General features: G+C 42.8%; 1 protein-coding gene across 1 annotated transcript; it reads left to right on the forward strand.

Moving 5' to 3' along the window:
* The first annotated feature begins 30,160 nt into the window (after positions 1-30,160).
* On the forward strand, positions 30,161-154,863 carry LOC126209925 (serine/arginine repetitive matrix protein 1-like). Its single transcript, XM_049939044.1, has 12 exons — positions 30,161-30,195; positions 34,016-34,121; positions 45,223-45,458; positions 49,248-49,436; positions 59,838-60,031; positions 68,840-68,880; positions 80,087-80,248; positions 90,167-90,247; positions 109,497-109,634; positions 109,710-109,936; positions 144,204-144,482; positions 154,665-154,863. The coding sequence occupies exons 1-12, from the start codon at positions 30,161-30,163 to the stop codon at positions 154,861-154,863; spliced, it is 1,887 nt and encodes a 628-aa protein (XP_049795001.1).
* Positions 154,864-288,358: the final 133,495 nt, after the last annotated feature.

Below are 288,358 nucleotides of genomic sequence, written 5' to 3' on the forward strand. Positions count from 1 at the left end.
ATGAAAGTTTGGTTCAAATGTCTCTGAGCACTATGGGACTCTACATTTGAGGTCATCAGTCCCCTAGAACTTAGAACTACTTAAACGTAACTAACCTAGGGACAACACACACGTCTACGCCCGAGGCAGGATTCGAACCTGTGACTGTAACGGTCACGCGGTCCCAGACTGAAGCACCTAGAACCGCTCTGCCACACCGGCCGGCAATAAATTTTAAGAACGATTATTAAAACACAGTTTAAATGAATGGTTCTCTCTATACGAAAGTAAAAATGCAAAAACATCTTATCTGGTGGCGTTAGAATTGGGTGTGGCGAATAATTATGACGGCTACGCTACCCACACTACGGCCTGTAAGTATCTGGCTGTATGGGCTCAATTCCTCTTCTAGGCGTCCTTGAATTCTACATACAGAATCCCAATAGCTCGCAGCTGTGTCGTGGGACGTTTGCAGTCTTCATCCGAGGCAATTTTGTGCAAATTTGCATGCAAAGCTTCTCCTGCTCCACAAGGGTGTTGCCTCAATCACTGCTGCCTAATGACTGTGTGGCTTACTTCCCACGCTTGCTCTAGATAGCACGCCAATTCACTCTTGCCACCTTTTCCACTCCCCAGAGCCATTTTCGTTTCAAATGAAAGAACACTGCCATTTATATAAGATCTATTTTTTACATTGTTCATAAGCTTGACCATTTCTTACAATTGTCAAATTTGCAGCTACATGAACAATTTGTACACACAAATATTTTTAAATATAAAATGCCATCAGAAAATTATTTAACGTAATAAATAATTTAAATAGTATTTTACATACATTACTCACATACAATGGAAAGAACTTCGAGTATAGTACAATTTACATTACACGTACAGAAAATATAGTACCAATATGCGAAAATTTTGAAGCAAAAAAGTATAAAAATTAAAATGAACCATGAACATATAATGTTGTAAGTGGATATTGGCTGGTAAGTAGTTATCAATGTCAATAAACGTCACCAACAGCCGTATACTTTGAGATATATTATTTTATTCTGAAATCCACAAGTCTCGGCATTTCAGTTTGCCATCTTCAGGCCCCATACGTTTCTGTCCAAATAAATGATACGTCCACGCTGAATTCACTGCCGATGACTTTTTATAAAATTATATTTCGGACATTGCTATTATATTCCTTATCAGCTATATAACTTGAATACGATTGTAATTCACGATATCCAGTGATTTATGGCGCTATACGACAGTTCGTTTATTTGGATAAAAGCGTATGGGTCCTGAAGATGGCAAAATGAAATGCCGAAAGTGGTTGCTTTGAGAATAAAATAAAATATCTTAAGGTATACGGCTGTTAGCGAATATCACATTAAATGTGTCGAAGTTTAAAAACTTCGTCCAAATAAAGAGTATTTGGTTTTTCATTTTTGCCATAAATAATGAAATTATGTTTCCTTAATTTTAACAACTTTTATTAATAGTCTTTCATAAAATATTGATATATAAGAATTTATTTTGAAATGAAAACAGGAATTTCGCGTGCAATACGTAATTAGAAAAAAGAAGACGTGCAATATTCACAAAAAATGATAATGAATTTTACAATTACGAGATGTAGGTATTTCAAATTGAACGAGAAAAAGCAGTGTCTTAGACGTTATTTGAACCGGCAAACCATGAAATGTAATATACTTACAGCCTATTACGCTATAGATACCGCTACGTGTCCGGTGTGTATTTGTGTCTCAGATAAATCTAATATAGTCCCTTTAAAAACTTCAAAGCCGACTTTCTCTGTAATTTTATGAAAATGGTTCAAATGGCTCTAAGCACTATAGGACTTAACATCTGAGGTAATCAGTCCCCTAGACTTAGAACTACCTAAACCTAGCTAACCTAAGGACATCACACACATCCATGCCCGAGGCAGGATTCGAACTTGAGACCGTAGCAGCAGAGCCGTTCCGGACTGGACCGCCTAGAACCGCTCGGTCACAGCGGCCAGCTGTAATTTATGACAAACATTAAGAACAACCGACTTCTCAGCACTTTTTAACAGTGTTCCACACGCGTGCTTCACAGAACGCAACCTCTGCCATTTACGTACAGCGTCTTAAAAGCGTGAAAATCTGAGCACAACAGTGCAGAGGCTGTGATTGTGCCGGCTGTTGTGGCCGAGCGCTTCTAGGCACTTCAGTCTGGAACCGCGCGACCGCTACGGTCGCAGATTCGAATCCTGCCTCGGGCATGGATGTGTGTGATGTCCATAGGTTAGTTAGCTATAAGTAGTTCTAAGTTCTAGGAGACTGATGACCTCAGATGTTGTCCCATAGTGCTCAGAGCCATTTGAACCGTTTTTTTTTTTTTTTGCTGTGATTGTACGCGATCTTTGAAATAAAAACTACGTAGCAATAGCGTTATTGAGACAAACGTTGCTGGATGTTAATAAATTTAAAATATCTTAAAGTTTCATGTAATATAACTTTGTAACTATATCTCATACATAAGTAGGGCCGGCCGAAGTGGCCGAGCGGTTAAAGGCGCTACAGTCTGGAACCGTACGACCGCTACGGTCGCAGGTTCGAATCCTGCCTCGGGCATGGATGTGTGTGATGTCCTTAGGTTAGTTAGGTTTAACTAGTTCTAAGTTCTAGGGGACTTATGACCACAGCAGTTGAGTCCCATAGTGCTCAGAGCCATACATAAGTAGGACCTTCTTCCAAGAGCGTAACAACACCAATGTACGTGTGCTACGGGTTCTGACAAAACATCGTGTTTGTGTTTGCTTACATCAGTTTTATTTTTATGATGAACCGAGTATAGTATCGAAGTTTCCGACAGGTAAATTTGTAACGTGCTCAACAAAGGTGCGTCGGTGGCAATGAGAGTGATGCCGAATAGGGTGGACTCGGAGGGGTCCCTTGCCTATTACTGAAGCAAATGTGAATGTCACACTTCCCTGTGATCACAACACAGGTGGGCCCAGAGTAGGAGGGCTCAGAAAGTCTAAACATCCTTAGCTGTGAAATGATAATTAAATGGACACCCTAGCTGCAAACAGGCGTTGATGTACTTCATTGGGGACATGTTGAAAATGTGTGCCCCGACCGGGACTCGAACCCGGGATCTCCTGCTTACATGGCAGACGCTCTATCCATCTGAGCCACCACGGGCACAGAGGATAGTGCGTCTGCAGGGACTTATGCCTTGCACGCTCCCCGTGAGATCCACATTCCCTACATGTCCACACCACTACATTTGCCCGTCATAGTCATTACTCGTGGCAGATTAATCTACCAAGTCCCGTACGAGTTCGGGCATAGCGTGTGCGTTCGCACAAGAAGGTTAATGGCCGGGAAGCCATATTTTTAACTATATATGACGGTAGTATCTGTTCCCGAAAGCATGTAAGCAGGAGATCCCGGGTTCGAGTCCCGGTCGGGGCACACATTTTCAACATGTCCCCAATGAAGTACATCAACGCCTGTTTGCAGCTAGGGTGTCCATTTAATTATCATTTCATTTCTAGCAAAGCTGCATGGTCATCCACGGTAACTGTTCTTTCGGGAACAGATACTATCGACATATATCCTTAGCTGTTTCGGATCACGTTCAAAATTTCGTCTAATAGCTTTGAACGGTCGCTGGTGGTTCCACCCTGTACACCAGAGAAAAAATTGAGGTCGCACTGTACTCCGAACGGTTCAGGCCACATTCAATGGGGTTGAAACGCCATAATGTCAGAGTGAGGTTGAAACAGCCAGGGGTGGCAGCGGTGTCGAGCATTGTCAAGAATGTCTTCCTGTTGCTCATCGCACTGCCAACTGTCGCTTTCCAACTTGAATTTTGTCGGAATCGACGCCCCAAGGGAAGTGATGTTTTGATTGGTACCCTTCATACCACCTCATGAGACCATTCTATCGAATCTGTGTGTCGGTGTGTGCGAAATGTTCCCCTCCGGAAACCGGGTCATTTCAACGCCCCGTGTCACGGCTCTGACCTCCATCGCAGAGGCGTCAAAAGTAGGGGTAAAATTCGAGTGAAAGGGGTGTGACGACTTTCCCATGTGACGCGTCAACGGTGATATTGGCCAGAGTTGTGGAGAAATTTGGTGCCAATCTGACGTCATTAACACGCGCCACACCTCACATGAACTCCTGAGCTGTGGCCGAGAGAAGCAGGGAATTCAGCGGGCCCTAGTTTGGAAAATCATCGATCTGGGACATCATGGGGAAAACACCCACATTTGATGTGACCGGCAGAGTTTCCAAAACGAGGCAGCTGAGGCAGAACACCGCAAATATAGAGAGAGACTCGGTTTTTGCTACATTATGGCGGGCCAGTGCGCAAATTTGCTGCCGTATTTTTAACGTTTATAGCTGCCTAACTAAAGTATTGTAGCCACTTTTTCATATAGAAAGCTACGAAATTTTTTCCATAGAACTGGGAAGAGCTCACGGAGAGAACTTAAATGCCAGAACACAATAGCGAATTTGATCAAACAGTAGCAAGATACGAACGCCGCATACCCTTGTTCCGCCGCCAGGAGAAGAGGTGAGGCCTCAGAAGACGTTTGCTCTACTGTACAGCAATTGTAAGGTCAGACACGTGCCTCAGGTAAGGACAGTGCGTTTAGCAGCGAGTCCATCAGCCTGTGTTCTGCTGTTGTAGCAATCAGATAGCTTGCCTGTGAAGCTATGCAGACTTTCACAACATACACGACAGTAGAAAAAGTGACATGCTTTCCGTTTATGGCGAATATCGCCACACACTTAGAACTGCAGTGTTGTTGTTCAGACAAACATACCCCACTTTTCAACCTTTCTTTTATGTGGGATGTATACATTAAACAGTATGGGCGACAGACTAGATCCTTGTTTTTTACCGGCTTTAAACCGAGCACTTTCTATTTGATCTTCCGTTGTAATATTATAATAGATATAAGAACCGGGAGGTTACAGACCTAACCATCCTTCCCTATAGCTTAGGCTTATTATTCCCATGATTTCGATCTTGTTCCTTTTTACACTGTTGATCACTTTTTCTTGATTGCCGAATCATACGATCCTGTTCCCATTTTTGTTATGAATCATTAAATTACGGTTATCATCAAGGAAACCAATTATAGGCCCCTAAGCAAGGAAGATTAGAGTTTAACATCCCGTCGAACATCGAGGGCTTTGGACATGGAGTTCAACCTAGGATTATGGAAGGATGAAAAGGAAACTGGTCGCTTCCTTTCAAACGAACCTTACCGACAAAATTGTTCTTCGAATCTCTGCTTCTCCTCTTTTCTCTTTCCTTCTTTTTCTTCTCTCTCTCTCTCTTGTGCGGCTGCTCCCGGCGGAGGTTCAAGTTCTCCCTCGGGCATGGGTGAGTGTGTGTGTCCTTAGGAGAAATTAGGTTTAGTGTGTAAGCTTAGGGACAGATGACCTTAGCAGTTAAGTCCCATAAGATTTCACACACATTTCTCTCTCTCTCTCTCTCTCTCTCTCTCTCTCTCTCTCTCTCTCTCTCTCTCTCTATATATATATATATATATATATATATATATATATATATATATATATATATATATAGGGTGATTCAAAAAGAATACCACAACTTTAAAAATGTGTATTTAATGAAAGAAACATAATATAACCTTCCGTTATACATCATTACAAAGAGTATTTAAAAAGGTTTTTTTTTCACTCAAAAACAAGTTCAGAGATGTTCAATATGGCCCCCTCCAGACACTCCAGCAATATCAACCCGTTACTCCAACTCGTTCCACACTCTCTGTAGCATATCAGGCGTAACAGTTTGGATAGCTGCTGTTATTTCTCGTTTCAAATCATCAATGGTGGCTGGGAGAGGCGGCCGAAACACCATATCCTTAACATACCCCCATAAGAAAAAATCGCAGGGGGTAAGATCAGGGCTTCTTGGAGGCCAGTGGTGAAGTGCTCTGTCACGGGCTGCCTGGCGACCGATCCATCGCCTTGGGTAGTTGACGTTCATGTTTCATAACTAACCTTTTTCGTAGGACTCTCCATACAGTTGATTGTGGAATTTACAGCTCTCTGCTAGCTCTGCGAGTTGATTTTCCTGGGCTGCGAACAAATGCTTGCTGGATGCGTGCTACATTTTCATCACTCGTTCTCGGCCGTCCAGAACTTTTCCCTTTGCACAAACACCCATCCTCTGTAAACTGTTTATACCAACGTTTAATACACCACCTATCAGGAGGTTTAACACCATACTTCGTTCGAAATGCACGCTGAACAACTGTCGTCGATTCACTTCTGCCGTACTCAATAACACAAAAAGCTTTCTGTTGAGCGGTCGCCATCTTAGCATCAACTGACGCTGACGCCTAGTCAACAGCGCCTCAAGCGAACAAATGTACAACTAAATGAAACTTTATAGCACCCTTAATTCGCCGACAGATAGTGCTTAGCTCTGCCTTTTGTCGTTGCAGAGTTTTAAATTCCTAAAGTTGTGGTATTCTTTTTGAATCACCCTGTATATATATATATATATATATATATATATATATATATATATATGTGTGTGTGTGTGTGTGTGTGTGTGTGTGTTAGTAGTTTTTTTCTTCTTTGCATCTTCTTCCCACACACACTTTACTATTACGACCTGATGTTTTCTGCATGGTTATTACTTCGCCACTAAATGGACTACGCCTGTCAGTATAGACTAGCCATTTTGCCTCTATATGTTCCCACTTCAACACTTGACCTGCTGCCTGACGGAAAATAAGCATTAATATATGAAGATGGTATCTGTTCTTTCGGACATGTCCGAAAGAACAGATACCATCTTCATATAGTTAAGGCTAACCACCATTGACTTCTTCTTCTGTGCTGGATGCACACACATTGGCCGAACTCTTACGGGACTCGGTAAGATTGTCGGTCGCGAGTAATGAGTTTAATGGGCAGGAGCAGTACGAATGTAGTGTGTGGACATTATGTTGGGAAGGTGGGTCTCACGGGAACGGTGCACGGGATAAATCCCTGCAGTCGCACTATGCTCTGTGCCCTCGGTGGCTCAGATGGGTAGCCGGCACGGTAGCTCAGCGTGTTCGGTCAGAGGGTTATGCGCCCTCTGTAATAAAAAAACTGAGCTAATCGATCATCAACGAACTTAAACGGATGTCTTACGACGTCCGCCCCGAACAGACACATCGAACAAAAGCGAACAAAAATAAGATTTAAAAAAAAAAAAAAGATGGATAGAGCACCTACCATGTAAACAGAAGATGCCGGGTTCGAGTCCCGGTCGGTGCACACATTTTCTTCTGTCCCCGTTGATGTACACTCCTGGAAATGGAAAAAAGAACACATTGACACCGGTGTGTCAGACCCACCATACCTGCTCCGGACGCTGCGAGAGGGCTGTACAAGCAATCATCACACGCACGGCACAGCGGACACACCAGGACCCGAGGTGTTGGCCGTCGAATGGCGCTAGCTGCGCAGCATTTGTGCACCGCCGCCGTCAGTGTCAGCCAGTTTGCCGTGGCATACGGAGCTCCATCGCAGTCTTTAACACTGGTAGCATGCCGCGACAGCGTGGACGTGAACCGTATGTGCAGTTGACGGACTTTGAGCGAGGGCGTATAGTGGGCATGCGGGAGGCCGGGTGGACGTACCGCCGAATTGCTCAACACGTGGGGCGTGAGGTCTCCACAGTACATCGATGTTGTCGCCAGTGGTCGGCGGAAGGTGCACGTGCCCGTCGACCTGGGACCGGACCGCAGCGACGCACGGATGCACGCCAAGACCGTAGGATCCTACGCAGTGCCGTAGGGGACCGCACCGCCACTTCTCAGCAAATTAGGGACACTGTTGCTCCTGGGGTATCGGCGAGGACCATTCGCAACCGTCTCCATGAAGCTGGGCTACGGTCCCGCACACCGTTAGGCCGTCTTCCGCTCACGCCCCAACATCGTGCAGCCCGCCTCCAGTGGTGTCGCGACAGTCGTGAATGGAGGGACGAATGGAGACGTGTCGTCTTCAGCGATGAGAGTCGCTTCTGCCTTGGTGCCAATGATGGTCGTATGCGTGTTTGGCGCCGTGCAGGTGAGCGCCACAATCAGGACTGCATACGACCGAGGCACACAGGGCCAACACCCGGCATCATGGTGTGGGGAGCGATCTCCTACACTGGCCGTACACCACTGGTGATCGTCGAGGGGACACTGAATAGTGCACGGTACATCCAAACCGTCATTGAACCCATCGTTCTACCATTCCTAGACCGGCAAGGGAACTTGCTGTTCCAACAGGACAATGCACGTCCGCATGCATCCCGTGCCACCCAACGTGCTCTAGAAGGTGTAAGTCAACTACCCTGGCCAGCAAGATCTCCGGATCTGTCCCCCATTGAGCATGTTTGGGACTGGATGAAGCGTCGTCTCACGCGGTCTGCATTCCAGCACGAACGCTGGTCCAACTGAGGCGCCAGGTGGAAATGGCATGGCAAGCCGTTCCACAGGACTACATCCAGCATCTCTACGATCGTCTCCATGGGAGAATAGCAGCCTGCATTGCTGCGAAAGGTGAATATACACTGTACTAGTGCCGACATTGTGCATGTTCTGTTGCCTGTGTCTATGTGCCTGTGGTTCTGTCAGTGTGAACATGTGATGTATCTGACCCCAGGAATGTGTCAATAAAGTTTCCCCTTCCTGGGACAATGAATTCACGGTGTTCTTATTTCAATTTCCAGGAGTGTATATCAACGCCTGTCGATAGCTTAGGCCCTCAGAGTCTTGATTTAATTATCATTTCATGTGCATTAATGGCTTGCTGTTGCTACATGTACTTCGAAGTTCTAACAAACCTAAAAACATACTACCGGAGCCGCCTCTTTTTAGTCAAGTATCTCCGCAGTTAGTACCGCAAGGGCTGAGAGCACCCGCTAGCCAACAGCGTTTGGCAGTCCCAGACGATGACCCATCCAAGCGCTAACCAAGCCGGACAGCGCTTAACTTTGGCGATGTGATGGGAACCGATGTTACCACTACGGGAAGGCCATTGGCATACTACCTTCTGTGTATCCGCTGTAATCTCCGGAACTACTGTAAGGGTTTTGATTCAGTTTTGACTGTGAGATGGAACCATTAATGAAAAACGTTCGTGTAGGTAATTTCTATATATGTAGTGACGAATGACCTCGGGAGAGCCGTCGCCTTGGATGCACATGTCGCATTGTTAGCGGGTTACGGTCGAGCAGTCCGCTCATACATTTAGCACTGCAGAGCGCCGGCAAGCGGCGTTTAATTTGTATGAAAGTGATAATACTTAGTTACCTAGCGTACTTACGTGATTTTTGATCATATTTCTGTGCAGTTCACCGTAAACACAATTTGCGCAACGCCAGACAAGTAGAGCGGCCGTAGTCACTTCGCGCTAGCCGCGCAAAGCCGTATAAACCTGCCAATATCCTCCCGGGGTGTCCACCTAGTGGCGGCCAGCGGAACTGACAGAGCTGCTGGTTCACACTTGAGCCGACAGGTGGCAGAGGTGTAAGCCCCGAGCGCTGTGTCTTAATTCTGCTGGCGAAGTGTCGATAGCAACACACCGCTGCAAAGTTTGCTTCGAGCAACGTGCGTGACTGCAAACATGGAGTAAGGAACTGACCTTACATTTTTCACATATAAAATGATACTCTCATGTAACAGTGACATACACACCACACATGAGTTCTTTATCACACCATAAATTAAAATGAAGAGCTGAAACAGAAATTTGTCTGAAGTTATCCTTCATTGCAAAAGAAGTTAACGATTTCTCGGAGCGAATTCTAAAAATCTCTCATTCTTCGATAAGATATTTGGTAAAGGACAACATTTTGTTGCGACGGAGACCCTCAAAGTGATATTTTTTTCAGGTGATTTAACTTGATCTTGTCTCTAGTCAACCAGTGTAATGCAGAGTGATGGTGTGATTTCGGATCTTTAGCTGAGATGACGACTAAGTATTTAGGCAAAATTTTTCGACTAGTGATCCGGTCTTATTGAGGTCACCCGAACGCTGTGTCAACTTAGTGCACCACGGACAGTCTTCAAAGAGCGAACTAAATCTGTTCTTCTTGAATTCATAAATTGTACTTTTACATGTTGCGACGCTTAAATCAGCTTTTTTGTGCGAAACAAAGGATATCTACCACTAACAGAGATCTAGCAGAGAATGTGATAAATTATGACATCTTTGTTTTTATAATTTGTGCAGCTGTCTTATTAAGTGCTCAAAATGTTGACCTTGAGCACTGACATCTGTATTAGCAAGCCTCACGCGGCACCCGATCACACGTGGCCTACATAGGGTGCTAATAGTATATCTAGAGATTCTGGGATAACTGGTACCTTAATACGTAGTCACTTTAGTGTGTTAGTTGTTTTTCTCTGCAAAGGCGTCGCACAATTTACTACCTAATGTTTCTTGCACAGTCGTAGCTGCACCACGGCGTGGACTGTGACTGTCAGTATAGACTACTGTTTTGCGTCCATACGTCCACACTTGAATGCCTAGCCCGATGCTCAGGGCAAAATAAAAATTAATGGATCACTAGTGTACTTGAAGGTTGTACTTTGCCTGTGTTGGTGGCACGAACTTAGCGAGTCTCCCACGGTTCGTCAAGCAACCAATGTACCCTATAAGTCATGAACTGGGATCGGTACAAGCTCCAGTGGTTTAAGGGTTAACGTAATCGTTATTGTTTGAGAATACAGACCAGATTAGGTAAATTATGCAGTACGACTTGTCCATATTAATATCACTTAATGGTATCAGCCACCACTCATCAAGCCTTCGTTCTGGATTTTACAAAACGTCAGTTTGGACTGGGTAGCTAGGCATTACTACTTCCTCTCCAGTATACCTCTGGTAGATGGATGTTCCCGATAGCTCATAGGTTACAGTGATGTAAGAGCTAGTATTACTGAATGTCAGTCGTCGAGAAAATTAGACACTTAACAGGCAACATGGGAACAGATATCAAATAAACCTGTAGTAAAGCGCACTTTGGTCATCTTTCACAACACACTACAAATCATACAGAACATAACTACATCAATGAGATTAAACATAATCTGTCCACGAAGAGTTAATTCCTTCCACGAAGTTACCCATTATGTACTAGTTAGGGAAAAAACAGTTTATTACTATTACTTGGCATTACTGTTTATGGAATTACTACATACTTCTAAGACACCATTAAGCGACCAAAACTAGCACGACGTAAAGTTCAATACGTCACTCCACATAATGGCTTCCATAACAGCTGTTCTCCTAAGTTTACCGCATGTGATAGTATAACTAATAAATTAGAATAATCTTCATCAATAAAGCTAAAATATTATTATTTATGCACAAAAAATACAGCTTAACCCTCCACAGTGATTCCTTATATCGCTCACAACCAAGTTCAAAAAACCAAATCTTTACCTTACTCGAAATCCATAGTAACAAGCAAGATTTAATCGATATTTTGTCAGTTAGTTACCAATACACCAAAAAAATCAGTTTATGAGTATTTGCTTTCGAGTTCTTTAAAAATTTTACACCGCGAAATGGGTTTAGAAACTTTATTCTTGTGTCTCATTTACAAAGTTACGTATAATCATAGATCAGCGATACTATTCCGGTAGTCAAAATAATGTCAATATCCATATTTCAATGTTTGCAAGCGTACGACGCTACTCGTTATCAAATTAATGTTTATCTAACGTCTTTTTATATTGCAAAACATGTCTTTACAACTAATGTTTATCTAACGTCTTTTAATATTGCAAAACATGTCTCTACAACTAATGTTTATCTAACGTCTTTTTATATTGCAAAACATGTCTCTACAACTAATGTTTATCTAACGGCTTTTTATATTGCAAAACATGTCTCTACAACTAATGTTTATCTAACGTCTTTTATATAGCAAAATATGTCTCTACAACTAATGGTCCTTTATAATACTACCATTCACCAATAATTGTTATCTTTTACTTTATCTCAAAGCCAGGAAATTTAACTATAGCAACTCTCCGGTTTTATTTACTTCTTTTTTCTTTTTCTTTCGTTACTGAGACTTGCCTCTCTATCCAAGTCAGAGCAAGTTCATGAACACTAATTTCTGATCATTTTCTTTAATATCCTTACTTTTCAACCTGTCTACAGCTTCTTTATTTATTTGTACAATTCTTTCGTATTCTCTTTACGTATACTTTCTGTGACAGTAATACTTTCGACGGCGTTTCATTCTTTCACTTACTATGCAACTACCCAATGAACCTCTTTACGGAAATTACGTTTTAAGATATCCGCCTTTCCAACAGTTTATTAATTCTTGAAGGTTACAGTCAGCGTTATGCAGCTAGCAACGAGTGGCTCGTAAACCCCCACCCCCCTCCTGCCCACCCCCCAAAAAAATAAAAACTACACAGAAATCAAACCAAATTCAATTAAAGAAAGGAAATCACTAAGTCGCCACCGCCATTTTATGCCTTAAGCTGGACCACTTCAGACATTGCTTCTAACAAGGGAACCTCCCCATCGCACCCCCCTCAGATTTAGTTATAAGTTGGCCAGTGGACAGGCCTTGAAAAACTGAACACAGATCAATCGAGAAAACTGGAAGAAGTTGTGTGGAACTACGCAAAAATAAGCAGAATATACAAACTGAGTAGTCCATGGGCAAGATCAAAATAAAGGATAGTGTGAGCGCAGGAGCGCCGTGGTCCCGTGGTTAGCGTGAGCAGCTGCGAAATGAGAGGTCCTTGGTTCAAGTCCTCCTTCGAGTGAGAAGTTTAATTTTTTATTATCAGACAGTTATTATCTGTCCGTTTATTTCTTTATTTTCGCGGACTATATTTGCTGGATTCATATTGCCCACGGAATACATCTCACGTATTTAATGCACTCTCGTCCAAAGTAGCGAACAGTCAACTGCCAGCCAGGGAGCCTCGATAGCAGGAATACTCTCTCTTACGTGCGCTGTAGTCGACTGACGTCATGTGTTTCGATGTTTGTTTAGGTGTAGCGTCCCCATACTACAGTGCAGTTACCTCGCATCAGACGGACGGACGGACAGATAATAATTGTCTGAAAATAAAAAAAAAAATAAACTTTTCACACGAGGGAGGACTTGAACCAAGGACCTCTCGTTTCGCAGCTGCTCACGCTAACCACGGGACCACGGCGCTCCTGCAGTGACATTATCCTTGATGTTGCCTATCTTGCACATGGACTACTCAGTTTGAATATTTTGCTAATTTTTTCATAGTTCCACACAACTTCTTCCTGTTTTCTCAATTGATCTCTGCTTAGTTTTTCAAGGCCTATCCACTGTGCCAACTTATAACTAACTCTGAGGGGGGTGCGATGGGGAGGTTCCCTTGTAAATACGATGACTCTTACCTGCAAATTACGAGTTGCATTCTAGTTCTAAGGCCTCCGATTTTTTTTCTAATTAACTACTCACCCGAAATCGATGAAACTGGCGTTACTTCTCGACGTAATTGCCCTGCAGACGTACACATTTTTCTCAACGCAGACGCCATGATTCTATGGCAGCGGCGAAGGTTTCTTTAGGAGTGTGTTTTGACCACTGGAAAATCGCTGAGGCAATAGCAGCACGGCTGGTGAATGTGCGGCCACGGAGAGTGTCTTTCATTGTTGGAAAAAGCCAAAAGTCACTAGGAGCCAGGTCAGGTGAGTAGGGAGCATGAGGAATCACTTCAAAGTTATCACGAAGAAACTGTTGCGTTACGTTAGCTCGATGTGCGGGTGCGTTGTCTTGGTGAAACAGCACACGCGCAGCCCTTCCCGGACGTTTTTGTTGCAGTGCAGGAAGGAATTTGTTCTTCAAAACATTTTTGTAGGATGCACCTGTTACCGTAGTGCCCTTTGGAACGCAATTGGTAAGGATTACGCCCTCGCCGTCCCAGAACATGGACACCATCATATTTTCAGCACTGGCGGTTACCCGAAATTTTTTTGGTGGCGGTGGATCTGTGTGCTTCCATTGAGCTGACTGGCGCTTTGTTTCTGGATTGAAAAATGGCATCCACGTCTCATCCATTGTCACAACCGACGAAACGAAAGTCCCATTCGTGCTGTCGTTGCGCGTCAACATTGCTTGGCAACATGCCATACGGGCAGCGTTGTGGTCGTCCGTCAGCATTCGTGGCACCCACCTGGATGACACTTATCGCATTTTAAGGTCGTCATGCAGGATTGTGTGCACAGAACCCACAGAAATGCCAACTCTGGAGGCGATCTGTTCAACAGTCATTCGGCGATCCCCCAAAACAATTCTCTCCACTTTCTCGATCATGTCGTCAGACCGGCTTGTGCGAGCCCGAGGTTGTTTTGGTTTGTTGTCACACGTTGTTCTGCCTTCATTAAACTGTCACACCCACGAACGCACTTTCGACACATCCATAACTCCATCACCACATGTCTCCTTCAACTGTCGATAAATTTCAATTGGTTTCACACCACGCAAATTCAGAAAACGAATGATTGCACGCTGTTCAAGTAAGGAAAACGTCGCCATTTTAAGTATTTAAAACTGTTCTCATTCTCGCCGCTGGCGGTAAAATTCCATCTGCCGTACGGTGCTGCCATCTCTGGGACGTATTGACAATGAACGCGGCCTCATTTTAAAACAGTGCGCATATTTCTATCTCTTTCCAGTGCAAAGAAAAGAAATCGGAGGCCTTAGAACTTTAATGCACCTCGTAATCCCAATGGTCAGTCACTACCTCTGCTCACCTGTAGTCACAATGACTCTTGTGTAGCAAACCACCTCATTACAAAATGGATCTGTGCTACAATTCCGATAATTACGAACAAAATTAGAAGCCCGATATCAATCATCCCGACTCCATTACACCAGTTATTACAAAATGGATCTGTGTTACAGTTCCGATAATTATGAACAAAATTAGAAGTCCAGTGTCAATCTCTCCGACTCCATTATATCAAATAATGAACTATGTGAGTAACCTGTACCCCAGACAATCTCTCTCTCTCTTTTTTTTTTTTTTTTTTTTTTGTCATCAGTCTACTGACTGGTTTGATACGGCCCGCCACGAATTCCTTTCCTGTGCTAACCTCTTCATCTCAGAGTAGCACTTGCAACCTACGTCCTCAATTATTTGCTTGACGTATTCCAGTCTGTCTTCCTCTACAGTTTTTGCCCTGTACAGCTCCCTCTAGTACCATGGAAGTCATTTCCTCATGTCTTAGCAGATGTCTGATCATCCTGTCCCTTCTCCTTATCAATGTTTTCCACATATTCCTTTCCTCTCCAATTCTGCGTAGAACCTCCTCATTCCTTACCATATCAGTCCACCTAATTTTCAACATTCGTCTATAGCACCACATCTCAAATGCTTCGATTCTCTTTTGATCCGGTTTTCCCACAGTCCATGTTTCACTACCATACAATGCTGTAATCCAGACGTACATCTTCAGAAAATTCATCCTCAAATTAAGGCCGGTATTTGATATTAGTAGACTTCTCTTGGCCAGAAATGCCTTTTTTGCCATAGCGAGTCTGCATTTGATGTCGTCCTTGCTCCGTCCGTCATTGGTTATTTTACTGCCTAGGTAGCAGAATACCTTAACTTCGTTGACTTCGTGACCATCAATCCAGATGTTAAGTTTCTCGCTGTTCTCATTTCTACTACTTCTCATTACCTTCGTCTTTCTCCAATTTACTCTCAAACCATACTGTGTACTCATTAGACTGTTCATTCCGTTCAGCAGATCATTTAATTCTTCTTCACTTTCACTCAGGATAGCAATGTCATCAGCGAATCGTATCATTGATATCCTTTCACCTTGTATTTAAATTCCACTCTTGAACCTTTCATTTATTTCCATCATTGCTTCCTCGATGTACAGATTGAAGAGTAGGGGCGAAAGGCCATAGCCTTGTCTTACACCCTTCTTAATACGAGCACTTCGTTCTTGATCGTCCACTCTTATTATTCCCTCTTGGTCGTTGTACATACATATTGTATGTGACCCGTCTGTCCCTATAGCTTACCCCTACTTTTTTCAGAATCTCGAACAGCTTGCACCATTTTATATTGTCTAACGCTTTTTCCAGGTTGACACATCCTATGAAAGTGTCTTGATTTTTCTTTAGCCTTGCTTCCATTATTAGCCGTAACGTCAGAATTGCCTCTCTCGTCCCTTTACTTGTCCTAAAGCCAAACTGATCGTCACCTAGCGCATTCTCAATTTTCTTTTCCATTCTTCTGTATATTATTCTTGGAAGCAGCTTCGATGCATGAGCTCGTTAAGCTGATTGTGCAATAATTCTCGCACTTGTCAGCTCTTGCCGTCTTCGGAATTGTGTGGATGATGCTTTTCCGAAAGTCAGATGGTATGTCGCCAGACTCATATATTCTACACACCAACGTGAATAGTCGTTTTGTTGCCACTTACCCCAATGATTTTAGAAATTCTGATGGAATGTTATCTATCCCTTCTGCCTTATTTGACCGTAAGTCCTCCAAAGCTCTTTTCAATTCCGATTCTAGTACTGGATCTCCTATCTCTTCGAAATCGACTCCTGTTTCTTCTTGTATCACATCAGACAAATTTTCACCCTCATAAAGGCTTTCAATGTATTCTTTCCACCTATCTGCTCTCTCACCATAATCTCTCACCACATCTCTAATACCAAACGACACCACTATCCTCACGAGTGTGTCAATCATTAATCAGTTGCAATCTCAGATCAATCGGACTCTCCTCAACAACAATGTACCTCTACAATATGCTTCACATGAAGGCGTTCATAATTACTCATTTTCTTAGACAAACACTTTGCTACTTTTACCGACAGAATACCAGTTTCTTCTTCTCTAAGCTTAATGAGATCAGCTACTATCAACCAACTCTTAGACAACATTCGTAACAGTCGACTTTACGGATCGTTAAGTCACTAACAGAGAGTCTGAGAGTCAGTGATCAAACCAAATGAAGATAACCAAATTCCCTCCAAATATGAAAATCCAATATTTCTCCCCGGCAAATCTGCGTTGGGGTAATGTACCTAGGGACTCTATACCCAAACATAGCCTTATTCACGGTACCAGTGGCTTCTATTCGTACCTTAGTTAAAATCTGAATACTATGTTACCCGTATAGTGCCATTTGGACCATTTAGGCTTGGAAATGAACAGCGTTAACCACGCTTTTAAGAATAAGTGCATCTTCATTCGTGGCCGGGTAGCCAACTCGCTGACTGTCTCTCGCCATCTTTGCCGTAAGGCAGTGCGGCGTGTGATCGTCTTCCGTCTAGCCCACAGTCGCGACGTAATCTCTCACGACATTCTACAACGTCATAAATACAACAGAGTTATAACACCTTCACACTAAGAGTTACCAATCCACATAGTAATAAAACTTTATAAACGCTGCTTTGTCACACTAGAATGTATTGGAGGGAAATAACTTCGTAATAGGCCGTACATTAAAAACTGCACGTTACAAGGTACTAACCAACATAAAGACATATTGCTCGCAATAACTATAATTATTAGTATGCGTATGATGTAAATACTAATAATAGTTTTCCATTACACTGTCTTCAGTCATCAATAGAAATATCCTCACTTATACTCGCAATAGCTTGTATAACAGCTTCAAATAATTACTGACCCAATTTAAAAATATTAAATGCTGTCGTAATCTAGTGATTAAGAGGTATAATCTTATGTTAATGGTTTAACACAATAAGTCGAGTATTAAAGTTGAAAACTGTGTATGTACGGGTTGAAGAGCGCACTTCACAACACGCAATTAACGCAAGCTATATTCATCCTTTATTTGGGAAAAAGGAGAACTTATCAACTTCAAAAAAAGCTTACCACGTACTTTCAAACGTTTATGAAACTGCTTTTAGCTGATATGCCCACAAAGTAACGACAGGAAACGGTTTCACAATCACTATATTTTCGCTTAAGACTTCAGCGTTAGGCGTGACGTTCTTATTTATTACTTCTTTACTGCTAATCCTAGTGGTAACACATTTTTCAGACCGAATACACATACACCACTGAAAGTACCTGCAAAACTGTACCACAGTGCAATATATAGTTCAGCCGATATGGCATGGGGAAGAAACTAACATTTCTTAAAGCTGAACGGTTTCATGTACGGGTGTTCTATGGTTTAAAGAATCGGGTGTGGCGGGCCTTTGGTACGCTATATAGGATAAATCCGGTAGGGGCGTCAAATGTGGTGTAGGCTGCGCACCCCTCGTAATTTCTGCGAACACAGGTTGAGTGAGCGCGTAACGAAACTGCAGTTCCTCAATGGACGACAAACTATAACAAAAGTATTTAGGTTTCGGTCGAATACGTATTACATAATTTATGGGAAAATAACTGAGGTAAGTCTATAAATATTCCCTCAAAAACTTTTCAGGCCACGATATTTTCTCAGTCTATGTTAATTAGTCAAATATTTCCTAATGTTTGAGTATCTGTAATAATAGTAAGTTCAATTGGGTGGTTTTTGATTTTAGTACTGCCATCTTGGCTATTAAGAGCATGCATTTATAATCTGTGGCGTGTTCTCTTGCAAACACATGCCGCAATAAAATCCGTTATATACGGGGCACATTTTTTCGATGCGGATACTTCCCGCATAGATCAAAGAATAGATTTATGTAAGTGAAAACGTTTCTGTTTAGAGATGGCTTAAAATGGTCAACGTTTCGGGTTCTGAAGACCAGGATAACGACACGGAAAAATCACAAAAGTGTCCCTAGATACGTGTAAGGAGTGCGGGGAACTACAAATTAAAAAAAAAAGAAACTCGTTATCTTGCCCACCTTGTATGTTTTGGTTACACGAAGATTACACAATTTTTTACCGTTTTGTGTCGATTGAGGCTGAGAAAATAAAAAGAAAACTAAATGATCCAAGTTTGTAAATCTTACGTTTTTTATTTAATATTTCATCGAGATTAATTGATTGTACTAACTAAAGATAAATGGATTATATGCCTTAGTTTTAATGTTTTCAACTGTCAGTAAGTAAACTAGTTATCTAAACCAGTGAGCTACTTAGATATAGCAATAAGATATTTAAAAATCTATTGTTAACATTCCATAATTGTTTCTTCCGCCGACAACATATTTATAACCAAAAATGTATTATAAGTGTATATGTATATAGATTTGACTTAAAAATGTAGTAGTTTGCGACTTTTATAACGCTGCATATCACTCATAGCGTAAGGGGCAGACGCCGCAATATAAAGAGGTTTTCGTGGTCGAATATTATGTTCCAGTGTCATAGACAACTGGTGTGTTTAGTTACATAAAAAAGCTTTTGCCGGTGGGTGTGGCCGACCGGTTCTACGCGCTTCAGTCCGGAACCGCGCTGCTGCTGCGGTCGCAGATTCGAATCCTGCCTCGGGCATGGATGTGAGTAATGTCCTTAGGTTACTTAGGTTTAAGTAGTCCTAAGTCTGGGGGACTGATGATCCTAGATGTTGTCCCATAGACATTTGAACCATTTGAAAAAAGTTTCACTGAAAGTGTGCGTTGGCACTTTACATATGAGATTTTAAAAATGTGCTCAATCTCTCTCAGATTTGCGCTATTATAAAGGGATTCCGGATAGACAGTATCGCAAGTTTCATTTATCTTGAGTTAGAACAGAACAGGTGCGTGTTATGTGGCATTTAATGTCTTCGGGAGTCATCAGTGTTTCCACTGATAGAAGCCAGGTAAGCAATCCGCCAATGTTGTGTACGGCGTGGTTTGCTTCATGTCTAGTGGCACGTGTAGTGGCATATGTCTTAGGAACTGTAGATACGTTTCCCTATTTAGAAACTCGTCTGTAAGAAAGGGACCAATGACACGATTCTTGAAAACCCCACATCTCGTTTCGACTGACCAAGGTCGATGTACCGTATGTCCAGTTCTCTCAGCAAGCGAGGACATTCAAGTCGTAGGATGATGCTTCATCCATAAAAAACTCTTGCATAGAAATGCCACATCAGTTTGCAGTTTTCCTAAACAACGGAAGAATTATAACTATCGTATAAGGCTTGACGTGGTAAAGAATGTGGGCCAGCGATCTTCATTTGTAATGTAAACGTCCTTTGTCTAGACTGCGAGTTTATAAAATGACATTACCGGTCTCATTTCATAGCACAATCATTTTATGAATTCGCAGTCTAGAGAAATAAAGTTTACATTTATTTTGAAAGAAAACACCACGAAACTGCAGCGAAATGTGAAAGTGATGCAATGCTTATGTGGTACTCGCACATCACTTCCTTGGCTTGCGCTAATCGCAAATTCAAACTGCTTGTTTATCTGTTACTTCCACTAAAATGTTGCTTGCATTTCTATCAGGAGCTTTTCTTTTAACATAGAGTATTTTATTCTGCACTCTTCCAGTATCTTAAATATTTTTTTAAAATGTTTGCAAAGACAGACCGTGAAAACTTGGCAAGGTCTGGTTACGTTTCACGACACAACAGCACCGATGAGCTATCAGTTTAGTGACGATCTGCAGAAAAGAGAGCCATTCCCGCCTTTTGCACTGTAAGTGTCAACAGAGTCAAACTCTTGTTGCCTGACCGCTAAAACAGCAGATGACACCGATCGGCTTCATCTTCTTAATTTTTTCATTTATTTCTTTTGGTTTCAGGCAAGTTAGACCTTACAGCCGAGAAAGACTGTACAGAAATGACATAAGACATTGAGTTAAGTAAACATGAGAGAATGAGCTCCGACTTGTGAAACGTGCTCTGTCTCACGTAGTGAGATGTGTAAGAGGCAACACGTTCCAGATCAACAAGGAAATGGTTTATTAATCAAAACAACAGGATACTGACAAAACAAAGACTTCTTCTCGCAAAAATTAACACAAAACTCTCTCTGTCTTCTGTCAGTCATGTTCTTGGAAAACTATGAACTGAATTAAAAGGCCGGGATGTAGAGACTAATGCAACGAAGTTGGCCACTGGAAGAAATTTGAGTATAGTCGGCGGAAACTGCAGGACGATATTTCTCGCTAGCGACGTTCTAGAGGTCCTAAATCCCAATGCGGTGGCTCCTACCGGGCTTTGACTTTGATTAGCCGGTACTGGCACATGACTTGGCCCACAGCGTCGACGGAGAACTGCCGATGAGCTTTTCTTTTCTTCTTTTTTTTTCTTTTCTTTTTAGTTCGAATTACAGCGTCACCGGTGGACCACGGTCTTACTATATTTAGGGATGGTAGAAGTGTTCTATTCTGCAATGGTGTCATTCCAAAGACATCGCTGCAGAGCATGTTGAAGGTGTGGCGGTGGGAGTTGAAGCCCCATACCACCCTTCGACGGTGGAAGTTAAAGCCGATGCGTGGACTGAGTTGCTATAAAGAGCCGGCGCGCGGAGGTATACTTGTGGATCGATTTCCACGCACGTGACTCAGCGGAGGGAAGTAAACACCAGTGGAGGTTCTCTGGTGGCGTTATGACTGCCGCTGTTGGCCGAAGTTCTGAGAGGGAACGCCTTGCAAGTAGTATATATGGGATGCATCTCTGTTCGTAGGATTGCCGATCTTTCAGGCGTACTGCGGGCACTTGACAGAAACTACAAAATAGGGGCAACAGGTACATATTTCGCGGTTTTATTTTCGCAGCTTTTTGAGTTCCTGTTGATTAGATTTATTGTGTTTAAAATTATTTTCTCTTGTACCGTGGTTATTAAAGTATATACATTACCTTGCTGTATATACATTAGATTTAAGAGCGCAAAATAATTTTATGTCGACAAACTGTCCGTTGGTTCCTATGTCAGGCTCTACGTTCGCAGATTTTCCTACAGGACAAACAAGTGAACATTTTTGTGATAATTTAGATATATACTCTTTAATATTAATTCAACTGGAAATGTCGCCAATATGTACAAACTTGTGTTACCTGTAGAATTTTTATATCCTGCTACCTTTGTTATTGTGTGTTATATTTTCGTCTTATATTCTCGTTGTAGTATAGTGTAGATGTGAAAACTTGTTATACAACCGAATTTATCTTCGGTTAAGACTTTGCAGCTTCGTATCAAGGTGCGACTTAAACTAATGTATAGGCTACTCTGAAATGTCAAAACGAACTGTAACGTAACATTTACATTGTTGGGATGGCGGAGCACATTCCGATAGTCAATTAATTAAAAAACCGAGCCGTCATCGGTGCTAATCTTCAACTGTCGATAGCGATGTAGCGAGAATGGTTCCTGAAAAAAGTGCTCTGCGGAAACGCGGCCTGGTCTCCCCTGCTGTTGCCCACGCCTGGCCACTGCTAATGCAAGGAGCCACCGGAGGTGGTCAAACCCGAGCGGACCGAACGTCACTGCACCGAGGACTACCTTCTGATACAACAAGAACTGCGCTACGACACACGGCGATTGTTACATCTCTGGATGCAGTCAGAGTGGAAACACACGGTCCAGTCACATTAATGTCACCATCACCTGTGTCCGACATCAATATGTATTTTCGGTATCACTCAGGTTCCGTGCGGCAATGACAATCGGAGCAACAAATTGCTAGACAATTCACAGAAAGCTACTAAAACCCTACGAAACAGCTTCCAACGGCAACAACCAACGTCATTGTGGAATAACTATTCACAGACGGCAGTTGGCAGTACTAGCAATGGAGGGTATACAAAGTGCGTCATGAGGACGCGGAAAACAGTGCAGTGGTTGTCGTAATATGGAAACAGAGCGATTACTCCGACGTGCAAAAGCTGATGATCACTGGCTTTCTGTTCAAGGGTGGAAGCATTTCCGAAACGGCTGTTTGTGAACTGTGTGGATGCTGCTGTGGTTGAAGTATGCCGTGCATGGTACAATGGTGCTGTCCAAGGCCAGCGCCGAGACAACTGTTGTGCACTTCGGGAGTTGGATGATGGGTGTGAAAGATGACTGCGGAGATGTATACAGGTGAACAGGCGTGCAACTAATGAGCATGTGGCCTCCCAGACTCACAGATGGGCTACCAACAGTGTCTGCTCAACGACCGTTCAGTGAAAGTTGCTGTGTATGAGCCCCCGCAGCTTGTGGCTCATTGCTAACTGCTGTTCATCGGCTATGAAGGCTGGAATTCGCACTCCAGCACCACGACTAGACGTCGTGTCTGAGTAGCGACAAGAGGCCTTTCCAGATGAAGCACATTTTATGCAGTATCGGCGTGTAGCATATGAATGCCAATAGGCTGCAACAAATGCTTGAAGTATCTAGGTCAGAGGATGGAGAATTACAGTCTGGGAAATGTTTTTTCGGCATTTCGTTAGTGATCTATTCATTCCGGCGGGCACATTGGATCAACACAAGTACACGTGTACCGTTTGGGACCATGTCCACTCATACATGCAGTTTGTTGTTCGTCGGCATGACAGCATGTACCAGCAGGACAACGCAATGTTTCGGACCGTTTCCAGTTCACGTGCGTGGTTTGAAGAGCAACAGAACATTGCACCTCCATGGCCGCCAAACTCCCTGGCTTTAAAATCAGCCAGGAATCTCGGAATCTAAGGAATCATCTCGAAGAAGCTGTTCGCGTTGTTCAATCTGAACTGGGGAACCTAGCGCAGCCCTGGAATCGCACTGGAGTAGGCATGGCACCACATTCGTTACCTTAACATCACTGACTTTCTGTCTGCACGTCTCGTACTGGTCCGCGGTACAAAAGATGGTCATTCAGGTTTCTGACAGGTGATCACGTTATGGAAACTGGACACTGTCACGTCAGAGGCTCTCGCCTAATAGATCGGCAACCCTTCGCGCAACTTCGTCATGCGAGCAGCCAGCACTGCCCCTGCGTGCCTCAGAACCGCAAGTGCGACACGTCGCCGTCAAAAGCAGCCACGAAGAGCAGACGGCGCCTGGATAGCGCGCCGCCAACACAGAACGTACTTCTGTCCCCGCGTCACGTGACTAGAAGATAGTTCCTACTTTATCTACACGCATGGATCTGGATAAGCTGGTGACAGGACAGCGCCAGCCTCCTTGCTTCAAGTGACTTGTTGATGAGTACCACTCACCCCATGAATCATGATTACTCTCGAAGTGCACCGTTAGGGACAGCCACCACTGCCAGCACTCATCGTGTCTTTTTCCCAGCCATTCACACCAGCTGATATCCTGAAGCGTTAGCTTCTGCAGCAGCATACTGTGTTCATCATTCATAAGGTTATTCTGAACAGGACGTCACGACACTTTCGGCCGAGTTCTAAGTGCTATGGTATTGAACCAGAATCCGGACAGTCGTCACCATTGGACTCGGACTTACCAACCACAAACTTTGCATCCAGCCAGTGATGGTGGTATCACATATCCATAGCGCCGCACAGGCGCCGCGAAGTTGGTAATGCAATTGAAGTGCCCGTGGACCCAACGGTGCAGGCCAGATGAGGCATGCCTCCTGCCGCTCTGCACTACGTGCACCCTCTGCCGCCGCGTTACTTCAGACTGACCGTACTCGTAACTACACTTGACTTAAAACCAAAAACGGGATGACGTCCAGAATCTTCTTAGAGATTTATTCCACTTTCCCTCCACAGTCAGCAACAGAGTTAACGCACCTATGTTATGCGCTTCCATTTATGCGCTTCCATTTTCGTAAAGAAACTTTGTTATCTATGTGCCAGACGCAACCAACTGTAGCTGAAGAGCGCTGATATCGCAAATGACGATGAGGAGTATGTTATGTTCATCTGCATCTACATCACACTCCTCAAGCCACCTAATGTTGTCTGGCGGAGGGTATTTTTGGTACCACTACCTGGCCCCTCTAACCTTGTTCCACTGGCGAATAGTGCGCTGGAAGAACGAATGTCGGTTAGCCTCTGTATTGGCTCTAATTTCTCGAATTTTCTCAAATGTTCAAATGTGTGTAAATTCCTGAAGGACCAAACTGCTGAGGTCATCGGTCCCTACACTTACACACTACTTAATCGACGTAACTTAAACTAACTTACAAAAAAATGGTTCGAATGGCTCTGAGCACTATGGGACTCAACTGCTGTGGTCATCAGTCCCCTAGAACTTAGAACTACTTAAACCTAACTAACCTAAGGACATCACACACACCCATGCCCGAGGAATGATTCGAACCTGCGACCGTAGCAGTCGCACGGTTCCGGACTGCGCGCCTAGAACCGCGAGACCACCGCGGCCGGCAAACTAACTTACACACACACACCGATGTCAGAGGGAGGATTCGAACCTTAGGCTGGAGGGAGGGGGCAATTCGTGACATGGCGCCTGAGACCACGTGGCCACTCCTTGCGGCTCGAATTTTCTCCTCGTGGTCAATACGCGACGTGTATGTGGGGCGAAGTAATATGTTGTCCGACTCCTCCTGAAAAGTTCTGTCGGGAAATTTCAATAGTAAATCTCTCTGTGATGCACAGCGCCTCTCTTGCGTCTGCCAACGGAGTTTGTTTAGCATCTCCGTAACGCCGTCTCGTCGACTAAACGATCTAGTGACGAAACGCGCCGCTCTTCGTTGGATCTTCACTATCTCCTAGGTGACCGGTATCCCAGATACATTAACAATAAAGAATCGGGCGAACAAGCCCCTTATAAGCCACTTACATTTCCTTAAGAGTCTTCCGATGAATCTGGTACCTACTTTCCCGACCTTGTTTTTCATGTGGCCATTCCACTTAAGGTCGCTTTGGATATTTACACCTAGATATTTTACGGCAGAAGTTGTCTCCACCTGTTTGTCATCCATAGTGTAGCTGTACAGCAGTTGATTTCCTTTCCTTTGTGTACGCAATATGTTACATTTATTTACGTTCAGAATCAACTGCCAGAGCCTGCACCATTCATCAGTTCTCTGGAGGTCGTTCTGCAGATTCTTACTATGTTACGTGAGCTGTAGCGTGCGGCAACAACGACGGATACCACGTCTGGTAGGCTTTGCGGTGTCCCGTGTGAGGACGGATTAAGCCTCTGTATTGGCTCTAATTTCCCAAATTTTCTAGTTCTTTTCATTTCGAGAGGCGTATATGGGAGGAAGCATTAAGTAGTTCGACTCTTCCTAGAAAGTACTCTCTCGAAATTACAATAGTTAACCTCTCTGTGGTGCACAACGCCTCTCTTGCAGTGTCTGCCACTGGAAATTCGTTGAGCATCTCCGTAACACTCTCGCGCCGACTACACGACACCATGACGAAGCACGCCTCTCTTCGTTGGATCTTCATCTCTTCTCTCAGTCGTAGTGCATAAGGATCCCAGATTAATGAACAGAACTTTAGAATCGGCCGAACAAGTGACTTGTAAGCCACTTTTTTATTGGTTGAGTTATATTATCTTGAGAATCTTCCTTTGAATCTTAGTCTCGCATCTGCTTTCACTACTATTTGCAGTATACGGTCATTCCACTTGCGATGGCTCGGGATAAATCCTCCTAGATGTTTAACGATGCTTGCTGTTTCTGGTAGTTTCTCATCAAATACGGGATCCATACGAATGTTTTGAAATTTTTGGAATAGTGAAGTCGATTAAATAAGAGTAGTTGTATGAAGGAATGTAAAGATCTTTAAAAATGAATCGAAGGACGTGAAATATTGTTCTTGAATTTATGACACATTTATAATATAAATTTCTATGCATTAATGCTTGTTACTTCTGCTATTTGAATAGTGTGGTCGATGGATATCATTTTCGAATGGACGGCAAGTTAATCGTTTAGTGCCCATTATATTCTGAACGGATCATAAAATTTCGATAAATATCGCCTTCCAATTCCGTCAGCGTATAATGCTGCAAAAAAAAATGTAGATGATGACATTCCATCAACCAAAAGTGCATGAATACCCTCAGTATCATGAGATTCTGTTTGTCAGACGCAGTGGAAATTATTTCGAATAACTTCGTATAGAGCTCCTACTCACACATTCGCAAGCGTCCAGGTTTATTTGTTTACATGCTGCAAATGACGAGTGGCGGATAAATAGCTCATTTGTTGTCCTGCCAGTACTGGAACGCCAGTGGGTGTCCGGATTGTGTTCCTAAATTACAAGTCCCGAGCTTCCAGCACAGCAGTGAAAGCACAGCGGAACAAATATAGCACTAAACACTGTAGTTGTTATTACAGCTTATCTCACGTGAACAGTCACGCCACACGACAAACAAGGAATGTTTACAGGTATAATGTTTGCATAACCTGTTGCAATCTGTTCGCGTAAATGTGGGAACTGTGTGTGTGTGTTTTCTGTTTTCCCGCAAGTTTCTGCCACAGAGAAGGTCGCACTTAGACCACCTCATATAATTTCAAACCCACTTACAAGACCTGTAAACTTCCCGTCCGGCATTCTGAAGAGAGAGATCAGTTTCCAGTACTGCAGCACATGGTATTTACTGACGTGCATACGCTCTGCGTGGCACTGGGAGTAGAGCAGAGAGTCGTCCTCATGTTATTGCGCCTTTTGACGTTGAGACCCAAAAATATCGTACCCACAGCAACATAGTTGCCTCTACATCCGATGTACACAACGTCATGTGTAGCTCAGTGTACGGTTTGTTCTCGCATTTTACTAAAAAGTATCTGGTTTGTATACACAAGTTAATTGAGCACACAGCACCCGTCGGCCATTGCGTTGTCCGTGATGAGAAGTAATGCCTAAAAATGTGGTACTCTCGCCACACTCTTGACTCTGTGAATTCCTTAAAGAATGGAATATACCATGCGTCTAGCTCCAATTATCATTCCATGCTCAAAGTCTATTAATTCTGTTTTTGCAGCCATAATCACGTCGAAAATCTACTCACACGAATCATCGGAGTACAAGTGATATCTCTGCTAATACACTGCCCTTTTATGCCTTGAGTACGCGGTAATACCGCCATCTGTATTTGTACACATCGCTATCCCATGATTTTTGTCAAACCAATGTATACTTTTATTATTATTTAGTTGTACAAGTTCAGCAAATATCGAAAGTTCCTTGCAACATGGGAAGAAAAGTAGAAATTTGAGAATATGTAAAACCTAAAATTCTACATATTGTTTGTATTTCAGAAATCAGGAAATGCTATTCAAAATGGTCCAAAAATTTGAGTAACACACCGCATTTCTGTAGCAAATACAAAACACAATCTCGATCGGTTGGTTAATATTGTTAACTACCGAAGACGCTGTTAAGAAACAGCCCATTACAATTGGAGCATGTCTTTTCTTGAGCTAAGCTGTTTTAATCTCATATACATGTCTGAGGGTTAGTCACTGAAGTTCAATTGTTTTGTATGTTGATTCAGCCTCGAGTTTCTAGGAAGAAGTCTGAAGAGGAATATGGCGTGGTTTAATCTGCCTGAAGATGTAAATATTATTTTAATCTTACTTGCTGTTGTTTCAATGTTATACATTAGTGGCCATTAAAATTGCTACACCAAGAATAAATGCAGATGATAAACCGGTATTCATTGGACAAATATATTATACTAGAACTGACATGTGACTACATTTTCACGCAATTTGGGTGCATAGATCCTGAGAAATCAGGACCCAGAACAACCACCTCTGGCCGTAATAACGGCCTTGATACGCCTCGGCATTGAGTCAAACAGAGCTTGGATGGCGTGTACAGGTACAGCTGCACATGCAGCTTCGATACCACAGTTTATCAAGAGTAGTGACTGGCATATTGTGACGAGCCACTTTCTCGGTCACCATTGACCAGACGTTTTCAATTGGTGAGACATCTGGAGAATGAGCTGGCCAGGGCAGCAGTCGAACATTTTCTGTCTCCAGAAAGGCCCGTACAGGACTTGCAACATGCGGTCGTGCTTTATCCTGCTGAAATGTAGGGTTTCGCATAGATCGAATGAAGGGTAGAGCCACGGGTCGTAACACATCTGAAGTGTAACGTACACTGTTCAAAGTGCCGTCAATGCGAACAAGAGGTGACCGAGACGTGTAACCAGTGGCACCCCATACCATCACGCCGGGTGATACGCCAGTATGGTGATGACGAATACACGCTTCCAATGTGCGTTCACCGCTATGTCGCCAAACACGGATGCGACCATCATGATGCTGTAAACAGAACCTGGATTCATCAGAAAAAATGACGTTTTGCCATTCGTGCACCCAGGTTCGTCGTTGAGTACACCATCGCAGGCGCTCCTGTCTGTGACGCAGCGTCAAGGGTAACCTCAGCCATGGTCTCCGAGCTGATAGTCCATGCTGCTGCAAACGTAGTCGAACTGTTCGTGCAGATGGTTGTTGGCTTGCAAACGTCCCCATCTGTTAACTCATGGATCGAGACGTGGCTGCACGATCCGTTACAGCCATGCGGATAAGATACCAGTCATCTCGACTGCTAGTGATACGAGGCCGTTGGGATCCAGCACGGTGTTCCGTATTACCCTCCTGAACCTGCCGATTCCATATTCTGCTAACAGTCATTGGATCTCGACCGACGCGAGCAGCAATGTCGCGATACGATAAACCGCAATCGCGATAGGCTACAATCCGACCTTTATCAAAGTCGGAAAAGTTATGGTACGCATGTTCCTCCTTACACGAGGCATCATAACAACGTTTTACCAGGCTACGCCGGTCAACTGCTGTTTGTGTATGAGAAATCGGTTGGAAACTTTCCTCATGTCAGCACGTTGTAGGTGTCGCCACCGGCGCCAACCTTGTGTGAATGCTCTGAAAAGCTAATCATTTGCATATCACAGCATCTTCTTCCTATCGGTTAAATTTCGCGTCTGTACCACGCCATTTTCGTGGTGTAGCAATTTTAATGGCCAATAGTGTATTACTGATATTTGCACTTCATCATCTGCCAGTAGCAGTAGTTAGAATTAAGATGTTTCGTAATTGCTTGAGTTATTCACCTTTGCTACGTGTGCGTGCAAAGTGTTTCTTCAACAGGTACCCTAGTGACATGGCGGAGCTCAACAGTGAGATCTGACGACTATGGCGGCGCGCAGGATGTCAGCCGCCGCTCTGACGGTCTTTCTGTGACGGTTGTGTTGCAGTGTAAGCAGGAGACCCGTCACTGCTTTCTGTTTCAGCCGCAGGGGCCTAGCTTCCACCTCTTCCACAACTACTCCCCCCGCGTACACCCCCCGCGCCCCGCCTGACATCTAGCGGAGAATTCGAGAATGAGCAATGGCGCTCCCATCTCCCCGCCTTCGTCACTACAGGTGTACCAACAGACACACTCGTTCACACCGAGTGGATAGAGATGTTACTTACTTTTTACATTTTTAAAATTTTGTGACAAGCCTAGTCTCACATTTTCACGTATTTTGGAAGTACATAGGCCACTGAACGACTGTTTTGGAGTCGATGATTTTTCACTGACGAAACTGTGAGTACCGTGCAAACGGGTCATTAAATACACAAGTAAGTGTTTTGAGGCCTCTTGTGATCCAAAATTAAATGAATTTCTATTATAAGTGAATTTCGTTACCTAAAACTCTTTACAGTCATGACACTAATGTTCAAAGCACTAGTACTATCGGTACTGAAAGCAAAACTGATAACATAATATCGAATGGTATGGGAAAGCAACTAAAATTTCAATCTAATTGTTAAAAAGAGGTGAGCGAAAGCCTTCTATTTATTCAATTTCTATAAATTTGTAAAATCTCATGCTGAGGGAAACCACGTTTTCTCAAATGTCATACATTTGACATTTCATTTCCACTACCACAAAAAAAGTTTCTTCCTGTTCCAGCAGTGTCTCATAATTTCGTATTCACATCATCCAAATATGTTGCGTCAGTGGCCATTTTGTTTGTGGCAATTTCTTGATCACCAGCAAAGTAGGATATTGCGTATTATAGCTTCTTTATATATACATCAAATTTTATTTAAACTCTTTCATATCGAAAGTCAAACTTTTTCAAAATTATTGGCTGCAAATAATTATTGTAATTTGTCAGTGGTGGAGCACATAAATTATTTCATCAGCCTGCTTTTCAAACCACAGAAATATTTTTATCGAAATTGTTTTTGATTTGATACCTATGGCACAAAATAGCTTTTGGAATGCGCATCTAAGCAACAAATACATTTTTATTGTTTCAATAAACACACTGTTCACTTAAAGGACAGGTGCATGGCATTTTTGGAACGCATTACTCACAGATAGATGATCTATTTTTCTACGTTACGCTATACGCATCGCACCTGCTTGCTAAGATTAGCAACGCATGTCACAGTTGCTAGACACTTGTGCTCTATTTCAAAAATGTTATGTTCCTCTTAGGATTACATCTAGTAGAAACATGTGTGATGAATTGATACCAATTACCTTGACACCAGTACACATTTAGACTTTACATATCCTTACGATACCCTTTTTGTAGCATGAGTGTGTTCTTTCTGAAATGATTTTCTTTATGTTTCGTTCTTATGTATAGAAATGCAGTTTTACTTTTAACATATGGATTTCAGTATTTTAACTACAATTACATAAGTGTCAAAATTTTATAACAAATATAAAAAAGTAAATATGATGGTGTAAAGAATTATGTCATTTGACTGCTCATTAAAGAAAATTTAAATTTTGATCATAAATTAATTGAAAGTTAAATTACTACTATAAAACTATTTTAATACTCACATTTATAAAGATAAATTTATTGGGAATTGTCTAAATAAATCATGCAATTAAGTAATACTTCCGTTACAACTTTTGTATTGTTTGTTCAGTACTGAGTTTTTATGTTGAATCCTAACACCTGCTTTTCCTTTTGTTTTGATATTACTCATACATTCGGTATCTTAAAGGATTTAACATTTTTGAAATAGACGTTGCTTAAAAGTTATAGCGAGGACACCAAATCTTAATTAAAATGAAGTTGCCGCAAATATAAAAGAAATTTTTGATTTTTCACTAGCCCATATTCCACATATTGATTAATGAACTGAAGTTGGTTTCTAAATACATGCCAGTGCTGACTTTCTCTGCTCTATTTCTCTTTCAGCAGCGCATTTGAGGCTGTAGCTTTAGGAGCCATCTGCATCTCCATGAGAGCGCAGAATGTATAACGCTGTTTTCAGATACTAACGCTAAGGCATCGTCAACTAACTGCTACTTGCTAAATTAAAATTTCAAAGTTATTGGCTTCTCGATTTCTTTTCCAATGCACTGATTGGGAATGTCTAAAGCGAACTTTATTCAATAGTACCTAGTATTTTAAATTTACATTACTTCTTTATTTTAATTTTAGTGAAGTGTCAGGTAAGTTTAATCTGCTTATGCACTCCATCTCTTGGTTCTAAGATGATAATTTTCCTTTATTTCTTAAAATAACTGTAAATAATTATTTCATAGTGAAGCTCTACAAAGCCTAATATTGTCCTGTCCTAGCTGAAAATGTGCGGTAGTGTTTTTCTCATTCATCAAAATCATAAATGGCTTACTTGACAGCAATAATTGCTGTTCTCTGAGAAACAAACACATTTGATTACACTAATGTAGTAAACTGCAGTCAAAATGTGCTCTCCACAACTTCTAAAATTCTGATATCAGAGTAACATGTTCTTAAGTTCTATTAATTTCGTGGTAGGGACCGTCTGAAGGTAAATAACCTGTCCATCACACATGCGTTTTTGGGATATATCTGTACATTTTATAGAGATGGATTTTTCCTTGCTTCTCTTGAGAGCTGTAATTCTAATCATGACGGATATATTCGGCAATCTCTTTCTACTTTGAATAACTCCTTAATTTTGAATTGAGTATTAGGAGTAATAGAGTCAAATATTATGCAGTTACTGGCCATTTCACAAACTATACATACATTTTGCAACATGATTGTCTGACACTCCAAACCGTTAGTCACAATCCAAGCACACCGGACATAAATTTGATCACTCTCAAGAGGCATCACGTTAAATTCTGTAACCTTGATTTTGTCCTAGTTTGGTGAGGAAGAAAGTCTTTCTCTGGCATGGCTAATCCAGCTGAAGACACTCGATGAAGTTAAGCTCAGGTGATACAGATTGGCCACTCAAAGGCTGATGGCATGACCGAATACAAATAAACCTAGAAATGTACACGTGCAGCCCTGAGAAGACGGCTTTTTCAATCTCGTGAAACTAGAGTTTCTGCAGTATAGTCATCAAGAAGCTGTAGAAGGATGGGCAACAGTTAGTCAAGAGAAATTTGAAATAAAAAATCTGTGTCGTTCACGGTAACCGGAATTCTCAGCCCACGTCGTGCATAGAAAAATATCTCCAAAATATCACAGAATCATCTCTGGCTTCAACAACTTTCTCGACACCCTGTGGGTCCAACGCCTCATTCTGCCTCGGTGCACTCATTGACTTCTCTCATTTAAAAAGTCCCTTCAGACCACACTTTCAGTCATCTACTGTCCAGTATGTTTTGTTTGGCCCACTGAAGACATGCACCTTTCAGTTCCGGTGTGAGACATGGACTTTTGCAAGGTATTCAACCCCAAATTATTCATTCCATGTACTACATTCAAGTTTTCATTCGCAAACTGGTTGATAAGAACATTCAGTCACTGACTGTAGCAATTTACTACCATGAACGGCTGCTGTCGGTTTCCAGCCTGTAAGTGCTACATAATTCCTTGAAGAGACAACGGACAGTCCGTGTGGATACACCAAGAAGTCTGGTTATTTCACTTACCGCGTAATTTAGGAGAAGTCCAAACATTATTGCTCCTTTCTTCCATTGCGTCACGTCTGCACGTCGACCAACTGACTCTGTGGTTGTTACATAAAACAAACAGTTACACACGTATTACCGCCGTCAGTAGTGGAGAGTTAGATGACCGTCTGGGACTTCTACACCATATGCAGCGCTCGAACACGAACAGTGCGTTCTATTAAGGGGGTGAATAACGTTTTCTCTGGTAAGCGTGTTTTCTTACCGCTTCTCACTCAGTCAGTCCTGTAGCCAAGGCCATCATATAGTTAATCAACAAAGCACCTTCCACCATGAACTGGTCGGGTGACATCGTGGCTTTGGGGTGCCCACAGGACGATGACAGCCATCTGCTTCGTCTGCAACCTGCCCATCCTGAGCCACCAGGTGGGGCTCGTCTGGCAAGGTGGCAATGGCTGGGACGACCTCGTCCGGGAGCAGGTACGTATTTTGTCGAGCTTAGCATACTCCCTTATGCCCAATATGTAACTACTGGCCATCCCTAACATAACCTATCCTAATTCAACGAAATATAATCTAATCTAACCTAACAGAACCTAACATAATCTAATGTAACCTAACTTAAACCACCCTAATCCAACATAATCTAACCTAACCTAACAGATCCAAATCTAACATAAACTATCCCAACCTAACTTAAACTATTTAACATACTGGCTGATCAAAAAGTCAGTACAAATTTGAAAAATTAATAAACCACGGAATAATGTAGACAGAGAGATAAAAATTGACACTCATGCCTGGAATGACATGGGGTTTTATTAGAACCAAAATGCAGGATGGCGCTCCACCCCATATTGCTAGAGGCGCGAAAGATCTCTTGCGCGCGTCGTTTGGTGATGATCGTGTGCTCAGCCACCACTTTCGTCATGCTTGGCCTCCCAGGTCCCCAGACCTCAGTCCGTGCGATTATTGTCTTTGGGGTTACCTGAAGTCGCAAATGTATCGTGATCGACCGACATCTCTAGGGATGCTCAGACAACATCCGACGCCAATTCCTCACCATCGCTCCGGACATGCTTTACAGTGCTGTTCACAACATTGTTCCTCGACTACAGCTATTGCTTAGGAATGATGGTGGACATATTGAGCATTTCCTGTAAAGAACGTCTTCTTTGCTTTGTCTTACTTTGTTATGCTAATTATTGCTATTCTGATCAGATGAAGCGCCATCTGTCGGACATTTTCTGAACATTTGTATTTTTTTGGTTCTAATAAAACCCCATGTTATTCCAAGCATGTGTGTCAATTTGTACCCCTCTATCTACATTATTCCGTGATTTATTCAGTTTTCAAATTTATACTGACTTTTTGATCACCAGGTATTTTGAAGCATACTCAACGTGAATATCGCTTCTAAGAGCAAATGGTTAACTGTGATCAGCAGCTGTTGAGAACTAGATGTTGTATCAACATGGCTAACAATTTAACTTTGGATAGTGATTCCTAAGTGACAGGAAATTTCCAAATTTCAGATTATATTAATGAAAAATATGTATCAGATTTTCAAACACAATTTTCATTAATAGCGTCTGCTGTCAGCAAAAGATATTTGTAATTGAGCTTAAACTCATGTGGAACGACCATTTAACTGGTTGAATTATTTAATTAATAAACATGTTCAATGACTCTCCAATATTTTGGAGTCAGTGCCATGTAGCATATAGTAAATGGTAACATTTTTGCCCTTTAAATGTCCGTTTATTATCTTTGTGAAATTGTTGTACGAAATGCCAAAAGTGTTATCATTTAGAAAAAACATTGAGATTTATATTAAATTGTTTTTGGTATATTGGAATGGTAGAGGTTTGTGACTAACTTAAAAACTTATAAACTAATACCTGTGTTCCGTTTCAATCACTTTCACTGCTAAGTAACTATTTACCTAGAATTGATAAGTTATCTGAATCTTATTTTGCACACGAAATTAATCAAATGTTTATTCCCACCTATTTAAAAATATAAGAACATCATACATATATCGAAGCAAAGTCTTTTACAAATTCACTATTATTAATTTAAGAATAAATTACTTGGTTTTCTGAACAAAATCATGAATAAATAAATTATTAGGGAGGAAAGTGGTGCCTTTTGTGTGTGTGTGTGTGTGTGTGTGTGTGTGTGTGTGTGTGTGTGTGATCCTACATTACTCTGAAGTTTCTGTATCATTCTGGACATAAAGATGAATCGTTTGACATAACATAAATGTATAGAGGATTCTTTGTGAGACATTCCATATGGTTGTGGAGATATCTGTTTGACTCGCGTGAAAATAAATGACACTTGCTCCCTCCCTAATGAGGACATCTGGGAGAGTCTTACCCCAACAGTAGATTTCTGCATTTAGTTAGTCGTATGTCTAATTTCTATAGACGATACGCAACAGGTCTTGAACACAGACTCAAATACCGGCATTCGTCTATGTGCAGATGCTCGTGAAAAAATTAGAGCAGTATTCATAAAAAAATGTACAGGTTTTGAAGCAGGTTATTACATGCGTACAGTGATGAGCCGAAACATAGTGACCGCTGTTCACCGCGAGACCTGCGCCTCCTGCTGGCGTTGCAGCCACATTACACAGTAACAAGAGTGAACAAGGCGGAGAAGAGACGAATGTGGAATCATTCTAGATACCAAAACATACGAAAAGAGGGAAATCCAATGACATTACCGACTTGACTTCATCTTAGGAATCAAGTCGAAGTCACAACTGCTTAACCATCCTATGGCGTAAGCCGAGGAATCTACACCCTACAGGGTAACAGAACTGTCGGAGCCTCTGATCCAGACCCTCCACTCTACTTTGTGCTAAAGGACCACCACCTAGTCTAACAATGATGCTACAAATGGTGAGTCCCACCTTCATCTCGTAAGCAAGGCGGCAGTCCCTACCACTTGAGTAGCTGCCTGAAACCAGAAAGAATCTCTTCTAATTCAAAGTGACACATATCGTTAGTACTGACATAAGCTACCACCTGAAACTGGCTGCATCCTATGCTCTTCATGGCATCTGGAACAACCTTTACACATCTGGCTGGCTCTGAGCACTATGGGACTCAACATCTTAGGTCATAAGTCCCCTAGAACTTAGAACTACTTAAACCTAACTAACCTAAGGACATCACACACACCCATGCCCGAGGCAGGATTCGAACCTGCGACCGTAGCAGTCCCGCGGTTCCGGACTGTAGCGCCAGAACCGCTAGACCACCGCGGCCGGCTACACATCTGGAATGACTCCTCTCAGTGTGCACCCAGACTACACATGGATTCCTGCATCTGGCACAGGGATATTGCCAGAGACAGATAGTGTCAGAAACCTATACGTCAGATGAACTGTGGACGTCCTCCAACCAATTGCCCCCCCACCCCCACCCCTTCCAACACTGTCCCCAGAAAACCTTTCGCTGCCGGCCACACCTTAGCGTAATCTGCCACTCCCCAACAGGTTAGTTGTCAATCACACTGCAGCCAGTATCTGGGGTGGCGGCTGTATTCGACCGACCTGAGGTCACGTGGGAAGTGTTGGACATCCATTGGATCCCAATGTCCGGCTTCCCAGACTGATCCCCATTAGCAGCAGCCTCAAGCCGTGTGACACCACCTGGAGCTGCGACCACAGCATTACCAACCCACAGTTTCAATCCATACTAGGTACGACGGAACTATGTTCTAGACACTGCCTGTTTGAAAGTTAAAATATACGAACGAACTGTGTACTCGCATTATCTGCTGCAGGAACGCAAGGTGCTGAGTCACCGACCGTCTAACCAACACTCAGCTGCTCTAACCAAAATAAACAAACGCCTGTACGATACAAGGGTGGACACTACAAGCGGCGCTACTTCACACTACACTGCTTCTGAAATGCAAGACTGTCTCTAGCAAGCGCTCAAACATGGAAGAAATTTGAAAACTGAACTAGTAACCACACAGATAACAGGAAATTAGCCGCTCGTATCTGAAGCTCGTGAAAATGTAATAAACGCCTTATCTACAAGACACTACATCACTGACGAGATAACCAACACAAGCTCGAAATACGAAAGGATGGGGAAAGAAACAGATTGTAATATTCAAAGGGACCATCCCAGTATTTGCCTGGAGCGATACAGAAAAGTGACGGAAAACCTAATTCCGGCCGACCGGATGGGGATTTCAACTGATGTCCTCGAATGTGCTAACCACTGTGTCAGCTGACTGTGTATAAGGAGGCCCAGATATTACACTGATAGAAACGGCCAATGACGCACTATGAACACCTTGGCAACCAGCTAACAAATCCATCTCCAGTATTTCCATGCATGTGGGATATGTTGAATAAAATTTCATCATTACCTCAGCTTATTCTAAGTATTTTCATTGGAGAGAAAAGTCATTCCTACAGGTGTAGGCTGTTGGCTGTGTTTAACATTAATGTAGCCCTTCAGATCACAACGTAGCATAGCTAAATTACATTATGTGATCAAAAGTATCCGGACACCTGGCTGAAAATGACTTACAAGTTCGTAGCGTCCTCCATCGGTAATGCTGGAACTCAGTATGGTGTTGGCCCACCTTTAGCCTTGATGACAGCTTCCACTCTCGCAGGCATACCTACAAACAGGTGCTGGAAGGTTTCTTGGGGAATGGCAGCCCATTCCTCACGGAGTGCTGCACTGAAGAGAGGTATTGATGTCGATCGGTGAGGCCAAGGTGTTCTATAAATTTCAGGTCACGACTCCGTGCAGGCCAGTTCATTACAGGGGTGTTATTGTCGTGTAACCACTCCGCCACAGGCCGTGCATTATGAAAAGCTGCTCGATCGTGTCGAAAAATGCAGTCGCCATCCCTGAATTGCCCTTTAACAGTGGGAAGCAAAAAGGTGCTTAAAACATCAATGGAGGCCTGTGCTGTAATAGTGAAACGCAAAACAACAAGGGGTGCAAACCCTTTGCATGAAAAACACGACCACACCATAACACCACAGACTCCGAAATTTAATGTTGCAGGCTGTTGACGAAGGTAGTAGCATATGGAATGAGTTCACAGATGTGTGAAGAGTGACTATTGTAAGAGTGTGTTTTTTGAGCCCTTCCTGGGAGAACAGTATTAGATTCCTATGCACCACTGCATTTTTACTGGACATTCGCCATACCCACACCCTGCCATCGGATCGCCATATTGCGTACCGTGATTCGTCACTCCACACGACGTTTTTCCACTGTTCAATCGCCCAGTGTTAATCTCCTTACACCAAGTGAGGCGTTATTTGGCATTTACTGGCGTGATGTGTGGCTTATGAGCAGCTGCTCGACCATGAAATCCAAGTTATCTCATCTCCAGTCTTACGGTCATAGTACTTGCAACTGATCCTGATGCAGTTCCGAGTTCCTGTGTGATGGTCTGGATAGATGTCTGCCTATTACACTTTACGACCTTCTTCAACTGTACGTGTCCCTTCACGGTTCCACTTCACTATCACATCGGAAACAGTGTACCTAGGGATGTTTAGGAGTGTGGAAATCTGGCGTACGATGTGTGACACCCAGTCATCTGACCAAGTTCGAAGTACCTGAAATCTGCGGAGCGCCCCATTCCTCTCACGATGTGTAATGCCTGCTGAGGTCACTGATATGGAGTACCTGGTTGTAGGAGGCAGCACAAGGCACCTAATATGAAAAACGTATGTTTTTGGGATGTCCGGATGCTTTGGATCACACAGTGCACATTCACATGCAGTCTGCCTCCATCTCTCTGTCTGAAAAGGCCAATGGCATGAGGAACATAGGACCGTCATATCGACAGGTCACACAGACGAATGGTGACGAAATGGGATCAGGACTGCAGTGTGACAAGAAGGGTAGGCACAGGCCTTCCAGAAGGACTACATGATGATTGGCTTGCTCGGAGGAATACTCGGATGACAACGTTTAATCCGGACAGAGGTTACAGGCTGGATACCGCGAACTTTTGCACACTCAGTTACGGTCTAGACCAGCCTTGCTTCCTTTATCGCTGACATCACTACACAAGACTAATGAGACTTGTAAAATATGGGGCCAGAGAGAGCTGGCCCGTTGATGGCTATTCTTTGGTTCACACTGATGGGTATCTTTTCTGATTATGGATGCCTGATCGACGTCAGCGTGGTTACAGATGACCTGATGAAAGATCAAAGCCAGCAGCGATTATCGAGACCCATAACTCTCCATCCTCGAACACTGATTTGGTATATCTTTAAGGAAAGCCGAATACTCGCTAGTACAACAAACTTGCAGTCTACATGAATTGACACGAGCTCATCAAACTATTGCTCAACGTATCATTCGGAAGTCGTTTGCTTCTGTGCCATAATGGCTATACCATTGTATTGCTTCCAATAGGGGTCACACTTCATCTACATCTACATCTACATCTACATTCATACTCCGCAAGCCACCCAACGGTGTGTGGCGGAGGGCACTTTACGTGCCACTGTCATTACCTCCCTTTCCTGTTCCAGTCGCGTATGGTTCGCGGGAAGAACGACTGTCTGAAAGCCTCCGTGCGCGCTCTAATCTCTCTAATTTTACATTCGTGATCTCCTCGGGAGGTATAAGTAGGGGGAAGCAATATACTCGATACCTCATCCAGAAACGCACCCTCTCGAAACCTGGCGAGCAAGCTACAACGCGATGCAGAGCGCCTCTCTTGCAGAGTCTGCCACTTGAGTTTATTAAACATCTCCGTAACGCTATCACGGTTACCAAATAACCCTGTGACGAAACGCGCCGCTCTTCTTTGGATCTTCTCTATCTCCTCCGTCAAACCGATCTGGTACGGATCCCACACTGATGAGCAATACTCAAGTATAGGTCGAACGAGTGTTTTGTAAGCCACCTCCTTTGTTGCTGGACTACATTTTCTAAGCACTCTCCCAATGAATCTCAACCTGGTACCCGCCTTACCAACAATCAATCTTATATGATCATTCCACTTCAAATCGTTCCGCACGCATACTCCCAGATATTTTACAGAAGTAACTGCTACCAGTGTTTGTTCCGCTATCATATAATCACACAATAAAGGATCCTTCTTTCTATGTATTCGCAATACATTACATTTGTCTATGTTAAGGGACAGTTGCCACTCCCTGCACCAAGTGCCTATCCGCTGCAGATCTTCCTGCATTTCGCTACAATTTTCTAATGCTGCAACTTCTCTGTATACTACAGCATCATCCGCGAAAAGCCGCATGGAACTTCCGACACTATCTACTAGGTCATTTATATATATTGTGAAAAGCAATGGTCCCATAACACTTCCCTGTGGCACGCCAGAGGTTACCTTAACGTCTGTAGACGTCTCTCCATTGATAACAACATGCTGTGTTCTGTTTGCTAAAAAATCTTCAATCCAGCCACACATCTGGTCTGATATTCCGTAGGCTCTTACTTTGTTTATCAGGCGACAGTGCGGAACTGTATCGAACGCCTTCCGGAAGTCAAGAAAAATAGCATCTACCTGGGAGCCTGTATCTAATATTTTCTGGGTCTCATGAACAAATAACGCGAGTTGGGTCTCACACGATCGCTGTTTCCGGAATCCATGTGGATTCCTACATAGTAGATTCTGGGTTTCCAAAAACGACATGATACTCGAGCAAAAAACATGTTCTAAAATTCTACAACAGATCGACGTCAGAGATATAGGTCTATAGTTTTGCGCATCTGCTCGACGACCCTTCTTGAAGACTGGGACTACCTGTGCTCTTTTCCAATCATTTGGAACCCTCCGTTCCTCTAGAGACTTGCGGTACACGGCTGTTAGAAGGGGGGCAAGTTCTTTCGCGTACTCTGTGTAGAATCGAATTGGTATCCCGTCAGGTCTAGTGGACTTTCCTCTGTTGAGTGATTCCAGTTGCTTTTCTATTCCTTGGACACTTATTTCGATGTCAGCCATTTTTTCGTTTGTGCGAGGATTTAGAGAAGGAACTGCAGTGCGGTCTTCCTCTGTGAAACAGCTTTGGAAAAAGGTGTTTAGTATTTCAGCTTTACGCGTGTCATCCTCTGTTTCAATGCCATCATCATCCCGGAGTGTCTGGATATGCTGTTTCGAGCCACTTACTGATTTAACGTAAGACCAGAACTTCCTAGGATTTTCTGTCAAGTCTGTACATAGAATTTTACTTTCGAATTCACTGAACGCTTCTCGCATAGCCCTCCTTATGCTAACTTTGACATCGCTTAGCTTCTGTTTGTCTGAGAGGTTTTGGCTGCGTTTAAACTTGGAGTGAAGCTCTCTTTGCTTTCGCAGTAGTTTCCTAACTTTGTTGTTGTACCACGGTGGGTTTTTCCCGTCCCTCACAGTTTTACTCGGCACGTACCTGTCTAAAACGCATTTTACGATTGCCTTGAACTTTTTCCATAAACACTCAACATTATCAGTGTCGGAACAGAAATTTTCGTTTTGATCTGTTAGGTGGTCTGAAATCTGCCTTCTGGCAAGGTGTTCATAGTGCGTCATTGGCCGTTTCTATTACTCTTGCTAAACAGATAAACCTTCCTCCCTTTTTTTATATTCCTATTAACTTCCATATTCAGGGATGCTACAACGGCCTTATGATCACTTATTCCCTGTTCTGCACTTACAGAGTCGAGAAGTTCGGGTCTGTTTGTTATCAGTAGGTCCAAGATGTTATCTCCACGAGTCGGTTCTCTGTTTAATTGCTCGAGGTAATTTTCGGATAGTGCACTCAGTATAATGTCACTCGATGCTCTGTCCCTACCACCCGTCCTAAACATCTGAGTGTCCCAGTCTATATCTGGTAAATTGAAATCTCCACCTAAGACTATAACATGCTGAGGAAATTTATGCGAAATGTATTCCAAATTTTCTCTCAGTTGTTCTGCCACTAACGCTGCTGAGTCGGGAGGTCGGTAAAAGGAGCCAATTATTAACCCAGCTCGGTTGTTGAGTGTAACCTCCACCCATAATAATTCACAGGAACTATCCACTTCTACTTCACTACAGGATAAACTACTACTAACAGCGACAAACACTCCACCACCGGTTGCATGCAATCTATCCTTCCTAAACACCGTCTGTACCTCTGTAAAAATTTCGGCAGAATTTATCTCTGGCTTAAGCCAGCTCTCTGTACCTATAACGATTTCAGCTTCGGTGCTTTCTATCAGCGCTTGAAGTTCCGGTACTTTACCAACGCAGCTTCGACAGTTTACAATTAGAATACCATGTATACTTCATACTGGTGTTGGTTAAAGACAACAGTTCCGAACGTTTAACAATTTACCACCTCTTACGTGAAGAATATTTCGACAATGTTCGATACATATAGGACTTACGGGTCATGCTGTGACACTTTCCATTTCTCTCAGTGCACAGCTTCATCAAAACAATTTTTTTGGGAATGATCAGTTTGTCTGACTGCTTTGATGTCGTCCGCCATGAATCTCTCTCCTGTGCTAACCTCTTCATCTAGTAGCAGCACTTACACCCTACATTTTCAATTATTTGTAGTGTGTATTCCAGTCTTGTATTACACTTTTTGACCTCTACAGCTACCGAAAGCAGCAGGGAATTTAGTTACTGCTTGGTGTATCAAAACATGTTCTGTCATCCTTCTTGCTTTCAGTGGTTTTCGTATGTTACTTTCTCGGCGATTTCGCAAAGAACCTACTTATCTCTTAATTTACACGTGCATCTACTTTTCAACGTTCTTCTGCAGCACCATATCTGAAATGCTTCAATTTTTGTCCGTAGTGGTTTTCCCACTTCCCATGATTCACTACTATACACTGCTGTGCGTACATTCTCACTCGTTTTTTTCCCAAATTAAGGCCTATGTTTGAAACTAGTAGACTTCTCTTTGCCAGGAATGTCCTCTTTGCACAAACTAGTCTGCTTTCTTTGTCGTCCTATCTTCGTCCATCAAGATTTATTTTGCCTCCAATACAGCAGAATTCCTTAACTTCGACTACTTCGTGATTACCAATTTTGATGTTAAGTTTCTCTCTATTCTCATTTGTGCTACTTCTCATTTCGTTGGTGTTTTTCCGGTTTACTCTCAGCCTCTGTTCTGTACTCATTAGACTGTTCATTACATTCAACTCATCCGGTAATACTTCTCCACTTTTACTGAAGAGAGCCATGTTATCAGCGTATCATACCATTTATATCCTTTCATTCTTGAACCTTTATTTCATTTACATTATTGCTTTATCAATGTGTAGATATGACAGTAGGGTGAAAAATTACGTCCCTCTCCTATACCCTTTTTATGCGAGCACTTCGTATTTGGTCTTCAACTCCTATTGTTCGTTCTAGGTTCGTGTATACTTGTATATTATCCGTTATTCCCTACAGTTTACCGCCATTTTTCTTAGAAATTTGAACATATTGCACCCTCTTACATTGGAAAACATTTTTTAAAATCGACAAATCGTATGGACGCCCCTTGTGTTTTGGTAAGTCTTACGTGCACACAAAAGGTGTGTACTACTTTGCACTAGGAGTTTGATTCCGTCAATTGATTATCCGACGTGCTGGAGGTCGTGCTATTTTGTTGTTCACTGATGAGACCCCTTTCAACTGTGACGGTAATTTCATGAGCTGAAATAGCAGTATATGGAGTGCTGAGAATTCGTAGACATGCTTGTCTCAGATAACCGGCAACGATTACCTCACAAGTTGTGGACTGGAATAATTGTACAGTCTTAGAAAATTGGAGCTTATTTGCTTCCATCCTGTTTGAATGATGGACCTCAGGTGGTATTTATTCGGGACATTCTGGCATGTTATTGGTGACGGTATCATGGTACCGTATACCATTTGGATGTTAATGCCTCTGAGCATCAGAACGACTCATATGTATGTCGTTGGAATGAAAAAAAGGTGGGGGAGAGAGGAAGGCCGGTTACATATTGCTACTGAAAACCCCTGAGAAATAGCCAGTATACAGATACGAAGTTTGACACATTGAATGGAAATAGAGCTTACATCACTTTCCTTGAATACGAAAAATAAGCTAGAAATCTGACTGGTGTGTACCTCCAGTTAAGGTACAAATAGCTCTTGCTACTGTAGTGTATACGCACAGTAAGTGAAATGTGGGACTTGCTATCCGTGTTACAAATTTTAACCCTTAGGAAACGCAGCGTGACAGTTGGGTAAAATACCGTATTATTCACACGTGATTTAGGAGTTGTAGCGCTGGTTATGCAGAACAAAGATGAAAAAGTAATTCTAAAGAAAGTTATGTCCCAGATTCTTTCCCATGTAAGCCCTGTATAAGGTTGTGTACAATTTCTTATGGCCTCATCAGAGAGTGGGTTTTCAATCATAACTATCCCCTGGAGTGAAGCTCTTATGGTGTCTAGTGCGTAGGGTATGTGTGTTGTCAGGGCCCGTTTTCTTCCCTGTCTCGAGCCAACCACAGCACGTGCTAAGTCTTTAATTGAACTTGTGGGTAGCTGGAGAAGAAACCTTACCTTTTCCCGCAGCGTGTAGTGCGTTGTACGCGTGTTTCTGGTGGCGGCAGGTGGAGGAGTCGACGCTGCGTCAGCGGCTGGGCGCGGGGCGGCGCGACTCGGCGGCGCAGATCACGTCGGTGTCGCCGCCCACCGAGACGCAGGAGACGTCGCCGCCCACGACGGCGGGCCGGCGCCGGCGCTCCTCCCTGGCCCAGCTGACCGACATCCTGCGCGAGTGGGGCGGCGGCAGCTCGCACGGATCCCGCTCGCTGAGAGGCTCCAGCCACAAGGACCCGCTCACCAGGTGGCCGCCCCCTCACCCCCTACTCTGACTCTCCAACCGCTCAACCCGCCACCACCCTCCACATTCCTCTTGTATTACCCCCTGGATGAGAGGGGTGGTTGCAGCTAGCCCAGTCTCACGACTCCATCCACCAAGACCCACTCACCAGGTTCCCACCCAGTTTGCCTGCGCAATCCCTGAATGACCATATTCCTCTTGTGTTACGCTGGGTAAGTGGGGTGGTTACAGTCAGCTTAGCTACGTGGCTGCAGTCATAAGGACCCACTCATTATGTGCTTCCCCCCCCCCCCCCCACGCCGCATTCCGAGTGCACATCTCCTCAACTCATCATCAGTCTTATCATATTCCTCTTGTCTTACTGCCATCCTGAATGACTGGGGTGGTTACAGCTGTTACAGCTGTATGACTATATCCACAACAACCCACCCACCTGGTTCCCACGCAGTCTGCCTGCCCAACACCTCAACTCACCACTAATCACATTCTTCTTGTCTTACACCCATCCTGAAAGACTGGGGTCGTTACAGCTAGTAAAGCTGTATGACTCCATCCACAACAACCCACCCACCAGGTTCCCACCCACTCTGCCTACCCAAACCGTCACCGAGCCTATCACATTCCTCTTGGATAAGTGGGGTGGGTACACCCAGCTCAGCTACATGGCTCCTGTCACAAGGTGCTGTTCACCAGGTGGCCCCCTACTCTGACTGCAAAAAAAATGTTCAAATGTGTGTGAAATCTTATGGGACTTAACTGCTAAGGTCATCAGTCCCTACGCTTACGCACTACTTAACCTAAATTATCCTAAGGATAAACACACACACCCATGCCCGAGGGAGGGCTCGAACTTCCGCCGGGACCAGCTGCACAGTCCATGACTGCAATGCCCTAGACCGCTCAGCTAATCCCACGCGGCCTCTGACTGCAGTACTCCTCAACTCACCACCAGCCCTATCACATTCCTGTTGTCTTACACACATCCTGCATGTCCTTACACTAATTATGTGTGTGTAGGAGGTGGTAGCCCACACAGCGACGGAGTCATCTCTCTATGATATTAACTCAGCTCCCATTTATATCTTCTTCAGGAGTATCCAGTGCAGATTCAGTTGCTCACTCTCTGGACTCCAACCTAACCGTTTGAGTACACAGGCTCCAACTTTTCCACTGTCGGTCTTTGTGCACAGCTGGCGTGCGCAAAATTATTTTTCCACTTATAGTATAATGGTGTAAATGCTTGATCTTAGAAGAGTTTGATCATTTGTGATAATTTGTTTTAGTCTCAGTACAGAGTCAGACATGCATTTGTCCTATGGTTCGAATTATTATATGAAGCGATGTTTCTGAATACATGTAAAAACGTTTTCCTTTGTATAACTTCAGGAATGCTACGGGTTTGTATCGCAGTGTACGTAATTGTGCTTCACTAGCAATGTGACAAAAATTTGATTTGAATTAATTCCATTGACTTTATATTTATGTCTATGTTAATACCGAAATTCAATTAATTCCATAGCATTTCTGTTCGCATCTAGGAAAAAGTCAAAATTCAGTCTCAATGTGTGATGTGTGATCTGCAGAATCAATATGGTCAAGAGTTAGCGTTAGCATATACATTTAATGTATCAGATTTGTTCATTTGCTGCATCTGAACCCAATGTGTTTCTTGAAGATTAATGTAATATCAATTTGTATGTTCCATTTACTAAATTTTACCATCACTTGTGAGGAGCAAGATATTGTCAGTATGTTTTTCTAACTCTTTTCTTCTGTTTGCCATTTACCAAAGCATATTTTACGGCGTCAACCCAGGAAAACCTGTCCCAATACGTCGAACATAAAAAACCTCCTAAAGTTTATTCTTGTCCCCTCAAACACTGTTGACTATTGCTTCCAGGCCATCTATCAATGTCAGTGACACCCATGTTAGTATGAAACCTTCCCCTGATCTGAGAAACAATAGCAGCAGGGCTGCATATCTAAACGAGATTGTCCATTATTACTATTCACTTCACAGGGTGAGGTGTTGTTTTTGCAAAATCCTCAGCTAATCCACCATATTTTCTTGTCGGGTACACTTCCATGGTATTGTCCAGAGTCTGCTCAAATGTTCTGTAGTCACAAGTTCGGCTGTTCAGACAGAACAAGGCCTTGCATCTTATGTGGACACTTCTCATGTGGTTGACTGGGCATGGGAATTTGAAACCTTTGAGTGCTTTTCTCACATTGTATCCTTCTGTCTCCACTTGTTCTTCTGTATCAACGTATTCTTGTACCTCGCCATGTTCTTCTGCCATGGCATATCCTTCTGTATACTTTCTGCTTCACATATTCTTTAGTTCTAGCTGGACTTACATTCACCACCCACACACTCCCGCCCACCCTATACCCGCCACATATCCCTCATGTTTGAAGTACCATTTCGCCTCAATGTACCTTTAGAACAACATATCCTTGTATTTCAGTGTATCGTATTATTTCGGTTGGATTTTCGTTACCAGCTTTTATGTTATCTCGTTGTCTCTGTATAGCTGTACCATGGGAAGCAAGGAAGAGATGTTGGTTTTTTGGCCAGTATCCTCGTTCTATAACACAAACTGCAAGCAATTATTAAGTGGATTCTTTATTCATAAACAAATAGCTACTTAGCTTAAGCTTCCATGTGCTGTGGTGCAAGCTGTCCTACATAGCCTACTTTAGCCTCACTACTGGTGAAGCAGAAGTCGGCTATGTTCACTATAAGGCTGCTACATGCTGCCTGTCTCTGTGTTAGAGGCTAATTCTGCAGCTCCGATTTGGTGAAACGCTGGAACTCACTATGTGCAACGGGCTTGAACTAATTCGAAGTACCTGAACTAACTGGCCCTCCGGTCCATAGCGGCGATTCTAAATACTGGCGGTCAAGAGGGCGTTGGCGGCGTGTTTCCAGGGAGTCTTGTTTTTGGCCTCTATCGATACTCTCGTAACCTCTATGCAGCAAGGTTGTGCTGGTGCCAGAATACGCCAGCAAAATTTCAATGTATCCACATACCTCCAATTACCCTTATGTGTCAATTTGTCCTTGTGCCAGGCCATATCCTTCTGCCATTTCATGTCTTTCCATATTCTTCTGCCTTGACATATTAATCCAGCTCGTCATAGCCTTCCAACTTCATACAGCCCAAGAGATCATGTTATTCTTCCTATTTAACATTTCTTTCCGCCTCGCAATATTCTTCTGGCTTGCAGTATAGTTCCAGTTTGACGTATACTTTGGCTAAAAATATTCCACTAAGACATATCCTTTTGACACAAGGTTTCCATCTTCATCAAGTACTCTTCCATCTCCACATCTGTGCAGCTAAAATGTAAACTTTTTGCTCGCTGTATGGTCCCCAAAGGCGTATCCTGGTGTATCTTTCTGCCTTGATATATCCTTCCAACATGATGTATATGTCAAGCTCTTCTTTACTTCTCCAGTCCGAAATTGCTCAAAGTATCCTTCCAGTATGAAGTAGCTTTGCAGCTTTCAATTTCCTTCCAGCTAATTGCATTCTTTTGACACAGAGTATCTTTCTGGCTTCAAGTGACTTCCTAGCTCGAAATACCCTACACTTCACATATCTTACTGTTTCAACGAATTTTCCTTTGTAGCAGTAAACTTCACTTACTGCATATTGTTCATTAGCGCCTTGTGACTGTGTGGTTCGACTCAAATGCACAACCCATTCAGTTGGGTGTGCAATAGCTTTTACTTGAGATTAAGTTCATACTGTGTACGTAACGTGATGTGACGTGGTGTTGGCACAGTCGGCGGGAGACGCTGGCGGACTTGGCCAAGTCGCTGCCCTGGGGGCGCTCCTCCACGACGACTTCGGCGCCGCCCCCGGAGACGCACACCTCGTCAGGGTTCGGCTTCCGCAAGAGGCGCGAGTCCTCGGCGGACGCCACGCTCACTGGCCGCAAGCGCAGGGATTCCTCCGCCATCTCTGACCTCAGGTGAGACACACAGACTCATTCACCACTAAACCTCTCGTCAGAGTTCTTTTTTTCTAATCCATTAATTAAACTTCACACTTTGCCAAACACTCCTCCATCTGTTAACTATCCTGTTTCTTTCTTCTGATATCCATTTTCTTTCCTATTTTTTGGAGCTTCATGTTTCCAAACGCTTCCCACTTTTAATCGTGTTTTGTCTTCAATTCCTTGCTTATTTTTGCCACTTTCTTATAAGCTTTCATGAAATTCCCTAAGCCAGTTGGGTTTTCCTTTTAATTTTACAGCATACTGTACAACCTTTCTTGACAGTCTGCTATGATATATTTTTCGGATGTGCCTACGGAACATTCAATGTTATAGTCACATTTTCCATTAGATAATTATTGAACATGTAGTCTCCACTGTTTTCTGAGCCTTGTAGCATCTGATATCACATAGTGTAGTTTGCCAGAATTGAATATTGTTCGTTTCACGCCGGATATCAAGAATGCATCTGACTCATCGATGAGGATTAAAGTAAGAATTAACCTAAAAAAATCAGAAAATAACTTGATGATATATTACCATAAATGTCTTCAAATATATTCATCTATATCTTAAATTCTCTCTACACTATATTATAGCTCATCTGATCGGATATATTTAACTGAAGCTGTCAAAATATTTCTTACAACAAAGCTAATTCAGGATTTTTTAAATTCGTTTGAAAAATTTTCTGTATCAAAGTTTGTATTATATAATAGTAGTTGATTCTTCAAACCTGCCTTTTTAAATTTCCAAAATATGTCTTTTCTGTTCAGCTAATTCAGCAACCTGTTTCTATTTGTTTTTGACAGCTCTTGTTATTGCATCAGCGCCACCCACTATATATAGTTGTGCTCCTACTGTAGGAAACAATAAGTAACGTAACTCATCAGTTTTATTTAACCCAGAACCTTCTTTTTTATATTTCTTTTATTCAGTAACCTTTTTCTAAAGAGTAACATGTAAGGTTAAGATCAATGACATATACTTCCTTCAATTATTTTATGTTTATAAGCTGCATTATTGTTTTACCTGTAGGAGAAATATTATGTTTAAACTAAGTGTGCTCCTTAATGTAGTACTATTTCTTACTTTTGCTCCTAGTTTGAAATTTCTTTTTCCTTGCATAATTTCTCTGCCAGCTGTTGCAACTATGTTTTCACCATCTGAAAACTTAATTGTACATTCTTTCTTTTAGATTAAGTCTAAAATTTTGGATACTTCAAACCCATATTCTAAATATTTATGCGCACTTTAAGCAATAAATTCTGTTTTTATTCACCTTGCAATGAGTTAATGCCTTCAGTCCCTTAACTCAACTCTCCCAAAGTTCATACCTGGAAAACAATAAATGTAGCCAAGATGATTAATTTAAAAAGAAAATATTTATTGATCCAGTCACCTATTTCTTTACCATGTTTCTCTGATTTCCACAATGTATGTGGAAATTTAATTGCTCAACTTTAATCAAAAACCGTATTAAATATGAAATACCTTTTAGATTGTTGATGATGAAAGAGCCGAATTCCTTTGTCAATATTTTCGTACATCCCACATTTTCATTCTGACAATTGTTATTGCCAGTCATTTACTCAACATCAGTAACCATCCATCTACTAATATATCAAATTAAATTCAGTTTGTACTTTTGAATACTTCTTTCAGTTTCCTTTTGATACTGATTTTCTTTTTTTTTTCATTTCTTCCCAGGTCATACTAAAATATTTATTCAGTTTAAGGCCTTACAAGACCTGATTATATTACTATTTGCATCATCATGACGATAAATTTAATGTGTATTCAGTGCAGTTCCTTTATGACCTTTCTTTCCTTCTGCATTGTAATTTAAACATTAAATAGTATATGTTCTAAGAGTTTACTGAATAATTTGTAACCAAACAACATTTATCTTCAACAAAAAGCATTCCATTTTTATTTCAGTTGTGCATGAATAATGTAAGGTTTTTATGCATTCCTTTCTTAATGCAATTGTGTAATCTTCAGATGATTCATGCATTCTGATACCTAGGACTTAGACATTTAGTTTCTTTTCTTTTAAGTCAGAAGTTGACATTGGAGTTTCTTCTAGTTATGAACCAAAACGTCCTTCATTAGTACCAACACATGATAAAGTCCAAGAATATATAATGTGTGTAATTGCTGAGAATGATGAAACTATCAGTTGTAATAGAACTAAAGAAACTGCAATATCAAGTCAACCAAAGCGATTTTATACACCATATCAATCTCTGAAATCGAAACCAATTAATTTAAGTCACATGCAATATAGTTGATACAAATGAAGATGGGAAAATTATATTTCTGTTTAAACAGCTTTTCATTTCATTACTGTTTTAATTCAATTAGCTTTACCATATCATTAGCAGAATATAGCATAAATAAGAATGAGATAAACAGGAAAAGCATCAAGTTCTTTATCTGTCAGAATTTCCTGGAGGATCCTTGAAAGACTGTAGAGAAATAATGAGGGAAATTGTTGTAATTGTATCTTTTATGCAGCTGGCTACTTTCTTCAGCTATGGTCAGATGTTAATGATACTGGAGTGTAAATAAAACAGTCTTTGAGCACAAGGGAAATTTTTGCAGATGGTGTGGATGTTTGTGTTCCAATAGTGGGATATGAAAATGAATACGAAATTGAATTAGAGAAATAAATACTTAATAATTCGATGATGGAAATATCGTTTTATAACTGACAAATACAAAAAAGTATTCGAATGGGTGGTAAACAAAAGATTTTCAAAATTAATATTATAAATTATTAATTTCAATACAATTTGATGTAGCTTACTGAACATTTATAATTTCCCAGACAAACTGGAAGCGTAATCAAATTGCTGACTTAACACTATCTGTACATGTTAAACTTCATAATATATAAAATGTAATTTGAATATTGTTGGGAAATTAATGAAGAACATGATGCTGCTGAATTCGAAATAGTTGAAACAAATTATGGAAGGAAACATAACTGTATTCTGATGAGAGAAATAAATGTAATGGTTAAAAAGATAAATGAAAATACCTTAAAATTGGAAAATTTTAGTCTGGTTCTCATGAAGTATATGAGATAGAAAGATATGAAGAATGAGAAGTATATGGTTTGAGCTGAATTTTCTTAAGATGTTAACTAATTTCACATTTATTTATTCCTTGATATTATATTTTGATCTTACCTATTCCCTCCTGCTTTGGACCCTACTTCATATCTGGTACTGGATTATAATAAACTGGCTGATTTTCAATTTTTGTTTGTTTTTGTGGGACCTCTTTCAGGCAAGTATTTTTGAAGATTTAGAAAAGGTATGAAATATTGTTTAATTAACCTTACATTTATGTGTATTTTCAATTTTATATGTTTTTCCACGAGCTCCAAAATTTAAATATTGTTTCAAGTAATTATTATGTAGGCTTAAGGGATCACTTTCAAACGAAACAAAGAGAGATTTTAATGTATTCTTGAAGTCCCATAATACATTTTATGGTAAATAATTGTAATGCCTGAACTATCACAAACAACCAAGCAACACAAGCAATCCACTGTGCATAAAATAAACTGGCAGTAAACTACACTCTGTGGACTTAGGGGTAGAAATGGGAAGCAGGGGATTCTGACCTGCAAACGTAATTGAAAATGACTGATATCAGTGTCTAACAGATAGATTTTTGGTCTCTATGGTCATTACTGACATATGTGATTACACACAATTTCAAGTCTATCACAATAGAGAACAATGTTTGAATTATCTCATTGTCAATTGATGTTAAATCCTAACTTACCTTCCACTGTGTGGCACAACATGGAAATCTTCGTAATTTAATGGCGTTCTCTCTATTTATATATCCATCCATGTTTTTTCTCATCAGATACACTGCTCAGTATTTTGTTTCAAGTCCAAATTCATGTTTGCAACAAAGATACTGCAGTTCATACTTGAGACTATGTTGAGTGTTTATTTACTGAATTAAAATGGATGTATTCGATGTAGATGCAAAACGTTAAGATGTAATGACATGAAGTATCAGTAAAAACCATTCTGAAACACTGAAATTGCAATTTAATGAATACATTGTGACAAATGAAAATTAATGTGAGACCAGGACTTGAGCCACCTTTTTCTCCTCTTCTTCAGCAGTCGCCTTAACCATTAGGCTGTCAAAGCACTTCTCCAGGCCCGATTAAACCGTCTGTATCACTGATATACCTGCCTATGCTTTCAAAAACAACATCTATAGGTACTTCCACATGGTTTGTGGAAGTAGCTCCACTGTGGAAAACCAAAACTTGGGAATAGCAATACAAAGGGAAGTGTTTCGTGGAATGTCTTAGCTTATCATGTCATACAGAGATCACTGATATGGTGGAGGTGACTAGTACTGTAAAGGAGGGTATTAGGTTTTAAATCGTGGCCTTGCTCAAATCTTGATTTAGGACAACATAATCATTATAATAAGTATTGTGTTCTATTTATCTCTGGTGACCACTGGATGACAAAACATGTCATGTAATTGTGATTAAAAGGATTATTAGCTGTCCTAAATTGAATACGAAGAAAGAGAACAAATATGAACAGGAAATACAGGGGGACCAGAGAGAATTTTTAAATGGGCTCATCTGATGACTGCATGGTCTTGTTACACCCATTATGAATCAAATGATATCATTTGAAGATGACGAAAAACACTAGATATTCTTGAGACTATGTCACTAGATTCTTTTCTGTATTATACATCGACATATATGTGTGAAAGTAATTCTTACTCAGCCTCATCTCACTCACTAATAGGTGTAAAAAACCATCATGGCTGCCACTAATCAACCAACATACCCAGAATGTTTTTAGATATGAGACTAAAAGAAATCATTTTCAGCTATTATTGGTGTCGCACCCTTTCCATCCCCTCAATTAGGAGTGCTAGGCATATGTGGCCACCAGTGGCTTTCAAATACTAATACATGTTTGGTAGCCGGTCGGAGTGGCCGTGCGGTTCCAGGCGCTACAGTCTGGAGGTGAGCGACCGCTATAGTCGCAGGTTCTAATCCTGCCTCGGGAATGGATGTGTGGGATGTCCTTAGTTTAGTTAGGTTTAATTAGTTCTAAGTTCTAGACGACTGATGACCTCAGAAGTTAAGTCGCATAGTGCTCATAGCCGTTTTTACATATTTGGTTTTAACTGCCGCGCACACTCAAGGCTTACATGTTCTGTGTCACTCATCTTGACATCTGCACTTCTGTATCATCCACCCACTCGTTACTCGCGCACGCTTTGGCGATTTCCGTAGGAGTTTGGGCAACATGTGCGCATTCGTATAGACGAAGGTCAACGCCTGGGTAGCCTTTAACTATATATATACGAAGACAGGAACTTGTTGTCGAAAGAACAGTTACTGTTGATGACCGTGCAGCTGTTTCCTGGAATAAATTTTGACTAACTGAAAACCCCAGCTGCCGACAGATGTTGAATATACCTCGATGTGGACAGCTGAAAATGTGTGCCGCGTTCGGGAACAATTTACTGTCTTCGTATATATATAGTTAAAGGCTACCCAGCCATTGACCTTCGTCTGTGCGAATGCGCACAGGTTGCCCAAACTCTTACGGGAATGGCCAAAGCGTGCGCGAGTAATGAGTGGGTAGGCAAATGTCTATAAGGTACAATGCATATCTAGTATTGTGGACAGTTGGGCATGTGAGTCTCATGGGAAGCGTGCAAGGGATAAGTCCCTGCAGTCGCGCTATTCATCTGTGTCCTCGGTGGCTCAGATGGATAGAGCGTCTACGATGTAAGCAGGAGATCCCGGATGCGAGTCCCGGTCGGGGCACACATTTACAGCTGTCCACATCGAGGTATATCAACAACACCTGTCGGCAGCTGAGGTTTTCAGTTAGTCATCATTTATTCCCATATGTCGTGGTACCAGGAGACGGTTACTGTAGGTGTAAAAACCCCTAGAACCCCTATCTGTGGGGCACATATAGTAATGGGAAAATAGTGACATGCAAGCCTAGCTCTGTAATGCCTGGTAGAATTCCGACAGAACTTGGTGCACATATGACCGAGTGACAGGAACCATTTACCAATGGGGTAAGACACCCCTAACAACCCTGTCAGGGGGTCAGAGGGGGAGAGTTATGACCTGTAAGCATAACTGTGGAATTCATGGAGCGATATCAATGACGCTAGATACTTTTATTACTGTCTGGAAAATTGATATTATGGGGTAAAATAACTGTAGCACTCTAGCCCAGTCAACGAAGAACAAAAACGTCGAACAGACGAGAAATCGCTGATTTTTGTAGAATGGTAGGGTTGAGTGTCATGAACAATATGTTAAAAATCTCCGCCAGTGGCGTGTCAGCGTAGGGTGAGATGTTTGGCATTTAAAAGTCACTTTTTTACAATTGCAAAGCTTTACAGTGCACTGTCAACGACAGACAGCAGCAAGTTGCCACGTTTACCTGTCCAGTACCTGATCCACCAACACTAGAAAGCCCCCTGACATCATTACATTTACATATTACACGCTTTTCAGCTTTTGATTATCGGAACATATTTTACACACAATCTCACACAACAACTGCAAATAGGTGCTCATTTAATAAAGTGGACATAATTCAACTATGTAAAGATTAACTCAGCCAAGTTATTTGGTCTACTCATGTAGCAGACTTGTTTAAGAAATGTTGGGTAGATTCAGCCTGTCTGCAAAACGAAAAGTGAACTGCGTCGTGGCGAGGAAAGTTGTCTATCCCACAATAGCGCTACAGTTGCCGTACATGATGGCTAAGAATATGTTTCTCCCATAGCAGTGTACGACAGTGTATAGAGATTTACGAAGATTCTGCCCACATGGCTTTCTTGGTGTACTATTATTAATAATTCGTACCTATATTCCGTGTAGCGTTAACTCGCGCGGCTCTTCACTGCATCGCCAGTGACTGATAAGGGGTGCCGCCAGAGGTCGACATAACTTTGTGAAGTATTCTTCAGTTGATTTTTGTGACAAATTGAACAGATAGAGTAGGAAATCACCCACTTGTATTTCAGCTTGTAGACCTACGGAGCTGGGAATTGCACAAGCACAATGCAGCAAGCTACCTATACTCACACATCTGCACTCCATCAGTCACCCTCCACTCACTTACACCCCCAGAAAACAATTTAGCCCTTAACAGTCTCTATTGCGCTTAGACGTGGTACATACAGTACTTATCAGATTTGTTCTTAATCCTTTTAGTAAAAAAACAAAAATTAATTTTCTACGAGTAAAACACTATTTATTAATCATGTGCGTTTTTCCGTCCCCTGCAATGTGGATGCTGTTAGTCCTTTAGAAAAAAATGAATAGAACCTTCTGGAAAGGAAATTTGATTTACAGTACTGTAATTTTGTACTGGGAAACATTTTTGCATGAAGCCAAAGTTTACGAGTTATTCTAGAAAAATATAAAGAAAGTGACCTTCAACCCTCCCCCACCCCCGCCAAATACATACTTACACCATAGTGGAAGGGACTTTATGGTGTTCACAGCAGTATCTCCTACCACTGCACAAAAATTTGTAACTCTTGAATTCCCCCCCCCCCCCCACCGCCCCCAATTTTCTTTTGTTGACTGGGCTACTCCTAGAGATACGCATGTATGAATGAAGTGGAATTTCAAAGTAAGTGAAAAGTATACTAGTGTATTTCCATTGTTTTCTCAGTGATGGGCTGAATGGTGACAGTCCTGATGGCTTTTACCCATAGGGGTGAGGGTGATTCCAGAATGCTGGGAGTGACTGGAACCAAACCCTTTACGTATTGCAGTTATTATATGGTAAAGAAGTACAATGGGACTAGCGCACCACTAGTATTTCTAAGGAAGAAAGGTCAGGGTAGGAGAAGGGGTGATACGTAATATGACGAACCCATAGAGAAACTACCACCAAACTTAGCGCACATATGGTTTCCTGCTTAGGAAAAAGTGTTATATGGGTAAGACACCCTTAGTATCACAATTTATTGGAATGGGGATGATAAAGAAACGATATGTACACTCAGTTCTGGAATACATGGACCAGTTTCAAGAAATGTTGCTACTCATAGTTGAAAACAGATGACAGTTCACTCATAGTGGTTGATAGAGAAGTGGAGATGTCAAGATGAGTGACACAGAACATGTAAGCCTTGAGTGTGCGCAGCAGTTTAAACCAAATATGTAAAAACGGCTATGAGCACTATGCGACTTAACTTCGGAAGTCATCAGTCGTCTAGAACTTAGAACTAATTAAACCTAACTAAACTAAGGACATCCCACACATCCATTCCCGAGGCAGGATTAGAACCTGCGACTATAGCGGTCGCTCAGCTCCAGACTGTAGCGCCTGGAACCGCACGGCCACTCCGGCCGGCTACCAAACATGTATTAGTATTTGAAAACCACTGGTGGCCACATATGCCTAGCACGCCTAATTGAGGGGATGGAAAGGGTGCGACACCAATAATAGCTGAAAATGATTTCTTTTAGTCTCATATCTAAAAACATTCTGGGTATGTTGGTTGATTAGTGGCAGCCATGATGGTTTTTTACACGTATTAGTGATATGAGGCTGAGTAAGAATTACTTTCACACATATATGTCTGTGCATAATACACAAAAGAATCTAGTGACATAGTCTCAAGAATATCTAGTTTTTTCATCATCTTCAAATGATATCATTTGATTCATAATGGGTGTAACAAGACCATGCAGTCATCAGATGAGCCCATTTAAAAATTCTCTCTGGTCCCCCTGTATTTCCTGTTCATATTTGTTCTCTTTCTTCGTATTCAATTTAGGACAGCTAATAATCCTTTTAATCACAATTACATGACATGTTTTGTCATTCAGTGGTCACCAGAGATAAATAGAACACAATACTTACTATAATGATTATGTTGTCCTAAATCAAGATTTGAGCAAGACCATGATTTAAAACCTAATACCCTCCTTTACAGTACTAGTCACCGCCACCATATCAGTGATCTCTGTATGACATGATAAGCTAAAACATTCCACGAAACACTTCCCTTTGTATTGCTATTCCCAAGTTTTGGTTTTCCACAGTGGAGCTACTTCCACAAACCATGTGGAAGTACCTATAGATGTTGTTTTTGAAAGCATAGGCAGGTATATCAGTGATACAGACGGTTTAATCGGGCCTGGAGAAGTGCTTTGACAGCCTAATGGTTAAGGCGACTGCTGAAGAAGGGGAGAAAAAGGTGGCTCAAGTCCTGGTCTCACATTAATTTTCATTTGTCACAATGTATTCATTAAATTGCAATTTCAGTGTTCCAGAATGGTTTTTACTGATACTTCATGTCATTACATCTTAACGTTTTGCATCTACATCGAATACATCCATTTTAATTCAGTAAATAAACACTCAACATAGTCTCAAGTATGAACTGCAGTATCTTTGTTGCAAACAAGAATTTGCACTTGAAACAAAATACTGAGCAGTGTATCTGATGAGAAAAAACATGGATGGATATATAAATAGAGAGAACGCCATTAAATTACGAAGATTTCCATGTTGTACCACACAGTGGAAGGTAAGTTAGGATTTAACATCAATTGACAATGAGATAATTGCAAACATTGTTCTCTATTGTGATAGACTTGAAATTGTATGTAATCACATATGTCAGTAATGACCATAGAGACCAAAAATCTATCTGTTAGACACTGATATCAGTCATTTTCAATTAAGTTTACAGGTCAGAATCCCCTGCTTCCCATTTCTACCCCTAAGTCCACAGAGTGTAGTTTACTCCCAGTTTATTTTATGCACAGTGGATTGCTTGTGTTGCTTGGTTGTTTGTGGTAGTTCAGGCATTACAATTATTTACCATAAAATGTATTATGGGACTTCAAGAGTACATTAACATCTCTCTTGGTTTCGTTTGAAAGTGATCCCTTAAGCCTACATAATTTAAAATTTGGAGCTCATGGAAAAACATAAAATTGAAAATACACATAAATGTAAGGTTAATTAAACAATATTTCATACCTTTTTTAAATCTTCAAAAATACTTGCCTGAAAGAGGTCCCACAAAAACAAACAAAAACTAAAAATCAGCCAGTTGATTATAATCCAGTACCAGATATGAAGTAGGGTCCAAAGCAGGAGGGAATAGGTAAGATCAAAATATAATATCAAGGAATTAATAAATGTGAAATTAGGACATACATCTGTGTTTGTAAGATAATTTGAAAATGAATCGTAACAGAGCTGTTGGATGCCTGAGTAATAACTGACTATCATCACTTGTCAGTGGGATGGTGTGGTAATGTTATCCTGGCCCACTCACGCACTACTCGACTTACTGCAGGTCTGACCTGGCGCGGCTGTGGTCCTCGCGGCGGGACTCGAGCGCGACATCTGGAGCGACCATCATCACTGCCAGGGACCCAGCTCAGCGGCGCGGCTCTGGGGAGTCGGCCAGGAGTGGTGGGCGCCGGGACTCCGCCACTGTGATCGCCTCCTCTGGCTCCAGGAGGGGCTCTGGAGAGTCTGCGCGCTCAGGCAAGTGGCTCTCCGTGTCCAGGAGAGGCTGACTGCATGAACCGTTGTCCGGCTCCTCATTACTCTACTTTCACTTTTGCCCGTTAAAATTTCAACACAGAGCTCTGTCGAAGCTCCTATCCAGGCAAGTGAATCCCTCTCCATATGCAGGCGAGCAGCTCTGCACTCCCTTGGGGCATTTTCAGAGGAGTATTCTGAAGTAAATAGTTCCCTCCTCCAGTGTAAGCTAATTTTTCTGATCGTCATTCTCAATTTAACACATTCCTGTTCTATTTCTCGTATTTTTCTATCAAATGTTTGCATTCCTATCTTTCTACTTGTCTTTCTCTTTCAACACCTTTGTCGTCCTTCCTATTCATATTGTTCTTTTTTTGCTACAGATGTTCCACAGTTTCACTGTATTGTTTATCTCTCATTCATTTATTTTTCATTATTTGTGACTAGTTCCAGAGTCTCAGCGCAACCTCAGTTGTTCCTAATACTAAAAGATTGTCAAGATCTGCCCCATTTTCATTCAAGCAAGAGTTTACTTGTATGCCCACAGCTAATACAGATTCTTTTAATTTAATACAGTATCTGCCACGGGTTCACAAATAATATTATCGTCGGAAAATAATGGAGGCCTTGACACATCCTTTATCCACTCCATCCCTATGTAATTCTATTTCCTCTTTTATCTATTTCCTCCTACTCTTCCTGTATGTTTTCAACTCTTTGTAATTTTCTTCTGCCTTCTGCATCTAATTCTCCTACTTCATGGTCTTCTTTGTAGCTGTCAGTCTTTTGACTGTTCCAATGCTTTCCTCTCTCTTTCCCTGTCTCCATGCGACCACTTCACCTGACACTCTGTCTACTGTCTTTGGAAAATTCTAGTCTTTGTCTGCTCCTGCATTTCTCCCAATTATAACTCCTTCTAGTGCCAAGCAAACAATTCCTGGACACTGTATAAAATGTCCCACAAACATATCTCTTTATCTGGCACGGTTTCTTCTCTAGACTTCCCTCTTCATCTATTCTTGTTACTGCATGTCATTATGTACCTTATCTGTCAACTTATTTTTTAGCATTGTGTGTTACCATCATTTTCTTCAAACTCTTTTACTTCCCCAGTTAATCCTCACATTTCCTCTACTCAATATTCTTCTATTGAGCTTCCCACTGTTCAAGTGATTCTTCCTATGATTTTGTTAATTTTGGCGAGAACATAACTGCCCGCCCACGATTCACACATTTCTGTTTATCAAGTTGAAACTTCAATTGTTGCAACCTAAACACTGAATGATATTCTTACTGAGCGTTTTGACCATTATATTTGCATTAGTTGGAGTTATTTAAATTGAGTCGAAGTGGGCGATTTGCACTTATGACTTTTGTATGTCACCAGTGACACTGTCTTTCACTTGTCACAGGCTGATTTTCGCTTACATTTTAATAAATCTGTGTACACTTTGTAAATCAATCCAGCTATAGTATTTTAATATACTTAGTAGAAAGCTCGGTAAGTCTGGTTTCATTTGTTGTGTATTTCAACTGATATTCGTATTAGTTATAGTAAATTTTAACTGAAAAGATTCATACTGAATTCACTGAATTTATTTTTTATTTGTGTCTACTAGTCCTTTTTTGACAAGTTTAATTGCACTCATTCACCTCCCAATATTTGCTACATCCTATGTTTTCAATAACCTGTTTTAAATATTGTAAAGGTTTGTCTGGTCTAAAAATTTTACAGTAGCATGTCATCTATTCCTACAGACCTTCGTTCAAATTCTGATAACCTATAATTCATTCTTGTATGCTTTCTTCAAGACCTTCATCACCTAGTCTCCTCAACTTTACTACAAATTTTACCTTATCTACTACAGAAGTTTTTGAAACGTCTTCCTAGCACCAAATTTCTATATTTTCAGTTTCTCTGGCCCATATTTTCCCATGTACAACTGTCCTTTAGACGTACAAATTGTGAAGATAGCTTCTCATTTTTAATCAAAAGTTTGTCGTATTAAGCTTTTCTGGTATTGAAATTGCATTAACCTTCTCGAAACTTTATCTGAAGTCTCTGCTATTTTGGACATCTCGTGTAACTCGTGTAATGTTGCTAAAAATACGGTTCATTTATATGCAAGACCAAGTAATGGATGAGTAAGAAAGTAACTGCAATTTACATGATTTTTAATGCCATTCTTTCTAGAATGACATTCCTTCAGTGTGGCTTTTTATATAGGTAGACTTTCAGCTTGTGTCTTCTAGTCCTTTTTTGACAAGTTTAATTGCACTCATTCACCTCCCAATATTTGCTACATGTTTTCAATAACCTGTTTTAAATAGTGTAAAGTTTTAGTCACAGGGAAGATACACACCTCCCAATATTTGCTACATGTTTTCAATAACCTGTTTTAAATATTGTAAAGTTTTAGTGACAGGGAAGATACACACCTCTTATAATGGCAGCAAGTAGCAAATTCTTTCATCCATTATACATGTTACATCCATTATATACATGTGTACACATTATGCCCATTACATAAATGTATACACGTTACACTCATTATTATTTACAGTTTCTGTTATAACAAATATTTCTATGTCTGAAACAAGTAATGGCTAGTATTAATATTTTAGTATATCTTATAAATCACTTTAGAGAAAAATAATTTTTGGAAGTGATTTGAATATGTTGAGTAGGAGTTTCTTTTTATTCTGAAAATGGTAAGCGAAACTGAGTGTTATACATAACTGTATTGTGAGGACAGCAATTTTTCCATCTGGAACATTATTTGTTTAACCTACTTGGTAGAACATGTGAATATGCTATTACCTGACATTTATTTCCTATAGTTTCTGAGCCATTTGGTGGGGGGAGGGGGATGGGTTGAGGTGAGTGAATTAGAGAATATTATCTGTAAAGTAGTACTGCAAGTTCCTTTCCTCTTAATAGAAAGAAAATTGTTTCTATGATGCTGCATTTGATTGAGTTTGGTGTCTCGCAGGAAACAGCAACTTGTTTGCAGTTTCAAGTCAGTTATATCTGATATCATAAACCAGTACATTTTGCACATATTTTCTTTGTTTAAGATCATGTTCTTAGCTCACAGTATTGAGTATACTATCATTTTACCTTTTCTTTTTCAGAGAAAGATACCTTACAGTGATCAGCACCAGCTTATCACTTCTAGTATTGCTCTCAACTATGCAACAACATTCTTCTATTTTTGAACTATTCTTCATTAGCTATTGAAAATAAGATTTATATAAGGGCAGTGACAAACTGATTTCTTAACATTCCCATGCACTATTAATATAACCGCCTTTGCTTTTACAATTACACTATTATTTACGATATAAAATCATCATCTAAAACAATTTTTATTTCTACAACATGGCAATTTACTGTATTAACTCCTCATTTTCATCCAGTCATCTGAGACAAATTATTTTGGTTAATATAATGCAAGCGTCTTTGTCTTTTGCAAAAGACTTGTATAATTCACCAACTACACTAAACATATACCTTTTGTAAATAATTTTAGGTAAGTGACACATATTAGTGCTATTTCTTTACTTGCAGTGGTCTTTCACTCTCTGAAGTTGATTAGTATCTCTATGAAATCGTCAGGTCATTCCCCACTCTCATTATTATTTTTTAGTAAAACCAAAAGCTAGGAGAAGCAAACCCAATAATGTAGGACTGAAATTCCATCTCAGGCTGCTGTTTTTGGGTTCCATAATACTGTTCAGGACCTATCTATTACTCTTCAAGCAGAACTGAAATCCCAAGTACATACTCCAGCAGACCTCCACCTTGCCCTCCAATGAGCGCTTACTTGACACAGCTGAAGCCGCAAACGGCGGTAGTTTGGGGTTAGTAGATTGCACCATACAGGGCGTCTGGCTCGGAGGTGTTGTTCAGGTAACCGATTTCTGACGGTTCGTTGTCTCACTGTGGTGGCAACTGCTGCTCAAATTGCTGCTGCAGATGCAGTACGATGCGCCAGAACCACATGTCAAACACGATGGTTTTCCCTCTCCGACCACTACGGTCGCAGGTTCGAATCCTGCCTCGGGCATGGATGTGTGTGATGTCCTTAGGTTAGTTAGGTTGAAGTAGTTCTATGTTCTAGGGGACAGATGACCTCAGATGTTGATTCCCATAGTGCTCAGAGCCATTTTCCCTCTCGACAGTGCCACGTGGCCGTTCGGAGCTCTGTCTTCTTGCGACAGTAAATTCGAGCGGCCACCGCTACCAGCAGTCATATACAGTGGCTACATTCCTCTCAGGTTTTTCCGCAGTATCGGAGAAGCAACATCTAGCTGCTCGTAGCCCTATTACCCGATCTCGTTCAAACTCAGTGACGCGCTGATAACGGCGTGATTGTAACCTTAAAGGCATTCTCGACTGATCACGTCCATTCTTAAAGCTAACTAACGCTCATGACCGTTACAGCATGTACTTAAAGCAAATCTGATGGGGCGTTACTAACGTCAGCCTTGAGTGACTGACGTGAAATGTGAATGGACATCATCTACAAGATGAAGAAACACGCCTGTCAACTTTCGTTTATGTCACACAATTTCTTCTTCGTGATGCGGTTTTTTTTCTGTCACTATATTTGGGAATGTAAGTATCCACATGACAATTTTGATTTCCGGTAACTCTCTCAAATAACTTTTGGTGAATACTGGGAAAGCTATTTCACCAAAATGATAGACAATCCTTTTTTACTAAAGTTTTGTGATCTGAAGTAATACTGGTCACAAACCACCAGAATGTCAGTGGTTAATTAAAAAGTAACCTTCCTCTTTTCCCCTTTCGTTATCATTTTCGTCTTCAGTGATTCACGCTTTTAGTGTATGTCCATGCAGCTGGTAAGAGGGTAGAGACATTTTGATGTTTTGTCAGGCGGCATCTGCCTCGGGTTCTTTGCTGTATGACTGTTCCAATCGTAATCTCAGTTGGCCATGGACGGATACGAGCGTGAATGGTCACCAGCTCTCCTCCAGAGAAGAGTTTACTAGAAGCGTTTACATTTTTGCACATATCAGTTTCCACAATCTTAAGCTAACTTTCGCGAGATGAAGTATTATGAAAGCCAAGAATCTGGAAAATCTTGGGCAGCTCTAGAGAATTAGAAACTCTGTTGAACACAGAGCCTTAGTCCTTCCCTGATAGCCATCCCACACGGATAGGACTGCGGTTTGTCCACCTGCATAAAACATACAGGACAAGTAGAGACACTCATTCACATGTTGACCATATCTGATGTCAACAATAAATCAGACAAGTAGAAACTGTGAAAGGTGAGTAAGACAGGATGGAAAGCGAGAAACCTCCTACCAGTAAAGAAATAATAGAAGGACTTCGCCAAATGAAGGGGAAACTGACAGAAAGAACATCAGTCCCTCCAGATACACGCTCTCACAGACTTACTCTGCAGACCTGTACTCATAGTTGTAGTGCCAATGAAGTACTGATGGTGTAAAATTCCCCAGAATTTGGATCTACACTCCTGGAAATGGAAAAAAGAACACATTGACACCGGTGTGTCGGACCCACCATACTTGCTCCGGACACTGCGAGAGGGCTGTACAAGCAATGATCACACGCACGGCACAGCGGACACACCAGGAACCGCGGTGTTGGCCGTCGAATGGCGCAAGCTGCGCAGCATTTGTGCACCGCCGCCGTCAGTGTCAGCCAGTTTGCCGTGGCATACGGAGCTCCATCGCAGTCTTTAACACTGGTAGCATGCCGCGACAGCGTGGACGTGAACCGTATGTGCAGTTGACGGACTTTGAGCGAGGGCGTATAGTGGGCATGCGGGAGGCCGGGTGGACGTACCGCCGAATTGCTCAACACGTGGGGCGTGAGGTCTCCACAGTACATCGATGTTGTCGCCAGTGGTCGGCGGAAGGTGCACGTGCCCGTCGACCTGGGACCGGACCGCAGCGACGCACGGATGCACGCCAAGACCGTAGGATCCTACGCAGTGCCGTAGGGGACCGCACCGCCACTTCCCAGCAAATTAGGGACACTGTTGCTCCTGGGGTATCGGCGAGGACCATTCGCAACCGTCTCCATGAAGCTGGGCTACGGTCCCGCACACCGTTAGGCCGTCTTCCGCTCACGCCCCAACATCGTGCAGCCCGCCTCCAGTGGTGTCGCGACAGGCGTGAATGGAGGGACGAATGGAGACGTGTCGTCTTCAGCGATGAGAGTCGCTTCTGCCTTGGTGCCAATGATGGTCGTATGCGTGTTTGGCGCCGTGCAGGTGAGCGCCACAATCAGGACTGCATACGACCGAGGCACACAGGGCCAACACCCGGCATCATGGTGTGGGGAGCGATCTCCTACACTGGCCGTACACCACTGGTGATCGTCGAGGGGACACTGAATACTGCACAGTACATCCAAACCGTCATCGAACCCATCGTTCTACCATTCCTAGACCGGCAAGGGAACTTGCTGTTCCAACAGGACAATGCACGTCCGCATGTATCCCGTGCCACCCAACGTGCTCTAGAAGGTGTACGTCAACTACCCTGGCCAGCAAGATCTCCGGATCTGTGCCCCATTGAGCATGTTTGGGACTGGATGAAGCGTCGCCTCACGCGGTCTGCACGTCCAGCACGAACGCTGGTCCAACTGAGGCGCCAGGTGGAAATGGCATGGCAAGCCGTTCCACAGGACTACATCCAGCATCTCTACGATCGTCTCCATGGGAGAATAGCATCCTGCATTGCAGCGAAAGGTGGATATACACTGTACTAGTGCCGACATTGTGCATGCTCTGTTGCCTGTGTCTATGTGCCTGTGGTTCTGTCAGTGTGATCATGTGATGTATCTGACCCCAGGAATGTGTCAATAAAGTTTCCCCTTCCTGGGACAATGAATTCACGGTCTTCTTAATTCAATTTCCAGGAGTGAATGTCGTCAATGATATGATGTCAAAGCGGCACTAGGTCGTTACCCTTTTTTCTTCTTAAGTCATCAGTTTTCTGACAGGTTTGATGCGACCGAGCAATAATTCCTGTTCTGTGCCAAGCTTTTCATCTCAGAACAGCACTTGCAACGTCCTTCCTCAATTTCTGGATGTATTATTATCCCAGGTTTTCTCGACAGTTTTTGCTCTCTATAGCTCCCTCTTGTACCATGGAAGTCATCTTAACAGATGTCCCATCATCCTGTCCCTTCTCCTTGTCGGTGTTTCCCACGTATTGCTTTCCTTTCCGATTCTGCGCAGAACCTCCTCATTTCGCATCTTATCTGTCCACCTAACTTTCAACATTCGTCTTCAGCACAACATCTCAAATGCCTCGATTCTCGTCTGTTCACGTTTTTGCGCAGCCCTTGACAAAACCACCATACGATGATCTGCTGCACATGTACAGTCTCAGGAATTTCTCCGTCAAATTAAGGCCGTTAATTGATACTGGTAGGTTTATCATGGTCAGTAATGCCATTCTTGTCTGTTCTAGTCTGCTTTTTATGTCCTCCCTCATTGATTACTTTGCTGCCAAGGTAGTAGAATTCCTTAACATAATCTACTTTGTGGTCACCAATACAGATATTAATTTTTCGGTGTTCTGATTTATGCTACTTCTCATTACTTTCATCTTCCCTCGATTTACTCTCAGTCCATATTCGGTACTCATTAGACTGTTCTTTCCATTCACTATAGTCTGTAATTCTTCTTCACTTTCACTTAGGATAGCAACATCATCTGCGAATCTTATCATTGATACCCTTTCACCTTGAATTTTAATCCCACTCTTTTTTTTTTTATTTCCGTCGTTGCTTCTTGGGCGTATAGTTGAATAGTAGGGCCGGAAGACTATATCTCAGTCTTACACCCGTTTTAAATCGAGCACTTCGTTCTTTTTCTTAGAGTCTTATTCCCTGCCCTTGGTTTTTGTACATACTGCATTTAAACCCGTCTTAGCCTGTAGCTTACTACAACATTTGTCGGAATTTCGAACACCTTGTACCATTTCACCTTTCAAACGTGTTTTCCACATCGACAAATCATAGGAACGTGTCTTGATTTTTCTTTTCTCTTCCTTCCATTATCAATCGCAAAGTCGTAAGTATCTCGGTGGAGCCTTTGCCCTTCCTAAACTCAAAATGATTGTCATCTAACATATTCTCAATTTCCCACGACTCCTGTAGTTCTTAAATCAGTTGCTTTTAGAAACAGAACTCCCACAACCTCACTTCGTTCTGTTTTATTTGTGTATATTTAGTTTTTCTGGAGTGCTCGTTTCAGGGCAGCTCCGCCACTCTCAAGTGCTGTGCCTATTTAAATTGTTTTTCCAAGACAAATACTTTTTCCCCCACGGATCTGCAAATACAGTTCTCGTTAGAATTCTCTAACACATGTATATCCTGGTCGACGTTTGATGGGACCTTGGATCTGTTTGCTTTTATTTTGGAATAAAATGAAACACGTACAGCCGTCCATATGATGTCATTTCATGTATGGCTACCAGTTTCGGCGCTTCAGTCCACCATCTTCAGGCTTTAACTGATACCGAGGCCTGAAGGTAGTGCACTGAAGCACCAAAACCGGCAGCCTCACAATAAATGACATCATATGGACGGCTGTGGGTGTTCCATTTCATTGCATAAGTGAATGGCCTAAGCCCCCCAGACCTCCCATCACAAGGATGGACATACAAAAACGTGATAGTATACTTGGGATATGACGTAGCCAAAGTCTGCGCTGCAACTTTTTTCATCCCACGATTTGATGTCTTCTTCTTTAGCCCTCTGTGAAAAAAGTTAAATTATAAACACAATTTTCTTTTCAGGGTCTAATGAACTATTTATTTCCTTCAATAAAGCTTGTAAGGTACGTAAATCAAATTTAAAAACAAGGAATATAATTTAAAAATCCATCTAAAACTAGTTAGGTGTTATGAAACACTTAGAAACCAAATTGGTGCAAATCTTAGGTCATATATTAATTAATTTTACCATTCGGTTAATCACTGTTTTGCAACCAACAAAAAAATCCAAGTAAATGATCTAAATGCCGCATGATAGCGCTACAAGAGAGACTGAGATTGTTAGGTTAATATCCAACACACTTGTCAACATCAATGAAGAGTCCCTAGACTTATGGGTTTTCTACTCCCTCATTTACACAATAATCACACAACCATCAGCCTTTTTATGGCGTCAAAGCAGCCTCTGAGGAGATAACGTCAACAACCACCAGTAGATTGAAGTACTAAGTGGAAACATTCATTTGAATTCCACATTTCATACCCCTCTTTCTATCTGTTCTATAGCCATCTTATTTCCTCTGTGCCAAGAAGTAACTGCGAAAGGTACAACGATTACAAATAATGGTGCACCTCTGATGTTTATGTGAGCTATATGAGGACGATATTCAGGAAAAGCCACAGCCTGTTACTCGTGGGACTTCCCTCACAGATTACTGACTTGGTCTGCAGGCGCTGCTCGACGAGACTCGACGGCGTCGGGCGCGGCTCCATCGCCGCCGAAGATCCATCACCAGCACTCGCACCACCACCACCATCACCACCACCACCGCAGCTCGCACCACCACCACCGGCAGAGGAGGGACTCCAGGACGGCGCTGCCCGTCACCGAGGCGGGCCAGCCGCCCAAGTACTACCGGCAGGTCCGTCTGGTGCCACTCTCTCACTGCATTTCGATCAGTTTCAGCCGCTTCTATACTGTTCTTCATAGATGAGGTATTGATCGAACTCATATCAATATTCCGAGGTTCATATTAGTTTATTGTATTTACAATGATGTGCCCCACCATTTTACAAGAGATAGTACTACAGCATCAGGTAAAGTTAGAAAAAACTAGATGCACAATATTTTTGAGTCCTTATAAAAGATACAGTTTCAATGGTGCACCGCTTCCCCACTAGGGTCTATGAAGTTTTTGCCTCTAGTGATGTTCAGAGATGGCGTTCAAACAACTGTGTGACGGAAATTGTTTTAGAGATGTTACTGAAAATTTTACTGTTTCGACACAATCGGCTTCTGCATACTTTAAACGGCCACAATGGCCATGTTGAGAAGTCGGAAAATCTGGAGACATCTCGTGTGTTCCGATAAAGATGAGGCTTGATGTTGTTCACATGTGTCTGATTGGGCTGTATCTGCCTCCAACATGGTCGGTGGAGGACATTACCGTATCTTCCTCCGTGGGGTACTGTGGAAAACGTAGGAGATGTCCCACTGTAATTTAGGCAGTATTATTATTGCAGAATGACAGGACCCCACGAACCTTGCCGTAGATGTCAGAGAACCTCTCGGAAACGTTTCCCCAGTTGCTAGATTGCGAAGAAGTGGGCCACCATGCTCTCCCGACCCCACTTCTATGGATTCGTTTTTGTGGTTTAGATTGAAGCGTAGGGTGTACAAGACACCAACACTATTCCAGAAGAGTTGGGTGCCCATTTGTTTGAAGCTGCAGTCGTTATTCGTGAAATACATGGTAAATCCAGCATTAAATCCTTCAAGGACCTCTTAGGGGGCCAACTGTGCACATACGACATTTTTGTAACAAAACAAAAGTGTTTCCTTTGATCTTTTCTAATAACCTGTTGCGCCCCGTCCTAATATTAAAACTGAATTATATGCAAAAGTACATTCTAAATGTCCACTGAAGTGATATTCTCTCTTGTATATAAATTTAGACCCTTGACTTTGTATAATACCACGATCTGGCTGCACCAGCAACCTACATGTGAAACTCCTATTCAAACGCCTTCCCAGTTTACCGCTTCTTGTCCCTCGCTGTTCTGCAGTAGTCTTCTCTATTCTGTAACGAATGTTTAAAAGACTGAGGATAATGATTAGTCTCCTTAAAAATGTTACACTAAACCACACAAATGCAGTAATCGCGTCTAAACAGTTGACAAAAATAAAAATAATATTCCACTGTCCCACCAAACTTCTGGAAAGCAACACAGGACAAACAACACAAGTCAATAACATATTGTTCCGTCGACAACCACCACTCTGTTATACAATCAAGAGTGAATAGACACCGAAATCCAACAAAACAAAAGTTTGTCCTCAAACTCTAGTAAAGAATAAATAAATAATCGACAAAGGCGTGATACAAGTCACAATCAACAGAAATCCAATACTAGTGGCATGGAACAGTTCACATTTCAATAGTCAATTTCGACACTACTCCATAGCTGCCCACGTCACAAAATTTTTCAAAGTATAATATGCACTTATTCTCAGAAAATAATTTTAACAAAGTTACACAAACTATCTGTTGTAATGTATTTTGCAACCTTAAGACGTATGAATATTGAATATGATTATGCAATCAACTGTACCCAGAATATGACTCAAGATCACAATTTGGGGAGGGGGAGGGGTGTGTGAGAGGTGAATAGAAAGTTCACTCACCACTCTCTCAAATACAATTTCTCGCAACTACTGTGACTGCAACCACTGAAGTGTTACTCACAGTCACTCCACATATCCCACTGCAATTAAACTACCTGTTGCAACAGACCAAATGATACCATCAGAATTGTTAACATGTAAAAGATAAACTCGGAATCCACTGAAGTTCTCTATGACATAGACAGAACTCAACCAATAGTGAATTTTTGCACGCTAAATACCAGAGAGCTTAAGGCGTTTTATTCACAGTAATATGTCACCCCCAAAATGGAGTAAAGAAAACTTGCATTTAGGATTCCTACATTGATGACCACAGTACACTTCCCAGAATCACTCTTCATAAATTTTTTTAAAAAATACAATTCTGTTATACAAAAAGCTAGTATTAATGCCACCCAGAGAGGAAAAATTCCTCCGTTAGCACCAGCATCTCACAGGAAGAAAAGCCCCCTGACAAAAAATCGTTGTTCTTTCAGGCACCTATCCACACTGACAAAGCCCTCGAATTGCTCCCTGTCCCAAAATATACTCTCTTATCAAACATTCATCAGTACCTCTCAGCCTCATCAAACAAGTTAATGAAAGAGCTGAGCATGAATTACAGAATCTCAAATTAACATTTTGCAACTTTAAGTTCCATTTATAGTAAAACACATAAAGAATTATCACTCTAATTAAATATAAGAAGAAAGGAACAGAAAAGTTTCAGTGTACTCTAATCACTGCAGTAATATAGTCACAAACCTGATTTCCTGAAATTATTCGTACATGTTACCATGAATGCACCCACAAGCAGCACAAGCAAAAATATGATGTATATCAAGAAATGTGTTTATAATGAATGAATAGAGCACCACAGAAAATACGTTAGGATCTACAAGTGTAGAAGACAGAATTAAGATTAATAAATGTAATCTGTGTTCACTGTACTATGTTTCGAAACTATCAAAAGCGTCTTTGATCGGTGCAAATACACTCACAGAATAAAATTCTAGTAACAAAAACAGCAACTAAGATGAACAAGATATTAAATTGTTTCACATGTGTAAGAGAAGTTCCTCAATGTACAACACTTTCATTTAGAAAGGAAAATTAATTTATTCTACCCAAACATTCTGGTCAACATTCTACTATAAAGAAGGTCGTTTTTCTTCCATTAATAATGGAAACATGAAATGATCTCACAACCTGATTAACACTGTATAGTTCCCAAATTTCATCAACGAATGCAACAGAGTGTGAATATTCTGCTGAGTAACACAGACAGTAAATATTCTGGCAGTTAGGCAAATGCCACAAGGGAATACAATATGTTTCGACACACAGTTGGTAAAATCAATTGAAACAAACCACAAGACAATGTAATAAATAATTAATGATTCTGAGAAAACTGAAAGTGTGCACACATACCTAATATGTTTGTAACAATGACCTGAAACTATCAACTAATAGAAAATATAGTTTAATTTAAATACTATACTTCCTCAGTAAATTCGCAATTAAAAAAATCAAATGTAATAGTGCCTTGGACAAGAAAATACGAAACGTTTATATTATCAAAGAAGTAACTAGAAAAATAAAATTTCATAGCATGGCAGGATATTTGACATAAGTAAAAGGATGAATGACAGTATAAAACAAGAAATACCTTCATAATTCGAATTAAATTGAATGATCCCACAAACACATAGAAGAACTACATTTAGAAACCCAGAAGCGTAATGCCATATGTAGGCTTCCCATGGTCTAGGTGTAGTGTCTCTCATTAGCAATGAAAACATCCTTGGTCCTGGGTTCGGATTCCGCCATTGCTTAAATTTTGATTAATAACCAGCACTGGCGGCCGATGACTTCTGGTAACGGCCTTGTCAAGAGGGCGGAGGAACGGACGGAGGTTCAGGACACTCTCTTGCCCTTGGGGTGGGAAACTGACCCTAAAGGCGGAAGAACCAGCAATTATTAACGGGATGAGGACGCAGAAGGCGATAGAAATAACTGCATTACAATCACGCAACGTGTATCCACAGGAGAAGTGGCTGAATAACCAACGAAAGAATAACGTTCTACGAGTCTGGGCGTGGAATGTCAGAAGCTTGAACGTGGTAGGAAAACGAGAAAATTGGGAAAGGGAAATGAAAAGGCTCAATCTAGATATAGTAGTGAAGTGAGATGGAAAGAAGACAAGGATTTCTGGTCAAATGAGTAAAGGTTAATACCAACAGCAGCAGAAAATTATACACTCCTGGAAATGGAAAAAAGAACACATTGACACCGGTGTGTCAGACCCACCATACTTGCTCCGGACACTGCGAGAGGGCTGTACAAGCAATGATCACACGCACGGCACAGCGGACACACCAGGAACCGCGGTGTTGGCCGTCGAATGGCGCTAGCTGCGCAGCATTTGTGCACCGCCGCCGTCAGTGTCAGCCAGTTTGCCGTGGCATACGGAGCTCCATCGCAGTCTTTAACACTGGTAGCATGCCGCGACAGCGTGGACGTGAACCGTATGTGCAGTTGACGGACTTTGAGCGAGGGCGTATAGTGGGCATGCGGGAGGCCGGGTGGACGTACCGCCGAATTGCTCAACACGTGGGGCGTGAGGTCTCCACAGTACATCGATGTTGTCGCCAGTGGTCGGCGGAAGGTGCACGTGCCCGTCGACCTGGGACCGGACCGCAGCGACGCACGGATGCACGCCAAGACCGTAGGATCCTACGCAGTGCCGTAGGGGACCGCACCGCCACTTCCCAGCAAATTAGGGACACTGTTGCTCCTGGGGTATCGGCGAGGACCATTCGCAACCGTCTCCATGAAGCTGGGCTACGGTCCCGCACACCGTTAGGCCGTCTTCCGCTCACGCCCCAACATCGTGCAGCCCGCCTCCAGTGGTGTCGCGACAGGCGTGAATGGAGGGACGAATGGAGACGTGTCGTCTTCAGCGATGAGAGTCGCTTCTGCCTTGGTGCCAATGATGGTCGTATGCGTGTTTGGCGCCGTGCAGGTGAGCGCCACAATCAGGACTGCATACGACCGAGGCACACAGGGCCAACACCCGGCATCATGGTGTGGGGAGCGATCTCCTACACTGGCCGTACACCACTGGTGATCGTCGAGGAGACACTGAATAGTGCACGGTACATCCAAACCTTCATCGAACCCATCGTTCTACCATTCCTAGACCGGCAAGGGAACTTGGCTGTTCCAACAGGACAATGCACGTCCGCATGTATCCCGTGCCACCCAACGTGCTCTAGAAGGTGTAAGTCAACTACCCTGGCCAGCAAGATCTCCGGATCTGTCCCCCATTGAGCATGTTTGGGACTGGATGAAACGTCGTCTCACGCGGTCTGCACGTCCAGCACGAACGCTGGTCCAACTGAGGCGCCAGGTGGAAATGGCATGGCAAGCCGTTCCACAGGACTACATCCAGCGTCTCTACGATCGTCTCCATGGGAGAATAGCAGCCTGCATTGCTGCGAAAGGTGGATATACACTGTACTAGTGCCGACATTGTGCATGCTCTGTTGCCTGTGTCTATGTGCCTGTGGTTCCGTCAGTGTGATAATGTGATGTATCTGACCCCAGGAATGTGTCAATAAAGTTTCCCCTTCCTGGGACAATGAATTCACGGTGTTCTTATTTCAATTTCCAGGAGTGTATAACGGGAGTAGGATTCGTTATGAACAAGAAGGTAGGGTAGAGAGTGTGTTACTGTGAACAGTTCCGTAATAGTTTTGTTCTCATCAAAATCGACAGCAAATCAACACCGACAACGATAGTTCACGTGTACATGCCGACGTCGCAAGCTGACGATGAGGAAATAAAGAATGTATATGAGATATTGAAAGGGTAACACAGTATGTAGAGGGAGATGAAAATCTAATAGTCACGAGGGACTGGAATGAAGTTATAGGAGAAGAAGAAAGGTTATATGAGAATATGGGCTTGCGACAAGGAATGAGAGAGGAGAATGTTCATGAATCACAAGAGGAGGACGTATGCTAGGAAAAGGTCGGGTGATACGGGAAGATTTCAGTTAGATTACAGCATGGTCAGATAGAGGTTCAGAAATCACTCGATAATAAGGCATTAGCAGGAGCAGATTTAGATTACAATACAGTAGTGATTAAGAGTAGGTTGAAGTCTGAAACATTATTCAGGAAGAATTAATACGCAAAGAAGTGGAATACAGAAGTAGTAAGGAATGACGAGATACTCTTCAAGCTCTCTTAGGCTATAGATACAGTAAGAAGGAATAGCTCAGTAGGCAGCGCAGTTGAAGAGGAATTAACGTCTCTGAAATAGGTCATCACAGAAGCTGGAAAGAAAACATTGGTAGAAAGAAGGTATCTGTGAAGAAACCATGGGTAACAGAAGAATTACTTCAGTTGGTCGATGAAAGGAGGAAGTACAAAAATGAGACTGGTAATATACAATATGTACAAGAGCAAAGAGTGAATAATAAGAGTGGACGACCAAGAACGAAGTGCTCGGATTAAAGAGGGCATGAGACAGAGATGTAGTCTGTCGCCCCTACTGTTCAAACTGTACATTGAAGAACCAATGATGGAAATGAAAGAAAGGTTTAGGAGTAGGATTAAAGTTCAAGGTGAAATGTTATCAACGATACGATTCGCTGAAGACATTTCTATCCTGAGGGAAAAGGAAGAAGAATTACATGACCTGTTGAATGGAAAGAACAAGCATGAGTACAGAATATGGATCGAGAGTAAATTGAAGAGAGGCGAAAGTAATGAGAAGTAGCAGAAATGAGAACAGCAAGAAACTTAACATCACGATTGAGGTCACGAAGTAGATGAAGTTAAGGAACTCTGCTACCTAGGCAGTAAAATAATCAATGAGGGACGGAGTAACCAGGACATCAAAAGCAGGCTAGCAATGGAAAAAAAGGCATTTCTGGTCAAGAGAAGTCTACTAATATCAAGCATAGGCCATAATTTGAGGGAGATATTTTTGAGAATGCACGTCTGGTAGTTAAATATGGATTGTGGGAGAACCTGAACAGAAGAGAATCGAAACATTTGAGGTGTGGTGCTACAGACGAATGTTTAAAATTAGATGGACTGATAAGGTAAGCAATGAGAAGGTTCTGCACAGAATCGGAGAGGAAAGAAGTACTTCAGAAACACTGATAATGAGAAGAGACAGGATGATATGTGATTTGTAAAGGCCTCAGGAATGACTTCCATGGTACTAGAGGGAGTTGGTATAAACTGTAGAGCAAGATAGAGATTGGAATACATCCACCAAGTGCTGCTGTGAGATGAAGAGGTTGGCACAGGAGTGGAATTCGTGGAGGGCCGCATCAAACCAGTTTGGAGAATGACCATCCAAAAAAAAAAAAAAAAAAAAAAAAAGCTTCAAATCACAGTACTGAAACGTTATTACATGCAAAATGCAAAAGGATCTCCCGAGTGAATCCTCAAATGAAATACTGTCTTGTTAACAAAGTTTACACCCATGAATTTTTACTATAATGCAGTCTGACTGCACCATTCAAGAAATGCGACCCAAAACAGATCAGAAATACTTCATATAGTGTGTTTATAATGATAATAGTAATTAATTAATTGATTTCCCTGAACTTGCCATATTGCTGTAACCACCTAAATTTACATGGGTTACTTGTGAGCAAACCTTCTTGTAGCTCAGTTATGTGCAAAGAGTGTGCTGCTCCCAGTTTGTTACCGTAACTCACAAATGCAAGACATTAAGTAGTCGCACTCCATTTACAGTGATGGAGTCCAGCTGCAGCAACAACGACAGCAACTGACTTGCCTTCTGTTCTGAAAAACCACACATGGAAAGGCAGAGAGGTTTGCTCACCATATTTACTGAATAAGATAGTGTTGATCATAGAAACAACTCAAGAAAAAGGCTATTGTGGCTGATGGCGAAATTACATTTATGTGGAGTGGTCTGCTTCCGTTTGCAAAGGACGATTCGGGGTAATATCGTCAGAAAAATGTTGTTAGGGAGATTAGGATGACTATGAAAATGTTCCATTAGTAAAGCATATAACTGCTGCAAATATGTAGCTAAGCCATGATGATACACATGACATTAAAGACAAAAGACTACTATATGCATCTCAAAAACGACTGAAGGAACACACTGAATGGGGATGAGACGAATTTCAAAGCCCTGAAGCCATGTTATAGTAATGGAGTCATGAATGGCATAATAAGGAACACAGGGATCTAACAATAGCCAGGCAAGAGGACTTCACGTCACCAAAACAATTTTCAGCAGTTCTCGAAAAAGATTTCAGACTCTTAAACTGGGTAAAGGAAGAGTGTATACGCTAATTAACCGCCTTCAATTTTAAAATTTTCAATCTGAGGGTTTCTGTCTTTTTCCATCCTTTTTATTTTTCCCACTTGGTCTCGTGTAAGTTGTACATTTTCCGATATCGTCTCTGGCATATACTTACGTTGCTGAATACTTGGTACACCACAAGCATTGTCGAGTAATTTCTGCAGTTCGTAGAACCCTATGGAAGAGTCCCAGTTATTCTTCAGTCACATTTCCATTATCAAGCATAACGTCAGAAATGCCTCTGTCCAACAATAAAATTAATTGCATTTGAGTGAGAAGTATACTTACATTGTGATATGTCTTGGAGCTGAATAAATTTCCTCTAATGTAGTTTCAATAAGTAGATTTCGTCTCTGAAGCACAAACTTTTCTTCTATTGTTGGCCACAAATGTGACAAGCTATCATGTAGTTTACGCAGAATCCAGTAGACAATAAATTCAGGAGAATGGTAAAGGACAGCATTCATCTTCCTAATAGTCTCCATCCCTGTGCCAATACTGAAGTGATTTTTTTACTCTTCCACTATTCTCAGTTGCCCTTTGATTTTCCTTTTAGAATTACTCATCGCATCTTGCATTTTCTCCTTACGTCATAGCTTATATTCTACCCTTTTTCCATTTGATCGTCCTTTATTTCTGCTGTTTTCACAATCCATAGTGTAAATCTATCAAACTGTACAAAAATTAGTTATTCTCATTTATACAAGGAGCATGGAATTCATTGTTTCCTACACTAAACAAGGAATATGTACTTTAGGAGATAAAACTCATATTTAATCCTCTATTTCTACTTTTCACATATAAAAACCTTATGCGAATGTTGTGCTTTGTAATGTCCACAAGCGTATTGCTGTTATCCAAAGTACCACTGTTGACTTCTGTTTTTTACTTCTGTGTTAATGAAATCGCATTTTCTTCCTCTCAAAGCTGTACAGTGTTAGCTGAAATACGTATTACACCATAAATCATGATCTTTATTCATTATCAGAGAACATACCATAGGCCTCTACTTCAGATTTCATCGTATGTTTGATGTGTACTTGGAATAGGATCCATAGGACACATATTTAGAAAGGGATTTTAACTCTTCTCGATACTTTATTGTGCACTCATCCATCCTACACATGCAAGAAAATATGTTTTAGGACATTTTATTGTGTCTGAAGGATAATGCTACAGCTCAAACAAATTTTCTATTATTACTCTAGGATAATTCTAAATCCAAAAATCTGGTTAGTCATATCATTTAATGGACTTATTGGTATTTTTACATTGTCTCCTGTTTCCGTCATGTACATGTACATCTTTATCTATTCTCTGCAAAACGTTATGAAGTGTATGACGGGTTACCATACATTGTACCATTCATTAGGGATACTTCCTTTTCTGTATCTGACCAAATGCAGGCATTTTTAATGTCAGATTTTTTCTACCATAGGATGGAGCTTTTTAAAGTTATTTTTAATTTTTTGCCTCAGTGTTTTGATTTCTGATACTGGATGAACGCTTATTCAACTGCATGCTGACAGTTACTTGTAATAGCTTAATAGCATATCAACACTTTTTTCTTTGTGTTACTAGGTATGTTTCGAAAGTCATGTTTGCTACCAGGAATGTCTCACTTAAGGTTTAATTATAGGCTCATTTTAAGTAAAGTGTAATCATAGGGTGAAGCTATATTTAGCATTCTCAAAGCTAACAATATCATATTTGTTTTAACTATTTTTTAGATTGCATTACTCAGACTTGAAACCATAATTTGTCATTTAACTGGTACAGTGTTGTGATACATACCCTACTGTGCTTCTTTAAATCTGTTTTTCACATTGTTACTTTGTTTGGATGTATAGCTGGTGTCTCCAATAGCTTTTGCTCTCTCTGATGCATTGGATAATCCAACTCCATTTCAGTTCAATTATCATTGGAAAGTGATGTGCATCTGCTCTCACTCTAATTGGTTGTTAGATGATTATATTATAAATGCTTTCTGGTCCATAGAGCTGTAGTAAGCAGATCCTCAAGGATGTAGAATACCTCATAAAGCAAGAGTACATTATAGATGTGCATATTTAGAAATAAGAGACAGTCATACCCTTTTCACAGCTCATTAGTGAAATGGTACTCATGAATGTAGAACTAGTAAAAAAATGGTAACTTGTTTTCAGTTCAGTAGTAGTGAGAAACATGTCACTAAGAAAGATATAAGCTTTCATGGCTGGTGCTGAGATCTCTTACAACTTCTGGTCCATTCAGCCATGGGCAATGTATAAAACTTTCTAGTTACATTTCCTCTCCAACTGCAGGAATATCCTATTCTACAGAAGAACAAGTCAGTAGCTTCAATTGAGGATATTTCTCAAACTGTTATTGACCTGTCTGATGAAGAGTTTACTGAAGATGAAATTACTGTTCTAGCCAAAGAAGGCCACTTTCCTGTGACGCCTTTAAAGGTACCTGTTGAAGATGTAATAAATATTGAGGCATGTCTTATTCAGTTTTTTCAAACAGTGCTAGAATTAAGAGTAATCTTAATAAAGATTTAAAGGCACTCACTTTGGCCTATTATTTATTAACAAACATTTACTATATATATATATATATATATATATATATATATATATATATATTGCAAATGTTTGTTCATAAATAATAGACCAAAGTGACTGCTTTTCCTCTCTCCTTGAGTTTTGAGTTCACATCACACATAATTTGTATTACACAATTTTGAACCTCAAAACGTTTGCTTGACTACATGGTAATTTATTTTTACATCACCTGTGTGTGACACCATCCATCCACATAGCAAGTAAGGGTTTGAAGAGACGTTTCAGGACTGTGCAGTATATTCCTCCCAACTGAATTAATTATCTAGTCGTAATTCCAAGAATAGAACATTGTTCATTTCTCCTATATGCTTGTCTTTACATTTTAGACTTATGCTGGGGGAAACCTCGTAGAAGTTCCGAGCTGAATGCAGTGTGTTTTTTAAAGTTTAGTGGCAAATAATTAGTTATAATCCATTCATTAATGTCAATGAAAGTTTTGTTGACTGATCTTTTCAAGATTATACATAAGTTATAAATTTGGCTTTTGGTTATATATTGTAGATGCACATGAAAGGTAAGGGCTTTATGTCTGAACAGAGTGAAATATACATGTAATTCACTGTCATTACAATGATGCTTGATAGCTTAAAACGGAACTCTTCCTTATTGACTCCCTTCGTTTTGCGTCTAAAAGATATAATGGGATTCATTTTCTGGCATTTTCTTTTACACAACAATATTCTAATTTGCTTATGTGGCTTAATGTAATTTACAAAGAGATTGCTTTGATAGATAACAGAGCCTCTAATACATCATGTGATGAATGATTTACAGTCCCACTTTATGTGTAACTAACCGGCTGAATATGTGTAAATAGCCTTCTGAATATCGGAATTCGATAGGTAACCCAGCCATGATTTGTACACTAGTCAGATGTTTAGGAAGCAGACTGTATTTGAAATTTTCTCCAGTTTTGTAAAATACTGGCTACAGTAAAACTGGACAGAAGTATCATGGTTTTCCTTAATTTCATTTCCTACAGACAGAGGCTTGGCTTCAACATATTCCAGACAATTGGGAAACATTCAATTCCTAAATGATTTGTTACACAAACATCTTAAAATGTTACGTAACTTTGAAGAACACTATTCATTTAACTTTAATAACCTTTCAACATAATCACTAGAATATTTCATTCTAAAGATTTTATGGTTGACCAAAGCTTTTCTTTATAATGGCTGGTATGAGATATTCTGTGTCAGGATCTACTGAACCTAACAATCCTATATTTTTAATAACTGTTTAATGCTTGTTAAAAAATTTTCACATCCATTACTAATATACCTCTTATTCTTCAGGCTATCAGGTCCTACTCGTCTCTATTTGAAACATTGTCTTTCTTCATTGCACAACGTATTATCTTTATTTTTGTTATTATATTTTCCTTGTAAGGTGTCCACCTCCTTAGCATAGTGGTATCCTTCCCGCCTACCACATAAGGGTCCCGGGTTCGATACCCAGCTTGGGGCTGGATATTGTGTGTCCTTCTTCATCATCTTCATCATAATTGATCCGCAAGTCACTGAAGTAGCGTCAACTAGAAAGGTCTTGCAATATGGCTGCTGAACTCCCCCGCATAGGGCCTTCTGCCCAACAGCAACATTTTATCATTTCATTTAATTCCATTTCTTGTAAGGTTTTTGCTTTGATGTCTATATTACTAGCATTAATATCTCATAGTACACCTTGTAATGAGCTATAGCCTCAACATAACAGCTGCTTCTCATTGACCAGAACTACTTTCTTTTTGCACTTCAAGATACTTTCATTCTTCGAGTAATTCATTGCTGATTCTGTAATCTTTGGTCTAATCCAAGCTATTTTTGCGTCAAATAGTAGTATGGACATTTATTAATAAAATTTTATTGTATTTTCTGTTCATCTAATGAGCACTACATATATCAGTCTAGTCCACATCTTTGAGCAGTTTCCTAGAATGATTAATTCTTGCCTCAGTGGCTCCTCCTCGAAATATAGATTATGTAGATTATTATCTTGATTAGTAACAACATTTATCTGTTTATCACATTCTGAGAGGCCACTATCTATTGATGACCCTAACATTTCTTGCATTCTCACTTCATTTACAATTACAATTAAGTTCTATTAACAGATCTCATTTTAAACAAAAACACCAATGCATTGATGAGCAATTTAGAGAGTCAGTATGTACGTTTGTTGCATAATGGATACCTCATTATCACACTTGTACACTATGGGACATTATTTTGAGATGCCATAAATGATTTATTTGTCATTAGGGCTACATTGTTGTGTTAATCGTCGTATGTGCAAAGTTTGGAGAGCCACATAGTCATGTCTGTCTCGAGGGGCATGAAAGGGAAGTAGTGGTTGGGAAGGGCCTGAGACAGGGTTGTAGCCTATCCCCGGTATTATTCAATCTGTATATTGAGCAAGCAGTAAAGGAAACAAAAGCAAAATTCGGAGTAGGTATTAAAATCCATGGAGAAGAAATAAAAATCTTGATGTTCACCAGTGACATTGTAATTCTGTCAGAGACAGCAAAGGACTTGGAAGAGCAGTTGAACGGAATGGACAGTGTCTTGAAAGGAGGATATAAGATGAACATAAAGAAAAGCAAAATGAGGATAATGGGATGTAGAAGATATAAGTCGGGTGATGCTGAGGGAATTAGATTAGGAAATTACACACTTAAAGTAGTAAAGGAGTTTTGCTATTTGGGGAGCAAAATAACTGATGAGAGTCCAAGTAGAGAGGATCTAAAATGTCGACTGGCAATGGCAAGGAAAGCTTTTATGAAGATGAAAAATTTGTTAACATCGAGTATAGATATAACTGTCAGGAAGTCGTTTCTGAAAGTATTTCTGTGGAGTGTAACCATGTATAGAAGTGAAACATGGACGTTAAATAGTTTGGACAAGAAGAGAATAGAAGCTTTAGAAATGTGGTGCTACAGAAGAATGCTGATGATTAGATGGGTAGATCACATAACTAATGTGGAGGTATCGAATAGAGGAGAATTGGGGAGAAGAGGAGTTTGTGGTACAACTTGACAAGAAGGAGGGATTGGTTGGTAGGACATGTTCTGATGCATTAAGGGATCACCAATTTCGTATTGGAGGGCGGCGTGGAGGGCATAAATCGTAGAGGGAGATCAAGAGATGAATACACTAAACAGATTCAGAAGGATGTAGGTTGCAATAGGTACTGGGAGATGAAGAAGCTTGCTCAGAATAGAGTAGCATGGAGAGCTGCATCAGGCCAGTCTCAGGACTGAAGACCACAACATCAAGAATAAAGCCGATAGTAAAGATGTATTTTGAAGAATTGTTATTATTCATAAATTCTCAAATCGACCATTTAAAACAGCCAAAATATCTACTATGACAGATTTTTAATTTAGAAAATCGTGTTCCGAATTTTAAGACATAATTTCTAATGCACATGAGTGCAGAAATATGAGTTTATAAACATGCAACAGGCTAATGAAAACCAAACTACGATGTGAAACAATGATATTCAAAAATTACACTACATATGGCAAAATTGTTTGAAAGGAGCTATAATCGAAAACTTAAACATTGTTATGGTAACCCATATTAAATAATGAAATCATTTGTTTATTATATTCAGAGAAACTTTTTACTGACTGTTTCCTCATACACTGTACATCCAAACTATAAACGTCAAACAATGGAAATATTCTGACAAACTGTAAACATCATAATTCAATTACTCTTACCCCTCATTTCTGTCAATTTTTACCTATATTCTATATGGACACATTATGTTCCATTCTTCATTTAGTATTACTCATTGTTTTTTCTGTGTTTTCTGTATACTTCTTTGTATCTTCAACATTTTAGTTTAACTGTGAGTGCAGTAATTTGCATCTATGACATATAGTTTTCCACAATGTCTCATTCATTATGACACTACTTATTTAGTCTTCATAATGAATTTTTGTAGTATTACAAATGGGAGATTTGTTCTTCAGCATCATTTCTATTCACTGTACTAATTTATGTGATTGTATTAATTGAGTTGTCATTAAGTAATTAATATCCTATACACCAGTTGTGGGTTCTTCTGTAGAATAAGATTAATGATTTATACGATATCTAATGATGTGTCACCCATATGGTGGAGTCTGGCTAATGATAAGTTCAGCAATTTCAGAGATAGTTTTGTAACACTATCTGCTTGTGACAGACGAGACCTGTTAATGCTTTGTTAGAATCTTCAAACATGGTATAAAATATTCATCTTCAATATGGAAGTATCCAATTTATTCATTACATTTCTCTACTTTTTCATAAATATTGTACACTAGTTTCTCAGTGACTCTCATTTATCCTATTGAAGCCTACTATTTTCTTCAAAAATCTGAAATAAACATCAGATCTTATGAAACTTCCCACAGATTAAAACTGTGTGCCGGACCGAGACTCGAACTCGGGACCTTTGCCTTTCGCGGGCAAGTGCTCTACCAACTGAGCTACACAAGCACGACTCACGCCCCGTTCTCACAGCTTTACTTCTGCCAGTACCTCGACTCCTACGTTCCCAACTTTACAGAAGCTCTCCTGCGAACCTTGCAGAACTAGCACTCCTGAAAGAAAGGATATTGCGGAGTCACGGCTTAGCCACAGCCTAAGGGATGTTCCCAGAATGAGATTTTCACTCTGCAGCGGAGTGTGCGCTGATATGAAACTTCCTGGCAGATTAAAACTATGTGCCGGACCGAGACTCGAACTCGGTCCGGCACACAGTTATAATCTGCCAGGAAGTTTCATATCAGCGCACACTCCGCTGCAGAGTGAAAATCTCATTCTGGATCTGATCTTAAGTTTCCTATATCAAACTGCTTTATATGTCATCTTCTCGCTAAAAGTAACCTATGGTCCAAGAGTCGATTTACTTGACAGCTACATGTATATTTCATTCTATGGTTATTTAACAGGAATAATAGTAATTCAATCTTCTACATTAATATTATATTTACCACAATATTTCTGTTGTCATTTTTATTCTTGTGTTTTATTAGTTGTTCATTTCATTTTAAAATTCTTTCTCGTACTCCTTTTTGCATTTTGAGATTGTTATGTATCAGATTGTTGACCTGTACTGGTTTCAACCATGAGATCGAAAATTCGGTCAGCTTTAGCATAGAAGATTAAGACACATCCATCATTTAATTACAGTTTGTACATTTTCTTAGAGAATTACTTTGTTTTTTTTTTCCTTATTTTTTCTGAGGTACAAACTAGTGAAAGATTTTAAGTGAATGTTAAAATATCTCTTTTAACCTATTCTACATACATTATGTGATAAATTTTATGACTACTCTGTTCACGCAGGAGTGATATTCTTCTCTCAGAAAATGATTGAGTATTATGTTGTTGGTGACGAACTTGTGCAGGCTGTTTTCAGACCCTCACAGAACTTTAATTCTTCTATCCTTGTAGACATATTATATAACAGGATTCACATTTGATGATGGGGACTAATTTTAAAGGAGCTTCAGTATTCACCCACTGAGCACTAAACAGATAAACGGTTTTCTGGTGGCTGACTCTCTCTTAACAACTGGACATAAAGTATACAATGAACTAATATGCACATTAAGTTGTTATTATGTTTCTGGCTGAAGAGCATAACACGAACGAGAAACTCAGATTTTTAAATGAGACTTGAAAAGTATCATTGAAGCATACTCCCTTTACTCCGTACAGGAACACCTCATAATAGTTTGTAAGTGAATAGCTTTTACCTTTGTGTGTGTTATCATGAATGTAAACCTGTGAATGTGAACTGGCTACCTAAAAGTGCTACTGAGCTCAAAGCCACATCACTTACATGAAGTTGAAAAGATCATGTGTTTGTTAAAACCTTTCTCATTCATAAGCAAATAAAAAAGTAAACCAATAATGTCTCACTCAGTAGACTTGGTCAGTGCGAATTGTTTGAAAAACGTAACTCTATAGAGAAACTGTAATTTCGACCTGTATAAGATGTAACCTCAAACACACGAAAATTTCTGCACTAACATATGACCCTGGTAAAATAAAGAAACTGACAGAACCTACATTGTGCATAGGAAATTAAACAATCACGTATTATGAATCTCACCTAGTAAATGAAGTACTGGCAGAAACAGCAACACAGTAAGTTTGTATAAAAGTTAAAAAGATCGCTGAAACTAATTACTGTTGGTCTGCCTAAGTCGGGTTCATAATGCCAATGAAACACATGGTTCAACCTTTAAGTACTGAAAATTCAGTAAGGAAGGAAATGATCATAGAAAACAATTATAGAACTTATACGAAAATTCTTTAATCTAATAATTTCCCTGTTACTGTAAATTAATTCAGAAGATCAATCAGCAAATAATGATCAAAAATTCGACTGTGACGAGAGTAAAGTGGATCAACACTGCAGGTCTACAAGAATAAAAACAAACATTTCATATCAAATAATACCTTGTTCTTCATTTCAAAACTTTTTTAAGTCCATACGTTATTCAACCATGGTTCTGAATCATCATTCCTCCTCATAATAAATAGGCAACTCACATAGTTCCAAAAATGAGTCCATGCATTACACAACGAATCCCTGCCTGCTGGACACTGCAGCTATCCACTACTGACAGTCAAAGATTCTACGAATCTACACTGTTGGCATCGCAGACACACAAGATACTGTTGCCTAAAAACTTTTTCTCTGACCACAATTTTTCAAATAAACGTTTTCCTTTACAAATATTAACACACCCAATAACATCATAAAAAATAGCCATCTTATAAGCTTACAGGTTATTATTTTAATTTTTCGTTTTCTGGGAATTTAATTGCAATAATCTTATTTTCATTTTTATTTTGATTTAGCAAATTTTGACTTCTATTGTCACTATTCGGTGAATTACTTAATCAGTTGTTCAGTGAGAAAGAAGCACATGGTCTTACTTGGACTGACGAAATATTTACATTTATGTATTAGCTGAGTACCAAGCACTGAAGGGCACATATTCATTTCACTCTTCTGTCCATCTCCTGCTTACCCATCTCCACATCCATCTCCTCCTTCACCATGTCTCTGTTCCTCTCCTCTGCCCCTCTTTCTTTCCACCTCCTGCACCTCACTGTATCTCCTCCTGCTCCCCCCTGTATCCGTTTCCTCATCTCCCCTGTCTTTGCTTATCTCCTCCTACCACTCTCTATCCACTTCCTGCTGCCCCCCTCTCTGGCCATCTCATCCACCCCCATCTGTGACCATCTCCTTTCCCTTCGCTGTCTGTCCATCCCTTCTCCTCCCCTCTCTATCCAGGTTTATCACGCTCAGTTCAAAAGGTGGTTCCTAAGCCCAAAAACATTTCTTTCCAGGTAGTAACTAATATTTGTATCAAACGTTTTTGAAACCATATTGGGGGGGGGGGGAGGGTTTAGGATGGGCTTTTCATCCCTGGCTTTGCCCATGTATGCACATAACATACACTTAACGTGTTTCATACCAATTTGTACACATATTTCACATGTATCTCTAGCGAATTTCGCTCTGTAGTTTCATTTTCACACACCTCAGTGTTTATGACGTCGTATCTCTTGAACTATGTCGTACTGTGATACATTCCTGTAGGTACATCCCATGCATCCCATGGCATATGTGCGTACTGCCTGTGAAAGGTGTTGCGGATAGAACTGTAACAACAGAGTTATAACTTTGAATGTCTTGCATGATGCACCAGTTTCCTGTCGTCATAGCTCCTGAATTATAAGCTGTACAATGATATAATTTTTCTGGTACCTTAAATGGTACACTTGAACACTATTTGTTAAATGTGTCACTATTAAAGTTAGTATCAAAGAAGCAGTAAATTGAAACATCGTGCTTTATAGGAGAGTGTTCCTGCAAGAAAACGATAGTAAGCGATTAAATTATTTCCCTTCCTCGTTTCTTAGGGGTTGCAGCGAGAAACTGTTTCGTAAAGGTTTGAAATCAATGGTGAAACTTGTTGCAGGTCATTAAGTGTTCATATTCTTAGATAATGAACGACTAAAGTACGGGTATTCGCACGTCATGGACTTCACTGCTTTTCCACCACCACCTCCTACCACTTGAGAGATATGTGGTTTGTAGCCCTACAGAGATTCTGTCCAGACAGTGAGAGATGTGTGTATCCCCTTGGTTGAAATTGGTTCACTGACTGAGTAGGAGATGTATGACATACATGTACATTATATACTCAAAACACACACACACACACATACACACACATATACATATATATATATATATATATATATATATATATATATATATATATATATATATATATACACACTGAACCCCCAGAGAAACTGAAATGCAGAGCTATGTAAACACGCAGAATACAGCGCTACGGTCGGCAACGCCTATATGAGACAACAAGTGTCTGGCACAGTTGTTAGATCAGTTACTGCTGCTACAATAACAGGTTATGTGGTGTTGTAGTCGATGGTTAAAAATGGTTAAAATGGTTCTGAACACTATGGGATTTTACATCTGAGGTCGCCAGTCCCCTAGACTTAGAACTACTTAAACCTAAGGACATCACACAGATCCATGCCCGAGGCAGGGTTCAAACCTGCGACCGCAGCAGCGCGGTTCCGGTGTGAATCGCCTAGAACCGCCCGGCCACAGCGGCCGGCAGAAGCGATGGGACACAGCATTCCTGAGGTAGCGATGAAGTGTGGATTTTCCCATATGACCATTTCACGACCGTACCATGAATATCAGGAAACCAGTAAGTCATCAAATCTCGAACATCTCTGCGGTCGGAAAAAGATTCTGCAATAACGGGACCAACGAAGACTGAAGAGAATCGTTCAAGGTGACAGAAGTGCAACCTTTCCACAAATTACTTCACCTTTCAATACTAGGGCATCAACAAGCGTCAGCGCGCAAACCAGTCAACGAAACATCATTGATATGGGCTTTTGGAGCTGAACGCCCACTCGTGTGCGCTTGATGACTGCACGACTCGAAGCTTCACGCCTCGCCTGGGCCCGTCAGCATTGACAGTGGACTGTGGATGACTGGAAACATGTTGTCTGGTCGGACGAGTCTCGGTTTCGAATTGTATCGAGCGGTTGGATGTGTACGGGTATGGAGACAACCTCATGAATCTATGGATCTGCTTGTCAGCCGGGGTCTGTTGAATCTGGTGGAGGCTCTGTAGTGTAGGGTGAGTGCAGTTGGAGTGATATGAGACCCCTGATACGTCTAGATGCGACTCCGATGGATGACACGGACTTAAGCAGCCTGTCTGATCACCTGCATCCACTGATGTCCATTGTGCATTGAGACGGACTTGGGAAATTCCAGCAGGACAAGGTACAGAATTGTTACATACTGGCACCAAACTCGCCAGAAATGAACATTATTGGGTATATGTGGGACGCTTTGCTGTTCTGAAGAAATCTCCACCCCCTCGTACTCTGGCGGATTTATGTATAGATAAAACTCTATGATTATCTTATTTCTAATGACAGGTAGAAGTATACAGTTAGAAATTCTTATTTCCTTATTTCTGTTAATTTTGACTAATTTACTACATTTTTGTTAATTTTATACTAATTTAGTACGTTTTTGTTACTTTTTACTAATTTACTAAATTTTTGGTCTCTCAGTTCTGTGAATTATGCATATAATGAGTGATGACCGCCCTTTGGCTGTTACTGTCCCTCTCGCTCTGACAAAGAATAGATGCCACATCCTATGACAGTCACTAATGTGACTCCGCATGTTGGTCTGCAGGAGCAGCGGCCGTCGACGTCGTCCACGGCGTCGGACTCGGGGCCGTCCATGGCGGTGCCCGCGCCCCCTCCGTCCTCCTCCGCCGCCGGCGCCGCAGGCACCACCTCCACCACCACAGCAGAAGTCACCAGCTCCAGCATTGGCACCAGCACCTGTGGCCAGGGCCTACCGCCGCCCACCATCATCACCAGCTCCACCACGCCGCCCGCCACCTCACCCAGTGCCGGGGTACGTCCTCAGGGCGTTTGGCACGATCTGGTTTAGTACTGACTGCCGTTTTTTTTTCTACATTTGGTGCTACACCAGGAGTCAAGCCCAGTATCTTATAGTTTGAAAGCAATCCTGTTACAGATTCACTTCGTCCTTGTCAAAAGTTCTCATAAGGTCTCGTTCATACCACAGGTAGCATAAAGTATCTCATTAGTTGTGTGAACCCAATGTGAGTGTAAGCGTGTCCTTTGAATTGCCTGCACCCGAGAACTGTCATCTCTTACCTTTAGAATAACACTATTGATTTTCGATGTGGTTCTGTCTTGGATCACATTGTATGTTCACTCTATCTTTCTTTCTCTCCCTCTGCCTCTTTCTCTCCCTCTCCCACTCCCCCTCTCATTCTCAGACCCACATATACATATCATGTAATTATTACAAATTTTTAATTATTTTATGGACCAGAAAGACATGTGAAGCAGATGATATCAATTTGGGGTTAATTTCATCACCCATTAGATTTCTTACATCATTTTGTATGTCGTTCCTTGACGGTTGAATATCTCACTCCTTTCTGTGCCACAATAAACCCAAGTCACTGATATTGTAATTTGTGCTTCTAATATTATATTCATGGATAATACTCTTATTTTGCAACTTTCATTGGTTGTTGGCAACGAACTTCGTGAGTTAATTACTTTTGAATACATTGTGGGAGTGAACAGTGATCAATGTTGTCACAAATATTTACTATCAAAAACAGTCTTGATCATAAATTGTTTATTCTAGTAAACGGTTTCGACCACAACTGTGGTCATCTTCAGATCTACAGGTCATATACAAAGCTTTGATTAGAGAGCTACATACATTAAAGAAAATACATAAAGGTACAAACCTATTAGACGATGAATTACCAATGAGTAAGAACCTCCTTCTGATGGTAAAACCAGTGCACATTTTACCATATATACTGGAGGCTCCACCCACTTCTGACAGAGTAATGTCATTGCTAAAAAATGGACTATTTGTCGAATAACAAAGTAAAATTTCTTAGTTAAAAGAATATTGACAAGAAAGGAAAATAAACACACACAAACCTTAGCTTATTCAACAGATATTTTCAGTTAAGAAACGTTAAAAATATTTAAACATGTAGGATAAATGAACAGCGTTCAGACAGTATATGGGTTGCACACTACATGGTTGTGATCAAGACTGTTTCTGATAGTAAATGTTTGGAACTTCATAAGGCAGTAAATGCTTAACTGCTCAAAGAAGGTGCCCATGGCACACATGTAAAAAATAAACTGCACTTTCAAATGGGATATGTCTGTGCTAGCGATGTAATTACATTCAAAATCTGCAAACTGTGAGCAGCACTATAGTCACGTGTTCTTTAGGCGTCAGTTTATTTGGTGAACACTAAGAAAAGTGTTAATGAACATTTACGTTTGTAACAAGAACTGTGTGTTAGAGATAGGTACATATAGTTTACTGTAGGCTTGGTGGTACCACGTATGACTTTTCGATATGAAAATACAACAGACGTATTCCTTAAACAGCTTATGTGATTTAGTTATTCGCATGTTCCATGGATCATATTTGCGATCTTGAGCTGTGATGTAGAATTAGTCAGTTTTACTATAAAATGCAGTTCCTCAGTGAAAAGTATAGCCACATGCGAAATATTTACATGATTCATTAAGTTACTTTTTTTTTACTATTGTGATATACTCAGCTATGTTAAGTCGGTCTCTCCCTGTCTTTTACAAACCACAGTGACCAACAGGATTTTGCACACAGCACCAACATTAAACACTGTCTTCTGTCAAGTGGAAAGTTATTTGTGAGTGAAGTACCGCAAAGGATCTGTAGTGTCCATGTGTTCATTTCAACAACATATGAGATCGGAGCCGAGAAAGGGTTTTCGAAAACTATGACACGTTAACAATACCAGATGATTCAACATAACCCAATATCATCATCATCATCATCATCATTTAAGACTGATTATGCCTTTCAGCATTCAGTCTGGAGAATAGCCCCCTTATAAAATTCCTCCATGATCCCCTATTCAGTGCTAACATTGGTGCCTCTTCTGATGTTAAACCTATTACTTCAAAATCATTCTTAACCGAATCCAGGCACTTTCTCCTTGGTCTGCCCCGACTCCTCCTACCCTCTACTGCTGAGCCCATGAGTCTCTTGGGTAACCTTGCTTCTCCCATTCGTGTAACATGACCCCACCATCTAAGCCTGTTCGCCCTGACTGCTACATCTATAGAGTTCATTCCCAGTTTTTCTTTGATTTCCTCATTGTGGACACCCTCTTGCCATTGTGCCCATCTATTAGTACCTGCAATCATCCTAGCTACTTTCATATCCGTAACCTCAACCTTGTTGATAAGGTAACCTGAATCCACCCAGCTTTCGCTCCCATACAACAAAGTTGGTCGAAAGATTGAACGGTGCACAGATAACTTAGTCTTGGTACTGACTTCCTTCTTGCAGAAGAAAGTAGATCGTAGCTGAGCGCTCACTGCATTAGCTTTGCTACACCTCGCTTCCAGTTCTTTCACTATGTTGGCATCCTGTGAGAATATGCATCCTAAGTACTTGAAACCGTCCTACTGTTCTAACTTTGTTCCTCCTATTTGGCACTCAATCCGTTTATATTTCTTTCCCACTGACATTACTTTCGTTTTGGAGATGCTAATCTTCATACCAAAGTCCTTACATTTCTGATCTAGCTCTGAAATATTACTTTGAAAACTTTCAATCGAATCTGCCATCACAACTAAGTCATCCGCATATGCGAGACTGCTTATTTTGTGTTCACATATCTTAATCTCACCCAGCCAGTCTATTGTTTTCAACATATGATCCATAAGTAATATGAACAACAGTGGAGACAGGTTGCAGCCTTGTCTTACCCCTGAAACTACTCTGAACCATGAACTCAATTTACCGTCAACTCTAACTGCTGCCTGACTATCCATGTAAAGACCTTTAATTGTTTCCAAAAGTTTGCCTCCTATTCCATAATCTCGTTGAACAGACAATAACTTCCTCCTAGGAACCCGGTCATATGCCTTTTCTAGATCTATAAAGCATAGATACAATTCCCTGTTCCACTCTTAACACTTCTCCATTATTTGCCGTAAGCTAAAGATCTGGTCCTGACAACCTCTAAGAGGCCTAAACCCACACTGATTTTCATCCAATTTGTCCTCAACTAATACTCGCACTTTCCTTTCAACAATACCTAAGAAGATTTTACTCACAACGCTGATTAAAGAGATACCTCTGTAGTTGTTACAATCATTTCTGTTTCCATGTTTAAAGATTGGTGTGATTACCGCTTTTGTCCAGTCTGATGGAACCTGTCCCGACTCCCAGGCCATTTCAATTATCCTGTGTAGCCATTTAAGACCTGACATTCCACTGTATTTGATGAGTTCCGACTTAATTTCATCCACCCCAGCTGCTTTATTGCACTGCAATCTATTGACCATTTTCTAGACTTCCTCAAATGTGACCCTATTTCCATCATCATTCCTAACCCATTCTACCTCGAAATCTGAAACATTACTGATCGTATTTTCACCTACATTGAGCAACTCTTCAAAATATTCCCTCCATCTGCCCAAGGCATCCACAGGATTCACCAGCAGTTTTCCTGACCTGTCCAAAATACTTGTCATTTCCTTCTTACCTCCCTTTCGAAGACTGCTAATTACACTCCAGAATGGTTTTCCAGCAGCTTGACCCATAGTCTCCAGGCTGTTTCCAACGTCTTCCCAAGATTTCTTCTTGGATGCTGCATTTACCTGTTTGGCTTTGTTTCTTTCTTCAACATAACTTTCTCTGTCTACCTGAGTTCTAGTCTGTAGCCATTTTTGATACGCCTTCTTTTTCCTTTTACGGGCTGCCTTGACTGTGTCATTCCACCAAGCTGTTTGCTTCCTCCTACTTTTATGCCCTACTGTTCCAAGACATTCTTTAGCCACTTCTAGTACTGTGTCCCTGTACCTTATCCATTCCTTTTCCAATGACCGTAATTGACTACATTCAACTAACTGGTACCTTTCTGAGATCGCTGTTATGTACTTGTGCCTGATTTCCTTATCCTGAAGTTTCTCCACTCTTATCCTCCTACATATGGACCTGACCTCCTGCACTTTCGGCCTCACAATCCCAATTTCACTACAGATTAAATAATGATCAGTGTCATCAAAGAATCCTCTGAATACACGTGTGTCCCTCACAGCCTTCCTGAATTCCTGATCTGTTATTATATAGTCAATGACAGATCTGGTTCCCCTGCCTTCCCAAATATACCGGTGAATGTTCTTATGTTTAAAAAAGGAGTTTGTGATTACGAAGCCCATACTGGCACAGAAATCCAAGAGTTGTTTCCCATTCCTGTTGGCCTCCATATCCTCTCCAAATTTACCCATAACCTTTTCATACCCTTCCGTTCGATTTCCTATCCTAGCATTAAAATCACCCAGCAGCAGAACACTGTCCTTGTCCTTTACTCTAACAACTACATCACTGAGTGCCTCATAAAAACTATCCATCTTATCTTGATCTGTCCCTTCACAATGTGAATATACTGACACAATCCTAATTTTCTTGCTAGACACTGCCAAATCTATCCACATCAGTCGTTCGTTTACAGACCTTATTGCAACTACGCTGTGTTCCACTTCTTTCCTGATGTGAAGCCCTACACCCCATTGTGCTATTCCTGCTTTGACTTCTGACAGGTAGACCTTGTATTCTCCCACTTCCTCTTCTTTCTCACCCCTTACCCGAATGTCACAAACAGCAAAAACGTCCATCCCCATCTTACTTGCAGCCTCTGCCAACTCTACCTTCTTCCCAGAGTAGACCCCATTGATATTAATAACTCCCCATCTCATTACCAATTGTTTGGCAAGTCGTATCTTAGGAGTCCCTGGTTTGTCAGTTAGAGGTGGGACTCCGTCACCTCCAAAGGTCCGAGGCATTTTTCTCTGATTGTTGCCAGCATCATATTTAAAGTACCAGGGAAGCAGGTTGCTAGCCTTACTTTCCCCGTGTCGCATTGAGTTTTACCCCTAACGGTTGAGGGACTAACCGGTGGATTTGGTAGTCTTCGCCGTATGAGCACAAAGGTGACCACGACTCAGAATATGTCCGAGGTGCCCTGCTTTATTCCAAAGTAACTGGTATCCCGACTGTCGGGACCACTTACTTGGCTACTCATATGTTGCCCGTGGTTCATGAACTAGGACATGACTACAGGAACCAACACCATGAACCACCATAACCCAATAATGAAGAAGAAATTTAATACTCGCTGACGGTAGCCTGAAAGTGCTGAAACATGTTTGGGTTTATACGAAAAAAAAATTTCTGTATCACAGGGTGACTGGATATCCAGTAATCTTGGATAATGTTCCTGTTCTTTAGCAACGTTTCAATCTGTTTCGTTGATAGGGCATAGTGCATTCATCACAATGATGTATCATGATAAAACTCTTTATCCAGATCATGCTGTTCGAATATGGCTCCATCGACGAAATCATACAGTATGAACAAATAAAAGGACGTTACATAACTACACAATTGTAAAGGATATTGTCCTTCAAAATGTTCTGAGGAACAACGTACAACCAACGTCATAGAAAGAGTCGATTGTTCGTTCGAAAATTTGTGATGGTGGATAGTGGATAAATGGAATACTAGAAGGGAGAAAAATATCATAATTTGTAACTATATTAAATGTTGGAGCTAAAACAATACTTTTGGTAAGACATCAGAGTTCAGCTTCTTTTGTTTTTGAAACACTTGAGGTAATGACCAATTTCCTTTCACAATAATGTTCCCTCAGTGTATAAAGCCATATGACAGTTCCCCATTATTTCTGTATCGTTTACAACTTCTTTCACTGTGCTGGCTTGGTGGTAAGATGTTTATTAGTAAGGTTTTGCTTAAGATTTATTTTTTCCATGTAAGTGTAATCACGTCAGCTACTTTTGAGCCGAAAAAGGCTGCGTTGAAAATCTATAAACTAATTTGGTAATGTGAAATAGGAAATGTTTTCCTGATGTTCACCAGAAGACTAGAAGACAAAGTGGCCTTCAGCTTCTTCAGCCATCAGCCTGACGATAGTTTAAGAAGTCAAACTTCACTTCGTGATCAAGTAATTGTGATGTTTTGTAAACATTTCATTTTGTTGCCATGTTATGTCAAGCACCGGTAGAATACAACGTTGACATTATTAGAAATACAGAATTAAGTTCATGCTTAATAATTAAAAATTCTGAAATAATGCAAGACGTATTGTTACAGCAGTAATCTGACGTTTGATAGCATACATTTTTTTTTGAAAGACAGGAAGAACTTACATGTTATTCATATTTTTAAAACAGTCAAACGTACCAGAATCTCTTAATGGAAGCAAAAGCCTCGCCAATTGTCACTCATAATCTATTCAACCAACGGCGTTTCATTGCATACCCCCATTCCAAATTTAATTCAGAGCTTAAATTTGTATAGCTCTATAAAGACTTACAAATATGAACCCACTTACATTTGTGCACAAAAGTTGAGGGTCATACTCTACAACAATGAATATTGTAAGAGCAACATTTTATCAGTGCTCACTATACAGTTGCTTCATACAACTCCCCCCCCCCCTTCTCTTCCCTTTACACCACCATCTCATTGAACGACTTTTTTCTCAAATTCTTCTTCGCGTAATCTTCATGTACGAATTTTCAGGAACAAGGTATTTCATAGTAAAGTTGTATAAGTTTTTATATTTTACACCTCCTTTGGTATACTTGTACCAGCTAAAACTTGCTGCAACCTGAAGACTTCTCGCTCATTACAGGCGAATTCCGAGTATGACCTGCATTTCCCCTCTTGCAATGTAAAAATTTGCTTCTTGTGTCAGAACAATGAGGTATCTGTGCATTGTCACCTTGCTAACATCCTAATGAAGTTATAAATGCGACGTAATTCTGACACAGTAGTTTATTAAACGAGGAACTGAGGACAAATCGAGTCAAAAATTACCAAAAAGCGTATTCTCAGTATAAATATGAATGTGTGGTTTCACTATCTTGTTACAAAGCCACACTACTTCTAATTTCACTAGATACTTACGAATCTAAAAAAATGACTTCATTTCATTACAAGTGTCTGAAGTTACTTTAAATCGTGGTAGACAAAAAATGTCTCGTTGTTTAACATATGGCAATATATTGCCTTCCTTGTGTGCGATCATTGCCAAAATCTCATTTCGTTGTCTCAAACCATTTCTGACAAGGGAACCTCCCCATCGCACCCCCCTCAGATTTAGTTATAAGTTGGCACAGTGGATAGGCCTTGAACAACTGAACACAGATCAATCGAGAAAACAGGAAGAAGTAGTGTGGAACTATGAAAAAAATTAGTAAAGTATACAAACTGAGTAGTCCATGCGAAGATAGGCAACATCAAGGAAACTGGGAGTCAAGGAGCGCCGTGGTCCCGTGGTTAGCGAGAGCAGCTACGGAACGAGAGGTCCTAGGTTCAAGTCTTCCGTCGAGTGAAAACTTTAATTTTTTATTTTCAGTTTATGTGACAAACTCTTATGTTTTCATCACTTTTTTGGGAGTGATTATCACATCCACAAGAAAACCTAAATCAGGCAAGGTAGAAGAATATTTTTACCCATTCGCCAAGTGTACAAGTTAGGTGTGTCGACAACATATTCCTGTCATGTGACGCACATGCCGTCACCAGTGTCGTATAGAATATATCAGACGTGTTTTCCCGTGGAGGAATCGGTTGACCTATGACCTTTCGATCAAATGTTTTCGGTTCCCATTGGAGAGGCATGTCCTTTCGTCTACTAATCGCACGGTTTTGCGGTGCGGTCGCAAAACACAGACACTAAACTTATTACAGTGAACAGAGACGTCAATGAACGAATGGACAGATCATGACTTTGCGAAAATAAGAAATTAAGCTTATAACTGGAGGGCAGATTAGAACCAAGGACCTCTCGTTCCGCAGCTGCTCACGCTAACCACGGGACCACGGCGCTCTTTACCTCACACTATCCTTGATGTTGCCTATCTTGCGCATGTACTACTCAGTTTGTATATTTTGCTTATTTTTTCATAGTTCCACACAACTTCTTCCTGTTTTCTCGATTGATCTGTGTTCAGTTTTTCAAGGCCTATCCACTGTGCCAACTTATAACCAAATCTGAGGGGGGTGCGATGGGGAGGTTCCCTTGTGAGATATGATGGAATTTTTTTCATTCCAGCTTCATTGCCAGTGCGCATGATAGCAGAAACCTAAAGAAAAGTTCAGTACGTTAGCTTTATTTTATATGCAGCAATATGTGGTCTAATACATACCGATCACTATTTTTTATTGCAAACTTCTCGAATTTTACGCAGTGTGTAATTTACATGCAAAATACCACGCTGTGGAGCGGCGGGCAATAATAAAATTGCCGTTACTGCGTTATGTCGTTATAAAAAGACTGTTTAATTGTCTGTGCATCCTTTCCAAGAGTCTGAAAACTAATTTGCAGTCATCCAGAGAGCAATGGAGAAAATACTGGCCATAATTCGCAGTCTGAAAGTTCACGTTGCTCTGAGTGCTCACTGAAAGAAGTTCCTCTTTGTTGTTGCTACTTATTCAGTGGGATCAGGAACTATATGAATAAGAAATTTGAGCTTTAAATGATTGAAATATTTTGTACAAGCTCATCTGCACAAAAATTTAATTCTCAGTACTGTAACTTGTATCTGTAGCGGAAGCAGCACTATGAACAGTTTCGAGACGACCTTTACAGGAAGCTACAAGTAAAATAGTCTATCGCCCTGACTTACAGTCACCAAAATTTAATTGCCCGTCTTAGAAGTGAAAAATAACCTCGCCACTGGCCAGCCGGTTTTGTCAGAATGATGTGCGGCACACAAACAGTTACTTCCGTGAAATCTTAGCGATCCAGGACGGTGTTCGGTCCTCGTAAGTTCAATTCCAACATTTAGTAAGACGCATTCAAGTCTGCCCAGCTCTGACGTCATCCAAGCAACAACCCACTCAGGTGTTTGAGGGATGCTGAGTTTGGCATCTCGATGTGAAGTGTCTCCCACCAGTGCCTCCGTGACTGTGTTTATATAAGGGTACAGCGGACTGCCAAACGCAACACCTGCTGTAAACCGCCCCTATTCACAAGCAGCAGTATCTACATGTCACCTTCCTCGGACATGCATAGTATAATAACACTATCGTTTAACAATTTACATTCTTGAATTTTGCATAAATTCAGTCAAGTTTGCTTTAGTTACTGAAAAGGTTTTATCTTGAAACTTGGTACAGCTTTGTCATTTCATAAATGCAATTGAGTGCTGTAATTATAACTTCCTATTAGAAATACAAATGATACTTAATCTATCACGAATAAGGACCTTTCTGCTCGAAATTTGGTTTTCAGTTAATAACTTGAAAACTAATAGCGGCGCCCTTTGGTGTCACATATTTAATCTTTTTACGTGAAACTGAGGTTACATACGAATTTTCAGCTTTCCGGTTCTAATTTTTAGTGGCTTCAGTTTTTCGTAAAGATGCCGGTTTTAACAAAAATATTGCTCTTGTGAAGTTGACACTTGTAACTGTTAACTGTGACCTACATTCACATACTCTGATCAATTAGTTTTATTATTCAGTGCCACTTATTTTTATCTTGAGACGGTATATTTTTCCTAACATATTCATTTCATCATTCTGAGGCTTTACAATGTCAACATACATTTACTTAAGCATACACTCTTAAATCATGGTGTAGTCCTTTGCATGTTGATCGCAGCCGCGTTCTGATGATGCGCTGGTCGTAGTGAATTGGAGTAAGCCCGGGCACACTCGATCGTCTCTGTATCTCTTACTATGATACACCACTTTTTTAGCCTCAACACTACCTCTGACCATTAGGGAAATGTTAAGACCGTCATCATGAAGCCGATATATAAACCTATAACCAGCATAAAAAACAATTTCTTACGAAAAGATTGTTTAAAATCAGCTGAGAATGACTGCGCGGTAGCAGACGTAAGCGCGCAGTTCTGCCGGAGTAGCGCGCCCGCTATCGGCTAGCCGGAAAATGCCGGACTTTGCGAACGAGGCTCGTCGCAGAAATCCGCCCGTACCTAGTGAGAGGCCGCAAAGCCGGTACCGGGAACTGCGGATAACGGTCGGAAGGTCGTGCGTCCACTAAAGCAGTGGTGGGGACCGTTGGTATTCAAGATCCACCTGAAATATCCATGGCCCATCGCGGATATCTGCTCGTGTATCAACAGTTATTGAATCCATCACAATTAAATCAGGGGCTCAATGAAGATCAGTAAACAGTCTAGTGTTTCCCAAATTCACAATGACCATTTAAGCAGTTGTTACCACATACAAGTGAGGTAGTGAGCTGCCTGGCACATCGAAGCAAGCAGTGATGTGATTCGCATGTTTATACTACCTTCGATGTAGTCGAACTTGGGTATTAATCGTTTCTGTGGGAGAAAGCTCTCCTGAAGTTGCCCTGTATCATTTTCGTTACAACTGTATGTGAATCGAGAGTAACGCTTTGAACCACACTTGCTGCACAGACGCCCGCTGCTAGCATAGCCGTTCCGCAGCCGCCCCCACCAGTGGTGGTGGCAGAGGTGACCATCATCAACCAACCCGTGCAGCAGCAGCAACAGCAACAGCAGCAGCAACAACAGCAGCAGCAGCAGCAGCAACAACAACAACAGCAGACGAGCAGCAGCAGTACCCAGTCTGGACAGGCATCACCAGCCAGCTCCTCCTCACCAGCTCACCCCATGCTCACCTCCAGGAGGGACTCGACCACTCAGGTAGACACCAAACTACCACACAACGTGGGCAGAGGTAGCTCATCTTCCACGTTGTCAACTAGTTGAATTCCGCTGCTTCATCACTCACTTCACACTACATTCAAAATTCCTGAAGCCATAAAGTACACATATAATACACATCTAGCTTAAATTCTGTTTCATATATTGCATACCAAATAAAACACATCTAGAATATATGCATCTCATAAAAGCAGTGAATAGATATAAATTACATACTCTTATAACCCGAGGCCTGGCTGCTATGTACAAAGGGCGTGGTATATGCCCATTAGTAAAACGCCAATTAATAAGATAGACACACAAAAGGTACTAAAAACGTTAAATGCCAATTACGGCCATAACTAGTCTTACATCATTGTATTAGATATGGAACTTTTTTTTCTACCTACCAACTGACCGTAAGCTATTCTCACATATTTAGTAACAGTCCTGAAATAAGGCATGATCCGTGAGACCAAAAAAGTATTCCATCGGGCTACTTGTGATTGTAATTGGCATCTAATGTTTTTATATTTCTAGCAAAAGAACAAAAAAGAAGACACTCCACATTCAGACCACAAGTGGCCCATCGGGACCATCTGACCGCTATATCACCCTCTGCGGAGGATGCGGATAGGATCGGCATGTGGTCAGCATACTGCTCTCCTGGTCGTTACGATGGTTTTCTTTGACAGGAGCCGCTACTGTTCGGTCCAGTAGCTCCTCAATTGGCATGACGAGGCTCAGTGCACCCCGAAAAATGGCAACAGCGCATGGCGGCTCGTATGGTCACCCATCCAAGTGCCGGCCATATCCGACATTGCTTAACTTCGGTCATGTGACAGGAACCGATGTATCCACTACAGCAAGGCTGTATCCATTTTATTAATTGTTGTTTACAAATGGGCGCATACATTTGTATGTAGCACCCAGGCCTCTGTTTATAGCAATATGTTTTAGCCGTTCACTATTTTCATATGAAGCATAAATTCTAGAAATGCATTACATAGTACACAGTATACGAAACACTTCGACCTAAAGACAGATGTGGAATATATTCATATTTTATGTCTTTTTGGTCTTCAAATGCGATCAACTTCACGAACATATGGCAGAATATACTGGAATATTTCGCATTAGGCATTGGTTTCTGTATTTTGACATGTGCTGTACATGTCTGCATTTCATGCTGTATTCTAGAACAAATAGCCTAGAATTAGGTCACTTTGTTAAAATTCTTGTCTTTAGAGATTATATTCTACCTTCTATAGCATTTAATGACTCAGTTCTTTTACTGCCGGTTAGCCACATATATAACGGCAGGTTTTGATAGTCAATTATCAAGCTGATTGCATCTGCCCCTAGACCTCCAGGTACGGTATTACTTCGTCCTAATATTCAACATTACGAATTTATGTTTTTTGATTAGTAATATTGTTATATTTTATGCATTTAAAATAATGTTCCGTCTCCAGTCACAATTCCATGACATTCAGCACTTACTATTTTTATTATTTAACGAACAAGTAATTTTCAGTTTTTATTTACTACAAATATAGTGATATGGTATAATTTCTCCCATTTATATAATGTAAATTTATGGAAATGTTTTCATTACATTAACAACATATGTAGCCGGCCGAAGTGGCCGTGCGGTTCTAGGCGCTGCAGTCTGGAACCGCGAGACCGCTACGGTCGCAGGTTCGAATCCTGCTTCGGGCATGGATGTGTGTGATGTCCATAGGTTAGTTAGGTTTAAGTAGTTCTAAGTTCTAGGGTACTAATGACCTGAGAAGTTGAGTCCCATAGTGCTCAGAGCCATCCGAACCATTTTTTTAACAACATATGTCTTATTAGAGTCACATCTATATTAAATTACTTGGGTGGTAAGACTGTCTGGCAGGCAGAGTTTTCGTGTAGCCAAGAGGCTAAACCTGTGAGTGGTGCTAAAGGACAATCTTTTCCAGACAAATATCTAAAGCTGGATAATATATAAGATCTCCTGGTTAAAGTAAATTTGTCACTAGACACGGATTAGACTAGGCTTATTTTCTTAGAGGTCTCAAACGACCTTCAGCTTAAGTACGGCAGTGCTGGATGGCGCGGCCATGTAGGTAAATTGTATTCCGAAACACTGTCGATGTGCAATGAACCTGCGATCCTTTTGTATCGCGTGCTTGTGAAATCGAAACTGTAATGTTACATTTGCTAGCCCTTCTCACAGACCACTTATGGTCCTGCAGGTTATGCAGATTACACTACTGCCCTATCTCCAGGCATTATTAGACCGCACAGTGAGTTCCTATTTCCACCTCAATTAGCAATTCGTGAGCTGAGCGCCTCTTTCCTACAGATATCATACAAGAACAAGTACTTAGTAAATCTACCATAAATAATAAGACTTGTGTGAAATCTTGTATGCTTCGTGTTCTGCATATTGTAACTATTTGTTACATGACGTCTTGTTGTACACTATGAGCTGCATGTAAAAATGTTTAATCACCACAACTGTGGCGTCTTATTCAAATGATCTGAAAATAAACGTATACATATCAATGTGTACAAGATAAGAAGATTCTGTATACATTGCTGTAGAAAGATAAGGTTACTTACATATCGTGTATGTCTGTATCAAATGACACGTGTAGCCTGTATAAAATCTACATGATGTTAAAACACAGAACCGCGTGGTCATCAAAATTCAAATTATACGGATGTACATAGGCTGTCGTGTCTGTTTTTTTATAACTGGTAAACACTGAACACCCCATGATAAACACTACCAAGAAATGTGCCCATTTAGCGTTTGACAGTATACACGACAACCTGTGCACCACAGAGGTTACGCAGGCAATCGACTTTAATGTGATCACGTAGACATGCTTATAATTAAGTTTCAAAAGTCCACGGGTTCTACACTGCCCAGTCACATTAATGCGACCACCTGTCAAGAGGCTGAATAACAACGTTTTGCAGCGCTGAACGCTGCGAAATGTGCAGTAAGAGGTCGGTGATGTTCTGGAAAGTACCGACAGGGATTTACAGCCATGCCGTGGACGCCTACACCTACACTAGATCCATGCCACGAACAGCCCTATCGAGGAGGTCTCACAGATTCTCGATTGGATTTACAGCCGGGGAGTTTGGTGACCAGGGCAGAGCATCAAACTCTCATCGAGGTGCTCTTCGAACTACTAACTTACACTGACAGCTATGTGGCATGTTGCATTGTCCTGCTGGTAGATGCCATTGTGCCGAGGAAAGACAAACTGCATGTAGGGATAGCCATGGTCCCCAAAATTAGACGGATACTTTTGGTGATCCATTGTGTCTTCCAGAATACCAACGTCACCCGGGGAGTGTCACGAAAAATTTCCGAAGATCATAACGCTTCCTCCTCTGGCCTGGATCCCTCGGCTTGCACACGTTTCACGCCGTACACGCCAACAGCCATGTATGCAATGGAGCATAAAAAGTGATTCATCTGAGAAGACCTCCTGTTCCCTCTCAAACAAATGGTTCAAATGGCTCTGAGCACTATGGGACTCAACTGCTGAGGTTATCAGTCCCCTAGAACTTAGAACTAGTGAAACCTAACTAACCTAAGGACATCACAAACATCCATGCCCGAGGCAGGATTCGAACCTGCGACCGTAGCGGTCTTGCGGTTCCAGACTGCAGCGCCTTTAACAGCACGGCCACTTCGGCCGGCTGTTCCCTCTCAGTGGACGTCCGTCTGCGATATTTCAGCCCTCAGCGTCGATGAACAGCAGGTTGCTGAACAGTCGTTGAGGAGACACTGTTGGTAACCCATTGGTTCATGTGGAGTTTTGACAACTTAATCACTTGTCACTAAACCCAATGGCCCTTCCGGACAGCATTTAATTTGCTCTATTTCGGCAATACTGCACTGTTTTTTTCCGAACCTCGTCCCCACCTCCGCCCATAATACGCGTTATATCATATTCACTACTGTTGCTGTCCCACCTGCCGTCTGTGATTGGTTATTGCACATTGACGCCGAACACAGGCGGTGGTCGCATTGATGTGACTGGCCCGTGTATGTTTTTCTAGATGGACATCAATTTTAACACCATGAAATATCTGCCGTATCGTGCAGAGATCGCTGTGCCACAGCAAAGTGAATCGATACCACGGAGGTTAGTGAGGGCTCGCTGCAATCGGCGTTGACTTAGAGACACGCTCGTGAAGGAACACTCTTCCCCTATTACTTCTGCAGCGCCCTCAACATGAGACATTACCCAGTTCGAGATTCAACCACACCAGTCGACATCGTACTTAGGACCACTGATGGACCTGTTCATTTAAATATGGAATACTGTTCTCCAAGAAAATAGTTTGTTAACCTGTGCATCAAGTGATGCTTCAATAGTCAATGCTAACTGTAACTTATCAACCAATCCTGTGGCAAAGGACTGTGTTAAAGTTAAGCAAATCTTTTATCCGTTTGTGAAATAAAGTGAACCAACGTAGCATATGGTGCATTGAGATGAGCCTTATCTCAGGATAATCAGAGAACTCACAGTTGTGGCCGAATGAAAGTAGTTTCGACTAGTCACAACAATTTCGTACTTGTCACACTCGTCATTTGACAGAGACGTATACAATATGTGAGTAACCTTACCTTTGTACAGAAATGTGTACAGAATGTTCTTACAGAGTGCGTTCCACAAGTAATGCAACCAATTTTTTCTGACGCAACCACAGCGTGTTGTAACCGGCTCGGCAAAGTGGAGGGGGGTGTTAGCTTCAAAACGCTCTGCGAGCTGCCGGAGAGTCAGGACGTGCGTTTCCGTCAAGCCCATTTTGAGTTTATGTAACACGCGGCACAATGGATCATTCTGTAGAGCAACGGTACGCTATCAAATTTTGCGTTAAACTTGGGAACTCCGCCACCGAAACGTTTCCATTACTTCAGCAAGCCTTTGGGATTGATTGGTTGTCCGAATCACAAGTTGTCCGACGGCACAAATCGCTCATGGAGCGCGGAGAGGAAATCACCGACGAACCCCGCAGTGGACGGCCATCAATCGATCAACCGCACGAATCGACAAAAGTGTGAAGCGTGTGAGCGATTATTTGGCTGACGGTTGAGACTTCAATTGATAGCACAAACTGTAAAGATGTCATAAACAACCGTTTTCTGCATTGTGACCGAAGATTTTAACATGAGAAAGGTGCGTGCAAACTCGTCCCAAAAGTGTTGACCCACGAAAACAAGCACGAGAGAGTACTTCGTTGCCGAGAAATGGTGGAAATGTGTGAAAAACTCAGTTATCACTGGTGATGAGTCGTGGATTTTTGCGTACGACCCTGAGACAAAAAGGCAGAGTTCAGATAGGCACACCCCATCGTCGCCCCGTCCCGAGAAGGCACGCATGAGCAAGTCCATGATCAAAACCATGCTCATTGTCTTCTTTGACGTCAGAGGCATTGTCCACCACGAATTCGTACCTACCGGGACTACAGTGAACTCAGTTTAGTGCCCAAAAGACTGAAACGGGTGGTCTCGCGCTGCCGAAGCGACATGAAGGACACGTGGGAAGTTCACCACGACAACACGCCGAGTCACAGCGCCTTCATTTTCAACGGCTTCCAGGCCAGGACCAAGACCCCATTGGTTCCCCAGCCTCCCAACAGTCCTGACCTGGCTCCTGCTGACATTTTTTTTGTTTCCTCGGTGAAAAGGAGTCATGAGAGGAAAACATTGGGACCCGATTCAAAGCATCCAGCCGCATGTTACATCAGCTCTAAAGGACATTCCGGAAAAGGCATTCCAAGATGCTTTCCAGGCATGGAAACGCCTCCTCCAGAAGTGTATCTCTGGAAGAGGGTGCTATTTTGAAAATTTTTGATTACTTGTACGAATATAGTCAATAAATGACTTTTTATGAATTTGGTCGCATTACTTGTGGAATGCACTTTGTACATTACGCTCATTTTATGTTTCCATGGAAATGGCAAGGAAAGCGTTTCTGAAGAAGAGAAATTTGTTAATATTGAGTATAGATTTAAGTGTCAGAAAGTCGTTTCTGTAATTATTTGTATGAAGTGTAGCCATGTATAGAAGTGAAACGTGGACGATAAAGAGTTTGCACAAGAAGAGAATAGAAGCTTTCGAAATATGGTGCTACCGAAGAATGCTGAAGATTACATGGGTAGATCACATAACTAATCAGGAGGTACTGAATAGAATTGGGGAGAAGAGGAGTTTGTGGCACATCTTGACAAGAAGAAGGGACCGGTTGGTAGGACATGTTCTGAGGCATCAGGGGATCAAAAATTTAGCATTGGAGGGCAGCGTGGAGGTTAAAAATCGTAGAGGGAGACCAAGAGATGAATACACTAAGCAGATTCAGGAGGATGTAGGTTGCAGTAAGTACTGGGAGATGAAGAAGCTTGCACATGATCTACATCTACATCTACATGATTACTCTGCAATTCACCTTTAAGTGCTTGGTAGAGGGTTCATCGAACCACAATCATACTATCTCCCTACCATTCCACTCCCGAACAGTGCGCAGGAAAAACGAACACCTAAACCTTTCTGTTCGAGCTCTGATTTCTCTTATTTTATTTTGATAATCATTCCAACCTATGTAGGTTGGGCTCAACAAAATATTTTCGCATTCGGAAGAGAAAGTTGGTGACTGAAATTTCTTAAATAGATCTCGCCGCGACGAAAAACGTCTTTGCTTTAATGACTTCCGTCCCAACTCGCGTATCATATCTGCCACACCCTCTCCCCTATTACGTGATAATACAAAACGAGCTGCCCTTGTCTGCACCCTTTCGATGTCCTCCGTTAATCCCACCTGGTAAGGATCTCACACCGCGCAGAAATATTCTAACAGAGGACGAACGAGTGTAGTGTAAGCTGTGTCTTTAGCGGACTTGTTGCATCTTCTAAGTGTCTTGCCAATGAAACGCAACGTTTGGCTCGCCTTCCCCACAATATTATCTATGTGTTCTTTCCAAATGAAGTTGTTCGTAATTTTAACACCCAGGTACTTAGTTGAATTGACAGCCTTGAGAATTGTACTATTTAACGAGTAATCGAATGCCAACGGATTTCTTTTGGAACTCATGTGGATCACCTCACACTTTTCGTTATTTAGCGTCAACTGCCAACTGCCACCTGCCACATGATACAGGAATCTTTTCTAATTCGCTTTGCAACTGATAGTGGTCTTCGGATGACCTTACTAGGCGGTAAATTACAGCATCATCTGCGGACAACCTAAGAGAACTGCTCAGATTGTCACCCAGGTCATTTATATAGTTCAGGAACAGCAGAGGTCCCAGGACGCTTTCCTGGGGAACACCTGATATCACTTCAGTTTTACTCGATGATTTGCCGTCTATTACTACGAACTGCGACCTTCCTGTCACGAAATCACGAATCCAGTCGCACAACTAAGACGATACCCCATAGGCCTGCAGCTTGATTAGAAGTCACTTGTGAGGAACGGTGTCAAAAGCTTTCCGGAAATGTAGAAATACGGAATCAACTCGAGATCCCCTGTCGATAGCGGCCATTACTTCGTGCGAATAAAGATCTAGCTGTGTTGCACAAGAACAATGTTTTCTGAAACCATGCTGATTACGTATCAATAGATCGCTCCGTCGAGGTGATTCATAATGTTTGAATACAGTATATGCTCCAAAACCCTACTGCAAACCGACGTCAATGATATAGGTCTGTAGTTCGATGGATTACTCCTACTACCTTTCTTAAACACTGGTGCGACCTGCGCAACTTTCCAGTCTGCAGGTACAGATCTATCGGTGAGCGAGCGGTTGTATATGACTGCTAAGTAGGGAGCTATTGTATCAGCGTAATCTGGAAGGAACCTAATCGGTATACAATCTGGACCTGAAGACTTGCCCGTATCAAGCGATTTGCTTCGCAACCCCTATCTACTTCTAAGAAACTCATGCTAGCATGGATAGATGCCCATGATAGAGTAGCACGGAGAGCTGCATCAGAGCAGTCTCATGACTGAAGACCACAACAACATGAACAACAACAACAACATGTTTCCATTTATCGGTTTCTTCTGTCTATGAAGAGTCATTGATGATGGGTTCTAGACACGAGTACTGGTCTGGCAAATATTCTCACATGGAGCTGATAGTGTGCAGCAAGATGCAGGTGAGAGTAGTGCGGTGTTGTAGCGAGCCCCTGTTGCCGGCAGGTGTACTACAAGAGCCGGCGCGACTCGCGGTCGCACGCGTCGCCGGAGCGGCGCTCGTCGGGCAAGGAGTCCTCGGGCAAGTTCCCGCGGCTGCCGCGCCAGTCGACGGCCGTCGACGAGAGCTCGCTGCCGCCGGGGGTGTGGGGCGGCGCCGGCTCGTCGGGCAGCGGCGGCAGCTCCAGCGGTGGCGGCGGCGGGCGGCGCGGCTCGCAGCCCACGCTGTCGCCAGACCTGCAGCCCGCGTCCGACGACGGCGGCGGGGGGCCTCCGGGCCCGGGGGCGGGGCGCAAGGCGCGCCGCGATTCGCTCAGCCCCGACTCCGCCTCCTACAGCCGCGGCCGCCGAGACTCGCGCACACACCTCTCTCCGGACAGGGACCGCGAGGTGAGCGCGCGCCACTCACTGTGCAGTGCCCAGTTCCTCTCCATCTCCTCTGCCTGGTGCGTTCAGCTGTCCACAAATAAAGTTCACGGGAGATTAAAACTGCATGCCACACCAGGACTACTATTTGGGACCTTCACCCTTCATGCCCAACTTCTCAACCGAATGTGTTACATGAGCACAACTCACAGCACTTTCTCACTACTTTGTATTGTATCGTGGGGACCTAGAAACAACGGAGAGGCTCCGTCCCCGCTGCAGCCGCAGTGGTCCACAATCCAACGACGACTATCGCAGTCCACGCCACCCCTCCGCCGCCCCACACCGAACCCAGGGTTATTGTGCGGTTCGGCCTCCGGTGGACTCCCCCCCAGGGAACGTCTCACACCAGACGAGTATAATCCTATGGTTGCGTGGTAATGGTGGTGTACGCGTATGTGGAGTACTTGTTTGCCCAGCAATCACCGACGTAGAGTAACAGAGGCCGAATAAAGGAAACCAGCCCGCATTTTCCAAGGCAGATGGAAAACGGCCTAAAAACCATCCTCAGACTGGCGTGTTCACCGGACCTCGACACAAATCCGCCGGGCAGATTGATGCCGGGGTCCAGGTGCTCCTTCCCGCCCAGAAAGCCATGCGTTGGACCGCACGGCCAACTGGGCAGGCCTCTCACTACTTTACTTCCATTACTGCCTCGTCTTGTCATGATGTCTGTTCCTTCGAAAGAACAGACAACATATAGATCCCACAGTTGTGAAGCATTATACCTAATTTGAAGGGGTATCACTGCTTCACCTGCAGCGGGATCGGCTGTGAGATGTACCAAGATAGTCCGTGCAGTTGCAATAACGCTGTGTCCCCAATGACACAGTGGCTACCACACCTGTCTAGTAAAAAGAAGATCCTGGGTTCGAATCCCGGTCAGACACACATTTTCGCTCATCACCACTGATTTCGCTGAATGTCCCGCTGGATCTGACAGCAGTGATCCACCCCTTCAATTTAATTTAGTATATGACAGCTGCAGGATCTGCATGGCATCTTCTCTCAAAGGAACGGACACCATGCATATTGACAACTCATAAGCCTGTATCCACTTGCTTCAATGCGAATGCACAAATACATCCAACCTCATGTGAGAATCTGTGAGTAGCGAACAGGAGTATAGTGGACAGGCAATGCGGGTGGCGCTCGTTGGAAGTGTGGATCAGCTGTGGGGCATACCGAGATAGTGCAGTTGTGATAACAGTGTGTCCCGGATGGTGCAGTGGCTACAGCACCTGCCTAGTAAGCTGGAGATCCAGCGTTCGAATCCCTGTCCAATACACAATTGCACTCGTCGCCGCTGATTCTCCTTAATGTCCTGCTGCAGCTGGTAGCAGTGGTCCCCTCTTCAATTCACTAACTTTATTTTGGAAGCATTGCCCAGGCCATGGTTAAGCCACATATTCGCAATACCCTTTCTTCCAGTAGTGATACTCTTGCAGTTAGGCAGGGGGACTTCTGGGAATTTTGGAAGATAGGAGATGAGCTACTGCTAGAAGTGCAGCTGGGAGAACATGTTGTAAGACATACGTGGGAAGTATAGCCAGATGAGCACTTTCCTGCGAAAAGTAAAGGTCCCAGATTCAAGTCCCAATGTGGCACACAGTTTTAATCTGCCATTAAGTTCTTCTAAGGCTACACTCCACTGCAGAGCGGAAATGTGATTCTAAAACCAAGTACTAGTTCTCATTCTGTTGATATGCTACACATGTTGTAATGTTTATCTCTTTATAACCGCCAAATAAGTTGATGTAACTTAATAATGCTTCAGTACGCATATCATTGAATCATTTTATTAGTGCTGTTTGGTATTAATCAGAGTTATCTGAGCATGTGGGAAGTTATTACAGACAGTGAGACTCATAAACAATATCTAATTTCATTACTCACCTTCAGTCATGATGGCTCAAACTTTGTTTTCAGATTCTATCATGTTCTCTACTTACAGGGGTTTCACAGCTATTAAACATGTTTATTAAACTACTTACATCCAATGAATCTATTTGTTACCTTACTCCCACACACATTTTCTAAAAAATATTCCAGACAAAATAAACATCAAACAACTAACACAGGACTTATTCTTCGCACAACAAGTGGAGCAAGTGACTTATTTTTTTATAAATCTTGAAGTTATATAACAAAGGCCTCAAACATTTTGAATACTTGAATAATACCTAACAAGGAAAACACATAACTGTCGCTCCTTCACCCTTTATATGAATCCTGTTTTGGCGTGTGAGCTTTCAGGGAGATAACCTTTTCAAATTACTTATAAACTGAAAGGAAAGCAATAGACAATGATTATATGTACATAGTGAAATTACAGTTTAAATTTAACAAAATCAGTGTATTTATTCTTTGCTTTAAGCCATCTTTTGTTACAGAATGTTCTAAAAATAATTTATTTTGCTCACATTATTATTTTTGAGAATATTGCTTCAATGAGATTATTTCCAGTCAATTTACCCACATTATTCCAGCCAGTGAGGTGGCATAAAATAAAGAATAATAAGCTTTAATTTTTAACTTTCGAACAAAACTCTTACGATTTTAAATTATCACGAATTTCTCAGCTTGTATTTAGCAGAAAGCATAAAAAGTACCTATATTAATTAACATAGTCACTAACTGTTTATCCCATTTATTGTCTATTTAGTACAACTGACATAATGCCATAATTATAAGTGAAAATATTGCTCACATTAATTTCTGAGAGTTTAGGAAAATGGTGTTTATGAATTAGCTCAAATGTTGTAACTCATCTGTAAGTATGTATCGCAATTTACTAACTCAAAACAGTATCATAATGAACAATTTCAGATATGTATCGGTCTCTTCTTTCACTGATGAGTTACAAGTTCATACGTAAGCAGCTGTGCTCTTCCTACCTTTTGCTCCAGATTCTGCAATGTCTTTTTCTTCTTGTCCTTCATTGTTTACTGGTAGTCAAGTTGTTCATGTAGCTCTGTTACGCGATTAGGCTGTATTCCGAGGATAAAAATCCCGTACACATAGTATCCGTGCTGCGATACGAATCTTACTGAGGCTGGTGTAGCCCAGAGGTAGAACAGTTTTAGTTCAGAATTATTAAAGACATGGTGAAGGCTCACAATACTTTATACAGAGGCATAATTGTAGTATTTGATATTTTTCTCCTTTACTTCCTTTTATTCTCTGTCTTTTTTTCAAAATGGAGATTACATTGTGGGATACAGGCACATCTAACTCTGGGATACTTGCAGCTTGTACAGGAGTAATTCTGGTGACTCATGTGATTTTCTAGTTCCTTACGCGAGATGTGGGCTTTTCTTAACGGTACTATATATTGTAATTCACAGTCTTGCAGTCTGGAGTTCTAGATAGGCTGCTCTCCCGGTTATGTTGTATTCACCCCGGACACTAATGATTACAGGGATGACATCAGTTTTAACGTTCGACATTGTACTGGCCTCGACGCTCGGATCATTAAATTTCAATTTCTTCACAGACGTTTGTCATTAATTTTCCCATCAAACAGCCCAGATACATCGATTAATGGGCATGATCATCTTTACGATTGACATACAACAACACAGTGTACTCCACACATTCGACATCTCTCGTCTTGGGTGATCTGCATTACGATATTTCTTCGCCGCCAACGCTAGACATTGTGGACCAACTATTATAGCTTCTTACTCTGTTGCCATTCTTCATATTTTAAGCTACAGATGAATCTGATCACTCAATATGCTTTGCAAAGATAGTTTTATCTTATTCTGAGATTCCGCTTTGACGTTACATTGGTACCTTCTTACCCTGGGCAATAATTGTGCTGTTTTCATCTCCAAACATAAATTGTATTATTTGATCCATTGTAAGCTTTCTATTAAAATTTTGTCTGAATTTGAGGAAACTGAATACATTTCTTCCAAAAACTTTCTCCTCATGTAACATGTACTCACAGATATCGTATTCAGTTCCTAAGGAAAACTGACATGGGCAATGTGTTGCGCATGTGAACAGTGTTCTGAAATGCAGAATTTGAAATAAAGAAAATCAATCGAACTAAATGCTACAAGAAACTAATTGTCCACTCACCGAAAACATTGTAACTATAATTCAATATCAAAGCACATTATGGACGACGCGTTGTATGAAGTGCGGTACTAGATGAATCACAGCCACGAAAAATAAATTGCTGCTCTATTCGGAAGAAAATAACTGTTAAAAATTCCAATGCCGTTCAGTCAAAATTAATGTACTTGCTTGCATGACACCTGACAATCCTGACTATGCACTGTTTTCATAAGAATGCGAGGTGAGATCAGTCCTGACAGTATGATGCAGAGTGTGGTTCTTCCAACTACAGTGCAGGGGAACAGTAGCACATCTGTAGACAATATCTTTATTCATCCTTCATTGCCAGATGGGCATTTTGTTAGTAAAAATGGTGAATGACCTTTCAGACCATGATGCACACATTTTAACACTGAAAGGGTTTTGTTTTTAAACAAATGTCAGATATAATTACAAATTATGTAGGAAAGTTAATCCAACAGCAATAGTGAGTTCTCTAAAAATCGTCAAGGAACAAGAGTGGCAGGATGTTTATAGCGCCAATGACATAGATGACAAATATAATGCTTTCCCTAACACATTTCTCATGCTCTTTGAGAGCTGCTCTCCATTATGACGTTCTAAATGGAGTACTAGCAGTAAAAGGCAGCCTGGGTGCCTGACTAGTGGTATATTGATGTCATGTAGTACAAAGAAGGAATTAAATCAAAATGTTAGAAGTACTGTAGTTACAATCAAGCTATAGGTGCCCATTACAAAGAGTACTGTAAGTTGCTTAAAAATATTATTAGGAAGGCAAAGAGCATGTGGTGCGTAACAGAATAGCTAATACAAAAGATAAAATTAAAATCATATGGTCAGTTTTGAAGAAAATGTCTGGTCAGCTGCACAAGGTCGACGATATAAAGTTAGTTGTTACTAAAAATATTTCTGTTACTGATAAATCAGTTATGTGTACAGTATTTAACACTCATTTCCTGAGCATTGCTGGTGAACTAAATAAAAATCTAGTTTCTACAGTGATTTATATAACTCTCTTGGATAGCGCCGTTCAGAGACTGATGTCTTAAATTCTCCACTATGATACTGACAAGAGGGATACTGGGTCAATAGTAAAATCACTGAAAACAAGTCCGCCCACGGTAGCTGAGTGGTCAGCGTGACAGACCGTCAATCCTAACGGCCCGGTTTCGATTCCCGGCTGGGTCGAAGATATACTCCGCTCAGGGACTGGGTGTTGTGTGATCCTAATCATCATCATTTCATCCCCATCGACGCGCAGGTCGCCGAAGTGGCGTCAACTCAAAAGACCTGCACCAGGCGAACGGTCTACCCGACGGGAGGCCCTAGCCACACGACATTTCATTTCACTGAAGACAAAAGACTCTCATGGATATGATGCAGTGCCTAGCACAATATTAAAGTACCGTGCTGCACATGTTAGCCCTCTACTTAGCTATATTTGTAATTTTTCCTTTAGGAACAGTCAGTTTCCTGAATGATTAAAGTACTCACTAGTAAAGCCGCATTATAAAAGGGTAGAAGGGGATAATGTATACAATTTTAGACCTATTTCTATGCCATCAGTGTTTGCTATTGAAAAGGCTCTGTATGTAAGGATAATTGATCATTTTATATCACATAATTTGCTATTAAATGTGCAGTTAGGCTTTAGAAGTCATTTAACAGCTGAAAAAGCTATATTCTCTTTTCTCTGTGAGGTACTGGATAGGTTAAACAAACGGTTCCGAACGCTAGGCATATTTTTTGATTTACCTAAGGCGTTTGATCGTGTTGACCACAAAATATTGCTCCAGAAGTTGGACCATTGTGGAATACGGGAAGTAGCTCAAAATTGGTTCATCACTAACAATAACAAGAGACAGCTAATGGTCATTATTCACGGTGTTGAGAACGGTTGTGATGTGGTATCTGAGTGGGTTACAGTCAAATGGGGGCGTGCCCCAGGGATCAGTGTTGAGGCCACTCCTGTTCCTTGTTTACATAAATAATATGCCCTCTAATATTATTGGTAGCTCTATAATTTTTCTGTTTGCTGATGACACTAGCTTTGTGGTAAAGGATATTGTGTGCAACATTGACTCGGTTTCAAATAGTGCAGTTCATGGCCTAAGTTCATGACTTGTAGAAAATAAACTGACGCTAAATCACAGTAAGACTCAGTTTTTAAATTTCTAACACACAATTCAACAAAACCTGACCTTTTAATTTCACAGAATGAGCATATGATTAGTGAAACTGAACAGTTCACATTTATAAGTGTTCAGATAGATAGTAAACTCTCATGTAAAACCAACATTCAGGATCTAGTTCAGAGATTTAACGCTGCCATTTTAACTATGTGTATGGTATCTGAAGTAAGTGCTTGTTTGCTTATTTGGATTCCCTTATGTTGTATGGTAATATATTTTGGGGTAACTATTTCCATTCTAAAAGTATATTTTTGGCTCAGAAACGGGCAGTTGGGCCAATAAGTGTTTCAAGTTTGCGAAACTCTTGTCGACCCCTGTTCACTAGTTTGGATATTTTGACATTAGCCTCTTCCTGCATCCATTTTCAATAAGCTACTACAAATTTCAAAAATCTTAGCAGTAATCCACGCGCTTTCGAATCTAAACTGAAGAGTTTCCTCATGGGTTACTCCTTCTGTTCTATTAAGGAGTTCCGTGAAGATTTAAGCTGGCTTCTTTTGTGTGCATAAACATTTCATTTTTATCTGTTATTACTTTTATGTTGTAATTTCATGTACTGGCCGGTTCCCTAATCTCGGAGATCTGCTCCTCAATTTGGTGCGGCAGACCTTAACATGTAAATAAAATAAATAAATAAATAAAGCAGCAGCTGCAGCAGCTAAAATTAAATAACCTACTCTAAACATTTTTAATTGACAGAAACAGTTTGCTGCTTCGCGTGGCGTAAGGGACAACGCACATACGATAAAAATCAAAACTTTTGCTATCAATCATGGAGCTGGGTTTTACTTGAAAAAAAAATAGTTTTTGAGAAATAAAATCTTGTTATTGACAAATAGACTGCACAACATAGGAAAACTCTTGATAATCACAAAATTCTCTCATTACAAAAAAACTGCTAATACAGCCTCTAACATTCATCGAAAATCCTATAAACGTGTTGTCATTCGATGATAAATTGTGCCTGACAGTTTCTCGCAGATTCACAAATAACAGAACTATTTCTCTGAAAAACTCAAATGGTTCAAATGGCTCTGAGCACTATGGGACTTAACATCTATGGTCATGAGTCCCCTAGAACTTAGAACTACTTCAACCTAACTAACCTAAGGACAGCACACAACACCCAGCCATCACGAGGCAGAGAAAATCCCTGACCCCGCCGGGAATCGAACCCGGGAACCCGGGCGTGGGAAGCGAGAACGCTACCGCACGACCACGAGATGCGGGCTCTGAAAAACTCAACTTCACGCTATCGCCCTCAAATAAGAATGCCTCAGGACTGCACAACTGACTGACTAATGAATCACCCACAAGTAACAGTAAACGCAGAGTCAAGGATCTTATTCACTAATCATTCAGTGCACTCGATCATATTAGGCCCACTACAGTAGACTTTATTTGCCGTAGCTTAAAAAATTGTGAGAAACTTATAGCATTCGTAGACCATTCAAGTGCTGGGTTACATACAAACTACCGAACTGTTACGTGCTGCCTCTACTTGTATTTAACCCCCCAGCCCCCTCTCACACCCCAACCCCCCGCAAACACCTACGCCTTTCCTATGTATCAGGGATTGTCTGTTGACTTGAGCGAACTTCACCAAAAGTAACAAGCAACATCTTGTCTTATGATCTGCAGATAAAACGTATTGTTTGATCGAGCCTACCTGAGTAGAGCTGTGTTCAATTACACGAACAAAAAGTGATCCTTTATCCATAACTGTGTTCTTGGAGTTCAGTTCAGTTCTTAGCATAAGATTAACCTTCCTAATGTATTCCTGAAGTATTCTTATCCTGCTCTTTCTTTGCAGTTTCGGGATTTTTCTCTACATGTGTCTCCATATTCCATACTGATGAGCCAAATTAAAAAGAAACTTGATGGATGAAAAGCAACTAAACTGTTAATTATTTTGAAAGTAATGGCCATCAACGTAAAAAGATGCGTCCCACATGATACAATAGGGTCAATGTCTTCATGGAAATATGTGGAAATCACATGAAGAGAAATCAGTATTGTGGCTGTGTCCTTATGTTGTAAAAGTTGTTTCACTATACTGCAGCAGTTTCATCGGGAAGCCCGCCGTCCTCCGCCCTCCCCACTTCCTCCCAGTGCGATATTTTTTGAGCTCTGAAGAAAGAGGTTCGTTGGCATCTATTTTCTTTGGACGAAGAGATCAACGCCTGTCTTGGTTCTGTAAGCAGCTGCAAACATTATTCTATGACACCATTGACCTTCTTATCTCACTATGGGACAGTTGTATGAACAATTATGGTGCTTATTTTTGAAATAATAAACAGTTTCTTACTATTTCGTCTGTGTAATTCTTATTTGCTTGCCCCTTACAAATTTCTAACTCTGGTATCTCCAACCTTCACAATCTCTCTCCAGCAACACTGAATCTCGCATACTTGCTAGTTTCGAGCTACATGAAACTGTCGTCACTAAATGTTTTAACCATAGCATTTCAGTTAGGCTCTTGTCACTTATTGCTCTAAGTTTCAGGTCATCATTGTAAAAGGGGTGAATAGTTAATTTTAGGCTGCCATGGAGCTTAAAGTCGAAAGAGTGTCTATTTAGGCATATTCATTTTTCCACAGAGCTTTACTTTTTAAATGCTGCTATAACAATATCAGAAGTGATACAAAGTGGTGGATACATAGTTATTCCTATATTGATACTTACTAGTACCTTCTGAACTATATATATAAATATATGTAGGATATATTGTCGAAATGACTGATGCATTTGTTTCAGTTACTACTACTACTGCATGATCAAGTCCAGTGGACCGCACACATCTGCAAGTTTCCTCCTCCACTGTATTCTGTTCATTGTTGCTATCCCCCACCCGTTCACATCAGTTGACTCTTGGTTTAAATCTTCATGAAGTCCATCCCTCCAACGCTTCTTGGGTCTCCCTGGCGCTCTCTTTCCTGTAGGTGTGAATTCCAGGAGCTTCCGAGGTCTTCTGTGATCCTCCATCCGAGCCACATGGTCGGCCCACTGCATTCGTTTGGCTTTGACAGTTCCTGGTATGTTGGGCTGCTGGTATAGTTCATAAAGCTCTTGGTTGTATCTGATCCACCACTCCCCTATACCTGCATCCACAACTTCCGAAGCACTTTTCTCTCAAAAACAAGGAGCTTATGGAAGTCCTGTTTCCGGATACTCCATGTCTCACAGCCATATAGAACAACAGGCTGGATGAGGGATTTGTAGAGTCGAATCTTGAACTCTCTGGAGAGATGTCTGGACCGAAGCAGTTGTGCTAGGCTGTGGTAAGATCGGTTTCCTGCTTGTATTCTGGCATTGATCTTTGCTTCACATGACGAGTTCTCAGTGAAACATGCCCCTAGGTATTTGAATTCTTGCACTCTATTGTAGGACTGGTCCCCAATCTGCAGTGATTGTAGATGATCAGCAGTCTGAGAATGACCACACATCATAACGAGGTACTCTGTCTTGGCTTGTTTTATGTTTGGTCCAAATTTGCTGGCAACCTCTTTTAGTGCTTTGGCCATTTGTTTCAGTTGCTAGAACAAAAGTTATTTCAATATCTTCTATACCAAAATGTAATGCCTAAACTGCTCCTAGCAGTGCCTACATTGAACTGCATTATAAACAGTGGTTTCAAAACTGCAATATTCTACATAATTTTAATTGAGTGCGTAATGAAAGGAAAACAACAACAAATATAAAATGTTGTTAGTCCTTTATGTAGAAAGTTGAACCAAAACATTCAGTGTACTTCACTCAGTTGGTTTCATCTAAGTTTGTCAGTAATTATGGAGGCTGTTTACTATTTGCTGCTGACTGAAAATTTTGCAAAATTTTGCCAATATCTCAGTCTTATCAGTGTTTACTGACATTATGGTTACCTCGTCTACCCCTAACACCAGTTTTAAGAAACATATTTTTCACAGTGTGGTGCACTATAGTTGAACTTTGCACAAATGTAAATTTTTATAATACTGGAGGCCTCCAAACCTCTGATAAAGCTCTTATGTAAATGATAATTAAGTAAGAAACAGAATTATTTAATTAGATTAGTCACACTGACAAATTCCACCTTTCGATACTTTGATACCAAATGAACTATGCTTATGATTATAATAATGTATTATTAGCATTTTATGGGTGCTACAGTCTCAAGACAGTTGGCACTACAAACACTTTATACAGCTAGGTAAGGCTTAAATCATTTTTAATTCTGTAGAGCACAATGGAATACATAAGCTGTCTCAATACAACTGCGGGTTTTGTCTCTTAGTTTTATGTGAACAAAGAAATTTTACAAGATTTGACAATTTTTCAGATATAGCTATCCCTTTTCTCCATTTACCTAACAGAAATAATAAGATGTTGGTAATGCAAATTTCTTCTCATAAACATTTTGTTTCGTTTTGAATTTTGTGGAACTTACTTTTATTTTCATTCTAGAACTACTGTATCAAGTTTTACACATATGTCAAATTCGGTTGGCTTGATTTAACTATCTAATTCACATGTCTTCAGTTGTCAGTCATACTTCCATACAGATTAAATGATATTTATTTAATTTACTGGAACTTTATATGGTCACATCTCTGGTACCTTTCCGAATGAAAGAAAAAATCTCAGTTAACTCACTATAGAATTAGGATACCAGTTTATAAATTCACAAATATGAATGCAGGAAAAATCCACTTGTAGTTTGTGATATGCCAATAACATCCACTAAACACTATTTGCATTCAGTTGTATTATCAGCAGCAATGAGGTAATTATTACCACAAATTTATTAATTTTACAGTTTTGTCTGCGACTTATTTGGAAGCTAGGAACGTAAATATGTATCACATACTACTTTTATAATTTTTCAAGTCTCCATATAAGATAATAAAATAACATTTGTAATCAACAATTAGTTTTTAAAAACCCTTTATTTTATGCTCTTAATGCTAATGACAAGGTATAACTGCTGTTTATGTCAGTAAGACGCTTTCACATTAGTGCCCACTACTGCAGCTTGATGCATTAACATGCTACATGATAACTACAGCTCTTATCATTGCTGAATTACTTTTGTTAAGTTCCATCATCACTGAGAAATTTATCTACCACATTTACGTTAAAATGACACAAATCCATTTCTGTACAATGCTGTTCCTGAATAATTATCATTTGTATATCATGCAGATCATTTCACATATGTTGATTTCTCTTATATTGAGACAGATAAACTCTGAACATTTGGCTGCAAGCTTTTGATCTAGTCTAGTCTAGTTTAACTGTACTGATTCTGTCAAGTTTGCATATTACATTACTGTATTCTATGAATTTTTTGAAGATTCTTTTCGGTGTGAAATATACAATATTGGTTTTGTGGTTGTCATTTGGGTTGTTGTTCATGATTTAATGGATTTTTTTGCTCAGCACCTTTTGTCAATATAATAAATTTGAAAATTGTACTGCCAACAGACTACGAGGTGTGGCTAGAAAAAAACCGGACTAGTACTGGTGAAACAATAAAACGAATGCAATAAGGCTGAAAGTCGCGTAGCCTGTCACGTGACTCTCGCTCCGCCTACTGCTCGAGTTTCATCTGCCTCCTGCACTCAGTCTGCCCGTGGCGTCTGTTTTAAGTAGTTGACGTTTTGTCTGTGCGTCGGAAAATGTTGAGTGTACAGAAAGAACAGCGTGTTAACATCAAATTTTGTTTCAAACTAGGAAAATCTGCAAGTGAAACGTTTGTAATGTTACAACAAGTGTACGGCGATGATTGTTTATCGCGAACACAAGTGTTTGAGTGGTTTAAACGATTTAAAGATGGCCGCGAAGACACCAGTGATGACACTCGCACTGGCAGACCATTGTCAGCAAAAACTGACATCAAAGGGATTGTGCACATTGATTGGGTACCAGAGGGACAAACAGTGAATCAGCATTACTACATTAGCGTCCTGGCTACCCTACGTGAGCGAGTACGGAGAAAACGGAACGATTTGTGGAGAAAAATGTCATGGATCCTTCACCAAGACAATGCCCCAGCTCACAGTGCGTTGTCAGTGAAGACGTTTTTGGTAAAACACAACATTCCCATCTTAGATCATCCACCCTACTCACCTGATTTGGCCCCCTGTGACATTTTCTTTTCCCTAAAGTCAAGTCAGCTTTGAAAGGAACTAGATTTGAGACTGTTGAAGCAGTAAAAGAAAAAGCGACGGAAGTAATGTATGGACTTACCGAAAATGATCTGCAGCATTGCTATGAACAGTGGAAAATTCGTATGGAGCGGTGTAGAGACCGAGGAGGATAGTACATTGAAGGAGATAACATGAAATTGTAAATAATTGTAAATAAATGTTTTTCCAGCATCAGTACGGTTTTTTTCTAGCCGCACCTCGTAAACATAAGGCCTTACGAAAATGGTCCTAAAATATACATTCAAACTCAGTGCAGCAAACAGAAACATAAAGTTAACAAACACTGTACGTTGTTCTTAAAATGCTAAATGCATAGCTTTTATATCAATTTTCTTCTAGATACTATTAATTTCATATGTTTTTATGTTATTACTCTTGTTGGTTGCTTCTCATTTCTTTCTCTATAAAACATAGTTGTAAACAGATAGATAATTAATTCGCTAACATCATCATCAACTACATAGAAGTAAGTCTGAATTTTAATAATGGTGAGGAATTAGGAGGCTCCACAAGATAAATGTAATGTGATGAATTAGTTTCAGACCAAGAACCATATTATGGGATAGAACAATGACTGAGGCAGACGACTTTGTAGGGGATTCATTGGTTGTAACAGAGCATTCTACACAATTTCTCTTTAAATCTGAGCTATGAACCATCGAGAAATAAGTCATAAAGTCCACCAGTGTTCATCCACTGAAGAATTTGTGTTTTATACTGCAGTTTTCATAATACCCCATGTCGACAGTGATAGCTGAAAGAGAAGTCACGTAAGGAGATTCAATTTCACAAGAACTTATTTATCCACACATAGAGAAAGAATTAATTTCCTTAAAATGGTAAATCGAGAGGTGAATACAAATGATACTACTTGTCAATAATGTAGACAATCCTCAGGAATTAATAGAGCAAGTTTAAAAATAGACATGAAAATCTTATGTGTTGAGATTAAAATACTGTATAGCTAAGACATCAAAATGGAAGAAACAAAAATTGACAAGTAAGCTACAGAACTGGTTAACCACATTTTTATTTTTTTTATAACACCTGTTCAATAACTCAGGTCATGGTCAGAACAACAAACAAATATAAGAGTAAAATGAGCTTGATAGCTTATGGTAAGCCAAGGACTGCTATTTCAGTTTTCAAAACACGAATTTGACACTTGTTGTCACTTACTGCAGTGAACCATTGGATTGTTAATGTGGAAAGCTTGGGATGCTCAGTAAACTGTGGAGAGGTGCACACTGGATTTTACTAATAAAGGCAGGAAACAATTATATTGTGAAACTGAGACTAGTGGAATAAGTAATTGTCATCATGTAACTTTCTTCATCTAGTTATTCTCCTTCTCTTATATCATAATCTATAGTCTTGAATGTGTGTCTTGCTATTGATGGGTTGGACTGACATTCGTTAAATGTCATACACTATCACATCTTTTTCAATTTCTTCATATTAGTTGCTTTTATGATGATCAGGTTTTTAATAGTCAAGAGTCACAATATTTAAACTAGATCGATAAGCTACACTCATTAATGAAGTCTCAAATTTCATTGGTAGCAGATTAGGTAGAAGAAATGTGAATATGGTATATACTGAAATTTCTCCCATACTCACTGTTCTTTCATTACATGCTGTTAATGTAGTGTTTGATACATGCAGACTGACTGTAGTATGTCATCTACCTTGTGACTGACAATTTTTTTGTCTTGTTATGTATGTTATTCTGAAATTTATTTCTTCATATATTATATTTAATGACTAACCTAGAACTGTTCCACAACATAATCGTCTATTTTGGCTGAAAGTGGCCTAGAGATGTAAAGTTGGCTGCTTCTTGTGGAGTGCCTGAAGTATTGTCCTGCACACTTACTTATAGATGTGCATGTGAATAAAATCGTAAATATGTTATGATATTTTCAGTTTCAACAGAAATAAGGGAAAAATAAGAGAATGAAAAATAGTGAATAAGTGAGCAAGCCTGCTTTACTATTACCAGCATGATTAACTCATTATGTGCAATATTTATATTTCTGTTGGGATTAACAGAGGCTCCAGAATGGTCTAAGAATTTAATTTTTCGACTCGAACGTTGTCAAAGTAGCAAGTTCTCCTAGTGAATATGGGCACATGTAGAAGAACAAAAATCAGGGCGACGAAAATATTCCATTGAAATTTGGATATAAATAATACTTCATATTCTAATGTTCTGGAACACAAAAGCTGTAAGTGCAAATAATTCATGAAGTGCCACATTTTTGGAAAAAGCAAAATGCTTATGAAGTAAATGAGAAAGTGGGCTTTCAGATTAACTATACCACTTTAACAAGAAACACTTGTTTGCACACAAAGAATTTCAACTTACTTGTCCCTTTCATATCTTTAATTATGGGTATCACTTTGTAAATATTATTTCCACTCAAAGTGAAGAGAAAACAGTCATGTGTAATTGGGAAATAGCACCATAAGTAATAAAATGTTGTGAATTCCTGCTAGAATAAGAAAGTAGCTGGTTTATGTAACGGTCATATATGTGTCACTCATGAGATGAGATCAAATAAAAATAAAAACTATATGTGACACGAGTGATGCAAGAAAATGTGGAATGTTCACTTTGCTCTCTTCCAACTGTGATGAAAATCACATATAGACTGGCGGGATATGTATCCAGACAAATACATGACTGAAATGGGGAAGTTTATATTGAATTCTAAGTGGTGACGTTCCTACTGGAAAGTTAGTTGGTTATGTTCAAACATGTAGGAGCATAATATACTCATATTGATAAGGACTGTAACATACAGAAAAGCTTAGTGGAGTCCATCATCCTGCTATGCTGAGGCGTTATTCTAATACTGTTGGAGAGCCTATGCAATACTGTCTTAATTTAGAGCAAATACTAGGTAGGCTGAGGTGTGAATTAAAATTTGGATTGAGGAGTGGGGCCATGCTAGAATAGTCCATGCAACTGTGCCCAGCTGGCATTGCAGTTAGCGCATCTGCCAACTGAGCAGCAGCTCAGGCCTCGAATCCTGGCATTGGTACAAATTCTCATTTGTCAATTTAGTCTGCATATATACATCACAGATTTTAACAATTGAAAAGGCCTCTGGAACCACATAGTTTCATTTAATTGATACTGTAATATTGTGTCTTTCAGAGATTTTTTAGTTTTCCTAGTTAGCAAAGTGGCTTTGCTATTACAGCAAAATTGTATTAAAATTCCGCTAACATACATTTTATTGAAACATAGAGTTTTATTTTAGTAGAACATGTTAGGTGATGAGGTGTTCACATACATGCATACTGTGATTATTGTCCTACTTGAGTTCTAAAATCGGTATTGCATCTTCTCAACAGTTCATAAATTCCAATTATATTGAATTAATAGTTGTTCACTATGTCTTAATAGGCAATAAGTTACCAGAATTTTATTATCTGCTATTTAAGTGATTATGTGATTTTATATATAATCTGGGGCGTTGTTTCTTTGAATATAGTTTACTTTCACGTTATTTTTATGTGCTTTACTTTCATTTCAAAGATAATATTGGTAGCATCTCATGTGATTAATTTTATACATCAATGCCCCAACAAGAAAAGGGAAACAATGAAGGATATTGGCACATCTATGAGATTTATGGCAATGCCCCTTTTTGGATTTTAGTTTTTCATATTTTCATATTATTTTTTTCCCATTTCTGTTATACTGCGTTGAAATCTGTCCTTTCATTTCAATAAAATTATTCAGTATGTGTGATTGCATCGTGATGTGATAAAACTATGAACAACCACTACTGCAGGCAGACATTCATTACCTTTTTGAAGTGTGTCTGTAGAAGTAGCAAGAACTTTAATAGTTTCTTATATCATTATGTGGTTCCACACTTAGAATAATTTTATTGAAATACACTCCAGGTGACATATATGTGTGTGTGTAATAGCACAGCAGCATTCACCTTACTCTCCCTGGTGCAATCTGTACACTGTCAGATTATCAATTAGGACTAGATAAGTTTCACTGCAGAAGATGTGGAATGTTATATCTGAGTATCGTAAATAATTTGGAAATTCGTTTATCAAACTAGGACTAGTGCTTTCCCTTCACCAAACATATGCATCTTCTAATACGTGTGAACTGTAAGTGCAGCATATGGTATGTGTTGGGAGTCACTCCGCAGACTACAGAAAACATGAGTACAATATCTCATTTGTAAAAGACGATTTCCTTTGCCTTCAATAATGGTTCATGAGACAAGAAATTCTTTATAAACAAATGATATTACAAGCATATTAGCGATATCAACAATACACAGACACTGTCAGCTTGTGGTATGTGCTTTGGTACAAGTATTATCTTATGGAATACATTCTGAAAATGCTGCCAAAAAATTTTCTGTACATGCAAACGCGACCTAAAATAAATTATAATGTCGAAAAGTTTTCCAACAAAAATACCACCACAGAGAGATTCATTACACAAATAATTCAATATATTACGAAGCTCTACTACTTATTTTAACAAGATTGTAATCCATCACACTTTTTATTTAATCTGTAAATTAACTAAGTGATCCCAGAAATAAGGGAGAAGTTTGGAAAGAGAATTAAAGATTATGGAAGCAAACCAAAACTTCACTTTTGTTGATGATATTGTAATTTTGTCAGAGAGAGGTAAAGACTCAGAAGATCAGTTGAGAGGAGTGGTTATTGCACTGCAGAAAAAATCATTTAATGAACATCAAAAAATGTAGAATAAGATTAATGGAATGTAGTTTAATTAAATCTGGAAATGCTAAGGGAATTACATTAAGGAATGAGAAAGTAAAATTGTTAACACGTTTTGTTATTTGAAGAGCAACACAATTGACAATGACAAGAGAAAATGTTACATAAAACACAAAGTTCCAATGACAAGAAAGCCTTTAGTGAAGAAGATAAATATGTTAACTTTTTAAACAAATTTTGATTTTAAGAGGATTATTCTGGAAGTATTTATCTGGGATGTAGCTTTATAAGGAAGCATAAAATGGATGGTAAACAACACAATCCAGAAGATAATAGAAGTGTTAGAAATACAGTGTTGCAGAAAAATGCTGAAGATTAAATGGATGAATTGTCTGACTAATGGAGATGTACTGAACTGAACTGAGGATAAAGGAATTTTATGACATACCTAGACCGAAACAATTGACTGATTGATAGGTCACATCCTGACACAAATAGTTAATCTGTTAATGCGAGGTAATATGTGTATGTGGGGAAGAGGGGAATTTCCTGAGGGAGAGACTAAGGATAACCTCTTGAACAAGTCATTCTATGGATGTCAGACGTAATAAATATTATGAAACTTGTTTTGTAATCCTTTAATTAAGTGTTGCAAAGTCAGAGTTCAAACATACATTAACTCCTATAACGGAAAGGCTACTTTCGTTCGTTCTGCAGAAAGCGTCCACTCATCTTGTGTTGAATTTCTTCTTCTGCAGTCCGGTCCATATGCCTTCCCTGCTAAGAACTAATGATGTTTGCTACTTGAAACTAATAGCATTTTACGAATCCACCAGACGCAACAAATGTTTCTCAATATCAAGATAACTAAGGGACTAACTAAAGGTAGTTTGGGAGTGAAAACCTCGGTATATTGGCCCTTCTGTGATACAAAGACTGCCAAGTCTGTGCTAATCTTAAGTTCTAGTTTCAATGCCCACATGTAATTATAGTCACTCGTAATAGCCAAGGTGGAACTGAACCGAACCTCATATCCATTAGCTGTGAAACAATGCTGGCTCAAATATTGCACATTTTGACCACTGTTCATATTGTGGTCATGGCTTGTGTAACATACCACACGGATTTTAGTTTCAAAAGTCACAGTTTATATATTAATTCCGGAATTTCATCTGTTCGTTTTTCTCATACATTCGCATACACTTAGCGGCACTCCGCGGTCAAGTTCTCATTATTCTGCAAGATTAGCATGTCTCTTCAGAACTCCTAATATCTGCATCTGAACAGGATGATGGCTGAGCCTCGAAATGAACTCTTTAGTCATCACAAAGCAACTACACAAAATACGCACTAACGCACCGTACTCTGACTGGCTGATACACATAACAGCCAATCTGGCCTTATCATTAAATCGCACAATCTCTTACATTTGGCTTTTAATTGCTTTTATGAACAATTTACTGGAAGAACAAATTTAGAAAATCAAGAAATATCAGAGCATATCCCTCTTTTTTAAATGACAAAATTATCGCAAAACATTTCTGGTTTCCCTAGTTTCTTAAACTGGCTAGTTGTACTGTACAAATTCCTCATACAAGGGAAAGTCCCTATCGCATCCTCCTCAGATTTAGTGGTAAAAAGGCCCAGTGGATATCCCATCAAAAACTGAACACAGATGAAGCATGAAAACAGAAAGAAGGTGTAGTGAATGGTAAAAAAATAAAACAAAAAGAAACAGTGGACGATCCAAGAACAAAAAATGCGATAAAAAAGCAGCCTGAGACAGCATAGGCATCGTGGGTGTGTGGTCATGGTGATGAACTACAAAGCGGGTGACTCGTGTTGAAACCTACCTCTTGCCATGAATTTTTTTTTCACAACATAATGAACAGTCCGTCCAGTCACTGAAATGTTTGTTATCTTTCTCTAATATTGGTAGTTGTCAAATTATACATTGGTTGTGAGTCATGCAGTAAAAATACGTTACCGTCGCAAGTAAATGTGATGAATAGTGGGAGCAGGCCAGATACCACATGCATGTCTCACAGAAATGAACACAACAGATAAACTTATGTGAACTATTTCACAACACAGGAATTCAATATTCCAGACTTCCAAAACGGAATGTAACTTCAAAAACGTTAAAAACTTGTGTTTTGACAGAGCACTGAGAAACTGTGTGATTGTGAAACTGTTGCGTTCATTAGTTGCAGCTTATGTGGCAAACTATTATGTTTTCATCATTTCCTCAGTAGTGATCACGTTCATACGAACACCTCTATTTGGGGAGGAGGCATATCTCACTTATCAGCTGTACAAATTAGGTGGGTCGGTAAGAGATTCCTCTCATATTAACCACGTACTGTGTGTGGCCCAACACTGTCATAATAGGTCCCTAATTTACACCTCGCCATTGCAAACACGTTACACCGTGACACAGACACAAATTTGAATAAAGCGAACAGCGAAAAAAAATTGGCACCAGGAACGTTTGAACACATCTCGCCCACCTGATAGTCCAACACAGTAATCACTTAACCGCGACGCCATTTCTGTTCCTGCCTGTTCCATATTATGCTTCTTGTTCTTGGACCATTCTCTGTTTCTACTTTGCCTTTTTTCACATTTCAGTACACCTCTTCCTGTTTTCATGCTTGATCTGAGTTCAGTTTATATGGGCTGTCCACTGGGCCCTCTTATCACTAAATCTGTGGGGGATGCAGTATGGAGTTTCCCTTGATAGTATGATTCAATCTGTCTGTTTAGACTTCTCACAATAACCTATACTCACTTAATGTAAATAAAATTATTCATTTATTGTCATATCTTCCAATCACACTAATAAGTAAATTAAATTAACAATGATTAATGAAAATCGTAATAGACCAGTTTAGTTTCCAAAAAAATATGTTTTAATTACGTATTGTTTCACAGTCCATAAAATGCTCACTTCTTTTGGCCACAATCGTAGCTAGTTGCAGCTAGCTACTGGACCATAGCGCATTTGTCATGTGTTAACAATGACTGTTGCATCTTTGTGCTCGCTTTTGTCTCTTTTATACATAGATGCCTTCAGAAACACTATGATTATGAAAAAATTGCTAATAAGTTTTTAATAATTATACTGAACCAAAACAATTTTTCTACTTTTAATAGTTTTACAACAGAAAACTTGTTAAACAAGAATACATAATTTTTACTCTAGACTTAGCAGTTCTAAAACTGACTTAGCCCATTGTTTTTCAAAATCTTGTTTTTCTCTATGACTTAACAAAATCATGAGTATAGAGATTGTGGTTATAAACAACAAATTAGCTTCTGTTTTGAGAGTTCAAATTATTTACAGCATTTCAGTAAACCAATTAATTTCTCTTTCTTTTAATTTTAAAATATTTGTTTGTTTATACTTTCTGCAATATCTTTTTCACCTCACCTTGAAATTCTACTCATTTCTCTCAGTAATGTGTCTATGTATAATTACAGTTCCATTTCTACCTTATATACAGCAATTCACTAGTGTCCTCCCTTTTTCTTACATTGCCACAGCACTTATTTTGTGTGGCATCCTTAAGACTTCACCTCTGCTTAAAACACAGACTTAACTGCAGTTACATGGCTATTTATGTGAAACCGTACTTTCATGTTAGACTAATATTTTACAGTGTGTACTGGAAAGATAAATATTATACTATACATGTTTCTTAAAATTATTCTTTTTCTATTTTTTAAATATAATTTAAATTATTTAATTGATTCCCCCCATTGAAAGTAAATTAACAAAGAATTTTTCTTTAATTGGTCCTTTAAAATGGCACAAACATGAAGCTACTTGAAAAATACTTCTTATTACGACATCTGACACAATTTGCATTAGGAGTTACAGTAACCACCAGTATCCATATTGATAACATTTTTACATCTGCCTTGAGGCTGATTTCATCTTTTAGATAAGAGTTGTTGATGACTTATAGCTCAATAACTTGTGTCTTGTGGTACAATTATATCATGACACACATTGCACAGGAAGAAAAGTGTGATAACCCAAAAGCAATCAGTGATAATGTTTTATGGTGTTCAGAAACAGTCCTCTTGTTGTCATGTATTTGAGGAGTTAAAATATTTAATTTATTCTCCTCACTGGAAGTAAATTAACAAAGAATTTTTCTTTGATTGATGCTTTCAAAGGGCACAAACATGAAGCTATTTGAAAAAAACATTACTTCCTGAAATAAGAAACATCAATAACTTTAGTACAAAAGGTAACTACTGAATGCAATTTTTAGATTTACTTAACTCAGTACCTAAGTTTAGCAGAATCTTTGGAAAAGCTTAAAACTACAGTAAATCATGTTTTTAGTAGTTTTACAACATAATTTACGTATCTCGGTTTTTACCAGTTTCTCTTCACAGTTTATATACACTCATATATATTATAGGTTGGCCGATATATTTCTCAAAACCATCACAATAAAATATTTGACCTAATACAGAAGTAGAATACATCCAAAATCATGAAATTATTTGAAAACTCTTAATATCACTTTCTTTCAGTCTTTCTCTTTGACACTTGAGTTTAGTCATACGAGGATAAATATTCAATAATCCCAGTAAAACTCTGCTTTATCATACCAGTCAGTTCATTTAAATTAGTCACATCTAATACATTTTAGTCACTATTCCAAAAACTATTCATCACCTTTCATCATTTCAACATGTTCTTCTGCAATGAGCACCTTATTCCATAATTAGTTAGGTTCTTGATAAAGCACAACAGGTATCATTTACTTCACTGTTCTGTGACATCCCGTCTATTTTCCAACCCAATAACACCCTCTTCTACCACAAGTCACATCATTCCACAATTAATTTCCTCGTACTGATCCTTCATTCAGATGTCCTCTCTACTAATCTTTGCAACACTATTTCAGTATCCATTGTCTGTTTTTCAACAAAACAACACACCCTTCGCAGAAACAGATTACTTCATTTCCATTTTACCAGTTTCTCTTCACAGTTATATACACTTACATATATTATAGGTCGGCCAGGATATCTCTCAAAATTACCACAATAAAATATTTGACCTAATACAGAAAGAGATTACATCCAAAATCATGAAATTAATTACAAAACTCTTATTATCACTTTCTTTCAGTCTTTCTCTTTGACACTTGGGTTCAGTCATACTAGGATAAATATTCAATAATCCCAGTAAAACTCTGCTTTATCATACCACTCAGTTCATTTAAATTAGTCACATCTAATACATTTTAGTCACTATTCCAAAAGCTATTCATCACCTTTCATCATTTCAACATGTTCTTCTGCAATCAGCACCTTATTCCATAACTAGTTAGGTTCTTGATAAAGCACAACAGGTATTATTTACTTCACTGTTCTGTGACGTCCTGTCTATTTTCCAATCCAATAACACCCTCTTCTACCACAAGTCACATCATTCCACAATTAATTTCCTCGTACTGATCCTTCATTCAGATGTCATCTCTACTAATCTTTGAAACACTATTTCAGTATCCATTGTCGGTTATTCAACAAAACAACTCTCCCTTCTCAGAATCAGATTACTTCTTTTCCTCATTAATTGTTTTCATTGCTAATCATAGACCTCATGATTAAAAGTAAACTCTGTCGGACCAGGTCTGAGATGACCATAACAGTACTGACTGACGGCCACGTAGTCCTCAAACTATAGGGGTCACTAGATGCTGATATGGAGAGGTATCTGGTCAGCATACCGCTCTATAAGCAGTTTTCAGTTTTCGTGACTGGAGCCACTACTTCTCAGTCAAATAGATCCTCAAGACCTCATTATTACTCTTCCGATTTTCTTAATACATTTCTTGACTCTGAATTTCCTTAGATTTCCAATAATTAACTTCTTCACAACACCCTGCAATACTCTACTTTTTCCTCCATAGTGATGAAGATTACAAACAAAGTTCAAAATGACAGAAGACGATGATTGACAATATGAAAGGAAAAAGAGATTATATTGTCAAAAATTCGAGTGCTTTATCAAAGTCAAACATCTGGAATTGGAAAGAGTGAAATGCCCTCTGAGGTCATTACCCCCAGCACTGTCCTCTGTTTACTACACCATTCCATATCTTTCTTTTACCTACAGTACATGCCAGGAATTTGTCACTTTCCTCATTTGTAACAATACGAGGGGGTGGAGATCTCTTCTGAACAACACGTTGCGAGGCATCCCAAATATGCTCAATAATGTTCATGTCTGGGAAGTTTGGTGGCCATTGGAACTGATTAAACTCAGAAGAATGTTCTTGAAGCCACTCTGAGGCAATTCTGGACGTGTGGTGTGTCGCATTGTCCGGCTGGAATTGTACTAGTCAATCGGAATGCACAATGGACATGAGTGGATGCAGGCGATCAGACAGGATGCTTATGTACGTGTCACCTGTCAGAATCGCAACTAGACGTGTCAGAGGTCCCACATCACTCCAGCTGCTCACACCCCACACCATTACAGAGCCTCCAGGAGCTTGAACAGTGTCCTGTTGACATGCAGGGTCCAGAATTCATGAGGTTGTCTCCATATCCACAGACGTCCATCCACTCGATACATTTTTAAACGAGACTCGTTCGACCAGGCCACATGTTTCCAGTCATCAACAGTCCAATGTCGGTGTTGACAGGCCCAGGCGAGGCGTGAAGTTTTGTGTCGTGTAGTCATGAAGAATATATGAGTGGACCTTCGGCTCCGAAAGCCCATATCGATGATATTTTGTTGAATGGTTCGCATGCTGACACTTGTTGATGGCCCAACATTGAAATCCTCAGCAATTTTCAGTTTGGTTGCCGTTCTGTCTTGCTGAACGATTCTCTTCAGTCGTTGTTGGTCCCTTTCTTGAAGGATCTTTTTCCGGCCGCAGCGATATCAGAGGTTTGATGTTTTACCGGATTCTTGATACTGACGGTATGCTCATGGTATGGTCGTACTGGAAAATCCCTACTTCATCGCTACCTCTGAGATGGCATGCCCATCGCTCCTGCACCGACTACAGCACCATGTTCAAACCCACTTAAATCTTGATAACTTGCCATTGTAGCAGCAGTAACTGATCTACCAACTGCACCAGTCTCGTCTTATATGAGCATTGCCGACCTTAGCGCCGTATTCTGCCTGTTCACATATATCTGTAAATGAATACGCATAGCTATACCAGTTTATTTGAAGCTTCAGTGTATATGTAATTTCTGATGAACCAAACTACAACCCCCGCCTGTTTGTATATAATCTACCGTTATGTTCTACGTTAGACAATCTGTTGTCCTGCTCATGCGGTTTAGTTTGCACTGTTTCAACTTCATTAGTCAACTGGTCTGTGTTAGATTCTACCACTTCCACACGATTAGACACGTTGTTCGCAGATTTTAAACAATTTGCACAACATTAATTTTAATTTCCAAAGTTTTGTGGTCATTTGCGCAAACATGTTTTTGCTAAACATTATGTGCATCCTCCTTAATTTGGTTTACCTGTTGCTTACTTCCAATAGCTACCTTTTTAATAACCTCTGTTAATTGACTTTTACCATTTTATGAGGATTTCTTACAACCTTTCTCAGCTTGTTTCGTCAACCTTAGTACCAGAAAATGAAAATCATTTTCCCACATTTTCCTCGACTCCGCAGCATAGTTTTCCAATTTCACGTTAATTTCAGATTTAAACGGCTTAAGCTCACCAGCCCAACTATTAATACTACTAGACTGGTGTTTCAACTCGCTATCAAACGTTTGTGTACTTCTGTTTGATGTTCAATTTTCTTATCCAGGTTACCCGTCTGTTGTTCTATATTTTTATTGATATACGTAAAATTTTTGTTTATCACCATAAAATTGTTTTTCACAGTTTGTATTTATGCAGCAAACATTTCCTGCATACTTTATGCCCAGTTTCGGCAGTCATCAGACCCTGTTTGGTATATGTTTCCACACTTACTTGTTTACTTACGTTGCATGGACTAACATCAAATAGAACTAGTTTCACTCAAATTACTCAACCGATTACTGTTACAGTTTAGCCTCCCATAGCTTCATTTGTGGAAACATTTTTGTCCAGTTCTACCCCAACAAATGAAGATAACTGAGTTATATCGTCAGCTGAAACAGCATTGTTTACTAGATCACCTGTCTTTTCATTTTTCAGGATTGCTTGTTTGAATCGCACTGGTACTATACTGTACTTCATCCCCTTCTTTCACATTTACAGACTTCTCACTTTCTTTCCCCCTTGTAAGTTTTTTTAATTCAAAGCTGCAACAAATGAATTACATTTCACATATTTCCATTGCCTCCAGTGGTCGCTGCGTGTTGGTTCTGTGTGTCCAATCTCCGTCCTCAGTTATACCAGTTACTCGGTCCATAATTGCTGCACTGCCCTCCTCTGCTAGCCCTTAGTTGCAACATATGCCGCTGCCTTGTCCAATTCTACGGTGCGAGCTATGTTGTCTCGCTGATATTTGCCGTCGTAAAGTTCCCGTCCTCTTGGCATCGACCATCTTTTTAATATTTGCGTGCACATTTCCATGTTACACTTCGCTCACTGTGTTACACTGTCCTCTTTCTAAATTGTTCCCGACCGCTGTTTCGACCTCCTACAGTTTTTATTTTCGGGCGCTGTGCTCCGCTTGTGACGGCGCGGCTGATTTTTCTCGTCCTACAGAAAGTGTCCGCTCTCATTACGGTAGGCTTGTTCTTCTGCTGTCTGGTCGACACGCGTTCCCTGTTGAAAACGAATGCTGCATGCGACTGGAAAAACTGTAGTAAAATCAGAAGCATTAAACAAATCCAACAGGTGCAACAAATGTTTCTCAGTATCAGGTTAAACGAGAGATTAATTGAAAGGTAGCCTATGAGTGAAAACTTCGATATATTGGCGCTTATTTGATGCCAAAACCTTGCCAAACCTAAATTAATCTTAAGTTCTAGTTTCAGCACACAAAGTCACTCGTAATAGCCTGGTTACGGTATTGAACCAAACCTAATACCGGAAAGGATTACAAAACGTATTATCTGTGACACAATGCTCGCTCAAATATTACACAGTTTGACCATTATTAGTGTTCAGATTACGGTCACGGCTTCTATATCACGCCACGCGAATTTTGGTTATACAAAAGTCACAGTTTACAAATTAATATCGGAATTTGACGTGCACGTTTTTCTCAAACATTCTCATCCACTTTGCTGCACTCCACTGTCAAGTTTTAATCATTACTCTACAAAATTATCACGTCCCTTCGGAGCTCCTTATATCCGCATCTGAACATCATCCTGGCTGAGCTTCGAAATGAACTCTTTGCACTTCACAAACCAGTTCTTTAGCCCACAAGTGACGCATGATCGTACCGACCTCTGATTGGCTGATACACATAATAGCCAATCCGACATTACCATGAAAACCGTGCACTGCAAATCTTTTACATTTGACTAAACACAAGTTAATAGCTCTTATGAACAATTTAGTAAATGCACAAATTTAGAGTCTCCACGAATACCAAACTAACCCCTTCTTTCATTAACAAAAGTATTGTACAATGTTGCTTGTTTGCACAGTCTCCTAAACAGGCTAGTTACACTTTACAGTTTCTCCTGAGTATGATTCACTCTTTTTACACAGTTCTCACAAGAACGTATACTCAGTTAATAAACATAACAATATTCAAAAATTACCTTTCTTTACATTCACACCATCATTCAGACCAATAAACAAAATATATTTTAACTGCGTATTACACTGAAGCGCCAAAGAAATTGGTTCAGACATGCTATTCAAATACAAATGGTTCAAATGGCTCTGAGCACTATGGGACTCAACTGCTGAGGTCATTAGTCCCCTAGAACTTAGAACTAGTTAAACCTAACTAACCTAAGGACATCACAAACATCCATGCCCGAGGCAGGATTCGAACCTGCGACCGTAGCGGTCTTGCGGTTCCAGACTGCAGCGCCTTTAACCGCACGGCCACTTCGGCCGGCCTATTCAAATACAGAGACATGTAAACAAGCAGAACACGGCGCTGCGGTCGGCCACGCCTATGTAAGACAACAAGTCTCTGCTGCAGTTGTTATATCTGTTACTGCTGCTACAATAGCAGGTTATCAATATTTACGTGAGTTTCTGTGTGACTTTATAGTCGGCGCACGAGCGTTGGGTCACAGTACCACCGAGGTAGCGATAATGTGGGGATTTTCCCGTACGATTATTTCACTAGTGTACCGTGAACGTCAGGAATCCGATGAAACATCAAATCATCGACATCGCTGCGGTCGAGAGATCTTTCAAGAACGGGATCAACGACGACAGAAGAGAATCGTTGAACGTGACAGCAGTGCAACCCTTCCGCAAATAGCTGCAGTTTACAATGCTGGTCCATCAACAAGTGTCAGCGTGAGAACCATTCAACGAAACATCATCGATATGGGCTTTCGGAGCCGAAGGCCCATTCGTCTACCCTTGATGAATCCATGACAGAAAGCTTTATATATTGCCTGCGCCCATCAACACCGCCATTGGACTGTTGATGACTGGAAACATGTTCCTTGGTCGGACGAGTCTCATTTCTAATTGTAACTACCAGATGCACATGTACGGGTATGGAGACAATCTCGTGAATCCATGAACCGTGCATGACAGCAGAAGATTGTTGAATCTGGTGAAAGCTCTGTAATTGTGTGAGGCGTGTGCAGTTGGAGTGGTATGGGACCCCTGGTACTTCTAGATACGACTCCGACAGGTGAGACGCATGTAGGCATCCTGTCGGATCATCTGCATCCATTCATGTCCATTGTGCAATATAAAACTTGGGCAATTGCAGCAGGACAATGCGACACTCCACACGTCCAGAATAAATACAGATTGGATGCAGGTACACTCTTCTGAGTTTAAACACTTCCGCTGGCCACCAAACTCCCCAGACATGAACAATATTGAGCTTATTTGGGATGACTTTCAATGTACTGTTCAGAAGAGATCTCTAACCCCTCGTACTCTTACGGATATTTGGACAATTCATGGTGTCAGCTCCCTGCAGCACTACTTCAGACATTAGTCGAGTCCATCCCACGTCGTGTTGCCGCACTTATGCTAGCTCGCAGGGTCACACACGTTATTGAGCAACTTTCATTGGCTCTTCAGTGTATTTTATAATCCATAAGATGCTCACAGCCTTCTGCCACAGTTGTACCTTCTTGCAGCTAGCTACTGGATAAGAATGTATCTGTCTGCTTGCTTCTGTCTCTTACATAGAGAGGTACAAGACAGGGCGCTACATCTCACTGTCACTGTCAGAAAAAATTACCGATAATTTTAAAACACTTGTCATATCATATAGTTTAAGAAAATCTTCTCATTTCCATTATTAATTTTACCAGTCCCACTTTTCGTGGTGTTCCTCATAGATCCAGTTGTTCTATCAGATGAACTTATTTATCCTAAACATCTAAATTTTAGTGATATTATCACTTTGGTTTAAACTTTACAATACTTAATTTATGTATTTAATTATGTGATCTACATGTCATCTGCACACTTTTGATAAAAAGTATAGGCAATGATCTAGGTGGCACGGTTACATGTTGGTAAACAACATATTACAAACATGTAAGTAGTTCACTGGCATAACTGTCATAAGAAATTTCACACAAATTTAAAATATTATGGATAATAAGCAGTAATACACTTAACTTTAATTTTTGATGTACATATGTTACCAGATTTTAATTAAAATTTTGTATGTGGAGTAGACTTTGTGCCGAATAAATGTTTTTAGGCTGTATTAAAATGTGTTTTGCTACTTGTCAGACATTTTGTATTTTATGGCAAAATGTGACAGAAATCTTTAGAAATTCATTGAACTCTTTTCTGAGACTATGGCAGCTATCATGATATCTGATGAAAGTTAATCTCCTTCCGGTATTGTAGATATTGACATTACAAACCTTCTCGAATTGTATGGGCTATTTATGACAAATTTCATTATGGAATAGACATGCTGTGAAGGAGCTTCTAATATTCTTAACTCCTTGAATACATGCCTACAAGATGTTTGTGAACACTGTATATCATTCTCACAGCTTTCTTTTGTGTTATCTTTATTTTCTTCCTAAGTGATGTGTGACATCATGTAATTGTACCACAAGACACTAGTGAGTGAGCTAGTTTCCATTAACTTTTCGTATGTAAAAGATGACAGCAGCCTCAAGCGTACATAAAAATGTTATCAATGACGATGCTGCTGGTTATCATAACTGCTCATGTAAATTGTGTCAGATATCATAATGAAGGTGAAGGGACTCCAGCATAGATTTTGTATGCTCCAAAAAATTTAATTGCAATCAGCACTAAGTATTACCACATTATCAGTTGGAGAACTATATATTATGGCTGTTACCATTAACTTTCCATAAATTTCTAATCTTGTATCTCAGGCTTCAAAATGGTGATCATTATCAAACATGAGAATATTGCTTCTTTCATATTTCTATCCCTTTTTAGTGTAAGTGACAAGTTATCCTTCCTACATGTCCAGTCTGTACTTACTGGAGGGTACAATGTATCCATCAGTATTCTACATTACTGATTCAGTAGTCTAATGATTTTCATATATGCATATTACATTTACTTTATTTGTAAGTTGTAACTTCTTTAAATAATCCGAAACTGAGTTATTTAACTCATTTACTCTAATAAATCTTTTAATATTTGTGACCATAGCTTGACCCTTCTCAGTGTCAGAATTTGCTTTCATCTCACAAAGTATATAGAACAAGGAACGGGTCTGAGGTGACTTCACGATTATATACGAAATTCATGCTAGAGAGCAGCAGTTAATGTACACTGAATGTTTTGACCTGCACATGGCATGACAAGCTCAGAGATCATCAGTTGGCTGTAGGTGGTGCAGCCACTTATGGTTGTAATCTGGTTCAGTCATGAGGAATAAACAATTTAAGAGTTCTCTCACTGTAGCATATTTAAATTCTGCGTTCATATACTCTATCAGTAGGAGATAAACAACTCAGACTGTGTGTGGTGCATAATGCTTGGGTGTAGCTGGCTGAGCATAATCGGTGCAGCTGACTGCAGTCTTAACCAAGGTCGATTTCTGGGAATAAATAAACAACGCAATCTCTTGCTGTCATATCACGAGGTATATGAAGCATGGCAGTGACAATCAGTGGAGGGTTAAGTAAATGGACTGTTCTCCCATGACTATTTCATTATATGTTGTCTTCGTACAACAGAGCAGCGTTGGTGTAGTCTGAGAAGCTTGACCCCCACCAGATGCACTGTTTTCTGGAGTTCCTAATGGAGCACTTGCAGCATGGCACTTTGCAGTAACATTACACATAAATTAATATTTGTTAACCTAATAGTTCTCTCTTGACAGTGTAGTTGTATGCAGACTATCTAAATCGGAGCAATGTGTTATGAAGATGGCATAGCTTGCTATTTTTTACATGAATGTCGTTGTATGCAGACTATCTAAATCGGAACAATGGGTTATGAAAATGGCATAGCTTGCTATTTGTTGCATGCTTATATGACAGAACCATCTTCAATGGCAATCAACATACAATACCGCCAGGGTAAATGAAGCATTCTTTTACCATCAAAAGACAGTATGGTATCTTATACAGCTGAGCAGCAGCTGATGTAGTCATTTGACCTGCAGTGGCGATCCACATCCAATGCAGGGGGCATAAATAGTGTTCTCTTGTAGTCATATCATTGTATGTTGCCTTCATAGAGCTGATAGGAGGAGCTGTAGTCTCAGACGTTTCAGCCTACACATAAAATCATCGTCAGGTGTTCCTAGTGGAGCAATCTATTTTCAACACAGGGGGTTTAAATGAGAAAATCTTTCTCATAATATCGTTGTATGCTGCCCCCATGTGGGTGATCAACATTTGAGCCTGAGATGTTGTGTCCTGTCTTAGTGTGTCATTCGCAGGTGTGCCCATGTGGTAGATACAGAAATTTTGGTTGCAACAATAGGTTTTGTCATCCTGGTGAAGAAATAATAAAAGTGTTCTCTCACGCCTGTGTCCCTACTTACTGCCTTTACGCAGCTGATGATCAAATGGTGTAATTTGAGATGTTTTAGTCTGTACATGTCATCCACACTTACTGGTGGAGGCCCACAGTCAATGACATTAGTAACAAAACCTAGTCGTCACTAAATGGTTTTATGCCGCTTTCCCACTGATAATCAGCAACTGAGATTGTCTTAGACGTTTCAGCCTGTATTTGGTGTGTTACCCTCAGTTCCCACTGATGGGGCCCATGTACTACAGCTGGATGTAGCAGCAGCTGATGTCCAACAAGTAAACATACGGTTCTCTCTTAGCCATGTCATTTCATGCTGCCTACATTAGGCAGAGCTGCCATTGACATAGCCTGAGACGTTTCGGTCCACATGTGGCTTGTCATACATCTACATCTACATTTATACTCCGCAAGCCACCCAACGGTGTGTAGCGGAGGGCACTTTACGTGCCACTGTCATTACCTCCCTTTCCTGTTCCAGTCGCGTATGGTTCGCGGGAAGAACGACTGTCTGAAAGCCTCCGTGCGTGCTCTAATCTCTCTAATTTTACATTCGTGATCTCCTCGGGAGGTATACGTAGGGGAAAGCAATATATTCGATATCTAATCCAGAAACGCACGCTCTCGAAACCTGGCGAGCAAGCTACACCACGATGCAGAGCGCCTCTCTCGCACAGTCTGCCACTTGAGTTTGCTAAACATCTCCGTAACGCTATCACAGTCACCAAATATCCCTGTGACGAAACGCGCCGTTCTTCTTTGGATCTTCTCTATCTCCTCCGTCAACCCGATCTGGTACGGATCCCACACTGATGAGCAATACTCAAGTATAGGCCGAACGAGTGTTTTGTAAGCCACCTCCTTTGTTGATGGACTACATTTTCTAAGAACTCTCCCAATGAATCTCAACCTGGCACCCGCCTTACCAACAATTAATTTTATATGATCATTCCACTTCAAATCGTTCCGCACGCATTCTCCCAGATATTTAAGGGGAGCGGGGGTGGTCAAATCCAAAAAATTACGATTTTTTTGCTACTGAAAATTAATTGGAACATTCCTCTTTAATTTAAATTTTGAATTGTTGTTCTACTCGGCCTAGAAGTGGAGTTATTACCATTTTCCCCCACGCCTGCAGAGGAAATGGGCAGCCGCTGAATGCATCTAACACCCTCTCGAGACTTCCTGGCGAACTGCTTGGGATTTTCTCGGCCTGTTACGCATACAGCGCCTTATGTTACGCATACAGCGAGTGTGCAAGGGTTGGCTACATTGTTTTCTGTGACAAATATTACCCGTATTTCCTTACAGCTTACTCCTATTTTCCTCAGAATATCGAATGTCTTGCTCCATTTAATATTGTCATTCACTTTTGTTCTGGTTACGATGCCATGTTTTAGTAACCGTGTAAATAAGAAGAGGAAGAACGTAGGGAAAAGAAAATTCACACTAATACCAAGTTGCGATACTACAATGAATAAGAGCGCGGAACATCGTCTCTTTGCTGTTTACCGTTTCGAATTAGTTCAGTGTTGCGTCTATTGTTGGTAGTATTATACTTCTTGTGTAAAGCGGGTAATATGCAGTATGTACAAGAATCAGGAGGGAACAATAAAACCAATTTTTCATGACTTAGCACAGCCAGAATTGTTAGACTAATGTCTACACAGAAAGACGCAGAATCCTAATGAGAGCGTAAACAATTTGATTTGGAAATTGATTCCTAAAAGGGTGTTTGTAAGCATAAAAACACTGCACTTTGGCATTTATGATGCAATAGCAACCTACAACCAAGGGAACAGTGTGAAGTGTGAAGTTCTGAAGGCATTAGGATTTACAGCTTGGGTGAACACTGTACGAGCACTAAGAAATATTGAAAGAGAAAGGATAAGAGGAGCAGAAAGAAGAGAAAGGCATATGAAGTATGATAGAACAACAAGCCAGAAAAGAAGACAGAAGAGGAAGCTTTTGGAGGATGAAGAAGAAGACCCTGATAATCCATCCTATAGTGCAGTAATGTATTGAGAAACTTTGATAGCCATTTCCCGTAAATTAGAATTTTTCGAATGTAAGGAACATTTTCTCAAAATCCACTCAAGCTAGAGAGAGAAAATTTTTATACAGCACTCCTAGTGGTCAAAATTACATTGTAACACAGCCATTTGGCAATATGTTCAGTAGTTTCATTTTAGTTTAATTATAAAGCAATTATTTGTAAAAAAATTTGGGTCATTAATAAAAAAAATAATTGGAAGGAAACTAGAAAAGATACTCCAAAATCCCTCTGTCATAGCTGCAATACTAAAACACTCTATATGTAAAAAAAAATTCGAATTTTTCTATTTGGTAGCTTATTCATAAATGTTCCTCAAACTTAGTGATTTTAACATGGGCAGCATAGGCACCTCCGGCTCCCCTTAACAGAAGTAACTGCTACCAGTGTTTGTTCCGCTATCATATAATCATACAATAAAGGATCCTTCTTTCTATGTATTCGCAATACATTACATTTGTCTATGTTAAGGGTCAGTTGCCACTCTCTGCTCCAAGTGCCTATCCGCTGCAGTTCTTCCAGCATTTCGCTACAATTTGCTAATGCTGCAACTTCTCTGTATACTAGAGCATCATCCGCGAAAAGCCGCACGGAACTTCCGACACTATCTACTAGGTCATTTATATATATTGTCAAAAGCAATGGTCCCATAACACTCCCTTGTGGCACGCCAGAGGTTACTTTAACGTCTATAGACGTCTCTCCATTGGTAACAACATGCTGTGTTCTGTTTGCTAAAAACTCTTCAATCCAGCCATACAGCTGGTCTGATATTCCGTAGGCTCTTACTTTGTTTATCAGGCGAGAGTGCGGGATTCCTTGTGGTCCGCTTGCAGTGCAGCTTCAGGTGATTCGAGGCAATGTCAAACAGAAGGAGAAAGGCATTCTCTCACGGCCGTGTCATTTCGTGCAGTTTTGATGTAGCCTGAGACGTTTCAGCCCGTACGTGTGTCGTCGTCGTCAGGTGTCGCCGGTGGGGCGCACGCGGCGCGGCCGGCTGCGGCGGCAGTCGACGTCGATCACGGGCGGCCCGCTGTCTCGCGCGGGCTCGGTGTGCCCGCCGCCGCCGCGCTCGCCCGACTCCTGCTCGTCCACCTGCTCCTCCAGGGACCCCTCGCCCTGCGCCCGCGAGCGCGCCGGCAGCTCGGCCGGGCCCATCGCGCACGCGCCCGCCATCCGCCGGCAGTCCACCACCGAGGAGATCCTCATCGCCAGGGGGTGAGTCCGGCTCTCTACACGGCACCTCCATTCAGTTCTGGCTGCCACTAGTCAGACACAATCAGCTGCATCTTAACCAGCTTACCTCCTTGTGCTCCTCAACTCCAACCCTTCCCAAAACATTACATTATTTACGAGGGCAGTTCAATAAGTAATGCAACACATTTTTTTTCTCGGCCAATTTTGGTTGAAAAAACCGGAAATTTCTTGTGGAATATTTTCAAACATTCCCGCTTCGTCTCGTATAGTTTCATTGACTTCCGACAGGTGGCAGCCCTGTACGGAGCTGTTAAAATGGCGTCTGTAACGGATGTGCGTTTCAAACAACGGGCAGTGATCGAGTTTCTTTTGGCGGAAAACCAGGGCATCTCATATATTCATAGGCGCTTGCAGAATGTCTACGGTGATCTGGCAGTGGACAAAAGCACGGTGAGTCGTTGGGCAAAGCGTGTGTCATCATCGCCGCAAGGTCAAGCAAGACTGTCTGATCTCCCGCGTGCGGGCCGGCCGTGCACAGCTGTGACTCCTGCAATGGATCGACGGATCACCATCAAACAACTCAGTGCTCAACTTGACATCTCTGTTGGTAGTGCTGTCACAATTGTTCACCAGTTGGGATATTCAAAGGTTTGTTCCCGCTGGTCCCTCGTTGTCTAACCGAACACCATAAAGAGCAAAGGAGAACCATCTGTGCGGAATTGCTTGCTCGTCATGTGGCTGAGGGTGACAATTTCTTGTCAAAGATTGTTACAGGCGATGAAACATGGGTTCATCACTTCGAACCTGAAACAAAACGGCAATCAATGGAGTGGCGCCACACCCACTCCCCTACCAAGAAAAAGTTTAAAGCCATACCTTCAGCCAGTAAAGTCATGGTTACAGTCTTCTGGGACGCTGAAGGGGTTATTCTGTTCGATGTCCTTCCCCATGGTCAAACGATCAACTCTGAAGTGTATTGTGCTACTCTTCAGAAATTGAAGAAACGACTTCAGCGTGTTCGTAGGCACAAAAATCAGAACGAACTTCTCCTTCTTCATGACAACGCAAGACCTCACACAAGTCTTCGCACCCGAGAGGAGCTCACAAAACTTCAGTGGACTGTTCTTTCTCATGCACCCTACGGCCCCGATCTCGCACCGTCGGATTTCCATATGTTTGGCCCAATGAAGGACGCAATCCGTGGGACGCACTACGCGGATGATGAAGAAGTTATTGATGCAGTACGACGTTGGCTCCGACATCGACCAGTGGAATGGTACCGTGCAGGCATACAGGCCCTCATTTCAAGGTGGCGTAAGGCCGTAGCATTGAATGGAGATTACATTGAAAAATAGTGTTGTGTAGCTAAAAGATTGGGGAATAACCTGGTGTATTTCAATGCTGAATAAAACAACCCCTGTTTCAGAAAAATAATGTGTTGCATTACTTACTGAACTGCCCTCGTATAACACAAATCACCTGCAGCCTTCACCAACACTATTTCTACGTTAGTATTCACAGGTACCCAATCCAATTAGCTAACCCATTTTTTTCCTTTATTGTAATTTCACGCCTCATACGAGGCAGGCCGGCAGCAGCCTACATATGCCGCTCTTCGGCCAATAGATACAACAGATAGACATAGACAACATAAAAAGCATGGTAATACATGATGAACATTACTGATAGCTTAGAAGCCATTCGACGGAAGGCACGGTACACAAAGGTGATCACCAGTAGAACAGACGAAGACATCCAGGTGGAGACACGAACGTAGGAGGACACCGAGGAAAACACTGTAGCACAAAACAGAGAAACACTGATGCACGGAAACAATGGTGACGATCATCGGCGAAGCACTTAGAAACACACTGATGAAGGGGTTGGGCGGGTCCTGGGTCTGAGTGGAAGGGACAAAAGGAGAGTGGGAAGGGGGAGATGCAGCCAGTGGGAGAAAGAATGGCAAGTATGGGGGAGCGGAGAGGGGAGTGGCTGGAAGCCCGGGGAGGGGGGGAAGTGAGAGATGTGGAAGAGAGGAGGGGGGGGGGGAGAAAGGAAAGTGAGGATGGTGAGGGAGCCCTGAGGGAAAAGGTGAGGCAATGGTGGGGGGGGGGGGAGAGTCAGATCTGGTAGGAGCCAACCCAATAAATTGCCTCACACTAACTGCTGACCAGAAATTAACATGGAAACGCTACCTACTATCCAAACTACAAAAAATCTACAACAGACTGAAACTGCCAAAACTGCCACCTGACTGCATACTTCCGCAACATTGCATACCTAAAAGGCCTTATTGCAGCGTATCCTCTCTTTTGACAATATCTACTGCATTTCTGTTCCAACAAAATTCTAACACTCCTTCAAAGTCCTAAAAGAAAATTCACAATTGCTCGCCTTACATCGACCTGTGTCCAGTGACGAATATTCTCCTCTCCCATAACGACTGCTGACCAAAAAATGTTCAGATTAGTGTGGTGCCTGGAGCACTGTGAAGCCAGGAAGATATGTTCACACTATGTTAACCGAGTATCAATGCAACTAGAATGAGATTTTCACTCTGCAGTGAGTGTGCGCTGACATGGAGTTTCTTATCAATGCAACTGCTGTGCTCACCTAAATAATCTTCATGCCGTTTTTATTAACAAGTATTCGTCTCTCAGAAAGTATATTATTCGAGGTGCAATAATAATAAAGGAAAAAAATCCAGTGGTAAGACCGTCTATATCAACCCCTACTTACATTTCACACATTCTACTTACCACATTACAGTGAGGAAACCGCAGAACCTGGTGCAATGGACCCAACACTTGCATTTGGGCATTTCTTTCTCCATTTTCCTGTGCCAACTTTTGAATTGGGACTACTGGTTTCAAACCACAATGTGATGCCTAAATCAGTTGATGGAAATGCCAACATTTTACGTTTCAAAAGAACCTCGGCGACTTCCTTTACCAAAAGTGACGATCGACGATTATCTTTCGTCTCTAACGATTTTCTGATCAGTGAGAGAGTAAACAATTCTTTCATCCACTTTACACTTGTACACGGACGTACTCTTAGATGTTATCACGATATCATTCATTCAAGTTGTGAGCGGAGCAATGTTACACCAGCACTGTCATCGTCTGTTATTTATCATAATTAATCTACACACACACACACGCACACACACACACACACACACACACACACACTCATTGATGAACCACATGTGTAATTTAGTGTTAGTCGACCACCAGAAAGGAATGCAGCAGCGATTCTGCGTGGCACGGTTTCCAAAAGTAATTTGCAACACACGTCTATGTATAAAAACGCTTTTACCACATGTTAAAGGGGTCGGTGTTTTTTGGGTGTGGAGCTGATGCCCAATAGCATCCCAGATGCTGGCCAATTTGAGGGGCATGTCATCATCAACGTCAGTTCACTGTCATGGTGTTCGGACTACTGTGACACGACTGTGGGTTTGTCAGGCAGACAGATGAGCTGCTGGAAGATGCCATCGCCTTTATGGCAGACAACATGCACGACGTGATACAGGTGATCTGCAATGTTCGCGTAGTCCACAGCCGTCACGGTCCCATGGAATTTCAAGCGAACGCTTACTTTGGTGGCCTGCATCTGTGGAGCGTTACATGTTTCGATTAAATGTCTTCCAGGATGAAGGTGAATCTGGACACAAGTATCGACACGGTGTAAGAAGAAGCGTGGTCCTTGCAACGAAACGAATCGTTCCGTTTGGTGTGCCGTCCGCTTTCGCTTATCCCTTGCCCGCTGCAATCGTAATTGACATGTTACGTGCACTCATCGTACCAAGCGCTGTTGAGTATCGTGGTGGCCAGTGGACATAATTTTTTGGTTAATCATTGCAGAATCATGTTGCAGCTTCCTGACTTGTATTGCAGTTACTGACAAAGTTACATGCACTCATCGCTACCAAGCTGTATTGAGTGTCGTGGTGGCTAGTGGTTATAACCTTTTGGCTAATCAGAGTAGAATCATACTGCAGCTTCCTTACTGGTATATAAATTACTGACTAGGGAAACTCCCCACGCACCCCCGTCAGATTCAGTGGTGATACGTCCCAGTGGACAGCCTGTCAAAAACTGAAAAAAAGGAAGATGATGTTCTGAACTGAGGAAAAAGAAGCAAAATCGAAACAGTGAACGGTCCAAGACCAATTTCAACAACAATTCCGTCGTGATTATGTGGTGACAGTGTTGGACTGAGAAGGGTGGATACATGTTCAAATCCACCTCGTGCCCCATACATTTTTTTTTTTTTTTCAAAATAAAGAACTCTCCATCCGGTCACTGATGTGTCTGTCCGCTGTATTTAAATTAGTGCCTGTATCATGGTGTAACGTCCGTTTGCAGTAGAAAGGTGTAATGGAGAGTGCCCCAGGCGTACATAGCTCCTATTCCTTCTACACAAGTACCACATGTTATGACACCAGCTTTCCGCTTTGGAAGTTTTGACTCTTGAATTCCTTTGTTGTAACATAGTTCACACGCGTTTATTTGTTGTTTTTATTTCTGTTAGACGTCTATAAGGCATCTCGGCTCCTGTCACTATTCATCACATTTACTTGCCATGGTAATACAGGGTGTGCATTAAGTCCCTTTACAAGTTCAAAATTTAATTACAACAGCAGTTGTTGAAATATTTTAACAACACTTCATTCATTAAAATGAGTGTTTATAGACGTTTTTTGACAGTGTTTAATAGCCCTCTACATGGGCACCTGTAGTTACACGAAGCACATCAAGACGGTACTCGATTTCTTGCCATGTTCGCTGCAGTATAGCGTCATGAATGGTAACAATGGCATTGCGAATCCGTTGCTTCAGGTCAGCAATGTCCCGTATCTGTGTCTGATACACGATATCTTTTATGTACCTCCATAAAGAAAGTCCAAAGGACTGATATCTGGCGAATGCGGTGGCCAAGAAATTCGCCCATCCTTCCCAATCCATCTGCCTGGAAATGTTTCATTGAGGAACCGACGAACATGCACTCCCAAATGTGGTGGTGCAATATCTTGCTGGAAATTCATACTTGGTTGTAAGTCAATCAGTTGTGATGCTACATATTCGGTCAGAAGGTCGAGTTAAACATTTGGAGTAATTGTTGACTCGTTGAAGAAAAATACACCAATTATTCAGTTGCACATCATCCCACACCACACATTCACTTTTGGACTATGCCGGTGAAGCTCCCTAGTCACATGGGGGTGTTCAGATACCCAGATTCTCACATTGTGTCTGTTTAATGTTCCAGAAACATGAAAAGCAGCCAAGTAACTGAAACAAACTCGCTTGAGAAATGCTTCATCGTCCGAAAGGCGTTCCAACATGTTCAGTGCAAACTCTGTCCGTTTTGGCTTGTCATTTGGTTCAAGTGTCTGTAACAGTTGCACTTTGTAACAGTACTACCGTAAGTTGTTGTGGAGGACCTTATGCACAGTTGAACGTGGTAGTTGAAACTGTCTGGCAGCAAGGCGAATGGAGTTTGTAGGTGAACGAGTGAAGACGTTTAAAACGCGATAGATGTTTCCCTCGGAAGTTCTTGGTCGCCCGCTCCTCCCTTTATCCAACACTGTTCCTGTGTACATAAACTTTTTGTGCCATGCACGGATTGAACGGCGCGAATGTGGATCTCTTCCACACTTCGTTCTGAAGTTTCGTGGAATCTGAACATCCGATTTTGTCTCAATAAACCAGGACACACACTGTGCCTTCTCTTGAGGAGTTGCCATTTTATAGAGGTTCGGTTCCTTCCATCAACAATCTGAAACACAAAATTTTGGTATATATAAAAATTGTAGTAAGCAGTGACTTCAATAAAAGAAATTTTGTTAAAATATTTCAACAATTGTCGTTGTAATTGTATTTTGAAGTTGTAAAGGGACTTTATGGACACACTGTGTATTCTTACCACAGGACTCATATTCTGTAACGAAATTATAGTACAATTGCCAAGACTACTGGAAAAGAAGACACACGTCAAAGACGGGACAGAAAGATGATAATTTTGTGGAAAAATGGGGCACGAGGGAGATCTGAACATGAATCACCCGCATTGCGGTCCAACAGGGCGATCACACAGTCACGACGCCATGGTTCTTGCAATTCTCTCATGTTGCACATCTTGAGGATGGATCGTCAACTGTTTCTACTTTGCTTTTTTTTCATAGTTCAGCACCTCTTCTTCCTGTTTTCATGCTTGATCTTTCGTCCGAACAAGGTGCAGCCAGGACAAACACACCACAGGTGCAAAGAAGCGACCTGGTGCCAAGGCCATAGAGACTCGACACTTGTTTGAGTTCCACCAGTGCCAAGGATGAAGATATCGACCTCGCCTCGGCCAATCGCCGTCCGAGTACAATCCACCAATCACCAGACGACAACGGACAGAAGCCTACTCGTAAGACAGAAGAGCAGCTCTGGCTGTCGGTTGCAGATCATCGTCCAGGGCTGAGCTAGACAGGGAACGTCGTTTAGTGAAGCCTTAGAAATGAACAGACAGTTGTTGTAACTTGCATTTGCTATGTACTGTGAAGTTTACCTACGATTTTTTGCACATAGCCATTGAGGGCTGATTTGGTGTTACTTTACATGCAATGTTGCAGACTTCAGTACTGAACTAGTCACAAAGATAAGCCCTTAAAGCACGAGGTGAGTTTTCTGTAACGTTTACTACGAGGTGGCGTCTCTGAGACCCCTGTATTTAAACCGAGATTTAAGGCATAAATCATTTGAAAATATTTATTTAAGTTGTATAACATTAATTTTTACAATTATTTAATTGTTATTTAAATACTCCTTGTTGGCTTTATTGCACTACGTAAATCGTGCAGTAATTTACTGTTTATCACACAAAATCGCTTTTCTGCCTTTTTTTTAAAAAAAAACACACATACCCTAACTGTTAGAGAACTGAATTTTATATTCTGAAAAATGGTACTGTACCTGTAGGAAGTAAATTTTCACATAAGACTAAATTCCACTGTTTAAACTTACATATAATAATTGCCCTCGATGTTATTCAATCTGTATATTGAGCAAGCAGTAATGGAAACGAAAGAAAAATTCGGAGTAGGTATTAAAATCCAGGGAGAAGAAATAAAAACTTTGACAGAATTATAATGTCATCGGCGAACCTCAGAGACAGCAAAGAACTTGGAAGAGCAGTTGAACGGAATGTACAGTGTCTTGAAGGCAGGATATAAGATGAACATCAACAAAAGCAAAACGAGGATAATGGATTGTAGTCAAGTTAAGTCGGGTGATGCTGAGGGTATTAGATTAGGAAATGAGACACTTAAAGTAGTAAAGGAATTTTGCTATTTGGGGAGCAAAATAACTGATGATGGTCGAAGTAGAGAGGGTATAAAATGTAGACTGGCAATGGCAAGGAAAGCGTTTCTGAAGAAGAGAAATTTGTTAACATCGAGTATAGAATTAAGTGTCAGGAAGACGTTTCTGAAAGTATTCGTATGGAGTGTAGCCATGTATGGAAGTGAAACATGGACGATAAACAGTTTGGACAAGAAGAGAATAGAAGCATTGGAAATGTGGTGCTACAGAAGAATGTTGAAGATTAGATGGGTAGATCACGTAACTAATGAGGAGGTATTGAATAGGATTGGGGAGAAGAGGAGTTTGTGGCACAACTTGATTAGAAGAAGGGATCGGTTGGTAGGATACGTTCTGAGGCATCAAGGAATCACAAATTTAGTATTGGAGGGCAGCGTGGAGGGTAAAAATCTTAGAGGGAGACCAAGAGATGAACACACCAAGCAGATTCAGAAAGATGTAGGCTGCAGCACGTACTGGATAGAGTAGTATGGAGAGCTGCATCAAACCAGTCTCAGGACTGAAGACCACAACAACAACAGGCACAAAAGGACAGTCTGCAAAATTGACATTCAGTTCTGAGATACATATGTTTCTTTGTCACCACTCAGATCAGATTTGATTTTCACTAACACTTAAGAATTTTATTGCAGTAACAGAAAGGTCCACATCTCTGCTGTCCCGAAGTTCTTGATCTGAATGATCCTGCATTAGCAGAAGCGTGATCATTCTCTATTGTAAAATCGTCTTTTTCATCTATTTCTTTGAACTGTATCACTGACATCTTCCTCCATGCACCGACTAATTATTTGATGAAACTTAGGAGCGTTATAACTGACACGTACCTGTGTATACATTTTGTGCCCTGCTGAAGAAATCAGGTACATAGTTCGCGAGGCAAAGCCTAGGAGACCTCAGCACGTATCAGCAACATGTGTTAGTAACGAGCAAAGAAGGCTATAATGCAACCAACAGCATAACATTGTAGACGGGGCAATTTAAGTAGGGTAGGGGGGAGTATAGTAGTATTCCACCTAAACTGACCTTGGAGAACGTGTTCGAAAATTTTAGCGCCGTCTGAAGTACCAACCTCATGAGTTAAGGGTAAATAAACCTTTTAACTCATTTGTGTTACTATGTTGCTAACTTGTTGGAGTGTTGTAGAACCGCCGTTCTCCTACACTGTTACCTGATGCTGAGGCATAGCTGTGTAATAGTGCACCAGAAGCCGTTTCATCTACATCTACATCTACATCCATACTCCGCAAGCCACCTGACGATGTGTGGCGGAGGGTACCTTGAGTACCTCTATCGGTTCTCCCTTCTATTGCAGTCTCGTGTTGTTCGTGGAAAGAAGGATTGTCGGTATGCTTCTTTGTGGGCTCTAATCTGTCTGATTTTATCCTCATGGTCTCTTCGCGAGATATACGTAGGAGGGAGCCATATACTGCTTGACTCTTCGGTGAAGGTATGTTCTCGAAACTTTAACAAAAGCCCGTACTGAGCTACTGAGCGTCTCTCCTGCAGAGTCTTCCACTGGAGTTTATCATCTCCGAAACGCTTTCGCGATTACTAAATGATCCTGTAACGAAGCGCGCTGCTCTCCGTTGGATCTTCTCTATCTCTTCTATCAACCCTATCTGGTACGGATCCCACACTGCGGAGCAGTATTCCAGCAGTGGGCGAACAAGTGTACTATAACCTACTTCATTTGTTTTCAGATTGCATTTCCTTAGGATTCTTCCAATGAATCTCAGTCTGGCATCTGCTTTACCGACGATCAACTTTATATGATCATTCCATTTTAAATCACTCCTAATGCGTACTCCCAGATAATTTATTGAATTAACGGCTTCCAGTTGCTGACCTGCTGTATTGTACCTAATTATAAGGGGTCTATCTTTCTATGTATTCGCAGCACATTACACTTGTCTACATTGAGATTCAATTGTCATTCCCTGCACCATGCGTCAATTCGCTGCAGATCCTCCTGCATTTCAGTACAATTTTCCATTGTTACAACCTCTCGATACACCACTGCATCATCTGCAAAAAGCCTCAGTGAACTTCCGATGTCATCCACACTATGACATTCCCCTGCGGCACACCTGAAATCACCCTTACTTCGGAAGACTTCCCTCCATTGAGAATGACATGCTGCGTTCTGTTACCTAGGAACTCTTCAATCCAATCAAACAATTGGTCTGATATTCCATATGCTCTTACTTTGTTCATTAAACGACTGTGGGGAACTGTATCGAACGCCTTGCGGAAGTCAAGAAACACCGCATCTACCTGTGAACCCGTGTCTATGGCCCTCTGAGTCTCGTGGACGAATAGCGCGAGCCGTTTCGCGGCCTTCCGTAAACAACAGTGGCAACTCGGTCTCCACAGCAGTAACCTCGAGGCCTTTACGAAACTGGCGACGAGGGTTTACAAAATGATCTGTGTACAGTTTTCGGTGGGCTATCCACTGTGCCATTTTACCGCTTTATCATGAGGGGGCTGCGATGGGAGTTTCCCTTAGAAGAATAGTCCTACCGCATATGATACGCCCTCGCCTTCCTGCGCCCTCTGAGGTCACTTATCGTACTAATGGAGGCCTTCAGTCTAACGTGGACCCTGAACGACAGTGCCACTTGGTACCTATGACTGACCCCCCTGACCCCCCCCCCCCCGCCCCGCCCTTCGCCGGAAGCCCCAGCTCAGATCAACACCTTCTATCATGTAAACTTCTCAAGACGACTTACTTATCGGCCGGGATAAGTACCGAGCGGGTAGCCGCGCCGCGCCTCAGCACCCTGGCGACACTGCGGTGACTACAGGTCTCGGTGGTGTACCCCGACAGGTTCCGGCGGCAGTCTACCACTGAGGAGATGATTCGGTGCCGCAACTTCCGGCGCCAGAGCTCGCAGTCTGCGGAGGAGTGCACGCGCTCCCGCGGCCGTCGCGACTCGTCAGCGCAGATCATCGACGGCACTTTCGCCACCATGACCGTCGAGACGAGCAGCACCTTCTTCGACTCGAGCACGCAGACAGGTGAGTAGACAGTGGCAGCCGGAGCGGGCTCGGGGCGCTGGTGAGTACACTGATTCCGAACCTAACACCGAGAATGCTGCTTCCCCGTGGCTGTAACCGTGAACAGCATGTACCACTTGGGCAGAAACCCGTTGGTCATACAACCAGACATCTCTTTTGGACTTTGGTTCGATTATCTGAAGCTGAGTAAACTCATGTGACGTCCATCATTCGCATGAGGCTGTAACACGGATGTTACACCACACATTCACGTCTGATAAAAATTCTAGTCCAAGCAACGTACGGCAACGCAGCCTGATGACGTCTTCGGAATCAGCAGGTGTTTCGATAAAGCGCATCCTCTCTCATTTTCAAGGTACCAATGCGCTGAGCGCTGAAGAGGATAATTAAAAACTCGATATGCGGGGGACAATTATGCGGAGAGACAATGTGGTGTCACCGCCAGACACCACACTTGCTAGGTGGTAGCCTTTAAATCGGCCGCGGTCCGGTAGTATACGTCGGACCCGCGTGTCGCCACTATCAGTGATTGCAGACCGAGCGCCGCCACACGGCAGGTCTAGAGAGACGTCCTAGCACTCGCCCCAGTTGTACAGCCGACTTTGCCAGCAATGGTTCACTGACAAATTACGCTCTCATTTGCCGAGACGATAGTTAGCATAGCCTTCAGCTACGTCATTTGCTACGACCTAGCAAGGCGCCATTATCATTTGCTATTTATCTTGTGATGCATGTACCGTCAGACCGATGTTCACCAATTATGGATTAAAGTTAAGTATTCCAGCAGCTATGCACCTTTTTTACTAGACTCAACTTCCTTTACCTGTTCCAGACGTCACGCCAGCTTTTGTGAGCTTAAACGCGTGCCTTTCGGTTACCCGTCATTGTGGATTGGCTGTCTTGCCAGTCCACAACAGACAACACACACACACACACACACACACACACACACACACGCATGCATACATACATACATACTATAAACACTAGTGTCGCTACAAAAGCAGATGACCTACATCAGAAATTATCGGTATTACAGAGGGGTCGAGATGGTGACACCTCTGCACGATACCAGGAATCGTCTGGAAGCGCTCGTAGCGCTAAGGAAACATGACTATTCAGTTAATCGATTATTGTGACAAGTTTACAAAGGGTAGCGCACTAATCACCTAGAGGTTGAAGCTCTTTTGTCTGTGTTTGTTCTAACAATACATATGTCTCTGGACGGTGCCCGCCTTTAGCAAAGAATAATTTGATTTTTTGGCCCGAACATGTTTGACTGCAGTTGCAGCATTATTTTGTGGCTGTTCAACATAAGGAATGTTCTTTACTGGTTATATAAAAGTAAATATTAGTTTTTAAATCTTAATTACAGATTTTTTAAGAGCACATAAAGTTATGTTTTCATACCTTCTTACCACATGGCGTGGTTTTGCGACTGTAAAAACGTAATACATCCCGATAGTTTAAGTCCATTTTTAACAATTACAACTATTTCTGGCTGTATGGTCGGTTTCTGCCGAAGCCAAAATAAATTTTAAAAAGATACTTGGACGCCTGCTACAAGTGCGATCGACGCACCGTGGACGGCACACAACATTCCACTACTGGCCACTGCTGTGTTTCCCGATGGATTCTACTTAGACAGCCGCTGTGCCATCTACGTGGCAAAGAATGCACAGGTTGCCACGAAAAAAATTATACAGACAGTTCAGCGTCCTAAAGTGAGTATTTTGCGATAAGGAGCCAGAGGTCGCATGTAAATAATGTCTTCATTGAGCAATGTGTGTTAAGCATACCTTTCGAAACTACTTTTGTTTCACACATGGAGTGACAGTCAGGTTGCGTACCCTGGTCCCCTTTCCGTGGAGACTAAATTTGGTAACGTGCAATGAAAGTGCGGAAGAGTGTAAGAAAAGACAAAGGTGGAGGAAAGTACTCGAGACGAGAGAAGCGAAGAAAGAGCTGACAAATGTTAATGGTCTACATCATAATCTGATAATAACAACAGGATGGCCAAAATGCAACTGGCGTGGAAATTATTTCGTGCAGGTTAAGTGACATAGCTGTAATGGCCAAAATGCAACTGGTGTGGAAATTATTTCGTGCAGGTTAAGTGACATATCTATAATTCCACAAACGGAAAAGTGCTTCTTGCCTTTCATTGTTTGAGAAACCTATCAACCGTCCTTTGGTTTAATGCGGCTGCCCATGAGTTTCTCTCCTGTGCCAAACCTTTCATCTCAGAGTAGCTCTAACAACATACATTCTCAATTATCTGCTGGAGAAATTCCAAACTCTGTCTTCCTCTAAAGTTTTTATCCTCTACAGCTCCCTCTACTACCATGTAAGTTATTCCCTTCCTTTCTTCTTGTCAATGTTTTCGATGTATTTATTTTCTCATCGTATCAGCAGAGAATCTCCTCATTCCTTACGGCACAAGTCCACCTAATTTCCAACATTCTGCTATTGCACCATATCGCAAATACTTCAGTTTACTTCTGTTCCCGTTTTCCCGCAGTCCATATTTCAGTATCACACAACACTGTGCCTCAAACGTAAATTCCCAGGAGTTTCTTCCTCAGCTTAAGCCCTATATTTGATAACAGTAGACTTCTCTTCGCCAGGAATGCAGTCTTTTCCAGCGCTATGTCCTCATTGCCCGTCGGTTATAGATTACTCCGATGCCTAGGTAGCAGAATTCCTTATCCTTTTCTACTTCGTGATCAATAATTCTAATGATTAGTTTCTCGGTAATCTCATTTTTGCTACTTCTCATTACTGCCGTCTTTCTTCGATTTTTTTCTGAACTCATTATACTGTTCAGTGCAGTTCAACACATCCTGTAATTCCTCTTCACTTTCACTGAGGATAGAAATCCCATCAGAGAATTTTATCGTTATATCCCTTTACCTTCAATTTTAATTCCACGTGTGAACCTTTCCTTTATTTCCGTCATTGCTTCTTCGATGTATATACTGAACAGTAGGAGAAAAGGCTACATTCCTCTCTTACACCCTTTATAATTCCAGCACTTGGTTCCCTCTTGGATCCCTGTTGGATCTTATACATATTCTGTATTAACCGTCTTTCCCTATAGCGTGCCACTGTTTTTCTCAGAATTACGAACATCCTGCAACATTTTTATTGTGTATTAACCGTCTTTCCCTATAGCGTGCCACTGTTTTTCTCAGAATTACGAACATCCTGCAATATTTTAAACTGTCGAACGCTTTTTCCGGGTTGACAACTCCTGTGAGCGTGTTTAGATTTTTCTTCATACTTGCGTCATTTCTACCCGCAACCTGGGAACTGCCCCTCTGCTGTCTTTACCTTTCCTAAGGCTAAACATTTTCATTTTTCTGTATGTTATTCTTGTCGGCAACTTAGATGCAGGTTAAGGTAATTGTGCAATACTTCTCGCACTTGTCGCCTCTTGCTGTCTTTGAAATGGGTGGATGATTTACGAAAGTCTGACAGTATATCGCCAATCTCTTGCGTTATACACAACAACGAGAATAGTCGTTTTGTTGCCAATGATTTTAGAAATTTCTTTGGAATGTTATCTGTCGCATCTGCCTTATTTCACCTTAAGTCTTCCAAAGATCTTTTAAATTATTACTTTAATAATAGAAGCCCTATATCTTCCCTATCGATTCTCTTTCTTCTTCTTCTTCTTCTTCTCCTCTCATGTCACGTCCCTGATAGAGGCCTTCATTGTACTCTTTCCTCCTCTGCATTTTACAGTGGAATTCCCATTGCACACTTTGCTTTTAATTTCACTGAAGGTTGTTTTGACTTTTCTGTATGCTGAATCAGTCCTTCCGACAATCATTTTCTTTCCAATTGCTTCACTTTTTCATGCTACTGTTTCTCACTAGCTTCCCTGCACTTCCTATTTATTGCATTCCTCAGTGACCTTTATAACTGTATTCCAGAATTATTTGCCCATTATTGTATTTGTATCTTCCGTTTATCAGCTGAAGTATTTCTTCTGTTAACCATGGCTTCCTTGCACCTACGTTCCTTCTACCTATGTTTTTCTTTCCACCTTCTTTGACTGCTCGTTTAGAGATGTTAATTTCTGTTCATCTGAGCTGTATGCTAAGCTATTCATTATCGCTGTGCCTCTAGCTTCACAGAATTTCAAACGTATCATTCCTTAATATTTCCATATCCTATTGATTTCCATATTGATTCTTCCTGACTACTCTCTTAAACTTCAGCCTACTCTTCATCATAACTAAATTGTTATCTGAGTTTATATTTGCTCCTGGGTACGTATTGCAATCAAATATCTGTGTTTGGAATTTCTACTATGATGTAACCTAACAGGGATCTCCCCGTATCTTCCGTATTTTCGAAGTATACCTCTTCCTCTTGTGATTCTTTGGTAGAATGTAAATCTATTGTCGGACTCAATTAATCTGTGAAACAAGTAACTAAGTAAATAATTTTTTTCTTCAGTTTTTTAGTTGACATCTTTTGTGAAAGACACCACATGTGATAAGATACATAATGTCTGCCAAACAGATTACCGTCGAGTGAATTTCAGTATACAAATAGATATAAAAATACGAATATACTTTTATAAGAAAGACATTTTCTTGCCCTAGTTGTATTACTAACGACTCTTAACATTGGTCAACGTCCCTTTGCAACATTATGGAGGATGTGTCAGTCACCACAAACAAACAATGAATTGACTTGGTGATTGTACCCGTCATTGAATAAATTTAGTATTTTCCAGTTTGATCTGTTGTTATGGTTCGCTTAAACTACAGAGTAATTGCCATCAACAACAAAGAGAAACTTAAAAGTGGTAATTCCAAACCTAAAATTCTTTACGTTTTTTAACGGCATCAATTCGTTACATCATAAATTTTATTGCAAAATTTTATACAGTTACATAATAAAACTTAATCCACGAGTAGTGGACTTTCAATTTGAAAATTGCTCCATAATGCTACTTTTGTGGGTTAGACTTTCAAACATTTCCCCTGGTAGGGCCATACTACAGTTCAGCGACCGATAGCCGTAGCAGTCTGGTCCCTTCAAATCCACAAACCACAGTTCAGCATAGGAGTGTTATAAATCCTAATTACAGTTGTATATGTAGGAGAAACCAACATATTGATTAACTGTTCTAGGAACGTTCGTTCTCGCAATTTTAACTGTAACCACGGCGTAATTCACAAACTAGTGGTTACTGAGGAATCGTAGTGACTCTTCCGCGCATAATGAACTAATGAAGTTTCTCTGTTCACGTTTGAGTTCAACCAGCATCGTCGATACTGTTATTCTGTTGCAGGAAAATTAGTGGTCTACTGTACCGTGTATTTGGTTAGACCACTACTCTTGCAATACGCCCTCTGACAGAATTACGTTGCGACCTGAACTGGGTTTCCATGTCGCGGAATTCATGTAACACTGCTCGCTTTTGCGGTCGCGTATTTCCCCTGCGTGCGCCGCCGCAAAGTGAGCCAGCTGTTGCTCGCGGCGTTTTGTTGGCAGCACTGCGGGGCTTTCCCTCCCCCCCACCCCCCCCACCAGGCGTGCCCAACCCGCTCTCCGTCGCACCCCCGCCATTACTCGCGAAGCGGCGGCCGCTAATTACTGGTAATTGGGGCTTTGGCACTCGTGGCGGCGGGCGCCCGTAAATAGAGAAGACCGGGGGCGGCGGCGGCGGCGATATCAGCCCGTGCTAGGCGGCGTCGAAGGCCGCGTGGTCGACGACCGCTCTACGTCACGGCAGAGCGCGGCTCCGGGCCAAAATATCCCCCAAGTGTGACTGCGTTACGTAAGGCAACGGCCCGGTATTTCGATGTCTGATGTGCCAGCCGAAGCAAGTTTCAAAATGCATAAAACACTATGCCATTTCATGGGAGTAGAGGGTGATTCCGTGTAGGCAACAAAATAATTCCTCTTCTTGTTTCAATTGGCTAAACTTTGTCTCTCCAACCACAGCTTTTTCTCTTCAGCTGTCCTCTTCATTTCGATGTATGACCATCATCACGTCTCACTGGTCATATTACTCAGAACGTTCTCGGTCTCCCGTTCGCTTTCTCCTCTATAGTCTTACCTTAGAAAATGTTTTTAAAATGACTATCGTGTCCAATTAAGTTGGCCTATAACTTTCAGTAGTACTCCTGTACTGTTTTGTGTAGAAACTCCTCATACAGTTTTCTGTCAGTGAGACGGGTGTTCCCAGTTGGGAAACGGGGCCAAAATTAGTTGGTTACTGTCGAGTTACAATTTAAAATCTTAATTGATTACTTCAACCATTACAAGTCATTTCTTTACCACTTGACCAGGCACAGATCCAAAAAAGCTAGCAGGCATGAGTGCCTTTTCAAAACAATTTGCCTTACAGTTAACGGCCAAGCCATTTTTCTTAAAAAACATTTGATAACAAATCAAAATTTTCCAAATAATGAAATTAAAACTTTATCTTACCGTTAATAGCCAAGCCATTTTATCTAAAACAGACTTTGATAAAGTATTTAATAACAGAATTAAAACTTCCCAAGTAATGAAACAAAAACACCAATTTGCATACAGTTTCGCTACCGAACATGTAGGGTGCCACTTCTTTTAAATTTTGGCACAACAAGATATTAAATTACAAGGGCTCGCTAACAGGGAGGCAGAACTAGCATTTTCAAAGGATGCCAAGTAGATTAAAAAAAAGATACAGTCATTCACCTTTTACAATAACTATTTTAAAGCCACGTAATTTTAAAAACCCACCAATGAAAGGCAAACTTAACCTTTATAAACAGTGGCCAAAAACAATCAGAGTAAAATACAACCATTTAACATTTTACAATAACTGACAACTTTAATACCATGTCCTGCCACCAAAATGTCCTGGGATACAAATAATTAACCGACCGGGTGAAAGGGCCGCCACAATTGTCTCCCGAAGGACGCTCAGGCTAGAAGCGGACTAACAGACCCACAACGCCTCACATTCAGCAATCACATCGAACTCACGCGAGGCCAGGGGAGGAGGAGGAATCAAATCAGGAACCATAATCCATGCCCAAAATACACTTCCTCCCAGGCAGTACTAATAAGAAGTCAAAAGATCACTGTCTATAATTACAGCGGTGACAGGGACAGGATATCCGAACGCAGGAGGTCACAAGGCAGAAAAAAACTAATCTAGAACAATAATCCCTGCCCAAAAATACACTTCCTGCCGGGCAGTGCTAATAAGAAGCGGAAAAGATCACTGTCCATAAATACACCGGCAACAGGGACAGGAAACCCGAACGTAGTAGGCCACAAGGCAGAAAAGACGCTGGTTGCACAAACCAAAATTCTTCAATTAACATCTAAACCTTTAACCAACTTAACTTGCAGTTTTTCAGAGAAACAGCAGGTGAACTCCGATGCAAAGGTGCCTCACACCCGACCGTGTCCACGTCGCCAGCGTACCCAACTGGGCACAGTCACGCAGCCACGCGCTCTGTCACCGGAGCCCTCGTCTTCTCTGCACCCACGGCGGCGAAATGTCACTCCTCAGGTTAGGCGAGCTACTACCATCATTACCGCCTCCAGACGGAAATTTAAATACATCCTTCGCCGCTCCCACCATGTAGTGACTCGGAACCACAGCCGTGGCCCCCAGGTGTTCACAGCAAGAGCTTACAGCCTTGTCCAGTCAACTCGTCCCACACGTCTCGTACCGTCAGGATAGACCACGCGGCTTCTTGGAACATCAGCCAACTCTCCACCGCCACTCCACGCCTCGGTCTTCGCCAAAACTTCCTCTAATTCCCGACTTTAAAAACCGACCGACCGACTCGTCACCGCTAGGCAACCAACCGGCCATCCCCCCAAAGATCTTATTCCCTTACACAAGGCTAACAGGAAGCAACGACTCGAAGATCGATAAAACCAGACACCAGAGGGAAATCTCAACGGAATCGTACGCAGCATAACGATAAATATGAAAGAATCAATTAACGATGGCATGGAAGGACTCAGAACAATCTTAACAGCGCAATATTTGTTGAGAGCCGACACACGGCTCAGTCAGTCCAGGTAGTTCTTGCAATTCTCCTCCAGAACCACATTTCCGCAGTTTCGAGGCAAGCTTTGTCCTACGTTGCAAACGTCCATCTTTTACATCCCTATGTCAGGACACTACACAAAGATCTTTACAGATGTTTTCGTAGTATGGAACCTGATGCGCTTGTTCTCATTCTTGAAAGCCCTCTTGATCAATGCTAATCTTCCCTTGATTTTCTCGAGACGTCTATTACTTTTTTACAAATTGCTACCGAGATAGTGAAACTTGTTTACGTCCTCGAGTTGCTCACAGATTATTCTTATGTCAGTCTTACCTCCTTCCCCGTCTATAAGCATGATTTTTGTCATATTGGTATTTAATTTTTGGTTGTAGTTTTGTTATCTCTTGATTTAGGACACTGAGCACTTACTTCTGTTTCTTATCTGAGTCTGCGCAGTGTTGCAATGCCACCAACTAATCGGAATACCCGTAAAATTAAATTTAATTCTATTCATATTTTCTTTGAAACTTCCTGGCAGATTAAAACTGTGTGCCCGACCGAGACTCGAACTCGGGACCTTTGCCTTTCGCGGGCAAGTGCTCTACCAACTGAGCTACTGAAGCACGACTCACGCCCGGTACTCACAGCTTTACTTCTGCCAGTACCTCGTCTCCTGCCTTCCAAACTTTACAGAAGCTCGCAGGAGAGGTACGAGGTACTGGCAGAAGTAAAGCTGTGAGTACCGGGCGTGAGTCGTGCTTCGGTAGCTCAGTTGGTAGAGCACTTGCCCGCGAAAGGCAAAGGTCCCGAGTTAGAGTCTCGGTCGGGCACACAGTTTTAATCTGCCAGGCAGTTTCATATCAGCGCACACTCCGCAGCAGAGTGAAAATCTCGTTCTGGAATCATATTTTCTTTCATTGTTGCTATTCACTCTTCGATTAACATATTAAATACGTAAGATGATAGCAGGCGCGCCTATATCAGCGCACTTTTGATTTTTACTTCTTTCCTGCTACCATTAATATCCAGTTCAGTACCTTGACTTCTGCATGCATTCAGAATTAGTCGCCTCTCCTTCCAGGGAGGTCCTACTTGGTTCATTCTTCGAATCAGCCACATAAAATGCCTCTTCTAAGTCAATAAATGTTGTATATCTTTTTCTGTTTACGTCTAATCTTCTTTCCAATATTGGGCACAGTGTCAATATTGCTTCCCTCGTTGCTTTCTTAATCTGATCATTGGCCAGGTACTAGCATATTTTGTTTTTAACCTTCTCTTTAACTACTGACTAATATTTTTGATTCATGTTACGGAAGGGCCAGTGCTCTGTAGTAACTACACTGCTTGGGTAATGCAGTTGCTCTACTTTTTGTGAAGTCAGGTGATATTATATCCTCTTCAAAACATTTGGACACTGTTGTGGATTGGCAGGAGACAACCCAGGAACATTAGAGGAAGCCGAAAGGCACGCGTTTTAGCTCACACAGGCTGGCGTGAGGTCTGGAACAGGAGAGGGAAATTAGACTTTAGAAAAACGGGCGTAGCTGGTGGAATACTTAACTTTAATCCGTTAAAGGTAAACGTCGGTCTGGCGGTACATTATTAAAATGATCAATAGCAACTGATAATGGCGTCTTGCTAGGTCGTAGCAAATGACGTAGCTGAAGGCTATGCTATCGTCTCGGCAAATGAGAGCGTATTTTGTCTGTCAACCATCGCTAGCAAAGTCGGTTGTACAACTGGGGCGAGTGCTAGGAAGTCTCTCTAGACCGGCCGTGTGGCGGCGCTCGGTCTGCAATCACTGATAGTGGCGACACACGGGTCCGACGTATACTAACGGACCACGGCCGATTTAAAGGCTACCACCTACCAAGTGTGGTGTCTGGCGGTGACACCACATTCCTCCCCCGCAAATCGGCGTACAGTTGTGTTATAAGGCTTCCGCCCGCCGTGGGGTGGACCCCATGTTGACGTATGCGACGAGGTGGGGAGCCTAACAACAGACGAGGCTGTGCCACCCGCACCCTGCCATTCGGTCTGCGGGGAGCTAGGAAACGCCAGAAAACCTGCTCCAGGGTGCACGCCAACGTGTGGTGTATGCGCCCGCAGAGAGACAGGAGGGGCCGTAGGGTCGACCTCCATCGGGCCGGGGCACCCGACGGGCGAAGACGCCATATGGTCCGGAGTGGGCAAGAGTTCCATTGCGGAGGACAACCGGTCACGGGAAGCGATCGGCAGCGCGTGACCCAGGGAGGCGCCCGGCGGGTGCAGCAACGCGTCCAGTGCGGGCGTCGCTGGCGGGAGAACAGGCGGCGGCGGTGGTGGCGGCGGCGCGTCGCCATGGGGCAAAATGGAAGGCAGCGTCGGTAACACCTGGGGATGAGGCGAGCCAGTAGATGGGTCCCCAGGGCGCTGACCGGACGGCACCGTCGCTGAAAGCTGACGGGGAGCGGCAGATCCCGTGCAACGACAGAGGCGCAGCTGGTTGAGATGCCGGCGCACCTCACCAGAGGCCCTCAAAACCAGATACATAGCGCGTCCGAGGCAGCGAAGAATGCGCCCTTCGAGCCAACGCCGTGAACCTCGATAGTGGCGATAGTAGACAACGTCGCCTGGAGCAAAAGAAGGAGTCTGCCGCTGCACAGGAACCTGATGCGGCGGATGTAGCAAAGACATCAAGGTTCGATGATGACGACCGTGGAGCAACTCAGCCGGCGAGCGACCGTCTCGGGGCTGAGAGCGGTACGAGGACAAAAAGAGCAATAACGCGTCCTCCTGAGAATGCGACTCTTTCAACTTCAACATCTGGGACTTGAAAGTCCTGACCCATCGTTCAGCGGCACCATTTGACTATGACGAAAACGGCGCGGACGTCAGATGTTGAGTACCATTGGCCTTGCAGAATGGCAAATTCTGCGGACATGAATTGTGGGCCATTGTCGGAAACAAAGTCTGTGGAAGACCTTCAATGCAAAAAAATAGCAGATAACGCTTGGATGTTGGCAGATGACGTCGTGGAAGACATCCGGACAACAAAAGTAAAATTACTGAATGGATTTACCACAACCAACCACCGAGCATTCCAGAATGGACCAGCAAAATCGATGTGTAAGCGTTGGCAAGGAGAAGTGCAAAGAATTTCCGCGGCGGTGCTGATTGTTGTTCGGCACACACCATGCAAGAAGAGCACATATTTGTAATCGCGGCATCGATTCCGAACCAAGTACAGTGCTGACGAGCAAGTTGTTTCGTTCTCACGATACCCCAATGTCCTTGGTGGAGAAACTGTAAGACAGAGGACTATAACGAACGTGGGACCACGACCCTGGACTGATCATTATCAGAACGCAGCAGCAAATCACCACGTCGAAGAAAAACTCTCTCCTTGTGAGCAAAAAATCGGCGAACCAACGGATCCCTGATCCGTGACTTTGACAAGGGCCATTGCGTAGCAATAAAACACAGAACGGTAGCAAGGACAGGGTCAGCAGCTGTTGCTGTAGCTACACGACGAAAATCAATCGGAAACGATTCAACCATGCCATCGGTTTCCGCATCAATGAACATGCAAGCAAGTTCGGAGGAATCGAATACCCTATCCTCAGCAACAGGCTGACGGGACAACGCATCGGCGTTTCCGTGCTTAGCAGTGGACCGATACAAGATATCGTAGCGGTACTGCGAGAGGAAAATAGACCAGCGAATGAATTTCTGCGCTGTACGTGGAGATACAGGCTTGTTCGGATGAATAAGCGATGTCAAATGTTTGTGGTCTGTGATGATGGTAAAGTGACAACCATACAAGAAATCATGAAACTTTGTAACAGCAAAGACGAGAGCCAATGCTTCTTTCTCGATCTGTGAATAATTTCTTTGCACCGACGAGAGCAATTTGGACGCAAAGGCAATAGGGCGATCGTGCGATCCATCTTTGTGCGCAAGCACAGCACCGATCCCGAAATCCGATGCATCCACCATCAACAAAAGGGGTTTCTGCGGATCGAATGACGTAAGGCAAGTATTTGAAAGCAATGCCGATTTCAACTGGCGAAAGGCGCGTTCGCATTCCGTCGTCCAGACGAACGGAACACCTTTACGGCGTAAGCGATGAGGCGGAGCTGAAATGGAAGAGGCGTGGCGCACATATTTATGGTAATAGTGGATTTTTCCCAGCACACTCTGTAGCTGCTTCAAATTCTGCGGCGAAGGCAAATCTTGTATGGCACGGAGATGCTCGGGACTGGGATGTATGCCTTGGGCATTGAGTACATCTCCCAGGTAGGGCAAGTCCCGAGCAAAAAACACACATTTGTCCTTCCGCAAATGAAGACCATTTCGTCGCAAGACCTGAAATAATGTTCTGAGATTGGCTAAATGTTCTTGTTCCGTCTTTCCGGAGATCATAATATCGTCCAGATAGTTTGCTGCAGTAGGGACCGACGCACAAACAGTTTGTAGATATTGCTGAAACAATGCAGGGGCGGATGCACACCCGAATGGCAGTCGTTTGAATTGATACAAACCAAGATGCGTGTTAACCATTAAAACGCGCTGGGATTCTTCGTCCACCGGTATTTGCAAGTACGCATCTGCTAGGTCCAACTTCGAAAAATATTTACCCGGTCACAGTTTATCAAAATGATCTTCCGGGCGGGGTAAAGGAAAGGTTGCAATCACTAGTTGTGGATTCACTGCTGTCCACACAAAGTCTCAATTTTCCGGAAGGTTTTGGCAAAATTACTAAGGGTGATGCCCAGAGAGAAGCCTGCACACGTTCAATTACACCTTGCGATTCCAAATCATGTAATGTTTTAGCGACCTCATCACGCAATGCGTGGGGAACATTGCGCGCTCTAAAAAATTTCAGTTGCGCGTTGACTTTCAGTTCCAAATGTGCTTTATAGTTCGTAGCGCAACCAAGGCCCGGTGCAAAAATGTCTACAAATTCTTCACATAGACGAGAAACACTGTCTGAAGGCACAGTCTGGTTCAGTGATAGGACCTGATTGACTATAGACAAGTTAAACAACTGAAATAAATCGAAACAAGTTCACTGCAGAAGAAGAACGAAGGACGTAAAATGACACAAGATTTGTTTGTCCTTTGTATGTTGCGAGAAGGCTGCACTGTCCTAACACAGGGATCGCTTGTCCTGAATAACTACTTAACTCATTGTTGTGGATTGGCAAGGGAGCCAACCCACTATGAGAGGAAGCCGAAAGGCACGCGTTTTAGCTCACGCCGGCTGGCGTGAGGTCTGGAACAGGACAAGGAAGTTAGACTAGAAAAAAAGGATGTAGCTGATGGAATACTTAACTTTAATCCATTAATGTTGAATGTAGCTCTTGTCTGTATATCAATAGCAACTGATAATGGCGCCTTGCTAGGTCGTAGCAAATGACGTAGCTGAAGGCTATGCTAACTATCGGCAAATGAGAGCGTAATTTGTCAGTCAACCATCGCTAGCTAAGTCGGTTGTACAACTGGGGCGTTTGCTAGGGAGTCTTTCTAGACTAGACCGGCCTTTAGGCGGCGCTCGGTCTGCAAACACTGATAGTGGCGACACGCAGGTCCGACGTATACTAACGGACCGCGGCCGATTTAAAGGCTACCACCTAGCAAGTGTGGTGTCTGGCGGTGACACCACAGACACTACAGTAAATAATGTAAGGACCGTGCCATCTTCTGGATATCACCAGTTTGAAAACACAATTATGATCCATTTCATGATATTTCGTGAATAATACTTTGTTGGCGTTTAAAATTGTAACGCCATGAAGGCAGCGCGCAACAAACGTCAGGTTGCTGCGAGATGTCTTCATCCCTGCATATTGAAATGATAACTACTTTAACAAAGTGGCACATAGCAGATCAGAGTAACGTCATCTATACACTGTATACGGGAATATGTGAAGTAGCAGGTTTCTCATTCAGAGTTGGCTTCCATAGTTGACAGGTGAGCTGAATGAATGCCATGTAGGAGACGTGGGTTCTATTCCCGGTACTGCCAGAGATTTTTCTCTTAGTGTAAGGGCTGCCCGATTGGACGCGGTTTTTGGGTCAAGAAACCCTACAGCGACCTGGAGGTCAGTGTGCTGACCGTCTATCCCTCGATACCGTATCCGATGGCGCCATTGGGAGAGGACAGCACAGTGTTTGGTTGGGCCACGTTGGCCCCGTGACTGCCAGAGCCCTGAACTTTACATAGCTTTTACCCTCTCATTCTCAAATCCCATTTGAATGTCGTATGTTTGTCATGGTATCGTGTTTTATCTCGCCTGAAAAAGGGAAACTTTACGACTGTGTGCCACATTAGACAGTGGGCGGATGGTAGGCTACTGAGACAGCAGTTTACTGTTCTGCGATACTGCTGGTAGCGTTGGTTGCGATGCCACGCCGTGCTGGATCTCAAGGGCCACATGTGACTAGCGCCCGAGAGGGCAAGGGCAGATGTGTATTTCACTCGAGCATGTACAATCTTAGAGCAGATCATCGTACCATGACATAGGATAAGGACTTGTTTGCCGCTGGACGAATACCTACATGGACACTGAGACGACGTCTCGGGCACCACAGACGGTTTTCCTTGAAGTGGCAGCAGAGAGAGGCGTGCCGACCGTGGTCCGCCTAACCACAACATTGGACACAGGAGTGGCACCGCACTTATTTTGAGAAACTTCCCGGTTATGCTAACTGTGTCAGTATGGACGTGCCCGAGCGTGAGGGTTAAAAAAGATCCCAGACTGCATTCATCATCGTTAAATGGGTCCAGCACCAGGCGCGATTGCAAGGGATGTCAGCGGATGCGGAAGACCATCGCCTCAGGTTGACGTAGCTAGTAATTTGTACAGTCTCGCTGCGCCCTTTCTTCGGTGACTCTTTGACGTTATCCTTCAACAAAAAAAAAGAAAACTGTGAACAGGCCTTTGAACACTCAACGGTACTAACCCATTGCCGTGTCCTTCTCAACCGTTGGGTGTCACAGGATGGGGATACAGAGGGAGATGTGGCCAGGACACCGCTCTCCCGGACGTTGTCAGTTCGTGACCAGAGTCGCTCCTTCCCCTCACAAGGGCGAGTGAAAATCACTTGCCAACAACGCTCGGCGCAGCCGGACGGTCACCCACCCAAGTGCTAGCCAAGCCCGACGGTGCTTAACTTCAGTCATCTGACGGAAACTGGTTTACCACTGCGACTAAGCAATGATCTGTCCATCGAAGCCGCCCGAGTGCCCGTACGGTTCTAGGCGCTACAGTCTGGAGCCGAGCGATCGCTACGGTCGCCGGTTCGAATCCAGCCTCGGGCATGGATGCGTGTGATGACCTTAGGTTAGTTAGGTTTAATTAGTTCTAAGTTCTAGGCGACTGATGACCTCAGAAGTTAAGTCGCATAGTGCTCAGAACCATTTGAACCATTTTTTTTTATCCATCGAAAAGATAATGTAACCTTGGTTATTAAGGAGCCCTCTCTCATTACTTCCAAAAACCAATTATTATTTTTGTTCACTTTTTTTGGTGTGATAACATTAAGTCACTTCCGTTTTAAGCGGCAAGAAAGCTCGAAATAACAATTATAACAAAGTACTCGTGCCTTTTTCGGACTTTTCATTGCAAATATGGCTCGCTGGAAACAATAACTCCTAGACGGTATGGTTAGGTTCTTTTAAGTTTACAGTGGGAGGACTGAATGATTAAATTTCTTTATTATTGATTTTTAATTTCTTCACCTCATATTTCAGAATAATTTCACAAACCATTCTGGTACAGTCAATCTATTTGGACATACCAACTTCTTATCAACTTCTCCTCAACTACTTCTCCTACCTACTCCATAACGACCGCTAGTCCATGACAATTACTGAACAACTGCTGGTAACGTGACAAGAAGCGCAAAGATTATACCAGCAGTTTCAGCTCAGCGATTTTACAAAATGTCGATCTTGCACATAAAAAGAGTTTCATACATAATTGCTTCCCATGTGCCTACACCTCTTCTAAAGAGAAATTGCTTGTTCGTTATCACTGCATCTCTCCTGCCTTCGATCCGAGTTAGAATGCTAGCGGCCAAGATCTTGTACGCATGTGATGCCAAACTGAAGGTCCTATATTGTTCGCGATGGTTGGCAGGTGCTTTCTTTGATTCTGGCACCGTAAAACATTTTTTTAAAATCTATTGGGAGTAACTGGGTTTCCTATATCACTTGTGTGAGGTGGAACAGTTCTTGATGTAGATGTTCTCCAGGAGCCTTGATGAGTTCCACTGGTATATCATCGACTCCAGATTTCAGTTGCCTCATTGCAAAGTTGACCTCATCGAGCAAGATATAGTCTCCTAAGCCTCCAATCATAGATCTTCATTATTTATTGCTTACAGCCTTTCGATATATTGTTTCCATCTTCCTACTGTGCCTTTCTTCTCATATAATACTATTCCATCTTCATTTTGGCCTTCACTGGACTTTATTCATCCATCTCTAAAGAACTTGTGATAGGATATACTATGGGACTCTTATATGAAGTGTTCGTTACTATACTTTTACGTATTATGCGATACACATTTCACAGTACAGCAAATATTTAAATACAACTCTTCCTGGTCTGTATTGTATCAAGTAGCATCGTACACGAGATATATAAAATGTAACACACCCACTTAGTCAACCACCACTCAGTTAAATAAAATTAACAGGAATCTTTAATTAGTGGGAAAGTGTCCAAGGGTAACCAACAGTTTTACCAAAGTAATTATTTCATTTGTGAAACTGCCAGACAATAACCACGCAGAAATATTAGTGTTAAAATCAGCTCAATCATTAAATGGGAAATTAACTGTCAAAATTCCATTATTTCGTAAAACGTGAAAATGAATGTTTTGGGTAGATTCCTGGCTAACTGATGCACTGAAAGTTACATTGACTCTCAAGAGATTATGTTTCTACAAATATACAAATTAGATTCATTGTAGTCAACTCTGTAATTACAAGTTCTAAAACTTTCTGTCATAAACAACTATTATTTCGATCATTTGGGTAAAATGAGAGTATTATTTCAAATTTCAGCCTCAGAATCTATTTTAGCATTATGTAACGTACTCTAAAATGTATTAGCATTAAAATTGGTGTTGTAATAGACGAGATATTAATTATATTGTATCAAGCATTGTTAGTCACATTTCTCAAGCAGAATTTCGATACCTAATTTGAAAAGATTTGAAAAGCAGTTTTATAAATCACATTTATTATAATCATCCATTTATTGTCTTCAAAATTGTAATTGTAATTTCCTATGAAACAACCGATTTAAATTGTAACTTAATAAATGTGACATTCAACAGTACTTTCAAAGAACTTGTATTATTAAGAAACTATACAAACAGTAATCCTAAGAGCTCGACCGTGACAATAGAGTGGCAGTTGTTTTCAGTTAGTTCGAATACATGATCTGTAAGGTCAGTGTCTCGGAGCTGTGGTATTTAAGAATGTTCTGCAACAACATAAACATAAAATGCAAACTGTATGTAAATGTAAATTATTTAGTGTCATCGGCTTTTCACATAGACTCCTGGGGTTTCTACAGTGAAGCATTCAATATTATGCATCCCAATTAACATTGAATTGGTGGAGAAAAGTCTTCGAAGCCACTCCAAGCATTTCATTGAAATTAACACAGACTCGTAATGAACGAGTGTGCTACTCGAACGTTTTTAACCATAACCTGGTAAAGTGAGCGTGTTGTAAACTGTTTAACTGATTCCTATGCAAAATTCCAGCTTCCCTACGTTGACCATTTCACTCACTTCTTTCGTTTTCTCCTCCAAGCATTGTTCTTCAGCCTTCTTGACTCTCGGTTGATTTCTTTCCTCAATGCTCTAAATTGTCCTTGTCCTTCGCCATTGTTGTCTTGTATGTTTTTTCCTCTCTCTCTCTTCCTCTTTATCTCTCTTTCTCCCCTTCTCCCTCCCTCCCCCTCCCTCTCTCACTCCCTCTCATTTTCTCTTTCCCCCCTTCTCCATCCCTCTCCCTCTCTTTCTCTCTTTCTCCTCCCTCCCTCCCTCTTCCTCTCGCTCTCTTTCTCTCTTTCTCCTCTTCTCCCTCTCTCCCTCTCCCTCCCTCTCTTTCTCCCCTTCTCCCTCCTTTCCTCCCTCCCTCCCTCCCTCTTCCTTACTCCCCTTCTCCCTCCCTCCCTCTCTCTGTTTCTCTCTCTTTCTCTCTCTTTCTCTTTCTCCTCCCTCTCTCCCTCTCCCCCTCTTTCCCTCCCTCCCCCCTCTTTCTCTCCCCCTTTCCATCCCTCTCCCCCTTCCCCTCTCCCCTTCTTCCTCTCCCCCTCTCTCTCTCTCCCCCTCTCCCTCTATCTCTCCCTCCCTCTCTCTCCCCCTCTCTCTCTCCCTCTGTGTGTGTGTGTGCTGTCGAAGCCGTTGGCGAAAAGCTCGAAAGCTAGTTTGTTTATAAAATGCTTACGGAGGAAGACCTAGGTGGAGCTGCGATTAAGCGGCGAGTGCTCTCAGTCAGGTAGGTGCACAACCTGCGAACAGCAGGCGCCGGACCCCCCTTGAAGGTGGAGAGTCACAGAGAAGGAGCACCGTCCCGCTTCGCCGCCAGTAATCGCATTGCTGAGAGCTGGCGCGCGCCTCCGCCCTAAGTGTTAAGCCGGGATCCGGCTGCTGCAGTTTGCACACAGCATTAGCGTGCTTGCGCTCGCGGGCCCTAATCCCTCCCCCTTCTGTACCGTGCTGTGCTTTCTCCACTTCGTCCGGACAACTTTCCCAGCGGGATGAATGTTCAATTCACACGTACAGAGCACGCACCTCTCCGTTACGCAATTCATTGTGAATAACTACATCTAGTGGCGGTGGTGGTGCTGCAGGTGATTTTAGTAATACCTTGGTGTTTTCGTTGTCGACGACGGGGCTAATGACAGTGTTAGTACTATCAATGGCGATGGTGATGGTGATGGTTATGATGATGATTCTGGTGTCGTCCCCAGATAGAGTTGTCATGCAAAAGTTGGTACCACAAGTAAAGGCATGTTACTGCCAGACGTATCAACGAATCGGAGACGTCGGCGTAGACGCTCTCCCGTGTGTTTCCTTACGGCATCTCAGCCGCAAATTTATTTATGTCAGAGAGCAATGGAACTCTGCCAAGTCTCTATGTAATCATCGAGCAACTGTAATCATCGATTACGGCGACATTATCATCTTAGCACGTGTCCATTTATACAGCGTGTTTGAGGAGGAACTGTAAATACGAGGGTTGGAACTTAAATAGTGACAACTATTTATTTACACCTCGTACAAAATAGATACGTGTATCAAAGTTTTAGTGACACTCAATGTAGTGGCTCTATGGGACTTAACTTCTGAGGTCATCAGTCCTCTAGAACTTAGAACTACTTAAACCTAACTAACCTAAGGACATCACACACATCCATGCCCGAGGCAGGATTCGAACCTGCGACCGTAGCGGTCACGCGGTTCCAGACTATAGCGCCTAGAACCGTTCGGCCACTCCGGCCGGCATTAAAGGTAGTCACCAGATTTGTGTATAACCCGTTGCCAGCGATATGGAAGTTCTACTATACTCTTAGCGATGCCAGTTGTGTTGACATTTCGAGCGTGGTGGTCTATTGCCTGATGAATTTGTAGCAGTTCTGAAGCAAATGCCGTGAAGTGTCTCCTTCAATCGAGTTGAGCTCACGAGAACTTAAGTCCGGGAACTGCTGTAGGTGGTACAGCAATTAGCAGCCCCATCAGTAAAACAAATCAGTAACAGCTTGCACTGTACGTTCTTGAGCACTGTCCTGCAAAACGATGGCCAGGTCCTGCAGAAAGTGTCATCACTTCTGTCTCCAAGCTGGTCGTAGGTTGTGTTCCAAAAATGAACAGCATAGACACACAAGTGAGGACACTTTCTGCAGGTCCTGAGCATCGTTTTGCAGGTGCATCCTCAAGCCCGTACAGTGCAAGCTGTTACTGACTTGTTTGACTGATGGGGTTGCTAAGTGCTGAACCACTTACTGCACTGCCGGCCGGGGTGGCCAAGCGGTTAAAGGCGCTACAGTCTGGAACCGCGCGACTGCTACGGTCGCAGGTTCGAATCCTGCCTCGGGCATGGATGTGTGTGATGTCCTTAGGTTAGTTAGGTTTAAGTAGTTCTAAGTTCTAGGGGACTGATGACCTTAGAAGTTAAGTCCCATAGTGCTCAGAGCCATTTGAACCATTTGAACTTACTGCACTCCCCTGACTTAAGCCCTCGCGAGTTCAACTCGATTTCTAAACTGAAGGAAACACTTCCCGGCATTCGCTTCAGAATTGCTACAAATTCGTCGGGCAATAGACCGCGCCGCTCGAACTGTCAACACAACTGACACTGCTAATAGTATCGTACGACTACCATATCGCTGGCAACGAGCTATACACAAAGCTGGTGACTACTTTGAATGTCAGTAAAACTTTGAAACACGTATCTATTTTGTACGAGCTGTAAATAAATAGTTGCCACTATTAAAGTTCCAAGCCTCGTATTTTAGGAGGTGGTGATATAAACGAACTGCAATAAAAAATATCATATAACATGTGTGTGTTTTTACTGACTACAGAAATACAGCTGTTAGTATGTAACCCGAACAAACTTAAAGCAAAGGCGAATAAGGATGTTCGCAGTTGATTTTCAAAAATTCCACCGCCAACTTTAATTTATCTTTGACGTCTCTTTTTAACATCACGTGTAGGTTTTCTGAGGTAGTCTTTCCATTACATTATGAGGGCCTATTTACTGATAATCCGAACGATCAAATCGGCTCTTGCGGTTACTTTCTCTTTGTAGAATTCGCCTTTAAGGCATCGCCACAGGCAAAAATCCAAAGTTGTATGGTCCAGGAACCTTCACGACCAAGAAACTTACCCATGTCTACCGATCCATCTTCCGGTTTAGATGATGTGTCCCCTGACGACTACAATGTGCAGAAGTCCCGTCATGCTGGATGAACATACGGATTCTTGTATCCAAAGGAATCTCTTCCAATCATGCTGTAGCTCATTTTCAAGAAAATGTAGATAAATGAGTCTTGTAAGACGATGCAGTAACACAAGGGGCCAAATAAACTGATAGTCTATCAAACCAGACCACACATTTACAGGGAGGCGTTCTTGAAAATGTGGTTCGACAATGGCATGTGGGTTTTCTTCGGACCAATGATGTGTATTACGAGTGTTATTGGTGCAGTCACGAGTGAAAGTGGATGTAATCACCTGGCGATTTTCGGGTATCCAATGACGAAATTGCAGTCGTCCATCTTCATCTTCAGCTCGAAGGTTCTGAGTGAGCTGTAAATGATACGGACGGAACCGATACGTGCAGATATTCTACATGTGTTTGTTGAAGGACTACGTTCTACCGACTGAATAACGTCTTCGACTTCATCCACAGCCTGTTCATTTACACGTTCAGATGCAATATGACTGCTAGGCACTGTACCAGTGTCAGCCAGTGTATTGAACACACTAATAAACACTCTTGAATCTAGAATGAAATTTTCACTCTACAGCGGAGTGTGCGGTAATATGAAACTTCCGAACCGAGACTCGAACTCCGGACCTTTGCCTTACGCGGGCAAGTGCTTTACCGACTGAGCTACCCAAACACGACTCACGCACCGCCCTCACAGGTACTGGCAGAATTAAAGTTGTGAGGGCGGGGCGTGAGTCGTGCTTGGGTAGCTCAGTCGGTAGAGAACTTGCCCGCGTAAGGCAAAGGTCCCGAGTTCGAGTCTCGGTCTGGCACACAGTTTTAATCTGCCAGGAAGTTTCACTCTTGAATCTGATGGCCTGCGGTTAGAAAATCGTACACCATATTGTCTACAAGCAGTAGCAGCATTTTCATTGAAGAACCCATACTCAAATACCATATCGCCACACTCATGTATAAATACGTACGGCATGTTTACACGCTACATTATTCTGGACTTGGGAAGCAAATCAAAATGAAAACTTCAATGTAAACTTAAGAACACTTTCACAACGTGAATATCAGCACTCTACTGCTAACGTTCGATAAATACGCCCGTAGTGTCCAGTGTACCAACACACGAAACGCAAATGCATTGAACTCAGCTGTATTTCTGTACTCAAATTGGACACGTATTACATGGCTTTTTCAATGCAATTGACTTATGCTACCACCTCCTAAAATACACTACTGGCCATTAAAATTTCTACACCAAGAAGATGAAGTGCTACAGACGCGAAATTTAACCGACAAGAAGAAGATGCTGTGATATGCAAATGATTAGCTTTTCAGAGCATTCACACCAGGTTGGCGCCGGTGGCGACACCTACAACTTGCTGACATGAGGAAAGCTTCCAACCGATATCTCACACACAAACAGCAGTTGACCGGCGTTGCCTGCTAAAACGTTCTTGTGATGCTTCGTGTAAGGAGGAGAAATGCGTACCATCACGTTTCCCACTTTGATAAAGGTCGGATTGTAATCGCGATTGCGGTTTACCGTATCGCGACATTGCTGTTCGCGCAGGTCGAGATCCAATGACTGTTAGCAGAATATGGAATCGGTGGGTTCAGGAGGGTAATACGCCGTGCTGGATCCTAACGGCCTCCTATCACTAGCAGTCGAGATGACAGTCATCCGCATGGCTGTAACGGATCGTGCAGCCACGTTTCGATCCCTGAGTCAACAGATGGGGACGTTTGCAAGACAACAACCATCTGCACGAACAGTTCGACGACGTTTGCAGCAGCATGGACTATCAGCTCGTAGACCATGGCTGCTGATACCCTTGACGCTGCACCACAGACAGGAACGCCTGCGATGGTGTACTCAACGACGAACCTGGGTGTACGAATGGCAAAACATCATTTTTTCGGATGAATCCAGGTTCTGTTTACAGCATCATAAAGGTCGCATCCGTGTTTGGCGACATCGCGGTGAACGCACATTGGAAGCGTGTATTCGTCATCGCCATACTGGCGTATCACTTGGCGTGATGGTATGGGGTGTCATTGGTTACACGTCTCGGTCACCTCTTGTTCGCATTGACGGCAGTTCGAACAGTGGACCTTACATTTCAGATGTTTTACGACCCGTGACTCAACCCTTCGTTCGATCCCTGCGAAACCCTACATTTCAGCAGGATAATACACGACCGCATGTTGCAGGTCCTGTACGGACCTTTCTGGATACAGAAAATGTTCGACTGCTGCCCTGGCCAGCACGTTCTCCAAATCTCTCACCAACTGAAAACGTCTGGTCAATGGTGGCGAAGCAACTGGCTCGTCACAATACGCCAGTCACTACTCTTGATGAACTGTAGTATCGTGTTGAAGCTGCATGGGCAGCTGTACATGTACACGCCATCCAAGCTCTGTTTGACTCAATGCCCAGGCGTATCAAGGCCGTTATTACGGCCAGAGTTGGTTGTTCTGGGTACTGATTTCTTAGGATCTATGCTCCCAAATTGCCTGAAAATGTAATCACATGTCAGTTGTATAATATATTTGTCCAATGAATACCTGTTTATCGGCCGGCCGCGGTGGTCTCGCGGTTCTAGGCGCGCAGTCCGGAACCGTGCGACTGCTACGGTCGCAGGTTCGAATCCTGCCTTGGGCATGGATGTGTGTGATGTCCTTAGGTTAGTTCGGTTTAAGTAGTTCTAAGTTCTAGGGGACTAATGACCACAGCAGTTGAGTCACATAGTGCTCAGAGCCATTTGAACCAATACCTGTTTATCATCTGCGTTTCTTCTTGGTGTAATAATTTTAATGGGCAGTAGTGTATTTACCATTCGTCCTGAAAGACCCTGTAGGCAATTGCACTCTGCTGTGACGCTATCATTCTGCAATGAACGAATTGCTAAACGTTCTAAGTGTCAGCGACAATGTCAAATACTTGCCATCTGTGAGGACATTATTGTTTCCAAAGTATTTGCCACGTTCAAGTTACAATACATTACTAATAGTTTATGTGTGTGTTTTAGTGTCTGCTCGACGTCCTCCTGAAGTAATGTAGATTTGCTACAACACCGGACAATGATGATGGTACCTATTGCAGACTAATATTGTTTGCCAGTCTGGGCCTCGAACACAGAACCTTTCAGTTTCACGAGGAAACGGTTTGTCTACTGGACTATCCATGCACGACCCACGACTCGTCGTGACAGCCTCACTACCACCACTAATTCACCTCCTACTTCCAAAACTTCTTTATTTTTCCGCTTTACCCTTTCTTCAAGGATCGCTAGTCAGGTAAAGTGTGCAGGACAACTTCTGCGAACTTTGGAAGGTAGTAGATCAGGAACTGAACGAAGTGGATTCGTGAGGACGGGTCAAGAGTTGTCTCGATATCTCAACGGATACAGCATTTTAGCAAATTAGTGACACAAAATGAGTCTGCGATGATACAGGGGTGTTCGGAAAGTAAGGTGCGAATAATCGCTAAATGGAAACCACTGTCAAAATTAAAAACTTTTAATTCGCAGCAGTTGGCCAACCTTCCTGCTCCCTGTCTAAATAGCCGCCGCTCCGCCTTAGACATTTATCGTGGCGTTGTACAAACTTTCCAGTACCCTCGTCATGGAAATCAGCCACCCGTGCTTTCTTCAAATTCTCGACGCTGGTTTGCCTCTCGTTGTCTGTGCCAAAATACTATCATCGAAGCCAGCGGTTCATGTGAACAGAGATGAACAACAGAGGGTGCCAATTAAGGGCTATATTGTGGGTGGTCAAATAATTCCCCTCGAAAACGCTGCAGGGGCGTCTTCATTGCCTTTGCAGAATCCGGCTGAAAATTGTTTTGAAGAAAGAAACGCTTGATATTTATGTTATGTGTGCTGCATAGCTTCAGGCGAAATCTCTCACCTGATCTTCACACTAGGAGGGACACACTGTTGTTTTAGGCATTTGTACGTGATCACTTTGCGCTCTGAACTGGAAATGACGACATGAAGCGATCGATAGCCACGCCAAAGTCACTGCCCAACACATCTGTGCAAAGTTCCATCGGATTTTCACAGTGGTTCCCACTTCGCGCCTTACTTTCCGAATAAGCCCCGTAATTTAAGTACTACTATATGATTCTCTGTGTTGATCGGTCTTTTACTATTCAAACATTACAAATATATGAGTTTCAGTTTTAAACCATTTTTAGCGCCTGTCAGATGAAGAATTAACTACCGTACAAAACACAAAATATATACTTAAATATATACACACATCAAAAAAAGCTTTGCATCACCCCGGTTCCCAGAACTCGGGAAGATAGACATTGACTGTGGATATTGTATCACAGACATAGCCACTTTCACTGTTCAGAGCTGTCACTAAACCCGACCATGTACGAGCAGCGCCTATTAGTCGGAAGTGATCCTACAACCGATCAGTTCCAGTCATTCCACCATGAAGAAGGTAAACGGGTCGAATTGTCTGTAGTGCAACCATGCCTAAACAGTCAATACCGCGGTTCTATCGCGTCCGCATTGTTACTTTTTGCCAGGGAGGGCTCTCAACAAGGGGTGTCCAGGTGTCTCGGATACCAAAGCGATATTTTTAGGACATGGAGGAGATACAGACACAGGAACTGTCTATGACATGCCTCGCTCAGGTCGCCCAAGGGCTACTACTACAGTGGATGACCGGTGCCTACGGATTATGGCTCGGAGGTACCCTGACAGCAACGCCACCATGTTGAATAACGCTTTTCGTGCAGCCACTCTTCACCGATTGTTTGTGAGCTTCAACCAGACAATCGTCGGAGACGTGTTTGGAGGCAACTTGGTCTGGGTGAACGCCTTAGACACACTGTCCAGCGAGTGTAGTAATTTCGAGGTTCCCTGCCGTTTTGTGGTAGCATTTTGTGGGGCCGACGTACGCCGCTGGTGGTAATGGGAGGCGCCGTAACGGCTGTACAATACGTGAATGCCATCCTCTGACCAAAAGTGCGTCCATATCGGCAGCACATTGGCGAGTCATTCGCCTTCGTGGACGAGAGTTTGCGACCCCATCGTGCACATATTGTGAATGACTTCCTTCAGGATAACAACATCGCTCGACTAGAGTGGCCAGCATGTTCAGACATAAACCCCATCGAACATGCTCGGGATGGATTGAAAAGGGCTGCTTATGGACGACGTGATCCACCAACCACTTTCAGGGATCTACGCCCAATCGCCGTTGAGGAATGGGAAAATGTAGACCAACAATGACTTGATGAACTTGTGGATAGTATGCCACGACGAATACAGGCATGCATCAATGGAAGAGAACGCGCTACTTGGTATTGGAGGTACCGGTGTGTACAGCAATCTGGACCACAACCTCAGACGGTCTCGCTGTATGGTAGGATAACATGCAACGTGTGGTTTTCATGAGCAGTAAAAAGGGCGGAAGTGATGTTTATGCTGATCTCTATTCCAATTTTCTGTACAGGTCCCGGAACTCTTGGAACCGAGGTGATGCAAACTTTTTTTGATGTGTGTCTATGCAAGTGAATCATGCAGTACTAAGAGGACATAGAAACATAGTGCCTCGTCAAAAACTACGGTGTACAAGTGTACCGTTAGGTGGCATTAGTACAGGATCACTTTTGAATGCTGAATTTAGCATTTTTAATATTACTAATGCAGTCGCTTTCTATAAAATGATTACCGACACAGAAAATGGGATAAGGGATGAAACTGGAGAAAAGGTAAGCAATAATGACGATGCAGCCGAAAGCTTGGAGGTGTGTGGTGAGTGGGAGTGAACAGACTGAGCCTACCAAACAAAAACATACTTTGAAAATCGGACAATAAAACAGTTGTCCTCTCATTTCTGTGTTAGTATCAAGTACTTGTACATTTCTTGTAGACTTATTGCAATTGCTGTATAACGACTAAGAAACCGGATGTCATGGCACGCAGTCTAAAATTCGAAAACAAAAAATAAGAATTACAGCTAAGCCCGGAAACAACCTGTCGAAGGTGATATCGTCCAAAGCAAATCTCTACAAACTCCACCCTCTGGCCAGCAGAGGTTCACAGCATTAACTGACTACACATGTCGTATATGCGAGTACAGTGTTCCGAGATTGCCTTTGACATTCATTTTCTACGAAAGACATGCCTGAGACTGTAGATAAACGGTGAATCGCCTTGTTGCGTACGAGTCTGCGAATTATTGGTTCGTCCTGTATATATAACATTTGGTGCTCTGGAAGAAAACTACTACTACTAAAATGGCTCTGAGCACTATGGGACTTAACTGCGGAGGTCATCAGTCCCCGAGAACTTAGAACTACCTAAGGACATCACACACATCCATGCCCGAGATTCGAACCTGCGACCGTAGCAGTCGCGCGGTTCCGGACTGAGCGCCTAGAACCGCTCGGCTACCGCGCCGGCAAACTACTACTACTCATTTGTCTCTTTTTCTCTATGAGATTCGGAAGCGCCTGAGATTCTAAAGCAGTAATAAAAAAAAAAAGCGATCGAGACTGAGTATTACATGCTGTAGAGAACTTGTCTTCGAATGCCAGCGGTAATTGGTTCGAAACCTAATTTGCCACACAGTTTGAATCTGCCAGCCAAATCAGCGTACACCACGTTTTCCAATGGAAAGTCATTCTGAATAATGATGATGATAATATCGCAGCAGTGATGACAATAACAGATATAATGACCTATAACTATAGTCCGCAAGCCACCCGTCTGTGTGAGCTCCAATTTCATATTCACCGCCTTCTCACGAGATATATGTTGGATTAAGCAACATGTTGACGTACGTTCTGTGATGCACATCGCTTCGCTCGTAGCATTCGTCAGTAGAGTTGGATGGGCATCTGAGAGACTTTTCCACGAAACTTCCGCAAACGTAGTTTTCTTCTTATCATAGACAGCGAGATAGAAGATATGTACAAGAGATGGGGGAGGAGGAGAAGGTGAGAGAGGGAGGAATGGGAGAGGGACAGAGAGAGTGAGGAAGACGTGATGGGCAGAAAGAGAGAGCAGAAGGAAATTAAGACGTATATTCAATCCCGTACATGTTTAGCAATTGAGAAGCACTGCCGAGTTAGCTAGTTCTACGTGGTTGTAGCTGTTGAGAGCAGGTTTGTGGATCTGGCGTCGAGGTCGTTTTTAACGATGCCTGCACTGCGTGACAAATGCAAGGAAAACGGCCCCTCGGTAATGAGAGGGTTTGCGTTTCTGCCTCGACCTTAGTGGTTTTCGCCAAAGCCGCTCGCCACCCGCTAACCCCCATTATGACGTCGACAGACTATCGAAACAGAGCGCCAGTCACGGCTGTCAGAAGCACGCCCCTGCTCGCTTTAATCACTTTGAACTGGCTCGCAACGATTCCTAACTGGTTTTTGTCCATTGACCCGATCTATCTGCAGTTCAGACCAGACGCGTCGTTGTAAATGCTTAACTGCATTTCCACGGAACGTACGCCTGCGTTTTATATACCCTCAAGTCATCTGTCTTTACATCACGGGTATTACTTAAATTGCTGGAACAGTCAACGCATTCCAAAATTTCTATCTAAAGTCTCCCAGTGGTAACTAAATTTTGATTTCAGTATTTCACATACCTTCAGATCGAATTTAAAAATTTAAAACACTTTCATAATATACTCATTAAAGATATAGCCTTATCTTAAACCTTTAACACATTGTCTAGTATTTAAATGTCAGAAACTATGTAGATGACTTGAGGCAGAGCAGGACACAGCGCACAAAATCACCAACTCTATTTACCTCTTGTTCGGGTGCAATAATATTATGTTCTTAACGAGATTTCAAAACACGTTGTGAAGACGTTATCGGCTCTCCCATCTTCCCTCGCCCTCAGCATCACACTGACAAGAGGGCTATCTTAGTCTCCGAGCTGAAACCGTTGCCCTTCGTTCAACTTTCGACTCAATCTATCCCAAGACGTACGCAAGCATCATCGCAGTACCCACGTTCTGCGAGACCTCTCTTACTAGAAAACTAATCAATGTGCAAAGATGGAGGTGGCAGTGGACCTTTTGTGTTGACCATCACGCCGGCGTGGGCGTGGAGGGTCCACACCCTAGGGAAAAAAAAGGCTGCATTGTACTTCGCACTCCGCACTCGGGCGTGTTAGGCGAATGGACTACCGCGGAACGACTGACAATCGAAGCACACGCCTGTTTGAAACCTGTACACCCACTTTGTTATAAATGCTTATCGTTAGAATTATGGCGCGAACCTTTTTGTCGAATCGTTTGCTGGGACTGATATACTGCAAATGCGCTTCTCTCTCGTTAAAGTATGAACTCAAATTGGCGATGTTCCTTTTAAAGTAGACAGTTATGGACACTATATTATGCTCAGAATATATTATTACCTGGGCTTCTCCTGGCGTATACAATTTTCAAACAACTTACGGGAATCCAGCCAGGTAATATTTACAGCGACCGCCAATATTTCGCCGGAAGTACACCCCCCCCCCCTCCCCCCTTCCATTTTCAAGGCACAAACTGCAACGGACAGGCGATGTACAGGCAATTCTAAAACCTCGGTTCTTGGACTAATGCAGGAAAGATAACACACACTCTGAACAAAAGTGCCACCAAAGATGACCAAAGTCAGAGGTTACGGTAGTGAGACTACGAACTAGCAGGTGAAGTAACATTGACTGTCACTCTGTTTTTTTGACAAGGGGGAAGAGAGAGAGAGAGAGAGAGAGAGAGAGAGAGAGAGAGAGAGAGAGCAGGATTCCAAACAGTTTAAGCAAAAACCTCCATTCCTGTGTACAAGGTTGCTCGCTAATTTAATCTTAACAGGGATAGAGGTTTTTGTTTAGACTCTGTTTGGAATCCTGCTCTCTCTCACTTGTCAAAAAACAGTCTGCTAGTTCGTAGTCTCACTATCGATATTTCTGACTTTGGTCATCTTTGGTGGCACTAGTGTTCAGTGTGTGTTATCTGTTCTGCATTAGTACAAGAACCGAGGTTATAAATTTGCCTGTTCGTCGTCTGACCGTTGCAGTTTGTGCCTTGAAAATGGCGGGGTGTACTCCCCCCGAAATATCGGCGGTCGCTGTAAATAATACCTGGCTGAATTCCCATATATTGTTTGAAAATATATGTTTACAAATTCTTCTTACACACACTCCTTTTCTTGCAAACGCACGTGGTTACTCTCGGATTTGCTTACATACGTAATATACACGCTTCTGTAATGTTACCACAATGTCAGTGGGTGGCCCCTTCGACCAGGTTATCGCTCATTTTTTGTTAAGGCAACCCTGTACCATGTTCGCCACCGCAAGTCGCCGAAGTGGCGCCACCTCAAAAGACTTTCACCAGGCGATTAGGCCTAACCACCGGGAGGCCCTCGCCACATGACATCTCATTTCAACCCCATACCATCGTGTTAACAATAAAATTATCTACATGTTCTAAATGACTGTATAAGGAACCTCAATGAGAATAATTTACTCCTACACGATTACTTCTCTGCACATGGCGATTTTTCATTATTGCGTGAAAAAAGGCTAGGCAATTTTATTTTTCGTTTTATTTACATCTTTCACTCTTGATTGATGCTAAATGTTTTTAAGAATCTGCGTAAGAGTAGCTACCGAAAGAAATCCAAACTAGCACTGCAGGGATACTGGGTAGCAATCCTGGAACGTTTTTTTAAATATATTTTATTACGGAACTCGATGAGAGAAGCACGATGTAAATCGGGAACTTTGACTATACGGTAAGAATAGTTGCCTGTATGGAAAGTAGTCCACCCAACTGGCTTTGTTGCTGTCGCTCTTCTGAATTTTGCAAAAACATACATAATGTCTGCAGGGAAACCGCAATCATTTTTTTATGCTATGTTGCTTATAATCCGTCTTGATTACAAAATATTTATTCACATGACCGGTTTCGCTTCCTCCAGGACCACTTCAGATCTGAAATGACAATGATACTAATTTACTACTTCACTAATGCAAGCCTCTTTCGTCCTACCTGATCAACATCAAATGTACCAGAACGTAACTGCTATTTCGGTTACAGTAGTAACCCGTCCACACTCAGCAACCTTTACACGCTGCGTTACATTAAACTGGTTGGCAGAATGCACGTCATTTATATTAATTATAAAACTCTTTCTGACAGGTGGTGCCTGGTACATTTGTAACATTACATATGCACATACTGTATTAAGTAGAATTTTTATAATTTGCTTTTATCTCTAAAGATACTTAGTTAAGATCTATAGCTGTCAGGGTTAAAATCTGTACTTGTCAAAATTAAAATACATAATAAAATTATCGTTTTTGTACGATCGAAAACAAAGGGCGATTTTTATATCCGTGGCGCTGGTGTAGACTTGTTTTCCTCCATGGTTCCCGCTATTTCGGTGTTGTGCCGCGAGCCGTTCACTCGTCTGATGTCCATCGCCTTGGGTAAGAGGGCCGTGCAGGAGCGTCCCGTGAACGACGTTAGGAGCTGTACGCGTCTTCCAGCTGTTTCCCCGTGCACCATCTCTTATCCTTCGGCTTGGACTTCTATAAACTGTGATCATTTCAGTAAGTCGTCATAAATACTAAAATAGGCATTATGATTGAACTCGCTTTGCTCGTTGAGGATTAAATCCGGGTCTTTCTTTTTGTGAGTGTATATTTCAACTTCTTCTAAAATGTTAAGAAAGCGCCGCTTATGAGCTCTATGTAGGATTTCTAAGTTTTGTTCAATGTTCGTGACTGAGTGCTTTAAGGCAGCTATATGCACCCCAAACGCGGTTTTGTTTTGAGAGTAGGTGTGCTCCCTGAATCTCGTTTCAAACTTCCTACCAGTCTGACCTATGTATTGTTTACAGCAATCATCACATTTGATCTTATATGCATCTGAATCCTGAAATTTATTCCTACTATTACATATTTTGTGCTGGAGCTTCAATTTTAGCGTGTTATTTGTTCGGAACCCCATTTTAACGTCGGATTTACGAAAGCATCTTTCAATCTTATCTGTAATTCTTCCACTGTAAGTGAGAGCCATGTATTTTTTCATGTTCCTCTTAACTGCGACTTCACTTCCTTCTATTTGTTTCATTTGCCTCTTTATCTTATTATATGAAATGAAATGATCGTATGGCTTTGTTGGCCGGGAGGCCCCATGCGGGGAAGTTCGGCCGCCGTATTGCAAGTCCTTTTTAGTTGACGCCACTTCGGCGACTTGCGAGTCAATGATGATGAAATGATGATGAACACACAACACCCAGTCATCACGAGGCAGAGAAAAATCCCTGACCCCGCCGGGAATCGAACCCGGGACCCCGTGCGCAGGAAGCGAGAACGCTACCGCAAGACCACGAGCTGCGGACATCTTATTATAAATAATCATCATATCCTTATCCGTATCTCCGTTCACTACGACCACTTGTTCTAAAATACTTAGTTCTTTTTCTACTTCCTGTTGGTTTAGTGGCAATCTTAGTAGCCTGTACACCATCGAAATAAAATATGCCCATTTGTATCGCAGTGGGTGACAAGAGCGCTCATTAATAGCTAAATCTGTACGCGTAGGTTTTCTGAATATGCTAAATTCATGTTTCCCATCTTTCTTTATTAGAGTTAAATCTAAGTAATCTATACGGTTGCCTTCTTCAAAATCCATAGTGAATCTAATTTTCGGGTGCTGAGAACTCATTTTTTGTGCTATGTTTTCTACGAGTATATCATTTTTATCTCCTTTGTATCATAAAATAGAGTCGTGAACATATCTCCTGTAATGTACAATTTTCACGGGGATATCAGGATTTTCGTCAAAGAATTCGTTTTACAAGCGATTTACAAATATGTCAGCCAGCGTCCCAGCCAAACTGTTACCAATAGTCAATCTGTCTCTTTGCTGATAAATTTTAACATTGAAAGTGAAGTAATTGAATGACAAGACTTGTTCCAACATTTCTACTAGTTCACCCATTTCTCCTAATGCCAGTTTACCATGAGTGAGGACATTGCTCTTAATGACCTTAATCGTTTCTTTTACGAGATTGTTTGTGTACAGACTGTTTGATGTTGATCAGATAGGACGATTTGTGAAATAGTAAGTTGGTATCCTTGTCATTTCAGATCTGAAGATGGTTCTAGAGGAACCGAAACCGGTCATGTGAGAAAACATTTTGCAATCAAGACAAATTATAAGTAATATTGCTCTTCTGAATAATTTGATGCGGACGGAACCAATTTCCGTCTTTTGCCATTTCTCCACCTCACAGTAGCACTTACAACTACAGGGCTATTACAAATGATTGAAGCGATTTCATAAATTCACTGTAGCTCCATTCATTGACATATGGTCACGACACACTACAGATACGTAGAAAAACTCATAAAGTTTTGTTCGGCTGAAGCCGCACTTCAGGTTTCAGTCGTCAGAGCGCTCGAGAGCGCAGTGAGACAACATGGCGACAGGAGCCGAGAAAGCGTATGTCGTGCTTGAAATGCACTCACATCAGTCAGTCATAACAGTGCAACGACACTTCAGGACGAAGTTCATCAAAGATCCACCAACGGCCTACTCCATTCGGCGATGGTATGCGCAGTTTAAAGCTTCTGGATGCCTCTGTAAGGGGAAATCAACGGGTCGGCCTGCAGTGAGCGAAGAAACGGTTGAACGCGTGCGGACAAGTTTCACGCGTAGCCCGCGGAAAATTGGCTCATGCCCACAACTGGAGACCGACAGCTCCGACTTCATCTTTCAACAGGATGGTGCCCCACCGCACTTCCATCATGATGTTCGGCATTTCTTAAACAGGAGATTGGAAAACCGATGGATCGGTCGTGGTGATCATGATCAGCAATTCATGTCATGGCCTCCACGCTCTCCCGACTTAACCCCATGCGATTTCTTTCTGTGGGGTTATGTGAAAGATTCAGTGTTTAAACCTCCTCTACCAAGAAACGTGCCAGAACTGCGAGCTCGCATCAACGATGCTTTCGAACTCATTGATGGGGACATGCTGCGCCGAGTGTGGGAGGAACTTGATTATCTGCTTGATGTCTGCCGAATCACTAAAGGGGCACATATCGAACATTTGTGAATGCCTAAAAAAACTTTTTGAGTTTTTGTATGTGTGTGCAAAGCATTTTGAAAATATCTCAAATAATAAAGTTATTGTAGAGCTGCGAAATCGCTTCAATCATTTGTAATAACCCTGTATTTGTTGGCTATTACGATCTCGGTCTTCCTGTTCAGTTTGTATGCTCTAGTACCATGCTCAAGTACCATTCTGTTTACTCCTTGATATCTTAACGTCTTCTCCAGTCGTCTTCTCCCTTCTCCTTTTCATTGTTTTCCACAAATTCCTCTCCTCTCCGTCTCCACACACAACCGCCTTATATTTTATCGGACCACACAGTTTTGTGTACCTGTCATAGCATCACGTCTCAAACGCTCCCATATCTTTATTTACTATATTCCACAGTGCATGGTTCACATCCACGTAATGCTATACTCCAAAGTTATATTCTCAGAAATTTCTTCGTCAAATCACAGCGATGCTTGACACTAGCAGACTTCTTTTCACCATAAATGTCCTCTTTGCCTTTGTCAGTCCGCCTTTTATCTCCTACTTGCGTTCTTTTGCTTCTGAAGTAGCGAAATTACTTCACTTCGTCTATCTCATGGTCTCTCGTTTTGGTGGAAAGTCTGTCGCATACGGTATTTCTGATACTCTTCACTAGTTTTGTATTTCTTAGTTTACTCTCAGTCCGTAAGAGTGTTCTCATTAGGCTGTTCGTTCTTTTGAACACCTGCGATTCTTCCCACTTTCACTGCAGATAGCACTGCCGTCAGTCAAGCTCTTCAGAGGTATCCTTTCAACCTGAATTTTTATGCTCCTCCTTAACCTTTCTTCTATTGATTCTTCAATGTATGGATTAAATAGTATGGGTAAAAGACAACATCTCTCTAATCTGATCGCTTCTTTCTTGGACTTCCTTTTTTTTATTTCCTCTCGGTTCTCGTACATACTGTACAACACCCGCCTATCACATATGGCTTACAACTATTCTCCTGAGAGACCACCCGGCATCATTTAATACTGTGGAACGCTTTTTATGGGTCGATATATCCTATGAACGTGTCTTCAGTTTTCCATTGTCAACCGTAATGTCAGCACTGTTAACCTCATCCTTCACGTTTCCGGAAGCTGCACTGATTTTCAACTAACAATTAACATATCCTCAGGTTTCTTTTCTGCTGCCCATTTTATTGGATGTGTATTTAATATTTAGCATCAAGTGTTGACATTTGCTGATGACGTAATTCTATCAGAGACAGTAAAGTGCTTGACAGAGCAGTTGAACGGTAAGGAGAGTGCCTTGACAGAAGGATATAAGATGAACATGGACAAAAGCAAAATAATTCAAATTCCATCAGGTGATGCTCAGGTAATTAGATTAAGGAACGAGACACTTAAAGTAATAAATGAGTTTTGCTATCTGAACAGAAAAAAAACGAGGCCTATTCGGAAAGTAAGATCCAATAGGTCGCGAAGCGGAAACCACTGTGAAAGTCCAAGGAGCTTTGCTCAGATGTGTTGTGCAGTGTCGCTATTTTCTGTTCTGAGCTCAGAGTGAGAGCCTAGAAAGTAGTGTCTCCCGCCAAGTACGACGGTCTGGTGAGAAATTTCGCCTGAAGCTATGCAGCCCACGTAACATAACTGTCTTGTGTTCCTTTCTTAAAGACAAATCTCAGCCGCATTCTGCCGGGTCAATGAAGATGCTCCTGCAGCGTTTTCAATGGGAAGTGTTTGAACACCAGCAATGCAGCCTGTAATTGGCTCCCTCTGGGTTTCATCCGTGCTGACATGAGCCGCTGGCTATGAGAACGACGTTTTGGCACAGACAGGGAGCTGTACACCAGCGTAGAGAATTGGCAGAAGGCACTGGCTGCTGCCTTTTCACATACTGTCCGATGTAGTATCATTTGCCCCGGCCTGGCGCGTGGGAGTTGTGAATTGGTTAGCTGATCGCTTTAACGACGTTCTTATTGTCATTGGTTTATAGTTAATACGAGGGTTGAAAATTAAATAGTGCAACTATTTATTCACAACCGATACAAAAGAATTACATGTTTCCACCTGTTACTGTCCTTTAGTCACCAGCGTTGCGTAGAACCCGTTGCCAGCGATGTGGAAGGCATAGTATACCGATAGCAGAGCCAGTTCTGTTGATGGTACGAATGGAGCGGTCTACTGCCTGTCGAATCTCGGGAACAGTTCTGAAGCGAATGCCACGAAGTGGTTCCTTCATCTTCGGAATCAGATCAAAGTCACAAGGACTTGAGTCAGGGGTAATATGCTGGATGGTACAGTACTCCCCAGTCCCATCGACCAAAGAGAGCAGCCACAGCTTGTGCTGTAGCCGCCCGCGCATTTTCGTGCAAACTGGTGGGTGGGTTGCGCAGAAAGTGTTGTCGCTTCCTTCGCAAAGCTGGTCGCAGGTGATGCTCCAAAAACGAACACCAATACTGTGCACTGACGGTCTGCCGTGGAGGAACGTAGTGCGTTGGAATAACACCATCACAGTTGTACACGAGAATCGCCATAACTTTCACCATACCGAGGCTCTAACGCACTTTCGACTTTCGCGGCGACCCATAATGACGCCATTCGTTGGACTGGCGTTTCAGTTTTGGCTCGTACGATTGTGACCCATGTCTCATCCATTGTTACGATACGGCGTAAAAAAGCCTCTCCCTCGCGCTCATAGCTCTCTAAGAGCGTCTGAGCAGCGTCGTAACGCATCCATTTCTGCATTTCAGTCAAGTCATGCGGAACACATCCTGATGCAATTTTTTACGTGCCCAGGCGTTCCTTCAGGATGCGAAGCACAGTCGTATGCTCTAATCTGGTTTCGTGGGCGAGATCACGAATCATGTGGCGTCGGTCATTGTCCACTACTGCGGCAACAGCATGCACTTCTTCTTCAGAGACGCTAGGACGACCTGCCCTATGCTTGTCTGCCAAACAGCTTGCTGACCTTCGTTGACGGCTTTTACCCAACGTGCCACTGTTCTGTACGGCAATGTCGGCTCCCCGCATACCCCCTGAAGACCTTGCTGACACAATCGTGCTGTACGATCTCTGGCACATTAAATCTTGATCCAACTCCGGTGTTCCTCTTTCGAAAACATAGTGACACCGTACGTTATACCGCTCGCTCACAAGTGACTGTGTTTCCCCCGATTGTGCGCTCGCCGGTGACGTCGGACGGGCGAGTCCATTTGCTCGGAGGTAAGGTAGGTATGTCAACAACTTGTGCTATCCGCGACAATAGTAGATTCCATTGCATAGTCTCTCCACAGAAGTGTTGCCACTATTTTAAGTTCCAACCTACGTATATGTAACGAGGACGTGTATGAATTGTTTGCAATGAAACAGTCATTGTTGGATGCCATATTGATTAATTTGTGGTTTTAGAGATTCACAAGCGTTATGTAACGTTTATGTGGAGTTCAGTAACAGCCATAATACAGTTTGTTGCATTTATTTATTTACTTATTTATTTATTGTTCCGTGGGACCAAATTAAGGAGAAGTCTCCATGGTCATGGAACGAGCCAATACATTAAATTATAACACAATATTTGAAACAGATAAAATGAAATATAAAAAAAACATATTCAGGTGACAAGTCGTAAGTTTAAATAAAGAAAATCAACAATGTAACACTGGAATTTGCTTAATTTTTTAGCTCTTCCAGGAGCTCCTCGACAGAATAGAAGGAGTGAGCCATGAGGAAACTCTTCAGTTTAGACTGAAAAGAGTTTGGGCTACTGCTAAGATTTTTGAGTTCTTGTGGTAGCTTATTGAAAATGGATGCAGCCGAATACTGCACTCCTTTCTGCACAAGAGTCAAGGAAGTGCATTCCACATGCAGATTGGATTTTTGCCTCGTATTAACTGAGTGAAAGCTGCTAACTCTTGGGAATAGGCTAATATTGCTAACAACAAACAACATTAAAGAAAATATATACTGTGAGGGCAATGTCAGAACTCCCAGACTATTGAATAGGGGTCGACAAGAGGTTCTCGAACTTACACCACATATAGCTCGAACAGCCCGTTTTTGAGGCAAAAATACCCTTTTTGAATCAGAAGAATTACCCCAAAAAATAATACCATACGACATAAGCGTATGAAAATATGCGAAGTAGACTACTTTTCGTGTTGAAGTGTCACTTATTTCAGATACTGTTCTAATGGTAAATAAAGCAGCATTTAGTTTCTGAACAAGATCCTGGACATGGGCTTTCCACAACAGCTTACTATCTATCCGAACGCCTAGGAATTTGAACTGTTCCGTCTCGCTTATAATATGCCTATTCTGTCTGATCAAAATATCGGTTCTTGTTGAATTGTGAGTTAGAAACTGTAAAAACTGAGTATTACTGTGATTTAGCATCAATTTATTTCCCACAAGCCACGAACATATTTCATGCATTATTTGATACTGTTTCAATATTACACACAAGATCCTTCACTACCAAGCTAGTGTCATCAGCAAACAGAAATATTTTTGAATCACCTATAATACTAGAAGGCATATCATTTATGTAAATAAGAAACAGCAGTGGCCCCAGCACCGACCCTTGGGGAACGCCCCACTTAACAGTGCCCCACTGGGACTGAACATCACCACCACCCTCAATATTGCGGAGAATCACCTTCTGCTTTCTGTTCTTAAAGTAAGAGGCGAACCAATTATAAGCTACTCCCCTTACTCCATAACGATCCAACTTCTGCAGTAATATTTTGAGGTCAACACAGTCAAAAGCCTTCGTTAAATCAAAGAAAACACCTATCGTTCGCAACCTTTTATTTAATCCATCAAAAACCTCACAGGGAAAAGAGAATATAGCATTTTCAGTTGTTAAACCATTTCTAAAACCAAACTGAACATTTTACAGCAAATTATGTGAATTTAAATGCTCCAGTAACCTTGTATATACAACCTTCTCGATAACTTTAGCAAACACCGATGGCATAGAAATAGGTCTAAAATTGTCAACATTATCAATGTCTCCCTTTTTATTGAGTGGCTTCACTACCGAATACTTTAATCAGTCAGGAAACCGACCACTCCTAAAGGAAAAGTTACAGATGTGGCTAAGTACTGGGCTAACATACATAGAACAATACTTCAGTATTCTGCTAGATGCCCCGTCATATCCATGAGAGTTCTTGGTCTTTAGTGATTTAATTATTAACTCAATCTCCCTCTTGTCAGTATCATGGAGGAGCATTTCAGGTAAAAGTCTCGGAACACTTTTTTCTAAGAGCGCTATATGATTCCCTGTTGGGACTAGGTTTCTATTTAGTTCACCTGCTGTATTCAGAAAGTAATTAATAAATAGTGTACATATATGCAACTTATCAGTAACACGGACATTCCCACTACGCACTGATTCTATATCCTCGACCTGTCTCTGCAGACCAGCCACTTCCTTTACGACTGACCATATGGTTTTAATTTTATCCTGAGACTTAGCTATTCTATCTGCATACCACATACTTTTGCCTTCCTAATAACATTTTTTAGCAAAATACTGTTTGTAATGAGCTGCTGCATTTAGACTTTGCCTGTTTCTAACGTTTTGTTATAATTGCCACTTTGTTCTACAAGATATTCTTATCCCTCTAGTCAACCACCCAGGCTGCCCGTTTGTGCTAGCATCCTGTTTTGAACGTTGTAACGGAAAGCAACTTTCAAAGAGCACGAGAAAAGTCTTGAGAAAAGCATTATACACTCCTGGAAATGGAAATAAGAACACATTGACACCGGTGTGTCAGACCCACCATACTTGCTCCGGACACTGCGAGAGGGCTGTACAAGCAATGATCACACGCACGGCGCACCGGACACACCAGGAACCGCGGTGTTGGCCGTCGAATGGCGCTAGCTGCGCAGCATTTGTGCACCGCCGCCGTCAGTGTCAGCCAGTTTGCCGTGGCATACGGAGCTCCATCGCAGTCTCTAACACTGGTAGTATGCCGCGACAGCGTGGACGTGAACCGTGTGTGCAGTTGACGGACTTTGAGCGAGGGCGTATAGTGGGCATGCGGGAGGCCGGGTGGACGTACCGCCGAATTGCTCAACACGTGGGGCGTGAGGTCTCCACAGTACATCGATGTTGTCGCCAGTGGTCGGCGGAAGGTGCACGTGCCCGTCGACCTGGGACCGGACCGCAGCGACGCACGGATGCACGCCAAGACCGTAGGATCCTACGCAGTGCCGTAGGGGACCGCACCGCCACTTCCCAGCAAATTAGGGACACTGTTGCTCCTGGGGTATCGGCGAGGACCATTCGCAACCGTCTCCATGAAGCTGGGCTACGGTCCCGCACACCGTTAGGCCGTCTTCCGCTCACGCCCCAACATCGTGCAGCCCGCCTCCAGTGGTGTCGCGACAGGCGTGAATGGAGGGACGAATGGAGACGTGTCGTCTTCAGCGATGAGAGTCGCTTCTGCCTTGGTGCCAATGATCGTCGTATGCGTGTTTGGCGCCGTGCAGGTGAGCGCCACAATCAGGACTGCATACGGCCGAGGCACACAGGGCCAACACCCGGCATCATGGTGTGGGGAGCGACCTCCTACACTGACCGTACACCACTGGTGATCGTCGAGGGGACACTGAATAGTGCACGGTACATCCAAACCGTCATCGAACCCATCGTTCTACCATTCCTAGACCGGCAAGGGAACTTGCTGTTCCAACAGGACAATGCACGTCCGCATGTATCCCGTGCCACCCAACGTGCTCTAGAAGGTGTAAGTCAACTACCCTGGCCAGCAAGATCTCCGGATCTGTCCCACATTGAGCATGTTTGGGACTGGATGAAGCGTCGTCTCACGCGGTCTGCACGTCCAGGACGAACGCTGGTCCAACTGAGGCGCCAGGTGGAAATGGCATGGCAAGCCGTTCCACAGGACTACATCCAGCATCTCTACGATCGTCTCCATGGGAGAATAGCAGCCTGCATTGCTGCGAAAGGTGGATATACACTGTACTAGTGCCGACATTGTGCATGCTCTGTTGCCTGTGTCTATGTGCCTGTGGTTCTGTCAGTGTGATCATGTGATGTATCTGACCCCAGGAATGTGTCAATAAAGTTTCCCCTTCCTGGAACAATGCATTCACGGTGTTCTTATTTCAATTTCCAGGAGTGTATTTATCGTCTACTGTATCAGCGTTATAAACATCTTGCCAATCTTGTTCCTTGATAAGGTTTACAAAGGTCTCTACAGCAACTGGATCAGCTTTCCTAAACAGCTGATGACTATGTTTAACACGTGTTGCAGCACAAAAATCTTTTAGAGTTAAAATTTATGCATCATGATCTGAAAGGCCATTCACCTTTTTGCTAACAGAATGCCCTTCTAGTAATGAGGAATGAACAAAAATGTTGTCTATGGTTGTTCTACTGTTCCCTTGCACTCTCGTTGCAAAGAATACGGTTTGCATAAGATTATATGAATTAAGGAGGTCTACCAGCATCCTCTTCCTTGCACAATCACTTATACAATTAATATTGAAGTCACCACATATAACTATATGTATTTCCTGTAAAGTGAACCAAGAACCTCCTCTAGCTTTAGCAAAAATATTGCGTAATCGGAGTCTGGGGATCTATAAATAACAACAGTTAGAAGTTTAGCTCCATTAAATTTAACCACACCTGCACAACATTCAAACACCTTTTCAGTGCAATACTTTGAAACATCAATTGACTCAAATGGGATGCCGTTTTTCACATACATGGCTACTCCCCCACACCGCAAAGAGCTCCTCGAAAAGCTGCCAGCCAACCTGTATCCTGCTAAAGGAAGCCTCTGAATTATCTCCTTATTTAAGAAGTGTTCAGATATACCAATAATTTCAGTGTCAACATTTATAAGAAGTTCACTAACTTTACCTCTAATACCTTGTATATTTTGATGAAATATACTAATGCCCTCATTACTCGGATACCTAAGTATAATGAATTCTCTCTACTTTAAATGATGTAAGTATGTGAATGCAGCTTGCCGCTAACTTGGTGTAATGTTTTGTCTGTACAGAGGTCTATCTGTCGCCTTTATTACTCCTTCACTCTCACACATAAATCGGTACAATAAAGTCCCCACTGATGTTGGTTATTTGAGTTTATTCCCCCGGTTGGTTCCACTTTCTATTACTGTTATTGTTCCAGGCTTGCGGTCTGAAATTCCTTTCGTTCCCCCATACGGGATTGTATCTTTTCCCATTCCTGTTGTTCCTTGGATAGCCCCTCGCAAGACTATTGCCGGTATTATTGTTGAGATTTTGAGGGGTTTCTCCACTATTTATCGATCTCTGTGCGTTCCCTTGCCTACCATTTGGCGGAGGTTCTATCTCCCTATATTGGAATCTGTTGTTACGGGCTTTCTGGTTGTTCTCTTCTATAATGTCTATGTGATCTAACGTCGTGAGGAACGACTCCAGGTCTTTATGGTTGCCGTAAATTAATTGATTCCGTATACTAGTTGGTAGTCTTGCCTTAAGTATGTTTATTATGTCTGGCAAGGGCATAGGTCTGTCCCAATATCTAGTTTTATTTATATATTTTTCAAAATACTTCCTAAGGCTTCCTTTTGAAAAAGAGAAAGGCTCTGGGTAGAGCACCTCCTGCCTTAGGCGTTCCTGTACCCCTTCTGACCAGAACTTTGCTAAAAACGCTTTCTCGAAATCGTCATATGTCGAGCAAGCAGAAGTCATGTCCGAGGCCCAGATCGCCCCCGAACCTTGTATATACCCCGTAACGAAACTGATCTTCTGCCACTGCGACCAATTTCTGGGTAGCACTCCTCTAAAACTTCGGATAAAAACAATCGGATGGACCCCCCTTTTGTCAGTGTTAAAAATCTGAAATTGCCGATGCTTTATCATTTTTTCTTCGGCATGGCAAAGGCTTTCATAATCTCCGTCAGATAAAACTTCACGCGAACAACTAGCTCGTGGCAATTTAATATTTGAGTTACTTAACACAAGGCGGTATCGTGTGCGAATGTGCAGTAACTGGCTCTATAGTCGCTGCCAACTTCTGCTGCTGGCCTGTATTCATTTGTTCTGAGCCTTGTTGTGAAACGCGTATCGACTCTGCTATCGTTTGTTTCCAATGCTCGAGATCAGCACCTAACTGCTGTCGCACTTCCTCAAGTCCTTTCGCAAACAAATTCTCTTCCTGTTTGCCACATAGACTCTGGAATGCTGCTTTAACATTTTGCTCAACGTTTTCACACATTAGCCTTTTGTTTTCTAATGTGATTTCGGATAATTTACCCGTTAATACATTAATTTGGTGGTCTATAATGTCTTGACGCTCTGTCAGATGTTCCACACTTTCCTTTAGGTTAGTCTGCGTACGTGCCAATTCAGGAAGTTGCGCAATTGCACATGACATGGCATCTTGCTTTTGTACTAATTGCGGAACCATTTCCACCTGTTCCCGTACGGTATCTATTTTAATAGCCACATACTCCTTCATTTCTACACGTACGCGGTGAGTAGATTCCTCACATTGAGCTTTCACCAATTCTGTTTGTGCAGTTAATTTTCGTTCCGTCTCTTCGGCCTTTGTCTTCGCCTCTATCCGCTGCTCTAATTCGAAAAAACTGTCGTGTAACTGCTGCTTAATCTCAGCTTTCAGATTTTCCTGCCCCTCAGTAACTGAGGCTAATTTCGCGTTCAAATCATTTTGCCCTTCAGTAACTGAGGCTAGTTTCGCGTTAATGTCGGTTTTCATATTATTCATGCTCTCGGTTATCATCTGCATCTGTCTCATGATAATTACTAATGGATCTAATCCATGTTGCATACTTGCTGTTACATCTCCAGCCGTGTCTACAGGGCGTTCTATTGCGCTATCTGTAGCGATCGGTTCTACAACACTTCTTACTACATCGTTATTCTCAGTGCTAACAGCTGAAGGCTGTTGCGTGTTGCTCTGCTCTGCTTGACTCATCTTAAACATTGCCCTAGTTAAAACCATATAAATGTTCTACCGTCAATATGTATATATCTCCCTCTACCGTCAATATGTATATATCTCCCTTCACACAAGAATACTTCTGTGGCTACTTTCTTATAGTACTTATACAGGTAAATGCAACTAGAGCAGGTCAATCAACTACATCTGGCATGAACACAATTAGTAAATGTTCAAATCTACGTCTACTTCCTCAATACTAGCAAGCTTTAATAAAAAATTATAGATTTGGCCCTTTCACTGCGCCCAGCGTGCTGCTTTAATTTGTAGATCCACTTAATTCGACTGCGAGTATTTCTTCTCTTTTCCAAGTTAAGTTGTCTCGTCGTAGTTCACATGAAACAGAGAACAAAATTATTTTAACAACGTCTAAAAACGTGTCCTGTCACGGTCGCCATTATAATGAATTCTCTCTACTTTAAATCATGTAAGTATGTGAAAGCAGCTTGCCGCTAACTTGGTGTAATGTTTTGTCTGTACAGAGGTGTATCTGTCGCCTTTATTACTCCTTCACTCTCACACATAAATCGGTACAATAAAGTCAGGGCTTCGTGGTTTATATGTAGGCTGATCCGTGAAAAGACAGACAAACAATTATGCTAATGGAGGATTCTGAGTATTTTCTAGAATTTCATTCGCTCTCTCTCTCTCTCTCCCTCTCTGTCCTTTATCTGTGTACAGTTTAGATATATTATTTACGTGAAATCAGCCTAGTAGAATCTCTGGTGGAGCCCTTCGTCTTAATATTCAGCGGCTGGCTTGCTGGAAAAGATCTTTACATTTGTTATTATTATTAAGCGCTGCATTCAGTTGGGAAAATCGATCGTTTGAACAATTCGTTCAGTTTACGACAGATCTGCAATTTCAGATGTGGACGAAGCCTTTTTGGACGATTTATAAAAAACTCAGAGATTGCAGGCTCTCTTCGTCACAGCTGAAACTTCCCAATTAATTACAGGGCCCAGACAATCATCAACGATTCAGACAGAGAACTCATTCGTCATTCACTCTAGAATAAAATGGTCACAAACCTTATTTCTGTGGAAAATTGTATATTGAATCCATTTCCGTACATGTTCCGTTTTCTGTGGATTTCAAGTCTCATATAATTTGCTTTTACAGGCTTTGTCTTTCTCTTTATCTATCACGCTAGCGGCACAAACGTTCCTAGCTCGCTTTAGCGCGAAGAAGAGTAAATAAATCTCTTTTAGCAATCCGACAATCTCCCAAACGATACTTCCGAAGCTTTTTCCTTCTCCCTCTATAATAACCATGGAGAATACATTTCTGTACCTCTGTTATTCCAAAGAATAAACCTACTAGAAAAATACCTTGGCGTCGACGAGCTGTCGGCGCATATATTACTAATAAATCTGATCAGATACTTTTCAAAAGTAAATAATTGTGGATGATTTGATTAACCATTATTAATTATTGCGTGGTAGAGGGTAATTTTCCGTGGGGAGATTACATAAGCTTTGTCAAAAGTGGTTCCTTTGCTAAAGAGACTTCCCTTAAGCAGGAATACCTATCAGCTGACTTCAATCTAAAAAAGGTTATTTCGCGTATTTAATTTTGATCAAAAGATTCTGTGATGAACTGTAAGACAAGCTTGTATTGGACTTCGAACATTTGGTGGTCCATGTTTGCTGTAGAACCTGCTTCAATAACACGGTCAGAAGAATAGAGGAAGTTTTCTCTGCTGAAACGAACTCATTTCACTCGGAGACAATCATCGAATGACCAAATGCGAATGGTAGTATTCCAGTTCGAGAAGATCGTATAGAAGTTTTCCGTCTATTACATTTCAAGGATTTTACAGGCAACCATCGGGGTCCGCAGCTGCTTCTACACCACGAGAGTAACTGGTCTACGTGCACGAGATTACGTATGCTGTGGGAGTACTCGACGCCACTCGTGATATTGTCATTCGCAGACATACAAGCAGACACACTACATACACGAGTTCAGTAACAACGAGTTTAATATTACCAGCTTGAAATATTAGTTTCTTCTTTTGAGCGATAATATTATACCGAATGGCTCTCGTAACTTATGACGGCTGAAGTGGAAAGGATATAAATCGCAAGAAAGTCTTTTCAGAAGAAGAGAAATTTTTGAACATGGAATATAGACTTAAGTGTTAGGAAGGCTCTTCTGAATGCATTTATCTCGACCGTAGGCATGGAAGTGAAACACGGACAATAAACAGCTTAGACAAAAAGATAATAGAAGATATTAAAATGTGGTGCTACTGAAGAATGTTGAAGAATAGACGGGTACATCACGTAAGTAATGTGGAGGTACTGAATAGAGATGGGAGATAAAAAAGTCTGGCACAATTTGACTAAAAAGGGGACGATTGATAGGATACATTCCGAGACATCATGCGATCATCAATTTAGTACTGGGGTGAAGTGTGGGGGGCGTAAGGGTGACGAAGAGATGAAAACAGTAAGCGAATCTACGTTGCAGTAGTTATTCGGACATGAAGCGTTTAGCATAAGATAGAATAGCGTGGAGAGCTGCATCAAACCAGTCTTCGGACTGAAGACAACGGCAACTACAATTACAACAACAACCAAGTGTTATTACAGTGGTTACACAGTTACTGTTTCACTGCTGACTGTGATTCATCCATCTTCTCCACAACTCAGATTTGTGGTCTTCCTCCGCTGCTGCACCTCTTGATGAGCAAGCAGTTAGGTTTTCTGTCGGTGTTTTTTTTTCCTTAGCTAGTACTGAGCTGCCTCAGGTATCTTACTTCTCCAGTACCTTCCACACCTGGAAGGCGTTGCTATTATTATTCTTCGCGTATTCGATATCTTGGAGATGAAGAAGCTTGCACAGTATAGAGTCGCATGGAGAGCTGCATCAAACCAGTCTCTGGACTGAATACCACAACAACAACAACAACAACAACAACCACAACAAATTCAATTGCGTTTTATCGTTTCTTTGCGCCTGAGCCATAACATTAGCCCAGCATTTCGGCATAGTTTAGAATGCTGTTCCTTCGTCGCTTCTTCAGCCCAAGTTTTGCCACTTTCTAGTTCTGGCTGTTCTGGGACACCACGGTGCTCTTCTCGAACGGAACGTATTTGTAAACATGGTTCTGTATTATACCCACCTCCTGCAAATCTTTTTCCTTCTGGGTGTATCATGTCTCCCCGCTATCCTTTTTGATAAAGTACTGGAAGATCCAACTGCTCCGCCCTTCAGGACACACAGACTAGTAATCTAGACATAGAAAAAATTGTCCTGCTACGAGCGGTCGGTCATCCTCTTTACATGTATGCATAGTTCATAGCTTTATCGTCTACTGAATTCAACATTTGCTTTGGCTGTGTCAAGGATTTTACCCAAGAGCTGTCTTTGTCTTAGTTCTAATTTGTCGATCAAATCTTTTCTCTTCGTGTCTGGGCATTCTGCGGCATACAGGGCCTCGCGTGCGGTAACGTTCATTATGAATATATCTGTTATTCTTATTACTATTACTTCTTTATTTCGGCCAACCAGGGCTCACATCCACTTTTCCCGAGCATTGACTCAGGCCAGTGCTCCTGCATTCGTTTCCTGTGTTACTCATGTCCCTTTTGGATCCACGACTTCCATGTCTTCTGTGTTAGATTTTTCTGGAAACATTTGCGTGTTCACAGTTTTTCCTTAAGCAGAGACCGGGCGAGGTGTTGCAGTGGTTAGAACACTGGACTCGCATTCGGGAGGACAACGGTTCAAACCCGCGTACGGCCATCCTGATTTAGGTTTTCCATGATTTCCCTAAATCGCTTCAGGCAAATGTCGGGATGGTTCGTTTGAAAGGGCACTTCCGACTTCCTTCCCCCTCTGCTAATCCGATGGGACCGATGATCTCGCTGTTTGGCCTCTTCCCCACAACCAACGAACCCATAAGCAGATCACTTTACTCGATATCTTTAGGAGAAATTTCCAGCTCTCATACACCTTTCTCAGGTTCGAACCCTGCCTCGGACATGGATGTGTGTGATATCCTTCAGTTAGTTAAAGTAGTTGTAAGTTCTACGGGACTGATGACCTCAGATGTTAAGTCCCATAGTGCTCAGAGCCATATAAACCATTTGAATTTGTCGCATAGTCTTGTTCGACCATTTTTCTTCGTGGTTGCGCAAGTTCTTTCATCGTTTCGGTCAATGCATCTCTGAGCTCATCCCAACTTCCCGACTGCTGTTATTATCAATGACCTGGTGTAATTAAATTTTCCTGAAAACATTTTGGGTCTCAACTTCAGCTTCGATGAGAATAGAAGCTGAAGTAATGAAATAAAATTTGTGCCAAAATTGGGACTTGAACCTGGATCTCCTGTTTACTAGGTAGTTGTGCTATCCCCTACACCAACCTGGCACCATCGCCAACACTCCTGCTTGGATTACCGTAGTCCAATACCCTTTCTAACACAGAGTTTAGAATTAATCCTGGAGCAAACTGCTTCAGAGAACTTGAACGGATGGACAAGGTTCGCATTGATGAAGCAGAATATGCAGCACAGTTGGCCACTAAGGAGTCCAGAAAGAGAATAGAAGCTCAAGTAATGAAATAAAATTTGTGCCAAAATTGGGACTTGAACCTGGATCTCCTGTTTACTGGGTAGTTGTGCTATCCCCTACACCAACCTGGCATCATTGCCAACACTTCTGCTTGGATTACCCTAGTCCAGTACCCTTTCTAACACAGAGTTCAATTCACACCTCACCCCATACTGATTTTCCAGTTCTTAAATGCTTAAGGTGGTATACTGGACAGCACATCTACTTAGTAAGCAGAACACCTAGGTTCAGGTCCCAGCCTTGCCACAAATTTTCATTACTTCAGCTTCTATAAATGGTTCAAATGTCTCTGAGCACTATGGGACTTAACTTCTGAGGTCATCAGTCCCCTAGGACTTAGAACTACTTAAACCTAGCTAACCTAGGGACATCGGAAACATCCATGCCCGAGGCAGGATTCGAACCTGCGACCGCAGCGGTCGCGCGGTTCCAGACTGTAGCGCCTAGAACCGCTCGGCCACTCCGGACGGCTCAGCTTCTATACTATTATTATTATTATTATTATTATTATTATTAATAGTGCTCTACGCTTATAGTAATTTCACTCACCACGGATGCCTAGTTAGGGGCATGAAGACTTTGTTAGCGTACAAAGAAATGACCATTTCGATTAAGGAAAGTGAATCTCACACCCCGCCCACCTTCGCAGCAGTAACGTCATACTGCCGGAGTCGACAGCGCCTCCTCAACCACGAGGCTTCCGCTGCATCCCGGTAGGCTTCCGAGCGACACTCGCGGCTCCGACGCCGCATCTGAAGAAACACCGAAGCCCACTCCCCCGGCCCGCAATCCTTCTCTGGAGAGCGTGTGACGACAGCAAACGTAGTCATTACTCTTCCGGGCTCCCGCCGGGTGGCCACAGGCTTTTTGCATCGGCGCAGCCTTTCAGGCCCCCTGCCCCCAGCTCCCCCGCCTTTAACTCACATCTGTCAGTCGCCTTTGTCTCCGTTTGCTTCCATTCCGTCGCTTTCCGCACTCGGCGACGCAATTTATCAGCGTGTGACGCGGCGCTCGGTGTCCCAGAGCCGGCCAGATGGAGTGAGTGCCGCCCGATCTACACGGCGCCCGCCTTGTATCCTGCCACCGCCCAAACAGACCTCCATTTGGAAGTGGATTTATTCCCTCGCCAGCGCCCGGCCTACAAGTTACGGTGCGACTGGGGGCCAGCTAGCCGCGCGAAATTCTCGGAGGTGAGAAATTCTGGTCTACATTTCCATATACACTACTCGCCATTAAAATTGCTACACCACGAAGATGACGTGCTACAGACGCGAAATTTAACCCACAGGAAGAAGATGCTGTGATATGCAAATGATTAGCTTTTCACAGCATTGACACCAGGTTGGTGCCGCTGGCGACACCTACAATGTGCTGACATGAGGAAAGTTTCCTACCGATTTCTCATACACAAACAGCAGTTGACCGGCGTTGCCTGGTGAAACGTTGTTGTGATGCCTCATGTAACGAGGAGGAGTGACTACCATCACGTTTCCGACTTTGATGAAGGTCGGGTTGTAGCCTAGCGCGATTGCGGTTTATCGTATCGCGACATTGCTGCTCGCGTTGGTCGAGATCCAATGACCGTTAGCAGATTATGGAATCGGTGGGTTCAGGAGAGTAATACGCCGTGCTGGATCCTAACGGCCTCCTATCACTAGCAGTCGAGATGACAGTCATCCGCATGACTGTAACGGATCGTGCAGCCACGTCTCGATCCCTGGGTCAACAGATGGGGACGTTTGCAAGATAACAACCACCTGCACCAACAGTTCGACGACGTTCGCAGCAGCATGGACTATCATCTCGGAGCCCGTGGTTGCCGTTACCCTTGACGCTGCATCACAGACAGGAGCGCCCGCGATGGTGTACTCAACGACGTACCTGGGCGCACGAATGGCAAAAAGTCATTTTTTCGGATGACTCCAGGCTCTGTTTACAGCATCATGAATGTCGCATCCGTGTTTGGCGACATCGCTGTGAACACACATTCGAAGCGTGTATTTGTCATCGCCATACTGGCGTATCACCCGGCGTGATGGTATGGGGTGCCATTGGTTACACGTCTCGGTTACCTCTTGTTAGCACTGACGGCACTTTGAACAGTGGACGTTACATTTCAGATGTGTTACCACCCGTCCTCTACCCTTCATTCGATCCCTGCGAAACCCTACAATTCAGCAGCATAATACAACATCGCTTGTTGCAGGTCCTGTACGGGTCTTTCTGCATACAGAAAATGTTCGACTGCTGCCCTGGCCAGCACATTCTCCAGCTCTCTCACCAACTGAAAACGTCTGGTAAATGGGGGCCGAGCAACTGGCTCGTCACAATACGCCAGTCACTACTCTTGATGAACTGTGGTATCGTGGTGAACCTGCATCGGCAGCTGTACCTGTACACGCCGTCCAAGCTCTGACTCAATGCCTAGGCGTATCAAAGCCGTTGTTACGGCCAGAGGTGGTTGTTCTGGGTACTGATTTCTCAGGATCTATGCACCCAAATTGCGTGAAAAAGTAATCACGTGTCAGTTCTAGTATAATATATTTGTCCAATGAATACCCGTTTATCATCTGCAATTCTTCTTGGTGTAGCAATTTTAATGACCAGTAGTGTACATCATGTTCCGTGAGACAGTGAGAAGCAAAGGAACGAGCTGCCAAATAATTCACGCAATGCTGCTAACAATAGCATGTGTTTCACTAAACGGGTAACAAGGTGTCATGGATCCAGTTGCTGGTTGCCTATGCAGGATACAAGTGCAGTGAGCACGGAGTACTGAACAACATTATATCGGTATTTGCGTCATTTTCAGACTGATAATTCAGGGCGTATACGACCCAGGACAACCGGGAAATACGGGAAAAACCCGGGAATATTTTCATCCGGGAGAAAAGTGGGAAAAACGGTGGGAGTTTTCGCAATTCCGAAATTTTTTCATTTTCTTGGTTATCAGTTAAATTTTTGTAATTTGGCTGGTAAGAATTGTAATCCTAGCAAAGAATGTTACTGTATCGTGCTACTGGAGAATAATATTGCAGCGAGGAAACATAAACGAGAGAAAAATTTTGGAAATTTATGGTAAAGTCTTATGGGACCAGACTGCTGAGGTCATCGGTCCCTAAGCTTAGACACTACTTAAACTAATTTAAACTAACTTACGTTAAGGACGACACAACACCCATGCCCGAGGGAGGATTCGAACCTCCAACGGGGGAGCAGAGCGAACCGTGACAAAACGCCTCGGAGTGCACTGACTAGCATCATTGTTTACTACTGCATTTAAGTAAGCGGTTTCCATCAAACCCTGAAGGACGGACCATGACAGGACGCCTGAGACAGCGCGGCTACCCAGCGCGGCCAAGAGAAAAATAAATAAAACTTTAGTTGCAAAGGAAATGTGCCATTTACAAGAATAAAGCACCGTACACCCACAATCGTCTGCAAACAGCAAAAAATATGTCAAAGGTCGTAGGTAAAACACTATGAAGTACTTCGTAACAATAAACTGCTTTCTATGAGCGTGACATCACAACTGTTTACATTAGGTTCGGTTGAGCTGTTGGCAGCGGGCTCATGCGCATGCGCAGTTGACTCGTGTATGAGCAGTACCTTTTCCCCATCCCAGAAACCTGACGGGTGGCTGTATCGGCAGTAGCAGAAAGCACCGAGATGCTAATGAGAAAAAATTTTCTGGCGTGCCCTAGCTACCAGATTCGCGCATCCGCAGAGCTGTCAGAGGTGTGGTGGTGATGGGGTAGTCTCCACGTGACCCGTGTTTGCGTTAAGTGATTCCGCTGTTTCCTCTTCGTTTACAGATCTCACGTTATAAGGAAACAAACCGGATTTCTGTGGCCGGGAGGTATCAAGAGAATTGAAATACACTCCTGGAAATTGAAATAAGAACACCGTGATTTCATTGTCCCAGGAAGGGGAAACTTTATTGACACATTCCTGGGGTCAGATACATCACATGATCACACTGACAGAACCACAGGCCCATAGACACAGGCAACAGAGCATGCACAATGTCGGCACTAGTACAGTGTATATCCACCTTTCGCAGCAATGCAGGCTGCTATTCTCCCATGGAGACGATCGTAGAGACCCTGGATGTAGTCCTGTGGAACGGCTTGCCATGCCATTTCCACCTGGCGCCTCAGTTGGACCAGCGTTCGTGCTGGACGTGCAGACCGCGTGAGACGACGCTTCATCCAGTCCCAAACATGCTCAATGGGGGACAGATCCGGAGATCTTGCTGGCCAGGGTAGTTGACTTACACCTTCTAGAGCACGTTGGGTGGCACGGGATACATGCGGACGTGCATTGTCCTGTTGGAACAGCAAGTTCCCTTGCCGGTCTAGGGCCCGCATCTCGTGGTCGTGCGGTAGCGTTTTCGCTTCCCACACGCGGGTTCCCGGGTTCGATTCCCGGCGGGGTCAGGGATTTTCTCTGCCTCGTGATGGCTGGGTGTTGTGTGCTGTCCTTAGGTTAGTTAGGTTTAAGTAGTTCTAAGTTCTAGGGGACTGATGACCATAGATGTTAAGTCCCATAGTGCTCAGAGCCATTTGAACCATTTTTTTGCCGGTCTAGGAATGGTAGAACGATGGGTTCGATGACGGTTTGGATGTACAGTGCACTATTCAGTGTCCCCTCGACGATCACCAGTGGTGTACGGCCAGTGTAGGAGATCGCTCCCCACACCATGATGCCGGGTGTTGGCCCTGTGTGCCTCGGTCGTATGCAGTCCTGATTGTGGCGCTCACCTGCACGGCGCCAAACACGCATACGACCATCATTGGCACCAAGGCAGAAGCGACTCTCATCGCTGAAGACGACACGTCTCCATTCGTCCCTCCATTCACGCCTGTCGCGACACCACTGGAGGCGGGCTGCACGATGTTGGGGCGTGAGCGGAAGACGGCCTAACGGTGTGCGGGACCGTAGCCCAGCTTCATGGAGACGGTTGCGAATGGTCCTCGCCGATACCCCAGGAGCAACAGTGTCCCTAATTTGCTGGGAAGTGGCGGTGCGGTCCCCTACGGCACTGCGTACGATCCTACGGTCTTGGCGTGCATCCGTGTGTCGCTGCGGTCCGGTCCCAGGTCGACGGGCACGTGCACCTTCCGCCGACCACTGGCGACAACATCGCTGTACTGTGGAGACCTCACGCCCCACGTGTTGAGCAATTCGGCGGTACGTCCACCCGGCCTCCCGCATGCCCACTATACGCCCTCGCTCAAAGTCCGTCAACTGCACAAACGGTTCACGTTCACGCTGTCGCGGCATGCTACCAGTGTTAAAGACAGCGATGGAGCTCCGTATGCCACGGCAAACTGGCTGACACTGACGGCGGCGGTGCACAAATTCTGCGCAGCTAGCGCCATTGGACGGCCAACACCGCGGTTCCTGGTGTGTCCGCTGTGTCGTGCGTGTGATCATTGCTTGTACAGCCCTCTCGCAGTGTCCGGAGCAAGTATGGTGGGTGTGACACACCGGTGTCAATGTGTTCTTTTTTACATTTCCAGGAGTGTACATTCACATAAATATGGATGGGAAAGTTTTCTGATTTTATTTCATTCCTAAGTGTTTATCAGTCAAGCATTAATCGTCTTGCAGAACAATGGAGTTATTTTTGTCAGTTTGCCAAAGATATATGGCTTTTATTAATCTTTTCTGATGTCATCAATTTATTTGAAACGAAGTGTTTCACTCCACAGTATTGGCTAGTTCCAATTGTTCGCTGAATTTCAAGTGTACGTTTTCATTTTCTGCCATGTATGGCATTATGCCATTATAAAGACTCAAACATGAGGTAGTACAGTACTGGTGCCCCAAGGAAAGTTACGTCCGAAAACCCACACTGAGAAGCATATCAGGTGGGATTTACTTCATTGTGAATCTGGACAAGCCAATGTGCAGTTCGAGAAGAATTATGCATTTTTATATGGTTTACGAAATTCAGATGCTGATGTCCTGTTTCTTTTATAGCGTAATGTAAGACCTCTTAATGCTTTATACATACGTCCATGTGGGCTTCTTATATCACTGCACACGCATAATAATACCTGTTCCCTGGTGCTGTCTGGCAAATGCTAAAACTAACCTATTTCTGATAGTCTGGGATAGTATTGCGAATGGTGGTTTGAAAAGCGTTACCTTCAAAGTAAATCTTCTTTTACACAAGATGAATTACGTTACGTGTAAGAAAGTGGGATGAATTTCTTAACTCACATAGCGTTTGACTCTCGTTTAAAACTGAACACTTTGAGGACCCGCCACTTAGAAGAATTTCGAGCCCAGAAGACGAGACATTTATGTCACTATCTTAAATTTACTCGCACATTTGTGTGGTGTGTATTACAATATAACACATTCAAAAAAAGAAAAATAAATAAATATTACATGTGAAAGTTTACCTTTTCTTGTAGCTACACTACGTATATTAATCTAAACCATTAACTTTTCTTTTTTTTTGTGTTCGCGCTACGTAACAGTGATCTTGCTTCTGGCTGCTTACAACATGTGTCCTGTGCTCTGAATATCTGCTGTCATCGGCTGGCGAGATCACGCGGCATGAGATATGATTGGCTTACAAAAGGGCATCGGAATCTCGATTTCAACGCTCCGGAAACTAACGTGCTGTGTTTGGTCCAATTCGAATTTATGCTTCCGTAATATGAAAATATGTAGCGCATGTGTTGCTGCACAACAAAGGTTGTCCGAAAACGTCTCTACCCGCTCTCTCTTCCCCCCCCCCCTCCCCCGCTAAAGTGCCAGGAAGTTCTACGCCAGTGTATAAAACGTTAACCATTCAACAAAAGATTGATAAGTTTTACAGTTCCATGAGAGAATCTACGGAAGCCCTACTGTCACTTATCGCGGAACAAATGTATTTTCGCCCGGGAAAAACTATATTTTTTAAACGGGATATCCCGGAATAATGAGCGAATTTTTTTTCCCTGTCCACGTATACACCCTGGAATAATTATAGCTATTACAACTACCATGTTTTTAGCTTGGGTAGTACCTTCAAGCATATGTTGCATGAGAAGGCCATTAATGCTCATTTTTCCCTGGGCAGCACATCTGGTGTTGAAGTGCGGACGCGAGGATTCAAAGTGGTTAGTACAGACTGACTGGAGTAGTCCATTTAGTGGTGCCGTTACGGCCGTGCGGAAAACATCAGGTCGTAAAGTTTATGACATGTTTGCGGGAAGACTATTCGACACGAAAAAAAAAAAAAAACAGCCAGCACATTGATGTGCGTACATACTAAGGTACCACATACAAAAATATCAGCACATGTTAAGAGGTGGGTCGTTCGCAAACTAACGGGTCCAAAGGAACGGTTCATCAAGATCAACGGAACGAGCGATGAACAGTTCTAAGGAACGGTCTTTCATAGTTCCTGGGAACGGGAAACAGTCGGTCTCGTTCCCGCAACTGCACGTTGGTCGGTCTCGTTCCAACCTCGGTCTCGTTCCCGTCTGTGTCTGTCTCGGTCTCGCTCGGCCGGACTCGTCTTTCTTCACGTGGCCACTCGTCGCAGTTCCACTGCCGACTGCTCATAGTTAGTTCAGTATTGAGTTGTTCGTTTCGTTCGCTGCGCACGCCGATTCTAGCTCTGTTTCAAACCTTTTTTGAACTCTGAACTTCTGGTTCTTTTCGTATTCTGTTCAGCGTCCATGACCGCTAGTAAAAATGTATTTTATAATTACGTAAATTACATAAAATTACGTGGTATGTAACATATATCTTTTCAGGTAACGGCATATCAGATTACTACACTATTTCGATAAATAATAAATACTTGTAAAAAGGCAAGATTTTTTGTTATTATACGTGCAAGGGAAGTCGGCACAAGGCACACACGAGTGGCCAATTTCCGTCTCTTTTGATCCAAGGTAAAAGAGCATGTTCATTGTTATGGACGGCAGACCGACTTACAACCGAATGAAGCCCGCGCTCCATGATCGAGTGTCTGGTGTCACATTTTGTAAAGATAATATGATAACTTCTACAAAATTATTTCAGTGGTACAAGGTGGCGCAGGAAGAATCGGCCCCGAGAATTAGACTGCGCATTGTCGCCTACCAAACGTCATCTATTGTTTCGTAGTTGTTGTTTGCATTAGCTTATTTATTTCTTCACTGCCTAATTATTACATGTTTATCTGTTCTGCTCGTAGCGGTCAACAAATCGTGCGTAAATGGCGAGCAGTCTCTACTCGGGGCCGGTTTTTCGTGCGCCACCTTATACTATTTGAATGCGATCAGCCACATAACGCTACAGTTGGCTAAACGAGATGTTTTGCAGAATAACGAAAATTACAAGTGTGTGAGAATTCTGTTATGAATAAAAACCCTGTTCTCCAGGGGGGAGGCAAGTGCCCCCTCTTGGCGCCTTCCATCTTCAGTCACCTATACTACCAATTTTCAATTTTTCATAAGAACCGTATACCAAGCACAAAGGAACGGTGAACGAGTAAAAATGAACGGTTCGCAAAAAAGAGCCATCACCAGTAAACTAGTTCCCAAGGATGAATGAGTTCAACCATCTCTTGCACGTATAACTGTTACACCCTGTACGACTGCTTCCAGAGGCAACAAGCATTTACTTCCACAATTTCAAATAATTACTGAGAGATTTTAAAAACTTTACTAGTCATAAAGTGTAGTCCTACATTAAAGATTAACACAATACGCAAAGTACTAAAGTTGCAAACCATGCACACGGTGGTTGTTCAAAATTATAGAAACAAGGAGATGCACGCTTGAACATAAATCCAGATGCTAGCAATGTTCTCTATACATTGCAAGTGCCAGCAGTGGTCATAACGCTATTCTGCGTTCTTGTGAGTGCATTGTGTCGAAGCTAAGCGGAATCGAACGTCGGAAAATTGTGGATGCTCGTGTGGCGCGTACTTCCGTAACCAGGGTACTGCAAGTGCCTGGTGCTTTAAGAGGCAGTGTATCGAAGATTTGTATCGCATACAGGGAACGCAGAAGAACATGACCCAATAAATGACAAAGCATATGCAAATGTGAGTGTCATGATGGCAGTCACTGAAGAGGATTGTGACGAAAAAAAGAGGAAGACAGCTCCAAAAGCCACCAAAGGACTGTATGTCGCACTCGCGAACCCTCTCACCAGGAAAACAACACGAACAGAACTCTGTAACAAGGGAATTACAGGGTGAGCTGGGATTTCTAAACCACTCATCAGCGATGGCAACGTCCTTAAACAGGAATATATGCTGCCGAATCAAGAATGTCATTTCGACGGTGGAGTCCTGTTTCACAATGTTTCCAACATCTGGAGGATGAAACGTGGCGGGGGTGTGGTATGGGAAGTTTCATCCCTGTATTCCATTGACCCCATATTTAATTTGGGTGGTCCCATTTCCGCGAAGAAATATGTGACCCTTTTGGCTGACCAGGTCTTCCCATGAAGCAGTGTTTGTTTCTCGATCGTTATGTTCAGTTCGAAGACCGCAGAGCCCCTGTTCACAAAACCCGCATCGTCCAGGACTGGCTCTTTGAGCAAGGATATGAATTTTCGCACCTCGCCTGGCCACCACAATCACCAGACCTCAATACCGTAGAGTCTTTGTGGTCTACTTTGGAATGATCGCTATCCATCTCTACCATTGTTGAGTGAAGGTGCCACTATTTGGCAGGAAGAATGGTATAAGATTCCCTTGAAGACGGTACAGGGTCCATATTTAAATATTCCGAGACGACTGGAAGCTGTTTGGATGCCAACGGCTTTCCTACACCGAATCAGGTATGATAAAGTGTTGTGTTTTTTGTTCTTCCGTATTTTTGTCAATTGCCTGTATGCCATGAGACAGCATACGTCAGAACCCACAAATTACACAGACTATATTCATCCACTATTTGACAATGAGAGCACTCAGCGACATCCAATAAGCCTTACACATAATTTCAAACGTTTTTGAAACTACGTTTTTCGCTGTTGCCTCCCACAAAGTAATGAACGGAAAAATGTTTAGCCCGTCTTTCAACCCTGGTGCACTACAGAGCTCTCAAACAAGTAAGTGTTCCAGTAGTTGGAACAAGCCACAGGCCTTATCCGTCTACAAGAAGCGCAGCAGAAGTCATCGACGAAACTGCCCTGCACTATCAGTGACGTCTATCTTGAATAGAACCTTACAACAAGCTCGAAAAGAATGACCTCCTCAAATCAAACCAGTATATATTCTCAAAACATCAGTCATGCGAAGCGCGACCCACTTTTCTCACATATCCTGAAAGCCATGCATCGAGGCAATCAAGTGAAACGCACATAGTATAGAAGCCAACAGTCTTTTATATAGCTCCATAGACGGACCGTATCTGTAACAAGATAGCACTAATAATAATTTAGAATATCTGAGGAACTACAGAAACACAAAAATTTCCATTGTGTGATAAACGACAAGTCGCTCGGATGGATGGATGGACGGATGAATGGACGGACGGATGAATGGATGGACGGATGAATGGATGGACGGATGGACGGATGGACGGATGGACGGATGGACGGATGGACGGATGGATGGATGGATGGACGGATGGATGGATGGATGGATGGATAGATGGATTCGAAACTGTTGGCCGCTGAACAGCATGGTCATCAGATCCCTTTCTCAAGACCCTGGTAATGGTGTATGAGAAGTCATTCATATAAAAGCGAAGAGAAAACGCCGTACAAGCACAGCGATAGTAATAAAAATTTTCACATATTGTCTCCAGAATATCTGTTCTTATAGTTGTCATACTAATAGTATTGAAAAAACTGTTTATGGCATTCAGATAGTTGGTTGCTCGCGAACCTAATAAGTTGAGCCAGCCACCGGCAAACACATTAAAACCTTCGTCCAATTGAAAACTAAAATATGTCAATAATGTACTTGCTATAGTTTCGTCATCGCCTAAAATTGAGCTTAAGTCGGCCGGCCGCTGTGCCTGAGCGTTTCTAGGCGCTTCATCTCAGCACCGCGCTGCTGCTACTGTCGCAGGTTCGAATCCTGCCTCGAGCATGGATGTGTGTGATGTGCTTAGTTAGGTTTAAGAAGTTCTAAGTCTAGGGGACTGATGACCTCAGATGTTAAGTCTCACAGTGCTTGGAGCCATTTTAATTGTTTGAGCCTAAGTCTCTTGCTAGACAAAATGCATCCTCCCATCGGCATAAAAAACACAAGTGCCACGTAAGAATGACTCTGCAAATACTAGTCGTTCGGCACCGAGTGAAATAAGGACACTATAAGAATATACAAAGAAATCTATCATTTGCATATCTGACTTACAGTAACACTATTTTATTATTTTAGTCTCACGTGACACGGATATGTGAGTGACTCGAAGTCTTCTTAAGTAATAGTCCAGTATGTTGTCCTCGAAAGCGAGTGTTCATCAGAGACAAGAATATCGTCAGCAGTGTCACAGGGAAAGTATGATAGGACTGCTGTTATTATTATTTTTTTTTTTTTTTGTATACATTAATGATCCGGCGGACAGGTTAAGCAGAAATCTGTGGCTGTGTTCTGATGATGCTGTGATGGTACGAGAAGATGTCGACGTTGAGTGACTGTAGGAAGATATGATTTAGACAAAATTTCAAGTTGGTGTGATGAACGGCAACTAGCTCTCAATGATAAAACTGTAAGTTATTGCAGATAAGTAGGAAATAGAATCCGGTAATGTTCGAATGCAGCATTGATAGTGTGCTGCGTGATACAGTCACGTCGATTAAATACCTGGAAGTTACGTTGCAAAGTGATATGGAATGGAATGGGATGTAGGGAAGGCCAATGGTCGACTTTGGTTTATCAGGATGATTTTAGGAATGTGTGATTCATCTGTAAAGGAGACCGCATATAACCTGCTAGTGCGACCTGTTCTTGAGTACTGCTGGAGTGTTTGGGATAACCACCAGATCGAATTAAATGAAGACATTGAAGCAATTCAGAGACTGGCTGCTAGATTTGTTACCAGTAGGTTCAATCAGCACGTGAGTATTATGGACATGATTCGGAAACTGAAACATGAGTTCATGGAGGGAAGGCGACCTTTTCGAGAAACACTACTGAGAATCTAGATCTGATGCTGACTACGAGACGATTTTATTGCCGCTGACGTGCATTTCTGATAAGGACCAAAACGATAAAGAGAAATTAGGACTCCTAAGGAGGCATTTAGACAGCTGTATTTCCCTCGTTGTATTTCGCGAGTCGAGCCGGAAAGAAAAAGACTAATAGTGGTACACGGTACCCTCCGCCTCGCACCAAATGGCTCTGAGCACTATGGGACTGAACATCTATGGTCATCAGTCCCCTAGAACTTAGAACTACTTAAACCTAACTAACCTAAGGACAGCACACAACACCCAGCCATCACGAGGCAGAGAAAATCCCTGACCCCGCCGGGATCGAACCCGGGGCCTCGCACCGTACGGTGGCTTGCAGAGTATATACACTCATGTTCAGAAGAAAACAGAACACCTTGAATGACTAGAGATATGACGTTCATATTCACAGTAGATGTACTGCACCTGTCATGTTGCCTACTGCGCACAACGTCCGCCGTGGACCATGATAACTTGCTCCTTGCGTGATGGTATCGACACGTATAAAACGCGAATGGCGTCCATGCTGCATTCACCTGCTTCCAAAGTTCACCTGTGGTGCTTGGCATCAAAGCGCTGCAAACGTCGTTTACACACATTTACGACTTGCGACGAATCTGGTGATATGGCGTGCCAGGGAAAAAGGCTGACATCCTGTGACACCAATAAGGCATGTGTTCGTTGCGCAACATGTGGTGGTGCATTGCCATGATGAACAATGGTGTCTGGGATGTTGCTCAGAAAATGGTTACAGATCCCAGTATGTCATTCATGGTCACAGTGGCCTGGAAAATCACCAACTGTGACTTGTGGTTGTACCGAATAGCAACCCGTCGTTTACACACATTTTCGACTTGCGACGAATCTGGTGATACGGCGTGCCAGGGAAAAAGGCTGACATCCTGTGACACCAATAAGGCATGTGTTCGTTGCGCAACACGTGGTGGTGCATTGCCATGATGAACAATGGTGTCTGGGATGTTGCTCAGAAAATGGTTACAGATCCCAGTATGTCATTCACGGTCACAGTGGCCTGGAAAATCACCAACTGTGACTTGTGGTTGTACCGAATAGCAACCCATCGTTTACACACATTTTCGACTTGCGACGAATCTGGTGATACGGCGTGCCAGGGAAAAAGGCTGACATCCTGTGACACCAATAAGGCATGTGTTAGTTGCGCAACATGTGGTGGTGCATTGCCATGCTGAACAATGGTGTCTGGGATGTTGCTCAGAAAATGGTTACAGATCGCAGTATGTCATTCACGGTCACAGTGGCCTGGAAAATCACCAACTGTGACTTGTGGTTGTACCGAATAGCAACCCACACCGTAAGACCCTGATTTGGTGCTTTATGTCTTGTGCGAATACAGTCAGTGTGATGCCGCTGCCCTCATTTACAGCGAAACAAACTGCTGCTATCGTTTCCAAACAAACAGAAAGTGGATTCGCCCGAAAACACTCTCTGATACCATTCCCCTACCCAGTGACGTGTTTCCGCGCATCATTACCATCTAGCTTGTTTCTGAAAATTCGTCGAAGGTAGGCTGAGAACTGGACCACACACCTGTAACCCTTGCAGTAACAAACGGGGAGGGACTGTCACCCTGATGGTGTACAATGTGTTAAGTGTTGCGCTAGAGCCGAGGAGCACGCAGATGTGTCTTACAATGCCATTCGGATGAGGGTTAGTCTGTGCAGTGCGACCTGACCATCTTCGTGGTGTTCTACGGTCTTACGTTAACCATTCCGCACACACCCGTTGTGTTGGCGAAATACTTCGTCGCACACGAGCAGAAATTTCCCGGATCGATGCATCTTATTCTCTCATCCCAATAATCCACGCTCTTTCGAACTCACCGATTTGACGGTACGGTTCGCGCATACGTTTGCGAGGCATCCTACACGTCTACTCAAGTGACACTGGTCCATTACCTTCGGGTTTTTTTTATAGCGAGGGCAGCAGGTACATTTTACCCATCGGTGGTGCTGCGCCACGCTATCAATGTTGACCTTGAACCCGCGGGCCGACGTGCTTCAAATGCTGACCAATTCTGCAGAACATTCTGTAAGGTGGTTATAATTTCGCACCTTACATGCGCTCATCCACATATTTTGCCTTGAACTACAACCAAAATTAGATATCATTTGATATGTTGTACATCGTATATACAGGGTGTTTCAAAAATGACCGGTATGTTTGAAACGGCAATAAATACTAAACGAGCAGCGATAGAAATACACCGTTTGTTGCAATATGCTTGGGACAACAGTACATTTTCAGGCGGACAAACTTTCGAAATTACAGTAGTTACAATTTTCAACAACAGATGGCGCTGCAAGTGATGTGAAAGATATAGAAGACAACGCAGTCTGTGGGTGCGCCATTCTGTACGTCTTTCTGCTGTAAGCGTGTGCTGTTCACAACGTGCAAGTGTGCTGTAGACAACATGGTTTATTCCTTAGAACAGAGGATTTTTCTGGTGTTGGAATTCCACCTCCTAGAACACAGTGTTGTTGCAACAAGACGAAGTTTTCAACGGAGGTTTAATGTAACCAAAGGACCGAAAAGCGATACAATAAAGGATCTGTTTGCAACATGTCAACGGACTGGGAACGTGACGGATGAACGTGCTGGAAAGGTAGGGCGACCGCGTACGGCAACCACAGAGGGCAACGCGCAGCTAGTGCAGCAGGTGATCCAACAGCGGCCTCGGGTTTCCGTTCGCCGTGTTGCAGCTGCGGTCCAAATGACGCCAACGTCCACGTATCGTCTCATGCGCCAGAGTTTACACCGCTATCCATACAAAATTCAAACGCGGCAACTCCTCAGCGCCGCTACCATTGCTGCACGAGAGACATTCGCTAACGATATAGTGCACAGGATTGATGACGGCGATATGCATGTGGGCAGCATTTGGTTTACTGACGAAGCTTATTTTTACCTGGACGGCTTCGTCAATAAACAGAACTGGCGCATATGGGGAACCGAAAAGCCCCATGTTGCAGTCCCATCGTCCCTGCATCCTCAAAAAGTACTGGTCTGGGCCGCCATGTCTTTCAAAGGAATCATTGGCCCATTTTTCAGATCCGAAACGATTACTGCATCACGCTATCTGGACATTCTTCGTGAATTTGTGGCGGTACAAACTGCCTTAGACGACACTGCGAACACGTCGTGGTTTATGCAAGATGGTGCCCGGCCACATCGCACGGCCGACGTCTTTAATTTCCTGAATGAATATTTCGATGATCGTGTGATTCGAAACATACAGGAGGCGGCGTGGATTGGCCTCCCTATTCGCCAGACATGAACCCCTATGACTTCTTTTGTGGGGACACTTGAAAGACCAGGTGTACCGCCAGAATCCAGAAACAATTGAACAGCTGAAGCAGTACATCTCATCTGCATGTGAAGCCATTCCGCCAGACACGTTGTCAAAGGTTTCGGGTAATTTCATTCAGAGACTACGCCATATTATTGCTACGCATGGTGGATATGTGGAAAATATCGTACTATAGAGTTTCCCAGACCGCAGCGCCATCTGTTGTTGAAAATTGTAACTACTGTAATTTCGAAAGTTTGTCTGCCTGAAAATGTACTGTTGTCCCAAGCATATTGCAACAAACGGTGTATTTCTATTGCTGCTCGTTTAGTTTTTATTGCCGTTTCAAATATACCGGTCATTTTTGAAACACCCTGTATGAATATTTAAAGGAAACTGACACTGTCAAAAATTGGTTCAAATGGCTCTGAGCACTATGGGACTCAACTGCTGAGGTTATTAGTCCCCTAGAACTTAGAACTAGTTAAACCTAACTAACCTAAGTACATCACAAACATCCATGCCCGAGGCAGGATTCGAACCTGCGACCGTAGCGGTCCTGCGGTTCCAGACTGCAGCGCCTTTAACGGCACGGCCACTTCGGCCGGCCTGACATTGTCACATATGCCTTGTAAATAATTGTTAACGCTTATTGCATGAAAGGTGATAGAGTGTCTTTATGATATAAACCGCGTAATGAATGATTGTCTAAACTAGTAGAGGTTGGAACGCCAGTGGAAATGAAGCAGCAGGCGGACCTCAAGCCCTAGGTGGAAGGCCCACACAGGTGTGTTGGTCCTGCTTAAACACAGGAATTACCAAGACGGACGTAGAGCGCTGGGGGACAATAGAGTCGCGACCAGCTGCTATTGTAGCAGGGCCGGAAGGATAACCGGATAATACTTCCAAACTTTGCAGATCTTGGACGCAGGTGAGAGGAAGGAAGAAGCAGCGCCTCGGAAACCATGCAGGCTGGGATATTTCCAAGGCTTTTTACTCAGAAGCGTATCATTGTATGAGTATAGGTATATCCTCGCAAACTCTCCGCGCTGCACGACAAAAGACTAAAATAGCTTAGTGGGTACGGGCGGACTTTGCTGTCTTTGCTCACATGAGAGTTTATTGTTAGAACAATTTGGCACTGTACTGTTGGGAACCTATACGATTCTGAACTTCACGTCCGGGTTGGAAGTCGTCGTTGAGTAGGCAGCATTCAATACTTGGGAGCATTTCTTCTGCCTATAATTACGTTGAGACGTTATCTGAACTCCGTCCTTGTGGCTGGGAGTTCAAGTTTCTCGTCTGTAGAACACAGAGAGGAGAAGACAGTATTAATTAGTCAGAGGACCACCTTCTGCCGTCCTAGTGTTTAAAACAGTTCATTTGTGGCTGCAGTTCTTCCATCGTCGCGGACGAGTACGAGAACCATCACTTCGACGCACCGGGACGCAGTAATTACGGTGATATCGCAAATTGCTTCAGCCTATTAGGGCTATAAAAGCTAAACAGCTGTGATCACGTTAGTTTATTTCCACTGAGGTTCCACACCACTGTAGACCACCTTTGAAAGTAGTGTCTTCTAGTGTTTAGTACGTAGATGATGTCAGCCACTTCACGTTATTGATATTAGACCGCGCAGTCATAATAAGGGCAGAGTTGGGCATTTGATTAGTAAATTTAGTTAGGCAATATAAACTTTGTAATATAAAGTTTTTTTTTTTTACTCTACAGTAAATATATAAGCAGGAACAACGTTTATCAATTAGTAGTATTAGTTGCCTTAATCATTCATTTATGTTTAGGTTGCTATTTAAATCTTAAAATCCGTTAAGAGATCCTAAGATCTGCTTCAGGGGGTAGTCATAAAGGACCAAGTCTTCATTTTAGCGTTCATTATTTTCCGTTGCACACATTTATTTTACACCCACCTGGAGTAGCATCTTGGATGTCTAATGGTTCAAATGGCTCTGAGCACTATGGGACTTAACATTTGAGGTCATGAGTCCCCTAGAACTTAGAACTATTTAAACCTAACTAACCTAAGGACATCACATACATCCATGCCCGAGGCAGGATTCGAACCTGCGACCGTAGCGGTCGCGCGGTTCCAGACTGAAGCGCCAAGAACTGCTCGGCCACCACGGCCGGCTTGGATTTCTAATGTGCATGTTCTGCGAATATAAGCGTCCTATCTTTAGTCGTTCAAGGTCTTTTTTTCTGAACACAAGTGTATGTAGATGTAGATGTGAAAGATATCAATACTTTCACAAACAGGCGCAACACGGAGACAGACAGTCGCCTGACGTCGTCGACCCTCCTTCGCCTTCCTCTTGCAGCAGAGATGCAGCTAGAGCGCCCTTCTCACTATCGCGAGGCCTGATCGCTCGCAGCTTCCTTGGGAAACGGATTGCCGGTTCGCGCCCAGACAGCACTCGCAGTGGGGTAACCGAATCGGGTGCAAGTAAACAGTTGTTAATTAGTTCTGCCAACACCTGGAGTCCTCTCCCCTGGCGCGCTTCCGCGCGGGTGGAAATAATTGGTTCGCCCCGTTAGTCAAACAGCGCTGCACGATATTAAGTGGGGGTGGTGGGGGCGGGTGGTGAGACCGCAGCTATAAACACGGCCAATTAGCGGGCAGGTTCCGCGTGAGCGCTCGGAGTGGCCAGTAGCAGCGCTCAACTAGACCACTGTGCGTTTCTGGGCATTATCACAATACTCATCCACGTCTTCTGGGGCAAACACAGAAAAAACTATTTCACTATTCTCACACAGGATGCAATAGGAGGGATGTTCAGTGGTCATGTAACGATTACTTGAAACTAAAGTGTCCAATAAACGTGGGCTCTAAAGTGTGTTCCTTAAGATCTAGGAGCAGTTGTTCAGTAGATGTGGTTCACCGTAGTGAAGATGAATAACTGCACATAGTTCTTAAGCTATTCACTAACCTAAGGACATCGCACACATCCATGCCCGAAGCAGGATTCGAACCTGCAACCGTAGCGGTCACTTGGTTCCAGACTGAAGCGTCTAGAACCGCTCGGCCACTCCGGCCGGCTGTCATTTCCATATCTGACTTACCACTAACTCGACGTTACAGGATACTGATGTTAGTTTCACCTGACACAGATATGTGAGCGGTTCGTAGTCTTCTTAAGTAATAGAACCAACATGTTGTCCTGGGAGGCGAGGGTTCATCAGAGGCAACGATGCCGTCAGCAGTGTCACAGGGAAGTGTGATACGACCGCTGTTATTTCTTATGTAGATAAATGAACTGGTGGACATGGTAAGCAGCAGTCTATGGCTGCACTCTTTTGCTGTGATGCACAAGAAGGTGTCGACGTTGAGTTACTGTAGGAAGATGCAAGATGATTTAGACGAAATTTCGAGTTGATGTGATGAATGGCAACTAGCTCTAAACGTTAAAAATGTAAGTTATTGCAGATAAGTAGGAACTAGATTCCCGTAATGTTAGAATGCAGCATTAATAGTGTGCTGCGTGGCACACTCAAGTCAATTAAATACCTGAGAGATACGTTGCAAAGTGATATAGAATGGAATGGGAATCTATGAACCGTAGTAGGGAAGGCCAATGGTCGACTTCGGTTTATTGGCAGAATGTTAGGAAACTATGGTTCATCTGTGGAGGAGACGCTAGTGCGACCTGTTCTTGACTACTGCTCGAGTGTTTGTGATAACCACCAGCTTCAAATGGTTCAAATTGCTCTAAGCACAATGGGACTTAACTTCTGAGGTCATCAGTCCCCTAGACTTTGAACTACTTAAACCTAAGGACAGCACACACATCCATGCCCGAGGCAGGATTCGAACCTGCGACCGTAGCGGTCGCGCGGTTCCAGACTGTAGCGCCTAGAAGCGCTCGGCCACCTTGGCCGGCAAAAGAACAACAGCCTGGGGCATCAGCTGCTATCAAGAACGGGCGAAGGTTAGAGATTGGGTGCTACACTGATGACCAAAAACATCACGACCATCTTGTTAACAGCGTGTTGGTCCACCTTTCAAACGCGATTGTGAGTGATCCAGATCCCACCAGTTTATGTGGTTGGATGCTGTCCTTTTGACAGGCCAACGGCCTCGCCTCAGTGGTAACACCTGTTCCCTTCAGATCACCGAAGTTAAGCGCTGGGCTAGCACCAGGATAGGTGACCATCCGGTCTGCCGAGCGCTCTTGGCTAGTGGCAAACTGAGGAGCTACTTGACGGAGAAGTAGCAGCTCCGGCCTCGTAAGCTGACATACGGCCAGGGAGCGGTGTGCTGACCACATGCCCCTCCATATCAATTGATGCCTGTGGGCTAAGAACGACACGCCACCCGGTCGGTACTGTTGGGCCTTCATGGCCTGTTCTGGCGGAGATTTTTGTCCTTTTGACACGGACAGCTATCCTGTTGATACATGCCATCGCCGTCGGTGAAGAAATCTAGCATGAACGGTCGCTCGTAGGCCACAGTGACCACTATACTAGGTGAATCACCTAAAACCTGCACAGCAGTCACTACTGAAATGTACAGTGATACTGATGTGCGGTTGTCACATGGATTGGTTGTCAGAGGCTCGTGTTTTTAGCGAATTAACAGATCGTAATAATACATAGTGCATTTTTCTGCAAACATACACTTTTTAAATGGGGCAATGCTATTGGCATTAACAAACGAAATGTTGGGAAAATTAGTATGCCAGTGAGGTCTGTTGTAGGATTCTAGTGCAAGTCTTTTTTTTTTTTTTTTTTTTTTTTTTTGTCATCAGTCTACTGACTGGGTTGATGCGGCCCGCCACGAATTCCTTTCCTGTGCTAACCTCTTCATCTCAGAGTACCACTTGCAACCTACGTCCTCAATTATTTGCTTGACGAATTCCAATCTCTCTTCCTCTTCAGTTTTTGCCCTCTACAGCTCCCTCTAGTACCATGGAAGTCATTCCCTCATGTCTTAGCAGATGTCCTATCATCCTGACCCTTCTCCTTATCAGTGTTTTCCACATATTCCTTTCCTCCCGATTCTGCGTACAACCACCTCATTCCTTACCTTATCTGTCCACCTAATTTTCAACAGTCGTCTGTAGCACCACATCTCAAATGCTTCGATTCTCTTCTGTTCCGGTTTTCCCACAGTCCATGTTTCACTACCATACAATGCTGTACTCCAGACGTACATCCTCAGAAATTTCTTCCTCAAATTAAGGCCGGTATTTGATATTAGTAGACTTCTCTTGGCCAGAAATGCCTTTTTTGCCATAGCGAGTCTGCTTTTGATGTCCTCCTTGCTCCGTCCGTCATTGGTTATTTTACTGCCTAGGTAGCAGGATTCCTTAACTTCATTGACTTCTTGACCATCAATCCTGATGTTAAGTTTCCCGCTGTTCTCATTTCTACTACTTTTCATTACCTTCGTCTTTCTCCGATTTACTCTCAAACCATACTGTCTACTCATTAGACTGTTCATTCCGTTCAGCAGAACATTTAATTCTTCTTCACTTTCACTCAGGATAGCAATTTCATCAGCGAATCGTATCATTGATATCCTTTCACCTTGTATTTTAATTCCACTCCTGAACCTTTCTTTTATTTCCATCATTGCTTCCTCGATGTACAGATTGAAGAGTAGGGGCGAAAGGCTACAGCCTTGTCTTACACCCTTCTTAATACGAGCACTTCGTTTTTGATCGTCCACTCTTATTATTCCCTCTTGGTTCTTGTACATATTGTAGATGACCCGTCTCTCCCTATAGCTTACCCCTACTTTTTTCAGAATCTCGAACAGCTTGCACCATTTTATATTGTCGAACGCTTTTTCCAGATCGACAAATCCTATGAAAATGTCTTGATTTTTCTTTAGCCTTGCTTCCATTATTAGCCGTAACGTCAGAATTGCCTCTCTCGTCCCTTTACTTTTCCTAAAGCCAAACTGATCGTCACCTAGCGCATTCTCAATTTTCTTTTCCATTCTTCTGTATATTATTCTTGTAAGCAGTTTCGATGCATGAGCTGTTAAGCTGATTGTGCGATAATTCTCGCACTTGTCAGCTCTTGCCGTCTTCGGAATTGTGTGTATGATGTTTTTCCGAAAGTCTGATGGTATATCGCCAGACTCAAATATTCTACACACCAACGTGAATAGTCGTTTTGTTGCCACTTCCCCCAATGATTTTAGAAATGCTGATGGATTGTTATCTATCCCTTCTGCAAAACTCTTTTAATTTCCGATTCTAATACTGGATCCCCTATCCCTTCTAAATCGACTCCTGTTTCTTCTTCTATCACATCTGACAAATCTTCACCCTCATAGAGGCTTTCAATGTATTCTTTCCACATATCTGCTCTCTCCTCTGCGAGTCATTTACGAGATATCATAATTTGAAGTGTTTCAAAAAATGGTTCAAATGGCTCTAAGCACTATGGCACATCACACACATCCACGCCCGAGGCACGATTCGAACCTTCGACCGTAGCAGCAGCGCGGTTCTAGACTGAAGCACCTAGAACCGCTCGGTCACAGCGGGCGGCTGAAGAGTTTAAACAGCTACTCTTGTACAATATCTATGGTAGCAAACAGAACAACAAAAGTGCGTACCGGTACACTAGTAATGTGGATTCTCTCTAATAACGAGACAACTGACCATCGCAGGTTGTGTTCAAAATGAGGACCGACAGCGGTCATATGCGGTTCCAGTGTGGCATGGAACGACTGCTGCAGACGTGCTAACTGTTCACCGGAGATGTCCGAGCTGGCTGCAGTAATACATCGTTGCATATCAGTGTAGGTGGTATGACCTTGTAGACATCGTCTTTCTGCTTTTCCCATTGAAAGAAGTTCTACAGACGCCAAATTCGGGGAACGGGGCGACTAAGGAACAGGTCCTCTGCGTCCCATCCATCGATTTGGAAGAATTTGTGAAGCCACGTTGTAGTACTTCGTGCAGTATGGGCTGGAATGCATATTTAGCCCACAGTTACCTTCCCCTCTGTCGAGGAACATCTTCTAACGCCCATGGGAGATGGTCTGATAGGAGACTGCGATACTAATGCGTGTTCAGTGTTCCGCCTATGGAAAACTGGGCTATGAGCTGATGTTTCACTATACCAAGCCACCCTTGTACGCCCCACGAACGCTGACGTTCCACCTGACGAAGCCAACAGGGATTGACAACAAACCAACGGTGCCTCTTTGTGCGGTTTACTTGGTCATGGCTTCATCGCTATACATAATTTATGATGCATCTAGAGTACCCTGCCGTAATACCCATATAGAGAAGTTAACACGATTCTCATAATCGGCTCCATGCAGCTCTTGATAGGGATGTGAGAGGGATGGAACGTACGTCGCAGGAGAATGTATAGAACACTTGCCTGACTTGTGTCACCTCCTCGTGCGATTGGCCGAGAGCTAACGTGCGGACAACTGCAACAGCAGCAAGAACATTAAATTCCTCCTCCTCTGTCGTCAGTTGTTTCCTTCGGTTACGGTCTCAAGAAGCTGCGCTACGACTTTCACGTAACTGGTTGAAGAGGTTGATAAATAATTGCCGAGATGGTTGATGTCTACTGGGATATCTTCCCGCACAAGAACGAACTGCATTCTGATAACTAACTGACAACCTCAGCTGCCGACAGGTGTTGTTGTTATACCTCGATGTGGACAGCTGAAAATGTGTGCCCCGACCGGAACTCGAACCCGGGATCTCCTGCTTATATGGCAGACGCTCTATCCATCTGAGCCATCGAGAACACAGATGACTAGCGCGACTGCAGGGACTTATCCCCTGCACGCTTCCCGTGTCAGTTAGTTATCATTTATTCCAGGGAAAAGCTGCACGGTCATCGACAGTAACTGTTCTTCCCAGAACTGCATTCTTCCTGCAGTCTCTATACACCACGGGCATTACGGCGTTTTCTGCATTGATAAGTCCCATCGTCCACTCACGTCCTATTGCTTGGACTGTCATAGCTAACTGACTAGCAAGAGGCAATGCACTCACGGAACACACAAGCACACAGTAAGAAAATACAACAACATCGTACCTAGTAACTATGCGTGTTGAATAGCACAAACAAGTCTTGGTGTTGAAACTTTGCAGAGTAAGGTACCTCGTAACCGATGCTCACTAGAATCCTGCAACAAACACCACTCACTTACTTTTTGTTTGTTAATGTCATTAGCCATTGTTCCCTTTAAAATACTGTGTGTTTGTATAAAAAATAAACTAAGTATTTACAACCTGTTTATTGGATAAGAATGCGAGCCCCTGACTACCAATCATTTCTGTGACAACCGCACATCAATAGTCCATTCCATTTCCGCGATATGTATGATCCACGTTTTAGGTTATTCGCCCTCTGTAGAACGCAGGTGTTGTTTCTTGAATTACTATGACAGGCTTCGTGGAAAGCCTAGCTAAAAGTATAGCATAATATTACTCCCACCGACGTACGTCGTCAGAGCAAGTATTCGTCTGGACAAACAACATTATTGTCGAGAGCAGGTGACACGTCTCCGTCGATCCACGGTCCAGTCTCGATGGTCTCATGCCAACTGCTATCATAACTGGTGGTAGCGGTTAAGTGGTAGGGGCAGTCCGCTGCAGAGCTCAACGTTCAACAATGAGCGCTGAACAAAACAATTGTCCCTGCACCACCATTGTACTCTGACGTCAGAGCTGCCAGATATCTCCGCCTCGGACGGTCATCGTCTTAAAAGGGCTGACCGAAAAGTTTCCATTTCAGGGCTTTAATGCTGCAGCATGTATGCAACTTATTCAACGCAGCAAGAATCGGATGCGGGTTACATATGCACCGACATATAGACAGGGGTTTAGTGTGGCGCTCGTGTCTCTCCGACGTACACTATGTGATCAAAAGTATCCGGACACCTGGCTGAAAATGACTTAAAAGTTCGTCGGGCCCTTCATCGATAATGCTGGACTTCAATATGGTGTTTCCCCACCCTAAGTCTTTATGACAGCTTCCTCTCTCGCAAGCATACGTTCAATCTGGTGCTGGGAGGTTTCTTGGGAAATGGTAGCCCATTCTTCACGGAGTGCTGTACTGAGGAGAGGTATCGATATCGGTCGGTGGGGCTGGCACGAAGTCGGCGTTCCAAAACAGTCCATGGGTGTTCTATAGCATTCAGGTGAGGACTCTGTGCAGGCCGGTCCATTACAGGGATGTTATTGTCGTGTAACCACAGGCCGTGCATTATGAACATGTGCTCCATCGTGTTGAAAAATGAAGTCGCCAACCGCGAATTACTCTTCTACGGTGGGAAGCAACAAGATGCTTAAAACATCAATGAAGGCCTGTGCTGTAATAGTGCCTCGCAAAACAACAAGGTGTGCAAGCCCCCTCCATGAAAAACACGACCACATCATAACAACACCGCCTCCGAATTTTACTGTTGGCACTACACAGACTGGCAGATGACGTTCATCTGGAATTCGCCATACCCACACCCTGCCATCGGAGCGCCACATTGTGAACCGTGATTCCTCACTTCACACAGCGTTTTTCCACTTTTCAATCGTCCCATGTTTACGCTCCTTACACCAAGCGAGGCGTCGTTTGTCACTTACGGCGTTATGAGTGGTTTATGAGCAGCCGCCTATCATAGTACTTGCAGTGGACCCTAATGCAGTATTACGACCCACTTCAACTGTGGGCGGTCTCTGTCAGTTAACAGACGAAGTCGGCCTGTATGCTTTTGTGCTGTACGTGTCCCTTCACGTTTCCACTTCACTATCAGTAACAGTTTACCTAGGGATGTTTACCAGTGTGAAAATCTCGCATACAGACGTATGACACAAGTGACATCCAATCACCTGACCATGTTCGAGGTCAGTGAGTTCCGCGGAGCCTATTCTGCTCTCTCACGATGACTACTGTGGTTGCTGATATCGAGTACTTGGCTTTAGGTAGCAGCAAAATACACCAAATATGAAAAACGTATGATTTTGTGGGTGTCCGGATAACTTTGATCACATAGTGTACGTGGGGTAGATGCAGAAACGTGTACTAAGGTGACGTTATTACTAAATGTCCAAACCGAACCAACGTGCTGTTATTATGTTCTTGACTACCCAAGGACAAAACCATTATACACTCATGCTGTTGCTCCCTGCTAACACACGTCCCTATGTAGCAAATGTAATGTAAATGTTACGCCAACTAAAGTGGGAGACACTTGAGCACTAGCACTACGGTACTAATCTCTCCCATGGCCCCATTTCACCTTCACGCCTTGAAAAAAAGCCTTTTAAGGGTCGACGATTCATGTCGGACGAGTATGTGCAGCAGCCAGTAAGCACATCTTCATGCAGCAGGACAGAGTGTTTTATCAAAGGGATATCTGCAAACTGTTGCGTCGGTGGGATGATTACCTCAATGCTCTCGTTGATTTTGCCTCTTTGGCACACCGATTTTGGACTGTCAACCTTCCAAAGGAAACTTTTTGATCGGTCCGTACATGACGACTCTTGGACGCCCAATGCCTCTTCGACACCACGTGGTTTCACAGGCTTTCAACCACTTTGCATAGATGCTAACGACAGTAGCACGCGAGCACTCGACCAGCTTTATTCCGAGGTGCTGGGCCGTGACCATCTGCCGTTTAGCAAAGTTGCTTGTGCCAGAGGATTTCAGCATTTGCGACCCGTGTCGCCCTAGAATGTTTCCCGACTTAACTTTTGCTCCACTTACATACTTTCCTCACCACGTCATATATCCATAACGCCACCAGATGGCATTCGCTCTCAGGGTGAGCATGAAGTCTGTTGGTTGATCAATGTATGTAATAGTTATGGTTACAAATCTAACCTCTACGACTAGATATCCCATGCGTCAAATCTAATCTTCACAAAGAGCAGGAAATGCGCGTTCTAGTTCCATTGAGGCAAAAATTATTGTTTGTTGCGATAAATTCGAGCGATAATGTGCCTGAAAGATCTCCGTTATTTGTCACGGCGTTGCTGCTGAACTGGGATCCTGCGGCAGAGCTGGCCACGTGGTGAGGATGGGCAGAGTTCAGCGGGAATGGCAGGTGAGTCGGGCCGTGCCATCTGCCCTGACGACCGCTGGCCGCCCGCTGAATGTTTGATCAGGTGGTGCGCGCCCCGGTGAACGCAGCGGCGTCAAACATTCATTGCGCCGGCCAGGGCACAGATTTCCGCCGGCAGAGACCGCTGTTGTCGCCGCGTCTCCAGGTAGCCGCCATCGCACCGCCAACGCCCCCTGGCTGCAGCGGCAGTGCGAGATTTCCCACAGGGCTCCGTGCTGGGACCAATGTTTCTCTACAGGAACACTCCGAACGACAGTGCAGGGACGTCCGTTGCCGCTCTCACCTTCTTCAGCTGCTCACAACTTTTATACATCAGCTCGCCGAATAACAGATTTTCACTCCTTTAAAAGAGCAAACTGGTCACATTGGACTGTTGCGGGTGGTGTAGGAGTGGAAACAGGCGACTATTTGACCTCCACTGCTGGTGTGAATCACGGCACTGAAGTGGTGTGTGTGTGCGCGCGCGCGCGCGCGCGCGCACCCGCGCCAGTCGCTTGTATAGACAGAGAATAGCAAGATAGGTCGACGTGACAGTCCTGTGTGCCTACTAGAAAAGCTGCATCATTTGCAGCCAAGTGACATGGTATACCCAAACACATCGTACTTCAATAATCTACTGGTTCCTGTGACATCTGATTTAATGCCTATCAGCTACTATAACTGCCTTGAGGCGGTGTTAACACCAGTTCCCGTCAGATCATCGAAGTTAAGCGCTGTCGGGCTGGGGTAGCACCTGGATGGGTGACCATCCGGTCTGCCGAGTGTTGTTGGTAAGTGGGGTGCATTCAGCCCTTGTAAGGCGAACGGAGGAACTACTTGACTGAGAAGTAGTGGTGTCGGTCTCCGAAACTGAAATACGGTCGGGAGAGCGGTCTGCTGACAACATACCCCGCCATATCCGCATCCAGTGACGCCAATGGGCTGAGGATGACACGGCGGCCGGTCGGTGTCGTTGGGCCTTCATGGCGTGTTCGGGCGGAGTTTAGTTTAGTTTTTAGGTGCTATAACTGTTTTACATATCAGTTGGTAAGATTGTTAAGTATGTTAGATCACAAAAGATTCTTCTGAATGTAGGGTAACACCAAAACATTTACACTACCAAGCAGTTTCTTTTTCCTCTTGAGAGGCTCATAACACACATTATTGTGCTATTTTTTCCGTATCAGTTGGAGTTTTTTTCTTCGGGAAATAAGGCCATGTGTTTGTCTGAATATTTATGGGAGTGGTACTCCCTTATCGTCGGCTGCCAACAGAGCTCTCAGGTAGCTGTGCACTCTCAAACAGTTACGGAGCAGCGTTACTCCTGTACCTGTATCAAGTTTTTTCTTCATCTCTTTTTAAAACAACTGCTCACTTTTGTTCAGAATCTCAATTACTGAAAAGGAAATCATTATCACTATTGAGAACATAATCAGGAAGCTCCTCTAAGCGCTCCTCATCATCACCACGAACTGTTAGGTTGGTGAATGGGTTCGCAGCGCTTTTATTTCGCATGTTGGCATTCCGGTTGTTAAAAGTTTCTTTATCGAGCGTCATTTTTTTTTTGTTTTGTTTCTAGTTCACTCTTGCTACCTGTGTTTGCATATTGTCATTATCTCATCTGGAGGTAGTGAGTGGAGCTGCGGACGCTAGCAAATGGAATGCCAAGTGGATAAGTCGGAACATTTCCGACATATTTTTCTTTTTGTTTCGAGAGGGGGGTGACAACAGCGGAGGCAGCCAGAAACATTTGCGCCACGTATGGGGATAATTTCACTGGAGGGTCGTTTTGACATTAGTGACTGTCCAGGTTCAGGAAATCCTTCAGGGTTTGTTGGAGATCGTTTAAATGCAGCAGTACACAATGATACAAGTCAGTGCACTCGATCCGCGAGGGATATCCACGCGGGCTGTGGCGTCTTGTCAGGGTTCGCGCGGCTCCCCCCCCCCCCCCTCCTCCCCGTCGGAGGTCCGAGTCCTCCCTCGGGCATGCGTGTGTGTTGTCCTTAGCGTAAATTAGTTTACGTTAGACTAAGTAGTGTGTAATCTTAGAAACCGATGACCTCAGCAGTTGTCTCATAAGACCTTACCAAAAACTTCCAAAATTTTCCAGTGTAGTCTAGAACTGGCAAATGTGATGAACTGTGATCACTGCATTTGTATGCAGTAGTGGAGGTTCGAAAATCCAATGTATGGGTGCCGCATACTCTAAGCCAAAATCAAAAAAATGAGCGGATTGCCATATATGCATGCTTCCTCGCTCGTCATCAACTGTCTCATGGCCATGGCTACCCTGTATCGTTACAGTGACGAGAAAAATGGTGTATATATGCTAACATGAGGACAAGAAAGAAATGGTGGCGCCCAAACGAAACAGCAGTTCCTCGTACAAGAACTTGAGCGCATTCACAGTAGGTAGGGCTATGCGTCTCGTGGAACAGCGACGATGTGGTGTACTACGAATTGCTTCCCCACGTGGACCATCACTGCTAACATTTATTGTCAACAACTGAGACGTCTTCTAAACGCAGCCCAAGAGCAACTGTGAGGAAGTTGGCATGAAGTGACGCTACTCCACGATAAGCCCGGCCGCATTCTGCTAGTGTGACGAAAAACAATATACAGGGTTATTACAAATGATTGAAGCGATTTCACAGCTCTACAATATTTTCACAATGCCTTGCACACACATACAAAAACTCAAAAAGCTTTTTTAGGCATCCACAAATGTTCGATATGTGCCCCTTTAGTAATTCGGCAGACATCAAGCCGATAATCAAGTTCCTCCCACACTCGGCGCAGCATGTCCCCATCAACGAGTTCGAAAGCATCGTTGATGCGAGCTCGCAGTTCTGGCACGTTTCTTGGTAGAGGACGTTTAAACACTGAATCTTTCACATAACCCCACAAAGAAATCGCATGGGGTTAAGTCGGGAGACCGTGGAGGCCATGACATGAATTGCTGATCATGATCTCCACCACGACCGATCTATCGGTTTTCCAATCTCCTGTTTAAGAAATGCCGAACATAGTGATGGAAGTGCGGTGGAGCACCATCCTGTTGAAAGATGAAGTCGGCGCTGTCGGTCTGCAGTTGTGGCATGAGCCAATTTTCCAGCATGTCCAGATACACGTATCCTGTAACGTTTTTTTCGCAGAAGAAAAATGGTCCGTAAACTTCAAACCGTGAGACTGCACAAAACACGTCAACTTTTGGTGAATTGCGAATTTGCTGCACGAATGCGTGAGGATTCTCTACCGCCAAGATTCGCACATTGTTCACCGTTAAGAAAAAATGTTGCTTCATCACTGAAAACAGGTTTCGCACTGAACGCATCCTCTTCCATGAGCTGTTGCAAACGCGCCGAAAATTCAAACCGTTTGACTTTGTCATCGGGTGTCAGGGCTTGTAGCAATTGTAAACGGTAAGGCTTCTGCTTTAGCCTTTTCCGTAAGATTTTCCAAACCGTCGGCTGTGGTACGTTTAGCTCCTTGCTTGCTTTATTCGTCGACTTCCGCGGGCTACGCGTGAAACTTGCCCGCACGCGTTCAACCGTTTCTTCGCTCACTGCAGGCCGACCCGTTGATTTCCCCTTACAGAGGCATCCAGAAGCTTTAAACTGCACATACCACCGCCGAATGGAGTTAGCAGTTGGTGGATCTTTGTTGAACTTCGTCATGAAGTGTCGTTGCACTGTTATGAGTGACTGATGTGAGTGCATTTCAAGCACGACATACGCTTTCTCGGCTCCTGTCGCCATTTTGTCTCACTGCGCTCTCGGGCGCTCTGGCGGCAGAAACCTGAAGTGCGGCTTCAGCCGAACAAAACTTTATGAGTTTTTCTACGTATCTGTAGTGTGTCGTGACCATACGTCAATGAATGGAGCTACAGTGAATTTATGAAATCGCTTCAATCATTTGTAATAGCCCAGTACAAGAGTTGGGTTGCGAAATCATTCCGCACCTAGCTTACTCACCTGGTCTTGCGCTCTCAGATTTTCACTTTTTTTCGCTCACTATCGAACAACCTTCAAGGAGCTTCCTTTCCGGATGAAAATGCGGTCCGAACATGTCTCGGCGCGTTCTTCGCCTTAGAACCACGTGGTTTCTACTGTAAAAGAATCGGGAAGTTATCCCAGCGTATGCAGGCTGTTGAAAATAGTGAAGAACAGTTTGTTATTGATGACTCAAGTGACTGCTACGTGTATCTGTTGTGTTTATTAAACTCATGGAAAGACACTACGAAATTATGCACCAACCTAATACTTTCTTCGCCATGTTATTGCTTACCAAGATTAGCTGACGCGTAACGCACATGGATTGTGCTTCGTTTTACTACTATACATTTAACAGCTATCTATTAGGTAGAAATTTAACTTTGTACTTTGTTATTGTGAAACGATCACTTCTGATTTGAGCTCGCACATTAAAATTCTGTAGCAGTTTCATTCTATTCAAATTCGTCACCTGATGCAATTGGTTTAGCTAAGAACCGGCGGAGCAGGAAGATCGTAACCAACAGAGAAGGAAAGGAACTCACGCCATGTCAGTGACTAAATGTTTTAAATATTACACGAATTGCTGCTGTTAGTGAACGCAAGTCCATCTCATCCACTTTCTCCGTGCGGCGTCGGCAACTCAATGGACATTTGGAGACGAATACCTAGCATTCTAAACGCACCACATAGGGCAACATGTATTCACTGGGACAAACAACACAGACACTGACTGGAGGCGTTAGTGTCGTCCAACATTTCTACAATATGTGCCTTTTCACATGAGGCAATATGCCGTGTGCTTGACAGATCCATTGCCGGCCACGGTGGCCGAGTGGTTCTAGGCGCTTCAGTCTGGAACCGCGCGGCTGCTACGGTCACAGGTTAGAATCCTGCCCCGGGCATCGATGTGTGTGATGTCCTTAGATTGGTTAGGTTTAAGTAGTTCTAAGGTCTAGGGGACTCATGACCTCCGATGTTAAGTCCCATAGTACTCATAGCCATTTGAACCATTTTGAGCCGATCCATTGAGAAGCGGTATTAATAAAAAATTTTGTATGTCAAATACACTTGCACTAATTAGGAAGGTAGTTCAAGTTGAAATCAGTAACGTCTCGCAACCACACTTTCACAATTATCTCGCTAAAACGTACTTGCTGGAATAATACTGCCTATGTGCTGGTATGAGAAGGTCGTTGAATAAGTAATGCCCAATTCTTTTTTTTCTCAGAGCGTATTTATTGTTAAGAATCAGAATTTGGTGACAATATACATCAGCATGTCTTGTCAATGTCCTATTTTCCTACGTCTCCATCACGTCCTATGGCCGTGCGCCAACATTGTGGAAGAGCATGTATTCCGTGCTGGGAAAAGTTCTGGTCCTGAAGGTGTTGCCATGTTTTTACTACATGACTGACACTCTCGTCATCTGTATAGAATCTTTAAGTGGCCCAAAGAGATCGACATCCGAGGGTGCCGGGTCTGGACTGTAGGGTGGATGAGGCAATGATGTCCAGTACAATTTGGCGATGTGTTCCCGGGTTCTGAGACTTCTGTGTGGGTGTGCATTATCGTGTTGAAGCAAGATTGCTGCAGGATTCTTGTCCGACCGAACACGTCGGAAACGGTTCTTTATTGAGAGTCTTCACGTACGCCTCTGAATGGATGGTTGACCCTCTTGGCATCACATCCACGAGAATGACGCCATCGCAATCCCCGAAGACCGTCAACATGAATTCTCCGGCAGAGGGGTTGCCTTGAATTTCTTATTTGACGATGATGCCACTCCACGGACTGCCTTTTTGTTTCCGGCGCAAAGTGGTGCACGCAGCTCCCGTCTCCCATAACGATCAGTAACAGAAAGGCCTCTCCGTCGGTCTCAAAACACGCCAACAATGCAGATGGGCTTTCTTTGAATCTTTTGGTCCGATGTGAGCATTCGTGGAACCCTTCGTGAGCACCTCTTTGAATATCCGAGAGTTTCGATCATTACAGAGGACTTCCAATGTTTGCCAACAACTGTACAGCCAATTTCCGAGTTGTAAGTCGCCGGTCAGCACGAATAAAGGCATCCTCACGATTCGACATATCTGGAGCAGTGGCTGTGACAGGACTTTCCGAGCGTGGCTGATCATGGAGCTCTGTTTCTGCATTTCCTGAGGCTGTAACGTTCTTTACCCATCGCCCAACTGTACTACTATCAACTGCAGCATTGCCATACACTGCACACGAACGTTTATGGATGTTCACCATGGCTTCTTTTACTGCACACAAGAATTCAATAACAGCGCGCTGTTTATAACGTGAGCCATATGCAGACGTCATTTTGACGCTACACGACGGCTCTGCATCTGCCAGAACGGTTCGAAACTTCACCGGTGCACAGAATAAACACTAAATGTGGAGCACCAACAAGGACGTTTGTCTATCTATATTAATGACTTTTTTACTTACTGAACGACCCTCGTACTTTGAATAGTGTCAGTTATTGTTATTACGATACACTCCGTATAAATATTTACTTGCGTACATGGAAGATACTGACAAATCTAGTTAAATCTACTACAGCTCTGCGCCCATGTGTGTCCCCTCTCTCCGTCCTCTCCGATTTTTTTCCTTCAATCTACACTGTTCTGACTGGTTTGATGTGGCGCGCCACGAATTTCACTGCTGTACCAACCCTTCAAATGGTTCAAATGGCTCTGAGCACTAGGGACTCAACTGCTGAGGTCATTAGTCCCCTAGAACTTAGAACTAGTTAAACCTAACTAACCGAAGGACATCACAAACATCCATGCCCGAGGCAGGATTCGAACCTGCGACCGTAGCCGTCTTGCGTTTCCAGACTGCAGCGCCTTTAACCGCACGGCCACTTCGGCCGGCTACCAACCCTTCATCCCAGAGATGATCTTGCAATCTACGTCCTCAGTAATTTTCTGGGCTTATTCAAATGTCTGTCTTCCCCCACGCTCTGCGTTTGCCTCTAGTACCATTGAAGTGATTCCCTGATGGCTTAACAGTTGTCCCATCGACCTGTCCCTTACCTTTTTGTTCTCTTGTGTTTTCTACATATTACTTTCCTCTCCGATTCTGCGTAGAACCTCCCTATCAGTCCACCTCTTTTCTTCTCCGGCATCTGAGAAACTTCGATTCTCTTCTATTCCAGCTTTTCAACTGTCCGTAATTCACTACCATACAATTCTGTACTCTAAACCCGCCTTCTCAAAAATTCAAAAATTTCTTCCTCAAATTTCGGCTTGTGTCTGATACTACTATATTTCTCTTGGGCAGGTCTGCCTTTTAGGCATTTCTTGCTCCAGCCATCATGGGTTATTTTGTTGTCTAGGTAGCAGACTCCCCTAACTTTGTGTTCCCTAATTCTGATGTTAAGTTCCTAGCTGTTCTCATTTTTGCCACTTCTCATTACTTTAGTTTTCCTTCGATTTACTCTCAAACTATATTCTGTACTCATTAGACTGTTCATTCCAGTCAACAAATCCTCCTCCACATTGACCGCCGGTGGTACAGCAAATCGTAATCATCCTCAATTACAATCATACCCTCTTCAACATTTATTTTATTTCCGGCATTGCTTCTTCGATGTACAAATTGCACAGAAGTGGCTAAAGACCCCATCCCTGTGTTACACGTATTTTTAATCCGAGAATTCGTTCTTTGTCTTCCAGTCCTTGTCTTCTCTCTTGGTTCTTGTTGATACTCGGTATCATCCGCCTTTTGCAGTACCCTACTCCTGTTTTTATCAGAATTTCGAAAATCTTAACCGGTTGAGATTGTCGAACGCTTTTTCCATGTTCACTAACCTTATGAGCGTGTTTACATTTTACTTTATTCATGGTACCATTATCAAGCTCAACGTCAGAAATGTCTCTCTGGTTCCTTTGCCTTTCCAGGGCCAAACTGATAGTCATCTAACAGATCCACCGTTTTCTTTTCCATTCCTCTCAACGTTATTCTTGTCAGCAGCTCGGATGCATAAGATGTTAAGCTGATCGCGCGATAATTCTAGCACTTCTCTGATCTTACTATCTTCGGAATCGTGAATGGTATTATTGCAGAAGTCTGATAGTACGTCGTCAGTCTCATTGATTCTACACACACCTCGGTACGGCCGTGAACGCTCCGCAGGAGTTTCCAGAGAGTTAAACTAGATGTAGATATACATGGCGTGCAAAATGAAACTGGTATGAAAAATATTTCGTTCCCTTTAAAGTAGGCAACCCGATTTACATCATATTCCCGTGATATGGATGATGAAGCTGGCTTGTCTGCTGTAAGGTGTGTGAGATACTTTTCAGGCCAGTTTATGATGCCAAACCTGTGAGTGAATGTGTGTGTGTGTGTGTGTGTGGAGGGGGGGGGGGTGAATAACGCGCTCCATAAAATACACAAGGATGCAGTCTTGTGTGGTCATACCGAGGAAACCACCAGCGCACACGAACAGGTGGAATCTCGAAGATCGAGTGGAGGGCGTGTCGACCGCTCGGTTATCGATATCGCCACTTGTGTGTGGATCGATACCTCCATCGTCCCAAGCGTGCCGCCTCGAGAGCCGGCCACTCCGCCTCGATGGTCACTCGAGGCGAGCCGGGCCTGCACAATCTGGCGCCACCATCTTGAGGCACGTCCTGATAAACGCCACTCCGCGCCGCCAGGGCTCCAGCTAGCACCTACTCTGGCACACAGTCCAACACACACACACAGTCGCGGCACTCCCCCTCACCTTTGTTATACACTGCGATAGCGACGGCAAGAGCTGACAATTGCGAGAATTATCGCACAATCAGCTTAATTGCTCATGCATCGAAGCTGCTTACAAGAATAATATACAGAAGAATGGAAAAGAAAACTGAGAATACGGTAGGTGACGATCAGTTTGGCTTTAGGAATAGTAAAGAGACGAGAGAGGCAATTCTGACGTTACGGCTAATAATGGAAGCAAGGCTAAAGAAAAATCAAGACACTTTCATAGGATTTGTCGACCTGGAAAAAGCGTTCGACAATATAAAATGGTGCAAGCTGTTCGAGATTCTGAAAAAAGTAGGGGTAAGCTATAGGGAGAGACGGGTCATATACAATATGTACAACAACCAAGAAGGAATAATAAGAGTGGACGGTCAAGGACGAAGTGCTCTTCAATCTGTACATCGAGGACGCAATGATGGAAATAACAGAAAGGTTCAGGAGTGGAATTAAAATACAAGGTGAAAGGATATCAATGATGCGATTCGCTGATGACATTGCTATCCTGAGTGAAAGTGAAGAAGAATTAAATGATCTGCTGAACGGAATGAACAGTCTAATGAGTAGACAGTATGGTTTGAGAGTAAATCAGAGAAAGACGAAGGTAATGAGAAGTAGTAGAAATGAGAACAGCGAGAAACTTAACATCAGGATTGATGGTCACGAAGTCAATGAAGTTAAGGAATTCTGCTACCTAGGTAGTCAAATAACCAATAACATACGGAGCAAGGAGGACATCAAGAGCAGACTCGCTATGGCAAAAAAGGCATTTATGGCCAAGAGAAGTCTACTAATATCAGATACCGGCCTTAATTTGAGGATGAATTTTCTGAAGATGTACGTCTGGAGTACAGCATTGTATGGTAGTGAAACATGGACTGTGGGAAAACCGGAACAAAAGAGAATCGAAGCATTTGAGATGTGGTGCTGTAGACGAATGTTGAAAATTAGGTGGACTGATAAGGTAAGGAATGAGGAGGTTCTACGCAGAATCGGGGAGGAAAGGAATATGTGGAAAACACTGATAAGGAGAAGGGACAGGATGATAGGACATCTGCTAAGACATGAGGGAATGACTTCCATGGTACTAGAGGGAGCTGTAGAGCGCAAAAACTGTGGAGGAAGACAGAGATTGGAATACGTCAATCAAATAATTGAGGACGTAGGTTGCAAGTGCTACTCTGAGATGAAGAGGTTAGCATGGGAAAGGAATTCGTGGCGGGACGCATCAAACCAATCAGTACACTGATGACAAAAAAAAAGCAACGCGCCAAGAGGACAGTAAGCCAGAGTGCTGAATGTGACGTCTACAGAAACGTACCCAAGAGAAGGGGTAGGGCAGTCTAACAAGGGGAGGCCAGGACGTTGGAATCACAGATCTGCTTCAAACTGTGTGCACCTTGAGTGGGCCACTAAAGCAACATATTGAACAAGTAGTAAGGCGCACTAGTCTGGCAATGCAGAGAAACTCAGAAGAGGAGTTTCACACGTTTAATATGTACCTGATGTATCTGTGCGTAGGTACGTGACTTTAGAGTTCATGGTGGTGAAATTGTTAGCATTCGAACTTAGTAAGGCGAACATGTATGAGACGAAGTTTCGACTCCCACTCAAGCTTAATTTTGAGTCTATAGTTTTTTTACATCACTGGTCGTATTATCTAAACTATATACGAGGGGCGTTCAGAAAGTAACCTCCGATCGGTCGCGAAATGGAAACGACTATGAAAATCCGATAAAGCTTTGCACAGATGTGTTGGGTAGTGTCTCTAGTATAACCCCAGTTAGCATCACGTCGCTCTTCTCATTTCTGAGCTCGCAGTGAGTGCGTAAAGATGTCTAGAAAATAGTGTCTGCCGCCAAGTACGAGGGCCTGGTGAGAAATTTCGCCTGAAGCTATGCGGCTAACATTACATAACTGTCGTGCTGTTTCTTCTTCAAGACAATTCTCAGCCGCATTCTGCAGGGGCAATGAAGATGCTCCTGCATCGTTTTCAAATGGAAATGTGAGATTACCCACAATACAGTCCGCAATTGTCTCCCCCTGAGTTTCATCTCTGGTCACATGAACCGCTGTCTTTGAAGACAACATTTTGACACAGACAACGAGGTGTAGGCCAGCGTGGAGAATTGGCGGAAAGCACTGGCGGCTGCCTTCTATGATGAGGCTATTGAAAAGTTGGTACAACGCTATGACAAAAGTCTAAGTCAGAACGGCGACTACGTAGAGAAGTAGCTGAAAGGTGTAGCTAATTGTTACAAGTAAAACATTTCTGATGTTAACTGTGGTTTCAATTTGGCAATCAATCGGAGCTTACTTTCTGAACAGGCCTCGTATTTGAGTGGTAATATAATTTTAAAAAGTCCAAGTGGAATTATTAGTGGATTTCATGTTATTTGACTAATGATGCTTAATTACATTTAATTATTAGAACTAATATATTTATAACCATCGACAAGTAAAAAAAGAAAGGCGAAGAGTTTTCACGAAAATGTTTGCATGTTGTAATTTGCGAAATCTCTTACACATGCCTTCTATGAAGGCATCCCAAACTAACTTGCATCTCTACTCTTCGAGGTGTAGACAGAGATAGGCCCCATTTGGCAATTAACATGCGCATTTCTAGGAATTGCCAGTGTAGTGCACCTTATCACTGGCCCGGTGTGTTGTTTGAACGGGCTACCAAAGATGTTCAATGTCTGAAGCAAATCAGTGATCACAACGTCGTTTCTTCCTCTTGTAAGAAGGTTAGTACACGAATATTTCTCTTCTTCATTAAAACATTAATGAAACTGCAGTTGACGCAAAACAATACAGTATAATTTATGATGAAAAGTTTAAAACAAGTACTACATGGACGGAAAAGCCGCACGACGAAAAAATTACAGTACCGGACATTAAAATTGCTACACCACGAAGATGACGTGCTACACACGTGAAATTTAACCGAAAGGAAGAAGATGCTGTGATATGGAAATGATCAGCTTTTCAGAGCATTCACACAAGGCTGGCGCCGGTGGCGACACCTACAGCGTGCTGACATGACGAAAGTATCCAAACGATTTCTCATACACAGCAGTTGACCCTCGTTGCCTGGTGAAATGTTTTGTGATGCCTCCTGCTAGGAGGAGAAATGCGTACCATCACGTTTCCGACTTTCATAAAGGTCGGATTGTAGCCTATCGCGATTGCGGTTTATCGTATCGCGACATTGCTGCTCGCGTTGCTCGAGATCCAGTGACTGTTCAAGCAGAATATGCAATCGATGGGTTCAGGAGGGTAATACGGAACGCCGTGCTGGATCCCAATGGCCTCGTATCACTAGCAGGCATCTTATCCCCATGGCTGTAACTGATCGTGCAGCCACGTCTCGATCCCTGAATCAAGAGATGGGGACGTTTGCAAGACAACAATCAGCTGCACGAACAGTTCGACGACGTATGCAGCAGCATGGACTGTCAGCTCGGAGACCGTGGCTGAGGTTACCCTTGACGCTGCATCACAGACAGGAGCGCCTGCGATGGTGTACTCAACGACGCAACTGGGTGCACGAGTGGCAAAACGTCATTTTTTCCGATGAATCCAGGTTCTGTTTACAGCATCGTGATGGTCGCATCCATGTTTGACGACATAGCGGTGAACGCACATTCGAAGCGTGTATTCGTCATCGTCATACTGGCGTACCACCCGGTATGATGGTTGCCATTGGTTACACGTCTCGGTCACCTCTTGTTCGCATTGACGGCAGTTCGAACAGTGGACGTTACATTTCAGATGTGTCACGACCCGTGGCTCTACCCTTCATTCGATCCCTGCGAAACCCTACATTTCAGCAGGATAATGCACGACCGCATGTTGCAGGTCCTGTACGGGTCTTTCTGGATACAGAAAATGTTCGACTGGCTGCCCTGGCCAGCACATTCTCCACATCTCTCACCAATTGAAAACGTCTGGTCATGGTGGCCGAGCAACTGGCTCGTCACAATACGCCAGTCACTACTCTTGATGAACCGTGGTATCGTGTAGAAGCTGCATGGGCAGCTGTACCTGTACACGCCATCCAAGCTCTGACTCAATCCCTAGGCGTATCAAAGCCGTTATTACGGCCAGAGGTGGTTGTTCCGGATACTGATTTCTCACAATCTTTGCACCAAAATTGCGTGAAAATGTAATCACATGTCAGTTGTAGTACAATATATTTGTCCGATGAATACCCGTCTATCATCTGCATTTCTTCTTGGTGTAGCAATTTTAATGGCCAGTAGTGTATTAATGTAGAGTAATGCAATTTCGGAAATACATTTATCTAGGTAACTTTTAAGTAACTAACATTGCAAGATAAGTTGATGCAAGCGCGAGATAAGCCATTCCAGATGCGAGATGCCGGTACATCAATAAACGGTGTAACCGCCAGAATGTTGAATACAAGCAATTAAACGTGCATGCATTGTGCTGCGTACCTGCCGGATTTAAGAGTGTGGGATGGAGTTCCATGCCTGCTGCACTTGGTAGGTCAATACGAGGACGGTTAGTGCTGTTGGTGGATGTTGCTGGAGGTGTCTTTCGACAATGTCGCACATGTACTCGACGGAAACAGATCTGATGATCAAGCAGGCGAAGCCAACATGTCGACACTCTGTAGAGCATGTGGAGATATAACAGCGTTATCCTGTTGGAAAACATCCCTGGGAATTCTGTTTATGAATGGCAGTATAGCAGATCGAATCACCAGACTGACGTAGAAATTTGCTGTTAGGGTGCTTGGGATAGGCACGAAACTGTTCCTGCTGTCATACGAAATCGCACCGCAGACGATAACTCCAGGTACAGATGAAGACAACTGGCCCCCTCCTGGCCAACAAAAGGCCATCACTGGCATCGAGGAAGAACAACTTTTATCAGAAAACACAACGTAGATCCACTCTGGCCTCCTATGAATTGCTGCCTGACACCACTGAAGTCCCAAATGGCGGTGATTTGGTGTTAGTGGAATGACGCTACAGGTCGCCTAGCTCTGTGCTCTCCTTGAATACGGTTCGAAACCGTTGTGTCACTGTGCTGCCAACTGCCGCTGAAATTGCTGGTGCAGATGGAGTACGACGCACCAGAGACATATGCCGAACATGATGGTCTTCCTGCCCGCATCTCGTGGTCGTGCGGTAGCGTTCTCGCTTCCCACGCCCGGGTTCCCGGGTTCGATTCCGGCGGGGTCAGGGATTTTCTCTGCCTCGTGATGGCTGGGTGTTGTGTGCTGTCCTTAGGTTAGTTAGGTTTAAGTAGTTCTAAGTTCTAGGGGACTTATGACCACAGCAGTTGAGTCCCATAGTGCTCAGAGCCATTTGAACCATTTGATGGTCTTCCTTCTCGGTAGCGCCACGTGGCCGTCCAGACACCGGTGTTCTAGCGATCGTACATTCTCGTCACAACCGCTGCCAGCAATCATGTACAGTGGCTACATTCCGGCCAAGTCTTTCTGTAACCTCGCAGAAAGAACATCTAGCTTCGCGTAGCCCTGATACACAACCCGATTCAAACTCAGTTAGGTGTTGATAATGGTGTGTCTGTTGCCTTAAAGGAATTCTTGGCCAACATCAACTCAGGACGTCCAATCTCAAAGATAACTAACGTTGGCCGGCCGAAGTGACCGAGCGGTTCTAGGCGCTGCATTCTGGAACCGCGAGACCGCTACGGTCGCAGGTTCGAATCCTGCATTTTATGTTGTCCTTAGGTTAGTTAGGTTTAAGTAGTTCTAAGCGGACTGATGACCTCAGAAGTTAAGTCCCATAGTGCTCAGAGCCATTTGAACAATTTTAGAACTAACGTTGGACAATTTTGGTAAACATTTTTGGAATACAGTGATCAATAGATTATTATATTTTAACTAAAGTTCAGTCTTGTTCACAACACTTGTGTCTCAATAACATAGGTGACCGGTGTCGGTTATATTTATATAACCATCTTCAGACCCATGGCTTCCTTGGAGGATGGTAGGCGGAGCTCTCCTCAGCTGCCAATAACGTTGGCTTGGGTTGATTTGGGGTAAGAGACCAAACTGCGAGGTCATCGGTCTCATCGGATTAGGGATGGATGGGGAAGGAAGTCGACCGTGCCCTTTCAAAGGAAACCATCCCGGCATTTTCCTGAAGCGATTTAGGGAAATCACGGAAAACCTAAATCAGGATGGCCAGACGTGGGAGATAACTAACGCTCGTGACCGTTACAGTGTGTACTTAAAGGAAACCTGATTTACATTCTCATAGTGGCTCTACTACAGTCTTACGCTACTAATGCGAAATTCGCACAGTCGTCATCTTACCGATGTAGAAAGACGCCTACCAACTTTAGTTTATGTAGCTATACTCCTTCTTGATGTTCAGATTTTTTGCCATTTGTGTCTGTAGCCCGTAAGAATGTAGAAATCGTTGAAGCAATCACTACTTAGCTCATCTGGCAAAAAGATCAATCACAATGTGAACAATTCTTTTCCAGCGCTAATGGAGATGCAGCTCTATCTCGAGATTGGTTGACTTCTAACAAATTTTAAATGCAATGCCATGACAATAACATTCAGAGATGCAACCTAAAAATGGAGTCAACATAAACTGCTTCACCGCTGCTGCCACAGCCCCACGGAAAATACGACATTTTGCCAATATAGACGAAATCACATTCTTATGACACAGTCATAACCGCTTTCGGCCATACAATATCTTCGGATTCTAAAAGCGGCATACACTGAACACAAGTTCATGCGTTCATGCGTTGACAACTTGAACTTGTGTTCAGTGAATGCCGCCTTTAGAATCTGAAGATGGTCATTGTATGGCCGAAACCGGTTATGACTGTGTCGTAAAAATGTGACTGCGTCTATAAATATACCAAAAAATTTTACAGCCTCGCGGCCGGCATCAAAGGTACCATAGCAATAAAGTAAAAAACAGTCATTCAAGTAAGAGATAATCAAGCTGTAGATAAGTTTCACAAGTAAGAGTTAACTGATTTAACGTACAGCGGCCCCTTTTGGAACCGGAAGAAAGAACATATAGTACAAATATCCATCGTTAATACAAATCTTGAATTTACATGCGTAATGTACACCTGAACGGACCTGTGCTTGAAACGTGACGCAAGCACTTCAAGCAATCAGTGCAATAGATAGCAGCAGTACGTAATAGTCACCTACAAGAAAGGGGTATTGACCCCTTGTTGTCCACCTCATCCAATATGACGTTGTGGGATGGCGCTGTTAGGATGATGCCACGCCTCTAGGTGAAAGCGAGGCCGGAATCCGTCATGCATGAAAATAAAATCATTGGAAGTTTCGTGGACTTGAGGAAACGCCCAGTTTTGCATCATATCCAGGTACGACAGTGCTCCGTCACAGTTTGCTCCGTAACAGTGAAAGGTCTATATACTTTGTGAACGGTAACGGCATGAAACACATTCAGTTTCTGTGAGTCTTGTCCATGTTCGACGAGGCCGTCGGGATTTTCTGATTCTCAATTCTTCACAATATGGCTATTTAATTTACCCAGTAAATGAAACGTCGATTCGTCCAAAAAGTGGAGTCGTTCGGATAAATATGTGCCATATAGTCTTGAACTAAAATGAACAATTCGTACACACTTGTGGCATGCGTACTGTAAGACCTTCGGTACACACACCATCAGCCGGCCGAAGTGGCCGTGCGGTTAAAGGCGCTGCAGTCTGGAACCGCAAGACCGCTACGGTCGCAGGTTCGAATCCTGCCTCGGGCATGGATGTATGTGATGTCCATAGGTTAGTTAGGTTTAACTAGTTCTAAGTTCTAGGGGACTAATGACCTCAGCAGTTGAGTCCCATAGTGCTCAGAGCCATTTGAACCATTTTTGAACACACCATCACATTATTTGACTTGTCGCTCTAACGAAGTAGGCGAGTATCAGCAATATGTCTCGTGGTCTTATCGTGGCGTGTTTATCTTCTGCCGTTAGGTCAGACGATAGAAATGCCACTTGCACGCTTAAAGTAGCAGATTGACGGTGACCAACTTTAAACAGAACTTGATTAATTTTCACACACATTTATTAAAATAGTAACAAGCATAAACCTTATGTAACTTGATTCTGGATGCTATTTACAATTGACAATCTGAAGTTCCTTTGGTCTTGGTACGTTAATCTTATTCTCACATCTCTGATACTGACAAAGTGTCTATACATTTCTGTTCATGGCTATGTACAGGAATATGATAATCTTCTTAGGTGCAGACTGAAACTTGACTATACACTGGTACAGACTAATGGAGACTGGTACAGACAAATGCAGATTGACTAGTCGGAGATCTGTACACTCGTTATAATACCTCGCGCGTTCAGGTATCACTGCGCGAGTGTGATCCGCGAGGAGAAAAGGTTCTACGTTAGCAGCAATCTCATTGGCTGCGTTACATATTAATACGCGGATCAGCGGAAGCAGAATTTCGTTCGTCTCTGTGGCAGCGGCATCTCGTAGTGCTGAGACGGACGAGCGCTGCGCCTGCTCTGTTGAGCTTAGCGGGGCGCGCTCTAGCGGGAAATTTGTGTTCACGCTGACTACGCGGAACCATGTACACAACACTGTTATGGTCCCTGGGGCACAATTGCTGCAGTAACTGCAACTTGTAAGGATTCGTACGCGCGCGTTTCGGAACACGCTACACGTTGTTTGAAGAAGTTGGAGATCCTGGCCTGTGCGTCTTCAATACTTAAGAGGTGTCCTCGTGAACGCATCTCGGATACGCTCGACATTTTCCTCAGACGTAGATGACGGACCAGTGGTCTTCCTTTTGGGCATGCAACCAGTTTTTAAGAATTTTTTGTCCCAGTCATAACTATGCTGAATGGACAGGGGAATGCACGTTTCACTTTAACAATGGATTGACTTTGCGCGAATTCCAACACAGGAAATGATTTCTCTTGTGGTGTGGTAACCATGTTGCTACAGACAAACAAGAACGTGGTTGTGTCAGAGCTTTGGATCTTTCTCTATCTAGTGACATGCAAAACGTCCTTCTGTCTTTCATTGTTTGTCTTCAATGAACAACTGAAATCTTTTCTTTCTTCTCGAATCATCCGATATAAACGTCTGTAATAAATTGGCCCATCGTGGTCTCGCGGTAGCGTTCTCGCTTCCCGAGCACAGGGTCCCGGGTTCGATTCCCGGCGGGGTCAGGGATTTTTCCTGCCTCGAGATGACTGGGTGTTGTTGTGTCGTCTTCATCATCATCATTCATCCCCATTACGGTCGGAGGAAGGCAACGACAAACCACCTCCATTAGGACCTTGCCTAGTAAGGCGGTGTGGGTCTCCCGCATCGTTCCCCTACGCTCTGTAAAGAAGCATGGGATTTCATTTCCATTTTCAATAAATTGGCACATTACGTGCTGAACAAGCCTGGTGTGTATCTGTGAATAGTGACAAAGTGGTGACCGGTTGCGTGCGGCCCCTACCGCGCAGCCTACGGATAACGGACAGCCCGTTGGCAAAGATGGTGCCGGCGCGGCGCGCCGTGAATGATGCAGGCCGGTTGAGTGGGCTGCTGTGTCGGTTTGCCGAGTGTCAGTCAGCCGCGCCGGCCGCCTGAAAGTTTCAGCGGCGCGCTCCAAGTTCGACGGCCTCGCCAGGGAACTGGCGGGCGATCCCACAGACCCGCCTGTCAAACAGGCCGACGTTTATCGGTCCTCGCGGAGAACCACTCTCTTAATTTCGTACACCTCATGAAAGTACTACGCCTGCCGCTAAACTAGCTGCGTCATTATGAATACTATCGCAGTTCATTATAATCGTCACAGACCGATATTCCACGGTTCGAGCCTCCAAAGGTTGAACGTCAAACTCAGGGAAATCATTCACAACCACCGCGTTTATTTTATTTATTTATTTATTTATTATTATTTTTTTAATCGTTATTTCAACTTTCTCGTCTCATAAGGGCGATTGATGGCCAGCTATCTTTGTAACAACCCACTCTTCAACCAAAAGCTTCAAAGTATTCGTTAAGACATTAAAAACATCACAAAAAAAGATACCAATTTACAAACCGCTTCAAAATCTTTAAGAACGTGCATGTTTGACACTATTTTCATAAAATTACGCTATAGATTGTCTTTGGTTTTCTTGTACTGAAAATAAAAAGAAACTAATACGTGAAGGAATTTTCTCATTTTGAGAAGACAGAAAGAGCGATCTGTTTTACTTGCTAAAGACATTATAAATGCAAGATTGCATTACTATTTTTTTAAATTTAAAACAACTGCTTTCGATAGACTTTGCTGTAATCTTCAGATCCTCAAAAATCTTTTTGTTATGAAACGTGACCATTTCTTTAAAAAAATCTTTTGTGATGAGGTCCAACTTAAAATGAACGTGTTTCGTGACAGCCGGCCGCTGTGGCCAAGCGGTTCTAGGTGCTTCAGTCCGGAACCGCGCTGGTGCTACGGTCGCAGGTTCGAATCCTGCTTCGGGCATGGATGTGTGTGATGTCCTTAGGTTAGTTAGGTTTAAGTAGTTCTTAGTCTAGGGGACTGATGACCTCAGATGTTGCATAGTGCTTACAGCCATTTGAACCATTTGAAGCCTTTCGTGACAAAAACATTTTTTAAGACGTGAAGATGACGGCAACGTCTGCCGAAGTTGTTCTAAGCAAAGAAATATTTATGTGATCTTCGTTTAAGAATGTTTTTAGCAATCCGAACATGAAGATAAAAACAAAGAAAGATTCGGTGTTCTGTAGGACTGCAGGATGTAGTTATAAACATTGGAGCCACACGGTGGTACTCACGGAAAGAGTGTACGTGTTGAGGTGGAGAGTGGGAAGACCCATACGTTGGATACAGTAAGTCTCTACCACTGTCAAATCCACACTGAGACGCGGACCTCATGAAGACACGGAGTAGAGCCCAGAAAGTAGGCGTTCTCACTGAAGTTGTCCTTCATGACGGTTTCAGTATAGCGGTCTACAGATCCTAATTAGGAATCGTTTTGTTCACTTTCACAATAATAGGCTAATTATAACCCATATTCTACCACTCTTTTTCTCACCCTCTGTATGCGATTTGCACAATAAGAAACCGCACGACGTCGTACCATGCTAAGTACCCTCTATCATGCAGGTCACCTTCGTTTTTGAGAGTACGAATGTAGTTGTAGGTAAGGAGTCTCATGTGTCGTAGCCAAAACCTCTACGTCAAATACGCAAAGTCTTAGGTTTTGCTCCTATCCTCATCACAGGGATATAAAAACGGACCATCAAGATTCAAGACCAATATACAGGACTCGAATTCGGGATCACGACGGTTCAATCCCGCGTCCGGCCATAGTGCCATAATGATTTAGGTTTCCCTTGATTTCTCTAAATCGCTCCAGGCAAATGCCGGGATGGTTTCTTCCAAAGTGCACTGCTAACTTCCTTTCCTACGCCGCGCGGGGTTAGCGGAGCGGTCTGCGGCGTTGCAGTCATGGACTGTGCGGCTGGTTCCGGCGGAGGTTCGAGTCCTCCCTCGGGCATGGGGGTGTGTTTTTGTCCTTAGGATAATTTACGTTAAGTAGTGTTTAAGCTTAGGGACTGATGACTTTAGCAGTTAAGTCCCATAAGATTTCACACACACTTGAACACTTTTTTTTCTTTCCTTCCTTTCCCATGATCTCGCCGTGTGGTCTGCTCCCCCAAAACAACCCAACAACCCGCCAATATGCAAAGGACGTTGAAAAAGTTTTGCACAATAGTCTCTATTTTTTTATTTTTTGCAGGAGGAGAATGAAAGTTTTTGTGGACATATTTGGAACATTTAGCGATACATTGAGCCCACTCAATGTAGCTTCCATCAGCTGTGACGCATCTGACCCAACGTTCTTTCCACGATGTAAATGCACTGTGGTAAAATTCTGTGTAGTGACTTTTACACCATCGCTTGACACAGGAAATAAGGTCTACCTCATTATCAAATGTTTTACCGTACAGGTGGGGCTTCAGACGACCAAAGATGTAAAAATCAGACGGAGCCAAGTCCGGACTGTATGGAGGATGAACGATTTTCCAACCCATATTCCTGTTTTTCTCCTGCGTCATAAGGGCTGTATGGGATTAGACATTGTCATGGTGTAGCCTGATGAGCTGACCCTGAAGCTGCGGTATGTGGGTCTTGATGGCACGTCGCAGCTTGTCCAATGACAAACAGTAACGGTCCCTGTTAATTGTGCAGCCAAGTTCCCTAAAGTCAATGAAAATGACACCCAGTGATCCCAGAAGAAGGAGGCCATCGCCTTTCGGCCTACTGTTCGTGAAAGTCTTGGTTTCTTCTTCCAAGGGGAACCCGGATAACACCACTTGATGGATTGCGCTTTGCTCTCAGGTCCAGACAAAAACAACCATGTTTCATCCTGGGTAATGACGCCGTCAAAACACTGTTTCCACTCTTCAGTAAAGGTCTTCATAAGACCCTCGCACACATTCTTCCTCATCGTTTTCATTTCTTTTGCCAATAATCTAGGCACCCAACGTGCACAGATTTTTCTTTACCCTAGAGACAGTACCAGTGATACCACACTACCCAATTATAAACGAGTCATTTCAGACAAGCTATCGTGTCGTCACACATCTGTCATTTTGGATTTTTTGACCAATGGTCTCCTTATTCACATCACTCACTTTCATCCATGTCTACCGCATCGTGGATTGTCCAGCAGAGAGAAATAACCTTCTTGAAACCTCTGCAGCCACCGCCGGATGCTGCTGCGATCCACTGTGTCCTCCCCATAAACAGGGAGCAACTTCCTGTGAATCGATGTGGCAGAGTCGGCGCCGGAATTGAAGAGGAACTCCATCACCGACCGTTTTCTTAACCTGACGTCTACTTCACGGTCCTTATGGCTCACCTGTAAATAAAAGAAAAAACACTTTTATATACCAACTTATAGCTACATGTTCCAAGTATGTTCACAAAAAATTTCATTCTCCTCCTACAAAAAAAAAATAGAGACGACTTTGCAAAACTTTTTCAACGGCCTTTGTATCAGTAACATCGCATTGCTGCGGAATCCTTGGGAATATTGTAAGTTTCAATATAGTAAATGTGGTGGCACCGCCAGACACCACACTTGCTAGGTGGTAGCTTAAATCGGCCGCGGTCCATTAGTACATGTCGGACCCGCGTGTCGCCACTGTCAGGATCGCAAACCGAGCGCAACCACAAGGCAGGTCTCGAGAGACGTACGAGCACTCGCCCCAGTTGTACGACGACATTGCTAGCGACTACACTGACGAAGCCTTTCTCTCATTTGCCGAGAGACAGTTAGAATAGCCTTCAGCTAAGTCCATGGCTACGACCTAGCAAGGCGCCATTAGTTACTTCGTGAATCTAAAGAGTCTCACTTGTATCACCAAGAATGCTGTATACCAAAGGACGATATAAAAGTTATGTGTTCTAGTAGCTAAGTTCTTTTCTTTATCACATTCATTACGAATCCTGTTCCAGACTTCGCGCCAGTCGGCGTGTGTGTACATGTGCCCTCTCGGCTACCCGTCTCTGTGGACTGGCTGCCTTGTCAGTCCACTACAGTAAACGTCCTATGGAGATAAAAGCTTCTGTCCACAAACCAGCAACGATTTACAGTGCCTCGCTACTGCGGAACTGGTTTGTCCTTTCGTCACAAGATAAGCTGTGAACCGTCAGTGGAGAGCAACACCCACATTCCGTATTTCTAGATTTCTGGAAAGCGTTTGATACAGAATCGCACTACAGGCCGCAAACGAAGGTCCAGACATATGGAACAGGTTTTCCGCTATGTGAGTGGCTCGAAAACATCATAAGTAATAGAACCTAGTACGTGGTCATGGACGGCAAGTGTTTATCGCAGACAACAGTATCGTCAGGTGTGCCACAAAGACGTACAGAGGGGTCCAGAAAAATGTAGACACTCTTTGATAGTCAACATCAATGGAGTAAAATGACACACCGTTACAGAACTTGCACGGGGGAAAAATTTTATTGTATGTTCAAAGTGATCCCCTTTAGCAGCCAAACAACGTCGATGCCACTGACCCGTGGACCGTACTAAGGCCGTCAGTGTTGGCAGTGAAACAGCCGCGCAGGACGACTCGATGGTTTCTCGTAGCTCGTTCAGTGCGGCTAGTTTCTGTTGATTAAGTTCATTATTCAAGGTCCCCATAGGTAGAAGTCCAGAGGTGTAAAGTCTGGAGACAGTGGCGGGTACTCAAAGGCTCCGCTTCAATCTATCCATCGTCCAGGTAGGTTTTAATGGAAGTAGGCTCTGGCATCTCTGTGGTAGCGAGACGGAGTGCCATCTTGTTGTAGTGAAAATCATTTCCAAACACACCTCAGCAGGCAGGTCAAATCGATGTTTGCAGCTTATGTAGATACTCCACATCAGTTTCAGTACCTTCAAAGGGATGGCTAGAGGACAAATGTAAGGATGTAGAGGCTTGTCTCACTAGGGGTAAGATAGATACTGCCTACAGGAAAATTAAAGATACCTTTGGAGAGAAGAGAACCACTTGTATGAATATCAAGAGCTCAGATGGCAACCCAGTTCTAAGCAAAGAAGGGAAGGCAGAAAGGTGGAAGGAGTATATAGAGGGTTTATACAAGGGCGATGTACTTGAGGAAAGTATTATGGAAATGGAAGAGGATGTAGATGAAGATGAAATGGGAGATAAGATACTGCGTGAAGAGTTTGACAGAGCACTGAAAGACCTGAGTCGAAACAAGGCCCCGGGAGTAGACAACATTCCATTAGAACTACTGACGGCCTTGGGAGAGCCAGTCATGACAAAACTCTACCATCTGGTGAGCAAGATGTATGAGACAGGCGAAATACCCACAGACTTCAAGAAGAATATAATAATTCCAATCCCAAAGAAAGCAGGTGTTGACAGATGTGAAAATTACCGAACTATCAGTTTAATAAGTCACAGCTGCAAAATACTAACGCGAATTCTTTACAGACGAATGGAAAAACTGGTAGAAGCGGACCTCGGGGAAGATCAGTTTGGATTCCGTAGAAATGTTGGAACACGTGAGGCAATACTAACCTTACGACTTATCTTAGAAGAAAGATTAAGAAAAGGCAAACCTACGTTTCTAGCATTTGTAGACTTAGAGAAAGCTTTTGACAATGTTAACTGGAATACTCTCTTTCAAATTCTGAAGGTGGCAGGGGTAAAATACAGGGAGCGAAAGGCTATTTACAATTTGTACAGAAACCAGATGGCAGTTATAAGAGTCGAGGGCATGAAAGGGAAGCAGTGGTTGGGAAAGGAGTGAGACAGGATTGTAGCCTCTCCCCGATGTTATTGAATCTGTATATTGAGCAAGCAGTAAAGGAAACAAAAGAAGAATTCGGAGTAGGTATTAAAATTCATGGAGAACAAGTAAAAACTTTGAGGTTCGCCGATGACATTGTAATTCTGCCAAAGACAGCAAAGGACTTGGAAGAACAGTTGAACGGAATGGACAGTGTCTTGAAAGGAGGATATAAGATGAACATTAACAAAAGCAAAACGAGGATAATGGAATGTAGTCAAATTAAATCGGGTGATGCTGAGGGGATTAGATTAGGAAATGAGACACTTAAAGTAGTAAAGGAGTTTTGCTATTTAGGGAGCAAAATAGCTGATGATGGTTGAAGTAGAGAGGATATAAAATGTAGACTGGCAATGGCAACGAAATCGTTTCTGAAGAAGAGAAATTTGTTAACATCGAGTATAGATTTAAGTGTCAGGAAGTCGTTTCTGAAAGTATTTGTATGGAGTGTAGCCAAGTATGGAAGTGAAACATGGACAATAACCAGTTTGGACAAGAAGAGAATAGAAGCTTTCGAAATACGGTGCTACAGAAGAATGCTGAAGATTAGATGGGTAGATCACGTAAGTAATGAGGAGGTATTGAATAGGATTGGGGAGAAGTTTGTGGCACAACTTGACTAGAAGTAGGGATCGGTTGGTAGGACATGTTTTGAGGCATCAAGGGATCACAAATTTAGCATTGGAGGGCAGCGTGGAGGGTAAAAATCGTAGAGGGAGACCAAGAGATGAATACACTAAGCAGATTCAGAAGGATGTAGGTTGCAGTAGGTACTGGGAGATGAAGAAGCTTGCACAGGACAGAGTAGCATGGAGAGTCTCAGGACTGAAGACCACAACAACAACACCTTCAAAGAAGAGCGGGCCGATCAAACAGCGCGATGACAGACCACACCATACATTAGCACCCGTTAAATTAACGTGTTTGTCCACGTGAGCCGGAGGGTTTTTAGGACCCCAGTACCCGCAGTTGTGGCGGTTCACAGTACCATTTAGTATGAATTGCGTTTCGTCAGATCAGGCAACCATCCCTGCAAATCGTTTATCCGCGCGAAGCGGGTTTTCAAACCAGTAGCAGTACTTCATCCTTCGAACCGTGTCGTCGTCGTCCGTAGTGTGCAACGCTCTTGGAATGCACGCCTTTCACTTTGCAGCCTTCAGAATTCGTCGTACGCTTGATCACCGTATCTCACTTTCACGTGCATCCTGCTTCACAGATTTCTGAGGTGACTTAAAAATATAATTCATAGGCTTCAGCGGCCAGAGTCAGTCGACATAAAAGTTTTCTGACAAGGGAACCTCCCCATCGCACCCCCCTCAGATTTAGTTATAAGTTGGCACAGGGATAGGCCATGAAAAACTAAACACAGATCAGTCGAGAAAACAGGAAGAAGTTGTGTGGAACTATGAAAAAAATAAGCAAAATATACAAACTGAGTAGTCCATGTGCAAGGTAGGCAGCATAAAGGAGGGTGCCGGCGCACGAGCGCCGTGGTCCCGTAGTTAGCGTGAGTAGCTGCGGATGGTTCAAATCTTCTCTCGAGTGAAAAGTTTAATTTTTTATTTTCAGACGATTATCAAAGTTCAGGCACTCACACATAATCAACTTCGCTCTCCAAAATTCCAGGACATGTTCAGATTTGCTTGGACATATGCAGGATTTGACGGTCTACACACGGAAACATTTTAAAACGTAAAAAAACATATGTTTTGACAGAGCACAGGGAAAACGGTGCGACTGTGAAACTGTTGCATTCATTTGTTGCGGTTTATGTGACAAACTCTTATGTTTTCATCACTTTTTTGGGAGTGATTATCACATCCACAAGATAACCTAAATCGGGCAAGGTAGAAGAATCTTTTTACCCATTAGCCAAGTGTGCAAGTTAGGTGGGTCGACAACATATTCCTGTCAAGTGAAGCACATGCCGCCACCAGTGTCGTATAGAATATTTCAGACGTGTTTTACTGTGGAGGAATCGGTTGACCTATGAATTTGCGATCAAATGTTTTCGGTTCCTATTGGAGAGGCACGTCCTTTCGTCTACTAATCGCACGGTTTTGCGGTGCGGCCGCAAAACACAGACACTCAACTTATTACAGTGAACAGAGACGTCAATGAATGAACGTTCAGATCGTAACATTGCGAAAATAAAGTAAGTAAAATTTTCACTCGAGGGAGGACTTGAACCAAGGACCTCTCGTTCCGCAGTTGCTCACTCTAACCACGGGACCACGGCGCTCCTCAGCTTATGTAGTCCTTGATGTTTAATATCTTACACTTGGTCTACTCAGTTTGTATATTTTGCTTATTTTTTCATAGTTCCACACAACTTCTTCCTGTTTTCTCGATTGATCTGTGTTCAGTTTTTCAAGGCCTATCCACTGTGTTAATTTATAACTAAATCTGAGTGGGGTGCGATGGGGAGGTTCCCTTGTGAGTATAGTACCGCGGCATAATGTACGAAACTACTACTGCTGGACGAAAACCAAAGTTTCGGCCATGGTTGCTGCGGTCTTCTTCTGTGTCTACTGATACCCAGAAAACTTTTATGTTGTCTGACGTAAAAATGTTGCAACACAGCAGCACTGGAGGCTGGACTTGTTGTTTTTCGTCTACCAGATCTTTCCTTACCGTCGGATTCAAATTTGTGCCGAATACGATAAATTGTTGTACGTGTTAGTGGCTGAGTTCCGTACACGTTACGCCACTGCCGTAGTACCTCCATCAGGTTTTCGTACTTCCGTGCGTTGCTCAAACGACTTCCTCACTTCATTCATTGCTGTTCTGTCATCTGCTGGAAAACGCGCGCCATGATCCGTTGAAAAACAATATAGTACGCTAGCGTGCAAAATTGCAGCGATATATCATTTTCTTCAAAAGACATTAACTATCAAAGATAGTTTACATTTTCTAGAGCCCTCTGTAAACATATAAACGATACGACAGACAAGGTGAGCAGTAACCTGTTCTTTTGCTGATGACGCTGTGGTATACGGTGACTGTAAGACAATACAGGACGCCTAGGACAGAATTCCTACTTGCTGAGATAAATGACAGCTTGCTCTAAGCATATTAAAATTTAAGTTAATGCAGATGAATAGGAAAAAAATCCCTAATAATTGAATACCGCGTTAGGGATGTGGCGCTTAACACATTCGCGTGATTACAGGGTGTTTCAAAAATGACCGGTATATTTGAAACGGCAATAAAAACTAAACGAGCAGCGATAGAAATACACCGTTTGTTGCAATATGCTTGGGACAACAGTACATTTTCAGGCGGACAAACTTTCGAAATTACAGTAGTTACAATTTTCAACAACAGATGGCGCTGCAAGTGATGTGAAAGATATAGAAGACAACGCAGTCTGTGGGTGCGCCATTCTGTACGTCGTCTTTCTGCTGTAAGCGTGTGCTGTTCACAACGTGCAAGTGTGCTGTAGACAACATGGTTTATTCCTTAGAACAGAGGATTTTTCTGGTGTTGGAATTCCACCGCCTAGAACACAGTGTTGTTGCAAGACGAAGTTTTCAACGGAGGTTTAATGTAACCAAAGGACCGAAAAGCGATACAATAAAGGATCTGTTTGAAAAATTTCAACGGACTGGGAACGTGACGGATGAACGTGCTGGAAAGGTAGGGCGACCGCGTACGGCAACCACAGAGGGCAACGCGCAGCTAGTGCAGCAGGTGATCCAACAGCGGCCTCGGGTTTCCGTTCGCCGTGTTGCAGCTGCGGTCCAAATGACGCCAACGTCCACGTATCGTCTCATGCGCCAGAGTTTACACCTCTATCCATACAAAATTCAAACGCGGCAACCCCTCAGCGCCGCTACCATTGCTGCACGAGAGACATTCGCTAACGATGTAGTGCACAGGATTGATGACGGCGATATGCATGTGGGCAGCATTCGGTTTACTGACGAAGCGTATTTTTACCTGGACGGCTTCGTCAATAAACAGAACTGGCGCATATGGGGAACAGAAAAGCCCCATGTTGCAGTCCCATCGTCCCTGCATCCTCAAAAAGTACTGGTCTGGGCCGCCATTTCTTCCAAAGGAATCATTGGCCCATTTTTCAGATCCGAAACGAATACTGCATCACGCTATCTGGACATTCTTCGTGAATTTGTGGCGGTACAAACTGCCTTAGACGACACTGCGAACACCTCGTGGTTTATGCAAGATGGTGCCCGGCCACATCGCACGGCCGACGTCTTTAATTTCCTGAATAAATATTTCGATGATCGTGTGATTGCTTTGGGATATCCGAAACATACAGGGGGCGGCGTGGATTGGCCTCCCTATTCGCCAGACATGAACCCCTGTGACTTCTTTCTGTGGGGACACTTGAAAGACCAGGTGTACCGCCAGAATCCAGAAACAATTGAACAGCTGAAGCAGTACATCTCATCTGCATGTGAAGCCATTCCGCCAGACACGTTGTCAAAGGTTTCGGGTAATTTCATTCAGAGACTACGCCATATTATTGCTACGCATGGTGGATATGTGGAAAATATCGTACTATAGAGTTTCCCAGACCGCAGCGCCATCTGTTGTTGAAAATTGTAACTACTGTAATTTCGAAAGTTTGTCTGCCTGAAAATGTACTGTTGTCCCAAGCATATTGCAACAAACGGTGTATTTCTATCGCTGCTCGTTTAGTTTTTATTGCCGTTTCAAATATACCGGTCATTTTTGAAACACCCTGTAGGTATCTAGGCGTAATGTCGCAAAGCGATACGAAACGGAATAAGCAAGTGAGGTGAGTACATGGGAAGACGAATAACCGACTTTTGTTTATTAGAAAACTTGTAGGGAAGTGTAAATCAGTGAAAGAGATTGCATATGGGACACTAGTGCTCGGTTGTGAGGCATCGATACAGGGTCGGATTGAAGAAAGACATCCCTGCATTTGAGAGAGTACTGCTACATCTCTTACCGAAAAGTACAATCGACACGGAGTTCAAACTCAAATGGGAATCTCTGGAAGGAATCCGACGTTAGATTCACGAAACCCTATTGAAAAAATTCGGAGAACAAGAATTTGCGGGTGGCTGCAAAAGGATTATACCGTCGCCAACGTACACCACTTGTTAGGACCGCGGAGACAAGATAACTGAATTTAGACGCCGTACGGAGGCAAACGCAAGTGTTTGCGCAATAGCGTCCAAAAAGTTAACGGGACATAGAGGATGCTTCACTGAAAAATATGAGATAGGAGACCTGTGGTTGGAGAGGCCGCCTTAATGAGACAATAGCAATAAAATCACAGTGCTGTGTACTTTTTTATTTGCATTAGTTACAGTTAACTGCAAATACCATTACAGAAAATTGCTCTGAGCGCTATGGGACTTAACATCTAAGGTCATCAGTCCCCTAGAACTTAGAACTACTTAAACCTAAGTAACCTAAGGGCATTACACACATCCGTGCCCGAGGCAGGATTAGAATTTGCGACTGTAGCAGTCGCTCGGTTCCGGACTGAAGCGCCTAGAACCGCTCGGCCACCGCGACTGGCGTTACTGACACAATGAACTTACCATTTCTACATCTACATCTACATGAATACTCTGCAAATCACATTCTAGTGCCTGGCAGAGGGTTCATGGAACCCTCTGTGTTACAAAATGTTCTGACACTGACGGCCATCAACCTCAATTCACGCGTAACATCGGTGGACAAGATTCTGACGGACCCTGAGAAGTATCCCTGGTGCGTTTCGAATCACATCGCAGCCAGCTACAATTCTGGCAACTAATCCCATCTTCGTATCCACTGCGGTGTCATGCACAAAATAGATTTCTCGAAAGGAAATAATCACGGAGGTTCAGGTCAGGTGACCTCGCAGACCCTACGATAGGACACCCCCTTTCAGTCCAGCGACCAGGAAATATAGCGTTGAGATGGTTGTGGACATCCACACTGAAGTGAGACGGTGCACCCTTTTGTGTTAGCAGAAGAGCCAACACCGTGTTACGAGAGGAGGCCGAAATGCACGCGTTTTAGCTCACGCAGGCTGGCGTGAAGAGGGAAGAACCATACTGACATGAGGTCTGGAACATGACAAGGAATGAGAATTCAGAAAGCGGAAATAATTAGTTTGATACTTAACTTTAATCAATTAATGACAAACGTCGCTCTTGATGGTACATGATTCACAATATTATCTGTTCAGAATATATTCTTGAAGTAATTATAGTAACTGAATATGGCGCCTTGCTAGCAAATGACGTAGCTGAAGGCTATGCTAAACTGTCGTCTCTGCAAATGAGAGCGTATGTGACAGCGAACCATCGCTAGCAAAGTCGGCTGTACAACTGGGGCGAGTTCTAGGGAGTCTCTCTGGACTGGACCTGCCGTGTGGCGGCGCTCGGTCTGCAATCACTGATAGTGGCGGCACGCGGGTCCGACGTATACTAACGGACCGCGGCCGATTTAAAGGCTACCACCTAGCAAGTGTGGTTTCTGGCGGTGACCCCACACACCCTCCACGTCTTCTGACGAACAGCCAATGGTACGTTCTCCAACAACGCAGGTAGTGCTCTTTGCACGAACCTCAAGTTCAGATTGTCATTCAGACGGCCAGGTAGGCTACCTACTAATGAGGCTTGCCGTCCTTGTTTCCTTTCAGGAAGTAGTGTACATTTAAATAAACAGCACACTACGTGTAAACTTGTACCCATGTTAGGTGTAAATAAACTGGGAAACAGTAACGGTAGACTAAGCGGTAGACAAGTTTGTGAATCATGTGTATTGAACCGGGGACCTAGAAACGACCGAGGGGCTTCGTCCTGCCGTAGTCCTCAGTGGTTCACAACCCCACAACAGGCCACAGCAGTCCACCCACCCCACCGCCGCCGCCCCACACTGAACGCAGGTTATTGTGCGGTTCGGCCCCCAGTGGACCCTCATACCATACGAGTGTAACCCCCCAATGTTTGCGTGGTAGAGTAATTATGGTGTACGCGTACATGGAGACAGTGTTTGCACAGCAATCCGCGACATAGTGTAACTGAGGCGGAATGAGGGGAACCAGCCCGCATTGGCCGAGGCAGATGGAAAACCGCCTTAAAAACCATCGACAGGCCGGCCGGCACACCGGACCTCGACACTAATCCGCCAGGCGGATTCAAGCCGGGGACCGGCACGCCTTTCCGCTCGGAAAGCAGAGCGTTAGACCGCGCGGCTAGCCAGGAGGGCTTATACAAGATTACTTCCATATTTGCTTAACCTGGCTTCTCTGACCTCAGGTTCCCTGCCTCAAACTGTTGACTCGAGCATTCTCTATGTCCTGTTGCAGTTTTGTAAGCTCTTACGGGAACACCCTGAAGACAGCCGTCTTCTCCTGGCTCAGTTTGCGAGAGGAAAGGGGAGAGACCAGCAGTGGATCAAAGTACGACCCTCCGAGAACACTATGTTGCCTTGCGGAGTGTGTAGATGTAGGTGTAGATGAGATCAGCAGTCAGTGTTGACACTTGAGGCGAGAGATTCCCCACCGGATGGTACTGCCGAGGCAGTGGCCGGCCCCCCAGCCTCTGGGACGTGTTCCTCACTCCAACGCGTCGTCCATAAATCTGCCATTCCGGCCGAGAGCCGACCATTTTACGATTCGCGGCGCGCGTCGCCCATCTTTTATAGGTGAGCGCTCGAAAGTACCGGGATAACGTCCGCGCTTTATGCATAATCTGCGGGCAGATTACGAGGCAGTGGGGCGCGCTGCTTCCGGCGAGTAAGACGCATCGCTCGGACGGGCGGCTATAAAGACTCGCACGCCGACACCGCCTCCAGCGACACTTAAACAGTGGGCGGCCCGCGGCCAGCGGCGGTGGGGGCAGTCGTCCGGTTCGGGCGAGGTGTTACTTGTTGCGCCCTGCGCTCCGACAGCAGAGATCGGAAACGAGCTCCGTGTACTCGCTTCAGACTCGCATCGCCAGCAGGTCCAGCAACGTATCTCGGAAACGCCCGTCCCCGCACACATCACCGCACAAACCGGAGATTCTGCTCGCGCATCGCCGCAACTGCCCGTTTAGCTGAAAATTCGCCGCTTGAGTATGTTGTCAGTCACAAGCGGACTGTACCAGAATAGGAGAGCGAGTACACAAGTTCGCAAGTATAACAGATATCTCTCGGCACTGTTACTACATACGCAGCCGTTGGGCATGACAGATATGACCAACTCACTGACTGATCAGTTGGCAGCGAATATTTTGCAGTTCATATACGAGGGCAGTTCAATAAGTAATGCAACACATTTTTTTTTCTCGGCCAATTTTGGTTGAAAAAACCGGAAATTTCTTGTGGAATATTTTCAAACATTCCCGCTTCGTCTCGTATAGTTTCATTAACTTCCTACAGGTGGCAGCGCTGTACGGAGCTGTTAAAATGGCGTCTGTAACGGATGTGCGTTGCAAACAACGGGCAGTGATCGAGTTTCTTTTGGCGGAAAACCAGGGCATCTCAGATATTCATAGGCGCTTGCAGAATGTCTACGGTGATCTGGCAGTGGACAAAAGCACGGTGAGTCGTTGGGCAAAGCGTGTGTCATCATCGCCGCAAGGTCAAGCAAGACTGTCTGATCTCCCGCGTGCGGGCCGGCCGTGCACAGCTGTGACTCCTGCAATGGCGGAGCGTGCGAACACACTCGTTCGAGATGATCGACGGATCACCATCAAACAACTCAGTGCTCAACTTGACATCTCTGTTGGTAGTGCTGTCACAATTGTTCACCAGTTGGGATATTCAAAGGTTTGTTCCCGCTGGGTCCCTCGTTGTCCAACCGAACACCATAAAGAGCAAAGGAGAACCATCTGTGCGGAATTGCTTGCTCGTCATGTGGCTGAGGGTGACAATTTCTTGTCAAAGATTGTTACAGGCGATGAAACATGGGTTCATCACTTCGAACATGAAACAAAACGGCAATCAATGGAGTGGCGCCACACCTACTCCCCTACCAAGAAAATGTTTAAAGCCATACCCTCAGCCGGTAAAGTCACGGTTACAGTCTTCTGGGACGCTGAAGGGGTTATTCTGTTCGATGTCCTTCCCCATGGTCAAACGATCAGCTGTGAAGTGTATTGTGCTACTCTTCAGAAATTGAAGAAACGACTTCAGCGTGTTCGTAGGCACAAAAATCTGAAAGAACTTCTCCTTCTTCATGACAACGCAAGACCTCACACAAGTCTTCGCACCCGAGAGGAGCTCAAAAAACTTCAGTGGACTGTTCTTCCTCATGCACCCTACGGCCCCGATCTCGCACCGTCGGATTTCCATATGTTTGGCCCAATGAAGGACGCAATCCGTAGGACGCACTACGCGGATGATGAAGAAGTTATTGACGCTGTACGACGTTGGCTCCGACATCGACCAGTGGAATGGTACCGTGCAGGCATACAGGCGCTCATTTCAAGGTGGCGTAAGGCCGTAGCATTGAATGGAGATTACGTTGAAAAATAGTGTTGTGTAGCTAAAAGATTGGGAAATAACCTGGTGTATTTCAATGCTGAATAAAACAACCCCTGTCTCAGAAAAAAAATGTGTTGCATTACTTATTGAACTGCCCTCGTATATAAACACGGAGGCAAATAACGTTATGGTCGATACGGAAGCAAGACTAAATAAAAATCAAGAGATATTCAGCCTGCAGGGAGAGACGGGTAATATACAATACGTACAAGAGCCAAGAGTGGATAGTGTGAGTGGACGACCAGGAGAGAAGTGCTCGGATTAAAAAGTGTCAGACAGGGATGTACTCTTTCCCCCACCCTCCAATCTGTTCGTGAAAGAAGCAATGATGGAAAGAAAAGAAAGGTTCAGGAGTGGGACTAAAATTCAAGGTGAAAGGATGCCAGTGATAAGATTCGCTGATGACATTGCTATCCCGAGTGAAAGTGTGGTGTGCGTACTGTAAGACATTCGGTACACACACCATCACATTATTTGACTTGTCGCTCTAACGAAGTAGGAGAGTGTCAGCATTATGTCTCATGGTCTTATCGTGGCGATTTTCTCTTCTGCCGTTAGGTCAGACCATAGAAATGCCACTTGCACGCTTAAAGTAGCAGATTGACGGTGACCAACTTTAAACAGAACTTGATTAATTTTCACACACATTTATTAAAATAGTAACAAGCATAAACCTTATGTAACTTGATTCTGGATGCTATTTACAATTGACAATCTGAAGTTACTTTGGTCTTGGTACGTTAATCTTATTCTCACATCTCTGATACTTGACAAAGGGTCTAAACATTCTCTTCACGGCTATGTACAGGAATATGGTAACCTTATTAGGCACAGACTGAAACTTGACTATAGACTGGTACAGACTGGTGCAGACAAATGCAGACTGGTACAGACTAATACAGACTGGTGCAGACAAATGCAGATTGACTAGTCGGAGATCTGTACACTCGTTATAATACCTCGCGCGTTCATGTATCACTGCGCAAGTGTGATCCGCGAGGAGAAAAGTTTCTACGTTAGCAGCAATGTCATTGGCTGCGTTACATATTAATACGCGGATCGGCGGAAGAAGAATTTGGTCCGTCTCCATGGCAGCGCCATCTCGTAGTGCGGAGACGGACGAGCGCTCGACCTGCGCTGTTGTGCTTAGTGGGCCGCGTTCTAGTGGGAAAGTTGTGTCCCTGCGGACTACGCGGAACTATGTACTCAACAGAAAGTGAAGAAGAATTACATGATCTGCTGAATGGAATGATCAGTCTAATGAGTACAGAGTGTGGACTGAAAGTAAGTCGAAGAAAGGCGAAAGTAATGAGAAGTAGCAAGAAACTCAACATCAGGACTGAGGGTCACGAAGTGGATGAAATTACGGAATTCTGCTACCTAGGCAGCAAAATAACAAATGAAGGACAGAGCAAAGACGGCATCAAAAGCAGATCAGCACTGGCAAAATGGGCATTACTGGCCAAGATAATTCTACTAGTATCAGACATATCCTTTAGTTTGAGGAAGAAATTTCTGAGAATGTACGTTTGGAGAGCAGTACTGTATGGTAGTGAAATATCGATTGTGGGAAAACCGTAACAGAAAAGAATCGAAGCATTTGAGATGTGGTCATACTGACGAATGTTGCAAATTAATTGTACTGATAAGGTAAGGAATGAGGAGGTTCTAGGCAGAATCGGAGAGGAAAGGAATATGTGGAAAACACTGATAAGGAGAAAGGACGGGATGAAAGGGCAACTGTGAAGACATCAGAGAATGAATTCCATGGTACTGGAGGGAGCTGTAGAGGGCAAAAACTGTGAAGGAAGGAGGAAATTGGAATACATCCGCCAAATAATTGAGGACGTAGGTTGCAAGTGCTACTCTGAGATGGACGGCACAGCAGAAGAATTCGTGGCGTGCCGCATCGAACCAGTTAGAAGACTGATGACTGAAAAAAAAAATGCATAGCGCAGCCAAAGCTTAACGATATTCTCAAATAGGAATACGAGTCCCTTACTCCAGACAAACGCGTGTGGCACCAGTTACACATGTGCGTCAGTAGCGCTAGGACACCCAGAACTCATCCAGTTCCAGACACTTCTAGACTCTTTGGGCGTGGTCTGGTGGTCGGATGTGACGGTGGTGTGCTTCTGTAACGTGTCCGGCAGCTCGACTGGGCGTGGGTGTCGGGTTTGTTCAGTCAACAACTCCACACAGTGCGCCATCTGCAAAACCAAAAACAAAAAAGAAAAAAAAAGTGCCTGTTCATTATACCGCAAACTGCACATTTCCACCCGTCTCCCTCTCTGAAATAAACGTTACCAAAGTTATAAAGATGATTTTGGAACAGTTTGTATGTATGTATGTGTAACAGGTAATAAAATGATAAACAAAGATGGAAGAAAAGTGGGTATACTATGTACTACTCGTATTTCAAAAGTATTCGCTGTAGCTGTTAATACAACTATCCCGCTGTGAGATAGTGCCCGTTTCGGTGAGTATCATCATGTCTCAAGGTATTCGACAGTTGTTTGCGGACACCCTGTATAATATACAAAAATAAATACTTATACAATAATTATACAAAGGGGAAATGTTATTAGGAAAAATCTGGAAAAGATCTTGACCGATTTGCTTCAAATACTTAACATGGTACTGTAATAAACATTCGGACGGACATAGGCCACATACGAGAGCTATCCACAAAGTACATTACGTTTTGGAATTAAAAATAAATAAAGAATTGGAAATTTTTTTTATTATATACAAATGAGAGCCACACTTAAATACTACTTTTCTACATAGTTGCCATTTAAATTAAGGCACTTATCGTAGCGATGGACGAGCTTGGAAATTCATTCGTTGTAAAATTCGGCCGCCTGCGCCTTCAACCACGTGGTTACCTCTTTTGGGACAAAAAAGGTGTGATTTTTGTGGATTTCCTGCAAAGAGGCACTACAATAAACTCTCAAAGGTATTGCCAAACTCTGCACAACGTCAGAAGAGCAATACAAAACAAGCGCAGGGGAAAGTTGGGCTCAAAGATCCTGCTGATTGACGACAACGCCCGGGCCCACACGGCAAATGCCACTCGTGAAGTTCTCGAATCTTTTAAGTGGGAGTTGTTTCCTCATCCGCCGTACAGTCCCGACCTGGCACCGAGCGACTTCCACTATTACCAGCAATGAAGAAGTGGTTAGCTATGCAGCGTTTTGATGACGACGCACAGCTTCAAGAAGAGGAAACCACGTGGCAGAAGGCGCAGGCGGCCGAATTTTATGACGAAGGAATTTCAAAGCTCGTCCATCGCTACGATAAGTGCCTTAATTTAAATGGCAACTATGTAGAAAAGTAGTATTTAACTGTGGCTTTCATCTGTATATAATAAAAAAAATTCCAATACTTCATTTATTTTTAATTCCAAAACGTAATGTACTTTGTGGATAGCCCTCGTATTTTAATATGTTAAAGGGGAGCGTTGTTGGCAAAAATCTCTAGAAGCTCTTGGCCGATTTATCTCAAATTTTTACAGGATGCTCTTATAAGTATTCGGACAGACACGAGCTGCATATTTTTATACAGCAATGTACAGACTTTCTGGGAGAACCGACTGCGATACAGAAAATGCTGTGATGTGCCGTGAAAATATTCGATTTTGGTCTATTTCAAATGGTTCAAATAGCTCTGAGCACTATGGGACTTAAAACCTGTGGTCATCAGTCCCCTAGAACTTAGAACTACTTAAACCTAACTAACCTAATGACATCACACACATCCATGCCCGAGGCAGGATTCGAACCTGCGACCGTAGCGGCCATGCGGTTCCAGACTGAAGCGCCTAGAACAGCACGCCCACACCGGCCGGCTTGGTCTATTTCTCGCAGTCTGTTTTAACTACGATAGCAGGGCATTTGAGCAATTAAACAAATTATTTCACCCGTATACAGTATATTTCGTACACATAATTTCAAACACGAAATGCATACGCAACAATGTGTTGTTTTCTTTGCGCCCTCATAGTCGGTGTTAATAGTAGACCTGTGTATTAAGTGCTGTTGAGGGATTATCATCTAATGGTTAGGATCCTACAACTCAGTCTGAATCGTCCAAATCCTTGTAATGTTATCTGTGTCCAAACAAAAACTCTGGGAAGTAATGTCAATGAAGCCACTGTCTGACTAACTTAGCAATTGGGGGAGGTCTCTGTTATAGCCATTACACCAATTATCTCAGCCACTTCACAGATTCGATTTAAGCGAATCAAGGTGTCGTTTCCGGTAACAATAAAGATGGCTTGAGGTGGGACACTCAAATACATAGGAATTGATTTAGGGTCAAAAAAAAGGTTCAAATGGCTCTGAGCACTATGGGACTCAACTGCTGTGGTCATCAGTCCCCTAGAACGTAGAGCTACTTAAACCTAACTAAGGACATCACACACATTCATGCCCGAGGCAGGATTCGAACCTGCGACCGTAGCGGTCATGCGTTTCCAGACTGAAGCGCCTAGAACAGCACGCCCACACCGGCCGGCTTGGTCTATTTCTCGCAGTCTGTTTTAACTACGATAGCACGGCATTTGAGCAATTAGACAACATATTTCACCCGTATACAGTATATTTCGTACACATAAATTCAAACACGAAATGCATACGCACCAATGTGTTGTTTTCTTTGTGCCCTCATAGTCGGTGTTAACAGAAGACCTGTGTATTGGGTAAGTGCTGTTGAGGGATTATCGTCTAATGGTTAGGATCCTACTACTCAGTCTGAATCGTCCAAATCCTTGTAATGTTATCTGTGTCCAAACAAAAACTCTGGGAAGTAATGTCAATGAAGCCACTGTCTGACTAACTTAGCAATTGGGGAGGTCTCTGTTATAGCCATTACACCAATTATCTCAGCCACTTCACAGATTCGATTTAAGCGAATCAAGGTGTCGTTTCCGGTAACAATAAAGATGGCTCGAGGTGGGACACTCAAATACATAGGAATTGATTTAGGGTCAAAAAAAGGGTTCAAATGGCTCTGAGCACTATGGGACTCAACTGCTGTGGTCATCAGTCCCCTAGAACGTAGAGCTACTTAAACCTAACTAAGGACATCACACACATCCATGCCCGAGGCAGGATTCGAACCTGCGACCGTAGCGGTCATGCGGTTCCAGACTGAAGCGCCGAGAACAGCACGCCCACACCGGCCGGCTTGGTCTATTTCTCGCAGTCTGTTTTAACTACGATAGCAGGGCATTTGAGCAATTAGACAAATTATTTCACCCGTATACAGTATATTTCGTACACATAAATTCAAACACGAAATGCATACGCAACAATGTGTTGTTTTCTTTGCGCCCTCATAGTCGGTGTTAATAGAAGACCTGTGTATTGGGTAAGTGCTGTTGAGGGATTATCGTCTAATGGTTAGGATCCTACTACTCAGTCTGAATCGTCCAAATCCTTGTAATGTTATCTGTGCCCAAACAAAAACTCTGGGAAGTAATGTCAATGAAGCTACTGTCTGACTAACTTAGCAATTGGGGAGGTCTCTGTTATAGTCATTACACCAATTATCTCAGCCACTTCACACATTCGATTTAAGCGAAGCAAGGTGTCGTTTCCGGTAACAATAAAGATGGGTCGAGGTGGGACACCCAAATACATACGAATTGATTTAGGGTCAGAGGGGTCAGCAGTGTGTGCCCTTTCACTAAATGTTACTACACAGTATGCCAAAAACTAAAACTATGCTCTATAGTATTAGAACATAAGATATATATTTTTAACAACAGTTGTACACACAACAGTGTATAAGAATAGATGTGCTGCGCAATAGTGCTGTTTTGTTTTCTTGTTTGCAGTCGGTTTAAATATGATAGCAGGCTACCTGATCAATTAGACTTTGTGGTCTTACTTCGAAGAGAAGGGTGCGCGATCGCTATCCACCTTAATCATGTTTATCTGAAATTGACACTGTTTAGCAGGAAGAATTGTGTAATATTCCGTCGAAAACCACACAGAGCTTGTATTTCTCCATTCCGAGACGACTGGAAGCTGTTTTCCTAAATTGTATTAAGCTTGGCGGTGTGTAATATTTGTAGTGTTTCGGTATTTTTCTCTACCCCTTGTTGCTCCACTGCATCAGCAACTCTATTTAGTAAATTATATAACAGCCTCCACCTTTCTTGCTAGATTTCCCCGCCATCCCATTTCCCTCCAGTTCTCACTCGCCAGAAATTGACAGAGCATTTGGTCAAATTACATTTCTTCCTTTATTCCCCTTTCACGGATCTCAAAGCGAAGAAGCAGCAAGATCTTCGTTGTAGGCGCCAGTAGTGTGGACCAAGCGGACTGTTTCCACATAATGTATGTTAGGGACAGACGTCCCTTCGGAAGGAGTCGTTTCGTTATGGACGTACATCGACACAATGAAACTATAATAAAATTACAAATTTATCTCCGTCGGTTGATAAATACGCTTCTTCTCATAAGTACATAGGAACACGAGGGGTAGAAAAACTCACCTAATATAAATTATTGAGCGCAGCAATCAGTCGTCCTATTTTATATTTTATTACGCAAATCCAGATTTCGGCTAGTGGCTAGCCATTCTCAATGCATTATTTTCTTTTCTCGATGCATGTAAGTCCCTGTTGTTCGGGCGTCACTAACATTTCTTTGAATACTCATTCAAAGAAATGTGACTGACACCCAAACAACAGTTGGGCAGTGTCTTTAGTGTCCCTGTCGATCGCTCCTACTCGCTCTCCTCAATTCAGAGCGCGAAGTGATCCCATAGAAATGCCTAAAACAACAGTGTCTTCCGTCATGTATGTGGATCTGGTGAGAGATTCCGCCTGAAGCTCTACAGCCCACATAACATAAATGTCATGCGTTTCTTTCCTCAAAGCAATTTTCAGCCGCATTCTGCAGGCCAACGAAGGCGCTCCTGCAACCTTTTCGATGGGCAGTGTTTGATCACCGACAATACAGCCCTTAATTGGCTCCCTCCGTTGTTCATCTGTGCTCACATGAACCGCTAGCTGTGAAGACAATATTTTGGCACAAACAGCGTCGGAAATTGGTTTAAACCACAAGCAGCTGCTTTCTGTGACGAGGGTACTGGAAATTTTGTACAACGCCACGATAAACATCTAAGTCGGAGCGGCGACTATTTAGAGCTGAAAGGTGTGGCTTCGAATGATTATTTTATTTTTAGAGTCGTTTTCATTTCGAAATCGATTGGACCTTACTTTCGAAACAGCTCTCGTATTATTATCATTATTGGCAGTGGCCGCGGTTCGATAAATATGATGATAAACTATCATACAGGAGATGCTATTAACTCCCGGAGTGTATGCTCACGAGCCGCAAGTTGTCGAACAAAACCTTGATCAGGAGTATACCTACCTTATCCATCCCATTTGGACGAAATTAGGGTAACTGTCACAGCTGAACGACTCGAGAATCTTTATAATGCGCAATTCGACCTTCCTGCCAAATGCAGCAGACTAACAATCAGGCCCCTTTGTGAGTTTCTGGCAACACTGTCTGACAAGAGTACATGACCTCACCGTGCCCTTCACACTCATCACTCAACATGTGACGCCGTTCACGTCTTTTATACCGTACGAAACCTGGTGTTATTGTTGTGGTCTTCAGTCCTGAGACTGGCTTGATGCAGCTCTCCATGCTACTCTATCCTGTGCAAGCCTCATCTGCCAGTACTTACTGCAACCTACATCCTTCTGAATCTGCTTAGTATATTCATCTCTTGGTCTCGCTGTACGATATTTACCCTCCACGCTGCCCTCCAATGGTAAATTAGTGATCCCCTGATGCCTCAGAATATGTCCTACCAACCGGTCCCTTCTGCTTGTCAACTTGCGCCACTAACTCCTCTTCTCCACAATTCTATTCAATACCTTCTCATTAGTCATGTGATCTACCCATCTAATATTCAGTATTCTTCTGTAGCATCACATTTCGAAAGCTTCTATTCTCTTCTTGTCCAAACTATTTATCGTCCACGTTTCACTTCCATACAAGGCTACACTCCATGCAAATACTTTCAGAAACGACTTCCTGACATCCATACTCGATGTTAACAAATTTCTCTTCTTCAGCAACTCTTTCCTTGCCATTGCCAGTCTACATTTTATACCCTCTCTGCTTCGACCATCATCAGTTATTTTGCTCCCCAAATAGCAAAACTCCTTTACTACTTTAAGTGTCTCATTTCCTAATCTAATTCCCTCGGCATCACCCGACTTAATTCGACTACATTCCATTATCCTCGTTTTGCTTTTGTTGATGTTCATCTTATATCCTCTTTTCAAGACACTGTCCATTTCGTTCAACTGCTCTTCCTAGTCCTTTGCTGTCTCTGACAGAATTACAAAGTCATCGGCGGAGCTCAAAGTTTTTATTTCTTCTCCGTGGATTTTAATACTTACTCCGAATTTTTATGGTAACAAAACTAAAAACTAACAGCAACACTAATGCGCTCTGGTGGCCGGTGCACCTGTCACATACAATTACAACGCTACCCATTTACATACGCGGCAACGGTGAGTACGTGTTGACATACAAACATGTCTTCAGGTGCTTAACCCGTTTTCTCGGGCAGTGTACGTCAAGTATCGCCCCTGTCTAGCCCTGCCACAAGGACACACAAACGGCTTTCGTCTCAACGTGGGCGCAGAGCGTGCCGGCCCTCTAAGCGAGGGCGAAGACGCTCCTCCAGTGACCGCGGCTGGACACGCCAGGCGCGGCCGAAATATTTCCGGCGGCGCAACAACAAACACAAGCGTGTGTTTGCCACAGGCCGCAGAGCTGACCGGCAAACAACGCCTGTCGTCGACTCAAGACTGTGGTTGGCGGTGAACCTCGGCACAAGGGGCGCCACGATTTCCTTTGGCAGTGCGTCCGCTTGAGAGCGCTACTGCGTGTGCAGTTTTCTGGGGTTACTGTAGTTAAACTGCCGTGCGGAAGTTAAGGACGAAATAAATTTTTGCATCATGCGACACTGCCAAGTAACATACAGCATATCGATGAATTTTGGACATTACATACAATGAACAACTACAGTGTACTATAAACTGTAACTGCAAGAAATACCCAGTAAGTCATACAGAAATGAACGTTTCTTCAAAGACAGAATTACAGTGAGATCACCGTGATTCATGATGGTTCCCTGGACAGTACATCTACATCTACATTTATACTCCGAAAGCCACCCAACGGTGTGTGGCGGAGGGCACTTTACGTGCCACTGTCATTACCTCCCTTTCCTGTTCCAGCCGCGTATGGTTCGTGGAAAGAACTACAGCCGGAAAGCCTCCGTGCGTGCTCGAATCTCTCTAATTTCACATTCGTGATCTCCTCTGGAGGTATAAGTAGGGGGAAGCGATATATTCGATACCTAATCCAGAAACGCACCCTCTCGAAACCTGGACAGCAACCTACACCGCGATGCAGAGCTCCTCTCTTGCAGAGCCTGACATTTGAATTTGCTAAACATCTCCGTAACGCTTACCAAATAACCCTGTTACGAAATGTGCCGCTCTTCTTTGGATCTTCTCTATTTCCTCTGTACACCCGACCTGGTACAAATCCCACACTGAAGACCAATACTTAAGTATAGATGGAACGAGTGTTGGAAGCCACCTCCTTTGTTGACGGACTACATTTTCTAAGGACTATCGCAATGAATCTAAACCTGGCACCCGCCTTACCAACAATTAATTTTATATGATCATTCCATTTCAAATCATTCCGTTCGCATACTCCCAGATATTTTACAGAAGTAACTGCTACCAGTGTTTGTCCCGCTATCATATAATCATGCAATAAAGGATTCTCTATGTATTCGCAATACATTACAATTGTCTATGTTAAAGGTCAGTTGCCCCTTCCTGCGTCAAGTGCCTATCCGCTGCAGATCTTCCTGCATTTCGCTGCAATTTTCTAATGCTGCAACTTCCCTGTATAGTACAGCATCATCCGCGAAAAGCCGCATGGAACTTCCGACACTACCTACTACGTCATTTATATACACTACTGGCCATTAAAATTGCTACACCAAGAAGAAATGCATATGATTAACGGGTATTCATTGGACAAATACATTATACTACAACTGACATGTGATTCATTTTCACGCAATTTTGGTGCATAGATCCTGAGAAATCAGTACCCAGAACAACCATCTCTGGCCGTAATAACGGCCTTGATACGCCTGGGCATTGAGTCAAACAGAGCTTGGATGGCGTGTACAGGTACAGCTAGCTACCCATGCAGCTTCAACACGATACCACTGTTCATCATGAGTAGTGACTGACGCACTGTGATTAGCCAGTTACTCGGCCACCATTGACCAGACGTTTCCAATTGGTGAACGATCTGGATAATGTGCTGGCCAGGGCAGCAGTCGAACATTTTCTGTGTCCCGAGAGGCCCGTACAGGACCTGCAACGTGCGGTCGCACATTATCCTGCTGAAATGTAGAGCCACGGTTCATAAAACATCTGAACGTCCACTGTTTAAAGTGTCCTCCGTGCGAACAAGAGGTGACCACACGTGTAACCAATGGCACCCCTTCCTATCACGCGGGGTGATACGCCAGTATGGCGATGACGAATACACGTTTCCAACGTGCGTTCACCGCGATGTCGCCAAACACGGATGCGACCATCATGATGCTGTAAACAGAACCTGGATTGATCCGGAAAAATGACGTTTTGCCATTCGTGCACCCAGGTTCGTCGTTGAGTACACCATCGCGGTCGCTGCTGCCTGTGGTGCAGCGTCAAGGGTAACCGCAGCCATGGTCTCCGAGCTGATAGTCCATGCTGCTGCAAGCGTCGTCAACTATTCGTGCAGATGGTTGTTGTCTTGCAAACGTCCCCATCTGCTGGCTCAGGGATCGAGACGTGGGTGCACGATCCGTTACAGCCATGCGGATAAGATGCCTGTCATCTCGACTGCTAGTGATACGAGGCAGTTGGGATCCAGCACGGCGTTCCGTATTACCCTCCTGAAGCCACCGATTCCATGTTCTGCTAACAGTCATTGGATCTCGACCAACGCGAGCAGCAATGTCGCGATACGATAAACCGCAATCGTGATAGGCTACAATCCGACCTTTATCAAACTCGGAAACGTGATGGTACGCATTTTCTCCTCCTTACACGAGGCATCACAACGACGTCTCACCAGGCAACGTCGGTCAACTGCTGTTTGTGTATGAGAAATCGGTTGGAATTTTTCCTCATGTCAGCACGTTGTAGGTGTCGACACCGGCGCCAACCTTGTGTGCATGCTGTGAAAAGCTAATCATTTGCATATCACAGCATCTTCTTCCTGTCGGTTAAATTTCGCCTCTGTAGCATGTCATCTTCGTGGTGTAGCAATTTTGATGGCCAGTAGTGTATATTGTGAAAAGCAATGGTCTCATAACACTCCCCTGTGGCACGCCAGAGGTTACTTTAACGTCTGTAGACGTCTCTCCATTGGGAACAACATGCTGTGTTCTGTTTGGTAAAAACTCTTCAATCCAGTCACACAGCTGGTCTTATATACCGTAGGCTCTTACTTTGTTTGTCAGGCGACAGTGCGGAACTGTATCGAACGTCTTCCGGAAGTCAAGGAAAATGGCATATACCTGGGAGCCTGTATCTAATATTTTCAGGGTCTCATGAACAAATAAAGCGAGTTGGGTCTCTCACGATCGCTGTTTCTGGAATCCTACAGATTAGATGCTGGGTTTCCAGAAATGACATGATACGCGAGCAAAAAACATGTTCTAAAATTCTACAACAGTTCGATGTCAGAGACATAGGCCTACAGTTTTGCGCATCTGCTCGACGACCCTTCTCGAAAACTGGAACTTCCTGTGCTCTTTTGCAATCATTTGGAACCTTTCGTTGCTCTAGAGACTTGCTGTACAGGGGTGTTAGAAGGGGGCAAGTTCTTTCGTGTACTCTGTGTAGAATCGAATTGGTATCCCGTCAGGTCCAGTAGACTTTCGTCTGTTGAGTGATTTCAGTTGCTTTTCTATTCCTTGGACACCTATTTCGATGTCAGTAGCACAAAAGGCAGAACATGTTTGTTACCGGCCGGGGTGGCCGAGCGGTTCTAGGCGCTACAGTCTGGAACCGCGCGACCGCTAAGGTGTGTGATGTCCTTAGGTTACTTGAAAAAAGAGACAGCATTGGTCGTATATTTTTTACTATTGCAAAATCGATTTTCTGTCACTGAGTCACCATCTTCAGTGCTATATTGAATAACTTAAATTGGGATGCACTGTTGTCACTAAGCTTACGGCAATCACATAGACTATGTGATTGCCGTAAGCTTAGTGATAACAGTGCATCCCAATTTATGTTATACAATATAGCACTGAAGATGGTCACTCAGTGACAGAAAATCGATTTTGCAATAGTAAAAAATATACGACCAATGCTGTCTCTTTTTTCAGGTATACCTGTTATCTGGTCGTAGTGCACAAGACAACATGGAGTCGCCAATCAGTCCTTAGGTTAGTTAGGTTTTAGTTCTATGTTCTATGGGACTGATGACCTGAGAAGTTAAGTCCCATATTTCTCAGAGCCATTTGAACCATTTTAACATGTTTGTTAATAAGGTGTCCGATGGCCACTGACGCCAATGTATGCCTGGCAACGAATTCCCATACTGGCCACAATGTCGGTAACGAATTCTCGTGGTAGGGCGTTACATTCCTCAACCAGTGCGACTGACAGCTGTCGGATGATAGTTGGTGCATCTGCACGTGCTGCTACTTGTCTTCCGAACGCATCCCACAAGTGCTCCATGCGATTTAAATAGGTTAATGGGCAGACCAGTCTGTTCGTCAAATATCCTCGCGTTCCAAGAGGTCCTCCACTTGCGCTGTTCGATGCGCTGCGCATTGTCGTCCATAAAAATGAAGCCCGAGCCGTGTGCACCCCATAAAAAGACGCTCATGGAGACTTGGCCTAGTGCCGCAATTACTTCGACCGATTAGTGTACAATTTTCAAATATCTCGAGGTCACTAAGTCCATGCAACATTATGCCCGTATCATAATACCTGGACAACCAAAACGATCATTTTCCACAAAGATCCTTGATGTATTACAATGGTCTAACGTCTCGGCATATGAGAGTACGTCTCCGAATAAAAATATTGTTTCTGATCGTCTTCTTGCGTATGTCTCTCAGTTACCTACTGTACTATAGCCGTATGGTTCAAGTTAAATCAACCTACGTTATTCGGCAGTGGCGCATCATGAGAAAGATAGTTTTGTTCAGGTTTCCATACCCATGTAATTGACTGGCAGAGGATACTTGTTCTCATTTGTTACTTGTTGTACAGGCTGTATCATAATTAGTAGCGTCAACTGACATTGGTAAAGAAATTCCACCCTGGGAAAGCGACTACTGCCTAACAAACATACTCGCGATACTCATTCTTTTTTAAGTTTTTACCATCTCACAGGGCGACAATAGCTCCCTAAGTGGCGATTAAGGCGACCATCTCCTAACGTCATATATGGCTTAAGAATATATTTAGATTAGCTAAGAACCCGGCTTTCCTTTCTTTCCAATTCTATTAGTCCTCTTCAAATTCGCCAACCATCTCTGTCCTTCTCCTCTTCCCACCCTCCCTTCCCCCTTTTCCACTCTCTGTGCATCACTTCCTCCCGGCTCTGTCCACCTCCTGTTGCCCAACTCTCTCTCCACCTGCCAACCCCATCCCCTCTCCTTCCGTCCACCTCTCCTCTCAGGTCTCCTTGTCCACCGTCCACCTACTCCATCCCTCTGTCAATCTTCTCCTTCAACTCCATCTCATTCTGTTTCCTCTGTCTCCTCACCACCTGTGTCTCGTTCTCCTCCTGTGTCCAAATCCTCCTTTCCCATTCCTCTGTCTTCTCCTCCACCTCTCTCTGTCAACCTGCTCCTCCACCTTATCAGTGTACATCTCCTCCTTTCCCACCTCTGTCTGTCCATCTCTTCCTACTCTTTCACTCTCCACGTTATCGCCCACCCCAAAAGAAGATTTCTGGTTCTTACACCCCCCCCCCCCAGATTTCTTCCCACATTGATATGTGTACCAATTTGGTTGAAATCTATCTTATCTGTGGCTTTCCCCGAAAATGCCAATGTCACATATACACTGAACAGAAAAAGAAACTAGTACACCTGCCTAATATCGTGTAGGGCCTCCGCGAACACGATGTGGCATGGAGTCGACTAATGTCTGAAGTAGTGCTGGAGGGAATTGACACCATGAATCCTGGAGGGCTACCCATAAATCTGTAAGAGTACAATGGGGTGCGGGTCTCTTCTGAACAGCACGTTGCAAGGCATCCATGATATGCTCAATAGTGTCCATGTCTGAAGAGTCTGGTGGCCAGCGTAAGTGTTTAAACTCAGAAGAGTGTTCCTGGAGCCACTCTGTAGCAATTCAGGACATGTGGGGTTCCACATTGTCCCGCTGAAATTGCCATGTCCGTCGGAATGCACAATGGACACGAGAGAATGCACGTGACCAGACGGGATGCTTATGTAGATGTCTCATGGGTCCCGTATCACTCCGACTGCACACGCCTCACACCATTACAGAGCCTCTACAAGCTTGAACAGCCCCCAGCTGACATGCAGCGTCCATGGATTCATGAGGTTGTCTCCGCACCAGTACACGTCCATCCGCTCGACGCAATTTGAAACGAGACTTGTCCGATCAGGCAACATGTTTCCAGTCATCAACAGTCCGATACCGGCGTTTGCGGGCCCAGGCGAGGTGTAAAGCTTCGTGTCGTGCAGGGCACACGAGTGTGCCTGCGCCTCCGAAAGTCCATATCGATGATGTTTCGTTGAATGGTCCAGACGATGACACTTGTTGATGGCCCAGCATTTAAATGTGCACAAATTTGAGGAAGTGTTGCACTTCTGTCACATTTAAACAAAATGTTTATGACGATATGTTTTCGAATTCAGTATTCTGTCTGTCTTGCGATTAAAAACGAATTTTATTGGCTACGGGAAGACGTATCAGTTTGAGATTTATGTCACATACAGACTTCTACCTTCCCTTGTAGCTTCTAAGTCAATGCAATCAAACGACACGGTCATTTATGTCACATATTTTAATATTCGCGAACTTACTCATCAGAACCTATAGGGTACTTTCCGCTGGCCTATAAGATCGAAATATGGCGGAAAGGAAGGTTTCACAGCACAACAAAAGGGATAAAAACACGAAAATTGTTAATTTGCAATTCTGTCACATGAAAAAATCTTTCCTTTTGTCATTTGTTATCAGTCGTCATACTTCAAAATTAGTTCTGTATTTAGGCTGACTGGTTCACAATGGTAACAGTCAAACATCTGGCAAGGAACAACTTTGTTGTTCATATGACGCGTTCCGTAGTTTATTCGTCTCCAGGTATTCAGGAGCGATTAGTGCACGTAGCTACGTCGATTCAAGCTGTATGTGAAACAAACATTCGCAGACTAGATTCCAAATCGCTTCATATGAGCAATGAAGTTGTTCCTTGCCTGATGTTCAACTTTTACCGTTGCGACCCAGTCAGTGTCAATGCATAACTGTTGGTTATTATAATAATGGTCACCAGCCTACTGCACGACTTTATGTCAAATTTATACTATAGAAATTAAAACACTCTCGAAAGTCTTGGAAACTCTGGGATCGATATCTTGCCGTTATCAATGTAGATAACAGGCAAAAGTAATCGACATTATCGATTCCCAGACTGGATGAACTATCTGTATACGTGAATAAGTTACATGAATAAGTTTTTAGAGAACCTTTAGCGCGCAAGTCCTGCTCGCACCTGGCTATCATTTTTTTTTTTTTTACGGAATGAGCACGTAAAACCTTTAAAAATGTTTTATTTTGCTTTATTTCTAAGGTATTTGTTCTTCATTTTCCTTGCATTTATCTCGTATCATGACAGGTTCTGCACGTTAGCTGTTGGATTTGGGATTTTAGTGGTTTCTTTTTGAGTTACTAGCGTTCCAAGTGGTTTTATGCGGTCCCCAAGAATTCCTCTCGTGTGCCAACCTCTTTATTCTAGAGTAGCAGTTGCAACTTCCGTCCTCAATTATTTACTGTATGCATTCCAATCTCTGTCTTTCTCTACAGTTTTTGCCTTCTACAGCTCCCTCTGGTACCATGGAAGTCATTCCCTGATGTCTTAACTGAAGTCCTTTCATCCCGTCCCTCCTCCTTATCAGTGTTTTCCTCTCCGATTCTGCGCAGAACCTCCTCATTCCTTAATGTATTGGTCCACCTAATTTTTAACATTCATCTGTAGCACCACATTTCTAATGCTTAGATTTCCTTCTGTTCCGGTTTTCCAACAGCCCACGTTTCACTACCGTACAATGGTGTATTCTTCCTCAAATTAAGGCCTATATTTGATACTAGTGGACTTCTCTTGGACAGGAATGCCCTTTTTGACAGTGCTAGTCTGCTTTCTATGTCGTCCTTACTCCATCCGTCATTGATTACTTTGCTGCCTAGGTAGCTAATAAAAAACTGTAACTGAGTGGAAGGGTCAACCAATGAACTTGAACGGATGTCATGTGACGTCCGCAACGAGCAAATACAACGATCAACAACGAACAAGATGCAAAAAAAAAAAGCAAAGGTAGCAGAATTCCTTTACTTCCTATACTTCGTGACCGTCAGTCCCCATGTTTTATCAGTGTTCTCATTTCTACTACTTCTCATTACTTTCATCTTTCTTCGATTTACTCCAATCCATACTCTGTACTCATTACACTGTTCATTCCATTCAGCAGGCCATGTAATTCTTCTTCACTTTCACTCAAGATAGCAATTTCAGTGAATCTTGTCATTGACATCCTTTCACCTTGAATTTTAGTTCCACTCCTGAATCTTTCATTTCTTTCCATAATTGCTTCTTCGATGCTCATATTCAACAGTAATGGGGCGAAAAACTACATCCCTGTTCAACACCCTTTTTAATCCGAGCACTTCGTTCTTAGTCGTCCACTCTTATTATTCCCTCTTGGCTCTTGTACATATTGTATATTACACGTCTCTCCCTATAGCTGACACCTCATTCCACAGAATTTCGAACATCTTGGACCTTATCACAGTGTCAAACGCTTTTTCCAGGTCGACAGACCCTATGAAACGTGTCTTGACTTTTCCTTTGAATCGCTTCCATTATCAACAGCAATGTCAGAACTGCCTCTGCGCCTAGTGTTATCCAATTCAAAAGTGTGAGAACGCTTCATAGAAATGTTTACAAATGGTTTAACTGAGGCAGTGCTTGGGTACCAGGCCAGTGATCACCTCGTGAGATGTGGGAAACCGCCTAAAAGCCGCAGTCAGTCTGGCCCGCTTACGGCCCTCGTCGTGAGGCCGCCGGCTGTGTCCGATCTGGCGTCGTTGCACCACTTCTTCACTATCACCTTGCTGAGCCAATGGCTCGTGATCATCTACGTATATCATCCAAAGAATCTGGAAGAGAGGGTATTGGTACTTCAGGTCTATGAGGAACAGGGCGAATGGCTGAATGTTAGCTGAGCCGCGTGACCCTCCAGATAGGTCCATTTCTGTGACGCTACTGTCGTTGTCCATATTTATTATAGCAGTTGCATTCTTTGTTAAATTATATTTTTAACTGTGACTAAATTGATATACGCGTTGCTGGATTTCACTGGATTTTGCAACACACGAACTGGACTGAGGTAATTAAAGACACACCTCTACTGATTCGTTCCTGTGGCAATGTACTTGCTAATGCGCCAACGAACTGGGACAAAGTTAGCTGAAAAATATCTCCAGATAACCATGCAAACACAGTCTTTGATATGCGTGGCACATTTTAGTGTATTTCACTGCCTCTTGGGTGGACACTAGCAGCTCATATTGGTAAGAGTGTATGAAGAAAAATCTCTCAGCTTATCTCTTGTCTAGAGGCGATGTTCCGCCAGCTCAGTTCTTGTTTGTAGTATTACCTACAGAGATCAACTAGAATAATGCAGCAGACCAGGCATTCGTCACATTGGCTACAATATTTTGAACTGAAGAATATTACAACTGTCTCTTTTGTCTATCAGAACGTTAGGTTGAAGCTATAACTGTATAGCCGTCACTTCTAGACGAATTAATTCTCCGGTGATTATTTGCAGGAGCGTTAATTAATTCAAAAGGAAATGAATTGTTACCTCAAGTAAGAAAGAAAATATTTCTTTTTTTAATTGAAACCAGTTAATTATAACGAAAATCTTCTTTTAGATATACCATTCAGCTATTCCTTACAAAACGAGTTAACTTTAAAACCATTGATTAGCTTTTCTCTTCGTAATGTTTAGTAACACAGATGCGTTAGTTGAGTCACTGTAAGAAATCGTTATAGTTGTAACAAACAGTTTTGTTGGTCCCTATGCACCTTCCCGCATAACACATGTACACAAAAGAAACAGAATTAAAAGATGCCTGCTCTTGTAAAACACACTCCATAGGTACACCTACACAGACGTTGATAATTATTTGCTGATTTTCCTTTACTCCTTTACGTATACCACTCAGCTATTCTTTACACCAAAACGAATTAGTTTTCAAATCATTGATTAGCTTTTCTCTTTATATTGTTTACTAACACAGATGAGTTTGTTCGGTCAGTGTAATAAATCATTACAACAAATAGCCTTGTTCGTCCCTATTCATCTTTTTCTAACACATCTACACAGAAGAAACAGACCTAATTTTAAGATGTCTGCTCGTTTAAAACACAGGTATATCCATACATTGATTTATTTCGCTGATTTTGCTTCACTTTGCTGCGATTTTTTCTGTTGTGAACTTGGTGGCTATCACCTGTCTACACTCCTGGAAATGGAAAAAAGAACACATTGACACCGGTGTGTCAGACCCACCATACTTGCTCCGGACACTGCGAGAGGGCTGTACAAGCAATGATCACACGCACGGCACAGCGGACACACCAGGAACCGCGGTGTTGGCCGTCGAATGGCGCTAGCTGCGCAGCATTTGTGCACCGCCGCCGTCAGTGTCAGCCAGTTTGCCGTGGCATACGGAGCTCCATCGCAGTCTTTAACACTGGTAGCATGCCGCGACAGTGTGGACGTGAACCGTATGTGCAGTTGACGGACTTTGAGCGAGGGCGTATAGTGGGCATGCGGGAGGCCGGGTGGACGTACCGCCGAATTGCTCAACACGTGGGGCGTGAGGTCTCCACAGTACATCGATGTTGTCGCCAGTGGTCGGCGGAAGGTGCACGTGCCCGTCGACCTGGGACCTGACCGCAGCGACGCACGGATGCACGCCAAGACCGTAGGATCCTACGCAGTGCCGTAGGGGACCGCACCGCCACTTCCCAGCAAATTAGGGACACTGTTGCTCCTGGGGTATCGGCGAGGACCATTCGCAACCGTCTCCATGAAGCTGGGCTACGGTCCCGCACACCGTTAGGCCGTCTTCCGCTCACGCCCCAACATCGTGCAGCCCTCCTCCAGTGGTGTCGCGACAGGCGTGAATGGAGGGACGAATGGAGACGTGTCGTCTTCAGCGATGAGAGTCGCTTCTGCCTTGGTGCCAATGATGGTCGTATGCGTGTTTGGCGCCGTGCAGGTGAGCGCCACAATCAGGACTGCATACGACCGAGGCACACAGGGCCAACACCCGGCATCATGGTGTGGGGAGCGATCTCCTACACTGGCCGTACACCACTGGTGATCGTCGAGGGGACACTGAATAGTACACGGTACATCCAAACCGTCATCGAACCCATCGTTCTACCATTCCTAGACCGGCAAGGGAACTTGCTGTTCCAACAGGACAATGCACGTCCGCATGTATCCCGTGCCACCCAACGTGCTCTAGAAGGTGTAAGTCAACTACCCTGGCCAGCAAGATCTCCGGATCTGTACCCCATTGAGCATGTTTGGGACTGGATGAAGCGTCGTCTCACGCGGTCTGCACGTCCAGCACGAACGCTGGTCCAACTGAGGCGCCAGGTGGAAATGGCATGGCAAGCCCTTCCACAGGACTACATCCAGCATCTCTACGATCGTCTCCATGGGAAAATAGCAGCCTGCATTGCTGCGAAAGGTGGATATACACTGTACTAGTGCCGACATTGTGCATGCTCTGTTGCCTGTGTCTATGTGCCTGTGGTTCTGTTAGTGTGATCATGTGATGTATCTGACCCCAGGAATGTGTCAATAAAGTTTCCCCTTCCTGGGACAATGAATTCACGGTGTTCTTATTTCAATTTCCAGGAGTGTATATGACCTCCTGACAACTGGTTGTCAGAAAAACGTGCTGGTTCCTATCTTTCAGCGTACCCTAGCATGCGCCAACAGCTGCTCGCTTATGTTCTCGGACATGAGAGGCAAATAATACGACTGGATCAATATATGCCTTTACAGGTCATCTCTGGCATTTAAGGCTCTTATTCTACTACCAAAAGTAAATCTCGGACGTGCATGTTTTTGACAATCAAGCAGCACCCAAATAGTATCAAGCAAACAAATACGCAAAAAAATGAGCTACACATTTCGATACCAGCTGTGTACATTGTAACCTTGCAACAGGTGGATAGTTAGCTTTCCTATCTGAGAAGGCGTTGTGGGTAACACTTGCGACGCACCACGAATTCCTTCGTCATTCTTTCTAACACATACACACACACTAAATATCATTCATCTTTCACCATTTTAATAATTAAAGTGTCCCAACAAAAGTCGTCCATTCCACAGTTTCGTAGATGCCAGTAAACGTGTTCTTAGCTTATAAGCGGCCTCTGCAGTTCCTTTTGCTCGCTCAGGTTTTTGCGGCTGCAACTTTATGCTTGACCTTAACATGTTACCACTGTAAATATTTTAGAATTTCATTACATCTAAACAACTACCTTCCACTTTTCAGTGGTAAACCATGGATTCACAATTTCCAGTGCTTCAAAGTATCTCCTTCTAAAGCTGAAACATGCCAATAAGTTTAATTTCTCAAGATATAGTGTATTTACAATCTGATACGCCCATTTTCCAAATTTATTAATGGGCACGTCACTTTTAAGTCTACCCGATGTTTACATTCGCAATAACTTGACGTAGCTTCACAAGAGCACAATATCTGTTTTTTGTACTAATATTATACATGTCCAAACTTAAAGTTTTTCCACGTCGAAGCTCCTTCATTTCTGTCATGCAAACTAAATGTTCATTGTATCGTTGTGTTCTACCTCTGGCTGCATTTGCACTATCAAATTCAGATTATACTAGAAATTGGCGTCGATATATAGATATAGAATATAAAATCGGATACCGGTCGTCGAGTAAAATACGTTTTAATAGCTGGATCAGTTATCCAGCAATTCAAATATTGTACAATTAGTATACAAAGAAAAAAAAACAATCCGGATGAACCGGAGAACTAGATTATGGAGACCCGGATAATTCCCCTGTACTTGAAATCGGACTATACTAAGTTGTGTGTAAAAATCAGCAGGCGTGTCATGGCTCAACATTCGGCCCATCTTCAAATGGGACACCCTCTCGTGACTTTTGGTCACTTTACTGTTAGGATGCAAATTCTGTGCTCTCAGCATACGGTTCACGCAAACAGACGTGAACAACGTAAATAAGATGCGCAGTAGACACCGCTTAGTCGACCGCCAGCATAGGACCTGTCCTCATGTCGAAGCAAGCGGAGTGTTCCACTAGTCAATACTGTGGGAGAAAACACTGCAAACTGAAAATGCCACCAGTACAAAGAAACTTAAATGGCAAAGATCTGCATAGTGAAACACGCAAATGGTTGCAAATGGCTACCAGCTGCTGAAGAAAAAATCTGGGCTAAGCACTCCATTGAAACTGAAATTCACTTTGAAATGAGTGGCCGAGATAATTGGTGTGTCGTGTGCTTCTGCTCGGCTAATAAAGAGGGTACTGCAGTGATTCCAGACAGGTGAATCCTCGACAATTTCAACAACTCGTAATGATGGGTCCAGAAGATCTTGGAAGGCCAGTTTAGACAATTATAATTGAGAAAGTCGTTCGCCGTGTGGTGAATAATTTCTACATGACAGATAAAAGAAGGCCCACTTTAAAGGAAATGCATTAGATATGCAGCAGGATTTTGGATCATATATTGTGATAGAACATTATGAATTATTATGAATTGACTCGCCGTCAAGACAGATTTAGAAATCATCGTTCTCGTGAAACACAACTAGCTCTTTACTCGCACGAAGTGTTGAGTGCTATTGACAAGAGATTTCAAATCGATTCCATATTTCTAGATTTCCTGGAGACACTGTACCACACAAGCGGCTTTTAGTGAAACTGCGTGCTTATGGAATATCGTCTCACAAGGGAACCTCCCCATCGCACCCCCCTCAGATTTAGTTATAAGTTGGCACAGTGGACAGGCCTTGAAAAACTGAACACAGATCAATCGAGAAAACAGGAAGAAGTTGTGTGGAACTATGGAAAAAATAAGTAAAATATACAGACTGAGTAGTCCATGTGCAAGATAAGCAACATCAACCATATTGCCTATTCAGGAGCGCCGTGGTCCCGTGGTTAGCGTGAACAACTGCGGAACGAGAGGTCCTTTGTTCAAGTCTTCCCTCGGGTGAAAATTTTACTTTATTTATTTTCGCAAAGTTATGATCTGTCAGTTCGTTCATTGACGTCTGTGTTCACTGTAATAAGTTTAGTGTCTGTGTTTTGCGACCGCACCGCAAAACCGTGCGATTAGTAGACGAAAGTACGTTCCTCTCCAATGGGACTCGAAAACGTTTGATCGCAAGGTCATAGGTCAAACGATTCCTCCACAGGAAAACACGTCTGATATATTCTATACGACACTGGTGACGGCATGTGCGTCACATGACAGAAATATGTTGTTGACCCACCTAACTTGTACACTTGGCGAATGGGTAAAAAGATTCTTCTACCTTGCCCGATTTAGGTTTTTCTTGTGGATGTGATAATAACTCCCAAAAAAGTGATGAAAACATAAGAGTTTGTCACATAAACTGCAACAAATGAATGCAACTGTTTCACAGTCACACAGATTTCCCTGTGCTCTGTCAAAACATATGTTTTTAACGTTTTCCAATTTTTTCCGTGTGTAGACCGTCAAATCCTGCATATGTTCAAGCAAATCTGAACATGTCCTGGAATTTTCGAGAGCGAAGTTGATTGTGTGAGTGCCTGAACTTTGATAATTGACACACGTCGATTGCTAGAAAATAAAAAAGTTAAAATTTTTACTCGAGGGAAAACGTGAACCAAGGTCCTCTGGTCCCCCAGTTGCTTACGCTAACCACGATACCACGGCGCTCCTCAGATCACATCGTCCTTGATGTGGCTTATGTTACACATCGACTACTCAATTTGTGTATTTTGCTTATTTTTGTCATAGTTCGACAAAACTTCTTCCTGTTTTCTCGATTGATCTGTGTTCAGTTTTTCAAGGCCTATCCACTGTGCCAACTTACAACTAAATCTGAGGGGGGTGCGATGGGGAGGTTCCCTTGTCAGTTACGTAATTAGATTCGTGATTTCTTCTCAGGGAGGTCACAGTTCGCAGTAATTGACGGATATTCATCAAGTAAAACAAAAGTAATATCCGGCGTCCCCCAAGGTAGAGTTATAGGCCCTTTGCTGTTCCTTAACTATATCAACGATTCGGCAGACAATCTGAGCAGCCATCTTAGGTTGTTTGCAGATGACGCTGTCGTTTATGTAGTAAAGCCATCAGAAGATCAAAAGAAATTGGAAAACGATTTAGAAAAGATACCTACATGGTGCGAAATGTGGCTGTTTGACCCTAAATAATGAAAAATGCGAGGTCATCCACATAAGTGCTAAAAGGGATCCGTTAAACTTCGGTCACACGATAAATCAGTCAAATCTAAAGGCCGTAAATTCAAATAAATATCAAGGGATTACAATTACGAACAGCTTAAATTGTAAAGAACATATATATAATGTTGGGGGAAGGCTAATCAAAGACTGCGTTTTATTGGCAGAGGACTCAGAAAATGTAACAGATCTATAGGAGAGACTGGCTACACTACGCTTGTCCGTCCTGTTTGGGAATACAGCTGCGCTATCTGGAATACTTACGGGATAGGTTCAAGAATGGTTCAAATGGCTCTGAGCACTATGGGACTTAACATCTGAGGTCATCAATCCCCTAGAACTTAGAACTACTTAAACCTAACTAACCTAAGGACATCACACACATCCATGCCCGAGGCAGGATTCGAACCTGCGACCGTAGCGGTCACGCGGTTACTGACAGTAGCGCATAGAACCACTCGACCATTCCGGCCGGCTTTACGGGATAGGATTGACTGAGTATATCGAGAAAGTTCAAAGAAGAACGTTTTGTATTACTGCGAAATAGTGGAGAGAGTGTCACTGACATGATACAAGGTTTGGGGCCAACATCATTCAAACATAGGATTTTTTCAATGGGATGAAATCTTCTGACAAAATTTCAATAACCAACTTCCTTCTCCGAATGCGAAAATATTTTGCTGACGCCGACCTACATAGGGAGAAATGATCACGACAATAAGATAAGGGAAATCAGAGCTTGGACAGAAATATGTATGTGTTTGTTTTCTCTGCGCGCTGTTTGAGACTGGAATAGTAAAGAATTTTATTTAGAAGGTGGTTGGATGAATCCTCAGCCTGGCATTTAAGTCTGATTTGCACAGTAGCCATCTAGATGCAGATGAAAGTTAAAGAGTTTAATAAATTTCGTAGGATGCATAAATACACTTCTTA

The sequence above is a fragment of the Schistocerca nitens genome, chromosome 10, assembly GCF_023898315.1.
Source record: "Schistocerca nitens isolate TAMUIC-IGC-003100 chromosome 10, iqSchNite1.1, whole genome shotgun sequence".
In the NCBI taxonomy this organism is placed as follows: Eukaryota; Metazoa; Arthropoda; class Insecta; order Orthoptera; family Acrididae; genus Schistocerca; species Schistocerca nitens.

Bases quoted from the DNA above. Each gene is read 5' to 3' on its own strand.
- LOC126209925 (XM_049939044.1), top strand. From the start codon at position 30,161: ATGGCGCTCCCATCTCCCCGCCTTCGTCACTACAG. The intron at 60,032-68,839 runs GCAAGTGGCTCT...TTTTCTTTTCAG, and splicing joins TGGAGAGTCTGCGCGCTCAG to GGTCTAATGAACTATTTATT. The intron at 80,249-90,166 runs GTAATAAATATT...GTTGGTCTGCAG, and splicing joins TAAAGGTACCTGTTGAAGAT to GAGCAGCGGCCGTCGACGTC.